Source organism: Mesoplodon mirus (genome assembly GCF_964341445.2).
Source record: "Mesoplodon mirus genome assembly, chromosome: 7".
NCBI lineage: Eukaryota > Metazoa > Chordata > Mammalia > Artiodactyla > Ziphiidae > Mesoplodon > Mesoplodon mirus.
Window position 1 is genome coordinate 57,837,715 of NC_138983.1, and position 254,641 is coordinate 58,092,355.

The 254,641-nt window shown below is 43.7% G+C and overlaps 1 protein-coding gene across 1 annotated transcript; it reads left to right on the forward strand.

The window, feature by feature from the left end:
• The first annotated feature begins 86,522 nt into the window (after positions 1 to 86,522).
• CLPB (ClpB family mitochondrial disaggregase) lies at positions 86,523 to 235,345 on the forward strand. The gene is made up of 16 exons (XM_082626742.1): positions 86,523 to 86,940; positions 90,396 to 90,447; positions 122,274 to 122,360; positions 142,902 to 143,005; positions 163,209 to 163,337; positions 194,279 to 194,376; positions 207,045 to 207,159; positions 218,549 to 218,626; positions 219,887 to 219,942; positions 226,787 to 226,831; positions 227,207 to 227,368; positions 233,047 to 233,203; positions 233,962 to 234,035; positions 234,196 to 234,315; positions 234,530 to 234,634; positions 235,026 to 235,345. The coding sequence occupies exons 1-16, from the start codon at positions 86,538 to 86,540 to the stop codon at positions 235,272 to 235,274; spliced, it is 2,034 nt and encodes a 677-aa protein (XP_082482868.1). The 5' UTR covers positions 86,523 to 86,537; the 3' UTR covers positions 235,275 to 235,345.
• The last annotated feature ends 19,296 nt before the right edge of the window (positions 235,346 to 254,641 follow it).

The following is a 254,641-nucleotide window of genomic DNA, read 5'->3' on the forward strand; positions in this document are numbered from 1 at the left end:
GGACACAGGGCTGTAAAGGACACCTGCCCTCAAATATTGTGCTTAGGTAGGGAATGGCCAAAAGAACTCGACACTGACAAATTTTTCAAGGAGATAGCATGAAGAGGTAAGTTTTACTCACTCTTTTTCAAAAAGAGGAAAATGGAGAAAAGCTCAACATCAGGTATTATTAGACTCATGCAAATCTAACCCACAAAAAGATTTCAACTCAAGCAAGTCAACTACCATCAGCAAAAAGTCTACAAACAATAAATGCTGAAGGGGTTTTAGAGAACTGTGTACCCTCTAGCTGCTTGTGAGAGGTAAAGTGGTAAGAGCCAATAATGAGAATATAAAGGAGCTGCGTTTAAAAGTAAAAATTGAGCGACCATTCCATACAGCAGGCCCACCGCTCAGCCTCTCACCTGAGAAGACCAGAGTTGAGAAGGCACAGGCTGCAACAGCTGCACTGCAGGAATTTCACAATAGCCAAGACACGGAAGCAAGCAAAATGTCCATCAACAGATGAATGGATAAAGAAGTGGTCCATGTACACCATGGAATATTAGCCATGGAAAACAATGAAACACTGCTCTTTGAGACACCATAAACGAGACTACAGATGAACACGGAACATGTGGTAAGTCGGAAAGCAAAAGACACATATTATGACATCACTTATAGGCATTATCTAACAACTGACACAAATGAACATGTTTCCACAGAGAAAGACACTCACAGACTTAGAAAACATACTATGCTTATCTAAAAAGAAAGGTGGGGGGAATGGATAAATTAAGATTAGGCTTGCCATTTGTGTACAAATACCTATGAAATACATATAGCAAAAAGACCGACCAGATAGCAACGGATGTCTACAGAACACTCTGCATTAATTTACATGGGAAGAGGATCTGTACATTAATACATATATATATATATATATATATTATATACATTACATATATGTGTGTAATGTACAAATTACTCAGATTGTGTACACCTAGGACAAACAATATTCTAATCATTACTCCGATTTAAACAACTTAAAACAACGAACAAGAATTAATGCGACATAAACTTACCGGGTTTTTTCCTGGCCCATTCCATTCGAATTTACAACCTGGGAACAGGACTTCCAGAAAGGCTCTGCTGCCCTAGTGACCAGATTTGGGAATGGAGAAATGCTGCCGCCTTGTGGCCGCTTTAAACTCAGTGCTAATGGTCACTAAATATTCACACTCATTGCAAACCTGTAAATGACACCTGCCCTCAAAAAAATCCTGGGGTTGAAAATCGACCAAAAAATTCAAAAGAGGGCAACCTTCCAAGAAGACAATTTCAAGAGGTTTATTGTACTTACAGTTTTTTTCTGTTTTTGTTTAACAGAAATAAAAAAGGGCGTGGAAAAATGCTGAAATATGTTAGGAATTATTAAAGACATGCAAATCCAAATTACAAAAACCTATCAGCTCACACCAGTCAGAATGGCCATCAGCAAAAATTCTGCAAACAATAAATGCTGAAGGGGTTGTGGAGAAAGGCGTACCCTCGGTTCAAAGTGGGACATGGTAAGAGCCAGTAATGAAAACACAAAGGATGCTCCTTGAAAAGGTAAATATTGGGCTACCATGCAATCAAGCCTACCCACTGCTGAGCCTATCGCCTGAGAGGATGAGAATCAAAAAGACACAGGCTGGCAATCTTACACTCCAGCAATATTTACCATAGCCAGCATTTGGAAGCAACGAAAATGCCCATCAACAGAGGAATGCACAAAGAAGAAGTGGTTCATGTACACAACGGAATATGACTCCAGTAAAAAATATAAAGTGAATTTAAAAAACAAATATAAGTAGGGAGACATCAGCTTTTGGGGGTTTATCCGGGCACATTCCCCTCTAATTTATAACCGAGGAACACCACTGGCAGGAAGGTCTGTTTCCCTAGTTACCAGAGTGGGGAAAGCAGAAATGCTGCCGCCCTCTGCCCGTTACCTGCAACAGCAGCTTTAAAATTTGTGCTAAGGGTCACTTCATATCCACAAGTACTGGAGGGCTGTAAATGAAACCTGCCCTCAACATGTCTTGAGGGAGGTAATGGCCACATTATTTCAAACTGTGGCACATACTTCAAGAAAACAATTTGGAGAGGTAAGCTGTACTCACAGTTTGAAGGAAAAAAGGACATGCCTGAAAGCTCAATTTCAAGGGGTTATGAGACGCATGCAAATCCAACCACAAAGAGTTATCAGCTCACACCAGTCACAATAATCATCAGCAAAAATACTACAATCAATAAATGCTGAAGGGGTTGTGGAGAAGTGCATACCCTCAACTTTAAGTGGGATGTAACCTGGTAAGAGCCACTAACGAGAACAGAATGGAGGTGCCTTTACAAGGTAAACATGTTGCTACCATATGATCCAGCAGGCCCACTCCTGGGCCTACAAACTAAGAAGGCAGAATTGGAAAGACACAGCCAGGCAAATGTGCATTGCAGCAGTATTACAAAAGCCAAGACTTGCAAGCAACCAAAAAGTCCATCAACAGATGAGTGGACAAAGAAGAACCGGTTCATATACACATGGAATATTAGCCAAGGAAAAAAATGACACAATGCCATTTGCAGCCACGTAGATGAGTCTAGAGGTAATCACGCAACTTGTAGTGAGTCAGAAAGCGAAAGACACATATCCTATGATATCACGTAGAGGGGTTACCTAAAAATTGATACCAGTGAAGATATTTCTGCAGAGAAAGGCAATCACAGATTTATTAAACAAACTTATGGTTCACCAATGGAAAGGTGTGAGCATTGGATACATTAGGTTACTGGGGTTAACAGAGATATACAAACACAGGTGAAGTATAAAATCACCAAAGACCTACGGAACACCCAGAGAAGACTACTCAACATTCTGTCATAACTTACATGGGAAAAGGATCCGAAGAAGAATAGATATATGTATATGTGTAAAAGAACCACATCTTGCACTCCTAGAACAAGCAAAACATTTTAATCAAACTTGCTGTGATAAAAATAAAAATTAAATTAAAAAATGAACAAGCAGTAGTGAGACATAAACATAAGTAGTTCTCCCCTGGCACTTTCCATTCTAATTTATAACCTAGATCATGACTTCCATTGAGGCTCTGTGGCCCTACAAACCACATTTGGTAAAGGAGAACTTCTGCTGCTATGTGGCCGTTTAATACAACAGCAGCTCTAAAACCCAGCGCTAATGGTTAGTTGATATTCAAAATAACTGCAGGCCTGTAAATGACACTTGCTTGAAAGCTAATCCTTGGGTCGTAAATCGAGCAGAAAACTCAAAAGAGGTTCATATTTGAAAATGACACTTTCAAAAGGCATATTTTATGCGCATTTTGTCTTCTTCTTCTTTTTGTTTCTTTCTTTCTTTGTTAAAAAAAAAAGGGCATGGAAAAAGGCTCAACATCAGGAAGTAATAAAGCCATGGAAATCCAGTCTACAAAAACGTTCACCTCACAGCCGTCAGAATGATCATAAGCAAAAAAGTCTACAAAGAATAAATGCTGAAGGTGTATTAGAGAACTGCGTACCCTCTAGCTGCTGGTGGGATGTAACCTGGGAACAGCCAATAGTGAGAACAGAATGGAGGTGCTTTTAAAGGTAAAAATTGAGCTACCATGTGATCTGGTAGGCCCACTGATGGACCTATCACCTGAGTAGACCAGAATCAAAAAGACACAGGCTGCCAATCCTGCACTGCAGCAACATATACCATAGCCGAGACGTGGAAGAAACCAAAATGTCCATCAACAGAAAAATGCACCAAGAAGTAGTCGTCCATGTACACAATGGAATATTAGCCATGGAAAAGCATGGACCAGTGCCCTTGGCACCACCATAGAAGGATCCAGAGATAATCACCCAACTTGAAGTAAGAAAGTAACCAAAAGACAGATATCCTATGACATCACTTATAAGGTGTTACCTAAAAATAGATACCCATGTAATAATTTCCAAGAGTAGGACACGCATAGATTCAGAAAAACAAATTACGTTTAACCAAATGGAAAGGTGTAAGGAATGTATGAATTAGGATACTGGGGTTAACAGACATGTACTAAAACATATGAAATATATAATCACAAAATACCTATGGAATACCAAGAGAGGTCTACTCAACACTCTCTCATAACATACAGGGGAAAGGAGCCAAAGGGTTACAGACAGACACATTGATATGATGAACCAGATTCTGTACACCTAGGAGAAGCTACACTTTTATCAAATTTTCCCTGATAATTAATAAAAATTAAATTTAAAAAACAAACAACAATTAAGGAGATATAAGCTCCTGGGGGTTTGCGCTGGCACATTCCACTCTAATTTGCAGCCTACTCACACGATTTCCAGGAAATCTCTTTTGCCCAAAAACCCAGAGTTAGAAATGTAGAAATGCGGCCACCTTGTGGCCGTTTCCCGCAAGGGTGGCTTTAAACCCACAGCTAACGGTCACTTAACATTCACAAGGACACAGGGCTGTAAAGGACACCTGCCCTCAAATATTGTGCTTAGGTAGGGAATGGCCAAAAGAACTCGACACTGACAAATTTTTCAAGGAGATAGCATGAAGAGGTAAGTTTTACTCACTCTTTTTCAAAAAGAGGAAAATGGAGAAAAGCTCAACATCAGGTATTATTAGACTCATGCAAATCTAACCCACAAAAAGATTTCAACTCAAGCAAGTCAACTACCATCAGCAAAAAGTCTACAAACAATAAATGCTGAAGGGGTTTTAGAGAACTGTGTACCCTCTAGCTGCTTGTGAGAGGCAAAGTGGTAAGAGCCAATAATGAGAATATAAAGGAGCTGCGTTTAAAAGTAAAAATTGAGCGACCATTCCATACAGCAGGCCCACCGCTCAGCCTCTCACCTGAGAAGACCAGAGTTGAGAAGGCACAGGCTGCAACAGCTGCACTGCAGGAATTTCACAATAGCCAAGACACGGAAGCAAGCAAAATGTCCATCAACAGATGAATGGATAAAGAAGTGGTCCATGTACACCATGGAATATTAGCCATGGAAAACAATGAAACACTGCTCTTTGAGACACCATAAACGAGACTACAGATGAACACGGAACATGTGGTAAGTCGGAAAGCAAAAGACACATATTATGACATCACTTATAGGCATTATCTAACAACTGACACAAATGAACATGTTTCCACAGAGAAAGACACTCACAGACTTAGAAAACATACTATGCTTATCTAAAAAGAAAGGTGGGGGGAATGGATAAATTAAGATTAGGCTTGCCATTTGTGTACAAATACCTATGAAATACATATAGCAAAAAGACCGACCAGATAGCAACGGATGTCTACAGAACACTCTGCATTAATTTACATGGGAAGAGGATCTGTACATTAATACATATATATATATATATATATATATTATATACATTACATATATGTGTGTAATGTACAAATTACTCAGATTGTGTACACCTAGGACAAACAATATTCTAATCATTACTCCGATTTAAACAACTTAAAACAACGAACAAGAATTAATGCGACATAAACTTACCGGGTTTTTTCCTGGCCCATTCCATTCGAATTTACAACCTGGGAACAGGACTTCCAGAAAGGCTCTGCTGCCCTAGTGACCAGATTTGGGAATGGAGAAATGCTGCCGCCTTGTGGCCGCTTTAAACTCAGTGCTAATGGTCACTAAATATTCACACTCATTGCAAACCTGTAAATGACACCTGCCCTCAAAAAAATCCTGGGGTTGAAAATCGACCAAAAAATTCAAAAGAGGGCAACCTTCCAAGAAGACAATTTCAAGAGGTTTATTGTACTTACAGTTTTTTTCTGTTTTTGTTTAACAGAAATAAAAAAGGGCGTGGAAAAATGCTGAAATATGTTAGGAATTATTAAAGACATGCAAATCCAAATTACAAAAACCTATCAGCTCACACCAGTCAGAATGGCCATCAGCAAAAATTCTGCAAACAATAAATGCTGAAGGGGTTGTGGAGAAAGGCGTACCCTCGGTTCAAAGTGGGACATGGTAAGAGCCAGTAATGAAAACACAAAGGATGCTCCTTGAAAAGGTAAATATTGGGCTACCATGCAATCAAGCCTACCCACTGCTGAGCCTATCGCCTGAGAGGATGAGAATCAAAAAGACACAGGCTGGCAATCTTACACTCCAGCAATATTTACCATAGCCAGCATTTGGAAGCAACGAAAATGCCCATCAACAGACGAATGCACAAAGAAGAAGTGGTTCATGTACACAACGGAATATGACTCCAGTAAAAAATATAAAGTGAATTTAAAAAACAAATATAAGTAGGGAGACATCAGCTTTTGGGGGTTTATCTGGGCACATTCCCCTCTAATTTATAACCGAGGAACACCACTGGCAGGAAGGTCTGTTTCCCTAGTTACCAGAGTGGGGAAAGCAGAAATGCTGCCGCCCTCTGCCCGTTACCTGCAACAGCAGCTTTAAAATTTGTGCTAAGGGTCACTTCATATCCACAAGTACTGGAGGGCTGTAAATGAAACCTGCCCTCAACATGTCTTGAGGGAGGTAATGGCCACATTATTTCAAACTGTGGCACATACTTCAAGAAAACAATTTGGAGAGGTAAGCTGTACTCACAGTTTGAAGGAAAAAAGGACATGCCTGAAAGCTCAATTTCAAGGGGTTATGAGACGCATGCAAATCCAACCACAAAGAGTTATCAGCTCACACCAGTCACAATAATCATCAGCAAAAATACTACAATCAATAAATGCTGAAGGGGTTGTGGAGAAGTGCATACCCTCAACTTTAAGTGGGATGTAACCTGGTAAGAGCCACTAACGAGAACAGAATGGAGGTGCCTTTACAAGGTAAACATGTTGCTACCATATGATCCAGCAGGCCCACTCCTGGGCCTACAAACTAAGAAGGCAGAATTGGAAAGACACAGCCAGGCAAATGTGCATTGCAGCAGTATTACAAGAGCCAAGACTTGCAAGCAACCAAAAAGTCCATCAACAGATGAGTGGACAAAGAAGAACCGGTTCATATACACATGGAATATTAGCCAAGGAAAAAAATGACACAATGCCATTTGCAGCCACGTAGATGAGTCTAGAGGTAATCACGCAACTTGTAGTGAGTCAGAAAGCGAAAGACACATATCCTATGATATCACGTAGAGGGGTTACCTAAAAATTGATACCAGTGAAGATATTTCTGCAGAGAAAGGCAATCACAGATTTATTAAACAAACTTATGGTTCACCAATGGAAAGGTGTGAGCATTGGATACATTAGGTTACTGGGGTTAACAGAGATATACAAACACAGGTGAAGTATAAAATCACCAAAGACCTACGGAACACCCAGAGAAGACTACTCAACATTCTGTCATAACTTACATGGGAAAAGGATCCGAAGAAGAATAGATATATGTATATGTGTAAAAGAACCACATCTTGCACTCCTAGAACAAGCAAAACATTTTAATCAAACTTGCTGTGATAAAAATAAAAATTAAATTAAAAAATGAACAAGCAGTAGTGAGACATAAACATAAGTAGTTCTCCCCTGGCACTTTCCATTCTAATTTATAACCTAGATCATGACTTCCATTGAGGCTCTGTGGCCCTACAAACCACATTTGGTAAAGGAGAACTTCTGCTGCTATGTGGCCGTTTAATACAACAGCAGCTCTAAAACCCAGCGCTAATGGTTAGTTGATATTCAAAATAACTGCAGGCCTGTAAATGACACTTGCTTGAAAGCTAATCCTTGGGTCGTAAATCGAGCAGAAAACTCAAAAGAGGTTCATATTTGAAAATGACACTTTCAAAAGGCATATTTTATGCGCATTTTGTCTTCTTCTTCTTTTTGTTTCTTTCTTTCTTTGTTAAAAAAAAAAGGGCATGGAAAAAGGCTCAACATCAGGAAGTAATAAAGCCATGGAAATCCAGTCTACAAAAACGTTCACCTCACAGCCGTCAGAATGATCATAAGCAAAAAAGTCTACAAAGAATAAATGCTGAAGGTGTATTAGAGAACTGCGTACCCTCTAGCTGCTGGTGGGATGTAACCTGGGAACAGCCAATAGTGAGAACAGAATGGAGGTGCTTTTAAAGGTAAAAATTGAGCTACCATGTGATCTGGTAGGCCCACTGATGGACCTATCACCTGAGTAGACCAGAATCGAAAAGGCACAGGCTGCCAATCCTGCACTGCAGCAACATATACCATAGCCGAGACGTGGAAGAAACCAAAATGTCCATCAACAGAAAAATGCACCAAGAAGTAGTCGTCCATGTACACAATGGAATATTAGCCATGGAAAAGCATGGACCAGTGCCCTTGGCACCACCATAGAAGGATCCAGAGATAATCACCCAACTTGAAGTAAGAAAGTAACCAAAAGACAGATATCCTATGACATCACTTATAAGGTGTTACCTAAAAATAGATACCCATGTAATAATTTCCAAGAGTAGGACACGCATAGATTCAGAAAAACAAATTACGTTTAACCAAATGGAAAGGTGTAAGGAATGTATGAATTAGGATACTGGGGTTAACAGACATGTACTAAAACATATGAAATATATAATCACAAAATACCTATGGAATACCAAGAGAGGTCTACTCAACACTCTCTCATAACATACAGGGGAAAGGAGCCAAAGGGTTACAGACAGACACATTGATATGATGAACCAGATTCTGTACACCTAGGAGAAGCTACACTTTTATCAAATTTTCCCTGATAATTAATAAAAATTAAATTTAAAAAACAAACAACAATTAAGGAGATATAAGCTCCTGGGGGTTTGCGCTGGCACATTCCACTCTAATTTGCAGCCTACTCACACGATTTCCAGGAAATCTCTTTTGCCCAAAAACCCAGAGTTAGAAATGTAGAAATGCGGCCACCTTGTGGCCGTTTCCCGCAAGGGTGGCTTTAAACCCACAGCTAACGGTCACTTAACATTCACAAGGACACAGGGCTGTAAAGGACACCTGCCCTCAAATATTGTGCTTAGGTAGGGAATGGCCAAAAGAACTCGACACTGACAAATTTTTCAAGGAGATAGCATGAAGAGGTAAGTTTTACTCACTCTTTTTCAAAAAGAGGAAAATGGAGAAAAGCTCAACATCAGGTATTATTAGACTCATGCAAATCTAACCCACAAAAAGATTTCAACTCAAGCAAGTCAACTACCATCAGCAAAAAGTCTACAAACAATAAATGCTGAAGGGGTTTTAGAGAACTGTGTACCCTCTAGCTGCTTGTGAGAGGCAAAGTGGTAAGAGCCAATAATGAGAATATAAAGGAGCTGCGTTTAAAAGTAAAAATTGAGCGACCATTCCATACAGCAGGCCCACCGCTCAGCCTCTCACCTGAGAAGACCAGAGTTGAGAAGGCACAGGCTGCAACAGCTGCACTGCAGGAATTTCACAATAGCCAAGACACGGAAGCAAGCAAAATGTCCATCAACAGATGAATGGATAAAGAAGTGGTCCATGTACACCATGGAATATTAGCCATGGAAAACAATGAAACACTGCTCTTTGAGACACCATAAACGAGACTACAGATGAACACGGAACATGTGGTAAGTCGGAAAGCAAAAGACACATATTATGACATCACTTATAGGCATTATCTAACAACTGACACAAATGAACATGTTTCCACAGAGAAAGACACTCACAGACTTAGAAAACATACTATGCTTATCTAAAAAGAAAGGTGGGGGGAATGGATAAATTAAGATTAGGCTTGCCATTTGTGTACAAATACCTATGAAATACATATAGCAAAAAGACCGACCAGATAGCAACGGATGTCTACAGAACACTCTGCATTAATTTACATGGGAAGAGGATCTGTACATTAATACATATATATATATATATATATATATATATATTATATACATTACATATATGTGTGTAATGTACAAATTACTCAGATTGTGTACACCTAGGACAAACAATATTCTAATCATTACTCCGATTTAAACAACTTAAAACAACGAACAAGAATTAATGCGACATAAACTTACCGGGTTTTTTCCTGGCCCATTCCATTCGAATTTACAACCTGGGAACAGGACTTCCAGAAAGGCTCTGCTGCCCTAGTGACCAGATTTGGGAATGGAGAAATGCTGCCGCCTTGTGGCCGCTTTAAACTCAGTGCTAATGGTCACTAAATATTCACACTCATTGCAAACCTGTAAATGACACCTGCCCTCAAAAAAATCCTGGGGTTGAAAATCGACCAAAAAATTCAAAAGAGGGCAACCTTCCAAGAAGACAATTTCAAGAGGTTTATTGTACTTACAGTTTTTTTCTGTTTTTGTTTAACAGAAATAAAAAAGGGCGTGGAAAAATGCTGAAATATGTTAGGAATTATTAAAGACATGCAAATCCAAATTACAAAAACCTATCAGCTCACACCAGTCAGAATGGCCATCAGCAAAAATTCTGCAAACAATAAATGCTGAAGGGGTTGTGGAGAAAGGCGTACCCTCGGTTCAAAGTGGGACATGGTAAGAGCCAGTAATGAAAACACAAAGGATGCTCCTTGAAAAGGTAAATATTGGGCTACCATGCAATCAAGCCTACCCACTGCTGAGCCTATCGCCTGAGAGGATGAGAATCAAAAAGACACAGGCTGGCAATCTTACACTCCAGCAATATTTACCATAGCCAGCATTTGGAAGCAACGAAAATGCCCATCAACAGACGAATGCACAAAGAAGAAGTGGTTCATGTACACAACGGAATATGACTCCAGTAAAAAATATAAAGTGAATTTAAAAAACAAATATAAGTAGGGAGACATCAGCTTTTGGGGGTTTATCTGGGCACATTCCCCTCTAATTTATAACCGAGGAACACCACTGGCAGGAAGGTCTGTTTCCCTAGTTACCAGAGTGGGGAAAGCAGAAATGCTGCCGCCCTCTGCCCGTTACCTGCAACAGCAGCTTTAAAATTTGTGCTAAGGGTCACTTCATATCCACAAGTACTGGAGGGCTGTAAATGAAACCTGCCCTCAACATGTCTTGAGGGAGGTAATGGCCACATTATTTCAAACTGTGGCACATACTTCAAGAAAACAATTTGGAGAGGTAAGCTGTACTCACAGTTTGAAGGAAAAAAGGACATGCCTGAAAGCTCAATTTCAAGGGGTTATGAGACGCATGCAAATCCAACCACAAAGAGTTATCAGCTCACACCAGTCACAATAATCATCAGCAAAAATACTACAATCAATAAATGCTGAAGGGGTTGTGGAGAAGTGCATACCCTCAACTTTAAGTGGGATGTAACCTGGTAAGAGCCACTAATGAGAACAGAATGGAGGTGCCTTTACAAGGTAAACATGTTGCTACCATATGATCCAGCAGGCCCACTCCTGGGCCTACAAACTAAGAAGGCAGAATTGGAAAGACACAGCCAGGCAAATGTGCATTGCAGCAGTATTACAAGAGCCAAGACTTGCAAGCAACCAAAAAGTCCATCAACAGATGAGTGGACAAAGAAGAACCGGTTCATATACACATGGAATATTAGCCAAGGAAAAAAATGACACAATGCCATTTGCAGCCACGTAGATGAGTCTAGAGGTAATCACGCAACTTGTAGTGAGTCAGAAAGCGAAAGACACATATCCTATGATATCACGTAGAGGGGTTACCTAAAAATTGATACCAGTGAAGATATTTCTGCAGAGAAAGGCAATCACAGATTTATTAAACAAACTTATGGTTCACCAATGGAAAGGTGTGAGCATTGGATACATTAGGTTACTGGGGTTAACAGAGATATACAAACACAGGTGAAGTATAAAATCACCAAAGACCTACGGAACACCCAGAGAAGACTACTCAACATTCTGTCATAACTTACATGGGAAAAGGATCCGAAGAAGAATAGATATATGTATATGTGTAAAAGAACCACATCTTGCACTCCTAGAACAAGCAAAACATTTTAATCAAACTTGCTGTGATAAAAATAAAAATTAAATTAAAAAATGAACAAGCAGTAGTGAGACATAAACATAAGTAGTTCTCCCCTGGCACTTTCCATTCTAATTTATAACCTAGATCATGACTTCCATTGAGGCTCTGTGGCCCTACAAACCACATTTGGTAAAGGAGAACTTCTGCTGCTATGTGGCCGTTTAATACAACAGCAGCTCTAAAACCCAGCGCTAATGGTTAGTTGATATTCAAAATAACTGCAGGCCTGTAAATGACACTTGCTTGAAAGCTAATCCTTGGGTCGTAAATCGAGCAGAAAACTCAAAAGAGGTTCATATTTGAAAATGACACTTTCAAAAGGCATATTTTATGCGCATTTTGTCTTCTTCTTCTTTTTGTTTCTTTCTTTCTTTGTTAAAAAAAAAGGGCATGGAAAAAGGCTCAACATCAGGAAGTAATAAAGCCATGGAAATCCAGTCTACAAAAACGTTCACCTCACAGCCGTCAGAATGATCATAAGCAAAAAAGTCTACAAAGAATAAATGCTGAAGGTGTATTAGAGAACTGCGTACCCTCTAGCTGCTGGTGGGATGTAACCTGGGAACAGCCAATAGTGAGAACAGAATGGAGGTGCTTTTAAAGGTAAAAATTGAGCTACCATGTGATCTGGTAGGCCCACTGATGGACCTATCACCTGAGTAGACCAGAATCAAAAAGACACAGGCTGCCAATCCTGCACTGCAGCAACATATACCATAGCCGAGACGTGGAAGAAACCAAAATGTCCATCAACAGAAAAATGCACCAAGAAGTAGTCGTCCATGTACACAATGGAATATTAGCCATGGAAAAGCATGGACCAGTGCCCTTGGCACCACCATAGAAGGATCCAGAGATAATCACCCAACTTGAAGTAAGAAAGTAACCAAAAGACAGATATCCTATGACATCACTTATAAGGTGTTACCTAAAAATAGATACCCATGTAATAATTTCCAAGAGTAGGACACGCATAGATTCAGAAAAACAAATTACGTTTAACCAAATGGAAAGGTGTAAGGAATGTATGAATTAGGATACTGGGGTTAACAGACATGTACTAAAACATATGAAATATATAATCACAAAATACCTATGGAATACCAAGAGAGGTCTACTCAACACTCTCTCATAACATACAGGGGAAAGGAGCCAAAGGGTTACAGACAGACACATTGATATGATGAACCAGATTCTGTACACCTAGGAGAAGCTACACTTTTATCAAATTTTCCCTGATAATTAATAAAAATTAAATTTAAAAAACAAACAACAATTAAGGAGATATAAGCTCCTGGGGGTTTGCGCTGGCACATTCCACTCTAATTTGCAGCCTACTCACACGATTTCCAGGAAATCTCTTTTGCCCAAAAACCCAGAGTTAGAAATGTAGAAATGCGGCCACCTTGTGGCCGTTTCCCGCAAGGGTGGCTTTAAACCCACAGCTAACGGTCACTTAACATTCACAAGGACACAGGGCTGTAAAGGACACCTGCCCTCAAATATTGTGCTTAGGTAGGGAATGGCCAAAAGAACTCGACACTGACAAATTTTTCAAGGAGATAGCATGAAGAGGTAAGTTTTACTCACTCTTTTTCAAAAAGAGGAAAATGGAGAAAAGCTCAACATCAGGTATTATTAGACTCATGCAAATCTAACCCACAAAAAGATTTCAACTCAAGCAAGTCAACTACCATCAGCAAAAAGTCTACAAACAATAAATGCTGAAGGGGTTTTAGAGAACTGTGTACCCTCTAGCTGCTTGTGAGAGGCAAAGTGGTAAGAGCCAATAATGAGAATATAAAGGAGCTGCGTTTAAAAGTAAAAATTGAGCGACCATTCCATACAGCAGGCCCACCGCTCAGCCTCTCACCTGAGAAGACCAGAGTTGAGAAGGCACAGGCTGCAACAGCTGCACTGCAGGAATTTCACAATAGCCAAGACACGGAAGCAAGCAAAATGTCCATCAACAGATGAATGGATAAAGAAGTGGTCCATGTACACCATGGAATATTAGCCATGGAAAACAATGAAACACTGCTCTTTGAGACACCATAAACGAGACTACAGATGAACACGGAACATGTGGTAAGTCGGAAAGCAAAAGACACATATTATGACATCACTTATAGGCATTATCTAACAACTGACACAAATGAACATGTTTCCACAGAGAAAGACACTCACAGACTTAGAAAACATACTATGCTTATCTAAAAAGAAAGGTGGGGGGAATGGATAAATTAAGATTAGGCTTGCCATTTGTGTACAAATACCTATGAAATACATATAGCAAAAAGACCGACCAGATAGCAACGGATGTCTACAGAACACTCTGCATTAATTTACATGGGAAGAGGATCTGTACATTAATACATATATATATATATATATATATATATTATATACATTACATATATGTGTGTAATGTACAAATTACTCAGATTGTGTACACCTAGGACAAACAATATTCTAATCATTACTCCGATTTAAACAACTTAAAACAACGAACAAGAATTAATGCGACATAAACTTACCGGGTTTTTTCCTGGCCCATTCCATTCGAATTTACAACCTGGGAACAGGACTTCCAGAAAGGCTCTGCTGCCCTAGTGACCAGATTTGGGAATGGAGAAATGCTGCCGCCTTGTGGCCGCTTTAAACTCAGTGCTAATGGTCACTAAATATTCACACTCATTGCAAACCTGTAAATGACACCTGCCCTCAAAAAAATCCTGGGGTTGAAAATCGACCAAAAAATTCAAAAGAGGGCAACCTTCCAAGAAGACAATTTCAAGAGGTTTATTGTACTTACAGTTTTTTTCTGTTTTTGTTTAACAGAAATAAAAAAGGGCGTGGAAAAATGCTGAAATATGTTAGGAATTATTAAAGACATGCAAATCCAAATTACAAAAACCTATCAGCTCACACCAGTCAGAATGGCCATCAGCAAAAATTCTGCAAACAATAAATGCTGAAGGGGTTGTGGAGAAAGGCGTACCCTCGGTTCAAAGTGGGACATGGTAAGAGCCAGTAATGAAAACACAAAGGATGCTCCTTGAAAAGGTAAATATTGGGCTACCATGCAATCAAGCCTACCCACTGCTGAGCCTATCGCCTGAGAGGATGAGAATCAAAAAGACACAGGCTGGCAATCTTACACTCCAGCAATATTTACCATAGCCAGCATTTGGAAGCAACGAAAATGCCCATCAACAGACGAATGCACAAAGAAGAAGTGGTTCATGTACACAACGGAATATGACTCCAGTAAAAAATATAAAGTGAATTTAAAAAACAAATATAAGTAGGGAGACATCAGCTTTTGGGGGTTTATCTGGGCACATTCCCCTCTAATTTATAACCGAGGAACACCACTGGCAGGAAGGTCTGTTTCCCTAGTTACCAGAGTGGGGAAAGCAGAAATGCTGCCGCCCTCTGCCCGTTACCTGCAACAGCAGCTTTAAAATTTGTGCTAAGGGTCACTTCATATCCACAAGTACTGGAGGGCTGTAAATGAAACCTGCCCTCAACATGTCTTGAGGGAGGTAATGGCCACATTATTTCAAACTGTGGCACATACTTCAAGAAAACAATTTGGAGAGGTAAGCTGTACTCACAGTTTGAAGGAAAAAAGGACATGCCTGAAAGCTCAATTTCAAGGGGTTATGAGACGCATGCAAATCCAACCACAAAGAGTTATCAGCTCACACCAGTCACAATAATCATCAGCAAAAATACTACAATCAATAAATGCTGAAGGGGTTGTGGAGAAGTGCATACCCTCAACTTTAAGTGGGATGTAACCTGGTAAGAGCCACTAACGAGAACAGAATGGAGGTGCCTTTACAAGGTAAACATGTTGCTACCATATGATCCAGCAGGCCCACTCCTGGGCCTACAAACTAAGAAGGCAGAATTGGAAAGACACAGCCAGGCAAATGTGCATTGCAGCAGTATTACAAGAGCCAAGACTTGCAAGCAACCAAAAAGTCCATCAACAGATGAGTGGACAAAGAAGAACCGGTTCATATACACATGGAATATTAGCCAAGGAAAAAAATGACACAATGCCATTTGCAGCCACGTAGATGAGTCTAGAGGTAATCACGCAACTTGTAGTGAGTCAGAAAGCGAAAGACACATATCCTATGATATCACGTAGAGGGGTTACCTAAAAATTGATACCAGTGAAGATATTTCTGCAGAGAAAGGCAATCACAGATTTATTAAACAAACTTATGGTTCACCAATGGAAAGGTGTGAGCATTGGATACATTAGGTTACTGGGGTTAACAGAGATATACAAACACAGGTGAAGTATAAAATCACCAAAGACCTACGGAACACCCAGAGAAGACTACTCAACATTCTGTCATAACTTACATGGGAAAAGGATCCGAAGAAGAATAGATATATGTATATGTGTAAAAGAACCACATCTTGCACTCCTAGAACAAGCAAAACATTTTAATCAAACTTGCTGTGATAAAAATAAAAATTAAATTAAAAAATGAACAAGCAGTAGTGAGACATAAACATAAGTAGTTCTCCCCTGGCACTTTCCATTCTAATTTATAACCTAGATCATGACTTCCATTGAGGCTCTGTGGCCCTACAAACCACATTTGGTAAAGGAGAACTTCTGCTGCTATGTGGCCGTTTAATACAACAGCAGCTCTAAAACCCAGCGCTAATGGTTAGTTGATATTCAAAATAACTGCAGGCCTGTAAATGACACTTGCTTGAAAGCTAATCCTTGGGTCGTAAATCGAGCAGAAAACTCAAAAGAGGTTCATATTTGAAAATGACACTTTCAAAAGGCATATTTTATGCGCATTTTGTCTTCTTCTTCTTTTTGTTTCTTTCTTTCTTTGTTAAAAAAAAAAGGGCATGGAAAAAGGCTCAACATCAGGAAGTAATAAAGCCATGGAAATCCAGTCTACAAAAACGTTCACCTCACAGCCGTCAGAATGATCATAAGCAAAAAAGTCTACAAAGAATAAATGCTGAAGGTGTATTAGAGAACTGCGTACCCTCTAGCTGCTGGTGGGATGTAACCTGGGAACAGCCAATAGTGAGAACAGAATGGAGGTGCTTTTAAAGGTAAAAATTGAGCTACCATGTGATCTGGTAGGCCCACTGATGGACCTATCACCTGAGTAGACCAGAATCAAAAAGACACAGGCTGCCAATCCTGCACTGCAGCAACATATACCATAGCCGAGACGTGGAAGAAACCAAAATGTCCATCAACAGAAAAATGCACCAAGAAGTAGTCGTCCATGTACACAATGGAATATTAGCCATGGAAAAGCATGGACCAGTGCCCTTGGCACCACCATAGAAGGATCCAGAGATAATCACCCAACTTGAAGTAAGAAAGTAACCAAAAGACAGATATCCTATGACATCACTTATAAGGTGTTACCTAAAAATAGATACCCATGTAATAATTTCCAAGAGTAGGACACGCATAGATTCAGAAAAACAAATTACGTTTAACCAAATGGAAAGGTGTAAGGAATGTATGAATTAGGATACTGGGGTTAACAGACATGTACTAAAACATATGAAATATATAATCACAAAATACCTATGGAATACCAAGAGAGGTCTACTCAACACTCTCTCATAACATACAGGGGAAAGGAGCCAAAGGGTTACAGACAGATACATTGATATGATGAACCAGATTCTGTACACCTAGGAGAAGCTACACTTTTATCAAATTTTCCCTGATAATTAATAAAAATTAAATTTAAAAAACAAACAACAATTAAGGAGATATAAGCTCCTGGGGGTTTGCGCTGGCACATTCCACTCTAATTTGCAGCCTACTCACACGATTTCCAGGAAATCTCTTTTGCCCAAAAACCCAGAGTTAGAAATGTAGAAATGCGGCCACCTTGTGGCCGTTTCCCGCAAGGGTGGCTTTAAACCCACAGCTAACGGTCACTTAACATTCACAAGGACACAGGGCTGTAAAGGACACCTGCCCTCAAATATTGTGCTTAGGTAGGGAATGGCCAAAAGAACTCGACACTGACAAATTTTTCAAGGAGATAGCATGAAGAGGTAAGTTTTACTCACTCTTTTTCAAAAAGAGGAAAATGGAGAAAAGCTCAACATCAGGTATTATTAGACTCATGCAAATCTAACCCACAAAAAGATTTCAACTCAAGCAAGTCAACTACCATCAGCAAAAAGTCTACAAACAATAAATGCTGAAGGGGTTTTAGAGAACTGTGTACCCTCTAGCTGCTTGTGAGAGGTAAAGTGGTAAGAGCCAATAATGAGAATATAAAGGAGCTGCGTTTAAAAGTAAAAATTGAGCGACCATTCCATACAGCAGGCCCACCGCTCAGCCTCTCACCTGAGAAGACCAGAGTTGAGAAGGCACAGGCTGCAACAGCTGCACTGCAGGAATTTCACAATAGCCAAGACACGGAAGCAAGCAAAATGTCCATCAACAGATGAATGGATAAAGAAGTGGTCCATGTACACCATGGAATATTAGCCATGGAAAACAATGAAACACTGCTCTTTGAGACACCATAAACGAGACTACAGATGAACACGGAACATGTGGTAAGTCGGAAAGCAAAAGACACATATTATGACATCACTTATAGGCATTATCTAACAACTGACACAAATGAACATGTTTCCACAGAGAAAGACACTCACAGACTTAGAAAACATACTATGCTTATCTAAAAAGAAAGGTGGGGGGAATGGATAAATTAAGATTAGGCTTGCCATTTGTGTACAAATACCTATGAAATACATATAGCAAAAAGACCGACCAGATAGCAACGGATGTCTACAGAACACTCTGCATTAATTTACATGGGAAGAGGATCTGTACATTAATACATATATATATATATATATATATATATATATATATATTATATACATTACATATATGTGTGTAATGTACAAATTACTCAGATTGTGTACACCTAGGACAAACAATATTCTAATCATTACTCCGATTTAAACAACTTAAAACAACGAACAAGAATTAATGCGACATAAACTTACCGGGTTTTTTCCTGGCCCATTCCATTCGAATTTACAACCTGGGAACAGGACTTCCAGAAAGGCTCTGTTGCCCTAGTGACCAGATTTGGGAATGGAGAAATGCTGCCGCCTTGTGGCCGCTTTAAACTCAGTGCTAATGGTCACTAAATATTCACACTCATTGCAAACCTGTAAATGACACCTGCCCTCAAAAAAATCCTGGGGTTGAAAATCGACCAAAAAATTCAAAAGAGGGCAACCTTCCAAGAAGACAATTTCAAGAGGTTTATTGTACTTACAGTTTTTTTCTGTTTTTGTTTAACAGAAATAAAAAAGGGCGTGGAAAAATGCTGAAATATGTTAGGAATTATTAAAGACATGCAAATCCAAATTACAAAAACCTATCAGCTCACACCAGTCAGAATGGCCATCAGCAAAAATTCTGCAAACAATAAATGCTGAAGGGGTTGTGGAGAAAGGCGTACCCTCGGTTCAAAGTGGGACATGGTAAGAGCCAGTAATGAAAACACAAAGGATGCTCCTTGAAAAGGTAAATATTGGGCTACCATGCAATCAAGCCTACCCACTGCTGAGCCTATCGCCTGAGAGGATGAGAATCAAAAAGACACAGGCTGGCAATCTTACACTCCAGCAATATTTACCATAGCCAGCATTTGGAAGCAACGAAAATGCCCATCAACAGACGAATGCACAAAGAAGAAGTGGTTCATGTACACAACGGAATATGACTCCAGTAAAAAATATAAAGTGAATTTAAAAAACAAATATAAGTAGGGAGACATCAGCTTTTGGGGGTTTATCTGGGCACATTCCCCTCTAATTTATAACCGAGGAACACCACTGGCAGGAAGGTCTGTTTCCCTAGTTACCAGAGTGGGGAAAGCAGAAATGCTGCCGCCCTCTGCCCGTTACCTGCAACAGCAGCTTTAAAATTTGTGCTAAGGGTCACTTCATATCCACAAGTACTGGAGGGCTGTAAATGAAACCTGCCCTCAACATGTCTTGAGGGAGGTAATGGCCACATTATTTCAAACTGTGGCACATACTTCAAGAAAACAATTTGGAGAGGTAAGCTGTACTCACAGTTTGAAGGAAAAAAGGACATGCCTGAAAGCTCAATTTCAAGGGGTTATGAGACGCATGCAAATCCAACCACAAAGAGTTATCAGCTCACACCAGTCACAATAATCATCAGCAAAAATACTACAATCAATAAATGCTGAAGGGGTTGTGGAGAAGTGCATACCCTCAACTTTAAGTGGGATGTAACCTGGTAAGAGCCACTAACGAGAACAGAATGGAGGTGCCTTTACAAGGTAAACATGTTGCTACCATATGATCCAGCAGGCCCACTCCTGGGCCTACAAACTAAGAAGGCAGAATTGGAAAGACACAGCCAGGCAAATGTGCATTGCAGCAGTATTACAAGAGCCAAGACTTGCAAGCAACCAAAAAGTCCATCAACAGATGAGTGGACAAAGAAGAACCGGTTCATATACACATGGAATATTAGCCAAGGAAAAAAATGACACAATGCCATTTGCAGCCACGTAGATGAGTCTAGAGGTAATCACGCAACTTGTAGTGAGTCAGAAAGCGAAAGACACATATCCTATGATATCACGTAGAGGGGTTACCTAAAAATTGATACCAGTGAAGATATTTCTGCAGAGAAAGGCAATCACAGATTTATTAAACAAACTTATGGTTCACCAATGGAAAGGTGTGAGCATTGGATACATTAGGTTACTGGGGTTAACAGAGATATACAAACACAGGTGAAGTATAAAATCACCAAAGACCTACGGAACACCCAGAGAAGACTACTCAACATTCTGTCATAACTTACATGGGAAAAGGATCCGAAGAAGAATAGATATATGTATATGTGTAAAAGAACCACATCTTGCACTCCTAGAACAAGCAAAACATTTTAATCAAACTTGCTGTGATAAAAATAAAAATTAAATTAAAAAATGAACAAGCAGTAGTGAGACATAAACATAAGTAGTTCTCCCCTGGCACTTTCCATTCTAATTTATAACCTAGATCATGACTTCCATTGAGGCTCTGTGGCCCTACAAACCACATTTGGTAAAGGAGAACTTCTGCTGCTATGTGGCCGTTTAATACAACAGCAGCTCTAAAACCCAGCGCTAATGGTTAGTTGATATTCAAAATAACTGCAGGCCTGTAAATGACACTTGCTTGAAAGCTAATCCTTGGGTCGTAAATCGAGCAGAAAACTCAAAAGAGGTTCATATTTGAAAATGACACTTTCAAAAGGCATATTTTATGCGCATTTTGTCTTCTTCTTCTTTTTGTTTCTTTCTTTCTTTGTTAAAAAAAAAAGGGCATGGAAAAAGGCTCAACATCAGGAAGTAATAAAGCCATGGAAATCCAGTCTACAAAAACGTTCACCTCACAGCCGTCAGAATGATCATAAGCAAAAAAGTCTACAAAGAATAAATGCTGAAGGTGTATTAGAGAACTGCGTACCCTCTAGCTGCTGGTGGGATGTAACCTGGGAACAGCCAATAGTGAGAACAGAATGGAGGTGCTTTTAAAGGTAAAATTTGAGCTACCATGTGATCTGGTAGGCCCACTGATGGACCTATCACCTGAGTAGACCAGAATCGAAAAGACACAGGCTGCCAATCCTGCACTGCAGCAACATATACCATAGCCGAGACGTGGAAGAAACCAAAATGTCCATCAACAGAAAAATGCACCAAGAAGTAGTCGTCCATGTACACAATGGAATATTAGCCATGGAAAAGCATGGACCAGTGCCCTTGGCACCACCATAGAAGGATCCAGAGATAATCACCCAACTTGAAGTAAGAAAGTAACCAAAAGACAGATATCCTATGACATCACTTATAAGGTGTTACCTAAAAATAGATACCCATGTAATAATTTCCAAGAGTAGGACACGCATAGATTCAGAAAAACAAATTACGTTTAACCAAATGGAAAGGTGTAAGGAATGTATGAATTAGGATACTGGGGTTAACAGACATGTACTAAAACATATGAAATATATAATCACAAAATACCTATGGAATACCAAGAGAGGTCTACTCAACACTCTCTCATAACATACAGGGGAAAGGAGCCAAAGGGTTACAGACAGATACATTGATATGATGAACCAGATTCTGTACACCTAGGAGAAGCTACACTTTTATCAAATTTTCCCTGATAATTAATAAAAATTAAATTTAAAAAACAAACAACAATTAAGGAGATATAAGCTCCTGGGGGTTTGCGCTGGCACATTCCACTCTAATTTGCAGCCTACTCACACGATTTCCAGGAAATCTCTTTTGCCCAAAAACCCAGAGTTAGAAATGTAGAAATGCGGCCACCTTGTGGCCGTTTCCCGCAAGGGTGGCTTTAAACCCACAGCTAACGGTCACTTAACATTCACAAGGACACAGGGCTGTAAAGGACACCTGCCCTCAAATATTGTGCTTAGGTAGGGAATGGCCAAAAGAACTCGACACTGACAAATTTTTCAAGGAGATAGCATGAAGAGGTAAGTTTTACTCACTCTTTTTCAAAAAGAGGAAAATGGAGAAAAGCTCAACATCAGGTATTATTAGACTCATGCAAATCTAACCCACAAAAAGATTTCAACTCAAGCAAGTCAACTACCATCAGCAAAAAGTCTACAAACAATAAATGCTGAAGGGGTTTTAGAGAACTGTGTACCCTCTAGCTGCTTGTGAGAGGTAAAGTGGTAAGAGCCAATAATGAGAATATAAAGGAGCTGCGTTTAAAAGTAAAAATTGAGCGACCATTCCATACAGCAGGCCCACCGCTCAGCCTCTCACCTGAGAAGACCAGAGTTGAGAAGGCACAGGCTGCAACAGCTGCACTGCAGGAATTTCACAATAGCCAAGACACGGAAGCAAGCAAAATGTCCATCAACAGATGAATGGATAAAGAAGTGGTCCATGTACACCATGGAATATTAGCCATGGAAAACAATGAAACACTGCTCTTTGAGACACCATAAACGAGACTACAGATGAACACGGAACATGTGGTAAGTCGGAAAGCAAAAGACACATATTATGACATCACTTATAGGCATTATCTAACAACTGACACAAATGAACATGTTTCCACAGAGAAAGACACTCACAGACTTAGAAAACATACTATGCTTATCTAAAAAGAAAGGTGGGGGGAATGGATAAATTAAGATTAGGCTTGCCATTTGTGTACAAATACCTATGAAATACATATAGCAAAAAGACCGACCAGATAGCAACGGATGTCTACAGAACACTCTGCATTAATTTACATGGGAAGAGGATCTGTACATTAATACATATATATATATATATATATATATATATATATATATTATATACATTACATATATGTGTGTAATGTACAAATTACTCAGATTGTGTACACCTAGGACAAACAATATTCTAATCATTACTCCGATTTAAACAACTTAAAACAACGAACAAGAATTAATGCGACATAAACTTACCGGGTTTTTTCCTGGCCCATTCCATTCGAATTTACAACCTGGGAACAGGACTTCCAGAAAGGCTCTGTTGCCCTAGTGACCAGATTTGGGAATGGAGAAATGCTGCCGCCTTGTGGCCGCTTTAAACTCAGTGCTAATGGTCACTAAATATTCACACTCATTGCAAACCTGTAAATGACACCTGCCCTCAAAAAAATCCTGGGGTTGAAAATCGACCAAAAAATTCAAAAGAGGGCAACCTTCCAAGAAGACAATTTCAAGAGGTTTATTGTACTTACAGTTTTTTTCTGTTTTTGTTTAACAGAAATAAAAAAGGGCGTGGAAAAATGCTGAAATATGTTAGGAATTATTAAAGACATGCAAATCCAAATTACAAAAACCTATCAGCTCACACCAGTCAGAATGGCCATCAGCAAAAATTCTGCAAACAATAAATGCTGAAGGGGTTGTGGAGAAAGGCGTACCCTCGGTTCAAAGTGGGACATGGTAAGAGCCAGTAATGAAAACACAAAGGATGCTCCTTGAAAAGGTAAATATTGGGCTACCATGCAATCAAGCCTACCCACTGCTGAGCCTATCGCCTGAGAGGATGAGAATCAAAAAGACACAGGCTGGCAATCTTACACTCCAGCAATATTTACCATAGCCAGCATTTGGAAGCAACGAAAATGCCCATCAACAGACGAATGCACAAAGAAGAAGTGGTTCATGTACACAACGGAATATGACTCCAGTAAAAAATATAAAGTGAATTTAAAAAACAAATATAAGTAGGGAGACATCAGCTTTTGGGGGTTTATCTGGGCACATTCCCCTCTAATTTATAACCGAGGAACACCACTGGCAGGAAGGTCTGTTTCCCTAGTTACCAGAGTGGGGAAAGCAGAAATGCTGCCGCCCTCTGCCCGTTACCTGCAACAGCAGCTTTAAAATTTGTGCTAAGGGTCACTTCATATCCACAAGTACTGGAGGGCTGTAAATGAAACCTGCCCTCAACATGTCTTGAGGGAGGTAATGGCCACATTATTTCAAACTGTGGCACATACTTCAAGAAAACAATTTGGAGAGGTAAGCTGTACTCACAGTTTGAAGGAAAAAAGGACATGCCTGAAAGCTCAATTTCAAGGGGTTATGAGACGCATGCAAATCCAACCACAAAGAGTTATCAGCTCACACCAGTCACAATAATCATCAGCAAAAATACTACAATCAATAAATGCTGAAGGGGTTGTGGAGAAGTGCATACCCTCAACTTTAAGTGGGATGTAACCTGGTAAGAGCCACTAACGAGAACAGAATGGAGGTGCCTTTACAAGGTAAACATGTTGCTACCATATGATCCAGCAGGCCCACTCCTGGGCCTACAAACTAAGAAGGCAGAATTGGAAAGACACAGCCAGGCAAATGTGCATTGCAGCAGTATTACAAGAGCCAAGACTTGCAAGCAACCAAAAAGTCCATCAACAGATGAGTGGACAAAGAAGAACTGGTTCATATACACATGGAATATTAGCCAAGGAAAAAAATGACACAATGCCATTTGCAGCCACGTAGATGAGTCTAGAGGTAATCACGCAACTTGTAGTGAGTCAGAAAGCGAAAGACACATATCCTATGATATCACGTAGAGGGGTTACCTAAAAATTGATACCAGTGAAGATATTTCTGCAGAGAAAGGCAATCACAGATTTATTAAACAAACTTATGGTTCACCAATGGAAAGGTGTGAGCATTGGATACATTAGGTTACTGGGGTTAACAGAGATATACAAACACAGGTGAAGTATAAAATCACCAAAGACCTACGGAACACCCAGAGAAGACTACTCAACATTCTGTCATAACTTACATGGGAAAAGGATCCGAAGAAGAATAGATATATGTATATGTGTAAAAGAACCACATCTTGCACTCCTAGAACAAGCAAAACATTTTAATCAAACTTGCTGTGATAAAAATAAAAATTAAATTAAAAAATGAACAAGCAGTAGTGAGACATAAACATAAGTAGTTCTCCCCTGGCACTTTCCATTCTAATTTATAACCTAGATCATGACTTCCATTGAGGCTCTGTGGCCCTACAAACCACATTTGGTAAAGGAGAACTTCTGCTGCTATGTGGCCGTTTAATACAACAGCAGCTCTAAAACCCAGCGCTAATGGTTAGTTGATATTCAAAATAACTGCAGGCCTGTAAATGACACTTGCTTGAAAGCTAATCCTTGGGTCGTAAATCGAGCAGAAAACTCAAAAGAGGTTCATATTTGAAAATGACACTTTCAAAAGGCATATTTTATGCGCATTTTGTCTTCTTCTTCTTTTTGTTTCTTTCTTTCTTTGTTAAAAAAAAAGGGCATGGAAAAAGGCTCAACATCAGGAAGTAATAAAGCCATGGAAATCCAGTCTACAAAAACGTTCACCTCACAGCCGTCAGAATGATCATAAGCAAAAAAGTCTACAAAGAATAAATGCTGAAGGTGTATTAGAGAACTGCGTACCCTCTAGCTGCTGGTGGGATGTAACCTGGGAACAGCCAATAGTGAGAACAGAATGGAGGTGCTTTTAAAGGTAAAAATTGAGCTACCATGTGATCTGGTAGGCCCACTGATGGACCTATCACCTGAGTAGACCAGAATCAAAAAGACACAGGCTGCCAATCCTGCACTGCAGCAACATATACCATAGCCGAGACGTGGAAGAAACCAAAATGTCCATCAACAGAAAAATGCACCAAGAAGTAGTCGTCCATGTACACAATGGAATATTAGCCATGGAAAAGCATGGACCAGTGCCCTTGGCACCACCATAGAAGGATCCAGAGATAATCACCCAACTTGAAGTAAGAAAGTAACCAAAAGACAGATATCCTATGACATCACTTATAAGGTGTTACCTAAAAATAGATACCCATGTAATAATTTCCAAGAGTAGGACACGCATAGATTCAGAAAAACAAATTACGTTTAACCAAATGGAAAGGTGTAAGGAATGTATGAATTAGGATACTGGGGTTAACAGACATGTACTAAAACATATGAAATATATAATCACAAAATACCTATGGAATACCAAGAGAGGTCTACTCAACACTCTCTCATAACATACAGGGGAAAGGAGCCAAAGGGTTACAGACAGACACATTGATATGATGAACCAGATTCTGTACACCTAGGAGAAGCTACACTTTTATCAAATTTTCCCTGATAATTAATAAAAATTAAATTTAAAAAACAAACAACAATTAAGGAGATATAAGCTCCTGGGGGTTTGCGCTGGCACATTCCACTCTAATTTGCAGCCTACTCACACGATTTCCAGGAAATCTCTTTTGCCCAAAAACCCAGAGTTAGAAATGTAGAAATGCGGCCACCTTGTGGCCGTTTCCCGCAAGGGTGGCTTTAAACCCACAGCTAACGGTCACTTAACATTCACAAGGACACAGGGCTGTAAAGGACACCTGCCCTCAAATATTGTGCTTAGGTAGGGAATGGCCAAAAGAACTCGACACTGACAAATTTTTCAAGGAGATAGCATGAAGAGGTAAGTTTTACTCACTCTTTTTCAAAAAGAGGAAAATGGAGAAAAGCTCAACATCAGGTATTATTAGACTCATGCAAATCTAACCCACAAAAAGATTTCAACTCAAGCAAGTCAACTACCATCAGCAAAAAGTCTACAAACAATAAATGCTGAAGGGGTTTTAGAGAACTGTGTACCCTCTAGCTGCTTGTGAGAGGCAAAGTGGTAAGAGCCAATAATGAGAATATAAAGGAGCTGCGTTTAAAAGTAAAAATTGAGCGACCATTCCATACAGCAGGCCCACCGCTCAGCCTCTCACCTGAGAAGACCAGAGTTGAGAAGGCACAGGCTGCAACAGCTGCACTGCAGGAATTTCACAATAGCCAAGACACGGAAGCAAGCAAAATGTCCATCAACAGATGAATGGATAAAGAAGTGGTCCATGTACACCATGGAATATTAGCCATGGAAAACAATGAAACACTGCTCTTTGAGACACCATAAACGAGACTACAGATGAACACGGAACATGTGGTAAGTCGGAAAGCAAAAGACACATATTATGACATCACTTATAGGCATTATCTAACAACTGACACAAATGAACATGTTTCCACAGAGAAAGACACTCACAGACTTAGAAAACATACTATGCTTATCTAAAAAGAAAGGTGGGGGGAATGGATAAATTAAGATTAGGCTTGCCATTTGTGTACAAATACCTATGAAATACATATAGCAAAAAGACCGACCAGATAGCAACGGATGTCTACAGAACACTCTGCATTAATTTACATGGGAAGAGGATCTGTACATTAATACATATATATATATATATATATATATATTATATACATTACATATATGTGTGTAATGTACAAATTACTCAGATTGTGTACACCTAGGACAAACAATATTCTAATCATTACTCCGATTTAAACAACTTAAAACAACGAACAAGAATTAATGCGACATAAACTTACCGGGTTTTTTCCTGGCCCATTCCATTCGAATTTACAACCTGGGAACAGGACTTCCAGAAAGGCTCTGCTGCCCTAGTGACCAGATTTGGGAATGGAGAAATGCTGCCGCCTTGTGGCCGCTTTAAACTCAGTGCTAATGGTCACTAAATATTCACACTCATTGCAAACCTGTAAATGACACCTGCCCTCAAAAAAATCCTGGGGTTGAAAATCGACCAAAAAATTCAAAAGAGGGCAACCTTCCAAGAAGACAATTTCAAGAGGTTTATTGTACTTACAGTTTTTTTCTGTTTTTGTTTAACAGAAATAAAAAAGGGCGTGGAAAAATGCTGAAATATGTTAGGAATTATTAAAGACATGCAAATCCAAATTACAAAAACCTATCAGCTCACACCAGTCAGAATGGCCATCAGCAAAAATTCTGCAAACAATAAATGCTGAAGGGGTTGTGGAGAAAGGCGTACCCTCGGTTCAAAGTGGGACATGGTAAGAGCCAGTAATGAAAACACAAAGGATGCTCCTTGAAAAGGTAAATATTGGGCTACCATGCAATCAAGCCTACCCACTGCTGAGCCTATCGCCTGAGAGGATGAGAATCAAAAAGACACAGGCTGGCAATCTTACACTCCAGCAATATTTACCATAGCCAGCATTTGGAAGCAACGAAAATGCCCATCAACAGACGAATGCACAAAGAAGAAGTGGTTCATGTACACAACGGAATATGACTCCAGTAAAAAATATAAAGTGAATTTAAAAAACAAATATAAGTAGGGAGACATCAGCTTTTGGGGGTTTATCCGGGCACATTCCCCTCTAATTTATAACCGAGGAACACCACTGGCAGGAAGGTCTGTTTCCCTAGTTACCAGAGTGGGGAAAGCAGAAATGCTGCCGCCCTCTGCCTGTTACCTGCAACAGCAGCTTTAAAATTTGTGCTAAGGGTCACTTCATATCCACAAGTACTGGAGGGCTGTAAATGAAACCTGCCCTCAACATGTCTTGAGGGAGGTAATGGCCACATTATTTCAAACTGTGGCACATACTTCAAGAAAACAATTTGGAGAGGTAAGCTGTACTCACAGTTTGAAGGAAAAAAGGACATGCCTGAAAGCTCAATTTCAAGGGGTTATGAGACGCATGCAAATCCAACCACAAAGAGTTATCAGCTCACACCAGTCACAATAATCATCAGCAAAAATACTACAATCAATAAATGCTGAAGGGGTTGTGGAGAAGTGTATACCCTAAACTTTAAGTGGGATGTAACCTGGTAAGAGCCACTAACGAGAACAGAATGGAGGTGCCTTTACAAGGTAAACATGTTGCTACCATATGATCCAGCAGGCCCACTCCTGGGCCTACAAACTAAGAAGGCAGAATTGGAAAGACACAGCCAGGCAAATGTGCATTGCAGCAGTATTACAAGAGCCAAGACTTGCAAGCAACCAAAAAGTCCATCAACAGATGAGTGGACAAAGAAGAACCGGTTCATATACACATGGAATATTAGCCAAGGAAAAAAATGACACAATGCCATTTGCAGCCACGTAGATGAGTCTAGAGGTAATCACGCAACTTGTAGTGAGTCAGAAAGCGAAAGACACATATCCTATGATATCACGTAGAGGGGTTACCTAAAAATTGATACCAGTGAAGATATTTCTGCAGAGAAAGGCAATCACAGATTTATTAAACAAACTTATGGTTCACCAATGGAAAGGTGTGAGCATTGGATACATTAGGTTACTGGGGTTAACAGAGATATACAAACACAGGTGAAGTATAAAATCACCAAAGACCTACGGAACACCCAAAGAAGACTACTCAACATTCTGTCATAACTTACATGGGAAAAGGATCCGAAGAAGAATAGATATATGTATATGTGTAAAAGAACCACATCTTGCACTCCTAGAACAAGCAAAACATTTTAATCAAACTTGCTGTGATAAAAATAAAAATTAAATTAAAAAATGAACAAGCAGTAGTGAGACATAAACATAAGTAGTTCTCCCCTGGCACTTTCCATTCTAATTTATAACCTAGATCATGACTTCCATTGAGGCTCTGTGGCCCTACAAACCACATTTGGTAAAGGAGAACTTCTGCTGCTATGTGGCCGTTTAATACAACAGCAGCTCTAAAACCCAGCGCTAATGGTTAGTTGATATTCAAAATAACTGCAGGCCTGTAAATGACACTTGCTTGAAAGCTAATCCTTGGGTCGTAAATCGAGCAGAAAACTCAAAAGAGGTTCATATTTGAAAATGACACTTTCAAAAGGCATATTTTATGCGCATTTTGTCTTCTTCTTCTTTTTGTTTCTTTCTTTCTTTGTTAAAAAAAAAAGGGCATGGAAAAAGGCTCAACATCAGGAAGTAATAAAGCCATGGAAATCCAGTCTACAAAAACGTTCACCTCACAGCCGTCAGAATGATCATAAGCAAAAAAGTCTACAAAGAATAAATGCTGAAGGTGTATTAGAGAACTGCGTACCCTCTAGCTGCTGGTGGGATGTAACCTGGGAACAGCCAATAGTGAGAACAGAATGGAGGTGCTTTTAAAGGTAAAAATTGAGCTACCATGTGATCTGGTAGGCCCACTGATGGACCTATCACCTGAGTAGACCAGAATCAAAAAGACACAGGCTGCCAATCCTGCACTGCAGCAACATATACCATAGCCGAGACGTGGAAGAAACCAAAATGTCCATCAACAGAAAAATGCACCAAGAAGTAGTCGTCCATGTACACAATGGAATATTAGCCATGGAAAAGCATGGACCAGTGCCCTTGGCACCACCATAGAAGGATCCAGAGATAATCACCCAACTTGAAGTAAGAAAGTAACCAAAAGACAGATATCCTATGACATCACTTATAAGGTGTTACCTAAAAATAGATACCCATGTAATAATTTCCAAGAGTAGGACACGCATAGATTCAGAAAAACAAATTACGTTTAACCAAATGGAAAGGTGTAAGGAATGTATGAATTAGGATACTGGGGTTAACAGACATGTACTAAAACATATGAAATATATAATCACAAAATACCTATGGAATACCAAGAGAGGTCTACTCAACACTCTCTCATAACATACAGGGGAAAGGAGCCAAAGGGTTACAGACAGACACATTGATATGATGAACCAGATTCTGTACACCTAGGAGAAGCTACACTTTTATCAAATTTTCCCTGATAATTAATAAAAATTAAATTTAAAAAACAAACAACAATTAAGGAGATATAAGCTCCTGGGGGTTTGCGCTGGCACATTCCACTCTAATTTGCAGCCTACTCACACGATTTCCAGGAAATCTCTTTTGCCCAAAAACCCAGAGTTAGAAATGTAGAAATGCGGCCACCTTGTGGCCGTTTCCCGCAAGGGTGGCTTTAAACCCACAGCTAACGGTCACTTAACATTCACAAGGACACAGGGCTGTAAAGGACACCTGCCCTCAAATATTGTGCTTAGGTAGGGAATGGCCAAAAGAACTCGACACTGACAAATTTTTCAAGGAGATAGCATGAAGAGGTAAGTTTTACTCACTCTTTTTCAAAAAGAGGAAAATGGAGAAAAGCTCAACATCAGGTATTATTAGACTCATGCAAATCTAACCCACAAAAAGATTTCAACTCAAGCAAGTCAACTACCATCAGCAAAAAGTCTACAAACAATAAATGCTGAAGGGGTTTTAGAGAACTGTGTACCCTCTAGCTGCTTGTGAGAGGCAAAGTGGTAAGAGCCAATAATGAGAATATAAAGGAGCTGCGTTTAAAAGTAAAAATTGAGCGACCATTCCATACAGCAGGCCCACCGCTCAGCCTCTCACCTGAGAAGACCAGAGTTGAGAAGGCACAGGCTGCAACAGCTGCACTGCAGGAATTTCACAATAGCCAAGACACGGAAGCAAGCAAAATGTCCATCAACAGATGAATGGATAAAGAAGTGGTCCATGTACACCATGGAATATTAGCCATGGAAAACAATGAAACACTGCTCTTTGAGACACCATAAACGAGACTACAGATGAACACGGAACATGTGGTAAGTCGGAAAGCAAAAGACACATATTATGACATCACTTATAGGCATTATCTAACAACTGACACAAATGAACATGTTTCCACAGAGAAAGACACTCACAGACTTAGAAAACATACTATGCTTATCTAAAAAGAAAGGTGGGGGGAATGGATAAATTAAGATTAGGCTTGCCATTTGTGTACAAATACCTATGAAATACATATAGCAAAAAGACCGACCAGATAGCAACGGATGTCTACAGAACACTCTGCATTAATTTACATGGGAAGAGGATCTGTACATTAATACATATATATATATATATATATATATATTATATACATTACATATATGTGTGTAATGTACAAATTACTCAGATTGTGTACACCTAGGACAAACAATATTCTAATCATTACTCCGATTTAAACAACTTAAAACAACGAACAAGAATTAATGCGACATAAACTTACCGGGTTTTTTCCTGGCCCATTCCATTCGAATTTACAACCTGGGAACAGGACTTCCAGAAAGGCTCTGCTGCCCTAGTGACCAGATTTGGGAATGGAGAAATGCTGCCGCCTTGTGGCCGCTTTAAACTCAGTGCTAATGGTCACTAAATATTCACACTCATTGCAAACCTGTAAATGACACCTGCCCTCAAAAAAATCCTGGGGTTGAAAATCGACCAAAAAATTCAAAAGAGGGCAACCTTCCAAGAAGACAATTTCAAGAGGTTTATTGTACTTACAGTTTTTTTCTGTTTTTGTTTAACAGAAATAAAAAAGGGCGTGGAAAAATGCTGAAATATGTTAGGAATTATTAAAGACATGCAAATCCAAATTACAAAAACCTATCAGCTCACACCAGTCAGAATGGCCATCAGCAAAAATTCTGCAAACAATAAATGCTGAAGGGGTTGTGGAGAAAGGCGTACCCTCGGTTCAAAGTGGGACATGGTAAGAGCCAGTAATGAAAACACAAAGGATGCTCCTTGAAAAGGTAAATATTGGGCTACCATGCAATCAAGCCTACCCACTGCTGAGCCTATCGCCTGAGAGGATGAGAATCAAAAAGACACAGGCTGGCAATCTTACACTCCAGCAATATTTACCATAGCCAGCATTTGGAAGCAACGAAAATGCCCATCAACAGACGAATGCACAAAGAAGAAGTGGTTCATGTACACAACGGAATATGACTCCAGTAAAAAATATAAAGTGAATTTAAAAAACAAATATAAGTAGGGAGACATCAGCTTTTGGGGGTTTATCTGGGCACATTCCCCTCTAATTTATAACTGAGGAACACCACTGGCAGGAAGGTCTGTTTCCCTAGTTACCAGAGTGGGGAAAGCAGAAATGCTGCCGCCCTCTGCCCGTTACCTGCAACAGCAGCTTTAAAATTTGTGCTAAGGGTCACTTCATATCCACAAGTACTGGAGGGCTGTAAATGAAACCTGCCCTCAACATGTCTTGAGGGAGGTAATGGCCACATTATTTCAAACTGTGGCACATACTTCAAGAAAACAATTTGGAGAGGTAAGCTGTACTCACAGTTTGAAGGAAAAAAGGACATGCCTGAAAGCTCAATTTCAAGGGGTTATGAGACGCATGCAAATCCAACCACAAAGAGTTATCAGCTCACACCAGTCACAATAATCATCAGCAAAAATACTACAATCAATAAATGCTGAAGGGGTTGTGGAGAAGTGCATACCCTCAACTTTAAGTGGGATGTAACCTGGTAAGAGCCACTAACGAGAACAGAATGGAGGTGCCTTTACAAGGTAAACATGTTGCTACCATATGATCCAGCAGGCCCACTCCTGGGCCTACAAACTAAGAAGGCAGAATTGGAAAGACACAGCCAGGCAAATGTGCATTGCAGCAGTATTACAAGAGCCAAGACTTGCAAGCAACCAAAAAGTCCATCAACAGATGAGTGGACAAAGAAGAACCGGTTCATATACACATGGAATATTAGCCAAGGAAAAAAATGACACAATGCCATTTGCAGCCACGTAGATGAGTCTAGAGGTAATCACGCAACTTGTAGTGAGTCAGAAAGCGAAAGACACATATCCTATGATATCACGTAGAGGGGTTACCTAAAAATTGATACCAGTGAAGATATTTCTGCAGAGAAAGGCAATCACAGATTTATTAAACAAACTTATGGTTCACCAATGGAAAGGTGTGAGCATTGGATACATTAGGTTACTGGGGTTAACAGAGATATACAAACACAGGTGAAGTATAAAATCACCAAAGACCTACGGAACACCCAGAGAAGACTACTCAACATTCTGTCATAACTTACATGGGAAAAGGATCCGAAGAAGAATAGATATATGTATATGTGTAAAAGAACCACATCTTGCACTCCTAGAACAAGCAAAACATTTTAATCAAACTTGCTGTGATAAAAATAAAAATTAAATTAAAAAATGAACAAGCAGTAGTGAGACATAAACATAAGTAGTTCTCCCCTGGCACTTTCCATTCTAATTTATAACCTAGATCATGACTTCCATTGAGGCTCTGTGGCCCTACAAACCACATTTGGTAAAGGAGAACTTCTGCTGCTATGTGGCCGTTTAATACAACAGCAGCTCTAAAACCCAGCGCTAATGGTTAGTTGATATTCAAAATAACTGCAGGCCTGTAAATGACACTTGCTTGAAAGCTAATCCTTGGGTCGTAAATCGAGCAGAAAACTCAAAAGAGGTTCATATTTGAAAATGACACTTTCAAAAGGCATATTTTATGCGCATTTTGTCTTCTTCTTCTTTTTGTTTCTTTCTTTCTTTGTTAAAAAAAAAGGGCATGGAAAAAGGCTCAACATCAGGAAGTAATAAAGCCATGGAAATCCAGTCTACAAAAACGTTCACCTCACAGCCGTCAGAATGATCATAAGCAAAAAAGTCTACAAAGAATAAATGCTGAAGGTGTATTAGAGAACTGCGTACCCTCTAGCTGCTGGTGGGATGTAACCTGGGAACAGCCAATAGTGAGAACAGAATGGAGGTGCTTTTAAAGGTAAAAATTGAGCTACCATGTGATCTGGTAGGCCCACTGATGGACCTATCACCTGAGTAGACCAGAATCAAAAAGACACAGGCTGCCAATCCTGCACTGCAGCAACATATACCATAGCCGAGACGTGGAAGAAACCAAAATGTCCATCAACAGAAAAATGCACCAAGAAGTAGTCGTCCATGTACACAATGGAATATTAGCCATGGAAAAGCATGGACCAGTGCCCTTGGCACCACCATAGAAGGATCCAGAGATAATCACCCAACTTGAAGTAAGAAAGTAACCAAAAGACAGATATCCTATGACATCACTTATAAGGTGTTACCTAAAAATAGATACCCATGTAATAATTTCCAAGAGTAGGACACGCATAGATTCAGAAAAACAAATTACGTTTAACCAAATGGAAAGGTGTAAGGAATGTATGAATTAGGATACTGGGGTTAACAGACATGTACTAAAACATATGAAATATATAATCACAAAATACCTATGGAATACCAAGAGAGGTCTACTCAACACTCTCTCATAACATACAGGGGAAAGGAGCCAAAGGGTTACAGACAGACACATTGATATGATGAACCAGATTCTGTACACCTAGGAGAAGCTACACTTTTATCAAATTTTCCCTGATAATTAATAAAAATTAAATTTAAAAAACAAACAACAATTAAGGAGATATAAGCTCCTGGGGGTTTGCGCTGGCACATTCCACTCTAATTTGCAGCCTACTCACACGATTTCCAGGAAATCTCTTTTGCCCAAAAACCCAGAGTTAGAAATGTAGAAATGCGGCCACCTTGTGGCCGTTTCCCGCAAGGGTGGCTTTAAACCCACAGCTAACGGTCACTTAACATTCACAAGGACACAGGGCTGTAAAGGACACCTGCCCTCAAATATTGTGCTTAGGTAGGGAATGGCCAAAAGAACTCGACACTGACAAATTTTTCAAGGAGATAGCATGAAGAGGTAAGTTTTACTCACTCTTTTTCAAAAAGAGGAAAATGGAGAAAAGCTCAACATCAGGTATTATTAGACTCATGCAAATCTAAGCCACAAAAAGATTTCAACTCAAGCAAGTCAACTACCATCAGCAAAAAGTCTACAAACAATAAATGCTGAAGGGGTTTTAGAGAACTGTGTACCCTCTAGCTGCTTGTGAGAGGCAAAGTGGTAAGAGCCAATAATGAGAATATAAAGGAGCTGCGTTTAAAAGTAAAAATTGAGCGACCATTCCATACAGCAGGCCCACCGCTCAGCCTCTCACCTGAGAAGACCAGAGTTGAGAAGGCACAGGCTGCAACAGCTGCACTGCAGGAATTTCACAATAGCCAAGACACGGAAGCAAGCAAAATGTCCATCAACAGATGAATGGATAAAGAAGTGGTCCATGTACACCATGGAATATTAGCCATGGAAAACAATGAAACACTGCTCTTTGAGACACCATAAACGAGACTACAGATGAACACGGAACATGTGGTAAGTCGGAAAGCAAAAGACACATATTATGACATCACTTATAGGCATTATCTAACAACTGACACAAATGAACATGTTTCCACAGAGAAAGACACTCACAGACTTAGAAAACATACTATGCTTATCTAAAAAGAAAGGTGGGGGGAATGGATAAATTAAGATTAGGCTTGCCATTTGTGTACAAATACCTATGAAATACATATAGCAAAAAGACCGACCAGATAGCAACGGATGTCTACAGAACACTCTGCATTAATTTACATGGGAAGAGGATCTGTACATTAATACATATATATATATATATATATATATTATATACATTACATATATGTGTGTAATGTACAAATTACTCAGATTGTGTACACCTAGGACAAACAATATTCTAATCATTACTCCGATTTAAACAACTTAAAACAACGAACAAGAATTAATGCGACATAAACTTACCGGGTTTTTTCCTGGCCCATTCCATTCGAATTTACAACCTGGGAACAGGACTTCCAGAAAGGCTCTGCTGCCCTAGTGACCAGATTTGGGAATGGAGAAATGCTGCCGCCTTGTGGCCGCTTTAAACTCAGTGCTAATGGTCACTAAATATTCACACTCATTGCAAACCTGTAAATGACACCTGCCCTCAAAAAAATCCTGGGGTTGAAAATCGACCAAAAAATTCAAAAGAGGGCAACCTTCCAAGAAGACAATTTCAAGAGGTTTATTGTACTTACAGTTTTTTTCTGTTTTTGTTTAACAGAAATAAAAAAGGGCGTGGAAAAATGCTGAAATATGTTAGGAATTATTAAAGACATGCAAATCCAAATTACAAAAACCTATCAGCTCACACCAGTCAGAATGGCCATCAGCAAAAATTCTGCAAACAATAAATGCTGAAGGGGTTGTGGAGAAAGGCGTACCCTCGGTTCAAAGTGGGACATGGTAAGAGCCAGTAATGAAAACACAAAGGATGCTCCTTGAAAAGGTAAATATTGGGCTACCATGCAATCAAGCCTACCCACTGCTGAGCCTATCGCCTGAGAGGATGAGAATCAAAAAGACACAGGCTGGCAATCTTACACTCCAGCAATATTTACCATAGCCAGCATTTGGAAGCAACGAAAATGCCCATCAACAGACGAATGCACAAAGAAGAAGTGGTTCATGTACACAACGGAATATGACTCCAGTAAAAAATATAAAGTGAATTTAAAAAACAAATATAAGTAGGGAGACATCAGCTTTTGGGGGTTTATCTGGGCACATTCCCCTCTAATTTATAACCGAGGAACACCACTGGCAGGAAGGTCTGTTTCCCTAGTTACCAGAGTGGGGAAAGCAGAAATGCTGCCGCCCTCTGCCTGTTACCTGCAACAGCAGCTTTAAAATTTGTGCTAAGGGTCACTTCATATCCACAAGTACTGGAGGGCTGTAAATGAAACCTGCCCTCAACATGTCTTGAGGGAGGTAATGGCCACATTATTTCAAACTGTGGCACATACTTCAAGAAAACAATTTGGAGAGGTAAGCTGTACTCACAGTTTGAAGGAAAAAAGGACATGCCTGAAAGCTCAATTTCAAGGGGTTATGAGACGCATGCAAATCCAACCACAAAGAGTTATCAGCTCACACCAGTCACAATAATCATCAGCAAAAATACTACAATCAATAAATGCTGAAGGGGTTGTGGAGAAGTGCATACCCTCAACTTTAAGTGGGATGTAACCTGGTAAGAGCCACTAACGAGAACAGAATGGAGGTGCCTTTACAAGGTAAACATGTTGCTACCATATGATCCAGCAGGCCCACTCCTGGGCCTACAAACTAAGAAGGCAGAATTGGAAAGACACAGCCAGGCAAATGTGCATTGCAGCAGTATTACAAGAGCCAAGACTTGCAAGCAACCAAAAAGTCCATCAACAGATGAGTGGACAAAGAAGAACCGGTTCATATACACATGGAATATTAGCCAAGGAAAAAAATGACACAATGCCATTTGCAGCCACGTAGATGAGTCTAGAGGTAATCACGCAACTTGTAGTGAGTCAGAAAGCGAAAGACACATATCCTATGATATCACGTAGAGGGGTTACCTAAAAATTGATACCAGTGAAGATATTTCTGCAGAGAAAGGCAATCACAGATTTATTAAACAAACTTATGGTTCACCAATGGAAAGGTGTGAGCATTGGATACATTAGGTTACTGGGGTTAACAGAGATATACAAACACAGGTGAAGTATAAAATCACCAAAGACCTACGGAACACCCAGAGAAGACTACTCAACATTCTGTCATAACTTACATGGGAAAAGGATCCGAAGAAGAATAGATATATGTATATGTGTAAAAGAACCACATCTTGCACTCCTAGAACAAGCAAAACATTTTAATCAAACTTGCTGTGATAAAAATAAAAATTAAATTAAAAAATGAACAAGCAGTAGTGAGACATAAACATAAGTAGTTCTCCCCTGGCACTTTCCATTCTAATTTATAACCTAGATCATGACTTCCATTGAGGCTCTGTGGCCCTACAAACCACATTTGGTAAAGGAGAACTTCTGCTGCTATGTGGCCGTTTAATACAACAGCAGCTCTAAAACCCAGCGCTAATGGTTAGTTGATATTCAAAATAACTGCAGGCCTGTAAATGACACTTGCTTGAAAGCTAATCCTTGGGTCGTAAATCGAGCAGAAAACTCAAAAGAGGTTCATATTTGAAAATGACACTTTCAAAAGGCATATTTTATGCGCATTTTGTCTTCTTCTTCTTTTTGTTTCTTTCTTTCTTTGTTAAAAAAAAAAAGGGCATGGAAAAAGGCTCAACATCAGGAAGTAATAAAGCCATGGAAATCCAGTCTACAAAAACGTTCACCTCACAGCCGTCAGAATGATCATAAGCAAAAAAGTCTACAAAGAATAAATGCTGAAGGTGTATTAGAGAACTGCGTACCCTCTAGCTGCTGGTGGGATGTAACCTGGGAACAGCCAATAGTGAGAACAGAATGGAGGTGCTTTTAAAGGTAAAAATTGAGCTACCATGTGATCTGGTAGGCCCACTGATGGACCTATCACCTGAGTAGACCAGAATCAAAAAGACACAGGCTGCCAATCCTGCACTGCAGCAACATATACCATAGCCGAGACGTGGAAGAAACCAAAATGTCCATCAACAGAAAAATGCACCAAGAAGTAGTCGTCCATGTACACAATGGAATATTAGCCATGGAAAAGCATGGACCAGTGCCCTTGGCACCACCATAGAAGGATCCAGAGATAATCACCCAACTTGAAGTAAGAAAGTAACCAAAAGACAGATATCCTATGACATCACTTATAAGGTGTTACCTAAAAATAGATACCCATGTAATAATTTCCAAGAGTAGGACACGCATAGATTCAGAAAAACAAATTACGTTTAACCAAATGGAAAGGTGTAAGGAATGTATGAATTAGGATACTGGGGTTAACAGACATGTACTAAAACATATGAAATATATAATCACAAAATACCTATGGAATACCAAGAGAGGTCTACTCAACACTCTCTCATAACATACAGGGGAAAGGAGCCAAAGGGTTACAGACAGATACATTGATATGATGAACCAGATTCTGTACACCTAGGAGAAGCTACACTTTTATCAAATTTTCCCTGATAATTAATAAAAATTAAATTTAAAAAACAAACAACAATTAAGGAGATATAAGCTCCTGGGGGTTTGCGCTGGCACATTCCACTCTAATTTGCAGCCTACTCACACGATTTCCAGGAAATCTCTTTTGCCCAAAAACCCAGAGTTAGAAATGTAGAAATGCGGCCACCTTGTGGCCGTTTCCCGCAAGGGTGGCTTTAAACCCACAGCTAACGGTCACTTAACATTCACAAGGACACAGGGCTGTAAAGGACACCTGCCCTCAAATATTGTGCTTAGGTAGGGAATGGCCAAAAGAACTCGACACTGACAAATTTTTCAAGGAGATAGCATGAAGAGGTAAGTTTTACTCACTCTTTTTCAAAAAGAGGAAAATGGAGAAAAGCTCAACATCAGGTATTATTAGACTCATGCAAATCTAAGCCACAAAAAGATTTCAACTCAAGCAAGTCAACTACCATCAGCAAAAAGTCTACAAACAATAAATGCTGAAGGGGTTTTAGAGAACTGTGTACCCTCTAGCTGCTTGTGAGAGGCAAAGTGGTAAGAGCCAATAATGAGAATATAAAGGAGCTGCGTTTAAAAGTAAAAATTGAGCGACCATTCCATACAGCAGGCCCACCGCTCAGCCTCTCACCTGAGAAGACCAGAGTTGAGAAGGCACAGGCTGCAACAGCTGCACTGCAGGAATTTCACAATAGCCAAGACACGGAAGCAAGCAAAATGTCCATCAACAGATGAATGGATAAAGAAGTGGTCCATGTACACCATGGAATATTAGCCATGGAAAACAATGAAACACTGCTCTTTGAGACACCATAAACGAGACTACAGATGAACACGGAACATGTGGTAAGTCGGAAAGCAAAAGACACATATTATGACATCACTTATAGGCATTATCTAACAACTGACACAAATGAACATGTTTCCACAGAGAAAGACACTCACAAACTTAGAAAACATACTATGCTTATCTAAAAAGAAAGGTGGGGGGAATGGATAAATTAAGATTAGGCTTGCCATTTGTGTACAAATACCTATGAAATACATATAGCAAAAAGACCGACCAGATAGCAACGGATGTCTACAGAACACTCTGCATTAATTTACATGGGAAGAGGATCTGTACATTAATACATATATATATATATATATATATATATATATATATTATATACATTACATATATGTGTGTAATGTACAAATTACTCAGATTGTGTACACCTAGGACAAACAATATTCTAATCATTACTCCGATTTAAACAACTTAAAACAACGAACAAGAATTAATGCGACATAAACTTACCGGGTTTTTTCCTGGCCCATTCCATTCGAATTTACAACCTGGGAACAGGACTTCCAGAAAGGCTCTGCTGCCCTAGTGACCAGATTTGGGAATGGAGAAATGCTGCCGCCTTGTGGCCGCTTTAAACTCAGTGCTAATGGTCACTAAATATTCACACTCATTGCAAACCTGTAAATGACACCTGCCCTCAAAAAAATCCTGGGGTTGAAAATCGACCAAAAAATTCAAAAGAGGGCAACCTTCCAAGAAGACAATTTCAAGAGGTTTATTGTACTTACAGTTTTTTTCTGTTTTTGTTTAACAGAAATAAAAAAGGGCGTGGAAAAATGCTGAAATATGTTAGGAATTATTAAAGACATGCAAATCCAAATTACAAAAACCTATCAGCTCACACCAGTCAGAATGGCCATCAGCAAAAATTCTGCAAACAATAAATGCTGAAGGGGTTGTGGAGAAAGGCGTACCCTCGGTTCAAAGTGGGACATGGTAAGAGCCAGTAATGAAAACACAAAGGATGCTCCTTGAAAAGGTAAATATTGGGCTACCATGCAATCAAGCCTACCCACTGCTGAGCCTATCGCCTGAGAGGATGAGAATCAAAAAGACACAGGCTGGCAATCTTACACTCCAGCAATATTTACCATAGCCAGCATTTGGAAGCAACGAAAATGCCCATCAACAGACGAATGCACAAAGAAGAAGTGGTTCATGTACACAACGGAATATGACTCCAGTAAAAAATATAAAGTGAATTTAAAAAACAAATATAAGTAGGGAGACATCAGCTTTTGGGGGTTTATCTGGGCACATTCCCCTCTAATTTATAACCGAGGAACACCACTGGCAGGAAGGTCTGTTTCCCTAGTTACCAGAGTGGGGAAAGCAGAAATGCTGCCGCCCTCTGCCCGTTACCTGCAACAGCAGCTTTAAAATTTGTGCTAAGGGTCACTTCATATCCACAAGTACTGGAGGGCTGTAAATGAAACCTGCCCTCAACATGTCTTGAGGGAGGTAATGGCCACATTATTTCAAACTGTGGCACATACTTCAAGAAAACAATTTGGAGAGGTAAGCTGTACTCACAGTTTGAAGGAAAAAAGGACATGCCTGAAAGCTCAATTTCAAGGGGTTATGAGACGCATGCAGATCCAACCACAAAGAGTTATCAGCTCACACCAGTCACAATAATCATCAGCAAAAATACTACAATCAATAAATGCTGAAGGGGTTGTGGAGAAGTGCATACCCTCAACTTTAAGTGGGATGTAACCTGGTAAGAGCCACTAACGAGAACAGAATGGAGGTGCCTTTACAAGGTAAACATGTTGCTACCATATGATCCAGCAGGCCCACTCCTGGGCCTACAAACTAAGAAGGCAGAATTGGAAAGACACAGCCAGGCAAATGTGCATTGCAGCAGTATTACAAGAGCCAAGACTTGCAAGCAACCAAAAAGTCCATCAACAGATGAGTGGACAAAGAAGAACCGGTTCATATACACATGGAATATTAGCCAAGGAAAAAAATGACACAATGCCATTTGCAGCCACGTAGATGAGTCTAGAGGTAATCACGCAACTTGTAGTGAGTCAGAAAGCGAAAGACACATATCCTATGATATCACGTAGAGGGGTTACCTAAAAATTGATACCAGTGAAGATATTTCTGCAGAGAAAGGCAATCACAGATTTATTAAACAAACTTATGGTTCACCAATGGAAAGGTGTGAGCATTGGATACATTAGGTTACTGGGGTTAACAGAGATATACAAACACAGGTGAAGTATAAAATCACCAAAGACCTACGGAACACCCAGAGAAGACTACTCAACATTCTGTCATAACTTACATGGGAAAAGGATCCGAAGAAGAATAGATATATGTATATGTGTAAAAGCACCACATCTTGCACTCCTAGAACAAGCAAAACATTTTAATCAAACTTGCTGTGATAAAAATAAAAATTAAATTAAAAAATGAACAAGCAGTAGTGAGACATAAACATAAGTAGTTCTCCCCTGGCACTTTCCATTCTAATTTATAACCTAGATCATGACTTCCATTGAGGCTCTGTGGCCCTACAAACCACATTTGGTAAAGGAGAACTTCTGCTGCTATGTGGCCGTTTAATACAACAGCAGCTCTAAAACCCAGCGCTAATGGTTAGTTGATATTCAAAATAACTGCAGGCCTGTAAATGACACTTGCTTGAAAGCTAATCCTTGGGTCGTAAATCGAGCAGAAAACTCAAAAGAGGTTCATATTTGAAAATGACACTTTCAAAAGGCATATTTTATGCGCATTTTGTCTTCTTCTTCTTTTTGTTTCTTTCTTTCTTTGTTAAAAAAAAAAAAGGGCATGGAAAAAGGCTCAACATCAGGAAGTAATAAAGCCATGGAAATCCAGTCTACAAAAACGTTCACCTCACAGCCGTCAGAATGATCATAAGCAAAAAAGTCTACAAAGAATAAATGCTGAAGGTGTATTAGAGAACTGCGTACCCTCTAGCTGCTGGTGGGATGTAACCTGGGAACAGCCAATAGTGAGAACAGAATGGAGGTGCTTTTAAAGGTAAAAATTGAGCTACCATGTGATCTGGTAGGCCCACTGATGGACCTATCACCTGAGTAGACCAGAATCAAAAAGACACAGGCTGCCAATCCTGCACTGCAGCAACATATACCATAGCCGAGACGTGGAAGAAACCAAAATGTCCATCAACAGAAAAATGCACCAAGAAGTAGTCGTCCATGTACACAATGGAATATTAGCCATGGAAAAGCATGGACCAGTGCCCTTGGCACCACCATAGAAGGATCCAGAGATAATCACCCAACTTGAAGTAAGAAAGTAACCAAAAGACAGATATCCTATGACATCACTTATAAGGTGTTACCTAAAAATAGATACCCATGTAATAATTTCCAAGAGTAGGACACGCATAGATTCAGAAAAACAAATTACGTTTAACCAAATGGAAAGGTGTAAGGAATGTATGAATTAGGATACTGGGGTTAACAGACATGTACTAAAACATATGAAATATATAATCACAAAATACCTATGGAATACCAAGAGAGGTCTACTCAACACTCTCTCATAACATACAGGGGAAAGGAGCCAAAGGGTTACAGACAGATACATTGATATGATGAACCAGATTCTGTACACCTAGGAGAAGCTACACTTTTATCAAATTTTCCCTGATAATTAATAAAAATTAAATTTAAAAAACAAACAACAATTAAGGAGATATAAGCTCCTGGGGGTTTGCGCTGGCACATTCCACTCTAATTTGCAGCCTACTCACACGATTTCCAGGAAATCTCTTTTGCCCAAAAACCCAGAGTTAGAAATGTAGAAATGCGGCCACCTTGTGGCCGTTTCCCGCAAGGGTGGCTTTAAACCCACAGCTAACGGTCACTTAACATTCACAAGGACACAGGGCTGTAAAGGACACCTGCCCTCAAATATTGTGCTTAGGTAGGGAATGGCCAAAAGAACTCGACACTGACAAATTTTTCAAGGAGATAGCATGAAGAGGTAAGTTTTACTCACTCTTTTTCAAAAAGAGGAAAATGGAGAAAAGCTCAACATCAGGTATTATTAGACTCATGCAAATCTAAGCCACAAAAAGATTTCAACTCAAGCAAGTCAACTACCATCAGCAAAAAGTCTACAAACAATAAATGCTGAAGGGGTTTTAGAGAACTGTGTACCCTCTAGCTGCTTGTGAGAGGCAAAGTGGTAAGAGCCAATAATGAGAATATAAAGGAGCTGCGTTTAAAAGTAAAAATTGAGCGACCATTCCATACAGCAGGCCCACCGCTCAGCCTCTCACCTGAGAAGACCAGAGTTGAGAAGGCACAGGCTGCAACAGCTGCACTGCAGGAATTTCACAATAGCCAAGACACGGAAGCAAGCAAAATGTCCATCAACAGATGAATGGATAAAGAAGTGGTCCATGTACACCATGGAATATTAGCCATGGAAAACAATGAAACACTGCTCTTTGAGACACCATAAACGAGACTACAGATGAACACGGAACATGTGGTAAGTCGGAAAGCAAAAGACACATATTATGACATCACTTATAGGCATTATCTAACAACTGACACAAATGAACATGTTTCCACAGAGAAAGACACTCACAGACTTAGAAAACATACTATGCTTATCTAAAAAGAAAGGTGGGGGGAATGGATAAATTAAGATTAGGCTTGCCATTTGTGTACAAATACCTATGAAATACATATAGCAAAAAGACCGACCAGATAGCAACGGATGTCTACAGAACACTCTGCATTAATTTACATGGGAAGAGGATCTGTACATTAATACATATATATATATATATATATATATATATATTATATACATTACATATATGTGTGTAATGTACAAATTACTCAGATTGTGTACACCTAGGACAAACAATATTCTAATCATTACTCCGATTTAAACAACTTAAAACAACGAACAAGAATTAATGCGACATAAACTTACCGGGTTTTTTCCTGGCCCATTCCATTCGAATTTACAACCTGGGAACAGGACTTCCAGAAAGGCTCTGCTGCCCTAGTGACCAGATTTGGGAATGGAGAAATGCTGCCGCCTTGTGGCCGCTTTAAACTCAGTGCTAATGGTCACTAAATATTCACACTCATTGCAAACCTGTAAATGACACCTGCCCTCAAAAAAATCCTGGGGTTGAAAATCGACCAAAAAATTCAAAAGAGGGCAACCTTCCAAGAAGACAATTTCAAGAGGTTTATTGTACTTACAGTTTTTTTCTGTTTTTGTTTAACAGAAATAAAAAAGGGCGTGGAAAAATGCTGAAATATGTTAGGAATTATTAAAGACATGCAAATCCAAATTACAAAAACCTATCAGCTCACACCAGTCAGAATGGCCATCAGCAAAAATTCTGCAAACAATAAATGCTGAAGGGGTTGTGGAGAAAGGCGTACCCTCGGTTCAAAGTGGGACATGGTAAGAGCCAGTAATGAAAACACAAAGGATGCTCCTTGAAAAGGTAAATATTGGGCTACCATGCAATCAAGCCTACCCACTGCTGAGCCTATCGCCTGAGAGGATGAGAATCAAAAAGACACAGGCTGGCAATCTTACACTCCAGCAATATTTACCATAGCCAGCATTTGGAAGCAACGAAAATGCCCATCAACAGACGAATGCACAAAGAAGAAGTGGTTCATGTACACAACGGAATATGACTCCAGTAAAAAATATAAAGTGAATTTAAAAAACAAATATAAGTAGGGAGACATCAGCTTTTGGGGGTTTATCTGGGCACATTCCCCTCTAATTTATAACCGAGGAACACCACTGGCAGGAAGGTCTGTTTCCCTAGTTACCAGAGTGGGGAAAGCAGAAATGCTGCCGCCCTCTGCCCGTTACCTGCAACAGCAGCTTTAAAATTTGTGCTAAGGGTCACTTCATATCCACAAGTACTGGAGGGCTGTAAATGAAACCTGCCCTCAACATGTCTTGAGGGAGGTAATGGCCACATTATTTCAAACTGTGGCACATACTTCAAGAAAACAATTTGGAGAGGTAAGCTGTACTCACAGTTTGAAGGAAAAAAGGACATGCCTGAAAGCTCAATTTCAAGGGGTTATGAGACGCATGCAGATCCAACCACAAAGAGTTATCAGCTCACACCAGTCACAATAATCATCAGCAAAAATACTACAATCAATAAATGCTGAAGGGGTTGTGGAGAAGTGCATACCCTCAACTTTAAGTGGGATGTAACCTGGTAAGAGCCACTAACGAGAACAGAATGGAGGTGCCTTTACAAGGTAAACATGTTGCTACCATATGATCCAGCAGGCCCACTCCTGGGCCTACAAACTAAGAAGGCAGAATTGGAAAGACACAGCCAGGCAAATGTGCATTGCAGCAGTATTACAAGAGCCAAGACTTGCAAGCAACCAAAAAGTCCATCAACAGATGAGTGGACAAAGAAGAACCGGTTCATATACACATGGAATATTAGCCAAGGAAAAAAATGACACAATGCCATTTGCAGCCACGTAGATGAGTCTAGAGGTAATCACGCAACTTGTAGTGAGTCAGAAAGCGAAAGACACATATCCTATGATATCACGTAGAGGGGTTACCTAAAAATTGATACCAGTGAAGATATTTCTGCAGAGAAAGGCAATCACAGATTTATTAAACAAACTTATGGTTCACCAATGGAAAGGTGTGAGCATTGGATACATTAGGTTACTGGGGTTAACAGAGATATACAAACACAGGTGAAGTATAAAATCACCAAAGACCTACGGAACACCCAGAGAAGACTACTCAACATTCTGTCATAACTTACATGGGAAAAGGATCCGAAGAAGAATAGATATATGTATATGTGTAAAAGAACCACATCTTGCACTCCTAGAACAAGCAAAACATTTTAATCAAACTTGCTGTGATAAAAATAAAAATTAAATTAAAAAATGAACAAGCAGTAGTGAGACATAAACATAAGTAGTTCTCCCCTGGCACTTTCCATTCTAATTTATAACCTAGATCATGACTTCCATTGAGGCTCTGTGGCCCTACAAACCACATTTGGTAAAGGAGAACTTCTGCTGCTATGTGGCCGTTTAATACAACAGCAGCTCTAAAACCCAGCGCTAATGGTTAGTTGATATTCAAAATAACTGCAGGCCTGTAAATGACACTTGCTTGAAAGCTAATCCTTGGGTCGTAAATCGAGCAGAAAACTCAAAAGAGGTTCATATTTGAAAATGACACTTTCAAAAGGCATATTTTATGCACATTTTGTCTTCTTCTTCTTTTTGTTTCTTTCTTTCTTTGTTAAAAAAAAAGGGCATGGAAAAAGGCTCAACATCAGGAAGCAATAAAGCCATGGAAATCCAGTCTACAAAAACGTTCACCTCACAGCCGTCAGAATGATCATAAGCAAAAAAGTCTACAAAGAATAAATGCTGAAGGTGTATTAGAGAACTGCGTACCCTCTAGCTGCTGGTGGGATGTAACCTGGGAACAGCCAATAGTGAGAACAGAATGGAGGTGCTTTTAAAGGTAAAAATTGAGCTACCATGTGATCTGGTAGGCCCACTGATGGACCTATCACCTGAGTAGACCAGAATCGAAAAGACACAGGCTGCCAATCCTGCACTGCAGCAACATATACCATAGCCGAGACGTGGAAGAAACCAAAATGTCCATCAACAGAAAAATGCACCAAGAAGTAGTCGTCCATGTACACAATGGAATATTAGCCATGGAAAAGCATGGACCAGTGCCCTTGGCACCACCATAGAAGGATCCAGAGATAATCACCCAACTTGAAGTAAGAAAGTAACCAAAAGACAGATATCCTATGACATCACTTATAAGGTGTTACCTAAAAATAGATACCCATGTAATAATTTCCAAGAGTAGGACACGCATAGATTCAGAAAAACAAATTACGTTTAACCAAATGGAAAGGTGTAAGGAATGTATGAATTAGGATACTGGGGTTAACAGACATGTACTAAAACATATGAAATATATAATCACAAAATACCTATGGAATACCAAGAGAGGTCTACTCAACACTCTCTCATAACATACAGGGGAAAGGAGCCAAAGGGTTACAGACAGATACATTGATATGATGAACCAGATTCTGTACACCTAGGAGAAGCTACACTTTTATCAAATTTTCCCTGATAATTAATAAAAATTAAATTTAAAAGACAAACAACAATTAAGGAGATATAAGCTCCTGGGGGTTTGCGCTGGCACATTCCACTCTAATTTGCAGCCTACTCACACGATTTCCAGGAAATCTCTTTTGCCCAAAAACCCAGAGTTAGAAATGTAGAAATGCGGCCACTTTGTGGCCGTTTCCCGCAAGGGTGGCTTTAAACCCACAGCTAACGGTCACTTAACATTCACAAGGACACAGGGCTGTAAAGGACACCTGCCCTCAAATATTGTGCTTAGGTAGGGAATGGCCAAAAGAACTCGACACTGACAAATTTTTCAAGGAGATAGCATGAAGAGGTAAGTTTTACTCACTCTTTTTCAAAAAGAGGAAAATGGAGAAAAGCTCAACATCAGGTATTATTAGACTCATGCAAATCTAACCCACAAAAAGATTTCAACTCAAGCAAGTCAACTACCATCAGCAAAAAGTCTACAAACAATAAATGCTGAAGGGGTTTTAGAGAACTGTGTACCCTCTAGCTGCTTGTGAGAGGCAAAGTGGTAAGAGCCAATAATGAGAATATAAAGGAGCTGCGTTTAAAAGTAAAAATTGAGCGACCATTCCATACAGCAGGCCCACCGCTCAGCCTCTCACCTGAGAAGACCAGAGTTGAGAAGGCACAGGCTGCAACAGCTGCACTGCAGGAATTTCACAATAGCCAAGACACGGAAGCAAGCAAAATGTCCATCAACAGATGAATGGATAAAGAAGTGGTCCATGTACACCATGGAATATTAGCCATGGAAAACAATGAAACACTGCTCTTTGAGACACCATAAACGAGACTACAGATGAACACGGAACATGTGGTAAGTCGGAAAGCAAAAGACACATATTATGACATCACTTATAGGCATTATCTAACAACTGACACAAATGAACATGTTTCCACAGAGAAAGACACTCACAGACTTAGAAAACATACTATGCTTATCTAAAAAGAAAGGTGGGGGGAATGGATAAATTAAGATTAGGCTTGCCATTTGTGTACAAATACCTATGAAATACATATAGCAAAAAGACCGACCAGATAGCAACGGATGTCTACAGAACACTCTGCATTAATTTACATGGGAAGAGGATCTGTACATTAATACATATATATATATATATATATATATAATATACATTACATATATGTGTGTAATGTACAAATTACTCAGATTGTGTACACCTAGGACAAACAATATTCTAATCATTACTCCGATTTAAACAACTTAAAACAACGAACAAGAATTAATGCGACATAAACTTACCGGGTTTTTTCCTGGCCCATTCCATTCGAATTTACAACCTGGGAACAGGACTTCCAGAAAGGCTCTGCTGCCCTAGTGACCAGATTTGGGAATGGAGAAATGCTGCCGCCTTGTGGCCGCTTTAAACTCAGTGCTAATGGTCACTAAATATTCACACTCATTGCAGGCCTGTACATGACACCTGCCCTCAAAAAAAATCCTGGGGTCGAATATTGACCAAAAAATTCAAAAGAGGGCAACCTTCCAAGAAGACAATTTCAAGAGATTTATTGTACTTACAGTTTTTTTCTGTTTTTAACAGAAATTTTTAAAAATGTGTGGAAAATGCTGAATATGAGGAATTATTAAAGACATGCAAATCCAAATTACAAAAACCTATCAGCTCACACCAGTCAGAATGGCCATCAGCAAAAATTCTGCAAACAATAAATGCTGAAGGGGTTGTGGAGAAATGCGTACCCTCGGTTCAAAGTGAGACATGGTAAGAGCCAGTAATGACAACAGAAAGGATGTTCCTTGAAAAGGTAAATATTGAGCTGCCATTCAATCAAGCCCACCCACTGCTGGGCCTATCGCCTGAGAGGATGAGAATCAACAAGACACAGGCTGGCAATCTTACACTCCAGCAATATTTACCATAGCCAGCATTTGGAAGCAATGAAAATGTCAATCAACAGAGGAATGCACAAAGAAGAAGTGGTCCATGTACACAACAGAATATGACTCCAATAATAAAATATAAATTGAATTTAAAAAACAAATATAATTTGGAGACATCAGCTTTTGGGGGTTTATCCGGGCACATTCCTCTCTAATTTATAACCGAGGAACACCACTGGCAGGAAGGTCTGTTTCCCTAGTTACCAGAGTGGGGAAAGCAGAAATGCTGCCGCCCTCTGCCTGTTACCTGCAACAGCAGCTTTAAAACCTGTGCTAAGGGTCACTTCACATCCTCAAGTATTGGAGGGCTGTAAATGAAATCTGCCCTCAAAATGTCTTGAGGGAGGTAATAACCAAATTATTTCAAACTGTGGCACATACTTCAAGAAAACAATTTGGAGAGGTAAGCTGTACTCACAGTTTGAAGAAAAAAAGGACATGCCTGAAAGCTCAATTTCAAGGGGTTATGAGACGCATGCAAATCCAACCACAAAGAGTTATCAGCTCACACCCGTCACAATAAACATCAGCAAAAATACTATAATCAATAAATGCTGAAGGGGTTGTGGAGAAGTGCATACCCTCAACTTTAAGTGGGATGTAACCTGGTAAGAGCCACTAACGAGAACAGAATGGAGGTGCCTTTACAAGGTAAACATGTTGCTACCATATGATCCAGCAGGCCCACTCCTGGGCCTATAAACTAAGAAGACAGAATTGGAAAGACACAGCCAGGCAAATGTGCATTGCAGCAGTGTTACAATAGCCAAGACTTGCAAGCAACCAATAAGTCCATCAACAGATGAGTGGACAAAGAAGAACCGGTTCATATACACATGGAATATTAGCCAAGGAAAAGAATGACACAATGCCATTTGCAGCACCGTAGATGAGTCTAGAAGTAATCACGCAACTTGTATTGAGTCAGAAAGCTAAAGACACATATCCTGTGATATCACGTATAGGGGTTACCTAAAAATTGATACCAGTGAAGATATTTCCACAGAGAAAGGCAATCACAGATTCATTAAACAAACTTATGGTTCACCAATGGAAAGGTGTGAGCATTGGATACATTAGGTTACTGTGGTTAACAGATATACAAACACAGGTGAAGTATATAATCACCAAAACCTACGGAACAGCGAGAGAAGACTACTCAACATTGTGTCATAACCTACATGGGAAAAGGATCCGAAGAAGAACAGATATATGTATATGCGTAAAAGAACCACATCTTGCACACCTAGAACAAGCAAAACTTTGTACTCAAACTTGCTGTGATAAAAAAATAAAAATTAAGTTAAAAAAATGAACAAGAAGTAGTGAGATATAATCTTAAGGGGCTCTTTCCCTGTCACTTTCCACTCTAATTTACAACCTAGAACACGACTTCCATTGAGGCTCTGTTGCCCTACTAACCAGATTTGGTAATGGAGAACTGCTGCCGCCTTGTGGCCATTTCACACAACAGCAGCTTTAAACCCAGCGCTAATGGTTAGTTGATATTCAAAATAATTGCAGGCCTGTAAACGACACCTGCCCTGAAAAAAATACTTGGGTTGTAAATCGAGCAAAATATTCAAAAGGCGTGCATGTTTCAAAACAACAATTTCAACAGGCATATTTTATGCATATTTTGTCTTCTGTTTCTTTTTGTTTCTTTCTCTTTTTTGCTAAAAATAAGGGCATGGAAAAAAGGCTCATCATCAGGAATTAATAAAGCCATGGATATCCAGTCTACAAAAACGTTCACCTCACAGCCGTCAGAATGATCATCAGCAAAAAGTCTAAAAAGAGTAAATGCTGAAGGGGTTTTAGAGAACTGTGTACCCTCTAGCTGCTTGTGGGATGTAACCTGGTAACAGCCAGTAGTGAGAACAGAATGGAGGTGCATTTAATGGTAAAAATTGAGCTACCATGTGATCTAGTAGGCCCACTTATGGGCCTATCACCTGAGTCGACCAAAATCAAAAAGACACAGGCTGGGAATCCTGCACTGCAGCATCATTTAACATAGCCAAGACATGGAAGAAAACAAAATGTTCATCAACAGAAAAATGCAGAACGAATAAGTGGTCCATGTACAGAAGGAATATTTGCTGTGGAAAAGAATGAAACCATGCCCTTTGCACCACCATAGAAGGACCTACAGATAAACCCTCAATTTTAAGTAAGGAAGCAACCAAAAAACAGATAATCTAGATATCAATTATAGGTGTTATCTAAAAATTGATACCCATGAAATTACTTCCAAGAGGACGACACGCATGGATTCAGACAACAAAATTATGTTTAACCAAATGGAAAAGTGTAAGGAACAGATGAATTAGGATATGGGGGTTAACAGACATGTACTAACACATATGAAATATATAATCACAAAATACCTATGGAATACCAAGAGAGGTGTACTCAACACTCTCTAATAACCTACACGGGAAAGGATCCAAAGATGAATAGTTAGATACATAGATATAATGAATCAGATTTTGTACACCTAAAACAAACAACATTTTTATCAAATTTGCTCTGATAATTAACAAAAATTAAATTTAAATAACAAACGAGAAGTAAGGAGATATAAGCTCTTGGGGGTTTGCGCTGGCACATTCCACTCTAATTTGTAGCCTACTAACACGAGTTCCAGGAAGGCTCTGTTGTCCAAAAACCTCGAGTTGGAAATGTAGAAATGGTGCCGCCTTGTGGCCGTTTCCCGCCAGAGCGTCTTTAAACCCGCAGGTAACGGTCACTTAACATTCACAAGGACTCAGGGCTGTAAAGCACACCTGCCCTCAAAAAAATGTCCTGAGGTAGGGAATGGCCAAAAAAATTCACAACTCGCAAATTTTTCAAAAAGATAGTGGGAAGAGGTAAGTTTTACATACTCTTTTTTTAAAGGAAGATGGATAAAAGCTCAACATCAGGAATTATTAGACTCATGCAAATCTAATCTACGATAAGGTTTCAACTCACATCAGTCGAATGACCATCAGCAAAATGTCTACAAACAATAAATGCTGAAGGGGTTTTAGAGAACTGTGTACCCTCTAGCTGCTGGTGAGATGTAAAATTAAAGATCCTGTAATGAGAACAGAAAGGAGCTGCATTTAAAAGTAAAATTTGAGATGCCATTCAATCCAGCATGCCCACCACTGGGCCTATCACCTAAGAGCCAAATCGAGAAGACACAGGCTGACAAAGCTGTACTGAAGCAATATTCAAAATAGCCAAGATATGGAAGCAGCCAAAATGTCAATCAACAGGTGAATGGACAAAGAACAAGTGGTACATGTACCTAATGGAAGATTAGCTTTCAAAAAAAATTAACAATGCATTTTTCATGACTACAGATGACTCTAGAAATAATCATATTATGTTAAGTCAAAAGTGTATGATATATATCCTATGATATAATTTATAGATGTTATCCTAATATTCCTACCAATGAACATATTTCCAAAGGAAAAGACACTCAGAGACATATAAAGCAATCTAATAGTTAACCAGAATGAAAGTTGGGAGGATGGATAAATTAGGATTATGGGGTTAACATACATACACTAATGTATGTTATATGTGTATAAACTTATAATATATAAAATATATAAATTATATAATCACTAATACATATAAATTATATAATCACCAAACACCTACCAAATACCAAGGGAGGTTTACTCAACACTCTGTAATAACGTACATGGTAACAGGATCCAAAGATGAACAGTTATTTGTATGAAAAACTGATCAGAATTGGTACATCCAGAGAATCACAACACTCTAATAAAATTTACTCGGATATCAGCTTCCCTGGTGGCGCAGTGGTTGAGAATCTGCCTGCCAATGCAGGGGACACGGGTTCGAGCCCTGGTCTGGGAGGATCCCACATGCCGTGGAGCAACTAGGCCCATGAGCCACAACTACTGATCCTGCGCATCTGGAGCCTGTGCTCCGCAACAAGAGAGGCCGCGGTAGTGAGCGGCCCACGCACCGCGATGAAGACTGGACCCCGCTTGCCGCAACTAGAGAAAGCCCTCACACAGAAACAAAGACCCAACACAGCCAAAAATAAAAAAATAAATATTAAAGGCAAAGAAGACAGGGGAGATTGTAGATAGAGTAAGGATCTAGTTTAAAAAAATTTTACTCTGATAAAAAACATAAAATAAATTTAAAAGACAAACATAAGTAGGAGACAAGCTTTTGGGAGTTTGTCCTGGAACATTCCACTACAATTTGCAACCTAGGCACACAACTTCCAGGAAGGCTCTCCTGCCCTGGTAACCAAAGCTGGGAATGTAGAAATCTGCCACCTTGTGGCCAATTCCCGCAACAGCAGCTTTAATCCCAGTGCTATTGGTCACTTAATATTCACAAGGACTGCAGGGCTTTAAATGACACCTGCCCTCAAAAAATATCCTGCGGTCAGGAATAGACATTAATATGCAAAACAGTAGAAAATCTGGAGAAGACAATTTCAAGAGGTAAATTTCCTCACAGTGTTTTTTTAAAGGACATGAAAAAATGTTCAACATCAAGAAGTATTAGGGACATGCAAATTTAAACTACAAAAAGGTATCACCTCACAATAGTCTGAATGGCCATCAGAGAAAAATGTCTGCAAACAATAAATGCTGAATGGGTTTCCAAGAATGGATACACTCCTATGCTGTTGCTGGGATGTAAACTGGTAACAGCCACTAATCAGAACAGAATGAAGCTGCCTTTAAAAGGTAACAGTTGAGCTACTATGTGATCCTGCCAATGGGCCTGTAACCCGAGGACACCAGAATTCAGAAAGACACAGGTACCCAAAAGTGCTCTTCAGCGATATTTACAATAGCCAGACATGGATGCAAGCAAAATGTCCAAGTACAGATGAATGGACAAAGAAGTGGTACATGTACACAATCGACTATTAGCCATAGAAAAGATGAAACAATGCCTTGTGCAACACCACTGATGAACCTAGGGGTAATCATACCACGTAAAGTAAGTCACAAAAAGAAAGACAAATATCCAATGATATCATTTACTAGTGTTATCTAAAAATTGATATCCATGAACATATTTCCACTGAGAAAGACCTATACAGACTTTGAAAAAGGTGAAAGGAATGGAAAAATTAGGATGTTGGGGTTAACATGCATTTAATAATTCATATAAAATATATAATCAAGAAGGACCTACTAGATGCCAAGGGAGGTCTACTCAACTCTCTCTAACAACCAACATGGGAAAGAATCTAAACCTGATTAGATATATGTATACGTATGAATGAATCAGATTCTGTACACCTAGAACAAACACAACATTGTAATCTAATTTACTCTGATAAGAAATAAAAATTAAATTAAACAAGAAGTAATGTGACACAAGATTTTGGGTATTTGCCCTGGCACTTTACACTCCAATTTACAACCTAGGAAGAGGAATTCCACTAAGCCTCTGTTTTCCCTAGCAATCAAGTTGAGTATGAATAAATTCCCCTGCCTTGTTGCCCTTTCCTGCAACTGCAAGTTAAAAACCAATGCTTATGGGTACTTAATAATCACAAGGACCGTTGGGCTGTAAATGATTGTGGGCTGTAAACCCACAATCAGGAAATGTCCAGGGGTAGGTAAGCAAAATAAATTCCAAAGGAACAGACTTTCAAGATCCTATTTCAATAGGTAAATTTTACACTGTTTAAAAAGCACTTGAAAAGATGCTCTAATTCCTGTATTACTACCGTCATGGAAATCACAACTACAATGAGGGATCACTTCACATGAGTAAGAATAGCCATCATCGAAAAGTCTACAAACAATAAATGCTTGAGATGTTGTAGAAAAAAGGGAACCCTCCTATGCTGCTGTTGGGATCTAACGTGGTAACAGCCACTATAAATAACAGTATAAATAACAGTATGGAGGTGCCTTTACAAGGTAAAATTAGAGGTACCATATGATCCAGCAGTCCCACTCCCAGGCGTATAACAGGAGAAAACCAGAATTGGAAAACACACATGCACCCATATGTGTACTGCAGCACAATTTACAATGTCTAAGACATGGAAGCAACCAAAATATCCATCAGCAGAGGGATGGATAAAGAAGTGGTACACGTTCACAGTGAAATATTACTCAGAAATGAAAAAGAATGAAGGAATGCCATTTGCAGCATCATGGATAGAATTAGAGATAATCATACTAAGTGAAGTAAGTCAGAAAGAGAAAGTCAAATATCAGATGATACAACTTATAGCTGAAATTTTAAAATAGATACCAATGAACTAATTTACAAGAGAGAAACAGGGACTTTCCAGGTGGTCCAATGGTTAAGAATCCGAGCTTCCACTTCAGGTGGTATGGGTTCGATCCCTGGTGTTGGGAGAACTAATATCACGCATGCCTCGCAGTACAGCCAAACAAATAAAATAAAAGAGAGAGAAACAGACTCACAGACTTAGAAAACAAACTTATGGTCACCTAATGAGAAAGGTGGGCAGAAGGAATAAATCAGGAGGCTGGGGAAAATATTTACACACTAATACATATAAAATAGATTACCAACAAGGACCTACTGTATAACAGAGGGAAGTCTACTCAACACTCTCTAATAACCTATATGGGAAAAGAATCTGAAGATGAATAGATGTATGAATATACATAACTGAACAAGATTCTGTATGTCTACCACAAACAGAATATTTTAAATCAACTTTACTCCAATAAAAAAGAAAAATTAAATTAAAACAAAAACAAGAAGTAACAAAACAGAAGATTTTGGGTGTTTGTTCTGCAACAGCCCACACTAATTTACAATCCAGGAGCCCGTCTTCCACAGTGGGTCTGGTTACCCAAGTAACCAGAGAGGGGCATGAAGGAAATCCTACTACCTGTGCCCATTTCCACAACAGCAACTTTAAAACGTGTGCTTATGGGCACTTCATAGTCACAAGGACTGCCAGGGTGTAAATGATACCTGCCCTTAACAAATGTCCTGTGGTAGTTATCAAACAAAAATTCAAAATAGTCAGACTTTCAAAAAGCCTATGTCAACTGTAACTTTTTCTCACAGTGTTTTAAAAAAACACATTCAAAGATGCTCAAAATCTCGAATTATTAGACACATGCAAATCAAAACTACAACAAGGTATCACCTCGCACAGTCAGAATGGCCATCATCAAAAAGTTTACAAACCATAAATGCTGGAGAGGACATGGAGAAAAGGGAACCCTCCTATGCTGTTGGTGAGATGTAAGCTGGTAGCAGCCACTATAAAGCACAGTATGGAGATACCTTTATTTTTATTTTTATTTTTTTTGCAGTATGCGGGCCTCTCACTGCTGTGGCCTCTCCCGTTGCAGAGCACAGGCTCCGGACGCGCAGGCTCAGCGGCCATGGCTCACGGGCCCAGCCGCTCCGCAGCATGTGGGATCTTCCCGGACCGGGGCACGAACCTGTGTCCCCTGCATAGGCAGGCGGACTCTCAACCACTGCGCCACCAGGGAAGCCCCTGGAGATACCTTTAAAAAGTAAAAATAGAGCTACCATATCATCCAGCAGTCCTACTTCTGGGCGTACATTTGCAGAAAGCCAGAATTCAAAAAAGACAAATGCACCCAAGCCCAAACATGCACTGTAGCACTATTTACAATAGCCAAGACATGGAGGCAACCAAAATGTCCATCAACAGATGAATGGATAATGAAGAAGTGGTACATGTACACAATCAAATACTACCCAGAAATGAAAAAGGATGATCATCTCTAGGTCCATTCCTTTTGCTGCAAATGGCATTATTTCATTCTAAGTGAAGTAAGTCAGATAGAAAAAGACAAATATCATATGATATCACTTATAGTGGAGTCAAAAAATGATAGAAATGAACAAATTTATAAAACAGAAACATACCAACAGACTTCAGATATCCTTCAGTGAGAAAAAATTTTAAATCTGTTACCAATCATTAAATGTCAACCTGAAAAATATAAGCAATAAATAACATTGTAAAGGTATTAATTCTCCCCAAATTAACCTATACCAGGCATTAGCAAACTAAACCTGGAGATCACATCCAGCCTATCACCTTCTTTTGTAAATTAAATTTAATGAATGACCCACAAGAAAACCCATAATGAGACGTCAGGTCATGCCTCTCAACATGGCTATTATTCCAAAGTCTACAAATATGAAATGTTGTTCATGACATGGAGAAGGGAATCCTAGTACACTGTTGGTGGGACTGTAAATTGGTATACCCACTATGAAAAGAATATGGAGGTCCTGAGAAAAGCTACAAGTAGAACTATCATATTAGCCAAAAATTCCACTGCTTGGTATATGTCCAAAGAAAATGAAGATACCAATTTGACAAGATACATGCATCCCAGTGTTCATAGCAGCATTATTTACAATTGCCAACATATGGAAGCAAACTAAATGTCCATCAACAGATGAGTGGATAAAGAAGATGTGGTATGTATACACAATAGACTATTACTCAGCCATTAAAAAGGGTCAAATTCTGCCATTTGCAACAACGTGGATAGGCCTAGAATATTTATACCTACTTAAATAAGTTAGAGAAAGACAAATACTCTATGTTCTCACTTCTCTGTAGAATCTAAAAATGCAAGAAAGGTATGTATATAACAAAACAGAAATAGGCTCACAGAGAACAAATTAGTGGTTACTGATGGGGTGAGGGAAAGACAGTAGTTTGTTTCTCTAAATCCAATACTCTTATGTATGAAATAAACAAACAAGGATATATAGTACAACACAGGGAAATATAGCCATTATTTTGTAATCACTTTAGTGGAGCATGATCTATAAAAATATTCAATCCATATTTTGTACCCCTGAGACTAATGTAATATTGTAAATCAACTATACTTCACTTTAAATAATCCATGGGGTGGCTGAATGGATGACAGAAAGTTCAATTATACTGTGTACAAGAGATTCATGTTAACTTCTAATCCATATATATCATAAAGTTGAATGATTGGGAAAAAAATACTCCATGAAAATGATACTTGCCTGACTAGTCTGTTATGAGGTAAAAAAGACTTGAAGTCAAACCTCTCAAAGGAAAGAAGGTTATCATATAATGATAAATTGATTAATTCATCAAGAAATCATGACAATTATAAATATGTATGTATCCAGCTTTGGAGCCTCTCAACATATAAAGAATATATTAACCCATGTGAAGGGGAAAATGTGCAGAAATAAAATAATGGTAAGAAACATCGATACCCAACTTTCAACACTCTATAGATCATCCGGACAGAATATCAATCAGGAAACACTGAACTTGAACACACACTTGATATCAAATGAACCTAACATACATCTACAGTATATTCCACTCAACAGCAGCAAACTTTCCATTGTTCTTAAGTACACATAGAATATTGCCTAGGGTAGATCCTATGTTAAGCCACAAAACAAGTCTTCAAAAATCCAAGAATATTGAAATCATATCAAGGATGATTTCCAAACACAATGGTATGAAACTGAAATTCAATATTAAAAAGAATTGAAAATTCAAGAACACTTAGAAATTGAACAATAAGCTCCTGAATAGCCAATGCACACGGGAATAAATCAAAAGGAAAATTTTAAAGAAATCTTAAAGCAAACAAAATTGGAAACACAAAGTACCTAAATCTATAGAATACAGGAACAAGACTGCAATTCAAAGAGTTATGTTTACAGTAATAAATGCAAATATTTTCAAAGGATTCTTGAGAGGGGATCAAGATGATAGAGTAGGAAGATACTGAGCTCCCCTCCTGTCACGGACACACCCAAATTACAACAACTTACACGGAAATTATCTCTGAAGACTAGCAGGGAACGTTTTCCACAACTAAAGATATAAGGAAGGAGAAACCACAAGGCAGGTAGGAGGACTGGAAAGACAGTCTAATTGGAACCCACACGTGAAGCACAGTGACCCACAGCTGGAAGATATCACAATTGCATAGGTCCTCCACATGGAGGGAAGGGTCTGAGCCTGGCATAAGGCTGCTCAGCCCAGGGTTCCTGCACTGGAAGAAAAGAACATAGCAGGTCTGGCTTTGAAAACCTGCAGGGCTTATTTTCAGGAAAGCTAGAGGTTAAAGAAAACTGAGACTTTGCTCTCATAGGGCACACACAAATCTCACATGTTCTCAGTCCCTGTGCAGAGCGAATAGCATGAAAGACACGTGTGTCAGACCCACTTGCTAATCTCGGAGAGCTTCTTGGAAAGGCAAGAGGCAGCTGGGACTCCCACTAGGAACTGAGACATTGGCAAGCAATATTTTAGAGTCTTCCCTGGAACTGATTAGAATCAGGGGCCTGCCCCATTTACCACCATGCCCATAGCACTCCTGCACCAGAAGCCCTCACAACCAGAAACACTGGGGGCCTACCCTGTCTGCCTGTGTATCTGGAGAACCACACAGCCACCCATAATGGAGGGCTGCCTTGGCTATCAGCACACCCATGGCAATCACATACTGCAAGGGTTCACAGCCATTTAGGCCAGGGTCCAACACCGCTTACCAGCTTATCTACAGCAGTTGGCCCTGCTGTAAGAGACAGGTGTGTGCAGCCCACACAGGGGACACCCCTGGAGCATGTGGCTCTGCTGGCTAGAGGACAATGTGCTGCTGGGCCCTATCAGTCATCTCCTATATAAGGCCACTTCTCTGAGACCCGGGAATGTAACAACCTGAACCTAATGAATAGAAGTGCACAGAGAATTAGGAAACATAAGGAAATAGAGGAATATGTTACAAATGAAGTAACAAGACACGACATCAGAAAAAGAACTGAATAAAACAGGGATAAGCATTCTACCCGATAAAAAAAGTGTTCACACTAATGATTATAAAGATGCTCACCCAAGTCAGGAGAAGAATAGATGGACATAGTGAGAATTTCAACAAAGAGTCATAACATGTCAAAAAGAACCAAACAGTGAACAATACAATAAAAGAGATTAAAACACACACACACACACACACACACACACACACACACACACACGAGAGAAGCCACATTATATTATATTATACAGAAGAACAGATCAGTGAAATGGAAAGCAGAGTAGTGAAAATCACCCAAACTGAATAGCACAAAGAAAAAACAATTAGGACTTTAGGTAAAGGGACCTCTGAGACAACATCAAGAATATTAACATGAGCATTACAGGGGCCCCAGAACGAGGAGAAGAGAGAAACGGGCAGAGAACTTATTAGAGGATATAGTAACTGATAACTTTCCTAACCTGGGGAAGGAAACACACATCCAGGTCCAGGAAACACAGAGTCCCAAACAAGATGAAGACAAACAGGTCCACACCAAGAAATATTATAAAGTGCCAAAAATTAAAAAATTTAAAGTGGGATCACAGAAGCACTGAAATAAAAGGGTCTAGTTATGTTCAAGGTATTCCCATAAGACTGTCAGATGACTTCTCAGCAGAATTTGCAGACTAGGAAGGAATGATAGGATATATTCAATGGGCTAAAAAGAAAAAGTCTATAACAGGAATACTCTACCAGCAAGATTATGATTCAGAATTGAAGGAGAGGGTTTCCCGGATGGCACAGTGGTTGATAATCTTCCTGCCAATGCAGGGGACACGGGTTTCAGCCCTGATCCAGGAAGATCCCACATGCCACAGAGCAACTAAGACTGTGTGCCACAACTACTGAGCCTGTGCTCTAGAGCCCATGGGCCACAACTACTGAGCCTGCGAGCCACAACTACTGAAGCCTGAGCACCTAGAACCCATGTTCCACAACAAGAAGAGCCACTGCAATGAGAAGCCCGTGCACCACAATGAAGAGTAACCTCCACTTGCCACAACTAGAGAAAAGCCCACACACTGCAATGAAGACCTAACGCAACCAAAAATAAATAAATAAGTAAATTTATGGAAAAAAAAGAATTGAAGGAGAGATCAAGATTTTCCCAGACTAGCAAAAGCTAAAAGAGTTCATCACTAATAAACCAGTCTTATATGCAATGTTGAAGGATTTTACTTAAGCTTAAAAGAAGTCTCACTAATTATTGATAGTAACAAGAAAAACAAAAGTAAAAATCTCACTTCAAAAATTATACATAGAGTAAGGGTAGTAGATAAAACATTTATTAAGCTTCTGTAAAGAATAAAAGACAATAGTAGTATTTTTTTAAAAAAGAGAGGGCCCAAATAAATCAGAAATGAAAGTGATGATGTTACAACAGACACCACAGAAATACAAAGTATTCTAAGATACACACAGAGTAACTCAGGGCTCAGACTGAAAAGAACCCACACTCCATTCCACTGTACATGAGTTACAGGAGCCTCAGGAACTGAGGAGGGGGTCCCTGAGGGGAGGCACAAGATAGAAGATGTTAGGCATTAACCGGACTGTATTTATGTTAAACGTGCCTGAACTACATTCACATGAGATGGTTTTGTCCTGTATGTACATCGGTACCTTTAGTCTAAACTGCAGATCTTTGGCTTCACCACCTCCACTGACAGCATTAGCTTCACCTGTTGTGGACCATCTCCTATAGGATTTCCAGAACCACAAAGCATCGAGGCTTCACACGACCCAGAGTCTGTGAGACTCCACTCAGAGTCTCAGAGTCTCAACTCCACTCAGAGACGTAGAGTCACAACAGAGACTCCACTCTTGGAGGGCACACAACAGTAGTGTGCACATCAGGACCCAAGGGAAGGAGCAGTGACCCCAGAGGAGACTGATCAGACCTACATGCTAGTTTTAGAAGGTCTCCTGCAGAGGTGGGGGGTGACTGTGTCTCACCATAGGAACATGGACACTGGCAGCAGAAGTTCTGGGAAGTCCTCCTTGGCATGAGCCCTCCCAGAGTCCACCATTAGCCACATCAAAGAGCCAGGTAGGCTCCAGTGCTGGGTCACCTCAGGCCAAACAACCAACAGAGAGGGAACTCAACCCCATGCATCAGCAGACAAGTGGATTAAAGTTTCATTGAGGACTGCCCACCAGAGCAACACCCAGCTCAACCCACCACCAGCCCCTCACATCAGGAAGGTTGCACAAGCCTCTAAGATAGACTCATCCACCAGAGGGCAGACAGCAGAAGCAAGAAGAACTACAATCCTGCAGCCTATGGAAGGAAAACCACATTCACAGAAAGATAGACAAAATGGAAAGGCAGAGGAATTTGTACCAGATGAAGGAACAAGATAAATCCCAGGAAAAAGAATTAAATGAGGTGGAGATAGGCCACCTTCCAGAAAAAGAATTCGGAATAATGATAGTGAAGATGATCCAAGGCCTTGGAAAAAGAATGGAGGCAAAGATCAAGAAGATGGAAGAAATGCTTAACAAAGACTTAGAAGAATTAAAGAACAAACAGAGATGAACAATACAATAACTGAAATGAAAAATACACTAGAACGAATCAATAGCAGAATAACTGAGGCAGAAGAACGGATAAGTGACCTGGAAGATAGAAAGGTGGAATTCACTGCTGCAGAACAGAATAAGCAAAAAAGAATGAAAAGAAATGAAGACAGCCTAAGAGACCTCTGGGATAACATTAAACGCAACAACATTCGCATTATAGGGGTCCCAGAAGGAGAAGAGAGAGAGAAAGAACCCGAGAAAATATTTGAAGAGATTATAGTCGAAAACGTCCCTAGCATGGGAAAGGAAGTAGCCACCCAAGTCCAGGAAGCACAGAGAGTCCCAGGCAGGATAAACCCAAGCAGAAAAATGCCAAGACACATAGTAATCAAATTGACAAAAATTAAAGACAAAAAAACTTATTGAAAGCAACAAGGGAAAAATGACAAATAACATACAAGGGAACTCCCATAAGGTTAACAGCTGATTTCTCGGCAGAAACGCTACAAACCAGAAGGGAGTGGCATGATATATTTAAAGTGATGAAAGGGAAGAACCTACAACCAAGAGAACTCTACCCAGCAAAGATCTCATTCAGATTCAACGGAGAAATCAAAAGCTTTACAGACAAGCAAAAGGTAAGAGAACTCAGCACCACCAAACCAGCTCTACAACAAATGCTAAAGGAACTTCTCTAAGTGGGAAACACAAGAGAAGGAAAGGATCTACAAAAACAAACCCATAACAATTAAGAAAATAGTAATAGGAACATACATATCAATATTTACCTTAAATGTGAATGGATTAAATGCTCCAACCAAAAGACACAGGCTTGTTGAATGGATACAAAAACAAGATCCATATATATGCTGTCTACAAGAGACCCATTTCAGATCTAGGGACACATACAGACTGAAAGTGAGGGGATGGAAAAGGATATTCCATGCAAATGAAAATCAAAAGAAAGCTGGAGTAGCAATACTCATATCAGATAAAATAGACTTTAAAATAAAGAATGTTACAAGAGACAAGGAAGGACACTACATAATGATTAACGGATCAATCCAAGAACAAGATATAACAATTATAAATATATATGTACCCAACATAGGAGCACCTCAATACATAAGGCAACTGCTAACAGCTGTAAAAGAGGAAATCAACAGTAACACAATAATAGCAGGAGACTTTAACACTTTACTTACACCAATGAAGGTCATCGAGACAGAAAATTAATAAGGAAACACAAGCTTTAAATGACACAATAGACCAAATAGATTTAATTGATATTTATAGGACATTCTATCCAAAAACAGCAGATTACACATTCTTCTCAACTGCACACAGAACATTCTCTGGGATACATCACATCTTGGGTCACAAATAAAGCCTCGGTAAATTTAAGAAAAGTGAAATCATATCAAGCATCTGTTCCGACCACAAGGCTATGAGCTTAGAAATGAATTATAGGGAAAAAAACGTAAAAAACACAAACACATGGAGGCTTAACAATACGTTACTAAATAACCAAGAGATCACTGAAGAAATAAAAGAGGAAATCAAAAAATACCTAGAGAAAAATGTCAGCAAAAACATGATGATCCAAAACCTATGGGATGCAGCAAAAGCAGTTCTAAGAGGGAAGTTTATAGCAATACAAGCCTACATCAAGAAACAAGAAAAATCTCAAATAAACAATCTAACCTTACACCTAAAGGAACCAGAGAAAGAAGAACAAAACCCAAAGTTAGTAGAAGGAAAGAAATCATAAAGATCAGAGCAGAAATAAATGAAATAGAAACAAAGAAAACAATAGAAAAGATCAATAAAACTAAAAGCTGGTTCTTTGAGAAGATAAACAAAAATGATAAAACTTTAGCCAGCCTCAAGAAAAAGAGGCAGAGGACTCAAATCAATAAAATTAGAAATGAAAAAGGAGAAGTTGCAACAGACACCACAGAAATACAAAGCATCCTAAGAGACTACTGCAAGCAACTGTATGCCAATAATATGGACAACCTGGAAGAAATGGACAAATTCTTAGAAAGGTATAACCTTCCAAGACTGAACCAGGAAGAAACAGAAAATATGAACAGACCAATCACAAGTAATGAAATTGAAACTGTGATTTAAAATCTTCCAAAAGTCCAGAACCAGATGGCATCAGAGGTGAATTCTATCAAACATTTAGACAAGAGCTAACACCAAACCGTCTTCAGAAATTTGCAGAGGAAGGAACACTCCCAAACTCATTCTATGAGGCCACCATCACCCTGATACCAAAACCAGAAAATGATACTACAAAAAAAAAAGAAAATTATAGACCAATATCACTGATGAATATAGATGTAAAAATCCTCAACAAAATACTAGCAAACAGAATCAAACAACACATTAAAAGGATCATACACTATGATCAGGTGGGGTTTATCCCAGGGATGCAAGGATTCTTCAATATACACAAATCATTCAATGTGATACACCATATTAACAAATTGTAGAATAAAAAATATGATCATCTCAATAGATGCAGGAAAAGCTTTTGACAAAATTCAACACCCATTTATGATAAGAAGTCTCCAGAAAGAGGGCATAGAGGGAATCTACCTCAAAATAATAAAGGCCATATATGACAAACCCACAGCACACATCATTCTCAATTGTGAAAAACTAAAAGCATTTCCTCTAAGATCAGGACGAAGACAAGTATGTCCACTGTCACCACTATTATTCAACATAGTTTTGGAAGTCCTAGACACAGCAATTAGAGAAGAAAAAGAAATAAAAGGAATACAAATTGGAAAAGAAGAAGTAAAACTGTCACTGTTTGCAAATGACACGATACTATACATAGTGAATCCTAAAGATGACACCAGAAAACTACTAGAGCTAATCAATGAATTTGATAAAGTTGCAGGATACAAAATTAATGCACAGAAATCTCTTGCATTGCTATACACTAACAATAAAAGATCAGAAAGATAAATTAAGGGAAAAATCCCATTCACTATTGCAAAAAAAAGAATAAAATACATAGGAATGAACCTACCTAAGGAGGTAAAAGACCTGTACTCAGAAAACTATAAGATACTGCTGAAATAAATCAAAGATGATATAAACAGATGGAGGTATAAACCATGTTCTTGGATTACAAGAATCAATATTGTGAAAATGACTATACTCCCCAAAGCAATCTACAGATTCAATGAAATCCCTATCAAATTACCAGTGGCATTTTCTACAGAACTAGAACAAAAAAATCTTAAAATTTGTATGGAGACAAAAAAAAAAAAACAAACGAATAGCCAAATCAGTTTTGAGGGAAATTAAAAGAGCTGGAGGAATCAGACTTCCTGACTTCAGACTATACAACAAAGCTACACTAATGAAGACAGTATGGTACTGGCACAAAAACAGAAACATAGATCAATGGAACAGGATAGAAAGCCCAGAGATAAACCCACGCATATATGGTCAACTTATCTTTGATAAAGGAGGCAGGAATGTACAGTGGAGGGAGGAGATACTCTTCAATAAGTGGTGCTGGGAAAGCTGGACAGCTACATGTAAAAGAATGAAATTAGAACACTTCATAACACCATACACAAAAATAAACTCAAAATGGATTAGAGACCTAAATGTAAGACCAGACACTATAAAACCCTTAGAGGAAAACTTAGGCGGAACACTCTATGACATAAACCACAGCAAGATCCTTTTTGACCCACCTCCTAGAGAAATGGAAATAAAAACAAAAATAAACAAATGAGACCTAATGAAACTTAAAAGCTTTTGCACAGCAAAGGAAAACATAAACAAGATGAAAATACAACCCTCAGAGTGGGAGAAAATATTTTCAAATGAAGCAAATGATGAAGGATTAATCTCCAAAATTTATAAGCAGCTCATGTAGCTCAATATCACAAAAACAAGCAACCCAATCCAAAAATGGGCAGAAGACCTAAATAGACATTTCTCCAAAGAAGATATACAGGTTGCCAACAAACACATGAGAGGATTCTGAACATCCTAATCATTAGAGAAATGCAAATCAAAACTACAGTGAAATATCCCTCACAGCAGTCAGAATGGCAATCATCAAAAAATCTACAAACAATAAATGCTGGAGAGGCATTTGCTGGAGAGGCATTTATTGGAGAAAAGGGAACACTCCGTCACTGTTGGTGGGAATGTAAATTGATATAGTCACTAGGGAAACCAGTATGGAGGTTCCTTAAAAAACTAAAAATAGAAGTACCATACGACCCAGCAATCCAACTACTGGACATTTACCCTGAGAAAACCATAATTCAAAAAGAGTTATGTACAACAATGTTCCTTGCAGCTCTATTTACAATAGCCAGGACATGGAAGCAACCTAAGTGTCCATAGACAGATGAATGGATAAAGAAGATCTGGCACATATATACAATGGAATATTACTCAGCCATAAAAAGAAACAAAACTGAGTTATTTGTAGTGAGGTGGATGGACTTAGAGTCTGTCCTACACAGTGAACTAAGTCAGAAAGAGAAAAACAAATACCGTATGCTAACACAGATATATGGAATCCAAAGAAAAAAAGTTTATGAAGGACCTAGGGGCAGGACAGGATTAAGAACACAGACGTAGAGAAAGGACTTGAGGACACAGGGAGGGGGAAGGGTAAGCTGGGACAAAGTGAGAGAGTGGCATGGACATATATACATTACCAAATGTAACATCGATAGCTACTGGGAAGCAGCCACATAGCACAGGGAGATCAGCTTGGTGCTTTGTGACCACATAAAGGGGTGGGATACGGAGGGTGGGAGGGAGATGCAAGAGGGAGGGGAGATGGTGATACATGTATATGTACAGCTGATTCACTTTGTTATACAGCAGAAATTAACACACCATTGTAAAGCAATTATACTCCAATAAACGTGTAAAAGGAAAAAAAAAAAGAAAGCCCAGAGATAAACCTACACACCTATGGTCAACTAATCTATGACAAAGGAGGCAAGGCTACACAATGGATAAAAGACAGTCTCTTCAATCAGTGGTGCTGGGGAAAATGGACAGCTACATGTAAATGAATGAAATTAGAACACTCCCTAACACCGTACACAAAAATAAATTCAAAATGGATAAGAGACATTAATGTAAGGCCGGACAGTATAAAACTCTTAGAGGAAAACATAGACAGAATACTCTGACATAAATCACAGCAAGATCTTTTTTGATCCACCTCCTAGAGTAATGCAATAAAAAAAGAAAAATAAACAAATGGGACTTAATGAAACATAAAAGCTTTTGCAAAGCAAAGGAAACTACAAACAAGATGAAAAGACAACCCTCAGAATGGGAGAAAATATTTGCAAACAAATCAACAAAGGGTTAATCTCCAATATATATAAACAGCTCATGCAGCTCAATATTAAAAAAAACAAACAACCCAATAAAAAATGGGCAGAAGATCTAAATAGACATTTCTTCCAAGAAGACATAGAGATGGCCAAGAAGCACATGAAAAGGCGCTCAACATCACTAATTAGAGAAATGGAAATCAAAACTACGAGGTATCACCTCACACCTGATAGAATGGGCATCATCAGAAAATCTACAAAGAACAAATGCTGGAGACAGTGTGGAGAAAAGGAACTCTCTTCCACTATTAGTGGGAATGTAAATTGATACAGTCACTATGGAGAACAGTATGGAGGTTCCTTAAAAAACTAAAAATAGAATTACCATATGATCCAGCACTCCCACTACTGGGCATATACCCAGAGAAAACCATAAATCAAACAGACACATTCATCACAGTGTTCATTGCAGCACTATTTACAATAGCCAGGTAATGGAAGCAACCTAAATGCCCACAGACAGACGAATGGATAAAGATGTGGTACATATATAAAATGGAATATTACTCAGCCATAAAAAGGAATGAAATTAGGTCAGCTGTAGAGACGTCGATGGATCTAGAGACTGTCATACAGAGTGAAGTAAGTCAGAAAGAGAAAAACAAATATTGTATATTAATGCATATATGTGGAACCAAGAAAAATGGTACAGATGAACTGGTTTGCAGGGCAGAAATAGAGACACAGATGTAGAGAACAAACGTATGGACACCAAGGGGGGAAAGCCGTGGTGGGGGGCGGTGGTGGGATGAATTGGGAGATTGGGATTGACATGTATACACTTATATGTATAAAATAGATAACCAATAAGAACCTGCTGTATAAAAAAATAAATAAAATTAAATTAAAAAGAAATAAATAAAATTTAAAAAATGAAACAGAAAAAAATGTTCTTCCCTTCCCATAGATGTATTTATATGAATGAATTATTTCCATGCTTATGTCTATAAATACAAAAAAAGAGGAATAAAACCTACCTTGAATGAAAAAAGAAAAAAAATCAGAACCCACCAGTTATACAGAGGAAAACCCTATCAGGGCACTTGCTCCAGTGGTAAACAATTCTGAAGTTGGTCAGAGGTGGGGAATCGTCTCCCATGAAGCCAGCAGTCCTCCAGCAAGGAGCGTCCTCATTGCAAAGCTGGGGGACCGTGCCAAGTCATCTGTGAGTAAACATGAGCTGAGCTCCAGGCCAGCTGCTGCTGAACTGTTCCCACCCTTCACAGGTAAAACACCTGAATGTGTGCAAGGACTTGAAAGCCTAGAGGAAGGGCCGTGGAGCCACACCAGTGGCAGCACGCAGGCCGACTTGGTGCCTGCAGGCCAGCCAGGATGGTCCTGGCCCCGGGCGCTCTTCTGGAAGCTTTCCATTTCCCTGCCTGAGATACCCCTCCTGTCCCGGCCCCCACTGCGTTTTTCCTTCCTCACCTCTGCCTAGGGAGAAATTCCAGCGGCAGGTATGGGTGACACATCCTCTTCTTTAGCAGGTGGCAGCCTGGCAACTCCTGCGGAAAGTCCAGCAGAGCCCCACTCACACCGGGCCACCCACAAAGCCGTGGCCCCTCACTCCCTCCCACCAGCCCAGCCCCGAGACTGCTGACGGGGAAGAGAATATGGCGTCAGGCACAGCTGCAGGGGCTCTTGCTGCCTGGAGCAGTGTTTATATTGACCTTAAACCAGGCACACCTGGGGAGGGCTGGCCGGCAGGGTCAGGCTGCCCAGGTCAGCCAATCCTCAACCCTCAGGGGTTCACAGTTGCAGAAAATGGACCTTGATGAACCGGCCAGGTCCAAGGAACAGGTGTGGGCTCCTGAGAGTCAGGATAGACGAGGGGCTGCAGCTCCAGCTTGTTTTCTAATCATTTTATCTGGCCCATGAGTGGGAGACAATTTCAAGAAGACCCTCTCCTAATGAGAGGAACCCAGGGGTCAGGGAGAGGAGGGGTGGTGGATGGAGACAGAGGCCTGGTGCCCCGGCTGCAGTGGAAGTCTCTGGAAGACCAGGCGGAGGGAAGCCACACAGAGTGATGCCCAGGGTCACAGACCTGTCAGAGCTGCTGTTTGTTAGTTCAAGTCCTGCTCTGAGGTGCTCTGTGTCAGCTCTGAGCGACAGGTGATCTGGGGGTGCTCTGCAATGAGGGCTATGTGCACGGTTCCTGTGTGCCCAGCCCTGCCGGGGTACCTGCACAGGGGAGCTCCGTATCCTGGGAGGGTCCTGACCACGAGAGCCCCATGGGCTGCTGGGTAGCTGCACAGGTGAGCTCCATACCCTGGGAGGAGCCTGACCACGAGAGCCCCGTGGGCTGCTGGGGACCTGGTAAAGGGTGTCAGGACAGTCAATGAAGCCACCGAACATATACATCCAGTAGTTCCTAATTCCTACACCCTGCTGGTCATTCTACCGTCCACCAGGACATGGTATTCTGTATTAGACTTCAATGATGCCTTCTTCTGTATTGCATTAGTCCCAGAGTCACAAGAAATTTTGGCTTGTGTCAGGACTCAACATACAACAAAAACAATACTGCTGGGCCGTCCTGCCCCAAGGGTTCAAAAACTCCCACACCATCTTTGGGGAAACGTTAGCTAAAGACCTAAAAGTTCTACCTCTGGAGAAGGGAACCCTCCTTCAATATGCAGACGACATTCTGATCGCCAGCCCTACTAAGGAGGCCTCTGAACTACCTAGCCAATAAAGGATAGAAGGTGTCCAAGAAAAAGGCTCAAATGTCACAGACTAAGGTGACCTGCCTGGGCTTCATTCTCACAGAAGGTCGGAGAAGACCATCCCAGGAAAGGGAAGAAGCCATTTGCAGCCTTACCACTTCTAAAACTAGAAGACAGCTTAGGGGTTCCTGGGGAGGCCGGGGTTTGCTGCATCTGGATCCCTAACTACAGTCTAATAGCTGGGCCTCTATATGAAACACTGAAAGGAAAAGATGATGGTCCTTTTGAATAGAATCCAGAAGCAGCCTTTCAAGAATGGAAAGAGCAGTCACTTCAGACCCTTGCCCTGGAACTCCCTAATTTAGCTAAACCCTTTGACCTTTACATTGCCAGTCAAATGTGAATTTCCCTTGGAGTATTAGTGAAAAAACTGGGGCCACTTGAAATGGAAAAATGCTAGAATGCCCTCCAGGTAGGATAAACTACGGTCACCAAGTGCTTGGCCTGCTGCCCCATCCGGCCAGGATACTGGGGATATCTAAAAACCTGGAAATCAGCAGCCCGCAAGGCCAGCTCCCTCTCAAGGGAAAAGGACCCCACGTGGTGATCCTAACCACCCACCATGCCCTGAAGTTGCAGGGCTCGCTCCGTGGGCACACTGACCTCGAGGGAGGAGGCCCTCCAACTCCAACCTCCAGAGGGACAACCGGGGGCAATGGGCCCCCATGACGACTCATGTGACCATCACTTGACCTAGAGTTTCTCTCAGAAAACAACAAGAGTGTGACCCAAAAGAGCAGACTACTGCTTGAAGGACTTACTGCACCCAGAGCGGAGCTAATAAGCTTGGCGGGGGAACCGTAGATAACGCTGTCACCATAGAAAAGCCTACAGACACTGCGGTGACGGCGGCCAATAAGACCGGCTGGACTCCTGGCTACTTTAAAAGGCCGTTGACTCAGTGGCCGTCATGGTCCTGGATCACCACCGACCCTGACTGTCTGGGAGTTGAGTGGGCAGGGCTCTCACACCTGGTGCTGTTTGTACGTTAATTCAGGGGCCTAATTGAAGAAAGCGCAGACTACTGGTCAGAGCATCTAGGCTGGCAGAAACCGTCAGCCTAAGGAGGCCGAACAAATGTGGGGCGGGGTAAAACCGGCCCCCCAGCGTCTCTGCGCATCTCTTTCCTGGATCCTTAAAGGTCATTAGAATCTATAACACTTCCAATGCTGGTGCTCAGGCGGACGAGCAGTGAGGCAGGAGGCCTGAGGACAATCAACCTCACCTGGAGGCTGCTGGGGAGAAGTTCTGCCCCTCCCCCCCGGGTATGAGGACTCCCAATTCAGCACGAAGCAGATACAGAAGAGGGGTCTGCACCCTCAGCACCCCAAGAATGAGAAACGGGACAAAAGGCAGAGGAGGCGTTTGTCACCGGCAAAGCCCATGAAAAATTCCTGGGAGATAAAAATAGAATCTGGGCAATAAAATAAAGTCTAACCTTTTTTTCCTTTGTGCTTTGTCTAATTTCACGTGCTCCTAGGGTTCTGCATGCAGAGGTCCCACACCCGGCACTTCAGACACGATTTCCTGGTGCAGAATGGCTGGGTCGACCACTCAGCTCGCGGGGCCCCGTGCAGACTCCGCCAACACAGAGCCTGAGCTGCAGGCAACTCGGCCCTCGAGAGCTCTGCCCCCTCCCTCCCGCTGACGCTGCCGGGATCCGTACACAGCAGCCCCGCCCACAGCCCACGGAGGAGTGCCCGCTCTCACCTCTCCATTCTCTGATCAAAATATAAAGTTTCCTTTGCTTCTGAACCAAACTCAGTCTCAATCTGTTGGCTCCAATGACACTGGGCAGGGGGACCCTTTTGGGGCCCACTCTGGAGGATCAGTAACAGAAATTGAGAACACTGTAACTTCAATGAACAGATGTGTGAACCAAACTGTAATTAACATAGAGCAGTGTATAAGGCTCGGGTAAAATAAGGTGTTTCTAACACTTCCATTTAATATTTCCATCACTTGATTATAAGCAATTTCATTGAAGAGGTTAGTCTTATTTGTCAGGTCAACATTAGAGAAATGAAGTGATTTCTTTCCAAGGATGTACATCTAATAATCTTGGCTGAAGCTTCAATCTTGTTTTGAATGCTTTACCATTGAAAATGTTACCTCTCTTTCAGCTCCCCCATTTCTGAGAAGTATAAAATCTTATAATTTATTATTACCAAAGGGGAAAGGTGGGAGGAGGGATAAATTAACAGTTTGGGATTAACACATACACACTGCTATGTATAAAATAGATCATCAACAAGGAACTACTGCATAGCACTGGGAACTACACTCAATATTTTACAATAACCTATAAGGGGGAAATAATCTGAAAAAGAATAGATATTTTTATCGACATCATCTATCAACGACAGATAAAATGTAACCAAGGGAAGCCGATGGTGAGCGCTTCTCACCCTGAAAACTTCAATCATCTAAAGTTCAGACTCTGCCTACTTCTCAAGGCCCTTAATGAACATACGTGTAGCTGTAGCTTAAAAATTCCCCAGTTTGGGGTTCGGGGAGACACTGATTTGGAAAAATCCCTGGTGTTCTCCTTACATGCACGGGACCCTTCCTACAGCTAAAACATGCCTGTGACACCCAGAGGATGGTACACCGTTTGATCGGGAAGAGTTTGGAAAAGGCATCTCATCTCCTCATCTCCTGGTGCTCGGGTTCACCCCTCCAGCGTCTTTCCTAACAATCTCCCCACTTGGGGATGTCAGCACTGTCAACATCCTGTTGCGCAGAGTTTGGAATTTGTCCAGAGGATGAAGCAGAAGGATGAGAAACAATGAGAGACAAGTCCTAGGTGTTCAGACAGGCACATGTCACTCTAATTTCCAATCAGGAAGACGAATTCACCAAAGGCTAGTATTGCCCACGGAAACAGAATAGGGCTTGAGGAAATCCCGCTGTTTTGTGGCCAGTTCCCAAAAACACAAGTTGAAAAATGAAACTCAGGGGCACTAAAATTCTCGGAACTGCAGAGTTGAAAATATCTATCGTCGAAAAATGTCTTGAGGTAAGTCACCAAAAAGGACTTGTAAGCAAGGGAGAATGGCAAAAGGGATTTGAAGAGGTAGAAAGGACTCATCATTAAAGCACAAGAAAAGGGGCTGAACATCGCCAACGATGCAGTTGGTCAAAAAGGGCGTAGGCGTTTTTTCTGAATATATTCAAGAAAAGGACATACACTCTTTTTAGCCAACCAAACAGGTGGGCACTGGAAATCAATACTACAGAATGTATTACTTCGCATCAGTCAGAAGAGCCATCCTCATAAAGTGTAAACACCAGAAATGCAGGACAGGGCGAGGAGAAAAGGAAGCCCTGTGAGGCTGAGAGTGGAAATGTAAATTGCCAACGGCCACTCTGGAGAAGTGTATTGTGTTTACTAAAACATCTAAAAAATGAGCTACAGAGCATAGGGCACTTGCACTCATGGGCGTATATCTTGGGAAAAACAAAAATCAACAGGACACAGGCACCCCAACGTTTACCGCCTCTCTGTTTAAAAGAGCCTTGACTTGGATATAACCTAAATGTCCCTGGAAGGAAAAAATGGATAAAAGAGATGTGGTACTTACGTAGAGTGGAATATTACTCAGCCAGGAAATCAATGAAATAAGGCCAGTTGCAACAACTCTGGAGGAGTTACGTACAATCATTCTAAGTGACATAAGCCAGAAACAAAAAGACACGTATCATAAGATATCACTTAAAGTTGGAATCAAAAATGGCTACACATGAAATAAATTACAAAACAGAAACATAGTCAAATATGTAGAAAACACATATAGGGCTGCTAAAGCGGAAAGGGAGGGAGGGCTGAGGCATTATCCAGGAGGTTGAAATTAGCAAAGATACCATTCCAAATACCAAATTGATAATCGACAAGGCCTACACGGTACCTCAAAGAACTGCACTCAGCACACTCAAGTCACCAGAAAAGAATATATACGACTGGTAAGAATCTAAAAAAGAATTTATTGATGTCTCCCTGTACGTGAATCAAGTGGATGTACAGCAGCAAGAAACAGAGCATTGAAAATCAGCTGTAACCAATATAATAATAAATTTTTTTTAAAGTGAGACAGAAAAATTCTTACAACTTTTGCTCAGGGACTGTGATGCAACATGGATTGAACACATCTAGACCCACAGAAGGATGAGACATAATGCTGGAAAATGTTTGTGCTAAGAGAATTAGTGAGGTTGGGTGAGGAAATGCAGACCCTTTAAAGTACTACTGCCTGGTACCCATTCCATGGGTCCCAAATCTCCAGGTTCAAGGGAATCTTGCTACAGGAAAAACATACATGGGAAACCCAGAGGACTGTACACTGTGTGATCGAGAAAGGTGTCTAACATGCACCTCATTTTTCATCTCCTGGTGCTCGAGTTCGCCATTCCAGCTGCTGTACTAACAATCTCCCCAACTGGAGAATCAGCACCTTTAAACTCCTGTTTTGCACAGTTTGCAAATTGTCCGGAGGATGAACGGGCAGAGGGGGAACCAATGAGAGACTAGCTGTAGGTGTTTCGACAGGCACATGTCACTCTAATTTCCCATCAGGAAGAAGAATTAACCAAAGGCTCAGCCTTCCGCCCCGGAACCAGAATAGGGCCTGAAGCAATCCTGTGGTTTTGCGGCCAGCTCACAAAAAAGCGAGTTGAAAAATGGAGCTCAGGGGCAGTGCAATTCATAGACCTGAAGAGTTATAAATGACAACTATAATGACAACTAACGTCCAAAAATATATTGAGGTAAGGCAACGAAGAGGATCTGAAAGCAAGGCAAAATTGTAGGAAACAGATTTCAAGAGGTAGATTGGACTCGCCTTTAAAGCACATGAAAAGCAGCAGAACTTCGACAATGATGCACTTGGTCACAAAGGGTGCATACGCCCTTTTTGGCCAACCAAGCTAGCGGGCAAGGCAAATCCGCACTACTGCCGAACTCAGCTCGGGTGTCACTTCCTTGAGGTCTTCCCTTACCCACTACTCAGCCTGCTGTGTGCTCCCAGGGACACCTGAGTTGTCTCTGTTAGAGCACTTACCATTCTGCACTGATGTTTCCTGTTGACTGCAGGCCATCCAGAGTTCCATACCTTGACTGCCATTTCAGCACCTGGTGCCTCACGCTGTTCAGTTAAGTGAGGTTGAATATTATTGAAACTGTGTCAGCTTTAAAGGGTTGGTTGGTTGGGTCAGCTTACCCATAAGCATTCAACAAACATTTGTTGAGAGGAATGGAGTGGGATGGAGTGAAGTTGAATGGAGTCGTGAAAACTCTGATTATGATATTTAGCAGCATTATCTTAAAAGTCCACAAGATGTCAACACAACATTGTAAAACAACTATACCCCAATTAAAAAAAGAAAAATGGAACAGAAGGTGGAAAAAAAAAAGTCCACAAGATGTCAGTGTTTCTACCTGAGAAAAAAGAATGCAATAGTCTGAGATAAAGAACACTCTCACTGACGCCAGAAATTAAGTTAAAGTGAATATTGGTATAGAAATAATAGATTGATATAATTGAATAAGCAATATATGCCCATGCTACAAAATTCAAAGTGTATACGTGGAAAGTAAACTCTCCCTCCCTCCCTACTTCTTTCCCTGATCCCCCAGCCCCATTTTGTCTACCCCAAGGGCAACTATTTTTATTATCCTTCCAGAGATATCCTAAGTGTATAATCATATAAATGTATTTTTTTCTAAATAACACCGATGATTGTATACAATACAAGCGTTCTGTGCCTTGGTTTTTTCCACTTAAAATACCTCAGAGTTTTCATATTAAAAGAGATAATATTATTTATATCTGATTATTTATTATCATTTATACCATATCTTATTATTTATATATTAATATTAAAATAATAATATTTTAGCTGTACTAACATATTTACTAAACCTCCTATTATGGATATTCAGGATGTTACCAATCTCTTGCTATTACAAATATCCCCAAACAACAGGCCTCATTTTACATATGTGCAAGTATATCTATATTTTAAATTCCAGTATTGAGATGTTGTCAGCCCTCCATTGAGACTGTACACATTTACACTCCACCAACAATATGAGTGTCTTTTTCTTCACAAACTTGCCACAGATATATATATATAATATATATAGTTATATATATAAAACTTAATATATAACTTAAGTGTGTGTGTGTATATATATATATACTGTAAAATATATTGAAAATATATTTGCCAATCTGATAGGTGAATCATATCTCATTACAGTTTTAAAAAATGCTTTACTGGAGTATAATTGACCTACAGTAAACTGCACATGTTTAAAACGTAAATTTAGTCAATTTTGACCTGTTTACCCACGTGAAACCATCACCACAATCAAGATAATAAACATCTCCATCACCCTCAAAGGTTTCCTTGTGCTCCTTTGCAATCCCTCCCTCCTACCAACCTTCCTCACCCCTCCCCCATGCAACCACTGGTGTGCTTTGTGTTACTATAGTTTTTATTTTCTAGAATCTTATGTAAATAGGGTAATACAGTATGCAGTCTTTTTTTTAATCTTACTTTCACTCAGCATAATTATTTTGATATTCATCCATGTCATTGCATCTATCAGTAGTTCATTCCTTTTTATCAGTGAGTAGTACTAGGTTGTATGGACACACCACAATTTGTTTATCCATTCTTGTGTTGATAGACATTTAGATTGTTTCCAGTTTGTAACTATCAAAAATAAGACAGTTACTTAGAAGCCATATGTTTCTGTTTCTCTTAGGTAAATACCTGGAAGTGGAATGGCTGGATCACACGGTACGTGTATGTTTAACTTTTAAAGAAATTGCCAAACTGTTTTCTAAAGTGATTGTACCATCTTGTGTTCCTATCAGCAGTGAATGAGTGTGTGGTTGCTCCATATTCTCACCATATTTGGGGGTCAGCCTTTTTAATTTTAGACATTCTAATAGATGTGTAATGGTAATTCATTGTGTTTTTAATTTTCATTTTCCTAATGAGTAATGATGTTGAGGGTCTTTTCATTTCACTCTGATGAAGTGTCTGTTCAAATATTTCTACCATTTTAAAATCGGGTTGTTTTCTTATTATGGAGTCTTGAGAGTTCTTTTTATATTCTGGTACCAGTCTTTGATATATGATTTTCAAATATTTTCTCCCCTTTTGTGGCTTGTCTGTTCATTCTCTCAACAGTGGCTTTTGAGGAGCAAAGTTTCTCAATTTTGACGAAGTCTAATTTATCTCTTTTTTTCAAATGAATGTTTTTTGTGTTTTATCTAAGAAATCTTTGCCTTACTCAAAGTCACAAGGATTTTCTCTCTGTTTTCTTCTAGAGGTTTTAGAGTTTAGGTTTTACCTTAACCCATTTTGAGATCATTTTTGTATATGGTACAGGATGTGGATCATTATAATTTTGATTTGTATGTTTATTATCACAGGTATTGAGTATATTTTCATATGTTTAAATATAATTTTTTTCTTGTGAACTCTTCAGTCAAGTTCTTTGTTCCAGGTTGCTATGATTGGATGTGCAGTTCATGTGCTGCTCAAAAGCCTAAGCCAACAAGACTAATGGAAGCAGAAACCTGGCAGCACACTGCTCACTCAACCCCTTTCCCTAATCCACCCCCAGGAAGACCCTGTCTTTAGTTTGCACAAGGAGTGGTATAAGCTAGCACAAGCATTGACCTTGTCCATTTATTTATCTCTTGTAGGCGTTCTTTGTATTACTTAGCCCTTAATCACTGTGGTGCAAATATATTTCTCCCAGACTGTCATTTATATTTTTCACTGTTTATGGTATTTTTCCATCAAGATTGCATTTTACAAAGTCAAATGTATCAGTCTTTTCTATTGTGGGTTCTGAGTTTTGTGTCATGCTTAGAAAGCTTCTCTACTTCAAATTCATTTTAAAAATACTTTATGCTTTTTCTAGCATTTTTATGGTTTCTTTTTTCACATTTCAACATTTTGATTCAGTAGCCATTTACTTTGGTGGAAGAGGTAAGATAGAAATCCAATTTTTTCCAATTGGCTCCCCAGTTGTCCCAATACCATTTACTAAATAATTCATCTTCAGGTTTTCATAAACAAAATTCTCATCTTTAGTGTAAAAAGTAGCCATGTTACTCTGCCCAGAGGCCACATACTACACTTTGATTCTGTGGGAAAGAGGCAGATGAGAAGAAAAGGAGGTGATACAAGAGATTTATTCTGCAAAATATTTTCCATGTGTGGTTTGGTTTAATGCTCAAGATTTCTACATTTACAACATGGTACAAAAAAATCTTTTGTTATAGCAATAACCTTGATCAGGAAAAGGTTAAATTATATTCACTATCTGCTATTTGTTAATACAGGAAAGTGAGCAATGTATTGTATATGAGAAAAAATAATGCAGAACATTTTTCACACACACACCTACAAACATAGATAGAAAACACACACACAAGCACGCTCACACATTTCCTTCCTCAGAATGGTGTAATGGCTAAGAGTTTGGGCTCTGAGTCAGGCAAATCTGGGAATATTCATAGTATCTAACTCATAGGGTTAATGCAGGCAATTAAGAGAGTTTGCTCATATAAAGTGTTTATTAGCACTGCCTGACTCAGAATAAATCTCAGCATTCAGTACCTATTAACTTGCTCTGTTTTTGTAAGATGCTTAGGTAAGTTTCTCCAAGATTTCTCAGATGTAGTTTACATGTTATCGTTGGGGTATTGTACCTTCATTGACTAGAGAGATCACATGAAAAAACATATTCAGCAAAACCTGGGAGAAACTTATCTGAGTATTTATATAAATAATAGATGCAGGTAGGTTATTTAGCACAGTGGCTGGAACATAGTAAATAGTTAATAAAACTTAGCTTCTATTATTACTAAAAAATCCATTCATATCACTTATTCCAAAGAGCTGTGGGAGAGTGGGCACCGAGGTAGGGGTATGACAGAATCCAGCAGGGTCTGCAGGATGTGAATTCTGTTACCAGACCCTATTCATTAACCTCTAGGTATGGTGCTAAATATACTTTAAAAGATCTTTGAGTAATGAAGGCTAACCAAAATGAACTACTTACCAGCCACTCTTGATATTTGGAAGAATACCTTATTTTAAAATTATATCTTTTGCTTCTGTTAACTGACCATATAACTTGTAGAAAAAAAAAATTGTTTTCAAAGGTTTCCACTGGAATGCCATGAGAGGATCTGGGACTCTAGCCATCATCTTCCATGCAACCATGAAGATTCTTTGAGAACTCACATATTTTACCTTCAAAAAATCATGTAGGGGCTTCCCTGGTGGTGCAGTGGTTGGGAATCTGCCTGCTAATGCAGGGGACACGGGTTCGGGCCCTGGTCTGGGAGGATCCCACATGCCGCGGAGTAACTAGGCCCGTGAGCCACGACTGCTGAGCCTGCGCATCTGGAGCCTGTGCTCCGCAAAAAGAGGCTGCGATAGTGAGAGGCCCGCGCACCGCGGTGAAGAGTGGCCCCCGCTTGCCACAACTAGAGAAAGCCCTCGCACAGAAACGAAGATGCAACACAGCAATAATAAATTAATTAATTAATTTAAAAAAATCATGTAAATTTTGTATTTGAATTCATACCATTGAATGCTCTTTGAACTGAATGATGCCTATCCAAGATGGAGAGCAGCATGATGTGGTGGAAGGAGGCTTTGGAATCACACAGACCTGTGATGGCATCCTAGAGCCATTACTCACTAGTTTATGACATGGACAAGTCACTGAACCTGTTTCTCCATCTGAAAAATGGGGGTAAAATCCTACCTCATAGTTATTGTCAGAATTAAATAAGAACATACATGCCTTCTCTGTGCCAGCCACTGTGCAAAGTGCTTGAGATACATAAATGAATAAGACATGGACCCTATCCTCAAGGAGTTGACTCTAGTAAATCACTTAACATGGTATCCAGCATATAGTAGGTGCTCAACAAATACTTTGTTGAAAGGACTAATAAATGAATAGCAGACCCTTAATACATGTCAGTTTCTTCTTTATTTCCCCTGCCTATCCCAACTACCAACTGATTTGAGAGAGAAAATAGACTAAAGTACATTTCCCTTAAAAACACTTTATTTTGAATTAATTTTAGACTTACAGAAAGGTTGCAAAAATAGTACAAAGAGTTTCTTTATATCCCCCACCTCACTTTCTCAATGTTAACATCTTAAATAACCACAGTATAGTGATCAAGAACAGGAAATCAACATTTGTACAATATTACTAACTATAGAATTTACTTAAAATTCACCAGTATTCCCACTAATGTCCTTTTTTTGTCCCCAGATCCTATCCATGATCACACAAGGTATTTAGTTTTCATTTCCTTTCATCTCTTCCAGTCTGTAGCGGCTCCTCAGTCTTTCCTTATCTTTCATGACCTTGAGTTTTTTTTTTTTTTTTTGGCTGTGCCATGTGGCATGTGGGATCTTAGTTCCCCAACCAGGGATCTAACTCGTGCCCCCTGCAGTGGAAGCGCAGAGTCTTAACCACTAGATCGCCAAGGAAGTCCCATGACCTTGACACTTTTGAAGAGTACCACAGTAGTCAGAATTCTAAGGTGACCTCCAAGATTCCCACCTCTGGGTGTACATGCCTTGTGCACACATTGAGAGAAAGAAGAACCTATGAATATGATGAACTATCACTCCTGTGATTATATTACTTATCATTTGACATTGATTTATCAGAAGAGATATTACCTGGGTGGACCTTCACATTGACTCCTGTGTTCTTTTGACAAGCCTGTATCTGGCTTTTCTTTCCTTACTTTCTAGCACACAAGATAGTCCTGGGTCATCTTGTATTTTCCCTACCTCAGTTCTGAAAATAACCATTTCTCCAAAGAGAACTGGTTCCTTTTATTGGAGGATAGTGTTTAGATCTGGGTGGTATGGTGTATTCAGTGTTTAAGGTGTCATTGCTTCTAGACCTTCTCAGGAGACACAGAGAGGGAATATATGGGGTATACTAAACCATACATACTTACATATCTATATTTCTGTATCGATGTATCTGTATATATATATATATTTTTTTTAATTTTTGGCCGAGCCGTGCAGCTAGCAGGATCTTAGTTCCCTGACCAGGGATCGAACCTGCACTCTCGGCAGTAAAAGCATGGAGTCCTAACCACTGGACCACCAGGGAATTCCCTATCTGTATATATTTTGTTTTATTTTATTTTATTTTGTATATATTTTAAAACCATGAGTTTATACTGATACCCCTGATTCCAATCCAATGCCACAAGGTTCATTTTAGCTTTCTCTCCTTCCTTACTTATAACTTCTTTCTCTAACAGTGAAAAATCCAGCTTTCACTATCAACCATATATTTAATTATTTGTTTAAAAATGGGTGTGTGTGTTGTTTTTCAGGAGGTGTTTTCTTTAGAAACCTATAAAATGGTCTCCAACTCTACTCCATCAGTAGGTGACCACAGCAACTGCAGTGATCCTTCATTTTCCGTCTCCTCCTAAACCCCACTCCAATATCTCTATTATCTTCATTACAAATTAAATGAAACTGGAGTCCTCTGTGCCCCAACCCAAGAGCTAGAAGCTCAGGGCCCAGGTGGGGTAACTAGAACCTTGCTTTCTGAGCAGACCAAAAGGAAGTCTTCCTGAATTGAAGATCTTTTAAAATGTTATCAATGAGACCTAGGGGGGTTTGAATTGGTTATTGAAGATCTAGAATTCACTGAGTCTTGGCTGATTCTAATGGGTGATTCCCCCATGCTCCCTCACTACTTCTCACTCAGCCAAACATTGATCATTTAACACTCTCAGTACTCCCTACTAAATGCTGATAGTTATTCAACACTGCCTTTTTCCCTTCATAGATGTTATTTGTGAAAATCAAATGAGAGAATCAATGGATATGTGCTTGGAAAGTTATGCAGTTCTAAGTATACTGAAGGGCCCTGGAAAGTGTCTGCAGCAGGGGGTTTGAATTCTGCACACTCAGATGCTCTCCATCTTGTGACCCACCTGGTAATGGGAGCTCAGAGACCACTCTTCCTGCTGTGACCAACCCTAGTTGGGAGGCAGAAGTCCTCTAAGAAAACAGGGAGGGTGGAGCTGCTATAGTGAATACAGTGGCTAAAAAGACAGGATATCCTGGGAATCTCTTAAAATAGGGAGGTCAAAATGCTTTGACTATTGTACTTTTAAAACACTCATTCATTCATTCAACAGCTATTTGCTGAGTGCCTTTACTAAGAGATGGGGAGATGAGAAACCCCATCTCTGCCCACAAGAAGTTTAGAGTAGGGAATCCAATAAACCCCTAGTGCAGGGAATACAAGACCTGCCATTTCTTGAAGACCTACTGTGAGCCAGGGATGGTAGTGGTCTACATATTATCTCATTTAATACAACCGATTGTCTTGAAGGTAGGTATTATTATCTTTGATAAACATGAGGAAATTAAATATCAGAGAGGCAAAGAAATTTGTCCAAAGTCACACATGTAGTAAATACAAGAGTCATAATTGAAATCCAGGTCTGCCTGGACTCTAAAGCTCATAGTCATTCCCCCACACTAATAAAGTGAGAGTAAGCCATTCACTGAACAAATATTTATTGAGTACCTCTTTTTGTTCCAGACATTGTTCTGGGTGCTAGTGATGTGTGAAAGTGAAAAAAATAAAGTCCTTGTGTCGTGGGTCTCACGTCTACTGGAGAAAGACAATAAACAAAACAAATAAGTATTTAGTATGTCAGGTGGTAAGTGCTATGAAGAAAAAGTAGGCAGGATAAGAAAGACAGGGGAAGGAAGATTGCTAATTTAAATAGAGTCATCTGGGAAGGCTCTGATACTGTGAAGTAAGTGCAGGAGCAGGAGCTGGAACTGGCATAAAGAAGAGCTTCCTCCTTTGCCTACCTGTGGGTTCACTCTGGAGAAGAGAGAGCAGGTTGGGGGTGCAGGTGTTAATGGAGAGGATGGGCTTGGAGTCAGAAGACTTGAGCCTTATTTATTGATATACTGACAAATCATTTCACTTTTGAGCCTAAATTTCCTTCCCTGTATACGGGAATTATAGTCCTTGCCCAGGTTCCCACATGCACCTACCATGAGGATGAGATGAGATAGCCCATGTGAAAGCCCTTTGAAAATAAGACAAGCAAGAAAGCAAGATTAGGCGTCAGCTTTTCAACCGAAAGGAAGTCTGTGTAGGAAAAGAAAAGGAATTCCTATTTCAGGTACACCAGTTACCTAGATATCTTTTTGAAAAGCAGTTCCAGGCTGAAAAGAGATGTAGGCTAAAAGAAATAAACATAAGTTTCATAACTGGCCTTCGCTGAAGATTCCTGTTTAATTTACAATAGTTAGAAATTGCGTCGCACGTTTTAACTAAACTTGGAAAACCGCTCTGGAAATTCAGCCTTACCTCTTGATCGCCGCGCCCCTACTTGGTTGTTTCCCTTCTTGCCACGCCCCCCCGCCCTATCTCCATTTCCCAACATACCTCGGGCTCCCGTAAGTCGGCAGTCATTCTGGCGCAAGTTCCAGAGCCTTCTGGGAAGTGTAGTTTATTTTTTCCTCCGCTGCGTCAATATCTAGGGCTGTGGACTACCACTCCCGTGAAGTAGTGCGTAATTCCACTACGCGGCGTCTTCGAACGCGCCGCGGCAGCCATGTTGGACGTGGACAGCACAGGGGCCGGCACCAGGGGGTTATCGAAGCAGCTGTCACGATGCTGGGGTCCCTGGTGTTGAGGAGAACAGTGCCGGCGCCGCGGCTGCTCCTCCAGCTGCTTAGGTCCCCATCGCTCCGGAGCCGTGGGAGTGCCACCGACCGGAGTGTGACCTCCGGGGGACGCGAGGAGCCTCAGTGGCTGAGGGCAGCCATCGGGGGGCGCCCTGGAACATCGCCGGCCTTACTCACCAGAGGAGAGGCAGCCACTGGGGGGCGCCAGAGAGGAGGTACCGAGACCCCCTGCCTCGCAGCCGCCACGTGGAGACGCCTTCCTAGCCCTGAAGACACTCTGCCTGGACAGGACAGCTGGAACGGGGTCCTCAACAGGGCCGGAATGGGCGTGTGGGCGCTGGCGACGGTGCTGGTGGTACACTGTTACAGCAAGAGCCCGTCCAACAAGGGTGATTATCTGGACAGTATGAGTTTGTGGAAGTGAGAGGCGGGAGGAGTGTCCTGACTCCTTATCTTTGGAGGGTGGGAGGTGCATATAGATTTAGACCACCGGAGCCTCAGCCCTTGTAGGACATAGACATTATTAGGTCATAGAGCAGGCCGAAGAGTTCAGTGTCTCTGAGTTGTATAATTTCCCAAATTGTACAACTATTATTGTATAATAATACAGTTATTACAGGTCAAGCCTCCCTTCTTTGACCATCACTTTGTCTGTCTGTACAATGGGAGCATTTTCTCTACCGTATCACCTGGTTCAATTCCTCTTTTAAGAGGTCTCCAAGGAACCGCGCGTGTTTTAAGGGCAACCATTAGATGATTTAGAGAAGTTGCCCTCCCTAAGGTGGCCTGAGAAAGGAAGAGGAGACTTGGTTTCAATGCCAGCTTTGGCCCTGCTTGCCCCTTGCTCCTCTCTATCTTCAGTTTCCCCACTTATACAGTGAAGGATGACTTCTCAGTACTCTTACAGTGCTGTTATTTTGACTCCTCTTGGAGTTCAGCAGCGTGAGTGTATCCATCAGGGAGACTCCTAAGGTTTTGCTGTGCCTGGTCTCAGGCGTGAGGTGATCTTGCTATGTGGGGCAGTTGGCAGGAGAAGGAAGACAAGGAAGTGGCTCTATAGAGCCCCAGAGCAACCATGGGGGCTGGCTGACCCAGGTTGGCATCCCCCCTGGGTGCATGGAGCCGAACAGGGACTGGGAGAGCAGGCAGAGAGCTAGACTTCTGGCCTACGTGAGTCCAGCTACTCAGGTTCTCAGCCATTCCTCAAGGGAGAGGACTAAGGTATGGTGTTCCTAGATTCCATGCATCCCAAGCTCTGAGATTTTGGACCAAGAGGAGGGACTCCCTTGACATTCATTTGTTTATTCAACAGATGTGAGCAACTATAAAGGAAGGGCCTTGGATGGGGAGTAAGGACACCTGGGGTCTTGTTTTGGTTCTGCCTCTAACTCCCATTGTGACTTTGGAGTTTTGCTCCTCCTCATGGTCCTCTGTTTTCTCATCTACAAAATGAGGGTGTTGAAATAGAAACCCTAAGGGCTCTTCTAGCTTGGGTACGCTATGATTCTCTTACTTCCAGTATTTTTAATACTCTGTGTGTGCCTACTTTGGAGCTCGATGTAGAACTCCTAACTTAACACAATGCCAGTTAAGGGGACAGTGCAGGCAGTTAGACCTGTGGGTCTGGTGAGTGGTCTGACAGTGTGTTGTTGGGGGATCAGAAGGTCAGCAGGGTCAGGAAAGCCTTCCTGAATGATTGGAGACCTTCCTGGAGGATGGGGAATTTGAACTTGAGTTCCGAAGGATAAGGCAAAGATGAAAAGGAGAGTGAATATTGTGAGCTCCATGAGAGCAGCAAGTGCATCCTGATATTTTCAGGTTGATGCCAGCTCCTTTCCCTAATACTTTCACGTTTGTCCACCATAGTCTCTGGTATTTAGTGTAGGTACTTAGTAAATGTACCTTGAGATGGTTTGTATTCTATGCAGAGGTTTCCGGGAACAAAGATAAAGTAGTCGCAGGTCAGCGTGGCATGTATAGAGGCTAGCAGAGTGTCCAGCCTGGTTGGAGGACAGGGGGTCTTTGGAATGAGGTGAGAGCAGATGGAGTGGGGTCTGGATATCAGGCATGAGGGTTTGGAAAGGTTGGAATTCTCCTGTAGGCAATGGAAAGTTGATGAGCAGGGAATGTTCCGAGGCCAGCATGTTTAGAAGGATTGGGGGAAGGTGTCCAAGGTCTTGCCTTAGAGCTTTTGGGGGGCTCCAGATTGGACTTTGTGGCATGTGAACCCCAGCAAAGAGACTAGGGTCTGTTCACCAAAATAGATAATGACCAAAACCATGACCAGTTCAACCTTTCTGACCTGCCAGTTACCCTGTCTCCTTACTTTGAGTTGTAAGCTGAGACCCTCAGTGCAGCACAGTCATTACTGCCCTTTAGGAGCCAGGAGGCCCTAGTTCTAATCTCAGCTCATTCCTCACTCCCTCTGTGACCTTGCAGAGGCCACTTCTTTTTAAAGACTGAGGGGAGAGTGGATACAGCAATATCTGAGGAAGGCTTTTTTCCCTTCCAGCTAGGGGCTGCCCAAGCATGCCTGGGTGTGTGTTGGGAGAAGGTAACTGGGGAAGGTAACCAAGGAAGACCTGGCCCTGCAGTCTAGGCCAGGAGGTGAGGTGGAGGCATATGCATAGGTCTGAACCACAGAACTGGTTTGCATATGCATCATAAGGTGGATATTGTACACATGAGGAAACTGAGGCTCAGGAGGTTAGGTAAGTTAGCCAGCTCATACAGAAAGTAAGTAACAGAGTTAGGACTGGAGCCCGAGTCTGCTCCTTCCACCCTGCTCCAGTGCTTCCTCTCATGTTTTACTGGGTGACTCTCTTGGCTGGACTGAGAGCTCCTTGAGACAGGGATGGGTATGAGTCTGTCCAGGGCCCATCAGTGGAGCTCAGGACCAGCTGGGCTCAAAGTGTTGCACCAGCCCAGGAAAGAATTGTGCCTCTGCTGACTTGAGTTTTTTCGAGCCAGGCAGCTTTTCCTTATGGCCACAAGGTGGTGCCAGCAGCCTACAGGCTGCCCCGGCCAGGCCAGACTTAACATCTTTAAAACCAAGCACAGACTTAACATCGCCTTTCTGCTAGGCCTGGTGATTCCTAAAGGATTGATTGGAACCCTCTGCTTTGGATCTCCCTTTGTTGGGCGTGGCACTTGGGTGTTTGCAGATTTTTCAGCCATTATTTTATTTCTTTAGCATCCTTGTGAGGCCATCAGGGCAGGGATTACTGTCTCTGCTTTATAGTCAGGGAAGCTGGGGTTGAGGGAGAGGGGCTGCCATAGCACATGGTGAATAGCGGGCAGAGTGTATTGGAGCCTGGCCTCCTGGTCGAGCCTGTCTCCACTCTCAGAGGGGCCCACATCCCTGCCTGCTCCTCCCTATCCTGTCCCTCTTGCTGGAGTTGTGACCTGTGACATCAAGATTCAAAACTAGGCTGAGAAACTGAAGTGGGGGGAGAAAGTGGGGCAAGGTAGGGGGATGATTAATAACAGCAGTGATAATCACATAAACCTGCAGAGCTTTATAGCTAATGAAGAGTGAAGGAGTTCACACACTGAGTGTTTACTGTAGGCCACACGTGGTACTAACACGTTATTTGGATCACCTTTGTGATGAGAGTTAAGCGTTTGGGCTCTAATAGAAAGATGTGGAAGACAAGTTGTTAACAGAGGCTACCACGTAGGCAGGGGATGACTAGCTTTCTCTTTGTATATCTTGGCATCCTTTCACTTGCTAAAGCCCATGTTTCTGAAGTGCCTCCATATCCACTGTCTTACTGGGCCCTCCAAGCAGCCCTGAGGGGTAGGTCCTGGCCCTGGATTTGACCAGTGCCCCCTCTCTCTTCAGATGCAGCCCTGGTGGAAGCTGTTCGAGCCAACAATGTCCAAGAAGTCAACAGGTGAGTGTCATACCCCAAGCCTTGCTCTCCTGCGCAGGAGGGCTGAGCGGGATGGGCCCCTTGCTCTGGTGGTGGCTCTGCCTTGGAGGAAATCCTCACAGTGAGCTGGGAACTGAACCCTTTGTCTTCCTTGTAGTCACCGAGTCACTTGGGCTCCTTTGGCCCAGGTCAACCCTTAGATATTTTAAGGTAGAGAATCAGTCCCTGTGTCTTTTTTCTGGCCCCAAACATCCCCGATCCTTTGGCTGTTTTGTTCTTTGAAGGGTATGGTTTGGAGTTCCTCTACATCCTGTAGGTTCTTCAATGAATCTTCCAGTTTGTTCTTGCTTCTCTGTGGGATCGGTCACTTGTAATTGCTTGTTGCCTGGATGGGGTGCAGGTGGGCACCAGTGGAGAGGCTTGGAGATTTGAGAGGGAGCTGGAAGAGACCTTTCTGCCAGAGCAGCCTGCCTGCAGGGCTGGGTGCACATGCTGGGCTCCTGCCCAGGGACTGACTGCATTTCTAGCCTCCCTGGCTCAGATGTTCCCCTAGTGACCACAGGTCAGTTAGATCTGAGACTTGTTCTTGCTCAGGGACAGGACTTGACTCGGGCCTCAGCCTGGTGCCCAGGGCAGGGCAGAGTCTGTGTCCTGGACGGATACTCAGACATAGGGCATCAGTATGGGGCTGTTATTCAGGGGCAGAGGCTTCATTCTTGGTGAAACTAGTGGCCCGCATTAGGCCTAACTTTGGCCATTTTTTTGCCTTTTGTATAGAGGTAGGTGGCCATAGGACACCCTCCCTCCCCTGCCACTATGTCCACATTTTAAACAAGAAGTCAGGTGTTTGGAGAGGCTGTCACTGCACCCAGCGCTGCACACCCGTTGGTGCTCTCCCTCACTCCAGTTGCCTGAACATACAAGAAAGTGTTGAAAGGCAGTCACAGCCCCCATCAAGACTTATTGCTTTGATTCCCTTGCATTTTATCTGCAGCATTATTATTGATTCTCAAGGGTGCTTTTGAGTATTAATGTTCAAGGCTTAGTTTTTAATAAACCATTTTTGGAAGTATGGGCTGGGAGTTGCTTCGTAGCCAAATAAATATTATGGAGCAATAGTTTAATAAACATGTGATGATGCATCTTTAAAACCAAGCACAGATGTCAGCTTGTTGTTATAAGAGCCATTCATAACTCCAGGCATTGCGTGGCCAGAAACAGATGAGCCTCATTTCCTTCTGCTGCAGTACAATGGCATGAGGGGGCGGAAGGTGGCTGTGCCCCATCCTTTAAGGCCTTTGCTGACCCTTTAATCACCTGTTGATGACTGCTGAGGTAACTGCTGCCAGGCTGCTGCTTTCCTCTGGCGAGCCAGTATAGGCAGTGCATTTACAGAGCAGCAGTGCTGTGAATCCACCTTTCCATCACCTAGGGGAGGCTGAGTTTACCCTGTTCCATTGAGCCCCCAAGGGTTGATTGATTTAGTTCTTTCAAATACACATTTTTCTCATTAGCAGGTAAACCCCTGCCCCAAAATTACAGGAAGTGATTGAATTTATTTTGTGTGTGTGATTCAGAGCATTCATCCTTGCCTGTGTGGATCGGGTCTGTAGGGACTTTCCTGTGTGTCACCAGTCTCTAACCTGCCTTTCTCCTGCCTCCTCTTGTCCTATCTCTCTTGGTCATGATGACTCAATCAGAATCTCCCTTCACCCCTCGTGAGGGGGTCAGAGATGAGCAAGGCACAGACCCTGTCCCTCAGAACTGACAGTCTCCCCCCTCTACCACCACCTGGTCTCAAGGAAACAAACATGTAACCTACCAATCACAGTTCTTCCCACTCAGAGAGCTAGACCTACAGGTAGGGGTGGGGAGAGCCCGACAACCCTTGCTAGAAGGAAGCTTTCTTGAATTCCTACTGCAGGTCCTTGTTTAGCCTTTTTACACCCTAGACGCTGCACAGATGCTTAACGCTACCCCTAATTTCTTCCTCTGTGTGTCCTGGCCTTTAGTTCTGCCCAACAGACCTGCCGATACCAGGATAGAATTCCATTCTCAATTTTTAAAAAATATTTACTATAGTTTATACGTGGTTGGGTCACCATGTGTATGATATGTGGTTAAATCAGTATTTGGAATAAAACTCAGACCTGGTAATAATATTGTCCTCTACTCTCCTTTCCTCCTTGCCCTCTCTGGATTCTATGCTGTGTGTGTCTCTGCCTTGATGGCCCCCTACCTTCCGCTGGCCCCAGAGCCTTGGGAGAGCTCTGGATAGTGAAGGGCAGCAATCTGAAGCTCTTCTGCTCAGAGGCGGGAAATTTCATCATCCTCTTTAAGGATACTCTGGAATCTGCAGTTCCTAGGTTCTAGGTGTGGGCCCTCCACACAGATGGCTCTCTGTACACGGTGCTCATTACCCTCTGCTTAAAGCCTCCCAGCGTCAGCTCAAGTCCTACAGCCCTTGTGAAGACTTCCTTGACTCCTCCCAGCTGAGTGTGATCTGCCCGTTGCCCCACACCTGCCTGCTGGTCTGGGAGGGTACGTGGGTCATCTAGGAAGAGCCATGTTAGCTATGGCAGGAGAGGAATCCTTTGCTAGAAGAGAGGTTGGAGGTCAGGTGGGAGAAGCAGAGCTGAACATCAGGACTGAGGAGGCCCTCAGCCCACGAACAGGAAAACCAGTGCGGTTCCCATGCTGCCCAAATCAGGAACAGATGAGGAATCCTCACGCAGCAAGCCAACAGCTCTGGACAGCCACCTGAAGTATGGGCACTGTTGACCTGTTTTATGTAGAGCTGACTAACCGTTTGTGGTATGGGCCTGCGTGGCTAAAGGGGCAGGGAAGGTTCTGCCACTCACCACACTCTTTTTTATTTTAAGAAGGTTTGGGCTAGACTTCACCTTAAACCCCTGGATTGTATGCCTCCCCAGGGCAGGGACAAGGTCTGGTTTCCCACATGTCTTATCCTCTTCTCCAGCACAGTGAAAGTTGGGGAAAGCTGCTTTTTACTGACTTTTCAGCAAACCTGAAGTAGGCAATCCAGAGTCTTATTTCCATACTCCCATTGGCTATATCAGAGGAAGGCTGGGTCCCTTTTTCTTCCCGTTGTCCTCTCCTCCTTTCTCCCTGTGTGGCAACTGTTTCCTTCCTCCCCCCAAGGCACTTAAACCTTTTTAGCAAGTTCAGGTCTGGCTCTTCAGGAGTGAAAGCCCAGTCCTGAGGCCCCTGTCCCACCTGTCAGCAGCATGAGCAGGTGGCCCTGCTTCTGGGCTCAGCCCAAACCCAAGCCTGGCTTCTGGACTCAGGATCCACTCACCCGAAACCTAGGGCACAGGGCAGTCTGAAGGACATCTGTCCAACCTCGGGCTGAGCCATGTGAGGAGCTGTCGGGGCTGGCAGAAGTGAGGCCTCCTGTTCTCCCAGTGGAGATCACATTTCCTTTCGAACAAACTTGGGTGAAAGACTATACCCCTACCCACTTCCCTTCTCCCGGCAGGGAGCTGGGCCTTTGCTGAGTGCTTTTTTTGTTGGTTTTTTTTTTAAATTTATTTATTTTATTTTTGGCTGCATTGGATCTTTGTTGCTGCACACAGGCTTTTCTCTGGTTGTGGCGAGCGGGGGCTACTCTTTGTTGCGGTGCGCGGGCTTCTCATTGCGGTGGCTTCTCTTGTTGCGGAGCACAGGCTGTAGACGCGCGGGCTTCAGTAGTTGTGGCTCGCGGGCTCTAAAACACAGGCTCAGTAGTTGTGGCGCACAGGCTTAGTTGCTCTGCGGCATGTGGGATCTTCCCGGACCAGGGCTTGAACCCGTGTCCCCTGCATTGGCAGGCAGATTCTTAACCACTGTGTCACCAGGGAAGCCCTCTGCTGAGTGATTAACTCAGTTGTTTCCATCCGCCCAAGTGCTTTTTAAAAGAAGGAAGTCTGATGTTGTCAATCTTGGACTGCAGACTGCTTACCCTTTCTCTCCAGGATTCATTTGTTCATTTCACAAAATTTTACTGAGCACCTGTCATATGCTGGGTTGTATACTTGGCACAGGGCACATCTGACCACTCATGATTCCTGCCCTCAGTGAAGGAGTCTGGGGAAGACTGTGGTAACACAGTGTGATCAGTGCTGAGACAGGAGGCCAGGATGTGCCACTAATCAACCTGGGGGACCAGAGAAAATGTCCTAGAGGAAATGACACCTCTCGGACATTTCCTAGTGAAAAAGATTAGAGTCTTAAAATATCAGGAGGGCTTAGCAAATAGAAGGAGAAGGCGTTCCAGGCAAAGGGAACAGTGTAAGTGATAGCACTGAGGCAAGAAACAGCCTAGAGTGTGTGGTGAGGAGGGGAAATTATATACTGTTTGGTGTTGCTGGATCACAGCCTGAGGCCAGGAGAGACTGGAGATTGGAAGGGCCCTGGTCATGGAGGGCATTGTCCATTTGTCCCTCAGTCACTCATCTGTCCAGCCTGTCCGTTGTGCCTAGCCCTGAGCTGAATTTGTGTTGGTGGCAACAAAATTAGAAAGGGGAAGCAGTCCTTGCTCTGGAGGAGCTCATTGACCCTCTTCTCGGGTGAAGAGGGAGCACATTAAGTCAAAAATCGAGAACCAGCAAAACAAGGCACAAGTTGCCTAACTTCTATAAGACCAAGTAACATGGAAATGATAATACCTATAACTTACAGAGTTGTTGAGTGTTCATTATTAATAATAGAATTATTACTTAGTTCAACCAATATATATGAATGCTTATTAGGAGCTAGAAGTTGGACTGAGTGCTGGAGGTACAGTGGTGAACAAGATTGGCACAGTTTCTGCCCTCTTGGTACTTACAGTCTAACTGGGAGCCAGGTGACTAATTATGCAATTATAATTATGTACTTCAAAGTGATGAACAGTTTGTCTCTTCAACAAATGGTTCTGGGACAACTAGCTATCCACATGCAAAAAAATGCAGTTGGAGCCCTACCTCACCTATACACAAAAATTAACTCAAAATGGATCATAGACCTAAATGTAAGAGCTAAAACTATAAAACTCTTAGAAGAAAACATAGAATTAAATCTTTGTGACTGTGGGCTAGGCAAAGCCTTCTTAGATATGGCACCAAAAGCATAGGAAACCAAAGAAAAAGTTAGATAAATTGGACTTCATGGAAATTAAAAACATTTGTGTTCAAAGGACACTTTCAAGAAGGTGAAAAGACTCTCCTACAGAAAAGGAGAAAGTATTTGCAAATTATGTGAGATTTGCATCCAGAATATGTGAAGAACTCTTACAACTCAACAATAAAAAAGTTAACCCAATTTAAAAATGGACAAAGGATCTGAATAGACATTTTTCTGAAAGAGATTTTCAAATGACCAATAAGCGTGTGAAAAGATGCCAAACATCATTAGCATTAGGGTGATGCTAATCAAAGCCACAATGAGATACTGCTTCTCACCCATTAGGATGGCTGTAATCAGAAAGGCATAATAGCAAGTGTTGGTAAGAATGTGGAGAAATTGGAATCCTCATATATTACTGGTGGGAATGTGAAATGGTGTAACTGCTTTGGAAAGCAGTTGGCAATTCTTCAAAATATTAAAGATAGAGTTACCTTATGATCCAGCAAGTCTACTCCTAGATATGTACTGCAGAGAAATGAAAACATGTATATTAATGTACTTGTACATGAACGTTCACAGCAGCATTATTCATAGTAGCCTAAAGAGGGAAACAACTTCAAAGTCTATTAACTGATCAATGGATAAATAAAAATATGGTATAGCCATACAGTGGAATATTATTTATCAGTACAGAGAAATGAAGTACTGCTAGGTATATGCTACAACATGAATGAACCTTGGAAGCATTATGCTAAGTGAAAGAAGCCAGACACAAAAGACCACATATTATATGATTCAATTTACATAAAATGTCCAGAACAGACAAATCCATAGAGACAAAGTAGATTGGTGATTGCCAAAGACTGGAGAAGCTGGGGTTGGGAGGGCATAGGGGGTGACTGCTAATGGGTCCAGAGTTTCTTTCTGGGCTAATGAAAATGTTCTGAGGTTAGTAGTCAAGATCACACAACTCTGAATCTACTAAGAACAATTGAGTTGTGTACTTTTTAATGGATGGATTTTATGGTATGTGAATTATATCTTTTTTATTTCTCCTTTTTTTTTTCAGAAGAGAAGTTTTTGTTGTTGTTGTTTTGTTTTGTTTTGTTTTTTGCGGTACGCGGGACTTTCACTGTTGTGGCCTCTCCCGTTGCGGAGCACAGGCTCCGGACGCACAGGCTCAGCGGCCATGGCTCACGGGCCCAGGTGCTCCGCGGCGTGTGGGATCCTCCCGGACTGGGGCACGAACCCGTGTCCCCTGCATCGGCAGGCGGACTCTCAACCACTGTGCCACCAGGGAAGCCCTAGAGGAGAGTTTTTTAAATATTTATTTTATTTATTTTTTGGCTGAGCCGCACGGCATGTGGGATCTTAGATCCCCGACCAGGGATTGAACCTGTGCCCCCCTGCAGTGGAAGCACGGAATCCTAACCACTGGACTGCCAGGGAAGTCCTGTGAATTATATCTTAATAAAACTCTTTAAAAAGTGAAGTACAAGACACTTGGGAATCTAACCTTGAGTATAAGAGGGGTTAGGGGTGGGGGTATGTTGTCAGTAAGGCAAAGCATCTGAGTGAGATTGAAGTGAACTCTGAAGAATGAAGAGAAAACTAGAACATTGTGTTAGAAGGACAGTAGGTAGAAGGCCCTGAGTCAAGCAAAGATGTGAAGGAATTAGAGAAGGCCAGTATGACTGGACTCTAGAGAGTAAGTGGGAGAGGGTGTGAAATAAAGTTGGAAAGTTAAGCAAGGACCATATCACACTGGATCTGTTGGCCAAGTTAATGATTTTTATTTTTACTAAGAACAGTGGGCAGCCATTGAAGAATTTTAAGGTGTGTGTATGTGAGAGAAAGAAAGAGACACATACATGGTGGCATGGTCTAGATCTGTAATTTTAAAGGATCACTCTGGCTGCTCTGTGGAGAATAGATTGATAGAGCTGTGGTGGATGCAGAAGACCGGTTGAAAGTGACTGGAGTAGTCCAGACCAGAGAGGATGATGGCAGGTGGTGACTTGAAGTAAGATGTCAGTAGCAGAGATGGAGGAGGTAAGCTAGATAGGACTTGGTAATGTGTAGAACAGTGTCAGTACCTGGTATGTAGTAGGTACTCAATATGTGAATCTTGAATGAATGAATGAATGAATGAATGAATAGAATTGGATATGGTTGATTAAGGAGAAGAAGGTGTTAAGAATGAATTTCTGTTTTCTGGCTTGATCAGCTGTGGAGATGCTGTTACCATTCACTGAGATGAAGATCCTGGAGGAGGACTGGGTTGGAAGAAAAAGATGAGTTCATTTTTGAACATGCTGAGTTTAACGTTCCAGTGAGGTATTCAAGTGGAGAGGTCAACTAGGCAGTTGAGTGGGTCTTTCTGACTCTTCCTGCCATATACAGCATGCTGCCTCAATGATCGGTTTAGAGATTGTTTTGAAATCTTGTTTTGATTTCTGGTTTGATGGTTTTAGACAATAAAGTACTTCATACCAGTTAAAAGTTTTTTACTAGATACCTTTGGGAAAAAGTCTGGTTTGATTTGCAACACAGGAAAGAAGAAAAGGTTGGGTTTTGTTGAAGGCTAAACACATTTATTCTAGCTCTGCATTGATGGCTTGGTTTGGTTCTTGTCCCCAGATGCGCCAGCTTGGGGCTTGAGGCACTTGCTGTCCATGTGCCAGGATTAAGGTGTCCAGAATGTGCTTAGCTACAGTATAGGTAAATGTTCTGCATATTGATCCAGGGATTTTATCTAATTAACAAAAACCCTGGCTGGTAAATACATTTGGCTGTCTCGGGGCCTCAGGGAGGCTGTCTGTCTATTGATTGTTGTATCATTTTGGCTTGATGGGAAGATATTAATGATGGCATCAGAGCAACCAAAACATCTGACTCTCTTAACCAGTAAATATGTAAATGTTCTTGTGGCTTGCAGTAGGTTGAAATAAAAGCTTTATCCTAGGCCAAAGGTCAAGGCCTAACTGGCATCACTCTTGTAATTTGATGCTTGTTGAGAGCATTTTTTGAATGCTAGGGTATAACCCACACAGGTTTTTTTGAATTCTAGGATGTTGGAAGGCAGCATAATGTTACAGAAAGAATACAAGGTTTTTAGGATTAGAAGACTTGGGTTCCCGTAATTCAAAAAGAGTCATGTACACAATGTTCATTGCAGCACTATTTACAGTAGCCAGGACATGGAAGCAACCTAAGTGTCCATCGACAGATGAATGGATAAAGAAGATGTGGCACATATATACAATGGAATATTACTCAGCCATAAAAAGAAACGAAATTGAGTTATTTGTAATGAGGTGGATGGACCTAGAGTCTGTCATACAGAGTGAAGTAAGTCAGAAAGAGAAAAACAAATACCATATGCTAACACATATATATGGAATCTACAAAAAAAAAAAAAAGGTTCTGAAGAACCTAGGGGCAGGACAGGAATAAAGACGCAGATGTAGAGAATGGACTTGAGGACACGGGGAGGGGGAAGGGTAAGCTGGGACAAAGTGAGAGAGTGGCATGGACATATATACACTACCAAATATAAAATAGATAGCTAGTGGGAAGCAGCCACATAGCACAGGGAGATCAGCTCTGTGCTTTGTGATCACCTAGAGGGGTGGGATAGGGAGGGTGGGAGGGAGACGCAAGAGGGAGGGGATATGGGGATATATGTATACGTATAGCTGACGCACTTTGTTATACAGCAGAAACTAACACAACATTGTAAAGCAATTATACTCCAATAAAGATGTTTAAAAAAAATAACAGCTAGCAGTAATTGAATACTTGTAATGTGCCAGGCACAATTCTAAGCTCTTTAAGTACATGCTTATAACAATCCCAAGAGATGGATATCATTACCTCCACTTTATAGATAAGGAAACAAGGACAGAGAGTCAGGAAGAAAGCCAGCAGAGACAGGATTTAAACCTAGACCGTTCTAGTCCCTGTATTACCCTGGAATTACTAAGTTCATTATTATTCAGGAGACAGAATCAGTCGCTGATAGAAAAGTTACTAAAGTTTGACTGAAGTTATTAAAGTTTGCCACTGAATTTGTCACTAAATAGCTGGCTTGGATTTTAGAGAGAAGAGCAAGCAGTATGTATTTAAAATATATTACAAACCTCATCTGTTAACATCGTCACATAACTTTAAAGATGATATTTTTTATTTAAAATAATACTGTCAGAAATTAATTCTCGGTGGTTCTCTTATGTAAATAATTGGCATTAAAGTGAAGATTATTAAATAAAAAAAACAAGACCTGGGTTCCACTTCTGTCACAGTAACTGTCTCTATGACCCTTAGTAGGTAATAGACCCTCCCTTTTTTAATCTTAGTTTCCAAATCTTGTTAATGGGCTTCCCACTGAGAACTCTGAAATATAATTCTCACGGTTAAGCTCTACAGAAAAAACTGAGTCCTTTGGGGAGGGTCCAAATCACACACTAAAACACCAGGGCGTGCTCAAGTGGGCCTTCACCAAACAAGCAATTTTGCAGAGTGGTCCAGGGCCTGGCACCTTTTCTGAGGTGTGGACTTCCTGAGTCTCTGGTTGCTTGCTCCCTGGTGATGGAAAGCAACTGGGGAAGATTGGGTTAGCAGCTTTTTATGAACTTCAAGAGTAGGTGAGTTGTGGGAACAGCCAGTCAGCTGCTGAGAACCCCAGCAGAGTCAGGTGGTTGGCCAAGCCCAGGAGCAGAGAACAGCCAGGGCTTACTGGGGTGGCTTGGGGGAAGGAGGGATGCCCCTGAAGGGGAGCCCAGCCCTGGGATTGAGCCTCTAGTGCTGGCCCCACTGCTCCTTGGCTGTATGGCCTTGAGCTGGTAGTCCCTTAACTTCCTCAGTGACCTCGACTGTAAGATAACTTCACAGGCCACCCTCCCAGGATCTCGTGAGAGTTCCAGGCAGGTGAACTCTTGTGGTCTAGAAAATTACCCATCCTTTGGGTCATCAGTGTCACGTCTTCAGGGAAGCCTTCCCTAGCCCTCCAGGTACTTGTATACTACTTCCTCTGTGATAGCACTTATCACCCTCTTTTGGGATGGGTCATCTGTTTCCTTCTTCCTCTCTCTCTCTCTCTCTCTCTCTCTTTCTCTCTCTCTCTCTCTCTCTCTCTCTCTCTTACAGTACGGTGAGTTTTGGAGGTGAGAGACCATTGCTGTGTTGTTCATCTCTGTTCATGTAAACAGTTAACAAATACTTATTCAGAATTGTAAAAGTGTTTGGTGAATGGTAAGAGTTAGGCAGACGTTAATAGTTATTTACAGTCATAATAAACCTGTAAATGGAGGAACTGACATCCCCTAGGAAAAAAATTAAAATGGTGAATTAGTTCAGTCATTTATTCATTCAACAAATAGTGCCTACTGTGTGCTGGCACTGTGCTAGGCCCTGATGGATCAGTGGTAAGCCAAAAATTTACAGACCTCACCTCATGAAGCTTAAAGCCTAGTCAGACGTTAATCATGCAAATATGAAATTACAGCTGTGACAAATGCTGCAAAGGAATGGTATGGAGAATCCTGAGTGCCGCTGAGAGATTTCCTCTGGTCAGGGAAAGCTTCCCAGAGGAAGCTGGAGTCCGAAGTGAAGGAGAGGAAGAATTAACCTAGGTGAAGAAGGATAAAAAGAGCTTTCCTGGCAGAAGGAACTTTTGTTTATAGAGGCCCCGTGGCAGGAGGAACAACAGCAAGTGTGAAGGACTGAAAAAGGCTGATGGGACTGCAGCTCAGAGGGGGGTGCCAGGAGCTTAGAGAATAAGCAGGTCTTGCAAGGCATTGGAGGCTGTCTATAGTAAGGAGCTTTGTCTTATTCTAACAGCAGTGACAGCTGAGTTGGGGGTGGGGCAGGGGTGGTTGAGAGGGGATTGATGTGCTCAGCTGCTCAGCAACCATTCTTTTTTTTTTTTTTTAATTCCTAGGTATTTTATTCTTTTTGTTGCAATGGTGAATGGGATTGTTTCCTTAATTTCTCTTTCTGATCTTTCGTTGTTAGTGTATAGGAATGCAAGAGATTTCTGTGCATTAATTTTGTGTCCTGCAACTTCACCAAATTCATTAGCTCTAGTAGTTTTCTGGTGGCATCTTTAGGATTCTCTATGTATAGTATCATGTCATCTGCAAACAGTGACAGTTTTACTTCTTTTCCAATTTGTATTCCTTTTTCTTCTCCGACTGCCGTGGCTAGGAATTCCAAAACTGTGTTGAGTAATAGTGGTGAGAGTGGACATCCTTGTCTTGTTCGTGATCTTAGAGGAAATGCTTTCAGTTTTTCACCATTGAGAATGATGATTGCTGTGCGTTTGTCATATATGGCCTTTATTATGTTGAGGTAGGTTCCCTCTATGCCCACTTTCTGGAGAGTTTTTATCATAAATGGGTGTTGAATTTTGTCAAAAGCTTTTTCTGCATCTATTGAGATGATCATATGGTTTTTCTTCTTCAATTTGTTAATATGGTGTATCACATTGATTGATTTGCATATACTGAAGAATCCTTGCATCCCTGGGATAAATCCCACTTGATCATGGTGTATGATCCTTTTAATGTGCTGTTGGATTCTGTTTGCTAGTATTTTGTTGAGGATTTTTGCATCTATATTCATCAGTGATATTGGTCTGTAATTTTCTTTTTTTGTAGTATGTTTGTCTGGTTTTGGTATCAGGGTGATGGTGGCCTCATAGAATGAGTTTGGGAGTGTTCCTTCCTCTGCAAATTTTTGGAAGAGTTTGAGAAGGATGGGTGTTAGCTCTTCTCTAAATGTTTGATAGAATTCACCTGTGAAGCCATCTGGTCCTGGACTTTTGTTTGTTGGAAGATTTTTAATCATTTTCAATTTCATTACTTGTGATTGGTCTGTTCATATTTTCTATTTCTTCCTGGTTCAGTCTTGGAAGGTTATACCTTTCTAAGAATTTGTCCATTTCTTCCAGGTTGTCCATTTTATTGGCATGGAGTTGCTTGTAGTAATCTCTCATGATCTTTTGTATTTCTGCGGTGTCCGTTGTAACTTCTCCTTTTTCTAATTTTATTGATTTGAGTCCTCTCCCTCTTTTTCTTGATGAGTCTGGCTAAAGGTTTATCAATTTTGTTTATCTTCTCAAAGAACCAGCTTTTAGTTTTATTGATCTTTGCCGTTGTTTTCTTTGTTTCTATTTCATTTATTTCTGCTCTGATCTTTATGATTTCTTTCCTTCTGCTAACTTTGGGTTTTGTTTGTTCTTCTTTCTCTAGTTCCTTTAGGTGTAAGGTTAGATTGTTTATTTGAGATTTTTCTTGTTTCTTGACGTAGGATTGTATTGCTATAAACTTCCCTCTTAGAACTGCTTTTGCTGTTGGATCGTCAATTTTTTTTTGTCATTTGTCTCTACGTATTTTTTTATTTCCTCTTTGATTTCTTCAGTGATCTCTTGGGTATTTAGTAACATATTGTTTAGCCTCCATGTATTTGTGTTTTTTACGTTTTTTTCCCTGTAATTTCTAATCTCATAGTGTTGTGGTCAGAAAAGATGCTTGATATGATTTCAAGTTTCTTAAATTTACCAAGGCTTTATTTGTGACCCAAGATATGATCTATCCTGGAGAATGTTCCGTGTGCACTTGAGAAGAAAGTGTAATCTGCTGGTTTTGGATGGAATGTCCTATAAATATCAATTAAATCTATCTCGTCTATTGTGTCATTTAAAGCTTGTGTTTCCTTATTAATTTTCTGTTTGGATGATCTGTCCATTGGTGCAAGTGAGGTGTTAAAAGTCCCCCACTATTATTGTGTTACTGTCGATTTCCTCTTTTATAGCTGTTAGCATTTGTCTTATGCATTGAGGTGCTCCTATGTCAGTTTCCTCTTTTATAGCTGTTAGCATTTGTCTTATGTATTGAGGTGCTCCTATGTCGGGTGCATATATAATTGTTATATCTTCTTCTTGGATTGATCCCTTGATCATTATGTAGTGTCATTCCTTGTCTCTTGTAATAGTCTTTATTTTATTTTATTTTATTTTATTTTTAATTTATTTATTTTATTTTATTTTTTTGTGGTATGCGGGCCTCTCACTGTTGTGGCCTCTCCCGCTGCGGAGCACAGGCTCCGGACGCACAGGCTCAGCGGCCATGGCTCATGGGCCCAGCTGCTCCACGGCATGTGGGATCTTCCCAGACCAGGGCACGAACCCATGTCCCCTGCATCGGCAGGCGGACTCTCAACCACTGCACCACCAGGGAAGCCCTAGTCTTTATTTTAAAGTCTATTATATCTGATATGAGTATTGCTACTCCATCTTTCTTTTGATTTCCACTTGCATGGAATACCTTTTTCCTTCCCCTAACTTTCAGTCTGTATATGTCCCTAGGTCTGAAGTGGGTTTCTTGTACACAGCATATTTATGGGTCTTGTTTTTGTATCCATTCAGCGAGCCTTTGTCTTTTGGTTGGAGCCTTTAATCCATTCACATTTAAGGTAATTATCGATATGTATGTTCCTATTACCATTTTCTTAATTGTCTTGGGTTTGTTTTTGTAGGTACTTTTCTTCTCTTGTGTTTCCCACTTAGAGAAGTTCCTTTAGCATTTGTTGTAGAGCTGGTTTGGTGGTGCTGAATTCTGTTAGCTTTCGCTTATCTGTAAAGCTTTTGATTTCTCTGTCGAATCTGAATGAGATCTTTGCCAGGTAGGGTAATCTTGGTTGTAGGTTCTTCCCTTTCATCACTTTAAATATATCATGCCATTTCCTTCTGGCTTGTAGAGTTTCTGCTGAGAAATCAGTTGTTAACCTTATGGGAGTTCCCTTGCATGTTATTTGTCATTTTTCCCTTGTTGCTTTTAATAATTTTTCTTTGTCTTTAATTTTTTTCAATTTGATTACTATGTGTTTTGGTGTGTTTCTCCTTGGGTTTATCCTGCCTGGGACTCTCTGTGCTTCCTGGACTTGGGTGCCCATTTCCTTTCCCATGTTAGGGAAGTTTTCGACTATAATCTCTTCAAATATTTTCTTAGGTTCTTTCTCTCTCTCTTCTCCTTCGGGGACCTCTATAATGCGAATGTTGGTGCGTTTAATGTTGTCCCAGAGGTCTCTTAGGCTGTCTTCATTTCTTTTCTTCTTTTTTCTTTATTCTGTTCTGCAGCAGTGAATTCCGCCATTCTGTCTTCCAGGTCACTTATCCATTCTTCTGCCTCAGTTATTCTGCTATTGATTCCTTCTAGTGTATTTTTCTTTCCAGTTGTTGTATTGTTCATCTCTGTTTGTTCTTTAATTCTTCTAGGTGTTTGTTCTTTAATCTTCTAGGTCTTTGTTAAACATTTCTTACATCATCTCGATCTTTGCCTCCATTCTTTTTCCGAGGTCCTGGATCATCTTCACTATCATTATTCTGAATTCTTTTCCTGGAAGGTTGCCTATCTCCACTTCATTTAGTTGTTTTTCTGGGGTTTTATCTTGTTCCTTCATCTGGTGCATAGTCCTCTTCCTTTTCATTTTGTCTGTGTTTCTGTCAATGTGGTTTTCATTCCACAGGCTGCAGGATTGTAGTTCTTCTTGCTTCTGCTGTCTGCCCTCTTCAGCAACCATTCTGATTGCTGAGAAACATTAGGAACCAATCTGAGTGCCTACCAGCTTGTGTGTGGCAGCATCTTTTTGGGCACTGATCTAGCCACGGAGGCAGTGAGACTACAAAACTGCTGTCCCCCAGGGCTCCCCAGCAGGGGCAGCTGTCAGGCTGTATCTCCCCACCACCATTGCTGTGGTGCAAGTACTTCTTCTCCAAAGTCCCAGCTCAATCATGGCCATAACACAAATCCTGTCAGCGTGACTGGAACCAGTTGGATTTTTTCCCATGGAGTTTTCCTGGAAACTGAGGAACACAGAGAAATCTAAGAATATTAAAAATAGTCAAACTAATATGTTACTGGGCTTACCATATTCACTTTAGCAATTTGCCTCACAGTTCTGCTCTCTCTGTCCTCTTTGAAAAGCCTCCTCAGAAAATCTGACTTTTGAACTTTAAGGCTCTTCTACATCCTGCTTCCTTCCCTCTCCTCTCTTTGGAGCAGTGGTCCCAGGCCCAAAGTCCTCCTAAGGCCGTAAGTGGTTCTCTTCTTGTGACTCTGTCAGTGGGTTTGCTGGAGAGGTTTTCATATCACTGGCAGGAATCCTGTCAGTAAGGAATTCAGAATCTGAGAAAACAAGGTTTGACTCCCAGCTGTGCCATTTGTTAGCTCTGTGACCTTGGGAAAGTAGCCTAACCTCTCTAGCCTTAGATTTTTCATCTGCAAAGTGGGATGATGATTGACCTACCTCACACCTTTGCTGTGAGTATTAACTGAGAAAATTAAATGAGAAAAACCAGCTAGTGCTGTGCCTGGCACATACCAGGTGCTCAGTACATAGTAGGTGTTGTTTTTGAGTGTTGTTAATTACACTAAGTGTTTGCCCCTGAACTAGCAAAATAAATTAAGATAATGGATAGGATTTTCTGGATAATCTATTTTTACCCTCTACATTTTTCTTAAGCTCCTAGTGTGTATTCAGAGACCCCAGCGAATGAACACAAGGTAAATGGATATTAAGGTGGAGCAGAAAGACACCCAGCCTATCATGCTTAGTTTTACTACATTTTTTTAGAACCCATGTATATTCAGAGTTTTGTTTAATGTTTATAGCATATTACTTTGACAGCATACTTTTGTATATTTTTTACATATATTCGTTGTATATATATATTATAAAGCACATAAAATAATAATATTTTAATAACATTATTAACTATTATTAATAGTGACCAATGTTTATTGAATGCCTTTTTAGAGATAAGCATTACGTGAAACTTAAATCACTAAATCCTTAAAACTGTGCAAGTAGTATAGCCCCATTTCATAGATGATGAAACAGAAATTTGGATTGCTTGAGTAATTTACCCAAAGTCTCCCCCTTGGAAGTGACCCACCACTTCATTTTACAGATGAGGAGGCTGTGAGGCCCGAAGCAGAATGGAGCTTGCCTGGGTCACAGTTTCCTCCCAGCACTTTTCCAGGCTCAGGGAGATATTTTGTAGCTCAACGGAGAACCATTTCAGTCTGCCTTACTGGGAGTCTATAAGGTTCCTGAAGATAAATGTCAAATCTAGATCCCTTATCTGTCCTGCCCTCAACTCTGCTCTTCATTGACAGGCCCCACCCCACCCCTGCATTCCTCCCAGCCAAGCCGGCTCCCCTCTGTCCCAAGAACCCCCATTCCAGTCAGAACTGGCTTCTCTAGCCCTAAACACGCAGCTTACTTCTTCCTACCTGTGAGCCTTTGTAGCACTTCCAGCTCTACCCCTGTTCTCCTCACACCCCTATCTAGATCCTGTTCATGGTTCATTGCCCCCTTCAAGCCCTTCCTTTTCCAGAAAGCTCACCCTCCCTAATAATAATAGCTGCCATTTATTAGATACCCACTCTGTGTGAGGCAGAGTACCAGATACTGTATATGTATTATCTTCATTCTTTGCTGCAGTATTGCAAAACAGATTGCGTTATAATCATTTTCCACTTGAAACTCAGACAGATTTAGTGCTGCTTACTACCCTACAGCTTGTAAGGAGTAGAGCTGTGACTTAAACCGAGTCCCACGTGAATGCAAAGTATGTGCTTTTCTCACTGCAGTTCACTGCTAGTTCCAGCCCATGTTGATCTTTCTTATCAACATTCCCACAGCCTTAAAGTCTGAGCCAAATGGTATCATGTTTAGTTTTCACCTCCTTGTCTTTCTCCTCAGTTGCTTCATGCGTGTGTCTCCTCACCCAGGCCATGCTGCCACAGCCAGGTAGATGGCACCTCCTCCTGCCTTCACCATAGCTAGTCACACAAGGCTGACTGGGCACTCAGAAAGCACACAGTACAGATAGAGTCTGGCCAGTTGATTGACGGGTTGAATAAAACCTTGTTTATCCTCCAGAGTCTACCCAGCAGGAGGGTACAGCAGCTGGGCAGGCTGACTGGTCTCCGGGATCCTCCATTCATGTGGATGGAAGGCCCAGGAAGGCTGCATAAGAATCCCTCTCTGAGGCTGAGCTGAGGCTTCCATCTCAATGCCCTTTTGTTTGGGAGGATAGCACCCAGGCCTCCCGGGAAGTCTGTGTATTTGACCAGCTTTTGCAGATAGTGAGCAGGGACCGAATGTAAAGCACAAACAATTGGAGGAGGCCCCTGAAATTCCCAGGGGTTCAGAGTCCAGCAGGCAGAGCAGTATCCTTCCCAGGGCCAACTGGGACTCAGGTACAGCCCCCGAATGGGTCTGTTAGGACCCAAGGCACTTTTGTCTCCAGCCTCACTTCCTCTCCAGTATTCATGTCTCCTCTTTAGGTTCTCTGATGGGCAACATCCAGCCCTCAGTTGGGCATCTCTAGGTATGAGGCACACTCTGCCTCCTGAATGATAAGCAGACTCTGATTGGTCAAACATTTACTCATTCATTTTATTTTTCCTTTTGAAATATAATTTGCATATCATAAAATTCACCCTTTTAAAGTATACAGTTCAGTGGTTTTTTAATATAGTTGTAAGATTATGCAACCATCGCTGCTCTCTAATTCCAGAACATTTTCATCACCATTTCCCCCCAAAAAACCCAGTCCCATTAGCAGTCACTCCCCATTCCCCCATCTCCTGGACCCTGGCAACCGCTAATTGACATTGTGTCTCCATGGATTTCCCTATATGGGTATTTCATATAAATGGACTCACACAATATGTGGCCTCCTGTCACTGGCTTCTTTCACTTAATATGTTTTCAGGGTTCATCTCTGTTGTAGCATGTATCAGTACTTTGTTCCTTTTAATGACTGAATAATATTCCATGTATAGATGTACTACATTTTATTTATACATTCATCAGTTGATGGACCTTTGTGTTTTCACTTTTTGGCTATTATGAATAACACTACTATGAACATTTGTGTACAGGTTTCATGTGAACGTATGTTTTTATATCTATACCTAGGAGTGGAACTGCCAGGTCATGGTAACTCTATGTTTAACATTTTGAGGAACTGTCAGGCTATTTTCCAAAGTAACTACACCATTTTAACATTCTCACCAGCAATATAGAATATGAGGGTTCTGATTTCTCCACATCTTTGTGAACATTCGTTGTCATTTTTATTAGAGCCATCTTTAGTATGTGTGTAGTGATATCTCGTGGTTTTGGTTTGCATTTCCTTGATAGCATCTTTTAATAAGTTTTTTGGCCACTTATACATTTTCTTTGCCATTTATTCATTCTTAAGGCCCATCATGAGCAGTATGCCCCATTTGGCATTGAGGAGGAGCATAAAGATGTATCCTCATGACCTTTGCCTTTCAAAGAACTTTCAGTCTGGTAAGAGAATTGTAATTAGTACATACGAAAAGTTAAGGCTCCATAGACAAGGGGGCATTTAGTCTGGGCCTGGAGATGGGTAGTATTTGGATACAAGGAGCTCGGTGGAAAGACATTCTGGGCAGTTGGAGTAATGTAAGCTTAAGCACTTTGTAATTAGAAAAGTATTATATTTTATGTCGTGGTGAATTCTGAGGTAATATTGTGAAAGCAACTGGCATAGCACTTGACACATGGTGGGCTGCTGTTGTGTACTTAGCGTGCTCTACTGCTTCCCTCTTTGGTCCCTGCTCTGTCTTCTAGGACTACACAGCTCCCTTTTCCTGTTCCAGACTTTTAAATATTAAGAGACAAAACTCCAAGCCAAATAAACCTTGGTTCTCTAAATTGTGATTTCAAGTCTTCTCCTCATCCTAGTCATTTTCTAATGAAGTGGCCACAAAGTTTTTGGTGCCCCTTCTGAATTCCAGTGTGGCATGACCATTATTGAGAGGAGCAGGGCAGTGATCCCCTTTTTAGAGATTTTAAGAATCTATTAACATGGCCTGAGCTTGCATTAGCTTTCTTGGCAGCTGCATTATACTCTTAGAGTCTGTTAAGCTTGCAGTCAGCCCAGTCTACAGAAAATTAGGGCTTCCTGTACTTCTTTTTTTTTTTTTTTAACATCTTTATTGGAGTATAATTGCTTTACAGTGGTGTGTTAGTTTCTGCTGTATAACAAAGTGAATCAGCTATACATATACATATATTCCCATTTCTCCTCCCTCTTGCATCTCCCTCCCACCCTCCCTATCCCACCCCTCTAGGTGGTCACAAAGCACTGAGCTGATCTCCCTGTGCCATGCAGCTGCTTCCCACTAGCTATCTATTTTACATTTGGTAGTGTATATATGTCCATGCCACTCTCTCACTTCGTCCCAGCTTACCCCCATGTCCTCAAGTCCATTCTCTACGCCTGCATCTTTATCGCTGTCCTTCCCCTAGGTTCTTCAGAACCTTTTTTTTTTTTAGATTCCATATGTATGTGTTAGCATACGGTATTTGTTTTTCTCTTTCTGCCTTACTTCACTCTGTATGACAGTCTCTAGGTCCATCCACCTCACTGCAAATAACTCAATTTCGTTTCTTTTTATGGCTGAGTAATATTCCATTGTATATATGTGCCACATGCTCTTTATCTATTCATCTGTCAATGGAAACTTAGGTTGCTTCCATGTCCTCACTATTGTAAATAGTGCAGCAATGAACATTGGGGTGCATGTGTCTTTTTGAATTATGGTTTTCTCAGGGTATATGCCCAGTAGTGGGATTGCTGGGTCATATGGTAGTTCTATTTTTAGTTTTTTAAGGAACCTCCATACTGTTCTCCACAGTGGCTATATCAATTTACATTCCCACCAACAGTGCAGGAGGGTTCCCTCTTCTCCACACCCTCTCCAGCATTTATTGTAGATTTTTTGGTGATGGGCATTCTGACCGGTGTGAGGGGATACCTCATTGTAGTTTTGATTTGCATTTCTCTAATGATTAGTGATGTTGGGGCTTCCTGTACTTCTATAACCTACCAATTAGATTTGTTTGCCAAGCTTGTTTTAACCAAGACCACTTTAAAGTATTGTATTGCCATGCAGCTGTGAAAGTGGTGGTAGTAGTATGGAGACTACCACGAAGAAGGGATGGATCTGGCCTTTCTCATCTTCAGTCTAAGAGAAGGGTCTCTTCCAAGGGAGAAGGTTCTAGACAGCAGAACTAATCAGAGTATCTCCATCCCTCAGATAACCTCCTTTTCACTTAAGACTTTTCCTTCTTTATCATTTTCTGTCAGTTGGTTAGTCCCATCAGATACTTGTGCTGGCCCCAGGCTAAATGTGGGAGAAAAGGGAAGAAGATGGGATATGTGCCCTGGAAGGCAGTGTGGCTCAGTAGAGAGAGCATGGGGTCCAATCCCAAGCTGCCACTTAACAGACCATGTGATCTTAAGCAAGTCAGTTACCCTCTCTCTATATGACTCAGGCTCTTTCTCTAATCACAGGACCAGATGAGATTATAAATGTCAAGTGCCTGATGCATAGTAGGCTGCTCAAGAAACATGAGCTCTTTTGAACTCCACTATTCAAAAGCTTTGCAAGACCGGAAGAGCCAAGCATGCAGTGTGCTCACTGACCCTGTACAAACAGCTCTCAGAACACCTGTGATTCTTTAAGCACTTATTTGTGTACTTACTTGTCCCATTTCCCCACCCCCAGTTCAGACTGCGAGCTCCTTGTGGGCAGGATCCATGTCTGATTCATCTGTACCCTCAGTGCCCAGCACAGAGCCTGGTTGAAGAAGGGGCTACTTAAGTTTTGTTACTGGGACAAACCTGAATTAATGAAAGCCAGATTTTGTCCCTCCCCGTGTAGAGGGCCAGGTACTGTGGTTGGCTTTGCACAGTCCATTCTTTACTGAAAATCTCATAGGGTTCTGGAGCTTAGCAGTAGTGGCTCAAGTGCCAACCCAATTTAAGAAATTTGAGCCACTTCTGTATCTCGTTGCCATAGTATGACAAGCTTCCTATCAACCAGCCAGCTGCCCAGCTGCCCTACTGCCCTCTGTGGCAGCCTAGAGGCCTGCCGTGGTGACAGTAGGTGGCGCTCATGGCCCTTTCCCACACTTCACTGCCTAGACAGACTTTGCCTTCTTGTCACCAAGGCAGCTGCTGACTGGGACATAGCTTAGAGCCCAGAGGTACCCAGATGAGAGTGAGGTACCCAGATGAGAGTGCCCTGGACCGCCCCCTCCCCTTTCTGGCCTTGTTGGTTTTTCTGTTTTATTGAGTCCCAGCCATGGCACACACTGCTTGAGGAAGTACAGATGTTTCCCATAGAAGATCCCAGGAATTCATTAAGGGAATCTGTGCTTCTGCCCATCCTTTGTGGCACGGCTCATGCCTCTGCCTCCAAGAAGTCGTCCCTGTGGCTCTTGCTCTGACCTACACTCACACGGTGCCTTGCTTGTATTTTAGCTGTTTGCCAGGTGTGTAGCTATCCAGTGAACACCTTGAAGACAAGAACACTGCATAATTCATCAAAGTGCCCTCAGTATCCTGCTCAGAGTCCTATAATAACCAGTTTCATGAAAAGTTTGTGGAATGAATAGTTGAATAATAGGACGTGGTTCTTCAAAAAAATTGTTACCCAAATTGAAGGACAATCTACAAACTAGCCTGACTCTGCAAAAATGTCTATATCATGAATATATATCAAAGAAAAGTTGAGGAACTGTTCTAGATGAAAGGAAACTGAAGGCACATGCAATGCTTGATTCCATTTTTTTTTTTTAATAAATTTATTTATTTATTTATGGCTGCATTGGGTCTTCATTGCTGCGCGCAGGCTTTCTCTAGTTGTGGTGAGTGGGGGCTACTCTTCGTTGTGGTGCGTGGGCTGCTCATTGCGGTGGCCTCTCATTGTGGAGCACGGGCTCTAGACGCATGGGCTTCAGTAGTTGTGGAGCGTGGGCTTCAGTAGTGGTGGCTTGTGGGCTCTAGAGCTCAGGCTCAGTAGTTGTGGCACACGGGCTTAGTTGCTCCACGGCATGTGGGATCCTCCCAGACCAGGGATGGAACCTGTGTCCCCTGCATTGGCAGGCAGATTCTTAATCACTGCGCCACCAGGGAAGTCCCTGATTAGAGTTTTGATCCTGGATTATAGCTGGATCTGGGGCAGAGAGGGGATTGCTATAAAGGATATTATTTGGATAATTGAAGAAATTTGAGTATGGGATATATTATTAGATAAAAATATTTTATCAATGTTAAGTGTTCTGAATTCAACCATTATTGGTTAGTGGTTATGTAAGAGAGTGTCCTTATACTAGGAAATACGTGCTGAAGTATTTGGGAATAAAGGGGTATAATGTCTGAAACTAACTCTCACATGGTCTAGGAAAAAACAGAGAAAGAAAAGGAGTGGTAAGGCACATGAGGCAAAATGTAATGAGAATCCGAGTAAAGGATATACGTGAGTTTTGTGTGTGTGTGCTGTTTTTTAACTGCTCTGTAAGTTTGAAATCATTTCAAAATAAAAAGTTAAAAATAATAATAATCTATGCACTTTAACGTGTGCCAAGTTCCTCCTAGAAACTGTAAGAAAGATGGGACAAAGAATGGTCCCATCTTTGGCTTTTATTCTGTTTAATCCATCAGTATTCAGTAAAGTTCTGATACAGCTCCTCTGCTGTATGCCTTTTTTTTTTTAATAATAAATTTATTTATTTATTTTTTGCTGCGTTGGGTCTTCGTTGCTGCGGTGCGGGCTTTCTCTAGTTGCAGCGAGCGGGCGCTACTCTTCTTTGTGGTGTGCAGGCTTCTCATTGCGGTGGCTTCTCTTGTTGCGGAGCACGGGCTCTAGGCATGCGGGCTTCAGTAGTTGTGGCACTCAGGCTCAGTAGTTGTGGCGTGCGGGCTCTAGAGTGCAGGCTCAGTAGTTGTGGTACACAGGCTTAGTTGCTCCGCGGCATGTGGGATCTTCCCAGACCAGGGCTTGAACCCGTGTCCCCGGCATTGGCAGGCAGATTCTTAACCACCGTGCCACCAGGGAAGTCCCCTCCGCTGTATGCTTTTGAACACATAAAACAATGGTAATGATGATAGCTAACACTTGGAAGTGCTTATGCATACATTATTTCCTTTGGTCATCTCAGCACCCTTGTTAGGTAGGTCTAGCAGACTGATAAATGATAAAGTAGGATGGCTGAGGTTCAGAGAGGTAAACATGACCTGCCCAAAGTCACACAGCCTGGAAGAGACAGGTGCAGGCTTATATCCGCATCAGTCTGTTCCAAGGCTGGTGCTTTCTGAGCCTCCATATCTGTATGTATAAAAGGAAGGTTTGGACAGATTGATCTCAGTGGGTCCTTCTTTACATCTGGAAATTTTTAAACTTTATACGATAGGAGGTAACTGGTTACGAAGCATGCAGGCACATTACACAGCACACCTCATTTGTTGTTGGTGCTGCCTAAGTGCCAGTCCTCCTCCCTCACTGCCCACCCACTGCCCTTTGGAGTAGTCCAGATATGGCCGCGCGGGATGGGCTACCTCACCGGGAATGAGAGCATCTGGAGAGATTCCTAGGGGCAGGGCCCTGAGCCGGCCCTTGAATGAGAGTGCTCAGTCCAAGCAGTGAAAGCAAAAGATGCCAGAGAGGCCTCATGTCTGTGGAGTTGGAGCACCTGGACCTGCCTGAAGTCAGCTGGCCGAGGCTGGGGTCTGAGAGCAGCATTTCCTCCCTTGCCCCACCCTTCCCAGCCCAGACCCACCGGGTAGATAAGGCACAGATGGAGGCTGTGTGTGGATTCTAGCCCCAGGCGCCTTGCCTCTGCTCAGACAGCAGGGCCTGGTGCTGTTATTACTGTAAACAGGACCTTCTGCGAGGCTCCAGCCAGGGCCCTGTTGCCCAGATAGCAATTATGATTGAGTCTGCATGGCTCACTGCTTCCAGGCCTCTGATGCAGGTGGGACAGGGCTCCCACCCTTCAGCCCCCTCCCCGGCTGCAGCTGAGGGCAGTTCATGTGAAGGGTCCGGAAATCAGTTGGAACAATGCACGATTGAAGTTCAGTGGCCGCTTTATATTGATTGGTCATAAAGAAGAAGGAAGAAAAACCAGTGGTACCTCCCTCCCCTGAGTGGAAGAGCTGTTAGCCATAATAACTCAAAACTGTCCTGTATCCCTGTCTGGGACTCCCTCCCTCCTATAAACAGCAAGCCTGAGGAGTTGTCTTTTCTTTGGAAGTCATGCTGGTGCCCGTGTCTGCTAGGAGTTCATTTCTGTTTTGATGCTGTACATATTTAGAATCCTAAGATTTTAGAACTGGCAGGGACTTGAAAAATCATTTAATTCAGTTCCCTTATTTTACTGCAGAGAAAAGTGAGGCCCAGAGAGACAGATTTGTCCAGGTCACACAGCTAGTTACTGAGAGAGCCATGACTGGAACCCATGGCCTCCAGCCCCAGGCCTGTGTCTAAGCGTCCTCAGCCCTGAGAGCGAGGACATTTTCCTCACCCACATCTTCCACATATACACAGGAGCCTAAGTTCTTGGAAGAAGACAGGCACATGAGTATAGGTGAGAGATTTGTGTAGGGAAGTGCTACAGGCATTCATTTGTTCAACCCCTGAGCCCTCTGGTGTGGGCCGCTGTGCCAGCATCAGGAGTCAAGAAACAAGGCATGTCCTCATTTCTAGGGGGCCATGCTGACTACTGGGAGAGTAGGACAAGGCAACTGTATGACAGCTGTTGACACAAGCTAGCACAGGGCATCATGGCTGCACCAAGGCTATCTTAGCGAAGGCTTCTGGGAGGAAGAAAGGGTACGTTTTTCTTTTTCGGTTTTTTTTTAATTAATTTTTTTATTGGAGTATATTGGATTTACAGTGTGTTAGTTTCTGCTGTACAGCAAAGTGAATCAGTTATACGTATACATATATCCACCCTTTTTTAGATTCTATTCCCATATAGGTCATTACAGAGTATTGAGTAGAGTTCCCTGTGCTATGCGGTGGGTGCTTATTCGTTGTCTCTTTCATATGTAGTAGTGTGTCTCTGTCAAGCCCACTCTCCCAGTTTATCCCTCCCCTGCACCCCCCGCCACTGCCTTTCCCCCTTGGTAACCGTAAGTTGTTTTATACATCTGTGACTCAGTTTCTGTTTTGTCAGTTGGTTCATTTGTACCTTTTTTTAGATTCCACATATAAGCGATATCATATGATATTTGTCTTTCTCTGTCTGACTGACTTCACTCAGTATGACAAGCTCTAGGTCCAAAGTTTTTCTTTTCCTAAGAAATTTTTTTTTAAGAGTAATAGTATGCTTATTGTTACAAAAAAACAGCAACAGAACTTCAAACAATACAGAAGAGTTTATAGCCGGAAGTGAAAGTTTGAATTCCTTACCCCCGCTTCCCCAAAAGAGGTAACCACTGCTGCCTGTTTGGTCCGTAGCCTTCAGGACTCTCCTGGGTCCCTGATAGATGGGAGCAGCTTTTCTTCCCTTGATTAGTTACTCTCATGTGGAAATCTTCAGCTCTTGGGCTGGAGAACCCTTATTCTACCCACTGCCCTTGCCTGTGGATTTGAGACCATCCATTTATCAATCCACAGAAAATTTGGAGCACTTATATTCCAAGTTCTGTGTACACCTTGGACATATCATCCTAGTTTGCTCTGTTGCTTCCTTAAAATGGGGTAGACACTCATTGGAAAATGATGATAGTAATGAAATAGGCTCTTCCATTTGTATAGCACTTTTATTGCATACCAAGTGCTTTTATATATTTTGTCTCGTTGTTTCTTCATGGTGCCCCTAAATGACATATGGAATAGGGCTGGTGGAGTCCTCTGCCTTTTTAAAACAGTTTTGGAACAGGCTCCGAGAGCAGGAGCTGTTACTCAGGTGAGGAGACCAAGTGAAATTGAGAGAGGTTGAGTCACTGGTTCATCCATGACTACCCACCCAGTAAGTGCCAGAGCCTGCATTTGAACCAAGGTCCCTCTCACTTATTTTCCTGCCCCTCTCTACTGCCTGAGAGTTGTACATGAGCTGGGATTCAACTCTGGACTGCTGGTGTGGTCTCCTCTCCATCATCTACCCTGGGTTTAGTGTCACCCACGACTGCCCTGCCAAGCAGGAGACCTAGTTCATTAGGGAAGGGGCTTCCACAAGTCTGGAGTGAGCCCAGAAAGGCCTGCAGTGCCCACCCTCACTTCTCAGCCCCTGGCCACAGGCAGCTCTGCCCTGAGTGGCAATCTGCATTAATCCTTTCACTCATCATCTCAGGGATGATAGAATCCTAACCTTTTCGGAGACACCATGCTCTGTCACAAGCATTGCTCTTTTTAAAAGAGATTAATTCACTTGCCACATTTTGTCCGGTGGTGAAAATCACAGGGGAGAGCAAGGGTGGCTTTCTCAGGCCTCAGAGGCCCTTTCAGCTGCTCTCAGCAGGCATCCACCCGCCCAGCTGGCCCAGGACTTTGAAATGACTGCCCGCTGGGCATTCACTTGCAAAGCAACAAAATGAAATGGAGGAGACCTGGGTTTGTGAAATCCTAACTTTTGGGACTGCTCTGCACACAGAGGGGAAGTGGGGGAGAGGCCCACCCAGCTCTGAAAGAGGAAAAGTTGTTTGGAGTTGGGGTCACTGAGGTTTTTGTTTGTTCTGGTCCTTCCTTGATTTACTAGGTGCCACCACTCCTTATGGAATTCTGCCATGTGGTGTCTCTTTTAATCCTTACAACTACCTTGCACAATAGGGATTAATAGCCCCCATGTCACAGCTAATAAGTGACAGAGCCAGAATCTGAACTCCAGCCTTTGGACTCCAGGGCCATTGCTTTCTCCTTTACACCTCAGCCCCAGGAGGCTGCAAAGAATGATAGCCGGTATGCTGGGCAGGGCTTAAAAGCTAGTGTCTCACCAAAAAACACTAAGATTTGCCTCCTAGGAATGATCTCTTCAGGTTTGCAGAGCCCTTTCCTTCAGATTTCAGTGTCACCTCTTAAAACCCTAGTGGACCTATAAAGAGACTAAATCTCAGAGAGATAATATACCTTCTGTGGGATGTCAGAGTAGGAGGTGGCAGAACTGGAACTAGAACGCAGGTCTCTTGCTTCTGCCCTGTGCTCCTTCTACACTGTTCATTGAAAGGATAGCAAGTTTGGAGAAGCCTTCTCTCCCAGCAGTTCCTCTTCTTAAAAGAAAACCCTGCAGTGTACAGAAAAGGAAACCTCAACATGCTAATGTGTATATAATAAGTAGCTCAAAATTACTGGTAATCAGAGACATGCAAATTAAAACAACAACGTGAGATCCCTTTACACCTATTGAACTTGCAGTGATTAGGAAGTTGGCTACTGCCAAGTGTCCGTGGTACACAGGAACACCCCTGTCCTGCTGGTGGGAGGGTAGTTGGAGCAGTTGTCCTGTAGGACCCTGGTACTATTTAGTTAAATGAAGTGATATAAACACTGTAACCCAGGGATTGCGCTCTGAGTACATGCCCTGGGAAAATACTCACAGGTCCAAAAGGGTATATGTAAGAGGATGTTCTTTGAGCATTACTTTTGGTGGCTGAGAGATGGAGGTTAGCTGGGTGGGTATCCCTGGGAGAGCAGAGAGGGAAAATCTGGTGGATGTGCCATAGAGCATTAACTAGCAACTTAAAAATGGAATTATTGTATGAATTATCAGTATGAACATATCTTAAAATGCAATTATGGACTTCCCTGGTGGCGCAGTGGTTAAGAATCCACCTGCCAATGCAGGGGACAGGTGTTCAATCCCTAGTCCGGGAAGATCCCACATGCTGCGGAGCAACTAAGCCCGTGCACCACAACTACTGAGCCTGCGCTCTAGAGCCCGCGAGCCACAACTACTGAGCCTACACACCTAGAGCCTGTGCTCTGCAACAAGAGAAGCCACTGAATGAGAAGCCCATGCACCGCAACCGACAGTAGCCCTTGCTCGCTGCAACTAGAGAAAGCCTGCGTGCAGCAGTGAAGACCCAACACAGCCATAAATAGATAGATAGATAGATAGATAGATAGATAGATAGATAGATGATAAATAAATAAATATTTTTAAAATGCAATTTGTGGAAAAACGTAATACACCCATGCACATTTTATATATATATATATATATATATAGAGAGAGAGAGAGAGAGAGAGAGAGAGAGAGAGAGAAAACCTGCTTGGCTTAGGTCCTGGAATGCAAGAACTTCAGTCTTGTCTCCTCCTCAGTAGCCAGTATGCGGCCAGGCACAGAGTGAGTGTGTGCATGTTTGTTGAATAAATGAACAAAGGAGTGTGTGAAGCCAGCCTGGCTGAACTACCCAGGTCATCCCATGTGACCCTGTGTTAGAATCCCAGGGTGCTTGCCAACCTGCCACTACCAACTTGAGGCCAGATCGCTTTGTTCCTTCAAAGAGATAGAAACAGGGTAGCGTGTCAGGCAAAAATCACTCTGTACCGAATACTTGCTATATGCCAGGTACTGGGCTGGGATCCCTGCAAATTAGAGATTACTGTCCCTATTTGATAGGTGAGAAAACTGAGACTCAGAATTGATTTGCTCAGCATTATCTAGCTGAACCAGAATTTGAATCCACGTCTGACTTGCTCCAGAGGCTTTTATTCATCTTTTTCTTTTTATTACACTACACTCAGCCTTTAAAGGGCAGGAAGAGGAGGCATCTCAATCTTCTTTCTTCAGCACTACCTCCAGAGGAGTGCTGCTTCTAGAATTCTCAGGGCCCAGGCAGGGGAACACAGGTCACTGACCCACTAAAGGCATAAAGGGTTCTGGCTGCACTGAGTTTCTTCTGTTCACGCGCACTTTCTCATTTCCCTGCCCTAGCTCATCTCCCTTGGTCTGTGTTACAGAAACCTCCAAATTGGTCTCCTTGTCCCCATTTTCTATTCTGTCTCCTTTCAAATTCAGCCTGCTTAAGCTATTAGGTTAATTCTATAATTTCTTTTGCCCAAAACCTTCAATGACAACCCCACTTGCCTATGGTGAGAGACTAAGGAATGGCAAATAGGTTTCTTCTTATTGATGGTAGCTGATTGGAACCACTGTTGAGAAGGATTCTGAGGCTCTTTCAAAGGCTCCATAGGAAAGAGCTGCTGAGAGAGATTCATGATTTCTGACTGAGATACAGGAGGGCAGGACCATAGCACACACATGCCAGGCATTTGTCAACCCTTGAGATTGGGTTTTTAACCTAGGGTCCACTATTGATTTCATGGGGACCTATGAACCCCTGGGCATTGTATGTAAAGAAAGATTTTTTTCTTTTGAGTGTGTGTGTGCCTGTGCACTTTTCTGGAAAGAATCATCAGCTTTGATGATTTATCCTCAGAGGAATCCATGGCTTAAAAAAGGTTTATGCCCACTGCCTTGGCCTCCTAGCTCGGCTTTTGAGGCTCTGTGGTAGGCCCCGCCTACCTTGGCAGCTGCCTGTTTCTGTGCTGCTGTTACAGATGGATCTACCTGATGGTCTCTGAGTATACTTTCTCATGCCTTCCCTGCTTCTGAATAGTATCTTGTGTCTTTTGTCTTGACTGGCATGCACTTCCTCCCTCTTCTCTAAATTGTTCCTGTTCTTCAAGGCATAGTTCAAGTCTTTTCCCTCAGAAACCTCTCATCAGCCCTTCCTGATTTTCTGGTCTTATAGACTGAGGGCCAGAGAAGTGAAGCCATCCAACCAGAATCACAGTTAAAATCAGACTCCAGTCTCTCAGTTCTCAGAAACTTGCGCTCTCCACAGCACCACTTGGCCTGCTAAACAAGGGAAGGTTTTGTGCAAAGAGAGATTTCTGTCTCAGAAAATTATCCCCAGGGTTCTTAGCCTCTTTAACACCTTTGGCTATGGACAGTTGTTTCTGCATAAAGGATGCTTAACAGTGCATGTGGTAAGAGGAAGAGGCCCAGGACTTTGACCAGAAGAAACCTTTCAAACTAGAGGTGAGAGAGGAGGGTTTCCCAACCTCCTCTCTCAACACTTTCCCCTCGCACTTCGTGCCTGAGTCGTGCCAGACCTCTTTCACGGCCTCATATACCCCATGCTGCCTTCTACTCTGATGAGAGGCTTTACCTCTGCCTGGAACACTCCTTCCCTCCCTTGCCCCCTTTTGTCTGGCTAACTCTCTATCATCACTTCCTCTGAGAGGCCTTCTGGGTCATTAAGGCTAGGTTAGGCTCCCTGGTTGTACATTTGCAACTTGAGGCCCCCTTCCTAGCACTTGTCTGATGTGTAGTGACGTGCTTGCTGGTCTGTCTTCCCCTCAGGCTTTGACAGTGCCTGTCTCATTCCCTGCATCAGCACAGACTGAGTGAACAAATGAGTACATGATGTGTCTCTTCATCCTCCCAAGCCTTTATCACCTGCTTACTCCGGCAGCACAGAGGTTAGACTTGGCTTGGTCCAGAGAGGCAGTTACTACAGATTATGGCATAAGAATGATGCTAGGACTCAACCCCAAGCCTCTGGACTCTCTGCCAGTGCCCTTTCGTCTAGAACGCACTGAAGTGTAGACAGCTTCCCAGTTCCCCCTAATGCCCATTCCTCATAAGCATCTCCTGCCTTGTTGGTGAAACACTCTTGACTTTTGGTCTCCCTGTTTCCTGGCCTCCTACAGCACTTATGGTGGGAAACCACACACGACAGCCTTTGGTTTCCTGCTATCCTGAGTCCTCTCTCCACAACTAAATTCCTTAGGGGAAACCCCATGTCTTCTCCACACCCCCATCCCAGAATTCAGCACAGGACCAAGCACATGTCATGCTGATTTGCTGGAGTCCATTTAGTCTTTTCTCTTCCATGTTACATGGAGTCAGGTTCAGTGTAGAGGAAGGTTGGTGAGGTGAGAAGGATTCAGGCTGCAGAGCCATTATCGACTTGGGTTCCAGTCACTGTACTGACCCTTAACTAGCTTTGTGACCTTCAGCGAGTCATTTCACCTCACTGAACTTATTATGTCATCCATGAAAGAGGACATTAATACCAGCTCCTTAAGCTTGTGTGAAGAGTGAATGAGAGCATGTATGTAAAGTTCTGAGGCAGTTCCTGCTTGTAGGAGGTGCTCAGTAAGAGTTGGTTCTCTTCATTCTCCTTCTCTCTATCCACCCCCACATTATAGGACCCAGAATTCAGGCTTTTAGTGGTATACTTAAAAACTTGTGTTAACAGCTACTGAGCTCCTACTGTGTGCTAGGCACTGGCATATAGAGTCAAATAGGCTCATATGGACTTTTCTAGAAACCTAATCTAGCATTTCTAACATTCTTTCCATCTTCCCTTGCATTCAGAGTTCCAATTTCCAAACAGCGACCATACGGATAAACTTGAGAAGTAGGATTCTTCTGTAAACCAGGAGCTACATAGATGAGAAGTGTCATTGGGCATTTGGTGCTAAGCATGGGGGAATTCTAAGGAAGGAGGAGAGATCTGTGGACTGGATGAGTCAGGAAAGCCTACTTGGGAGAGAGTCCTCAAGCCAGGGTTGTATCCCATTATATGAAAGTGGGTTTAGAATAGGCAGAGAGGCAGGGAGAGAGCATTCTGGACAGGGGGGAAGGCACATTCTTTCCTCAGTAGGCTGGGAGGATGACAGTAGAGGCAAACTCATTTAAGGGAAGAGGGAGAGAGGTAGGAGAAGCCTGGGGTCAAGGGAGAGTGGCCAGAGGAGCTGGGATGGGTATTTAGTTCTCAAAGCCTTATAACTATTTCCAAATTCATCTGGCCTCCGTGTTTATTGATTTTTCATTTCTTCCACTCTTATGTCCATGATAAGCCATACACTGAAAATATTTCTGTCTCTTTCTAGGCTGTTGTCGGAAGGTGCTGATGTCAATGCAAGGCACAGACTTGGCTGGACAGCACTCATGGTGGCAGCCATCAACCGAAACGACAGGTGAGAGATCTCCTTCCACATGGGGCTCCCTTTGCCAGAGCTCTGCAGACCACGATCCTGAACCCTCTCCCACCCTTGCCTGTCCCCCTGCTGTCTTCTTGAAAGGCAGGGAAATGGACTCAGCCTAAGGAACTGGTCTACACCTGGTGCAATGGAAAGTATAGGAGATGTGGAGAGGGAAGATGTAGCTCTGGATCGCAGCTCCATCATTCATTGACTTTGTGACCTTAGGCGAGTCATTTGCTTTATTGAAGCAACAAAATGTTTGAAAGCCTGTTGTAAGTGGTTAAGTGTACATGTGCAAGTTATCATCATGATTACGTTATCATTATCCATGTTGAGCAGTCTTCAGTCACTGTCCCCAGCAAGGGCTCCACTAGGCTGTTCCTTTGGAAGTTCTGGTATAAACTAGGGAAGGTGGGGGCGTTCCTTCCCTCTCATTGGAGGCCCTGCTGTTTTCCTATATGCTTCCCCATTCCTCCAGCATGCAGCTGTTGTGTAAAGATTGAAACAGTCTACTTTGTATAGAGTTATCTCTACTTCTTACAACCACCCACCAGATATATATTATTATTTTTCATTTTGCAGCTGAGAAAACTGAAGCCCAAAGAGGTAAAGTGATTTGTCTGAGGTCACACAGATAGAATTTAGAACCTGGTCTGACTGCCTGCAGAGTTTGTGTGTTTTACTGTACCTCACTGCTGCCTCCCACTGCCAGATCCCCGGCTTGGGCTGGATGCTGCCATCACATTGCAGTCTCTAGCTGTGATTATGCAAAAGAATTTATTGAAAAGGAGCAAAAAGAGATGCTTTCAAAGAAGGCAGACTGGGTACTTTAGTAACAGCCACTGACATTGATAGTGGGAGGTGCAAATTTTCATTTTCCCTTCAAGCAGATCTTTAAGGATTTTATCTGCCAGTACTGGCCACCTTTGGAAGGGTCATAAATGTGGTGGAAATCGACCAAACAGGTATTTTATAATGTCGGGGTGGCACTGCCTCAGACTGGCTGAGAGACTAAGCTGTGCTGAGAGAGTTCTCTCTTCTCTGCTGCTCTGTTGTGAACTTGATCTCAGCACTCTTTCTCCTTATTTGCCTCTTTAGCTCTAAGCACATAGTCTTCAAAAGAAAAATTAATGTAAATAGGTTCTACAGTTGAGAGCCTGGAATCCAGTCCTGGCTCTGACCCTTAGTTGAATTTCAAAATTCTCTGAGCACCTTGTTTCTTCACCTGAAATCAACTATTTCTACAAACATTTGGTAGATATCTACTCTGAACCAGGCTCTGTGTTAATCACTGGGGAATCAGAGGCCTTGGGAGCTCATGGTCTAATGTGGACAAGACAGGCAGGTAGAGAAACAGAGTATAGTGTAATCAATGATATCAGAGCAGTGTGGACAGGATATTATCAAAGCAGAGGGGGTGAGGGGACTGAATCTCACTGCAGAGCAGATAGATTCTTACTATATTCTTGTGAGAATCAAATGAGATAATGTATGTGCTACAGGTTACAAATGGTGAGATGTTATTCTCTGCTGCTCGCATTAGACCTCTCTACACGCAAACACACATGTGCTTATTCTACCACTTATAACCCCCCTCCCCTGCCTCCACCCCCACCCACCAGTCGTTCCCAGCTTGCAGGTATCTCCATCTGCAAGAGGTAACCAGTGGTGGAGAAAAGGGAGGGGGTATGTGCCCTTCTATGTTTGGTTTTATCAGCGTTGAGACAGAATAGGAATTAACACTGTACTTAAGAGTACTGCCAATCAGTGAGCACATAGCTAGTAGATGTGCTTTGAGGACACTTCTCTCTGAATCTAATGAGTTGTTGGTTTAACTGATTGCTCTGTCTTTATCCAGGGCCATTAGCAAATCAGTGATGCTCATTGAGCAAAGTGAGAGTGTTAGCTTGTATTTACTCGGTTCCTAGGACAAATTACTGGTGTTTTAAGCTTCTATTTTGTGCCCTCCTCTTCCTTCTGATACCCAGTGAGGACAGATTTTTATAGAAAATAGCATAGTCTCAGGTTGGATTTATTTATTCATATCACAAAACTTGTTTGGCACCTGCTGTTTGCCAGGCACTGTTCTTGACAGACAAATATCCCTGTCCTCAAAGAGCTTATTTCTGTACAAGTGGTGGTCCCTGGGTAGAGAGAGGCAGGGACAGACAATAAACAATAAATACAATGCGTAAGTAAACTATATATTAGAAGATAAGAAGTGCTAATGGAAAAAAAGGAAAAGTAGAATCTGGTAAAAGTGAATGCCAGGAGTACACTGCTCAGGGTGGGTAGGCCTCATTGGTAAGGTGCTATGGGAGTGGTCTTGAAGGATTATCGTGTCCATCCCAGCACAATCTGCCAGTAAGTTTTTCTGTATTAGAAATGTGCTGATTCTCATCTCATCAGTCACCAAACCCTTCTGGAATCATACTGGCCAGGCCTGAAATGCCACCACCTTTGAAATGGGTTTGGATCAAGGGCGAGTAGAGGGACAGCACCCCGTGATTCAAGGCTGAAAGTAGAGAACCTTCTCCTCCTTTAGAATGTTGGCAGCCCACAAGCTCAAAGGTGATATCCTGAGAGAAGCCCAGTCATTTCACCCTCAACTGCCTTTAGTGCCTGGCTGCTTAATGTGTTAAGTCCTTGGGGATATGAACACAGTAGTCTCTGTACTTAAGGAGATTATCTTCTTGTGAACCTTTATTTATATATGTATTTATTATTTTATTTTATTTTGAATAGTAAAGAGAATGCTATTTTATTTAATTTTGAACAGAAAATAGTGTTATAAAACAAAATGTTAAAAATATGCATGGGAACTTATTTATAATTTATTCCCTCCTTTTATTTACAAAAAGGGTTTAAGGTGACTTAAATCAAAATACAAATATAAATGTACACAGGAGAGTTAAAACTGGATCAAGATCAGAAATCATATTGGTAAAAGGAAAGATAATTCTATCAGGATTGAACTAGAGATTTTCTTCTCCAAAATTAGGTTTATTGTTTTTGTAAAGAAAATATAGAGAAGAAAGTAGCCGTCAACTGAATCCCCTCTACCTAGAGACTGATCACTATATCTATATCTATATCTATGTGTCTAATTTTACATAAATGGGACCAGGCTGTACTCACTGTAAATCAGGTAATTAGTGGAATCGAGTATGAATTTAATTTGAAGTTTCCTGACAAGCAGGGCAAAAAAGGGATACAGAGAGTTTTGGTTCTTCAGGAGAGAGGAACTTTGTGCTGACATACCTTTATGTTATCATGTTATGCATCCAGCAGACTTTTTTAAAAACTAGACTGTGTCAGGTGCTGATATGCTAGGCTAAAGGGGATTCAGATACTAAGTAAGCATCACAGCCTTTGCCTTAAGAAGCTTACTTGGACTGCTGACATCAAGGACTCGAGCATTGTGATGGCCATTGTCTTCAGTAGCCCTCCTGCCAAAGATTTACCAACATTCTGCTAGGACAATCCTTTTGCCAGCCTAGTAACAGCTTGGGTGTAGTGTTGACTTGAGGAGTAGTTGGCGGGGGCTGGCCCCTTCTCCACAGTGATCCCTCCATAAGCCTCATGCCACTGGCACTTGTTTAGCCTGAGTCTGGGTGCCTCATTCCATGTTGCACTCTGACCCAGCCCAGCTAAACGCTAAGCCACAGGGTCCCAGGATGACCACTGTGACTTAGCACAGCCTCTACTGGCTCGTGCAAATATACCCAGCCTTCAGCTAAATTCAATTAGTTTTTCTTTAAGAAGGGAAAGAAATCCAATTTTACTAAACATGGACAGACGGTGGAAGGCACTTTGATGTTACAACCTCTCAGTGATGCTTTACTTAGTCACAAGTTCATAAGCAAGAAGGCTTAATTACTTGGGAAAACACGGGATTAAAACTGGACACAATGGCTGAGTATCCGCTCTTGGGCAACTTGATTCGAACCCAGGCACCCAGTTCGTGTGTGGTGCAAACTTTGATGTGTGCTGTGACAAGCTGAAAGTCATGACCCCCTCAGGGATGCTCCTTCAGATGGCATTTGCAGGATGTGTAGGCGGAGAGGCAGGGCCTGCCAGGCTTGTTTGCTCTACTTTGATGTCCAGGCAGCCACAGGCCCCACTGTTTGCTCTTTCACTGAGGGGTGGATTGGGAGCCTCCTACCTTTCCCAGTGGACAATGGCCAGCAATGGAGTGTGACGACTGTTGACCATTCCAAGAGCCTGGCAGACCAGAACAGGGCTTTGGGAGGTGCAGAGCCTGGGGGGCAAAAGCTGTTTATAGGACAGCCATTTCTCCAGATGTAGCTTTCTTTAAAGCCTAATGGTGGTTGGGCGCTCATCATGGAGGTAAAAACAGTCTCATGAGTTTTAACAGGTACTAAGTACTGCTTGACCCTTTGTCCAATGACACTAAGGTATTTGTAAATTGAAAATTTAAGTCTATCCTGTTTTCTTCATCAGCATGTATATGCAGGGGATAGTGGTTTGGAAGAAAAATGGTATTAATTCTAATTCCTCAAAAAATAAGCTGTCAAAACACATCTGATAAAAGAATAGTATCCAGAAGGTATAAAGAACTCTTACAAATCAGTAATTAAAGGTAGCCCAATTTTTTTTAAATAAATTTATTTATTTATTTTTGGCTGCGTTGGGTCTTCGTTGCTGCGCACAGGTTTATCTAGTTGCGGCGAGCGGGGGCTACTCTTTGTTGTGGTGCACGGGCTTCTCATTGTGGTGGCTTCTCTTGTGGAGCATGGGCTCTAGGCTTGTAGGCTTCAGTAGTTGTGGCATGCGGGCTCAGTAGTTGTGGCTCACAGGCTCTAGAGCGCAGGCTCAGTAGTTGTGGCGCACGGGCTTAGTTGCTCCACGGCACGTGGGATCTTCCCAGAGCAGGGATTGAACCCATGTCCCTTGCATTGGCAGGCAGATTCTTAACCACTGCGCCACCAGGGAAGTCCCGATAGCCCAATTTTTAAAAAATAGGCAAAAGATTTGAGCAGACACTTCACCAAAGAAGAGATTGATGGCAAATAAGCACATGAAAGATACTCAGCATTTAGGGGAGTGCAAGTTAAAACCACAATGAGATACCACTACACACCTATTCCAATGGCCAACATTTTTAAAACTGACAATACCAAGTGCTGATAAGGATGCAGAACAGTTGTCATCCCTGCTGATAGGAATGCATAATGGTATAGCCACTTTGGAAGACACTTCAGCAGTTTCTTATAAAGGTAAAACATACATTTATCATACAGACCAGCAGTACCAACTCCTAGATATTTGTCCATGAGAAATAAAAACATACATCTACAATAAGACCTGTATGCAAATATTTATAGTAGCTTTATTCATAATCACCAAAAACTTGAAATCACCCAAATGTCCATCATCTGGTGAATGGACAAATTATGGTACATCCATACAGTGGACTACTCAGCAGTAAAAAAAGAACAAACTTCTTGTACAGGTAACAACATGGTCAAATCTTTAAAGCCGTATGCTAAGTTAAAGCCAGACATGAAAAGCTACCTGCTGTATAATTCCATTTATATGACAGTCTGGAAAAGGCAGTACTATAGGGACGGAAATCAGGTTAGTGACTGCTAGGGTTTGGGGGGGGGGGCCCAATGGAACTTTTGGGGTGATGGAAATACTCTTAAGTGTTGATTATAGTGGTGGTCATAGAACTCATCAAACTGTACAACTTAAAAGGATGAATTTTACTATGCATAAATGATACTTCAATAAACAGACTTTAAAAAAGTTTTCAAAAAACCACCATCTCTCTATATTTTCACTGTTAATTGTGACCTTTGGTGTACTGAGAATTCCTGTTAGAGTTAAAATGAATTCATAATGTTTATGGTCACCTGGAATTTTTTGAATTCTTATAGTTGATGGTATCTTACATAGGAGTACTATATATTCTGATTGTTAGTAGAGAATAAAGATTTGTGGATTCACACGGTTTGTGATGTCATGAAGTAGAGTTATTGATGAATAGTGATAAATTCACCTTATGAGTGGTATACAGTGGGCTCACAAAGTGTCATATGGTTCTTTATGGCGAGGAGAAGGTGCAGGGTTCAGGACTGGGAGCTTGCCTCTCATCCCACGTCATTCTTGGTTTCCTTGTCCCTGGACTGCCATGCAGGGAGGACCACCTAAATAGTATGGCCATTGTGGAGCTTCAGGAACCAAAGATCCTGAAACAGTGGGGTGGTGGGGGGAGGTTCAGATTTGAGTCCACTTGGGCTTGCTGGTTGCCTTGAAAGCCCCTGCCTCAGAGAAGTGAGACTGCCAGGCAGAGAAGGAAGCTCCAGCAGAACTGTTTGAAATTCCCCACAAGAGTCTCCCTCCCTCCTTCTGCTTTTTCTCCCGGAGTGCATTTCATCAGCATCGGAAGGACTGCTTCCCGGCACTGCCTTCCCTGCTTGGCTGGGGTCCCTGAGGAGCTGAGCTAATGAGTGGATAACACGCATTTGCCAAGGCCTTCCTGGATGTGGTACCTGGGCTTTGTTAATTTTAAAATGCCGCCATCCTTGGCTGAAGACCACTTAATTCCCTCTCATAACAGCCATTTATTTTTAGCATTTGCTTATTTTCCCTCCACCTTACTAAGCGGGGGGGGGGGGGGGGGGGCATTAAATCCTATCTTTAGGAACCCAGCAGCCCAAGCCAGATCGCTGACCTGCAGGAGAGGTTTTACAGGCCTCTCTGTGTGGCCGACAGCTCCACAGGTGTTCTTAGAGCAAAGAGCTGATGCTTCTCTTGCAGCTGGACTGGGGCAGCCTCCATGGGAGGCTCTTCTTCCTTGCTGGCTGGCCAGAGGCAGAGCAGGTAGAGCACCCCAGTACCTGTGCTTTAATGTAGGTACCGGGGGGCCTGACAACATGGAGGTCTATCCTGCTTTGGAGGCCTACAGTCTCTTCCCAAGGTCCCCAGCCTGTTCTCAGCATGGCTGCTTGCTGCAGAGTGGTGCTTCCTTCGGCCCGAGGAGGCTGGCTTTGTGCTATCTGATCTCTTGACTATAGTGATGATGATGGCTGTGGTTGATTGGGTGTCTTCTGTGTGCCAGGCCCATGTCGAGTACTTCCCATGTTGGCTCTAATCCTCACTGCAATCCTAAAATGGGGGGATTATTATCCCTATTTTACAGATAGGGAAAATGAAGCTCAGAGATGCCTAAGGTTGTCCAGTAAGTGAGAGGAGGAGCCAGGATTTGAAGTCAGGTCCCGCTGAACCCCAAACCCTTATTCTGTCCACTGGACTATACTACCTGGGTAGGGAAGATGCAGGGAGCAAAGCCATGCAATGAATCAAGGGGTGCCAAGACCAAGAGTCAAGTCAATTCCAGCAGGGTTTCTTGATGACCCACTATGTGCTGGATGATTTTTTGAGAAATCTAAAAACCGACAAACTGCTTGTCTTCAGAAAAGCTTTCAGAAAAGGGATAAAACAAGCCTCCTTTTAACGGTAGATTGAGGCAGAATGTGGTCAGTACCCAGAGAAGACCAGCCTAGAGTGCTGGGGTGGGGGTTAATCATGAAAGGAGGCCCTTTCACATGAGGTGGGCCTTGAAAGACAGACAGGATTTTGGTTGGTAGAGGTGGAGAGTAGAAAGACAGCATTTCTGGAATAAGCATCATTGTGAGCATAGGCTCCTAAAAGTAAGAAAGTTGAGATGTACCAGAGTTAGTAGGGGGCACTGGCAGGGTCTGGAGACCAGTGAGGGTAAAGGAAAGCCTTATCCAGCACGGACCATGGTCCTCTCAGGCTGTAACTGTCTAGCATGTGGTAGAGCCGTGAGCTCTAGAGCTGGACGACCTGGATTCACATCCAAGCTGTCTCTTCCTCTTACTAGTCATCTACCTTGGCAAGTTCTTTCACTTATCTGTGATTGTCTCCTCAGCCATAAAATGGAGATAATAAGCTGAGCTACTTTAAATGTGTAAATATATGTAAAGTGTTTAGAATAATGCCTGCCACAGAGTAAGCACTTGATAAGAGTTTGCTACTTTAGTTAATAGTAGTACAGTAGTAGTGGTAGTGTCTCAATTATTATTATGACTAGCGCTGCTGCTGCTGATTGGTGACCTCAGGAAGTTAGTGAATTTCCTGCAGGTAAGCCTATCTTTGATGGAGGTGGGGGTATTACTTGCCTCTCACCAGTATCTGATGGGTGATGCAGAGGCAGTAGGGCTTTGGATATTCCTTTTCCACTCCTTTTCATCTAAGAAGCTGGGCCTAGAACATGGGACCCCAAAGCAGGGCATTTTGATGTGGAGCTTGCTCTCGTCCCAGGTGGCCGCAGCTGCCTAGTGAAGAACAGTTCCCAGTATTTCCCAGCAAGGAAGGGCGGGTGAGCGTGCTGGCCAGGTGCCCGGAATGCCAGCACCATGCCCCCAGAAAAGTGTGCCGAGCTTGATGTCTCTCCCACCGCTGCTGTGGTTGATTATCTCTGAGTAACAAAGAGTCATTTCTAATCCCATTTAGAATCATTGCTCAAGATAATCCTGTTTCGTAGTAATGATATTCCAATTCCAGCATGCACCCGTTTCTAGTTTGGCAGACACATGCCTTGACCTCAGGCCACCCAGACACTGCTCCCTGGAAAGTGATGTCAGCTCATTTGCCTAAACTGACAGTCTCAGGGTACCCACCCCCCTCTCCAACGCTATATCCCATCCTGGGGTTCTGTGTTCCGTGCTGTCTTCATGGAGAAGATCAGTTGGGATGTAAAAAGCATCCCGTGCTCATCCAGTTCAGCAGCCTGGGGGAGGGTGTTCCATTTCTAGGGACTGTGGTATGGTCCACTCCTGCACCTCCTCTTTAAAGACATCAGACCCACTCTGTGCTTATTTAAATAGGGGTGCCAGCTTGGTGGGTCAGGAATATACAGTAAATATGGTAAGTGTGTCTGGGTTGCAGCAAGGTATTTGGCTGTCTCTCATAGTATCCACATGAATAAAATATGATGTGGCAAATAGTTTGGTCAAACTAATGAATGGTGAATGATCTGGTTCATTGTTTATATATGAATGGATATCAGACTGGAAAGCAGACTGTACTGGTGAGCCACAGGGGTCTGTCCTATTCACTAGTCATATCACTGATTCTAGTGAGACCATTGATAAATGCCAACCAAATGGGCAGATTAAATGAACCTTAGAGGTAGTAGATATGTTAGGTGAAAGAGTCGGAGATGTGAAAAAAGAACTCAGTGGGCTAGAGCAATGGTTAAATCTGTGGTGATAAAAATTAATAGGGACAAGTGTTTCAGTCTACAGCTGAAACCAAAAACCAACTGTAAAATCCAAGGAGACCCACTTTAGTAATACTAGCAAGTAAAGCCCAGGAGCTGACTGAAACTCAATGTGTGCATCAACAGTGCAGTGTTAAGGCCTTAGAAGTGAATTGATTCAACGAATATTTCCTGGCCCGTACTGCAGCCTATGTGCAAGGGAACAGATGGCCAGGCACAGTCTTTACTTTGGGGAGCACAGTCTAGTTGTGTGTGGCAGAGTGGTGAGGAACAAGAGCTCTGGAAAGAGGGCCTGAGTTTAAAACCTAGCTCTAAACAGCTGTTTCCTCATCTGCAAAGTAGGAACAATAATAGCATCTGCGTCAGCATAGGGTGGTTGCGATGATTAACATGCATTGTAAGACTGCTTACTGCAATGCCTAGTGCATAGTATGTCTAGGAGATGTACCAGCCTCAGCATGCTCTTACGGATCATTTGCCTAGAGAGAGCCTAGTCTAGCCTATACTGTGGAAAGAATCCCTAATAACCAGGGCTTGACCACACTGCCCCATCGGTTTGGCGACTGTGTGTTATGAACCACAGATTGAAAGATATGGAAGTGTATTTAGAACTAGGCTAAAGATATGAAATTGGGATTGTCCTGGAAATCCTGTGATGGGTAATCTCGATTTCTTGGTCCTCTGCTTAACGTGCCATGCCTTCCTTAAGCCTTGCCTAAATTATCTCACCTGGTCTGAGCCCTCTACTGATTTTGACCCTTGTCCCTCTGAATCAGACTCCCTCTTATCCCAGCTAGCTGTTATGACCATCTGAAAATATCACTGTCCCAGGTACATAGTAAGGGCCCAGCGACTATGGGATATTATGACAGACTAATGGATGGTCAGATGGGTGAGAACCAGTGTGGTTTAGGGGAATGTGCACTGGGTTTGGCCCCAGACAGACACATGGATTTGAATCGTGATTCCTGTGCTTATTTAATGTGTATACTTGGATAACTCTTGTTATCTCGCTGAGCCTCAGTTTATTCATTTGTAAAATTGACTAGTACCTCATTGCAAGTGGTTATAAGGATCTGGAATAGTAAATGTAAAGTGCTCAACCCACCGTGGCTGCTTTATTATGATTATTGATCTTTACCTTTTGAGGGAAGTAAACAAAATAACATCCTCATTCGAGGAAACTGGGGCACATTTTCTACACAGGTACCTTCCTTGCTTCCTCCCTAATCTTTAGTTTGTTTCCCTAGGAAGCTGGCTTTAAAAAGAAAACTGCACCCCACCCCCCAAAAAAGAAAAGAAAACTGCCTTCCCATCCTGCCCCCCACCAAGCTCATGCCTCCACACCACAGGACCTCTAGATTCAACACAGGCCAGTGCCTTTGGTCGGGCCACCCCGCTTTCCCGACCGCCTGTAGACCAACCAGTAGACTGAATGATCCATAGCTCATTTGACTTTCCAGCAAACCTCCTGACCTGTGACCTCTTTGCTTTCTCCCCTCATCGAGGTGTGCTCTGGGTTGAGAATAGGTCAACTCTTTGTCTTTTCCTTGGGACACAGTGACCCTGTGCTTGCATGTGGGGGGTAGAGGAGAGGAGGAGTCGGAGGAGCTTCTTCTGAAGCTCCACATTGTGTGGGGATGACCTGGAGCTGGGATCACTGCCCTTCTTGCTTCACCAACTCCAGCTGCTCGCCAGCCGTCTTTGACACGCGCCTGGCCCAGCTTAGGCCTCAGCTCACACCTCAGGTTTCCTCCCTCTTTCCTAAACAATGTGATGACCCAAAGCCCCTCCGGCCACTGAGAGCAGAAAGCCAATCAATGTAACTGTCCTCCTGTGCATTGTGACACCCCACTGTCCTGAAAGCAGGAGCTCATCAAGGTCCTTGTGAGCCAACTTCCTACGTGTGCTCCCACATCTAATCTAATTACAAACCTGATCGGCAAGTTAAAACTTGCCTGGTGGGGGCTGTTGCTCCAAAGGGAGTTCTGTGAGTCCCAGGAGCTGCTTCTTAGGGACCACCCTCCCGTTCTTTTCCTCAGCTTTGTTTGGGAACTGCCTGGTAGAGGGCAGGAAGGGCCTAGTGCTCAGGAGAGGAAGATGGAAGTTTTCCACAGCTAAGCTGCCTGCAGCCCATTTCGGACCCTCAGGTGGGGGAAGGCTGGCCAGGGCTGAGACAGTTGCGTTCCACCTTTCTCCCCCATTTCTCACCAAATAAAATAATTATTTCATTTATTCATTCTTCATTTTTTCATACAGTCATTCAGAAAGCATCTGTTGACCACTTATTGTGATCCAAGGCACCGGGCAAGGAGCTGGGAAAGAAGGTTGAGACATGGCTCTTGCCCCGTGATCTACTGGGAAAGGCAAGTAAAAGTAGACAGGCAATCACGATATAACATGGTGAGGGTCACCTTCCACAGGAGTAGGTACCGGATTCTGTGCAAAGAGGGTGTTGACCTGGGCTGGGAGTCAGAGAAGCCTCAGTTGAGTTGGTGACTATGTCACTGAGGAGCCCTGAAGGTGAATGAGCACTAACCAGTTGAACCAGTAGGAGGGCCCTATGTGATGGCCTTTGGTGTACTTCGGGGAATTCGTTGTTTTCACTGGGTCCTTAATTCTTCAGCCCCCAAGATCACTAGATCAGCATGGGAATTAGAGTTCTGCAATTGAGAGACTCCCTGAAGGAATAAATTTTTAGAACAGATGGTCACGTTCAATTAATGAATAATAGTAGGTGGCAGGGAATCAACCCCTTTTTAAAAATCATCTATTCATCATGTTGCTGCACGTGTATCCAGCCTGTTGCTTCTGACTGCTGCATCATGTTTCATAGCATGTGTCTACCACATTTAACTTACCTGTTCCTCCAGTAATGGACACTTGATTGCCGGCAACTCCCCACTGCCACAAAATATGTGGTGAACATCTCCCATGTTGCCCTCTGTAGACCTGTGTAAGAATCTCTCTGATACATATCCTGAGGAGCAAAGTGCTGGGTCATAGGGTAAGGTACTTTAACATGACAAATATTACAAGACTGGCTTCCAGAATGGCTGCATCAGTCTGTCCCCTGGCAGTGCATGAAGAATCTGAGATCCCCATGTCTTCACCAACACTGGACATTTTTCAGCTTTCTCACTTATTGCCAGTGTGTTAACTTGAAGTTCTATCTCATATTTTTAAATTAATTAATTAATTTACAGTAAGTCCTTGTTGGTTATCTCTTTCTTTTTTTTCTTTTTTTTTTTTTTTTTTGCGGTACACGGGCCTCTCACTGTTGTGGCCTCTCCCATCGCGGAGCACAGGCTCCGGGCTCGCAGGCTCAGCGGCCATGGCTCACGGGCCCAGCCACTCCGCAGCATGTGGGATCTTCCCAGACCGGGGCACGAACCCGTGTACCCTGCATCGGCAGGCGGACTCTCAACCACTGTGCCACCAGGGAAGCCCGGTTATCTCTTTTAAATATAGCAGTGTGTACATGTCAATCCCAAATTCCCAATAAAATGCTATCTCATTTTTAAAAATTTTCCTTTCTCTAATCACACACTAGCTTGAGGATCTCTTCATATACTTAATCATCTTGTTTGTTTGTTTTTTTCCTCCTCTGGGCATTAACTGTTCATATCCTTGCCTCATTTTTCTGTTGGGCTTCCTGATCCTAGCCTTGTTGCTAAAACTTGAGTTGAGGCGAAGTGCTTATACAGACTGTTAGCTACCTGGGAGTCAACACAGGGAAGTGAGAGGCCATGTAGCAGAGTGATAAGGACATGGGCTTGGTAGCCAGACTGCCCTGGTTTGAATCCCACCTCTGCTCCTTACAGCTGAGTGACCTTAGACAAGTTACTTATCCCTCAGTTTCTGTTTAACCTCCCTCATAGGATTGTTGTGAAGATTAGATGTTAGTATATATAAAGTATTTAAAATAGTGCCTAGCATGTAGGAAGTATATACAAATGCTAGCTCTTATTATTAGACTGCTATCTTCCTCCTACTTAGCCCTACTCTACCCTTGAGAAAATAGATACTTGTATCAGCAGGCAGTAAAATAAGCAGAAAGAAAACAGCTCTCAGCCTAGGCTCAGAGCTCACCACTCCTACTCACATGTGTAACTCTTACCAAGGTCTCAGGCTCTGGACCTGCGTTCTGCTCCCTACCTAAGGCCAATCTTTAAGACCTGACCATTTCTGATTAGCCAGATTTCCAGGCCTGCAGTGCCCCCCATCCCTGGCCTGGCTAGCTCTGCCCTATTGCTGCTTCTCTGCCAACCTGTCAGCTGGATACTATCCCTCACAACCTTCACCTTCAGTATTCACAAGGCCCAGTCTTTTTGGTGAGTCATCTCACTTGGGCAGAGATAAGACCAGAGTAGATTCTGATGGACACACAGGAAGGCAAGTACTGCTACCAGAGCCAAGTCACTAAAGGCCAACTCTAAACCTCCATCCTCCTGGGCTGTAGACATTCTCTGACTCTCCAGATTAGTATTGGAAGTAGGGTATCTGGAGATTATCTCTCGCCTTTGAGGTTGATACTGACATTGGTAGGCATATCTTTCCATACACCACCAGAGGCCAAGTCCTGAGGTGGCTGGGAGAATTGCTGATGTTTGTAAGCCTTTGTCCAGTGAGAACCTCTGGAGTAGTCAGCATGGTTCCTTTGAGTGTGTTATAGAAAAACATAAGTGAGTGGGATGGTGTACTCTGTCCCCTTTAACCCAGCTATTAAGACCATGAAGGCCTAGCCCATACACTTCACTGCCCATTTAGCATCAGCTACGCCAGTTTAAGATAGTGATACCTAAACCCAAACCTCCCAAGTGACAGCCAGTATGCCAACGCCAGAACAGAGGGGCAGCTCTAGTTGTCCTTTGGTGGATCACCTCGGATAGCAGTACCTGCCTCCCTTTGTGCCGTCAGATCCTGTAGTCCCCTTGTCAGCCAGGTGGGCCAACTCACCATCTTGTGTACGTCACCTTCTCCCAGATACAGTTCTGAATTGGGGGATTTGTTTCTGCTTCAGCAAAAAATGTCAAAGAGGCAGAAATCTCTTCATTTGCGAAGTCTCCTCACTGCTGCCCCTGGTGTCTGCTTCTTTTGCCTTGTCTTGACCTCTGATACCAGTGTGTTTCTTGGTTTCTGGTTGCTTACTTGTTTTGCGGTCTGCTGTTTCCCTCTGCCTCTAGTCCTTGACATCTGACCTGGGTTTTTACTCTCTGCCTCACGTCTCTGCTGCCTGGTCTCTGGCCCTTGGCTCTGTTTTGACTATGAATTTCTTGACACTCCCTGGGCCTGGCCTGCTGCTAAGCCTGTTCTCACCAGCCTTGCCTTAGCTTTCTCTTACCTGGCTAGCCTCGTACTCTGTTTCTGGCCTCCTACATCCCATTGGTCCACGAAGTTCTTTTCATCATCAGAGCTAACCATAGTCGTGTAGTCCTTTAGCCTGATCTGGGCTGGCTTCTCCAAAAGGCCTGATCACTGTGGAACTCTGGGTTAGATGCTTTTTAAGTATGAGGTAGCTCTTGGGCAAAAAAAGCTTACTAGCTATGTGGTAAGGTGTTTGGTGCCACTCTTGGCCACTGAGCAGCCACAGTTCCTTTAGTCCTAGGTATACCCCACAGTGGGGCTGCTGCCTTTTGAGTTAATTAAAAGTGAAAGGAATCTTCTCCACAATTGCAGAATGAGTCACTAGCTTGGATGCTCACCCTCTTTGTCCTCCAAGTTTGTGAAGTGAATTGCCCATTCCTTTTGATTGGGTTAGCAGCCCCAGGGCTTAGCCTAGTCACTTTCCTCTCCCCATCCTGCCAGACCACTGTCTGCCCTTTGGGGCGAAGGGCAGCATACTTGGTTGCTTGGACACGTCTTGCAGCCTGCAAATTGGACAGATGGAATCAATACTCAGGAACCTGGAGAGGCCCAGGTAGCACAGTTAGTGACACTAGCTGCCTGGAGGGACAGCTTGCCATGGGAGGGGGTGTGATTGAATGGTGATTGGACACAGCAGCTGAGGATTAACCAAATTATGTCCCTTTGAGTTTAGATCGACAAACCCTTCTCACTTAGATTTTAAAACAAGCCAACTTGTGCAGAATATAGAAGAGCTGCCTTTTTTTTTTAACATCTTTATTGGAGTATAATTGCTTTACATTGTTGTGTTAGTTTCTGCTGTATCACAAAGTGAATCAGCCTTACGTATACATATATCCCCATATCCCCTCCCTCTTGCGTCTCCCTCCCACCCCTCTAGGTGGTCACAAAGCACCGAGCTGATCTCCCTGTGCTGTGCTATGCGGCTGCTTCCCACTAGTTATCTGTTTTATATTTGGTAGTGTATATATGTCCATGCCACTCTCTCACTTTGTCACAGCTTACCCTTCCCCCTCCCTGTGTCCTCAAGTCCATTCTCTATGTCTGTGTCTTTATTCCTGTCCTGCCCCTAGGTTCTTCAGAACCTTTTTTTTTTTTTTTTAGATTCCATATATATGTGTTAGCATACGGTATTTGTTTTTCTCTTTCTGACTTACTTCACTCTGTATGACAGACTCTAGGTCCATCCACCTCACTACAAATAACTCAATTTCATTTCCTTTTATGGCTGAGTAATATTCCATTGTATATATGTGCCACGTCTTCTTTATCCATTCATCTGTCGATGGACTTTTTGGTTGCTTCCACATCCTGGCTATTGTAAATAGTGGTGCAATGAACATTGTGGTACATGACTAGAAGAGCTGCCTTCTTTTTCTTTTTTTTTTTTTTTTTTTTTTTTTGCGGTACGTGGGCCTCTCACTGTTGTGGCCTCTCCCATTGCGGAGCACAGGCTCCGGACGCGCAGGCTCAGCGGCCATGGCTCACGGGCCCAGCTGCTCCGCGGCATGTGGGATCTTCCCAGACCGGGGCACAAACCCGTGTCCCCTGCATCGGCAGGCAGACTCTCAACCACTGCGCCACCAGGGAAGCCCAAGAGCTGCCTTCTTAACACAGGGCTATGCCAACATGAGTCCTGGGGGTGATTAGGTATAGATAGATCTAGAGCCCACTTCAGATTTGTGTTATTATCACTAAGATTATATGGACACAGAGAAGAGAGTTCATATTTGTGGATCTCCTTTGATGTGCCAGGCACTGTGGAGTTTTACATACTTATAACCTACAAGGGAGGCATCATTATCTGTTATTCCAGTAGGGAAATGGAGTCCCAGAGGTAAAGTAACTTGTCCAAGATCACAGTCAGTAAATGATAGAGCTTTGATTTGAACCCAGGTCTCCCTATACTTGTTATAAAATGTCATGCTGTCTTCCCAATTTGTGTCTTAGTTCAAACTTCTCTTGACTTTCTCACAGCCCAGCTACAGGGTCAGGTACATAGTAATGATGACTAATGTTCTTTGAGCACTTATTATATGTCAGGCACTGTACAAGCACATTACATACACTAACAGAGTCATATGAGCTAGATACTCCTTTTTTTTTTTTTTTTTTAATTTGGGGGTGCTGCATACCATAACCTTCTTTAGGAGCATCACAGTACTCATTAGCATTTATGTATGTATGTATGTATGTATTTATTTGGGCAGGCTGTGTTGGGTCTCCGTTGCTGTGCACGGGTTTTCTCTAGTTGCAGCAAGTGGGAGCTACTCTTCGTTGTGGCGCACAGTCTTCTTATTGCAGTGGCTTCTCTTGTTGTGGAGCACAGGCTCCAGGTGTGCGGACTTCAGTAGTTGTGGCTTGCAGGCTCCAGAGCACAGGCTCAGTAGTTGTGGTGCATGGGCCCAGTTGCTCCGTGGCATGTGGGATCTTCCTGGACCAGGGCTCGAACCCGTGTCCCCTACACCGGCAGGCGGGTTCTCAACCACTGCGCCACCAGGGAAGTCTGAGCTACATACTCCTAATATCCCTGAGAATTATGATTGCAAAATGATTTTCTAATTTCATCATTTGTTCTACGTGTATTATTTGTCATTTTACAGTAAAGAAGAGCTTTCCTTTCTCTCCCATTGGCTTATTCACTTATTTTCAATACGGACTCTTGGAATCTTAGTGTACCCAATGGGTGATAATCCATTAATGTCTTTATTCATGTTGATGCTCATATTGTCTCCGATTTTAAAGCCAGCATTCTTAACCTCTGTACCATACTACATCCCTCTCTATCAGATATTTTTCTCACTGCCTGCAGTTAGTTTGCCCATCTCTAACAGCCTTTTTGAACCCTCTTAATTTTTAATCTTCTGGCAAGCAGGAAGACTAATGCCAGTCTTAATCCAAATTATGTGTAAACTACGAGCAAATAGTCTCCAAGTGAAAACCTGACAGACTCTGCTGTGAGTTAAATATCTGAGTTTTAGACATGGATTTTAAGTGCTTAGAGACCCTTCTTATTTCTCTTTGGGATCGTAATTCATATCCTAGATAAATTACCTGTAAAAGGTAATTCTTAAGATCCTTTTAGGTAAGGGGAATAGACACAGGAGGCTCACTTGACCATGTTAGATCAGATGTAGAAGAACCTCATCTATGTGGGAGATAGATTATGGTCCTTTGACTTACCAATGAGGACTGTGTGTTTGTGTGCATGGGAGTTATTGAAATTCATTCATCCATTCAGCAAATAATTGGGCAGGTCTTGTGCCTGTTGAAGGTTATGAAACTCAAACCAATTGATACAGGGAAAACCAACAATACTGCTGGCTACAGATATTGAAAAACTAACAAAGGAGAGAAACTAAAATTGTAGGTTGGCTTTTTAATATTTATGATAGAGTGATTTTTAAATTTTTATTTATTTTTATTTTTGGCTGGGCCACAAGGCTTGCAGAATCTTAGTTCCCCAACCAGGGATTGAACCCAGGCCCTGACGGTGAAAGTGCCAAGTCCTAACCACTGGACCACCAGCGAATTCCCTAGAGTAATTTTTTTAAATGCTTGCCATTTATGCCTTCAAAAGCATTAATAGTTTTGAAGGCCAGTGAGCAAAAGATGAACATGCTAAGAGAAAAATAGGCAAAGAACATTATGCCTGAAAATAAAAACAAAATTGATAATTGTGACTCATGAAAAAAGAAACACAACTGATTGCTAAACATTTTTTTTTAAGTCCAACCTCACTAGTAATCAAGGAAATGCAAGTTGAAACAGCAGTGTGATTCCATTTTCTGTGTCCAGATTAACACATAATGAAAAAGCTTTGGTGAAAGGAAGGCACAGCGGTTACTCTCATCCTTCTTCCTTTGATAGTAAAAATAAAAATCGGTACAATCTTTCTGAAAGGTAATTTAGTAACATTTATCAAAAGCCTTTAAAATGCTTATACTTTTGATCTAGAAATTCATCTCTTAGGAATTTATTCAAAGGAAATAGAGATTGTTATTGAAATATTAAAAATAATCTAATTGTTTTACCATTGGGGATTAGCTAAATATAGACTAGCCTTTTAGTAGAATACTGTGCAGTCATTAAAAACAATGTGATAGATATTTAAGACATGGAAGGGGTGAGGTATGTGTGTGTTTAGGGAGAGTTTATATATGATCCAATTTTTGGTAAATAAAAATGTGCATACATTGAAAAAACTGGAAAGATATTATATATTCTAAAACTTTTTTTTCTTTTTGATTAGCTATATCTTCTGAGTTTTTTTTATAGTGAACACGAACCTTTTTTTATTAGGGAAAAAAAGGAAAGTATTAGCAGGAACATTACATGATAGAAGGGAAGCTTACATATATGGAGCATTCCTAGGTCAGGCACTGTACTTGGTGCTATATAAATTCACCTAATTTAACCTCACTGTGGAGGCTCCTGCCTCTTGTCCTACTCCCTCCAGTCCATTCTCACACAGCTATGGGAGTGATTCTTCTAATAGCAAAGATTTGGAAGGAAACACACCAAACTATAAATAGTGGTTACTCTTAGAATTTAGATTAAGGAGATGGCTATAAGGGAAGACTTTCATTTTTCAATTTAATATTTCTATATGATTTGCATTTTTTAAATGTATATATCTTGAAGTGGGGAGGAAAAGCATGTGTTGCCACGTCACTTCCCTTTTAATCCCTTCAGTGACTTGTCTCATTCCCCACTTTTCTTCCCCTTACACCCTCTACTCCAATTCTACCTTCTTTTTTATTTATTTATTTATTTATTTATTTTTGGCTGCGTTGGGTCTTCGTTGCTGCATGTGGGCTTTCTCTAGTTGTGGCGAGCAGGGGACTATTCTTTTTTTTTTTTTTTTTTGCGCGGTACGCAGGCTTCTCACCGCTGCGGCCTCTTCCGTCGTGGAGCACAGGCTCCAAACGCGCAGGCTCAGCAGCCACGGCTCACAGGCCCAGCCACTCCGTGGCATGTGGGATCCTCCAGGACCAGGGCATGAACCCACGCCCCCTGCATTGGCAGGCGGACTCCTATCCACTGTGCCACCAGGGAAGTCCATGGGGGCTACTCTTTATTGCAGTGCACAGGCTTCTTATTGCAGTGGCTTCTCTTGTTGCAGAGCACAGGCTCTAGGCGTGCAGGCTCAGTAGTTGTGGCTCACGGGCTCTAGAGCTCAGGCTCAGTAGTTTTGGCGCACGGGCTTAGTTGCTCCGTGGAATGTGGGATCTTCCTGGACCAGGGATGGAACCTGCATCGGCAGGCGGATTCTTAACCACAGGGAAATCCCCAATTCTGCTTTCTTCAGGTGAAGCTTCGTGCTCTTTTGCCTCCAAGATTTGTAAATGCATTGGGTCCTCCCACTTCACCAACCCAGCTCTGGCTTCTCAGCCTTCCAAGTCTTTAATACCTTAAATACTATGTCCTCTGGGAGGCCTTTCTTGATCCCCTCCCTTGGTTTCCCACCATACATGGTACTTCTCCCATCGTAGCCTTTATCACACTTCGCTGTAATTTTATGCTAAATTGTTGTCCTTCCCAGAAGAGACTGTAAGCTCCTTGAGGGCATGGACACTAGCACCTAGAACAGTGACTAGAACATAGTAAGCATTTGATAAGTAATTGATGAATAAACACTTCGTATTTTATAGTCGTGGACACTGAGCCTTAGAGAGGCGTTAGATAACGTGTCCAGAGCCTCTCAGCCAGTAAAGTTTCAGAGCCAACTTTCCTACCCTTGTCTTTGATGCTCGTAAAGTTCATGTTCTCTCCACTGTACCACTCACATGAGCAGAGGCAGATCCAGTCCCCAAACATGCCTCAGAATCTGAGTGTCTACTTCCTGGGCCTTTCCTATTTTTGACACTTGGTGTCTTTTTGATTTCTTCCAGTGTGGTGCAGGTCCTGCTTGCAGCTGGTGCTGACCCAAACCTCGGGGATGATTTCAGCAGTGTTTACAAGACTGCCAAGGAGCAGGGAATCCATTCTTTAGAAGGTAAGTGTGGGCTACCCTGCTGTTCTGAGATCTCTCCTCCCTGTGGCTTCCAGGCAGCCGTGCTCTGTGCCAGCTCTACCAGCAACTCAGGTTGAGAGCCTGCAAGTACCTCCTCCTCTGGGAACTCATGGAGAGCACAAAAGGCTTGGAACAGATGCCCTTCACAGTCCCCTCTGGCTCTATAATTTATGTCACTTCAAGTCTTGGGGAATAAAATAGAGGCCCAATTTCATAACTGGGTGGGGGGAGGGGTAGAAGAACCTTTTAACTGGTGTTCTCCCAAAAGTGCCTCAATCTGTGGAGTCTCAGATGAGTGGACAGTGGAGCAGGTTTCCATAAAATAATTAAGGCAACTGTGTGGAATGTGGATTTATTCTTCCTCTACTTTCTGCAGACTTACCCTGTCCCAGCCCTGCCCCCGAACTAGAAAGCAGCCTCACTGGTTTCCTCAGCCTCAGAAGTCCCTCAACTGTTTTTTTCCCCTCTTCTATGTGAAATACAATCCTCTCTCTGGACTGGCCCCTCAACTTACTGAATGACCCAGGACAAAGAGTGAGCCTTGTCTGTGCTTGTAAAATGGGGTGGTCATCAGTGCCTCCCTGGGGTGTTGTGTGCGTGGTTGCTTGGACTTCTCAGAGGAAGGAGGCGGTGTGCACCTACCAGGGCTTGGTCACGTGTCCGTTGAAGGGTACCTGGGCAAGTTAGTCCCTTATTGCCTCTGGTGAGTTTTTCGAAAGTGGGGTTGAGAAGAGGGTAGGTTGCTTTGACTGCAGACAGAGATGAATACTTTACGTTTGGGCTTTGCTTGTCCATATTGACTCTGCTGCCTGCCCATTATCCTGGATCACTCACAGAGGCTGAGATTCCCCTCACTTTCCAGCAGCAGGGCAGATGAGCAGTAGCTACTTTAGGGTTGGCAGTAATGCCAGGAGGACAGACAGCCTTGCTGATTGCCTAAGGGTCAGAACATTGACCTGAGGGAAGGTTCAGCAGAGGGAAGCAGTGTGCTCAGCCCCCAGAGCTGTCAGCAAGGCTACCAGACTGACATGGGTGTGGTAGCCTAGGGCAGAGGTGTCACTGCTGCCCCAGCAAGGTTTCTCAAATCAGCAGCGTGAGAGAAATGTCAAGAGCATCAGAGCATTGCTACCCAGTTGCAGTGTGAAGTTGCCCTCCCCCTGCCTCTCCACCTCTCTGAACCTGCTCCTTGTATCAAGCTCGCTTGCTGTGACTAGATCCCCCATGGAACCTTTGCTGCAACCTGCCCTCAGCTGCTCTTTTGAATGTTCTCTAAATCTTGGCCCTTTATGTGGTTATTTGAACTCTGATCTGCTCATAAGTCTTTTCTTTCCTCATCAGCTGACAGTTCCATGTTCAGGCCTTGACCTATGCCTCCTTGGATTCCCCACTGAGCTGGGGGAATCTTGTTCACTTTGTTTCCAACAGAGGAGAATTTCATGAGTACCAAACTTGCCCTATATGTGCAGCCTGATGTGTGGGGACTCAGCTTATAGGCTGTCCTCTCCTCACTCAGACATAGCATTGCCACCCTTAGCTCTGTCTTCTATTCAGGTGCTCTCACCAAAAAGCAAGGAGGAGCATTTGCTGAGAGGGCAGGGCCAGGTAGAAGGGAAGGGATTATTTGAGTGCCTTCTTATCTGTTCGTGGGATCCCAACAGGGTCCAGTAAGCTTTTTTTTTTTTTTTTTTTTTGTGGTACACGGGCCTGTCACCACTGCGGCCTCTCCCTTTGCGGAGCGCAGGCTCAGCGGCCACGGCCCACTGGCCCAGCCGCTCCGCAGCACGTGGGATCCTCCCGGACCGGGGTACAAACCCGCGTCCCCTGCATTGGCAGGCAGACTCTCAACCACTGCGCCACCAGGGAAGCCCCAGTAAGCATTTTTGATTTCACAGAATCTCAGAACTGTGCAGCCGTCTAATCCAGCCTCTGCTGTCACACCAGTCCCCACCCATGCCTTTCACGTTTTGTACCTTTGTGTTCCAATAGTTCAGCTTTCCAGGTTGATGCTCATATTCAACATTCTAGATCAGTGGTCAACAAAGTTTTTCTGGAAAGTGCCAGATAGTAAACATCTTAAGTTTGTGGGCCAGTTGGTCTTAGCTGTGACTACTCAGCTTGGCCACTGTAGCGTAGAACACGATACACAAATGAGAGTGTATGGATGTGTTCCAGTAAAACTTTATTTACAAATATTGGCAGCAGGCTGGATTTGGCCCATAGGCTGTAGTTTGCCAACCATGTTTTAGATATTTCCTTTTTTCTTTCTTTCCTTCCTTCTTCCCTCCCTCCCTCCCTCCCTTCCTCCCTCCTTCCCTCCCTTCCTTGCTTCCTTTCCATTTCTTTGCCTGTTTTCGTCAGCCTCCTCTGAATTTTTTTTAACTTTTGCTAGCCAGCCTATATGCTAGGTAGCTAGGTAGGTAGACAACAAAAATATTGGAATAGGCTAGCATATCTCTCATGAAATAAAGATAAAAATATTAACTATCTCTTCTTATTTTATATGATCTGCAAAGTTAGCAAATAGGCTTTCTGTGGATTCATTTACTTATTCAGCAATAATTTTACAAGATTTTATTGATCACACTCCTATCTAGCAGGCACTGATCTAGGTACTGGTGAGTTAGACAGACAAGATCCCTGCCATCATGTACTTCATGTGCTAGTCTTTGATTAAAATGTTTACAGGACTCTATTAAGTACAGAGCCCTGGAGCTCATGATCAGGACAATTTAGAAGCATTACTCAACAGTCACAGTTGTAGAGCCACCAAACTTCATTCTTTTCTAGCCTCCATTTCTTCATCCTGTCCACAAAATTTTAAGAGATTTTCTCTGATTTATTGCTGAAATAAAAACATGTTTAACATTTGTCTTAATTTGTTGCTCAGTAATCCTTTCCCAAAAGGATATTATGTTATTCTGGCATGGTTTTGTCTTATCCTTAGCGAACCCATACTGGTACCCAGTAATCACCTAAGTGTTTCAGAACCATTAAAAATAAATTTTAGATTGAAATAATAAATTTTATCAACAATCATTGATAAGCTCACTGCTCTGTGGCTTGTGAGATCTAACTCTCTCTGTAGCTTTTTCTCTTTTTTGAATTTCAGACTACCTTTGCTGGCCACAGTTTTCTGGCAGCTCATCTGATTTTCCCTGGTGTATCAGTGTGGATGTACTCTGCTCTCTGACTTCATGCGCTCTGCTTTCTGACTTCGGGCCTGGAGAGTGACAATTCTTTAAAATCATCTCAGGGTTCTCCTCTCCTTACCAGTCTAAGCCTTTAACTCCTTCTTAAACATATTTTTCTTTCCTTTTTCCATTTAAAGATACTTCATTCATTTATCCATTCAACCAGTATTTATTGATTGCCCACTGTATGCAAGTCACTGTACCCAGCTCGGGGTCATTCTCACTGATGAAGTAGACAGAAACAAAAGAATCCTGTGGTTCTTTTTTTTCTTTGGATTGGACTGACTGTTTCATGGGAAGCTACCTGACCTGGAATGTGTGAGGAGGTTAAGTAGAAGACGAGGTACAAGCGCCTTGTCCAGAGTGTGTCTAGGCAAATTCACAGGAAAGTCACAAGCTCAGCAAGGTTCTTCAAAACACAAGCAAAGCATAAAGTCAGTGACAAAGTCCATCAAGTTCACTAAATTTCTAATAGATATTTCTGTGGAGCTCAGCCTGTGCTCAGTACTGAAGGGAAGAGTGAGTTGTAGTTTGTGTCTTTGTCAAGACCTCCCTAAACCCCCATAATATATCCCTTGTCTACCTTATCAGTATTATGTAAAAATGAAGAGATAAAGTATGTGATGTGTGAATTGTAAAGTACTCTACGGTTGTAATTGCTTATTAGTTTTGTTTATTTATAATTGAGCATGCACTTCCTGAGTGTCAGGCACTCTGCCACATGCTGGGAATAAATAAATAAAAATGGATATATATGATCTAGCCCCTCAATATATATGATCTGCTCCCAGTCAAGTAAGAAGACAGACCTATGAACAGGCACCACAGTGCAGAATGATAAATGCAAAGGTTGATAGATGTACAAAGGATATAGGTAGCACTGGTATAGGCAGTGATGCCCTCTACCTGAAGGCAGACTGATATCTGGGAAGTGTCACAGGGTAAGTGACTTTGAACTGGGTCTTAAGGATGAGTCAGAGACTGCCAGGCAGACTAAGAGGGGTGGACTTTCCAGGTAGAAGGGATAACACATGCAGAGATATGGGATAGGTGACAGCCACTGGAATCATCTGCCACAGTACTGAGAACAGCAAGAAGTAAGACCAGAGAGGGAGGCAGGGTTCTATGTGGGAAGGACCCTGAAAGGCAATTCTAAGGAGCTCATAGTGTTTTCTGAAGGCCATCAAAGGGTTTTAAGTAGGAGAATGCTCAGTTTACATTAGCATTTTAGACAGACCATTCTGATGGGGTGGGGATGAATTGGAGAAGAGAGATTAGCAATGATTTTTGATGTTTGGGGGATGATGGATCCCTTTGAGAATTGGATGAGAAGTCATGCTCCTCTCCCTCAAAATGCATTTCTTGTTTCTGGGGATTTCTAAAAGAAATCTTTGGGAATGGAGAGAATAGGTATTAGAAAAATATTAGGAGGAGGTGGAGTATTCAGTGGAATGTGGGAATTGATGGAAAAGGAGGCGCCCATCTGTCACCTCGGGTTCTGCTTTGGGTGAACTGTTAGATGAGTGGGTCTGTAGTTCAAAGAAGTCTGGTAGCATTTGCTTTGTAGTTAAAACAATGAATGTGACTGAAACTGCCTAAGGAAAAGAGTTAAAGGGAAGGGATAGGAGGACAAGTCCTTCACTCAGGAAGCATTTAAGGTGTGGGGAGGAAAGAGGATCCAGGCAAGGAGACCAAAAGGTATCAGAGAAGTTTCTCTCAGAGAGGCTCTATATCCGTTCTGCCTGCTCAGAATGGGCACAGCCTAGAGAGGAAAGAAACCTCTTTGCTGAGACTTGGCTATCGGTTGCCCCATTCCTAGTGAAACCCTTCTGTTTGACATTTGGCATTGCTCTAGCAAGAAGCCTGCTCAACTGGCACATTACAGTATCTTCACCTCTTGTCGAGGTTGGTGTTTCTGGGTAGAGAGCAGGTCTGCTGGTGCAGGTGATGTAGGGATGCTTGGCCTTATTGGCCTAACTGTTCTGTCCATTCTCTCCAGTTCTCAGAATGGCATCTTCAGAGGCACAGCAGTATCCTGGAGAAAGGTCAGTCTTCAGTGCCAGGAAGTAATGGGTCCTCTAAGCTCTGTCACCAGCTGTGTGATCTTAAGCAAGTGGCTTAAGGTCCTTGAATTTAGGTTTTCTCATCTGTAACATAGGGATAACAATACCCATCTTAAAGGGTTGTTTGGATGACTAGAAATAAATACATGTAAAGCACAGTAGCATGTGATGAAGAATTTCTGTACAGAGTTGGGTCTTGGATCAGTGTAAGGCAGGAAACCTGCCTTGGAGGTACTGAGCAACTCACCACTCAAGGGGCACTGACAGAGGTTGGCTGTCCGCCCATCAGGGATTTTGTAAAGGGTCATTAGATTATATAGCCTCCAAGGTTCCTGTCAGCCATGTGATTTCTAAGGTTCTAGAAACTTTAGGCTCATCGTCAGAGCAAGTAATGTACTTAGAAGAAGTAGGATTTGAGCTGGGCTTTGGAGAGTGAAGAGGAGGGGGAAAAAAAGAAAAGATTTTCTTAGCAGGGAGCACAGCTTGAGCAAGGCACTTAGAGGAGACACATGGAGGGGAGCTTAAGAGATCACTGCTGCTTCTCTACCAACTCACTCCCTGATCTTGACCACATTCCATTCAGTGCCTTGAGCCCCACCCATGCCCACTCCAGGAGAGTTCCACTTGTGGCTGGCTGATGGGTGGTGGGCCCCAATCCTCAGGTGGAGGAGGCAGTAGATTAGACATAACAGTAAACAAGTCACCCAGTCAGGGATGCTGCTGGCTGCTTGTAAGTAACTGTTATAAACATTAGGTGTCTGAGGCTGTCAGAAATGCAAGTGAGCACTCTGAGCTCCTCCCACATAGACAATTAAAGCAATAAAACACGGCAGAAACGTGGCCAGAGCAGGCTATAAATCAGCTTCTCTTCTCAGCTCCAAGTGGCGGCTGTATAAAGATGAGTTGTGCAGAAGCTGGGTTGGCACAGGGCCCTTCTGGGGGTAGAGGGCCTGGCTTGCCTGGCTGAACCTGCCAAGGCCAACCCCACCAGCCCAGGTGGCCCTCTTCCCACAGCTCCAGGGGCTGCAGGTCCTGACCTGCTCCAGCTGACTTCCCCATCTCTGTGTCTTCAGATGGGGGACAGGATGATGCAAGCTGGTACATCACAAACCAGTGGACAAGTGCCCTGGAGTTCAGGAGATGGCTAGGAGTCCCCGCCAGTGGTAATAGAACTGCTCTCTATAAAATTTCTCTGTCTCCCCAGGACATGCTAAGGAGTAGTCTTACCCTAGCTCATCTGTTCACTATAAGTTAACACCTAGCACCCACTGCATGTCCAGACCTACCCAGGCAAAGCAGAGAGAATCTGCGCCCTTGGAGACCAACTCATATGGGAGTAATAAGGCTCCCAAGGACGTAAGAATCACCTAGAGAGCTTGTTAAAACACAGATTCCTGCCACACCCCAACTCCCAAGATCCTGATTCAGTATATCTGGGGTGGGACCTGATATTTTTCATTTCTGCATTTCTAACAGGCTCCCACCCTTGAGTAGACGATCTAGGTTACTTGTGCTTGAACTGCTTTAAAAAAACTCATCTGGACCTTCTCCTCCCTGGAAGAGACCTTTTTTTTTTTGCCACTTTAAGTTTCATTCCTAGAGCGTCTGTGTGCTTAAGCCATGGTATTATGGGTGTACAGAACACTTAGTAGCTATGACACCTGGAACAATTTTCTGTACCTCTCAGAGGCTGCATCTCCTTATTTGTAAAATAAAGGTTATTGGGAGAGTTAGGGATAGTATATTTATCCCTAGCCTAAAACCTAGAACATAGAAGGAATTCCATTAATGTAAATTTCTATTTTTATATCATCATCTTTGTCCTCATCATACTCCTATAAAACTTCATTCAGAGTCTCTGTCACAGCCTTCCAAATGCTTTTCAGTGGTAGCAAGCTGTTATCTGCAAAGAACCAAACATTATCTCAGAGTCCAAGGAATGGCTTGGCTATCACCTAACTGTGTGACCTTGGGCAGTTCTCTTTAGCTCTCCAAGCCTTGATTTTCTCATCTGTAGAGAATAATACTTTTTATACCATAGGCTTATTATAAAGATCAAATTGAAGTACTTATGAAATATTTGAGAAAATACAAGGTATCATGCACATATAAGGTATCAGCAAGAATCATAATTAATAACAATAAAGATTGATGACATGACCAAGACAGTGTTTGACAGGGTCCAGTCAGAGGTGCAGATAACAAGGACTATCAGAGCTCAGAGAAGAGAATCTCTGGCTGAAACATCAGGAAGTAAAATGGTATTTGAGCCTCAAAGTATAAGAAGGTTTTATGGAAGGGCCTGCAACTAAGTGTGAATTGGGTGTGATCAGAGAAGGGGTATGTTATGTCCAAAATATTCAGGGGTGGAAAACAGAAAAAACATATTTCAGGGCAGCAAGTAAACTTGTTAGGGTGAAGCATCTGTACAGCAGAAGATTCATTTTAGAGAGTAATGAGCAGTAAAGGTGCTGCTTTAAAGAGAGTAGACTGGGGCCAAATCAAGATTCTTGGACCTTATCCTTTAGGCAGAGAGGAGTCTTGAAGGTCCTAGAGGAGAAGGTACTGCAGGAACTGATTCCTTCCAGAGTAGAGAAGCAGGGGGAAGTGATAATAATAATAGTAAGATGATGATGATGATGATAGCTACAGCAGCAGGTTATGTTTATTGATACTTACTGTGTGCTCACAGCAACCCTGTGATGTAGGCACTGAAGGAAACTGAGGCAGAGAGATGATGCCAAGTGCCAGCAGAACTGTCTCCTGCCCTTGTAGGAACCCAGCAACCGTATCAGCCTGTATGTGCCCCACACTTAGCTCAGAACCTCTGACTTGTCCGAAGTCTTGGAAGGCTTGGAGATCTGCCAGGCCAAAAGCTGTTTGGGCAAGCTATTATTTTTAATAATGTCCCTGCCTCTTCCTCATCATTGTCAGAGCCTTGTCACACCTTCAGTGCCAGTGGTTCTACATGTCATTTCTCAGCAGTGTCAGCCACTACAGAGTCACTAGGATGGACAATGCACTGTCTATCCATCAGGCCTTTTGGTCAACTTCAAGATTAAGTGTAGCAGCCAGTTAGGTTAATTGTTTCCATCCTTTTAGCCCTCCAAATCTATATATACATTTAACTAGGAGAGGGAGATAGACTAGTTGACATGTTTTATTAAAAAGAATAAATTCGATACATTTATAAAAATAAGAAAAAAGTGGGATGGGGTGTCAAAGAATTAGTCTTATGATTTTTAACTGATTTACATATTTTGTGTATAAATATTTTTCATCAAAAGTTCCAAATCAGGGATGGGTCCCACACACCACACAAAATATATTGGAGACATTTATATGGATAGCAGGAAGGGAGACAGAGGGCTGAAATTTTCCAGGCACCCAGTGATTGATGGGGGCTGAGGCTCCCCCTGACGCTTTATTGAGTTTCCGATGATTATCTCTCACTGAGACATTTTTTACAGATGACGGTCGAGCTGTCACAATGGACCATGGGGGAAAAAAACCCAACAATAATAACACTTTAATCTTTTTACTGCACTGCTCCCTAGTATCTCAGATTCATCTTCCCTGACGCACGCAGTTCATTATTCTGCCCCTCCCTGGATGGGAAATAAAGGAAAATAAATATATATGTAGACACACTTACCCACATACATACACACACACAGAGTATATATAAGAGACCACCCCAGAACCAGAGAGGGGCAGAATTTATTGTTCTTTTTGCAAGTGTTGAGGTTTATTAGTAGAGATGCTGGGTTGGCTTGGAATTGGCTATTAATTACAGCATTTTGTATTTGTTTTTTATTGCGGGTTTTTAACATCTTAAAGAAAAGGCAGAGGAGAGGCAAGCAGGTGTAGAGATGGGGAGCACAGAGGGACCAAGTTTGGCCAACCAAGTAGCATAGCTTGCTGAGAGGCAGAGAGGTCAGACTCCTTCCTCTTGTTGCCAGCCCTGCCCAGAGGATCCCTGGACCTGAAAGAATACTGCTTTGGTTAGGATCAGGGTGGGGGCAGGGGAGTAGGAGAAGGTGAGATCAGGGTAATTATAGGACAGATCAAAGGGACTCTAGATACCTGTGAGCATGTTATTCCCCTGAGAGTTAGGAGAGATGGGAAGTAGTGGAAGTTCACAGACTGTTGATGGGTCTGTAGATAACAGAGTAAAAGATAACAGAACAAGTAACAGATTCTTAAGAGTTTGCCCAGCTCTTTGATTTTGATGGTGTGCAGGTGAGACATGGGCTCTGGAAAGCTGTACCTGGGTCTGTGGTCAGAGGAGGGTCCTGGGCCAGAGAGGATGCCACACTGACTGTCTAGGGCCACAGGCAGGGTGAACAACCTATCATCTTAAGGTTCCAGGCCAACCTTCCTGCTCTTCCACTTCTCTTTCTTGGAGTGAGAGAAGATGGACTTGGGATCCCAATGGGAAGGCTGCCCTTGATGTGTCTCCAATAGAGTAAGTGCTAGCCCAGTCTTCTCTTTAATTCATCAAACCTTTCTGAGCTCCTACTACAGAAAGTGCCAGTGCTCATGCTACACTATGATAAGGTATAATAAGGTGAGCTAGGGTCCTGTTCTTAAGGAGAAACCTTCCAGTCTATGGGCAGAGAGCATGGTGTTTGTGAGAACTATTTTTAAGCAGGGTCTAACCCTCCAGCCATAGGCCAGCCTAGATGACCGTTCTCTACATGAAGGTTAAAGAGATCTATAAGACACAGTATCTGTCCTTCAAGAACCTGTTTTCTGCTTGGAGAGACAAGCGTAACATCCATTCACTAAAAAAGTATTTATGGAACACCTGCGATGCTCAAGAGTGTATGCATGAAGCAATCTGAGAACACAAAAGACTATGTAAGAGAAAATGTTAACTAATTTGATGTGGACTAGACAGTACTAGAATGCAGAGAGGAAAGGGAGATCGGTGAAAACCAGGCTTCTTGAGTTGTAAAGAATGGGTAAAACATAGATAAATAAAAGGAAGAAATAGTGAAGCCATGATATCACATAGAGAAGAGAGTAAAAGCCTTGGAGTTGAACAGACTAGCTCAGTCATTGACTACCAGTATGACCTGAAACAAGCTACATAACCTCTCTAAGTGCCAGTTGCTTCATTTAGTAAATAAGAATAATAACAGCCCTATATGATTCTTTCAAGAAAAATAATTGTAAAGTTCCTTGCACAGTACCTGGCACATGGTAAGTGCTCAGTAAACAGAGGCCATTATTTCCTTATTACTTCAAGAGTTTTATATATATGTGTGTGTGTGTGTGTATTAATATGTATATAAATATATTTTTAAATATATTTTTAAATTTTTTGCTGCATTGCACGGCATGTGAGATCATAGTTCCTGAACCAGGGATCAAACCCATGCCCCCTGCAGTGGAAGCACAGAATCTCAACCACTGGACCCCCAGTGGTTTCTGCTTGGAGAGACAAGCGTAACATCCATTCACTAAAGAACTTCACTCTTGGGAAGTCCCCCAAGAGTTATATATTTATGTAAGACTCTTAGTCCTGGGATATTAGCCTTCGGAACTCACCTGTGACCCTTCACTGAGTATGAAATGGGCTTCCTTCAGTGAGCCTGACATATTCTTCAGTATTAGTGTAAGAGGTGATTCTGGCCGTGGTTAGAGTGGCATCAAGAAGAGGAAAGGGCACAATAATAAATTTATTACCATTTATTGCATCCTTACTACATCAGGCAATGTGCTCAGTTCTTTACATTTTTTAATGTAATAGTTTTATTGAGAGTTAATTTACATACTATACAGTTTACTCATTTAAAGTGTATAATTCAGTGGTTTATAGTGTATTCACAAGATTTGTGCCACCATCACCACAATCAATTTTAGAACATTTTCATCACCCTATAAAGAAACCCCGTACCCATTATCAGTCATTCTCCACGTCTCTCAACTCTCCCTAGCTCTAGACAACCACTAATCTACTTTCTGTTTCCATAGGTTTGCCCATTCTGGACACTTCATATAAATGGAATCATACAATATGTGATCTTTTGTGGCTGAATTCTTTTTGACTTAGCATGTTTTCAGGATTCATTCAAGTTGTAGCACGTATCAGTACTTCATTCCTTTTTCTTAGCTGAATAATATTCCATTGGTGGCTATACTACATTTAGTTTATCCATTCATCAATTGAGGGTCATTTCAGTTGTTTCAACTTTTGCTATCATGAATAATGCTGCTGTGAATGTTTGTGTACAAGTTTTTGTGTGAACATAATGTTTTCAGTTTTCTTGGGTTTATATCTAGGAATAGAATTGCTGGGTCATATAGTAACTCTATGTTTAACCTTTTGAGGAACTACCAGACTGTTTTCCAAAGAGGCTGCATCATTTTACATTCCCACTAGCCATGTATGAGGGTTCCAGGTTCTCTGCATCCTCATCAACACGTATTATTGCCTGTCTTTTTCACTTTAGCCATCCTAGTGGATGTGAAGTGGTATCTCATTGTGGTTTTGATTTGCATTTGATGGCTAATGATGTTGAGCATCTTTTCATGTGCTTTTAGGCCATTATGTGTCTTCTTTGGAGAAATATCTACTCAGATTCTTTGTCCATTTTTTAATGGGATTTGCCATTGAATCTTGTGAGATAGGTGATGATATCTATCTTACAGATGAGAAAACAGATTCTCAGAGATGTTAATTTGATCAAGGTCATACAGTGAGTTTTGCTTACCAGTCTGACTGGCTCTGACCTTTATGCTCTTCCTAATACACAGTGCTGCCTACTGAGGATTCATGGTAGGATCACCAGGGTCATCTCATGGAGGGGGGTCTCTCCAGCAGGAAGGAAGGAGTTGGAAGTCTATTTGGAGACATTAGGACCAGGTAGGAGAGCCTCTGAAAGTCAAACAGAGGAATATGGATATATTACAGGTTCCAGGACAGCGGAGGACATGTTAATTTAAAAATCGCCATTTCCTAGATGCAGCCATTTCCTGTGCCCTTCACTGTATCACATCATTTCAATTTTCACAACAACCCAATTCAAAGATATTAATGCTTCCATTTTACCAGTGAGCAATTTGAAGCTCAGAGGGATGAAATAATTTTCTAGAGTCACCAGGATTAGAATCCAGGTCTTTCCACCTCAGTACTCTGAACTCTTTCCTTTCAGAGATACTTGGTAAAAGATAGATTCTTTTGATGTTATTTGCAGCATTTATAAGATCTTGAGGGCAGAGCCTGTTCATATTGCCATGGCCCAGCCCATGGAAAGTACGTAACACTTTGCTGGATAAACAAGGAAAAAGACTAGAGTATATGGTATAGAAGGACCTAATTCCAGTTGGATTTTGGCAGGGAGAGCAGGTTTAAATGAGATATTGGATGTCTCCAGTATCCCAAGACTTGGTGTCCCGGGGGCTTTGCTCTAACTTTCTAAACATGGGCCTTGGGAAGAACATTCTGGTGCCTAGACATCCTTGGCTTCCCTAGAGCAGGATCAGGCATTTGGAAGTGGGATGGGTTTGGCCAGCCTTGCATCTTTCTTGTGTTCATGACAAGATTAGAATGGGAAGGACCCTCAGAGACCAGACCCTCAGAGAGTAGTCCAGTGCTGCTCAGAGTTTTCTGTGAGGAGCAACACAAAGGGCTTTTTCAACTGTGCATTCCCAGGCCCTGCCTATTGAATCTAAATTGCTGAAGCGAGGGCCCAAGAATCAACTGTTTGTTTGTTTTTTTCCTTACAAGTTACCCGTGTGATTCTGTTGCCACTAAAGTTTAAGAGCCACTGATGTGAAAAAAATCCTCTACTTTAAAAATAGGGGATCTGAGGGCCTTCCCTGGTGGCGCAGTGGTTGAGAGTCCGCCTGCCAATGCAGGGGACACGGGTTCGTGTCCCAGTCCGGGAAGATCCCACATGCCGCAGAGCGGCTGGGCCCGTGAGCCATGGCCGCTGAGCCTGCGCGTCCGGAGCCTGTGCTCCGCAACGGTAGAGGCCATAACAGTGAGAGGCCCGCATACCACACACCAAAAAAAAAAAAAAAAAAAATAGGGGATCTGGGACATGGAGGGATTGAGATACATGTCAAGTTTAGTGAAAGCCATTTTTGAACCCAGTTCACTTTTCTCCTGGTCTGTTTTGCTGTTCCCCATGCTGCTTAATTCATCAGTAAAAACCATTGCCTGCGCATAGCTTTCAGGATAGAGTCCAAACCCCTCTCGATCAGGCCTCTGCCTGCCTGGGCAACCTCATCTGTGCCCACTGCTCCACCTGCCTTCACTCAGCATTCCAAGTTTTCTGAAGGACTCCCAGTTTCTTGTATGGGCAGGTAATGCAGCCTTCACCCTCTGTCCTTTGCAAGCACCACTTCCTTTCCTGGAACACTCTTCTCCACCTCATCTTCCAGATAGCTTTTCTGGGAGATTCCTCCCCAAGCCACATGACACGCGCCCTGTCTTTGCTGCCATCAGACAGTTTGCACACATGCCTTTCATAGCACTCACTGTGCTGAGGTGCTCAGTAGTGGTGTGCTCCAGGGCAGGGGTGAACCAAGGCTCCTGTGTGCTCATTGCTGAAGCTGCATGAAATACTGAAGTGATGCTGGGTGAGATACATACAGAAAATGTTATGAACTAGTTTCTGTCATCCATGAGGAAATTAGGGAGTCAGAAGGGAAATTTTAACACAAGAAAGTATTATAAGAGCCGTTATAAGACAGTCAATAAGTAAGTGGTAAATGGATACACACAATCAACATGATAGGCATCCAGGGCAGAGCAGGGAGGAAAGGACTTCCTAGAAGAGGAGGCCTTGAATTGGGTTTAAAGAACAGTTAGGATTTGGAGAGGAAGGAGGGTCCTCCAGGCTGTGGAAGGAAATGAAGAGCCTTGCCCTCCCCAGAGATGGTCTCTTGGTGACCCAGCACGGAGAGTCTCCTTCTTGCCCCATCCCCTGGCTGAAGATAAACACAAAAGCCAGAGCCAACAGTGCCCGCAGAAGTTGAGGCAGCTTGCCGATGCTGGCAGTAGGAATAAGGATTTAATGAGGTGGTAGATACACAACACCTTGTGGGGAGGGAGCTGTGAGCCCAGAGGCTTCTTCCTGGAGACTCTTGGTAAGAATTTAGCTTAGTCCCTGAGCTTCAAGCCAGGTCCGCTGATGCTGGGGTATGTGAGGCTTGAGCCTGTGGGCACTGGCGAAGCTGTGCAATATGGAGGATGGAGCCAAGCGGGCTCAGGACCTAGTCCTGGTCCACCCCAATTAGCAATCCAAGTTGGGCAGGCCATCCAACCTCTTTACCTCTGTCTCCTCTGTTCAATAGAATAATATTTGACCTATCTGTCCTAGGTTGACCTGGGGTAAGGAAACAATTGCATTGAAGCGCTCTCTAAACCGTAAAGTGCTGCACAAATGTAAGAGGTTATCCTTGTGTTTGTCAGGTTAGTCCTAAAGGTTCCCTCTCATGGAGACATGCTCATGTTTTTAAAGGCACTGCTACACACTCCATGACATTAGATGGCATAAGTTCCTGGGCGTGGCGGGTAGAGGCTGAGCCTGAGGGAGAGACTTTTAGCTTGGGTTACCTTTCCTCCACACAAGGCAATGATAATAAAGCTTTTGTTATCTGGAGACCACCCATTTTGCCTCACATGCCTTTTTTCAGTCTCCTCCAATAGCCTTAGCAATATGAGGACAGAAGCCATGTCTGATTCACTTCTGCATCCGCAGTGCCTACCCCAGGGGAGAAAACAGCATTACTAAATGTTTGTGGTAATGTTTTTAAAAATCTGTTATCAGAATTTATTCTCATAATACTTAAATATTTAGTATTCCTTAAATCATTGCTTGTCATGCCCATTTTACAGATAGAAGAACTTAGTAAGTGGCAGAGCTAAGATTCAGGACTGTGTGACTCCTTTACCTTAAATTACTGTTTCTTATTGCTGGAGGCAGTGGTTTGTTTTGTTTTGTTTAGTTTTGTTCTGCAGTTTCAGCAGTGCTGAGTAGTGGCCAGGCTGTAGGAAGGGCTTTGGGGACAACTTTCACCTCTGCTAACTCCTTGGCACTGCTAAGTGCAGGGAATCCTGCACAGTGTACGTCAGGTGCACACCTGCCACGGCACTCAGACTGACCCTGGCCACAACACCATGCCATAGACTTTGCAACATCAAAAGGCAGAGGTGGGAGCAGAAGGATAACAAGGTAATGCTTTGTCATTCTTCCTGTGGCCACAAGGGTGAAGGGACAGGAATGGCTGGCCTGGAGGGGAAACAGGAGCCTGAGCCCATCTCCCCCTGTGCTGGAGACAGGCTGGTAGATGTCTTTGGGAAGGGGATGGTTCACTGGCTGAGGACCAGCTGTAAACACCGGGCCTCAAAAGACCACCGTGGTGGCCAGCTGGTGAAACAGCCTTGGATGAGTCACTTTAGCTTCTGTGGGTTTGCTCCTGCTTTCTCTGTGAGAGCAAGTAAGAACGTGAGGGTGCATGCTGCACACACCTCCTTTCCACCTTTAGTCTTTTTTTTTTTTTGGATAGAGAAGAGTATGAGATCTAATGATCTGGGGGTTTCAGCAAGATATCCTGGGTCAGGGCTTCTAAAACTGGGCGATGAGGGGAGAAGAGCTTACTGTTAAGAGCATGAAATGAGCCTAGCTGACCTGGACTGGGTCCTAGCTCCACCGGTGACTGACTGTGGCACCCTGCTGAACTTCAGCTTCCCCATCTATAAAATGGGGAGAGTGAACTTCCACCTCACAGGGTCATTCTGAAATAAATAAGTAAATGAAGTGCTTTACAGATTGTTATGCACAACTCAGTTCCAAAGAGTGTTCCATGGAACACCAGTACTGCAGGATTTTAACAAGGGTTGGGTGGAAAGAGGCTGTCAGACATAAAACTGCTGAGTAACGCCAAATTAAACAGATGGTTCTTACTCAGAACTGTGCCCTTTGGAGGGGAAAAGTGCATGCAGGGTTCCCCACACCTCTTTTCACAGAGAGAATACACTTTTGGAAGCACAAGACTAGACAGTAAGGATAATAGCTGACATTGACTAAGAGGTACTGTTAGGCCCTGTTCCAAGCCCCTTTACTCACAGTGTCTCATTCAATCCTTACAATATCCCATGAGAGGGCACTGTTATCATCTCTGCGTACAGGTAAAGAAACTTGGCATGGAGAGGTTAGGTGAGTTACCCAAGATTACACAGTCAGTAAATTCAGAACTGGGACCCAAACACAAGTGGTCTGGCTCCAGAGCTCACTTATTTAACAGCTGCACTCTACTTCTACTGCTGGCTGGCATTATTATTATTATTCTAAAAACAAGATAATATTAGGGCCTTATTTATGTATTAGGTATGCATTTGCTGATTCAGCAAGTATTTGTTAAGCACATGTTTATGGTCATACACCGTACTGGGCACTGGGATACAACTGTGGGGAAGACAGTCACGCTTCCTGTCCTCATTGCGCTTTTGGTCTAGTGGGGAACGTAGTCAAGTAAACAGATGATTGCAATGGAGTGGGTAATAAACACCATAATTGGGAGGTGCCTAAAGTGCTAGGGAAGCTCTTGGGAAGAGTAACTACCTCAAACTCAGCAAGAATCACTAGAGGAAGTGACTTCTAATCAGAGGCCTATAAGTGAATTGGAGTTAGTCAGCTGAAGGCATGGGAGAGGGGGAAATGTTCCAGGCTGTGGAATAGTATTTGCAAAAGCCAAGAGGCAAGAAAGAGCATTAGGAAGGGGATGGTAAGTGATGAGACCTCAGAGGGGAGCAGGGGCCCTCTTCATGGACATTCCTTATTAGCTGGGCTGTGACACTGCCACTCTGCTGATGTTTGTCCCTGAACCAAATAGACCAGCTGTGTCCCTTGAGTTCATCTACTTTTTTATGGTAGGCACCCTGTGTGTAGCTCTATCTTGCACTCGTGAAACAGTGTTATAATTTGTCCATTCAGTGGTCTGATTCTTGCATTAGACTGTTAACTTCTTAGAGTCAAGAAGTGTGTCTTATTAGTATATCTCCAGAAGCTACCACCATGCATTGGTGTTCATTAATGATATATTTTGAATGAATGATATATTTTCTTTGTAAAATGGATTATACCCTTCCGGCTTTCTTGAACCAGCTATCACTTTTCGTCAGGTTCATCATTATATCTAGCAGTTAATGTCCTATGTGGCAATTCAGTGGTGCCCTAGGGGCTCTTGAGGCACTGTATTCTGTGGCTTCCTCTTTCAGCTTTATATTGTGCTGTTCTTTTCCCTCCCTGACTGGTCAGCACTTGATTGTAATCAGCATACTTGATTCTGAAGACTTCTCCCTAGCCTTCTAGTTTGCTTCTTCTAATCTGCAGTGGGCTGGAAACAAGATCCCTTACCATGATTTGATGAGACTGTTCATGACCAAGAGTTAATCTCTGAGTTAGATCCTAAAGGGCTCTTATGAGAAAAATGCAGATGCCATTGCACAACGGACTTACACGTTAGCTAATCAGAGGCCTTCTTCCTGTTTTCCCTGCTCCAGGAAAGGTCAGATAACACTCCAGGGGTGGGGGTCATCAGTCAGGAGAGCCTCTGTCTGGTACAGAAGAGCTGATGGACCACTGATTCACCAGACCACAAGAAAGTGTGGTCTGTTCTCCAGTTACACACTCCAACAACTTCATTTTGACCAAACATTTGAAATGCGTCCACCTAAGTAAGCTTATCCGGTATTAACTACAAACCTCAGGCTGATCTCTGTTGGGGCAAGTTCCATAGAGAGTGTGCTGGCACCTTCACTTGAGCAGGGAAAGAAGAGGGAGTAGGAGCCAAGGCTGGGACCAGAACATCTGGGCTCTGGGCTCTGATTCCCTCATTTGCAAAATGAGAGTGACAGCATGATATGATGGGAAAAAAGGGTGAGGACTCAGATTAGACCTGGGTTCTAATCCTCACTTAACCACTTATTAGCTCTATGATCTCTGTGCTTTAGCTTCCATCTATAAAATGGGAATTATAATACCTACTATATAAGGTAGTTAGGAGAATTAAATAGATTGTGTGAAATGACCATGTCAGCCACAGAGTAGAGGAAGGTCAGTAAGTGAAATCTATTAGGATTAGGAAGAGGCATGATAGTCTTCTGGCTTTTGGGACTTTTAATAGCAAGTTCAGTTTTGTAGGAGGGGAAAACGCATAGATTTCATTCCAAGACAACTTGGAAAAGAATGGTTTCAGAATTGTCTGGTGCTTTTGACTGCATAGGCAAGGTTATGAATTACACGCCTTTATCCAGTGGGAGGTAGGAGGAGCCTGCCCTCTGCAGGCCCTGTGCCCTGGACTCGGGGAGGAGTGGGTACAGGTAGGTAGGATCCAAATTCCTCCTCCAATGAACTAAGCTCAGGAGGGAACATAAGGCAAGAACTCCAATAATTTCTGCATGAGGCAGAAAGACACCCCATCACCTAAGCAGCATAGATATCATTCCACGGGGGCTCGGTTCCCAAGGGAGGGCCCAGAGGTTGGGTAGCCTTCCAACTATTGTCCAGACTGGGACCATTCAGGACAACAAGCATAAGTCATGACTGTCCCCGGTGAACAAGGACATGTGTGGTCACCTAACCTAGAGTGATGCAACTGGTTTTAGGTTTTTTTGTATCAATTTGGAGAGAGAGAGTCACTAATATTAGCACTAGAGTGAGCCTGGGGGTTTTTGGTTCTTTGACACATGAAATGCTTATTCTTCCTACCTTCAAAAACAAATGTTCACAGTACATTTATTAAGGGAAAAAAAGCAGATTACAAAATTGCAATGTAGTAAATTCCAGTTTTGTAGGATATATATGCAGGTATAGCTATACCTATAGATATAGATGTAGATATAGATATAGATATCAGAGGACATATACCAAAATACTAAATGCAGTTTCTCAAGTTGCAGAGATAATGATGCTTTTTCTTCTTTGTACTTTCAAATTTTTAATGGCTTTTATAAATTTTAAAAGTTCTTTACGAAACATTAAATACTCACTATATTGTAGACATCTTCAGAGCACAGAGGAGGTATGTTACTGTTCTGCTAAGAACAGCCTCTGTCTCTTTCCTGACTTGTCCCATGTCTTTTTTGTTTTTTTATGGCTGCGTTTGGTCTTCGCTGCCGCGCATGGGCTTTCTCTAGTTGCAGTGAGCAGGGGCTACCCTTCGTTGCAGTGCACGGGCTTCTCATTGCAGTGGCTTCTCCCGTTGCAGAGCACAGGCTCTAGGCGCGCAGGCTTCAGTAGTTGCAGCACGCAGACTCAGTACTTGTGGCTCGCGGGCTCCAGAGCCATGGGCTCAGTAGTTGCGGTGCACGGGCCCAGCTGCTCTGCGGCATGTGTGATCTTCCCAGACCAGGGCTCGAACCCGTGTCCCCTGCATTGGTAGGCGGATTCTTAACCACTGCGCCACCAGGGAAGTCCCTTGTCCCGAGTCTTACCCTAGCCTTCTTTTCTTCACCTGGATAAATTCTCTTCACCTGGATAACTTCTCTTCACCCTTCAAGACTGTCATCTTTTGAGATCCTCTCCATGCCCAAATTGAGCTAAGTTCCCTTCTGGCTTTCTATATCATCCCGTTATACCTATAATGGCATTTATCTCAAACAATACTGTAAACATCTGTCTACTGTCTGCCTCCTTTGTCAGATTAGGTCAGGGACCATGTCTGATTCATTTCCGTGTCCCCAAGTGAATCCTATCAATATAATGGATGTCAGTAAACATTTGTGGATGGGCTCTGTTTTACCTCCTCTTTCCCAGCACAGATGGCCAGGCACATAGTAGGTGCCATTATATGTTTAGTAAGTAGGTAGATGAGTGAATGAGGGAATTAAAATGCCAAGAGAAAGAAGAAGAGGTTGGCAGCTCATGGCATTTGTTGCTAATGGAAGGGTTTGTGTTGCTGTCCCTCTAGTCCTGGTTACCCGAGAGGATGACTTCAACAACCGGCTGAACAACCGTGCCAGCTTCAAGGGCTGCACAGCCCTGCACTATGCTGTCCTTGCTGACGACTACCGCACCGTCAAGGAGCTGCTTGATGGAGGTGAGATCATGGGTGAATGGGGGGTGCGGGGGGGTGACAAGGAAAGAGAGTAAGGACTTATCAACCTCTCTACCCTGGAAATGCCATGCTTCCCCAGAGCCTTGTTACCCTCTTAGAGCTGGAAATGCCTCGAGGGTGCCTGCACTTCATGAGAGTGGCCGTGTGCATGTGTGATTTGCCCTCACGTGGCTGGAGTGTGTTCTTTGCCTGTGATTGTGTGATGTACCATGCCATCCTGCCTGTCTGCACATGCTCTGAGAGTTTTCTTGATTGTTGCTGTCCCCCAAAGTGTCCTCTCTTCTCCCCTGTGACCTCCAGAGCAGGGCTGGTGGACCAAGGGGGAGACCCTTTAAATCTCTACTAACTCCAGTCTCAAAGACATCTTCCTTGATCCCACCTCCACCCTAGTCTAAATTAGGCTCCTTCCATTACTCTGGGTCATGGTACCCTACTCTTTTCTGTCATCGCACTTGTTGCAATCTAGAATTGTTTTTTTGTGTTCAGTAGCCTTTTCTCTAACCTGACTCTGAGCTCCCTGAAAGCAAAGGCAAGAACCATGGCTGATTCATTCCCAGCACCTGGTAAAGTACCTGGCACACAGTAAGCACTCAGTAAATCTTTGTTGAATGATTGAATACCCTTCCTTTAGAGAGCATTGATTTAATTGGAGGGATAATACGTACCATCCCCAGACTCAGGCTAGTCTGGTCCTGTCCAGGCCTGCTACAGAGTTACCTGCCACCCTGCCAGATGCCTCCCACGCAGTCACTTTCCCTCATCCCACTCCAGCCTCTCCTTGGAATAGGGAGGGAAGCATCTTGCCAGGATGTGTGGTGCCCAGGCCCCAGAGTGAGTATGGCATTGACTCCCTGTTTATGCCCTCACTTACACTTCTTAAAGGTTTAGGGACCCTCTCTTGGGCCTGGACGCCAGGGTATTCCTTGTCAGTGGTCATTCTTCATAGAACCTGGGAGCTAGAAGGATCCTCAGAAGTCCTCTGGGTTACCCTGATTGCCTGACTTCTCTTCTCCTGGCAGAAACCTCTCCAACAGCTGGCTGACTGGCATTTCCTTGGATTGTCTCGGACTCAGGGAATCCTACTTCTTCCCTAGGAGTCCATTCCATTTTAGTTCTTCTCTGAATGGTTGAAATAGATTCTTTTAAATGAGGTGTGATTTTCTTCTCTGTATCTTCTGCCACCTGTCCTTTGCAGCCAATCACTTTTTCAAAACCCAGTCTTCAGTGAAAGTTCTTTCAGTCCCAGAGCCTTTGCCTCCCTGGCCCAACCTCCCCAGATCATTTTCTAGTCCTTGTCATGTGATTGGACTGGAAGGATTTCACAGTAACCCTCAAATCCTGCCACCTTCCATCAGCCCCAGCCACACTCACTTAAGACTCAGGCCTGGCCCATATCCCCAGCCTACAAGGGACCTACCTGCCCCAGAGTAGCTAGAGTGTGCCTTGGTCTGGGGCATGTACATTGTGAGGGGCAGGACTGCTCACAGATGTGGTGACAGCGCCTGGGATGACTGATGCTTCTGGAGCAAGAACTCATTGCTCTCAGAAGCAGAGACTTAGAAAACGTCCCCAGGCAAGATGCTACTCACTTTGTCCTTTGGAAAGCTCTCCGACGAGACATCTGTAGCTAGGAAGTGGAGTGTTCACCATGGAGCTTCTCTCTGCCATGCCTTAAAATCAATCAATACCCCCAGCTATTGTCCAGTGGTTTACATTCCCTGCTTCCCCTCAGCCCCTAAGCAGACAGGGAATTCACTCTAAAAAGAGTCCTTCTCCCCAGCCTTCCAGATCGAACACCTTTGAAATGAAGAAACACAGGCCTTTTATGAAGCACCCCTCCACCCTCACCCCCCAGGCCAAGGCTGGCCCTTTGAGCCGTTCCAGGGGTATGGTTCTTGCTTGTTGACTTGGAACAGATGCCCTTAGCCCCCACCTTTACAGTTCACCCACCTGCCTTTTTACCCAGAATCCATTTACACCCCCTGCCCTAGCCTCCCAGCCTCAAGGGCCAAAACCATTAACCCACTTATTTCTCCCTTTCTGACCTGAACAAGTGGCCGTCACCGTCACTCAGGGCCTGCAGGCTTGCCAACTTCTGACCTCCCTGCCCCCCTTGACCTCTCTCGGTCCGCCTCTGTGTGTGACCAGCCAACCGAGAGGCAGGATCCTGCTCCCTTGTCCTAGGGGCTCTTGTCAGTGACATTTCCGAAGTTTTCTGACCTCAGCTGACCTCCTCCAGAAGGTTTCAGGGAAGGCAGCCCCTGCCTTCCTGACCATCCAGCTTTTTTAGCCTATATTTGCCACCGGCTTTGCTGCAGCACCTTAGAGATCCAAGGCAGGTTTAGACACAGGGCCAGCCTGTGCTCACGAGGTCAACACTGAACCCTTGTCCTTGAAATTGCTTAGTCCACAGGGATTTAGGGCCCCGAGATCTTAGAGGGTTAGAGCTAGAGGGGGCAGCCGCGCTTCCCCTCTGATCAGCAGTCCCGACGTGAGAGCTCGGCGGGGGGGAGGTCCAGGCAGCAGCATCAGTCTGGTAATGTGGGAAGTTCTCTGACCTCTTAAGAGGCAGCATGGAGTAATAAAAAGGACTTTAGGCTTCAGAGTCAGACCAACCTGGGTTTGAATCCCAGCTTCCCTAGCTACTAGCTCTGTTGGCTTGGACATGTTACTTTAACTCTCTAAGCCTCAGTTTTCTTGTCTGTAAAGTAACACCTGGGAAATATCACAGTGATTAGTGGGCATGAGGATTAGTGATGACATCTATAAAAGCTCCTAGTACAGGTAGGTGCTCCACGATTGTATAAAGAAATCAAACTCTCACCTGGCAGCTGTAATCCCATTCCTCCCCCATGAAACCTGTACTCCTACCTAATGGCTTCTTAATTCTGTTTCTGCCCACAACTTCCCCACCTTGCCTAAAACACCATCGTGTTCCCTGTCTTCTCAGCTAGATCCTTAGACTCTTCAAGGATCTACCTCTAAGGAAGCCTCTCCAGGTGGTCTGGTCTACTCTGATAGCACTGCCTCTGAACTCTTCAGTGTTGGGCTGGGTGCTTAGCACAGAAAGGCCCTTCTTCATCTTCGGGACACCCTGTAACATAGTGAAAAGAACAGTCTTGGGGCTCAGACAGACCTGTAGTGTGTCTGATCTCAGCTCTGTAGTGTGACTCTGGGTAAGCCAGTTGCCATCTTTGAGACCATGGACCTCAGGGCATCCTAAGATGGATCTGGCAAACTGTCCCTGACCCTGAGAGAGGCTCAGGCTGGTAGAGGAGACAGACATGGAAACAGGCAGTGACAGCAGGCAGGTGCTCCAGCAGGGTCCTGGACAAGGGGCTGTGGGGATACCGAGGAGGAAATACCTGCTTCTGCCTGGTGAGCAGGGAGGTGGAATCAGTTACAGAAAGCTTCCCAGAGGATGTCGTGCTTCGGCCTTATCAGAGAGAGTAATAGGAGTTTGCCAGATGGATTTCTGTGGAAGAGTTCTGAGTTCAGTAGTGCCAGTTTTCTACCCCCCAGCCTCCACAGAAAAGTGGGTGCACTGGCTTCTGTGGTTTTCATCTCTGAAGATACTGCTTCTGCCTGGGTTGCTGGCTTACGAGCAGGAAGGCTCTGCTTCAGCACTTGACTGCCAAGTACAAGAAAAGGTTGGAGGAATGAAGGGAGGGCAGGACAACTGAGGAGACAAGTAATTAGAGAAGATGGGGGCCTCCTTCCTCAAGCCCCTGGAGCTGACTCATCCCAGTAGTTCCGAAGCTGTTTAGGTGCTTTTGCAGCTTTTTCCTCCCAGGGATGTGATCCCACTGCCAGATTGATTTTCCTAAAACATATCTCTTGTCATGCAGCCTTTCTCAAACAGGGTTCCTCTGGAAAATTAAGCTCTAATGTTCTAAGGCGTCTGTTGCACACAAGGAATTAATTTCTCTCCCAGGCATCTAAAGTGGTATGAGTTATGTACCATTCTTGAGAGAATCGAGAAAATCATTACTCAAATAATTTCCCAGTTGTGGTTCAAAGGAGAAACCCCAGGTGAGAAAGACCACAAGGAGGGAGCATAAACTGTGGAGTCAGGATCTGAATACAGCCCTGCCCTTAATAGCTGTGTGTCCGGGCTAAGCTGTGACCGTTCTGCAGTTCTCTTTCCTCATATGGAAATGGGAGCATGCCACCTACCATCTAAGGTTTTGTAGGACTGGGCATGTGTAGGTTCTACAGAGTAAGCACTCTACATATAATATCTGTTATTAACTTGAAAAACACCCAGTGCTCGTGTATTTTTTTTTAAAAAAGGAATTCTACCCATCCTGATTTGTTAACCTGGTTTTAGAGTTGTTCTAGTCTGACCCTCACTTAGCTTTTTTTCCCCACTGCTGCCCTAATACTCCAGCTACAGCGTAACGTCACTTCTGTGTTCCTACCTCAGTGCCTTTACTCAGGCAGGTCTTTCTGCCTCTCATTTCCCTTCAAGACTTTGTTTCTCAGCCTAGTGGAATGCTTTCTACCAGCCAATCCACAGCTCTCATGCCACCTCCCTTCTAAACTCTTCCCTGTTCCCTGTGATTTGGGTCCAGTCCCCCCTGCTAGACTGAGTTCATTTGAGGGCGAGGGTTATGTCTTACTTTCCCTGCCTCCTTTGCCACAATGCCCTGCACATAGTTTAGTACATATTTGGATGCACCGGAATCTCCAGAGCAACTGTAGATTTGGATGCCACTGGAGATGTGGTGTCTTTGCTTCCTGGCCCACTTGCTCTGAGTGTCATAATATATCTGGCTTTTTAAAGCTTCATGTATGAAGCTATCTTCCTTCTTTTAGTCACAGTGCCCCTGCCTTTTCAGCCACCGGTGCTCATCACCTCAGAAACACTGGGCTTTATGAAACCTAATAGCATCTTCCCCAGGGCTTCCCTTAGCCTCTTTCCTACCTATTTTCTTGCCCTTCCATGTCCCTCTGTCCAAGTACAGGGCTCAGTTGTCAGTGTTAACCAGCTGTCCTTAAATTCCCAACCATTGCCGCCTGAGGCAAGGAACCTTTCCAGTGCTGATATCTTCCCTTTAACAGCCTATTATTTTGTTGTTGGGGCTAGAAACTTAGAGCTCCATTTCTTGTTCCACTTCACTGTCTGCCCATCTGGCTGCACTGCCAGATGTTGAGGGGATCGGTTTTGCCCCAGGCTGTCCTCCATGGAAATGTCACCCTCTGATTCTTGCCAGCAGTGCAGGGAAGGGGGATGAGCACTGGGCTGAAGATCAGACCTTCTGGCTCTGCCACCAGCAAACCCTATCTGCTTTAGGCAAAACCTTTCTCCTCCATAGTAAAACAGAGAAATTAGTGTAGCTGATTCCAAGGACCCCTTCCAGCTCCCGCATACGGTACTATGTAACCCCTGGGCGAGTCTTCTCACTTATTTTTCAAGCACTTATTGAGCATCTCTCCTGTCATAGGCTTCACCCTAGGCACCTGGGAAATAAAAGATGATCCAGACATGGTCTTTACCCTTAAGGAACTCATAGGTCAGTGAGGAAATCAGACATTTTAGCAAAAAATTGCTGTCTGATGCATTAATGGAGATGTATAGAAGGTGCTGATGGATCACAAAGAAAAGACCATTTAAATCTCTGGGGACGGGCTTCCCTGGTGGCGCAGTGGTTGAGAGTCCGCCTGCTGATGCAGGGGACACGGGTTCGTGTCCCGGTCCGGGAAGATCCCACATGCCGCGGAGCGGCTGGGCCCATGAGCCATGGCCACTGAGCCTGCGCATCCGGAGCCTGTGCTCCGTAACGGGAGAGGCCACAGCAGTGAGAGGCCCGCATACCGCAAAAAAAAAAAAAAAAAAAAATCTCTGGGGAGAACAGGGAAAGCATGCTATAGGAGATGGTGTTTACACTAAGTCTTAAAGGATGCATGTGAGTTTACCAGGTGGTTGAGGAAGAAAGGCAGAGGGAACAGCATGTTCGGAGGTATGGAGTAGAAAGCAGCATACTTTATTCAGTACATGGCAGGTAGTTCAGAAGAGCTGAATTTATGGGGTATGAATTGAAGAATGGAAAGCAGGAACCAATAATGAAGGCCTGTAACATAAGATCTGCTAAGGACATAGAACTTTATCCTCCAGTGGGAAACCATTAAGATTAAGGGTAGGGAGGATCAGATTTATGTTTAATGTGAAAGATAGTTTAGAAGTTTCAAAAATGTGTATCAGTAGTTGAATGGATAAATAAATTATGGACACACAATGGAATAATAGAATGAATGAATGACAAATGAACAAACTAACGAATGAACTCTTACTGTATACAACAACATGGATGAATCTCAACAACCTAACATTTCTGGACACAAGCCAGACATGGAAGAGTACTAACTGTATGACTGGACTGATATATAAAGTTCAAAATAGACAAATCACCCAATGTGTAAGAAGTCAAGATGGTGGTTACCCTCAAGAGGGTAGATAGTGACTGGGGAAGGGCACATGAGGGCTTCAGAGGTGCATAATGTCCTGCTTCTTTACCTAGGTGCTGGTTATGCATCCACCTTGTGAAAATTCTTTGAGCTGTATCCTTATGCCTTTTTTGTACTTTTCTGTATATGTGTTATACTTGAAAGAAAGATTAGAGAAAATAGGGGGAAAATATATTAGGAGGGGCATGATTGGAGAAAGGGAAAATATTTCATTTGAAAGCTATTTTAATTGTCTAGGTGAGACCTACAGCAAGGCAGTTGCAGTGGGAAAGGAGAGAAAGATTGATCCCAGAAAGATTTAGGAGTAGAATCATTAGGATCAGATGGTGAGAGAGAAGGAGTAGTCAAGATCAGGTCCAGATTCTGGACTGGATGGCCGAGTAGATGGTATGTGCTTGTACTGAGGTAAGCAATACTGGAAGGAGGTATGGGTGGATTGGATGTGCAGAGGAATGACCAGTTCTGCTTTGAACATTTTCTTCCTCCCTCTTTCCCACTTTTAGATTCCATGGCCCAGTGTTCTAACTATTCCCTTGCTTCTCTCTCCCTTCTTTGTAATCACCTGATGAAACACTAGCCCTAGTTAAACCCAATTTCTTTTTACTTCATGTCTGTATCTGAAGAGCTGAATATTGCTGGAAAAAAAAATATCACACAACCATGCTAACTTGACTCACTTTACGTTTATGTCCGTGAATTTCAGACACTCAGTATTGGCAGCCACCCCGCTACACTTCTTGAGTAAAATCACAGTCTTGTTCTGGATCACGACCACTTTTATATACCTTCTTTCTCCTCAAACCTCCAGCACTCTCCTTCCCCAACTCCCAAACTAATGATCTCACTTCACACTTCATAGAGAAAATAAATTGCAGTCATAAGGAAACTACCTTATCTTCCCACCACCACTTCCACCAGCCTACCTGCACCTATACTCCTGTATGCTGCCTTCCTTCTCTGCAATGGAAGAAGTTCCTAAGATCACCTCTGCTTTTGGTCTCAGGCTCCTATTTCCTCTCTCTTTCTCAATTACTTTGCTCCTCCGGTGATCCCCTGTCTTTCCTACATTATCCTTTTTCTCCTCTCTGCTGGCTCATTCCCATCGGCATAAAAACATGCCTTAATATCACCCATCTTAAACAACAAAGCAAACTAAAAACTTCCCTTGACCCCTATATCTACCTCCAGCTGCCACCTCATTTCTCTGCATCCCTTCATGGTTAAAAGTCCTCAAAAAGAAATGATAGGTAATCACTTAATTCACTTCCCCGGCTCCAGTTCTTTCCTCAGTCTCAGTGTCATCATGGCCAAAATATACTTCTATTTTTCTCCTAAAATTGGTATCCCCCAAGTCTTCTCCATCTCAGTAAATGATAACTGTCATTTACCTAGTTTTCGGGCCACAAATCTTAGAGTTATCCTTGAATTCTCTTTCTCCCTTACACTGCCTATCAAGTCCTTCAGTAAGTCCTGTCAGCTGTACCTCTAAAGTACATCTTGAACCATCCCTTTTTTGCCTCTAGTCAAACTCTAGTCCCAGTTCAGGACCACGATGCAGTTCTCCTGGATGATCACCACAGCTTCCTGGGTAGTCTCACCATTTCCACTTGTGTCTCCATGAATCCATCCTCCACATAACTGCCAGGAGGATCTTTTTAAAAATAAACCCTGTCTTTCTGCAATTTAAAATCTTCTGTTGGCATACCAGTGAAGCCAAAATGAAATCCAAATCCTTTACCAGAGCCTACAAGGCTCTATGTTATCTAGACCCTTCCTGTCTCTGTGACCTCATCTCTAGCTACTCCCTCACCCCACTTGTTCATTGTTCTCCAGTGACACTGACCTTCTTTCGCCCCTCAGGCACACTGAGCTCCTTTCCATCTCGGGGCCTCTGTACCAACCTCTCCCAGTGATGGGAACACTCTGCCCCTTGGGAATTCAGGTCTCAACTCAAATGTCTCTTCCTCAGAGAGGCCTCACCCTAGTAAAATAGCTCCCCGGTCACTTTTTTGTTTTAATTAATTAATTTTATTTTTGGCTGCGTTGGGTCTTTGTTGCTGTGCGCAAGCTTTCTCTAGTTGCAGCGAGCAGGGGCTGCTCTTCGTTGTGGTGCACAGGCTTTTCATTGCGGTGGCTTCTCTTGTTGCAGAGCACGGGCTCTAGGCGCCTGGGCTTCAGTTGTTGTGACACGTAGGCTCAGTAGTTGTGGCACACAGGCTTAGTTGCTCCGCAGCATGTGGGATCTTCCCGGACCAGGGCTCGAACCCGTGTCCCCTGCATTGGCAGGAGGATTCTTAACCACTGCACCTCCAGGGAAGCCCCCCAGTCACTTTCTGTCATATTACCTTATTTTATCTTCTTCATGGTACTTATCAGTCCCTAAAATGATCATGTTTGTTTGCATGTTTATCATCTCTCTCTCCCCGCCACTAGGATGTAAGCCTTGTAATCACAGAGACCTTGTCTCTTTATTTCACTGCCATGTTCACGGCTCCTAGGGAAAAACCTCACAGCTGGCATATAGTAGGTGACTAATAAATAGCTGTTGACCAGCCAGGGAACCTGTGGGACACTCCTGTAGAGATGTGTAGCAGGCAGTTGGAGAATGAGTCTGAAGCTCAGGAGAGAAAGGACTGTAAGTTGGGCGTGAAGATTCGAGCGTTGTCAGTCTCTTGGGGGTGGTGGAAGCTGGCTTAGTCTGAGTTGTCCGTGGAAAGTTGTCGAGCTAAAGAGGCCCAAGGACACAACTGAGAGAACCTACATTTCAGGTGTGAGCATGAGAAGAGGAGCCAGTGCAAGAGATTCAAGGAAACAGGGAAAAGGAGAAGCAGAAGAGAGTGGGGAAGGGGTTGCTTTAAGGCAGTGCTTCTCAAACTATCTGAAAAACCTGTCTTCTACAGGTTTTCTTTTTTGTAAAATATGATGAAAACAAATTATTAGAAAAAAATATATTTTGAAAGGGCATATAAAATACAGGCCCTGGGCTTCCCTGGTGGTGCAGTGGTTGAGAGTCTGCCTGCCGATGCAGGGGACACGGGTTTGTGCCCCGGTCCGGGAAGATCCCACATGCCGCGGAGCGGCTGGACCCGTGAGCCATGGCTGCTGAGCCTGCGCGTCCATAGCCTGTGCTCCGCAACAGGAGAGGCCACAACAGTGAGAGGCCTGCGTACTGAAAAAAAAAAAAATACAGGCCCAAATTTGTCATTAGGTTCAACAGACAAAATTACTCTTAAGTTGCTATAAAAGTTTCCAGACACTTACTCTCACTTACTGTGCTTGTCTCACCGATGACTAGTAACAAAGTTCACAGACCAGCACAAGTATGTGGACTACACTTTAAGCATCATTGCTCTGATGGTACTCCTGGGCAAGAGGGGAAGACAAATGAGCGGAACATAGCCTCTGCCCTCAAGTAGCTTAAAGTCCAGTGGGGTAAACAGTTTGGGATAGACAGACACACTACATGGCAGAGAGATCAAAGCAATGCCATTAGGATGCAGGCACTGGGGACCATGATCTGCCCCAGCTCTGCCACCATCTCACCCTTGTAGGGCCTCTGGCAGATCACAGCCCCTCTGTGGCATCACTTTTTTCATCTGTACGGCGAAGAAATCATGTCAGATGATTGGATGCTAAAGTTTTCTTCTGGTTGTTTGGACACAGAGCTAAAAACCCTCCATGCCAGCAGTTTTCTGTGGGAGCGTTGGGGAGTGACTTCTAGTGGGTGCAAGGTTTCTTTTGGGGATGATGAAGGTATTCTAAAATCAGATTATGGTGACGGTCGCACAACTCTGTAAATATACTTTTTAAAAAACCCATTAAATTGTATACTTTAAATAGGTGAGCTTTATAGTATATAATGCTATTTTAAACAAAAAGGAAGAAAATCCTCCATGCCACTCAAAACCAGAAAAGATTGGCTTGGATGGGTAACTGGTTGCAGGCTGTAAAGCCAGTTGGTCCCATAGCTAATGTGGTGTATAGGAGGGGCCCCTCTGTTGTATATAAAAGTTTCTTTTTAAAGAATACTATTAAAAACTTACCTGTAGGGCTTCCCTGGTGGCGCAGCGGTTGAGAGTCCGCCTGCTGATGCAGGGGATGCGGGTTCGTGCCCCGGTCCTGGAAGATCCCACATGCCGTGGAGCGGCTGGGCCCGTGAGCCATGGCCGCTGAGCCTGCGCGTCCGGAGCCTGTGCTCCGCAACGGGAGAGGCCACAACAGTGAGAGGCCCGCGTACCGCAAAAAAAAACCAAAAACAACAACAACAACAACAAAAAACTTACCTGTAAAACTTTTTCTTGCCCATACTGGTCTTTTTATTGATTTCCAGTTATTACCTTAACAAGTATAGCACTCCCCATTTTTTTTTCTTTTTTTTTGGCCACTTCACACAGCTTGTGAGATCTTAGTTCCCTGACCAGGGATCGAACCTGCGCCCTTGGCAGTGAAAGCATGGAATCCTAACCACTGGACTGCCAGGGAATTCCTGCACTCCCCATTCTTATGAAGCTTTAAGTCTGGCAGAGTATAGACATTAGGCAAATAATCACAAAATTATTAAGTAATTACCACTGAAAGAAGTAGTATTAATGAAAAGTAGAGGGTACTAGGAGAGTGTAATGGAGACCTAATCTAGTCTGAAGAAGGTGAGGGAGGTCTTCCCTGAGCAAATAGCATATACATGGAAACCTGAAGTGTAGATGTTAGCCTGTCACTTGACTTGAGAAAAGCCTGTGGAGAGTGATGGCCATTAGTCATCCAGAAGGACCCAGCAGTCCAGGCAGGGGCATTTTGGGGAATGGAGGAATTCTGTGGTGTTACTGCAGTTCATATGGTAGGTCAGGGCTAAAAGGGGCCCTCAGTGACCCTGAGTCCTGTCCTCTGCCCTTGGCCTAGTCAGTGCAGAATGATGAACTGTCCTTGCTGTCCCCAGGGAAAAGTGTTTCTGTATCCCAGATCCTATGGACATAGAGGAGTCACTGCATAGTTGAGTTAGAGATGAGAGCGCCTGGGCACCAGAACCCCAAGCTCTCCAGAGCCACCTGCCATCCAGGCACCCGCATTTCATCAAGGCTTTAATCGGCTCCAAGCAGTCCTCAGATGAGCCTGGCTGGTATCTGGCATGAGCTCATCACCGCCAACAGTGGCAGCTGGAGGCCAAGGCTCCCTTGGGTGAGGGAGAGGTCAGCATCAGTTGGGCCAGGTCTGTTCTGCGTTCTATGCTTTCCTCCACCTGCACTGGGCCTGGAAACATCTGAGTAGGATTCCGATTTCCCAAGGCAGGGCCAACTGCCCTTTGCCAGCCCACTCGTGCCCCTCCAGTGAATGTGCTCTTGGGCAGAATGCACAGAGAAAGGGCAGCACTGTGTTTTAAGAAGGGGAACATCAGTCTGAAGGTCAGAGCCTGCAAAGTAGCAACAGAGGCCCATCCCAGGGTCAGATGGGTCAGAACCGAGGTTCCCTTCCCAAAAAGAGTTTGCTTCTAGTATTCACATGCTCTTTTCCTCTACACAGAGGCCTAGAAGTGTCCCAGGGAGAACACAGCAGAGGTGCTCTCTGTAGGCTGATCCCACAGACTCCTTCCTGAACATCATTTTGGAAATGAATTCTTTTAAGTGTAGCAGAAGAAAGGAGCCTGCCACTTCAGGAATCCTTCAGAAACTCCCTTTGAAGTAATGAACCCTGTGCAGTGGGAAGTGCTGACTGGGCGTCCGGTGACCTGCACTAACTTGACCTTGTGATGGGCCCTTGAATAAGTCCCTTTCCCCTCACTGGGCCTCATTTACCCCATCTGTAAAATTAGTTGGTCTAAGTTGGTGATTATTAGTTGGCGATCTCAAAGCTCCCTTCCATTTTCAAATTTTGTGATTCTGATAAATAATTGCTCTTTGATTTATCTAATTGCAAATCTAAGTATTCATATTTATTCAGCAACTATTAATTTTCCTGCAGCTGACCACTGGCATCCCTCTTCTAGGTTCCTCTGCTCTTAAAGCAGCCTGTATAATTTCTTTATCTCACTTACCACAGCATGTAGCTATTCAGTTATCTGATTAATAGATCTCACCTTCATTACACAAGGTAGGGTCTGGATCTGCAGGGCTTACATCCACAACACCTTGCACTATCCTTAGCACATGTAGATGCTCACTGAATGTTTGCTAAGTTCATTTATAAATGGGCACTAGGCATTACAGGAATAGAAAAAAAAGATACAGGCCCTTCCTTCAGACTGCACCCTGTAGAGTGCTGGTTTGGTGAAAAGGCCCAGACACAAAGCACACTGAAAACACCATGACAGTAGGTAACAGGACTAAATTAAATGTAAGCAAAGGTCAGAAAAAACAGTAAGTATAATGAATAAGGTGAGGAGGGGAAAGATGAGTGTTGGCATTGTAGAAAGCTTCATGGAGGAGGGCACCTGGAGGCAGATCCTGAAGGACAGGCAGAATTCAAAGCAGCGTGGGGAGGAGGGAAGCTTGTCAGGTGTGGGAGGTGCAGAGATGAGCCTTGCATGTTCAAGACCTGGAAGAAACTGGCCACCTATCGGATGGTGGGTGGGGAGGCCTGAGTGTGGAGGGCCTTGGGGGTGAGCCAGAGGACTTGTACTCAACTTTGAAGTCAGTAGAGAGCCCCTGAAGTGATTGTCTATTGTTGGCTTGTTTAGCAACTGTAGTGATTTTTACTTCAAAAAAAGGTAAAAAATAAAAATTTCAAGAAGTACCAGAGGTTGTATAGTGAAAAGGAAGTCTGCCTTCCACATGCCTGGTCTTCCTCCTCAGAGGCAACCACTGTAGCTTTTCCTATGTATCCTCCTTAATGCTGCTGTAAACAGATTATCACAAATTTAGCAGCTTAAAACAACCCAAATTTATTATCTTATAGTTCTGGAGATAAGTCTGAAATGAATCTCACTGGACAAAAATCAAGGTGTCAGCAGAGTTGCGTTCCTTTTTGGAGACTCAGAATCTGTTTTCTTGCCTTTTCCAGCTTCTTGAGGCAGCCCACATTCCTTGTCTCAGTCCCCTTCCATCCTCAAGCCAGCAACTATCCCTCAAGTCTTTCTCACATTTCATCACGCTGACACTGACCCTTCTGCCTCCCTCTTTTACTTGTAAAGGACCCTTGTGATTACATTGGGTCCACCTGGATAATCCAGGATACTCTTTCCATCTCAAAGTCACTGATGAGAAACCTTAATTCCCCGTTGCCAAGTTAACTTTATATATTCACAGGTTCCAGGGATTAGAACGTGGACATCATTGGGGGCCATTATTTTATCTACCACACTATCAGAGATATTTTATAAATGTTTTATTTTTCTTCCTGTTTTTGAACAGTTAATAGTTTTGAATAGTTAACTTGTACACAGTACAAAATTCAAAAGGGTTTTCAGTGAAAAGTCTTACTCCCACCCTATCTCTAACCCAAGTATTGTCCAGTTTCTCCATTGTATCATTATTAGTTTTTCCCTTGAAATTAATAAAGTCTATGGGGAGACATTTTGAAGGCCATTCAACTATGCTTTTCATCAAAATTTCACCCCTAGACTTAGCATCCGCTGATGGTTCTTTCCTGAATAAATCTTTATATGATGGTTGCAAAATGAGTATTTTACATCTTTCCCAACTCCAGTGCTCACTCCACAGTTGACCAGTCAGCACCTGGCATTCTATGGTCAACAAGAACCCCTTTTCTCCCATTTATCTCTTTATTGTCAAAATGTGCTTGTGGATACTCTTGTTTTAATGTTCTAGAATTAATTATTGACCTTAGTTGTTACGTTGGTGCTAAAATTGTCTCAGATTTGGCCAGGGTGCCATACCTCCATCTTTTTTTTTTTTTTAATTTCCGTATTTTCTGGCATAGCAAGATGCTTCAGTCTTACCTTGGATCCACCTTGCCATTGACCTGGAATCAGCCATTTCTCTGAAAGCCCTACAGCTTTTTACTGGGCAGTTGTATTAGAGACCTAAACATGAGTAATAGTTGTGCTTATTACACACATGCATATACATATACACACATATATGCATATGCACATACCTATTTTAGAGGTCCTGAGAACACTGATACCTCCTATTCCAGTCCATTGTTACAGCGTTCTTCCTTGTCTTCACACATTTCATATTTCTATGCCCCTTCTTCTGTAATGAGAATTCTGGCTCCAAACAGCACTGATACATGTACTCACTTGCTTAATCCTATAATACATCTAAAAAAATCTTCAGACCTACTTCAGCTAAACCACTATAGGAAACAAACTACTAAAAGAGTTCAGGTCAGAATTTGTTTACAGTTCTCACAGCTACTCCATCCAAGGCTAAGGGTATATAGTCAAATACTGGTTCCTCAGTTACTTAGGTGGGTGTTTTTCCCTTCAGGGTGTTTATGTTGTTCGTTTGAAATACAGTTGGGTTAATTTTTTTAATATTCTTTCAGTTTTAGGGTTTATCTCCTCTACTTCTCCTTGTTTTAATTTTGTTGTTTGAATATGTAGAACATTAACGTTTTTCTAAAAACTGTACAAAAAAGGTATACTCAGAGAAGTAAAACTCCCTCCTGTGTCCCTTTCAACCTTTTTCTGCTCTCCTTAGTAAGCCCTGACCCCTTGTAGATAACCAGTTTTGATTGTTTTCTGGTTTATTCTTCCTGTATTTCTTCATATAAGCAAATATATGTATGTTTTCTTATTTCTCCTTTTTCCTACATAGAAGCATACTATATATGCTCTTCTGAAGTTTGCTTTTTTTTACTTAACCATATTTCCTAAAATTCACTTGATATCATTTCACAGAAATCTTCCTTATTTTTTACAGCTGCATAGTAACCCATTGTGTGTATGTGCTATATATCCTATGCTTGATTTCCATTATTTTACAATTACAAATAATGCTATGTGAATAACCTCTTGCACATACATTTGGGGATTGTGGGAGGTGCGTCTCTACAGTAAAATTCTAGAAGTCGTATTGCTGGGTCAAAGGATAAATGTATGCCCTTGGTTAATACTGCAAATTTCTCCTCCATAGAAGTTGTGCCATTTTGCATTCCCACTAGTAATGTATGAAAGTGGCTGTTTTCTCACAGCCTTGTCAACATTGTATATTGCCAAGCTTTTGAATTTTTGCCAATCTAATAGGTGAGATACAGTATTTTGGTATAGTTTTAGTTTGATTCTTTTATTATGACTGAAGCGGGCATCATTTCAAATGTTTAAGAGCCATTTTATCTCCTTTTGTCAATTGCCTATTCATGTCTTCTGCCCACTTTTCTCTAGGACTTTTGGTCTTTGTTTTCCTCTTGATTTTTAAAAGCTCTTTGTAGTTAAGAATATTAGCTATTTATCTGTGATATATATTTCAGATATTTTCTCCCATTTTGGATTGATGTGGTTTTAATACTTCTCATATAGTCCTAAATGTACAGCCAGGACTGAGAACCACTGGGATAGTTTGTGCAAATTGGAACTATTTTTTTTTAAAGGAGAATGGATACAGAGAGAAAGGGACAGGGGCTGAGGACTCAGCCTTGGGTGTCACCCATGACTTGGGATAGAAGAATGAACAGGAACCTGCAAAGGAGACAAAGGTTTAGGTATTGTGTATCATATAAATCAAGGTAGAAAAGAATCCAAAGGAGGCAGGATTGGTCAGCAGCATTGGTTACTACAGCCATGGGCAGAGGAAGAAGAGGTTTCTGGGTGTGGGTAGTAATGAGGTCCATACCCTTACCTCCCAACAGCACTTCATCCCTTCTCTTTCAGGCTGAGAGAAGATGCCCCGGATCTCTGTGAGTGATTTTGTTCAGCATTATTACCAGGGACTACAGGAGGCCTCTCCTGACAAACACATTGAAGGAACATAGCTCAGTTGCATCATAAGTAGGGCATAATTATTCAGTCAGCAAATATTTATTAAATTCCCACTGAGTGCCAGGTACTGTTCTGGGCATGGGCTATCACAATAAACCCTCTTTTTTTTTTTTTTTTGCGGTACGCAGGCATGGCCCACGGGCCCAGCCGCTCCGCGGCACATGGGATCCTCCCGGACCAGGCCACGAACCCGCGTCCCCCGCATCGGCAGGCGGACTCTCAAGCACTGCGCCACCAGGGAAGCCCAAACCCTCATTTTTAATGTGCTTCTCTCTCACCACTTTCTAAAAAGTTGGAGGTTTCCTTTACCCAAGTCCATCCATCTGGTTTGTCATGAAGCTTCAACTCTGAGACAGACTTGGTAAAGTCCTTAGAATTAATTAGGGAAAAGCAATTTTGAGAAACAGTGGAATCATTAGCACCAGCAAGAAGCTCTGGGTTGAAAATGGTCCTCTTGGTATAGATTTCAAGTCTATTCCCTGTCTTCTCCTTTTCCTAATCTCCCCACTACCCTTCCACTTATACTTTCAGTGACTATTGCCTGCTGACTGTGGTTGGGCATGAAGGAAGGAGTATTAACTGGAAGAGTCCGTTTGGCAGTGGCTCCTGGTTTTTTGTTTGTTTGTTTGTTTCTGGTTTTTTTGGCAACAGTTCTATGAGGGAGATGAGTAATTCCTTTCAACCTTGATGGGGGGTTGAAAAGCAGACATCAGTGGTGAACAGTTCCTGTGCCCAGAACTGCAGCCTGTGGCATTTAATATCATAGTTAAAGATACTTGCCTCTGTAGGGTTTCCCTGGTGGCACAGTGGTTGAGAGTCCGCCTGCCGATGCAGAGGACACGGGTTCGTGCCCCGGTCCGGGAGGGTCCCACATGCCGCGGAGTGGCTGGGTCTGTGAGCCATGGCCGCTGAGCCTGCGAGTCCGGAGCCTGTGCTCCGCAATGGGAGAGGCCACAACAGTGAGAGGCCCGCGTACTGGAAAAAAAAAAAAAGATACTTGCCTCTGTATTCCTGAATTGCTCCTGTATTCTCTCCATTCTGGGAAGTGCAGTTAGCAAAACTATTTCATCAGTTTCTGTTTCTGTAGCTGTTCTCAAAGCCAACTGTAAATAAGGCCTCCTGTCTTCCTTAAGGTCAGAGTGGAAGTCTGTATATTTGAGTGTACTTCATTCCAGTTAGCCTGGCTCAGCCACCACTCTGACGTGCTGGTACTTCTCATTCAAGCAGAAGGCTTTACTTAGCTTTGGGAATAGACATGTGAGTGGAAGCCTAAGCCATCTCTTGATAACCCCCTCTTCCCTGCTATGGACATTAGGCTGGGATTGGTCCACAGAAGCTTAAACATCTGGTCAAGTCAGTCCTTTGGGGTGGTTGGTATTTTATAGACAACCCATCAAGATTGATTGGCCTCGTAACTAAATTAGCCAGATGTGTGGGCATTGTGTGCCCTTTCCTCAGCCTCCTTCAGTGTTGTTAGATGGAAGCAGACATGCGATTAGCATGTTTGAAGATGGTGTGCTTTTAGCGCATGAACAAAAGCTGCTGCCTTCTGCAGAGACTGTGGCTCTGCCCCAGACGTCAGCAGTATAATTATGACTGCTAAATTCAGCCCAGACCCCAGGCTTGGCTGCCTTGGTCTCAGCTGTCATTTGCAGGAAGGGGAGGAGGGGTGCTGAAGCCCGGGGACCCAGGCTCTTATTATAGTTCACTTTGAACTCTGCTTTATCCAGAGTCTCTCCCTCCTTACTGACATTTGCTCCCAGCTGCTTTCTGGTCACGGAGCCTGCTGCCACTCCTGAGCATAGTCTGTGCTGGATTGTAGGGAGCACAGGGGCTGGCCTACTGAAAGCCCACAACATACAGGAAACTTGCCCCAAATGAAAATGAACTAAGGATCCTCATACTTCCAGCGCATATGTCACATGCTATTCAGAGCATTATCCCTCATCTAGAAAACCCCTACCTTAGGCTTGCCTTGAACAGAAATCTTTGGCAGGAGTTTTTGCTTTTGCCCTTTTCCTCACCTAACTCTGTATGTGAAATATTCGATACATTTGAATGTTCATTTCCATGCTTTTGTATCACCTCTTTTCTAACCAGAACAGCCTGCATATTTGCCTTCCTTAGAACACATCAGGCATTTTCATGTCTCTAGTAGCTCTGCTGATGCTTCATATTCCGTAGACATCTCATGCTCAATGTATCCAAGCCTCGCCCTCCTCATACTTTCTTCTGTATTCCCTAGTTGGTGAATGGCATCATCATTACTGGTCACCCAAACAAGAAAGTGTTTATAAGTGTCTGATGAATTCATCCTCACTTTCCACCAAGCCCATCTTTCTTAGAGTTTTCTCTCAAATTTATCCTCTCTCCTCTGTCCCCACTATCCTAGTTCAGATTTCATCACTCTCACCTGGACTATTGTAAGAGACTTCTTGTTGGTCTCCCTACCTCTAGGTTCCTTTCCAAACCTTTACCCTGAAAAACCCTACCACCCCCCTGTTTTGAAACCTTCAGTAATTTCTAATGCTTGTGAGTTAAGCTCACATGCCTAACCCAGCCTGCAAGTCTCTCTGCAGTCCACCAGGAATCTTCTACCACCCTATCTCCAAGAGGGGCAGGGGACAGTTGTTTGCTTCAGGATTGGGACCAGAGCTTGATAGGCTTACCAGGGGCATGCCTGCAGCCAGGTGGGCCTGGGGACACAGGAACTGTCTCTGCCATAGGCCCACTCAACTACTCATTCCCTAGCATGGAGTCTCTCCTGCCTCCAAACCTTTGCTCATTCACTTTTCTGTGCCTGGGATGCCCTTTCCCCACTTCACCACCTATCAAACCCCTACTTAGCCTTCAAGAGCCAACTCATTTATGTCTCTTCTTGTCACTTTTCCTGGTTTTGCCTACCTGAAGTGAATCAGTTCTCACTCTGTTACCCCACAGCAATTTTAGAAAGCTTATTTTTGGCCGAGCCGCATGGCATGTGGGGTTTTAGTTCCCCAACCAGGGATTGAACCCCTGCCCCCTGCATTGGAAGCACCGAGCCCCTACTGCTGGGCCACCAGGGAATTCCCTAGGAAGCTGTTTTATTGTTTTAAAGATTACAACTGAAGTTTGAAAAAACAGCTTAGCATGTGTCTCTTCATATATCCTCTTCCTTCTGTTCCTCTGATTCTGCTGCCAGTAGGCCTGAGTAGGTCTCTAACCTGTGGAAGGCCACTCAGTCTTCCTTCCATCTGCTAAAGAGTTGGGGTGGCTGGCTCCCTCCTCAACACCTCCATCTCTACACATACACCATTAGTGAGAAATATTATAGGAAGGAATGCTTAATAATGGTAATTGTAGTAAAAATAACAATAGCTGTCATTTATTGAGTTCTTACTTTGTACCAAGCTCTAGACTAAGGCTTTTCTCTCTTTCAGTACTTAAAATATCTTTGCAAGTTTAATACTCTTATTACCTACATTTTCCATATGCATACTCAAAGGCATTAGGCTGTTAAGTAACTTGCCCAAGTTCCACCACTAGTAAGTGGCAGAGCCACTGTGATATTTGTGATTATGATCTCAAGAGCAGAGCTCCAGTTGTGTTCCTGGAGCCTATACAAGGTTCAGCATAAAATAGGTGCTCTGGAATGTTGGTTGGTTGATCACATGAATGAATGGATCAGTGTTCTTCCCATTGAACTTGTCTTCAGGCTTTTAGAGACTGGCTGAGCATCTGTAGCTTATGCCAAGAAGTATGGATTTTGTCTCATTTCCTAATGCCCAGCTATACACAGACGTGTTCCCTCCCATTCAGTAACAAACTGCCTGGAACTCTTTCCTGGCTCATATTTACAAGAGAATGTGATAAATTCAGTATTGATCCCTCCTGTTCCACTGTAAATTTTGCAAAAGATGATTAAATAGAGAAATAGAGTCTGCAGGCATTGTGGCTCAATATGTTGTGGAGTGGCGTATCGACCTCCTCCATCCAAAGGCAGCCAGTGCCTAGCCCTGCTGCCCCAGACCAGTAATTAAAATCCTGAGAGACTGGGATTTAAAATCCAATCATATCCCTGAATCAAGCCTTCTAGCCTCCCCATGTGATGAGTGCAATAAGGTAACAGCAGGAGCATGTTTATGTCTGTGCTGAAGCAGTCCCCATAGGGTGGGTAAGAAATGGAGAGTTGGGTAGCCCCGCTGGCTAAATCACTTTGCCCTGACACCACAGCCACTTGTAAGACAATCTGTAGATACATAAACAAGTCCCAGCCAAAGACCAGTTTGGACTGTAAGGGCAAAATACCATGCACAAAAATTCACAAATTGTGCTTCAATATACACTTCTATTCCCACAGCCAGTAGTTGGTTTACACAAATGATTTGGCCTTGATTAAACTATGACCTTTAGTAACCAAACGTGTTTGAATTTCCATAGGAACTCTTTGATTTAACCTGAGCTGAAGTCAACCTTCTCTGCCCTGAGGCCTGTAATCAAGGCATAAGATATATTGAAATAAACTCGTCCATCTGCTTTCAGCAGGATCAGGAGCTCCCTGAGAGCAAGGACAGTGTCTTCTTATTCACCTTTCTATCCCTGGCACCTGGCATGGTGCCAGATGCATAGAAGGCTCTCCAAAGGTATCTCTGAATGAATGAATAAATACAAATTAACAATCTTAAAAAAAAAAACCTCTGTAAACTGATGTGTAGGTAGTAGACCTACCACATTGTTACCCATTCAGAGCTTGAACACTTCCAGTGCTGGGGAACTCATTTGTTCCTGAGGCTGTTCACATTCTATCTTTGGATTTTCTAATGGTTAGAATTTTCTAATATTGAGCCAAAATCTGCTTCCAAGGGTCTTAATTTTACTGTTGGGTTCATGTAGAATAAATCTAATTCCTGTTCCACATGATGGCCCTTCAGATACCTGAAAATTCAGGCATGTTCTCCTGAGCTATCTTTCCTCTAGCCTAAACCTCCAATTCCTTAAACCGTGTTTCTCACATGGCTTCTAAACCCTTTCTTATCTTGATCACTCTTCCCAGAACAGTCTCCACTTTGTCTGTCATCCAAAACCCATGACTTCCCATTTATCTCCATTAATTTTCATCTCATGTGTTTTAGCTGTTAATGTCCATCTTCCACACATGTATTTGGTACTCTTCCCACCCTAATCTGACATCCATAGATATGTTGAACACAATAAAAGGCCATCCCCATGTCAGGGGTCAACATGCTGAACCAGGACCAAGCCTTTTTGCTGCCATTGGAAACTTCCTTTTTCTTCACCTCTGATCTGTCAGTCACTCCACCCTGCCGCTTGGGTCTGGTTAGTTCACCAGTCACTGACTAACCCTCCACACTGTAGTGACATGGAGCACACATTTCTCCATTGTGTCCTCAGTGTTGTCCTGAGACACCCCAGCACATGTCTGAAGAAGTCTACATATGCCCTAACTGTACCTGCTTAAGCAAACACATGTAATCCTGATGAAGAAAGGAAATGAGGTTAGTCTGGCATGACTTGGTTTCTGTGAACCCATCCTGATGCCTAGGGATCATCACCATTTCCTTTTCTAGGCCTTCACAAAGCATCCCTTTAGTAATGCATTTGCTTCTGGAGACAAGACACATATGGGTGAAAAGTGTATGATCAGATAAGTACTCTAGGGCTTCAAAGGAGGAAGTTGTCCACGTAGGCTGCAGTGGTCTGAGAAGGCTTCAAGACAGGGGAAATGGAGCTGGTCTTTGCAGAATGTTGGGTCTGAGTGGTAGGCAAAGAGGCGTTTGACACACTGAAGAGAACGGTGAAAACCCAGTGTAGTCTAGTCCCTCTGGTCAGTGCTGGAACTGAAAGCTCATGGGGTAAGGCTCGAGGCAAGTAGAAAGAGCCCTGGACTGGAAGGCCTGGGTTCTAGCTTACACTCTCCCACTCAGTCTCCATGACCCTGAGTTCTGACTTTCCCCTCTCCAGGCTTTCTCCAGTCTTTTTTTCCCTTAGTTCTTATTATAGCACCTTCTGCTCTAAAGCTGGTATTCTTTTTCCATCTCCCCAGCTACACTGTGTATGGCTGCCTTGGAGTGGGGGGAGGGATTCATCATCCTCTTCTCATCCTGACACCACACTGTATTGTCATTGTTTCTGTCGCTGTCTGTCTCCTACCAGTCTGGGTCCTCCCCCAGGGCAAGAACAAGTCTGATTCCACTCAGCTCCTGGCCCAAAGTCAGTACTCAGTGAATTTTAATGATGGAGCCATGAGGCAGTAGCTCTCTGTTCCATGAATTTTAGAAATCTACCTCCCTGAAGGCAAGGGTTCCCACCGAGACTGTGTCAGAGAATTAGGACTTCCAAATGACATTCTGGGGGCCAGCTAGGACTTCTAAATGACTTGTTTGGGGGCTCCTCTGTCACCCCAGACAGGGGAGCCCTGAATGGGAGGAAAAGGAGTTCCATTTCATACCCTTCTACAAAGCTGTCTGTCCCAAACCTGCCTCTGGAGACCCGCCCCACCCCCATCTTGGTTTTGGATCATCTGAGCACATTAGAAGGGAAGAGGAAAGACGATTTTTACCTCTTTTTGAGTCATCAGGCCTTTGGAAGGTAGCACTGTGTGGTGGAAAACCAGACCTATCTTCTTTAAAAAAAAATTTTTTTATTATGTAAAATTTCAAACATATACAAAAGAGAAAATAGTATAATAAGTTCCATGACTGTGGGCAGATTATTTCAGCTCTCCCCGCTTCCGTTTTCTCAGTCTTTGTATGATGAATAACTGTATATAAAGGCCGTAACACCCAACAAATGTTAGCCAGTCTCCTTTCACCTTGCTCTTCCACTGGACTCAGTTATCTGTGAAATGGAAAAAAATTATACCTCTCCTTTCTTCATCAAATTCTTATTAAGAATTAAATAGAAGGAAGTAGTTGGCACAGGGTATGGCACATAATAAGAACTCAGTAGGGCTTCCCTGGTGGCACAGTGGTTGAGAATCTGCCTGCCAATGCAGGGGACACGGGTTCGAGCCCTGGTCTGGGAAGATCCCACATGCCGCGGAGCAACTGGGCCCGTGAGGCACAATTACCGAGCCTGCGCGTCTGGAGCCTGTGCTCCGCAACAGCAGAGGCCGCGATAGTGAGAGGCCTGCGCACCGTGATGAAGAATGGCCCCCGCTTGCCACAACTAGAGAAAGCCCATGCACAGAAACGAAGACCCAACACAGCCATAAATAAATAATAAATACTTAAAAAAAAGAAAAAAACTCAGTAAATGTTCTCGGTTACCAGGGAGGCTGATTTGCAGGTGCACATGTGCACGGGTGTATGGATTCTGTTGAGAATGCTCAGTGGTTGGTTTAGGGGAAAAGCTCAGGAATCTCAGCTCTGTTCCCAGTGCTGCTGTGCTGCCTGCAGCATTCTGGACAGGGCTCCTCTCTCTCACCTTCAGCCTCTGGGAACACACAGAAGAATCAGCCCATCTCTGACCTGAGGAGCTACACACAGACTAGCTCTGAAGATTAAACAGAGATGGACTCCCAGAAAAGGGAGGAGTGGGGGGAGGATAATAGGAGCCCGTAGATGATGAGCATTGAGAACTGGAAGGGTGAGGAGACTTCCCAGAGAAGGGCCCTTGAAAAGGGGTAGGGTCTGGATAGTCAGGGAGACAAGGAGTGGGGTTCCAGGCATGAGGAGTGTCCCAGACAACAGTGTGGAGGTGAGTGAAGGTGAGTGTGGAGGTGGCACAGGTGCACAGCATCTCTCATGTGGTCGTCCTATCTCTCTTGGAGCGCTTCCTTGATGGGGAGCTTGCAGCCAAAAAGAATGGATGGCTCCACATTGATGTCTCTGATCATGGGAAAGATTTCCCTTATATTCAACAAAAACTTCTAATTGGAAATAGTAAACAGACTGTTAAAATAGTGAAAATCAGGATGAAGGTGCTAAAGGAGCCAGCAGTAAAAATGGAAAGGAAGAGTGAATGCAAAAGTTATTACAAAGAGCATTGTACAGCCAGTACAATCTTTCTCCCCTGCCCCAATAGTTTTCAAGCTTTTTATCTTATTCAGTTCAAACAAAACCCTTAGAGGTAGGCAGGGCAGCAGTCATTACCACCAGAGAAATTAAGCAGGACCCCAGTCATACAGCCAGGGAGTGGTGACCCCCATCCCCACTGGCTCTCAGGCCGTGTGCCCTGTTAGGGGGCAGGGAGCCAGCTGCAGTTAGGGGAAGGGGTGAATCATGGAAACTGCAGTGGTGGTAGATCTGGATCACTAGAAGGCCCCGATGGCTGATAGAACTGTGGGGGGTGGGAGGGAGTGGGTGAGCATGTCAATATTATTGATAATATAGCCTCACACATTTGTATAGGACAGTTACTGGGTTTTTTTTAAGCTGTCTCATACACATCATCTTCTTTGATATTCAGAGGTAGCAGAGGGCCAGAACAGAGTGGTGTCAAGGGAGGAGGAAGTAACATGCCTCCTCCCCTCCCCACCTTAGGCTTGCTGTCAGCACAGAGAAGATCTGAATCCCATCTCCCACTCTGATTTTAGCGCTCTCCCCAGGAAGGGCAAGTGGGCCTCTCTCTCCAACCACTTCCTCCCCACTTCCCACCCACAGAACACTGAGGGTGTCGGAGCCTGACCTGACCTGATCCGTCACCCAGACAAAGAGGTGTCTAGAACCAGCAAAGAGACTGGGGGCTTTGGCACACAGGAGCAAAGAACATGGTCACACACTTGCTGTGAGAAGGGCTTTTCTGGGTCAGGAAGAACAGCCATGTTGTGTGTGCCCTCAGAAGATAGCACCTAGAAAGAAGTCCGTTCATTTGGTAAATCTCATCGAACACCTGTTCTGTGCCGGGCCCTGTGCTGGGTAGTCAGGATATAGCAGTGGATCAGCCATGGTACCTGACTTCTGAGGGTTCTCAGTCTTGGATGGAGACAGACTGTTTTAACACAGGGATCAGTGTAGTAAGATAGAAGCAGAAGGGCCTGTGGGAGCACAAAGGATGGCACCAAACCTGGGGTGGTAGGGAAGCAAAGAAGGTTTCCTGGAGAAGAAGCCCAAACTGAGTCTTAAAAGATGAACAGGTGTTTACAGGAAGTCCAAGGTGGGAGTGGGGTTGGAGAGAGAGGTTGGGGCTCATGCGAAAAGAATCTGCCCTCAGTTTAGTAGCGGGAACCCCTTGGTAGGCCATGAGCTTGGGACTGGGTTCTGAGCATGTTGAGGGAAGCCAGAATGACCCACCTGTTTTGAATGTAGTAGGGGAGTCTCTTCTTAAGGAATTGGAAGAGCTCATCATTAAGGTCTTTTTCCACTCAGAAAGCCTATGATTATGTCAAACCTAAAGCAGGTGCTGTACCAGAGAAGAGCAGCAGGCTCCCTGAGCCCCCGTGGGCCAGGCCTCCTCTCCCATCAATACCATTTTCCCTGCCTTATCCTACCCTGGGTGTTGAGACCCAAGCCTGTCACTGGCACCAGCCAGAACCAGTCCAGGACCATCCACCCCCATCCTACTTTCCTGGCCCAAGCCCTATTGACAGATCCCCCAGAATCTGAAGGAATTCAAGACAAATGGTTAAGAGGATGGAGTTAATAAAATTTGAAAAATTGAGGCCTGTCACTCCACTAAACTTTTTTCAATACCACTGACAGAAACATATTTCCCCAATGAGTGACCTTCCACAGCTGTAGGGGGCAGGCGCAGCCGCAGCAGTGCTGCCAGGGAGCCAATCTTCTGTTTATCAAATATTATAAGCTGGGACACACTAATCTGAAGCAGGGAGAGGAGGGGAGGGGTCCTGCACTATACTGCCTGGGGTGCTCCAGGTGTTGGCCTGAGCCCCAGACAGCCAGTGGGAGGTGACGGATGGCCTGCGATTAGCGCTCCCCACCTCCACCCAGCCCTCTGACTTACTCCCTGAAGCCTGACCCTCTAGACCAGCTGCTTGGCCCGGAGGGGCCCTGGGTGGGAGGCAAGGGGAGGTCAGGCCAGGGCATGGGCCATCCTGATGCCCCTGGAGAGGGCAGGCGGGTGAGGCCCAACGTGGTTATTTATTGGAGTGTAATGGTTTGTGGCCGTTGGTCGTGGAGGTGAAATCGATCAGTTGTAGAAGTCAGGTTCTATCAATTATTACAGCAATTAGTCAAGCCAGAGCATCAGAGCAAGGGTGCAGGGGCTGGGGGACTAATATTAGATGGACATTATCCATGATGCCCCTGCCTCAGCCTTCCTAAAGTGGGAGCAGCCGTGCTGCCCTGAGGCTCCAGAACCTGGGGGAGCCTGGCTGCCTTCCCCGCTGGGGGTGGCTGGGGTGGGGCCTAGCTGAGAGCCTCCTGGGCTGGTGACAGGCCCAGCCCTGCTTTAAAAGGCATCCCTGTGCTGGCTGGCCCCGGTGCAGAGATGCCCTACCTATCCCCATCCCATCCTTTATGATAAGTGACACGACTCCTACTAGAAATTACTCAGTGGCCAATGTTTATGGCACGCATTTTTCATTCTGTAAGCAAATATAGATCACTGACAGCACTTGTTTGAAGCTTCTAATCTCACCCTCTGGTCTTCCACTATCTTCTTCTCTCACCTCTCTTCCTCTCCCCCTCCCCTTCTCTCTCCCAATTTTTTTTCCCTCTCTTTCTTAACCATTTCTCTTTTCTCTTTGTCCTTCTCTTCTTTCCCTTCCAGAGGTCTCTCCCTCATCCCCCTTCCACTCTAGCCCATATTTAGTGACAGAGCTCCCCCTGAGGCTACCTGAGAAAGGAGAGGCCTTTCCACTACATGATTGTAGCTCTCTTTCGACCCTCCCTAGCTGTGGTCCAAGAGCTTTGGGGAAGGGGAAGATGATGTCTGCCACTGCCCGTCGAGTCCTCAGTGCTGAGCACCAGAGAGAACAGGGCTGGGCTGGGAAAACTGGGCCAGGTGAACAAGCCCCTTAGCGCTGTGTTCCTTCCTGAGCCTCCACAGTCCTGCTGTCCCTCCTTCGGCACACTGATCACACTTGGCCTGAGTTGTAGTTGCATGGTCACCTCTGGTCCCCGTTAGCTTCTGGAGAGCTGGAATTGTGCCTAGACTCGAACTCTAGATGGCACCTAATCTTTTTTTTTTTTTTTTTTTTTTTAATTTTTGGCTGCGTTGGGTCTTCGTTGCTGAGCGCAGGCTTTCTCTAGTTGCGGCGAGTGGGAGCTACTCTTTGTTGCGGTGCACAGGCTTCTCATTGCGGTGTCTTCTCTTGTTGTGGAGCACGGGCTCTAGGCATGCGGGCTTCAGTAGTTGTGGCACGCGGACTCTAGAGTGCAGGCTCAGTAGTTGTGGTGCACGGGCTTAGTTGCTCCACAGCATGTGGGATCTTCCCGGACCAGGGATCGAACCCTTGTCCCCTGCATTGGCAGGCAGATTCTTTTTTTTTTGTTTTTGCGGTATGCGGGCCTCTCACTGTTGTGGCCTCCCCCGTTGCGGAGCACAGGCTCCGGATGCGCAGGCCCAGCGGCCATGGCTCACGGGCCCAGCCGCTCCGCGGCATATGGGATCCTCCCAGACCGGGGCACGAACCCGTATCCCCTGCATTGGCAGGCGGACTCTCAACCACTGCGCCACCAGGGAGGCCCGGCAGGCAGATTCTTATCCACCGCCCCACCAGGGAAGCCCGACCTCATCTTAAAGACAGGAAGAGGAGCCTGTAGAAGAGAGAAGGAACGGTCACGGGGTGTGAGGAAAACCTGAAAAGTGTTTTTTAGAACTCAAAGGAGAGAGTGGCCAAGGTATTAGTTGCTACAGAGTGGTCAAGAAATGTAAAAAAGAAAACTCTTCATTGGCTTTGGCAGTCCCCCATCTTCCTATATACAGGGGGCTGATACACAGTGCCCAGTAAGCACCAACAGAATTGAAAGAAAAAATGAGGCTCCAACTGAGCCTCTGAGGACTTGCCTGCTAGTTAGGAAGAACCCAGGCACCCTCCTTATTAGGAAGGTTGTATTTTATCCTGTAAGCAGTAAAAAAAAAAACACAGAATCATTTTTCACCAGTGGTGTGTCATGGCTGCCCTGGTGGGAGTGTGGAGAATTGTAGTCGACCAGCGTTAGACTCCTGCTCCAAACAAGTAACTTTGTGACCTTGGCTAGTTGTCTCACTCCTCTGAGCCCAGTTTCCATGTCTGTAGTATGGGAATTTAATTCCTGCCCCTCAGGATGGTTGTAAGGATTTAATGATATAACGTATATAAAGTACAGAGCACCGTGCCTAGCACATAGTAAGTAAATACCAGTGGCTATTATTCTTATTATCATCACCACTTCTAGATATATACCTGAGACATGAAAACATACGTCCATGCAAAGACCTGTACACAGATGTTAGTAGCAGCATATTCATAATAACCAAAAGGGGGGAACAACTCAAATGTTCATCAGCTGGTGAATAGGTAAACAAAATGGGGTATGTCCACAGAATGGAATATTATTCAACCATAAAAGAAAGAAGTACGTGCTATATTCCTACATTCATGTTGTAGCGTGAATGACACGTGCTGCAACATGGATGAACCTTGAAAACATGCTAAATTTAAAAAGCCAGACTGAAAAGACCACATGTTGTATGATGCCATTTATATGAAATGTCAAGTGTAGGCAAATACAGAAGGAGAAAGTAGGCTAATGGTTGCTGGGGTTGAGGGGAATGAGGAGTGTCTCTGATAATGGTGACGGGGTTTCCTTTCAGGATGATGAAAGTGATCTGGAATTAGATAGTGGTGATGTATGATGTTGTAAGTGCATTTAAAACCACTGAATTGTATATTTATTTTTTTGAATTATATACTTTAAATGGTATGTGAATTATATTGTAGTAAAATTATTTATATTAATATTTTGTACCAGATTTCTATTAGAAAATAGGATCATGTATAAAAGTATTAATTTTTCTTATTGACAGTAAGTTTCCTTGGCCTGGATCATACTTTCTGCTCTCTGTTCCTTTCCCCTCGTCCTCCCACACCTCTTCTCTGCAGCCCAGGCAGACAGCCACTTGTAAATGCTTAATGAATGTTTGCCATTGTCAGTAAGTTTATGGTCCTTTAAGAAGCAGAGAGTTGGGCTTCCCTGGTGGTGCAGTGGTTGAGAGTCCGCCTGCCGATGCAGGGGACACAGGTTCATGCCCTGGTCCGGGAAGATCCCACATGCCGCGGAGCGGCTGGGCCCATGAGCCATGGCCGCTGAGCCTGCGCGTCCGGAGCCTGTGCTCCACAACGGGAGAGGCCACAACAGTGAGAGGCCCGCGTACCGCAAAAAAAAAAAAAAAGCAGAGAGTTTCAATAGGAATGATTTTATGTCATAGTATAAATGCTTCCTCAGCCTGGGATTGTCCATCAACAAACAGTGGCTGGACATCCCCCTGAGCCAGGCCTCGTGGTGACACGGCCTTACCTGTGTATTTAGTGTCCCCAGCCAACTTATTATATCCTTGTGGCAGGGACTGTGTCTTAACCCTTCTTTACTTCTAGACAACACTTCCCTAGCAAAAAAGAAGATCAAGGAATACTAGTTGACCACTACCTTAATGTTCCATTTAACACATAGTTCTTGAGAGGAGTGCTTTTAGAGCAGGGCCAGATCTGAGTCTTCCATGTTCCCAGGCCCCACTCATTCAAGATTTGGCAAATTGAATGGAATGGACAGTTTTTGAAGAGGAGAGTGAGGTGCTCAGACCTAGGCTTTGGGAAGGAGATTCTGATAGCATGGGGGTTAGAGTAGCCTTTACTCCACGACTGCCTGTCCACGGGGCTTTGCACCAAGTGGACACTTTATTCAAGGCTCATCAGCTGCCGGCACTTAAAAGTGAGAGAAGGTAGATGCATGGCCCCCAGCAAGCCTCTTATTTTTGTTATACTTAAAGTTCTTTGTCTTCAAATCATAGGAACTAATGATTGGAGGAAATGCCTGCCTGAGTACACAAACTCACCAACAAGTAGCACCAGTGAGGGCTGGCACAGCCAGGTTGCTGATGATGACCAGAGGACTCAGCTGACTCTGGTAGACAGGAAGTGTCCAGAAGGAAGAGAGCATTAAGGGAGAGGGAGAGGCAAAGAGCAGAAGGAAGGGGGCCTTTTCACTGTTATTTGGAATATTCTGTGCTTTAGATTTTTGTATGATTTTCATGAATGAATATTTGTCTGTGTACAAACGAATTTGATAATGCAGGCATTTTAATGAATAACGCATTGGTGTTGGGATATATTGATCTATGTGCGTGTTTGGTGTATTTTTTAGCATGTTTGGCTGTGTGTATTTTTGTATGCACAGCACACCTGTGTGTGTGTATAGCATATCTGTGTGGGTGGCACCTCTCTGCGTGGGTGGTGTGTTTCTGCACATGTGTGCATGCCCATGTAGGAGCCTCAGTACCCTGACCTCTGTGTCAGAGAGGACTGAGAACTCCTCTCTCAGAGTAGCTTAGCATGTATTTCAATCTCTTAGGTTTCTGTTGCTCCATATTTCTGTGGGCATTCCTTACACTGAAATCAAGGCACAAGCCACCTCTGAGGGAAGACCGAGAGCCCACTGATCACTTATAGAGGCTCTGTTTCTCCTTCTCCTCCTGCCAGGAGCTAATCCCCTGCAGAGGAATGAAATGGGACACACACCCTTGGATTATGCTCGAGAAGGGGAGGTGATGAAGCTTTTAAGGACTTCTGAGGCCAAGGTAAGTCTCAAAGAAAGGAGAAGGCCTGTGGGCCCTCCATGCTGCATTTGGTCTTTCACTCATTAAATTATGTCAGGCTCCACACCAAGGGCCACTTCTCCTTAGGGGATTATTGTCTATTTAAATTCAAATCCAATGCCCACTCTCATCAAGAATAGGAAGCTGCCCCTCTTCCTGACCAGGAAGAGGCCTGGGCCACTTCTGGCTTCTGAGGACTTTCAAATTCAGTTTTTGATGTAATGGACCTTCCAGCTCCTTTTCATAGGAGGAAGGATAGCAAAACATAAATCTCCGCCTAAGTACTATTTCCTCAGGCCTCATGTATTCTTTAGCCTCATCAAGTAATCCTTTCCCATCATCACTCCTTCTAGAGCTATTCCCTGACCTCTTCCCTCCACACCCACTCCAGAGAGCCTTGTATAGCATCTGAGCCAAAACAATCTCCATCTTCATTTGATCTTCTCAACCAGACTTTTGAACCTTCTAAAAACAGGCTGCCTTCTGCTCCTCTCAGCCACCCAACTATATCTCAGAAAGTGCTTGGCAGAATCCAAGAACTAGAATCACAAACCTCAGAGCTGGCAGGGGCCTGAGAAGTCATCAAGTCCGGTGATGGGAAATCTTATCGAAGTCTAAACAAATAAGTCAGAGGAAAATAGAGCTGTTCTTGTTGAAGGAGAGGTGGCCCAGTGCCCCGCCCACCAGACTGTCCCCACCCCCCAGGTAACCTCCCTGAAGGCTGTGCTGTGTGCACACATTTTAAATCTCTGAAACCTAAATCAAATGACTTCTTTTCCTCCTGGGGAGACTGGAGCCCAGGGATGTGGTATGCCTTGCCTTTGGTCCCAGAGTGAGTTACTGTCAAAACTGTAACTAAGACTTGGACACGAGGTCATATAGTAGGTTCACTGGCAGGACTGGAACTGGAAGGCTTGGTTTCTGACTCTCAGTCTTGTGCTCTTTCCAGCATCGTGGAGTCCCTCATTGGCAAACTGGCCGAAGTGCTTTGAGATGATTAAGAGTGGCAGGTCCCACCTAGTGGCACATACTCTCTGTGTCTTGAGTAAGAGCACTTAGGTCACCAGACTAAGACAGACAAGACAGGGGTTGTGATCCTAGCTCCCCCACTCACTGACTGGGTGACCTCGGGTGAGCGCTTCCCCTCTTGAAGATCAGTTTACCTTTGTGAAATGAAAACACTGTGACTAAGTGGTTTCTAAGGTTCCATTCAAAATACCATTGTCTGTGTAGCAGTCAGGATAAACTAGGTCGTGCTATTGTAACAACCCAAAATTTCGGAGGCTTAAAACAGCAAAGATTCATTTTTACCTCATGCTACACATGAAGGTCAGCAGAGGGGGTTGTGCTCATCCTAGGTCCTCAGGGACCTGACTGGCAGAGCAGCCACCCTCTGAAATACTGCTGCTTGCTTACAGAGAGGAGAGAGTGCTCTGAAGGGCCTTGCATCTGCAGCTAACTGCTCAGCCTGGAAGTAGGACCCTTTACTTCCACTCACAACTCACTGGACAGTACTAATCCCATGTTCCTGTCCTATAGTTGGGTCAGCTTCCCCCATGCCGTAAGGAAATCCCTGAGCACTGTTTCAGGTCACCTCGGGGACTGCATCCCCATCATTATCTCCCTTTTTAGGCCAAACCACTATCCCCTGAGAGCAAATGCTGCACTTGGCCAAAAGTACCCATATTTGTCAGGTGGTGTGACATAGGGCAGGCCCTGGTCTAATCATGTAAATCAGGAGAACAGGCCGCTTAGTGCCAGAGGGGGTGGAAGGGTTAGGACTGCATAGGGACCCTTAACAAAATTTGGCTGCCCAAGGGGGCTTCCCTGGTGGCGCAGTGGTTGAGAGTCCGCCTGCCGATGCAGGGGACACGGGTTCGTGCCCCGATCCTGGAAGATCCCACATGCCGCGGAGCGGCTGGGCCCGCGAGCCATGGCCGCGGAGCCTGTGTGTCCGGAGCCTGTGCTCCGCAACGGGAGAGGCCACAGCAGTGAGAGGCCCGCGTACAGCAAAAAAAAAAAAAAAAAAATTTGGCTGCCCAAGAAATGGCCTGATGTCAGCCACATCAGTACAAAGCTGGTGTCCCGAGTGAATAAGTGGCAGTTGCGATCTCTGTGCCAGTCAGATCCTTCTGGACCACAGAGGGCAATTGCAGATGCTACCTTCTGAGTAGACTGAGCTCTTAGAATCTGTGCAGAGGGGGGCAGTAAGGAGGCAAGCAGAACTGTGCCATGAGAAGAGGCCGAAGGCAATGGGGCGTCTGGCCCGGAAAGGAGAGACTGCACGTAGACACAGGGACGACTGTGAGGGGGGTGGGAGGAGAGGAAATTAATTCAGTATTAGGACTAGAACAGAGCCAGGCTTAACGGATGGCTGCTGCAGGAGGAGCTCCCTCACAGAGCTGTGACCCAGGGCAGGGGCTGCCTTTAGAGGCTAGAAGACCACTCAGAGCCAGCCCAGGGGTTCTGTCACCTCTCAGCTGGAAGACTTTCTCTGTCGTCACCTCCCTGCGCTTGATCCCTTTACCCAGTCTAGATTTCCTCCTTCCAAAATGTTCACCTGTCTGCTGAGCACTTCCACTTGATTGCTCTACAGTCCCCTCAGAGTCTACCCACGTGAACCACCCTCACCTCTCCCTGGATGTCAGCAGCGTTGTCTTTCTCTTAGTTGCTCAGCATCTCCATGGTCACCCATTCTTTCTGCTCTGCTTTTTTCCTCCAAGCTGCAAAAAACTGCCTTTTCGAAACTGTGCGGAAGAGTTTCGTGGAAGAGTTTCAGGGCAAGAACACTGCTTTAGACTGGGTTCTGTCTCCCTCTGCCAGTAGGTAAGCAGCAGCTGCTCCTCTCTGAGTTCAGGACCCATGTCAGTAACATAATGATTCAGGCCTGGAGGGTGCTGAGGCGCCAACCTGAGACCTCATCTCCTGGCTCTTTGTCTAGACACAGGTTACCACCACTCTGATCTTATCTTCCTCCCCTGCTTTCCATCCGGCATCCCCCTGCCACCCAGCTCAGCCTCTTCCACCTTCACCTACCTCTATAGTCAGATATGGGCTCTTTATAGAAAATTTGTAATTATAAAAGTCATCTTTCCCATTATGGAAAATTTGGAGAGTAAAATGAAGAGAATTAAGTAAGTCAGCACATATTTATGAATGACATCTGTGTGCCAGGCTCTCGGCTAGATGGGAAGAAGACAGCTGGGTGAAACCCTCAAGGAGGTCCCAATCTGGTGAGGAGACAGGCAAGTAAAGCATGACACCAGAGTCATCAGTCCCAGGGAAGCCCAGGGACAGGGACTGTGGAAAGCCAAGGTGGCTTCTAATCCTGCCTGGGAGATCACGGAAGGCTTCCTGGAAGGGATGTCAACTGAGCTAAATCTCAGTTAAAAACATTTTAGCCTGATAGCCTGACTACCTGTACATAACTGCTATTAATGTTCTTAATTATTTATAATAACAGTAGGTACCATTTATCAAGTGCATCTAGGCACTCTGCCAGGTGTTCTAATATATATTTTTTCTAATTCTGTAACAAAGCCATGAAGTAGCTCTTATTCCCCACATTTTACAAATGAGAAATCTGAAGCCAAAATAAATCAGGTGACTTTAGAAAATCAAGCTATTATTAGTAACTATTGGGATAGGAATCAGAGATTTCTTCTTATGATACTACATTTGACTTTTCTGGACCATATCTATATATATTTATATAAGTGGTCTTTTTTTTTTTAACCTGGTTAGTAGCCAACTGTATAAACCCCAGGGGTCTCAAACTGGCAGCCATGTTTTATTTTGCCAACTCAGCTTTTTTTTTTTTTTTTTTAATGTGAATATAATGCCTTAGAGGTTGGAGCGTGGACTCTCCAGCCACAGGCACCTATTTCCTATTGTATTATGTGCTTGCCTGTCAGACATTTGTATTTCCTACTTGGTCCTGAAGGTGTTATGAGTTATGATCCTAATTCCATATTTGGAATCTGCCTTTTTTCACTTATTATTTCTTGATGATTTTCTCATTTTAGAATTATCCATAAGCCTAATTTTTAATTTTCTTCTGCCTTTTAAAATGTGTCACTCACTTATCTAAGAATCTCTGTCACCTTATGTGGCCTAAATAATTTTCTCCTCATGGCTGGTTTGCTCAGTTCTCTCAGCATTCTCTGTGTGCGGAAGCCCCCTTGGGCCCCCTGAGAAGATCCAGAGGTGGATGAAGCCCAGCTCCTGTCTCCTGAGCTGGCTGTTGGGAGAGGAAGATGGGGAGAGGCAGGCACTCTTAGCTCTGATATGCACAGACTGACTTGTGCCTTAGGAGGGGTCCACACAGAGTTTGTGGGGGCCCCAGGAAAGCATGGATCACCTCCAGGCAGAATGAGCAGGGCAGGCTTCGTAAAGAAGATAACTGTGATCTCACTTTGAAGGATTTCACTAGCTGGAGAGTTTAATACTTAAAGCTTAGACCATTTTCACATCTTAACTAAGAGACGAAGGAGAGGTAGAAATATATCTCTGTGCACACGATGGCAGATAAAACAAAAATATAGGGAGCTATTCCATGATGGATGTTCAGCTGAGGGGGACGTGTTTGTGCCAGCCCGCATCTCCACTCCCAGATCCTCACTCCACCGAGACTCACGAGGAATTTATTGCTCATTTTAATCACATCCAGAGAATGAATTGGCAGGAATATTAGGCAGATTGGCCTATCATATATATTTTATTTGCATATCCCAGTGACAGAATCACAAGCACATTTCCTATCTCTGTATTTTTTCATTTGCTTCAGGGGTAGCTGGGGATGCAGTGCTCCCCTGAGCCCCTCATTCTGGGCTGCAGGCCTGGGTGCTCCCATCAGATCTGAAGGAAGCTATCAGGAGAGAACAGGTGAGGTATACAGGAGGGTAAGAGGGTTATGTTCCTCCTGGCTTAGAGTGAAGAGCTATCCCTTCCCTGCCTTGCCCAACCTGCTCCCTGCTTCACATCTCATTTCGAGAGCCACTGTGCCGCATGCCTGGCTCTGTGCTTGGCCCAGATGGCCCAGACAGCACCGTCTGATCTTCGTTACAGGCTCTCCATGGGCCAAACACAGCACTCCATGCTTTACGGGGACAGCTTTTGCTTTCTTTCTTTTTCTTTTTACTTCTTTTTTTCTTTTTTTTTGGCTGTGTTGGGTCTTTGTTGCTTCGCGCAGGCTTTCTCTAGTTGCGGTGAGCAGGGGCTACTCTTCGTTGCGGTGCGCAGGCTTCTCATTGCGGTGGCTTCTCGTTGCAGAGCACAGGCTCTAGGTGCACGGGCTTCAGTAGTTGTGGCACGTGGGCTCAGTAGTTGTGGCTCATGGGCTCTAGAGCGCAGGCGCACGTTGTGGCACACAGGGCTTAGTTGCTCTGCTGCATGTGGGATCTTCCCGGACCAGGGCTCGAACCCGTGTCGCCTGCATTGGCAGGTGGATTCTTAACAACTGCGCCACCAGGGAAGTCCCTTCTTTTAACTTCTCAAAAACTTTTTGTTGAAACATATTTGTATAAAGTACACATAAGTATATAGCTCACTGTATTTTTACAAGCTGAATATACCTGATCAAGAAATAGACTAGGACCTCCCTGGTGGCGCAGTGGTTGAGAGTCCGCCTGCCGATGCAGGGGATACGGGTTCGTGCCCCGGTCTGGGAGGATCCCATATGCCGCGGAGCGGCTGGGCCCGTGAGCCATGGCCGCTGAGCCTGCGCGTCCGGAGCCTGCGCTCCGCAACGGGAGAGGCCACAACAGTGAGAGGCCCGTGTACCGCAAAAAAAAAAAAAGAAAAGAAAAGAAATAGACTATTACAAGCACTCATTTGCATCATACTCCCTTCCAGTCACTACCCATCCCTAAGGGTAAGCATTGTCCTGATTTGTTTCACTTTTACTTTTACATAATTTCAAAGATAGTACAGCAAATTCCCATAAACCTTCACCCATAATACCAATTGTTAACATTTTATTGCACTTGCTTTATTACTTATGTATATATAAATAATATAGAGAGAGATATATGTATAATTTTTTCTGAACCATTTGAGGGTTAAGTTATATATTCGATAGCCCTTTACCCCTAAATACTTGTGTGAATTTCCTAAAAAATAGAGGGCATTTTCTTATATAATCTCAGTACAATCCTTAAAATCAGACCATTAATATTGATATTAACTAATCTATAGATGTTATTCAGATTTCACCAGTTGTCCCAATAATTCTCTTTACAAGAAAAGAAAATTCTGGATCTGAAGCTGGATTCAGTTTTCATATCTCTTTGGTCTCCTTTATTTTTTAATTTTTTAAAATTAATTAATTAAATTTTTCTTTTTTTGGCTGTGTTGGGTCTTCGTTGCCGCACGTGGCTTTCTCTAGTTGCCGAGAGTGGGGGCTACTCTTCGTTGCGGTTCGCGGGCTTCTCATTGCGGTGGCTTCTCTTGTTGTGGAGCATGGGCTCTAGGCACGCTAGCTACAGTAGTTGTGGCACACAGATTCAGTAGTTTTGCGGCTCGCGGGCTCTAGAGCACAGGCTCAGTAGTTGTGGCACACGGGCTTCGTTGCTCCACGGCATGTGGGATCTTCCCGGACCAGGGCTCAAACCCGTGTCCCCTGCATTGGCAGGCGGATTCTTAACAACTGCGCCACCAGGGAAGCCCTGCTCTTTAATCTGGAACAGTTCCTCAGTCTGTCTTTCATGACTTTGACATTCTAACAAGTACAAGCTGGTTATTTTGTAGACTGTCCTTGATTTGGGTTTGTCTAATGTTTCCTTATGATTCAACTAAGATTATGCACTTCTGCAAGAACACCCTCTGGTGTTTATTTTCAATAAATTCGTTAGGTAGCCCCATGCTAAAAGTAGGAATATGAAATTTATGTTTTAAGTCTCATCTTCTTAAATAGGCTCTGAACTTCCTGAAGGCAAGAACAGGTCTTTTCTTATCTCCAGGGTGGACAGTGCAGGCACTGGAGTTAGACTACAGGGGTTAGTGTTCTGCCTTTATTACTTGCTACCAGTGGGACCCTGCTTTAATTACTTCATCTCTGGACAGTGAGGGAGGAGATCCTCTGAACTCCACAGGGCTGTGAGAATTAGAACAGTTGGTCCCAAATCAAGCAAGACTCATCAGTCCATGTTCAAACTAGTGAGTGGAAGTTTGAGGAGTAACAGGATGTTTTCACAGTCACTGAGTCCCACCCCACAAGGTACTTATTAATTACAAAGGGAAAAATGATGGAGAAACTTGGCACAGACCACCTTAACCAAGTGATCAAAATTAACATCCCCAGCCACAGGTATAGGAACATTACGCGCCTCCTGATGTGATGGACTGAGGAGAACATAACCCATTTTCTCACCTTAGCCACTCCTTGCGCCTCTTAACCTTCTCTCACCACTCTTGTCTCTGGATCAACCCAGCTATTTGCAAAGGAATGACATGATCTGATTTACATGTTAAAAATATGGCTCTGGCAGCAAAAGGAGGATCGACTGGAGGAGAGGAGAATGGAATCTGGGATGCTGACATAGTGGTCCTCAAGTCTGATGGGACTGATGCCTGCTCTGTACCCAGCTTTCCTCTACAAGGATGTGGACTCTGAGCTAGTTCAAGAGACTTTGAAGTCCCTTAGGTGCCCCTCTTGTCCCCCAGTCTCCTCTCCTGTCTGCTCTGTATTTCCCAGGCTCCTTTGTTGGACCCCCTGGGCTCCTCTTGTCATCACCCCCCTTCTCAGGACTCTTTCCATCATCCCACACCCCCGCCAGTCTCATCTGTTGCCCCATGGTCCCCTTTGTTGGCCTCTGCACCCATTCCCTCTGTCCCCCACAGCTTCAGGGCAAGGTAGAAGCCCTGACTATGATGTAAGTTGGGGTTGGATCAGGGAGTCAGGAGGATGGGGCATATCTGAGTGTGTGAGCAGCCAGTGGGCTCTGCCCTGACCTCCCACAAGAGGCAAACTGCAGCTTGGCCTCTCTTCTCTTCCCTCCTCTGTGCTTATCCTGTTCTTGTCCAGGGTCTCATTCTGCCTACCACCCCTACCCTAGCTCCTCTCTCAGTGAATGTACTACCAGGTTTATTATCAGACCTGTTCCTGAGGAATGCCCAACAGTAGGTGTGCTGCCATATCCCTTCTCCCTGTAACCCTCCTCCGCAGAGCCACTCTGCCCAGCCGCCCACTTCCTAGCGAGAGCCCAGCTAGGCTTCGCCTCGGCCTCCCAGGCCTTTCCTGTAAATGCACTCAGAGCCAGGAGGGGTGCCATATTAAATCAAGAATGATGGAAACCAGTGGCCATGATTATCCAGCCGAGATGCAGCATAGGGAGCTGGTTGCTGCTAGCTCCAGGTGAGGGCTTCTGAAGCTAATTGCATGTGGCTTTTATTAAGAAGATGATCACTCCCCCGCTCTTGCTCTCCTGGGTAGCTTCTTGGGCCTCTCAGCCCAGTGCCCCCTACTTTTGCAGCCTGGGTCATCTAACCTGTCTTCTCCTCCAGTGGAATCCTGTCAAAACAGGGCCTTGACCTCAGTCCCTGTAGCCTTCCTCCCCATTTCCTCAGAAAGCTGGGAACAGCAGTAGCCCACATTCATAGACCCTTACCAAGTGCCATCTCCCATCCTTCTCTCTCCTCTCCCCCAAATAGAATATATACAGACCAAGTGTTTTCCTTTCCTAGGTTCTTCCACTGGTTAGTTTTCCGCAAGACTGAACTCATACCTCATGCCTTAAAAAGTCATTCATTCATTCAACATATTTTTTAATATAAACTCTGTGCTAATAAGCATTAGGAAAAGAGCATGAAGCAGTAACCTTCTACCTGGTTTAATCCCATTGTCCTGTACATTTTTATCAAAAAGTCTGATCCAGTTTCAGAAGTTTCTCTGAGGGCTTCAGGCTGGGAGGGAATATGCTAGAATCAGAATGTGCTCAGATTTAAGCCATAGGTTGAATCTTTCCCAGTACCATCTAGAAAGCTCCTGAGAAACCAGCCAGATCACAGTGCAACCTTTCCCCCATGCTCACCCCCATAAAAGCCAAGAACCCTTTCCCATTGCCCAAGAAAATAACAGGAATACTAAGATAACCTAAAATCATGACAGTGAAGTCGAGTTGTAGGAGGTAGAAATATTTCCCTGAAAAAGACTTAAGGAGGCCATGGTGGCAGTACCCAAACCAACAAAGTGGCAGGAAATGTCATGTTAGGCTTTGCCTGTAGCAAAGGAAAAAAGATATGTTTTGTGAGGCCCCACAAACTAATGGATGGAAAGTACCTATATTTGGCGTTCTCTACCATGTAAGGAAAATTGACAGGCAGAGCTGAGCCACCCCAGACAGTAGAGGCATCCTGAGAACTCAGTTGGTGTTGAGACTGTACCCTGCAGACCCAGGGTTCCTAGGGGGAGAAGCCTCAGGAGCCACGCTGGGGCAAGTGGGGGCATCCAAGTGGACTTGGCCTCTGGCTTCTGCTTAAGCCAGAGCAACTGTTCCCCTTATCTGTGGGCTCCATGCAGATTAAATTAGTTAAAAGGGTTCCAGCACCAAAACAAAAACAAATATACAAAAAAGGCACTGGGTTAGATAATCATTTATCAAAATGCAGCAAAGGAGAAGTTACATTTATCAGAGGCCTGCCACGGGCCAGATACTATGCTGGCCACTTGAGTCTCTCACATAGCGACTTCTACATAGACATTTGTTGTATGCCAGAGACCTGCCAATTGTTTCGTATGCATCACCTCACTTAATCCTCACCAGCTTCCCACAAGGATCCTGCAAGGTAGGTGTGAGTACCATCACTGTGTTAGAGATGCGGAAACTGAAATTCAGGGAGGTGAATTAACTTCCCCAAGGTCAGCTAACTAGTAAGTGGATTAGGCGAGGTCTAAATTCACATCTTTCTGGAGCAAAGCTGCTTCTTTCTGCCACACTGTGTGCCCCACTGTGAGCCAGAAGAGGAGTCAAACTCCAGATGGGGACTACTATAAGAATTCAGTGAGACACTACATATAAAGTGCTGAGTACAGTGCCTGGCACACAGCAGCTCTTCCACAAACGGTAGTTACCTCATTCGGTTGGCAACATGTATTGACTCCTTCTGTGAGTAGGGCCCTATGCTAGGTGCTGGAGCTATAGCAATGAATAAAACATGGGCTTTGTCACTACGGACCTCATGTGTGGAGTAAGGAGACATAAACAGTCAGTTAAATAAGTGCTCTGGAGGTCCCGGGGCCAGGGCAACAGGCTCCTTAGACAATTTGGTATTTAAACTGAGATCACTTAGAGGTAGGTGGGAATAGAGAAGACTGTTGTGCTGAGGGAGCAGTGTGAGCAAAAGGCCCAGAGGCAGGAATACCCATCCCTGAGGGGAAGTGATGAAACAGACCTAACAAACCCTCGGAGGCCAGCTTCCTTCTGCAGCCAAACTGACTATGAGCTGGCCAGGCAGCTGGCCAGTGCTATACCAGCAGGTATGTGTGCATCTCACCATCAGAGCCTTCCACCCCAGTGGACTCAAGTGCTGAGAGGGGCTGGGTGGACAGGGGGGAGGAGGCAGATATATGGCTGGAGTCGGCAGAGCCAGGTGATGTATGTGGCGCCTGAGGGAGCTGCACGATGATGCGCTGGATTCCAACCAGCAAGTGTTGCTCCGCTGGGATCGGCGCCGAATTATTGCTCCGTATGAAACCCCAGAACTGATGGGAGCTTTCAGTTACAGACTTATAGCAACAGCCTAAATTGGATTGTTTGCTATTTATTTTTTTTAACTTCTGTCAAGGTCACTACCTTAACAGGAAAACACTGCCCAAGCAGCAGGTATTTTTCATCCACTCTCTCTGCAAGAGCAATCTGCAGCCACAGCTTTTGTGACAGGGCCATACTTTGGCAGCTCGCTTTCTAGAAAGCTGTCAGTATTACAGGGGCCCTAGGGGAAAGAAGCCTCCTGAAGACCCAGGTCTTTCCATCCCACTTCAAGACCTGCTTCCTTCCCCCACCCTCCATCCCCTGGCCTCCATAAATGCTTTATCATCAGACCCACACACTCACCCCTCCTTGCCCAGTCTCCAGATAGTCCCACAGCTCCCACCTAGCCCAGTATTCCAGCTCCTTCAAGCCTCCTGTCTCCCAGGATTGTTCCATGCTTTATGTATCCTTCCCTTCTCTGTGCGCCTACACCACCCAGTCTGGCTGTTAATTTCTCTTTATATCTGTCATCAACTTCATTTTTGAAAATATTCACCAGATGCCTCCACTGTACCAGGACCCGTGCCGGGAATAGCAGTGAGTAAAAGGCAGTGCCTACCCTCAGGGGGCTCATAATTGACCTGGAAGACAGAATCACACACATACAACAAACTGGTTTTCAAGTAATTTTTTTTTAGTGCTAGGTACAAGGCTAGAAATAGGCACACATGCTTTGGAACCATGAGAGAAATGGCTAATTCTGCCTGAGTAGTGTTTGTATACAGACCCTGCCTCACCTCCCCTGCCCAACTTTGAGCTCCCTGAGAGCAAGGCCTGGCTCTCCTCTTCTCCCTCGCAGCAGGACCAAGCTCGGGCCTCCTCCGTCTGCCTTTTCTGAAATGGACCAAGCTGGAGGCCAGACACATGCGAGGCACTCAGCATCATCTAAACCTCCCAGGGGGCACGGTATAATCCTCCTCCTCCTTCCCCCTGCCCCACCTTTCCATCATTGCATGCACAGGGCCAGGCACACAGCAATTGCTGAATAGTTGTGTTTAATAGAAATGCAGTATCATTGAAGTAGAGGGTGTTTGTAGCTCTGGTTTAAAAACCAAAATGGTTTTCAAGAGAATAGGTGGAGGACTTCCCTGGTGGTGCAGTGGTTAAGAATCCGCCTGCCAATGCAGGGGTCACGGGTTCGAGCCCTGGTCTGGGAAGATCCGACATGTCGTGGAACAACTAAGCCGGTGCGCCACCACTACTGAGCCTGCGCTCTAGAGCCCATGGACCACAACTACTGAAGCCCGCACGCCTAGAGCCCATGCTCCGCAACAAGAGAAGCCACCTCAATGAGAAGCCCACACACCACAACGAAGAGTAGCCCCCGCTCACCACAACTAAAAGAAAGCTCACGCGCAGCAACAAGGACCCAATACAGCCAAAAATAAATAAATAAATAAATAAATAAATTTATAAAGAAAAAGGGGATAAGTGGAAAAGGAAAGGAACCTATATTTGTAAGCACTTGGTGCACATCAGCCATGATGCTAGGCACATTCTCTATACATTATCATATTTAATCCCCAATTTACAGAGGAGAAAACTGGGGCAAAGTAACTTGCTCCAGGTAATGAGCACATCTTGTAAGTGATAGGGCTGAGATTCGAACCAAATCTTCTGTCAGACGCCAGAGTCAAGGGTTAATTTCCTAGCAGTACTTACTAGCAGGGTGAGGCAGGACCCCTGAGCAGTGGCCACCCGAGGTAGGGAGATGAGGTGAGGCCTGGGTCGAGGGGCAGGGGGAGGACTGGGCCAGCCTCCAGTGGTCATGAGCCAGAGCCGTGCATCAGGACCCCCAGAGGAAAAAACCTGTGTTTTTACCCCCCTGGGTTGGGGGATAGAATGAAACTAGGATCCTCCTGGGCCCAGCACTCCTGAGCCACCTTCCCTCTCTCCCCACAGTACCAGGAGAAGCAGCGGAAACGTGAGGCCGAGGAACGGCGCCGCTTTCCCCTGGAGCAGCGGCTGAAGGAGCACATCATTGGCCAGGAGAGTGCCATCGCCACAGTAGGTGCTGGTGAGTATGCGAGATGCTGGCCCGCACCAAAAAGGGCAAGGAAGCTCGCGGTCTGCCCCAATGAGCTGTAGTCCTGCTGTCTCCATGCTGGGGAGAAGTGGCTAATGATATTAGAACGTAACATTTGTTGAGTACTTCCTATGTTCCAGGCAGTGTTCTAAGCTCTTTGCATATGTTGTGTCATTTAGTCTTTACAGCAACCCTATGAGGTTGGTGCCATTAAATTCCTCTTTTACAGATGAGGAAGCTGAGAGCACTTCAGTGATGTGCTCAAGGCTGCTTTCGTATGCTTTGAATTTAACTCTGACCTTCATCTGGCCTACTGCCCCCACCCCACCCCCATTTTTCAGGTGGGGAAACTGAGACTCAGAGAGAAACAGGAGTTTGTCCATCACTAGTAATGTAGCAGCTGAGCCAGAACTAGAACTTTTATCTTCTGTCTCCCAGCACAGGACTCTGTCACACTTCAGTATAATTTGTCAGCAGCTGGCTCAATTTTGGGGAAAATATTCTGAACAAGTCTTGAGTGCCTTCTTCTCCACCTCAGAAGTTCTTTCTGTCCGATACTTTGACCCCTGGGGGCTAGACTGCCTGCTGGTGTAACTCCTAATCTAATGGCCCTCCTCCCCATGCAGATCCCACTAGAGAGATATATCAAACTGAGATTCTGCTCAGGATGGTGGCCTCACTATTGTTCCTCTACTCAGGTGCATGACTCCCTGAGGGTGACCTCAGACAGGTGAGGTAAGGTCAGTGGAACCCTATGCCTGGCTTAGACAAGGGGTATCCCCCAGGGCAGTGGTTCTCAAAGTGGTCTCTGGACCAGCAGCACCAGCATCCTCTGGGAACTTGTTAGAAATGTAGATCTGAGGCCTCAGCCCAGACCTATGGAATAAGAAGTTCCAGCAGGGGGCCCCAGAAATCTGTGGGTTTTGTTTTTTTGGGGTTATTTTTTAATTTTTTTTTTTGGCCATGCCATGCAGCTTATGGGATCTTAGTTCTCCGACCAAGGATTGAACCCAGGCCCTCGTCAGTGAAAGCACAGAGTCCTAACCACTGGGCCCCCAGGGAATTCCCCAGAAATCTGTGTTTTAACAGGCCCTGCAGGCAATCTGATGCTCAGCTCAAGTTTAAAAACCTCTTTCCGGGACTTCCCTGGAGGTCCAATGGTTAGGACTCTGCGCTTCCACTGCAGAGGGTACAGGTTCAATCCCTGGTCGGGGACTGGGATCCTGTGTGCCATGTGGCTGGGCCAAAAAAAAAAAAAAAATGAAATTAAAAACCTCTTCCCTATGATGTCATGGTCAGTCCCACTCACATGTTGCATCTAGTGCTGCATCTAGTCCCACCAGATGCAGCCCAGTGACTGCCAAGGCCAGCACCAGTTCTGCTCGCCAGTAAAAAAGGAGATATGAGTCTGATATTGTGGTGCCCTTCTGGAACATTCTGGAGTGGCCTTGTCAGCCCTAGGAAACCTATTAGAGGAGTCATTGAACAATGAAGGCAGTCACCCCTGTGACACCAAGCCCAGCCCAATCTCCATCATCCTCACACACCAGTGGGACTGTTAATTTCTCTTTATATCTGTCATCAACTTCATTTTTGCAAGTATTCACCAGATGCCTCACACACCAGTAGGATCGTGAGCCCCTCATCAGGGGCCTGACCATCAGTGAATAAGAGGAGCCCATAGGGACTTCCCTGGTGGCACAGTGGGTAAGACTCCGTGCTCCCAATGCAGGGGGCCCGGGTTCAATCCCTGGTCAGGGAACTAGAGCCCACATGCATGCTGCAACTAAGAATTCACATGCCATAACTAAGGAGCGCACTTGCCACAACTAAGGAGCCAGCAAGCTGCAACTAAGGAGCCCTGGAGCTGCAACTAAGGAGTACGCCTGCCACAACTAAGGAGTCCACATGCTGCAACTAAGGAGCTGGTGAGCTGCAACTAAGGAGCCCACCTGCTGCAACTAAGAAGACCCAGTACAACCAAAATTAATTAATTAATTAAAAAAAAAAAGAGAGAGAGAGAAGCCCATAGACCAGAGCTGCCTCACCAGGTAGAGGTCAGAAGGCTGCCTGCTGGCACACACAGGAGCCAGGGAAAGCTTTAATGAATACACAAGTTCCTGCTACTCAGGCCCAGACCACACCAGGCTGCCCTTTTGGGTCTGGATACAGACAGCCACCCTCAGCCACCACCTTGGAGGTGGCAACACCCCACTTTGTGTCTGAGGTAGAGGGAAAGGAGACCTGGGAGCTCTTGAGCTGAAGAAGAGAGGAGGAGGAGCCCATGGGAGGGACAGATGACCTAGCAGAGATCTGAGAAAGCATATCCTGCTGGAGTCTCATGTCCACTTGGGCCAGAACTGCAGCTGCCATCATGATATTTTCCCCCCACTTCTTTTTTTTTAAATTTTTTTTTATTTTATTTTTTTGCTTTATAACAAATTTAATCAGTTATACATATACATATGTTCCCATATCCCCTCCCTTTTGCGTCTCCCTCCCACCCTCCCTATCCCACCCCTCCAGGCGGTCACAAAGTACCGAGCTGATCTCCCTGTGCTGTGCGGCTGCTTCCCACTAGCTATCTACCTTACGTTTGGTAGTGTATATATGTCCATGCCGCTCTTTCACTTTGTCACAGCTTACCCTTCCCCCTCCCCATATCCTCAAGTCCATTCTCTAGTAGGTCTGTGTCTTTATTCCTGTCTTACCCCTATGTTCTTCATGACATTTTTTTTTCTTAAATTCCATATATATGTGTCAGCATACAGTATTTGTCTTTCTCTTTCTGACTTACTTCACTCTGTATGACAGACTCTAGGTCCATCCACCTCATTACAAATAGCTCAATTTCATTTCTTTTTATGGCTGAGTAATATTCCATTGTATATATGTGCCACATCTTCTTTACCCATTCATCCGATGATGGACACTTAGGTTGTTTCCATCTCCAGGCTATTGTAAATAGGGCTGCTATGAACATTTTGGTACATGTCTCTTTTTGAATTATGGTTTTCTCAGGGTATATGCCCAGTAGTTCCCCCCACTTCTTACACAGCCCTTTCCCAGCAGGTTGCCTGCTCCTCTTACCTCCTGCTACTCACCAGCTTCTCGAGCCCATAAGCTATGAAGCTCCCAGAAGTAGTTGGGGGGAGAGGGAGGATCAACTAGGGCTCAAATCGTAGGTGGGCCACTTACCAGCTGTGCAACTCAGGCTGGTCATTCAGCTTCTTTGAGCATCAGTTTCCTCATCTCTGTACCGGGGAGCCAAATCCAGGACTGTCGGACTGTAAAGCACATGCTCCTTCAAGTATGAACCAGATAGCACTCAACAAAATCTAGTCCCCTTCCTCAAGATGTTTACCACCTAGGGTTGAGTACTGTGCTCTATAGGTCAGGCCCACAGTTATTTCCTTCAACCCAGGACTTATCCCTAGTCCCAGCCCCAGACTGGCCTCTTCCCCTGGTCCTACATCACCTTTTCTGTCCCTGCCCTTGGCCCAGAGCAGGAGTAGATGATTCTACTCCCCACCTCCTAGGAGCTGTCAGAATGTCTGCCCCGAGTGCTTTCTTCTACCCAAAGCTCCATTCTGTCACCCGAACTGCCTCAGATCTGGAGGCAGATCCTTGTCCTGTGGTATGTAGGTTGACCCTGCTATGGCTCCAGTGATGCTGGAAAAGATACAGAGGCCGTGGATGGCTTGGGCTGCGGGGTTGGTATGTTCTCTTCCATTTGTAAGGCAGTAACTGTGCACCCACCTTGCTAGAGGCCCTGCATCCAGGGATCACACTGATAATAGATTGTGTTCGGCTACCAACTCAGGTGAAGCATGAGGCACTCTTTGGGTTGGAATTTGTGGCAGGTAAGCAGCAGCCAGTGCCTCAGGACCTCAAGACTGAAGTAGGTGCAGGAGAGGGAGGTGGATCGAGAGGGTAGGCCAGACCTCCCTGAGTCCTCTAGGCTAGTGTCAGATGTGTGCTGGGGGCTGGCTGGGTGGAGCCTGGCACCCCAAGGGTACCACGAGGATGGGCAGGCAGAGAAGTGCCGCAGAATGAATTGATTTGATAAATGGCCATTTATTACCCTCACGAATTGACTGAAACCAATTTCGGTCACATCAACCCCTGGTAAGTGCTGGGATATTGATTTGTGCAAAGTAATACAGTGAATTTATCAGTGTGATCCCCAGCTGCAGGGCTTCTAGCAAGGCTGGCGCACAGTTACCACCTTACAAATGGAGGAGATAAAGTACCAGCCCCATAGCCCAGGCCCCCATGGCCTCTCTGGTCTTCTGGGGTCACTGGAGCCAAAGCAGGGCCAACCTACAGACCACAAGCCAGAGCACTGACATTGAAAGTGAGGCTCTCCATCCAGAATTCAGAGCCGTTCTTGATCATGGGGAAGGGGAGGATGCCTGTTCTATTGGGCAGACCTCCTAGGAGCTCAGAGCCTCTGTGCCCCACCATCCTCAGAAACGCAAGCAGTTGTCTGTTCAGCCCACTCAGACCTAGACTCCGCCCCCCTCCTCCAACCCACCCGCCTCCCGTGTTCCTACCTCAGTAAAGGCACTACCGTTCCCTGGTCTCCTAAATAGAAACTTAGGTGTTTCCTTGGTCCTTCCCTCCCCCTCCCCCCTCTCAGCCCATCAAGTTCAATCGCTGTAACTCTCTGTTCTTCTCCCCTCTGTTCCTAATTCCGCTGCCCCAGCTCAGGACCTCAGTATCTCCCATGTGAACCAAGCAGTGGCCTCCTCACTGGTGTCTCTGCCTCCTTTTCTTTCCCTATAATCACTTCTCCCCAGCTAGAGTCAGCTTTGTAAAGTATAGGGGAAAAAAAAAAACCTGTTTAAAATCTTTGAGTGGCTGCCCTAGCCTGGCATACAAGGCCCACCCCTGCTGCTCCCCCTCCTCAGTTGCCCCCACCCGTCCCCACTTGACACTGCACAAAACAGCTGCTTCTGCTGCCCTGCATGTGCTGTGTTCATCTCCTGCCTGCATTTGTTGATGCTGCCCTCTCTGCTTGTAATTCCCCTTCTTCTGGCCCCTTCCCCACCCCAGCCCTGCCCATCTCCCACACTCGGGCTGGTTTTTACTTATCCTAACTCAGTTCAGGAGCAATAGACTGTAGACTCCTGAGAGCAGAGACCATGACTGAGTCATTTTTGTTCCCATGTCCTGGCACAGCACTCTACTCGAAGTAGATGCTTAGTGAAGTTTGTCAGATTAATTATTTTGGTATGGCCCTTTGTCCATCTCTGTGATGTGCTCTGAGGAAAGAAGAGAAGCTGTAAGCCTGCTTTCTAGTTGTTCACAAGCATACTAGGAATGTGACTGTAGCAAAATAGTTAATTACAACACCCGTACTACTCAGCCTTTGACCCCTTTTCCCCAGACCTGCTCCAAGAAGCTTTTTCTGGGCAGCAGGTCATCCTGCACACCCTGTCGCTTCCTCTGACCAGGGGCCTATCCCCAGAACCCATTGCATCTGGTCCCAGTTGACTCAAGCCCATGAACTCCCCCGGGAAGCTCTACCATCTTGACTGCTCTTCCAAGGTCTGGCCCGAATTCAGAATCTCAACATCAGCCATGTGCACACAGTAGGCGCACCATCCTGTCTTGTGCTCCATGTCCCTCTTTGACTAATCCAAAAATGTAATCTTCCTAAGCACTGCACCTTTCTGGACCCTCCCTTGGAGTCCTGTTTCTAATCTGAAAAATACATCCAGGTCATCCCTGAGTTGTAGAGAGGCAGTGACTGATTTAGAAAACTTCTTACAGTTCCACTTCCCCGCCTCACCACTTCAGGTGTCCCTCCTGTGCGCCTGCCATTCTTATTGTCTGGACTGCCCTGCCCTTCCACTCACCTGCCAGGACCCTCAACACCCAGGCCTCCTCCAGGAAGCCTTCCTTAGCCCTCCACCTGGGTGCGGGGCCCTTTCTCTGGGCTTCTGTGGACATCTTTTAAAACTGAACTTACCACATGGCATCAGTTTGTATGTCTTTCTCCCTCCCAAGGTCAGGAACTACCTCTCATTCAGGTCTGTTTCCCCAGGGTTGGTACACAGGTGTGTAAAAGGTTGAACTCAAGTGAACTCAAATGAACAAAGTCTGAGACCATCTTGACGTTCTGCCTCTCCTCAGCACAGATTCTGATCTCAGCCTCTTCTGGAAGGGTGTCAGTCTTCCCTTCAGGGATCCCTTACCTCACAGCATGCACATAGGCACATATAATCGGTGGGCTCAACGAAAGCTGTTTTTTGCAATTTTAATACGTAACCCCTTAGTAGCAATAGTTTGTCTTCAGAAAGACTAATCCTTAAAGACTAAGGAGAGAACTCTCTCTCATCATCCACCAAACCCAAGGCACCAGTATCCACTCAGTCAGCATACGTTTCTTGAGCTGTGCTCCTCAAACCTATAATCTTAGATAGGAAATTGCTAATAGACATTTAGATGACTCAGCCATGGAGTCCCTCTGAAGGACAGGTTTCCCTAGGAGGTGGCACAAGCATGGAACAAACACGTTCCAGTTAGGTTAAAAAAATCTCTCCCTTGGGACTTCCCTGGTGGCGCAGTGGTTAAGAATCCGCCTCCCAATGCAGGGGACACGGATTTGAGCCCTGGTCCGGGAAGATCCCACATGCCGTGGAGCAACTAAGCCCGTGTGCCACAACTACTGAGCCCACGTGCTGCAACTGCTGAAGCCTGCGCGCCTGGAGCCCATGCTCTGCAACAAGAGAAGCCACTGCAGTGAGGGGCCCATGCACCGCAGCAAAGAGTGGCCCCCGCTCGCCGCAACTAGGGAAAGCCCGCGTGCAGCAACAAAGACCCAATGCAGCCAAAAATTAATAAATTAATTTTTAAAAATAAATTAATAAATTTAAAAAAAAGGCCCACTTGGCCAATGGGTGTAAACTAAAAAAAAAAAATCTCTCCCACTGCATCACCAGAACTTATCAGGAAAGAAGAGTCAGGCTGCCCAGACTCCCCCAGAACCTTGAGCTAGATGGAGGCAAAGGCCTGGCATGGGAGGAGGAGGCAGTGCTTTTGTCTCACTTTGGTTTTGCACACACCAGGGCTTTCCTCTGAAATGTCCCTTCATACCCAGACTGCCTGGCCATCTCTCCCTCATACTTCAGGCACAAATGGCTCTTCCCACACTTATCCCAGTTGCTCCCATCCCACTTGGAACCCACAGTTTTCATAGCAGCGTTCAACCGAAAGGCACAAACCTTGTTTTAGGCTTCTTTGTAGGTGCCCCAGCACTCAACACAGAGCTTTTTTGCTGAACAAATGAATAAGGCTCCCTGGAGAGAGGTTAAGAAGAGAGTGGAAACCTTATTCACCCAAGGGTAGTAGTAGTAGTAGTAGTAACCAGTTGAAGCCATAAGAGACTCTTGGGTCTAGGCCTCACTCTTCTCTGTGAAATGGGAGTTGAAGTGTCAGTTATTTTCCCCTGTGATTCCAGAAAAACCAAGAAGTAATTCATTTAGTCAGCACACATTAAACCAGTGATGGGCAAGAGTCCCTCAGGAAATAGAATGCTTAGCACATGCACCCACGGAATACACAGATTGGGGCACACCCTCCCCCTGATACGAGGGCAGAGACAGATGAAACCTGTTCCACTGCCCCTCTTTGAGCCTCAGTCTCTTCTTCTGTGAAATGGAGATAATGTCTCCTATGAATTATTGTAAGGATGAAAGAGAGATCTGTAAAACAGCAAAGCTAATGGCAGCTGCCACTACTGCTGCTATGACTACCATTATTTTTATTATTATTCCATTCTTTGCAACTTATAAAATACTATAGCCATTAACTCATTTTAATCTTCATGTGGGGCTGACTGAGCATGTATGGCTCTTCCCATTTTATAGATGAAGAAACCAAGCCTCTAAATCAGTAAGTGTTTTACTCAAAGTCAATCAACTAATAAGTGGCAGAGCCAGGACTCCAAACTAGGTCCTGTAACTCCTGCCCTCTCCACCATACTGCCCCATAGATGAACATAGGAGTTAATGGAGCAGATGTGATGTGGTGGAGTAAACAGGAAAGAGTTGTTGCAGGTGAGACTTAGGATGGTCTGGTAGTGGTTGACATGGTCAGGAGAAGACGTTCTGGTAAGGGGAAGAACCCAGCAAGGAGGCCCTGGAGCTGGCTCAGCATGTGGAGAGGCTGCCAAGCCTGTTGGAGCTTTCAGAGATGGGACTGGCCAGAGAAGGGGCTGAGCTGCCTGCTCAGGGGACCTGACACCATCTCAAGCCCAGAGAGCAGTGGTCAGGATATGGTCAGGGGCAGGGGCTCCTGAGGCCATGTATGGAATGGCTGAGCCAGCCAGACTGGAAGACTGCAGCGTGGTGGCTTTCCAGGTTAGGTGAGGGAATGAGGAGATGTTGTGGTAGGGGAGAGCCAACTCCTTTCTCTAAACTCCTGAAGCACCAGTTCATGCTCAGGAGCTAGCCAGAGCCAGGGTTAAAGCCCAGGTTCATTTATTTACCTGTGTAACCTTGATCAGGTCACCTAACTTCTTTATATATATTTCCTCGTCTGTAAAATGAGAATCAAGTTACCTGCCCTGCCAGCCTCATGGGTTCATAACCAGCCTCAAATGAAGTTATGTCTACAGAAGTTCTTTACAGACTCTGAAGTGCTAGCAGAGGAAGTTGCTGCATTTGCTTGTCCACAGTGAGAGCACCGATACCTGTGGCCACATCCCAAATGGGCCTATCCAGGTCTCTGTCTGTCCCAGCCTCTGCCCCAGCCTGACAGAACCCTGAGGCACCCAGCCTTGGTCCTCAGCCACCCTGCCAACCACACACCCCAGGGCCCGCCTTCCCCAGTCTTTCCTAGCTGCTTCCATTTTTCATTCTGTCGGACGCCATCTGCTTGGCCATTTTTCTCTTCAGATATTATTAGAAATATCCAGAGTTGTAATTGTTTAATGGTTGGCATTTTGCCTGTTTCACGGGGAGCCCAGATCAAGCCCACCCCAGACTCATGCCCTGGGTCTGGCAGAATTGACCAGGGACAGCTGTGCAGTGGAGTCTGCTTGGCATTATAAAGAGCTCTCTCCCAGGTGCATTATTAGAAAAGAAGGGGGAAAAGATGGCCCCTGGCATAATCCAATTCCGCATTCTCCATGGTGTTTTTGAACTGCATAGCCCAGAGGCATGCAGCTCTTGGTGGGCTGGGAAGCTTCCTGAAAGAGAAGTCAAGATCAGAACCTCAGGTTCATGACACCTGGGGAACCCTGGTCCCCCAGGCCAAATACCTCCCCAAATACCCCCATGAAGCCTGAATCCAGTTTTTGCTCAGCTTCTTTCCAACCTAGATTCTCAACTTAGCCAACTTTTGGAAGAGTGTGACTCCTTTCATATGACCCCTTCTCTCACCCTTGCCTCAACACACATCCACACATAATGTTCACAGAAGTCTAGCGTTTGCCATTTTACAGTATCTCCACCTCCCCAAATACCCCCACCCACAGGGTCTTGTTTCTGTCAGGACACTGGGGGCTCCCTCTCACCAGGCTGCGACTTCTCCATCTTCATCCCCAGCCTTCAGATACCTATGAGGCCTGTGGATTCCCATCATGGCCAGGCCTTCCAGAGGACCAAGCCAGTCAGTTTAGAGATGATCTGAGACCTAGCCCAAGGGAGAGGTTAGACTGAGTATTTTCTCAGGCCCCTCTCAGGAGTCTCAGGGAGTATCTCCCGGGCAGGCAGAGTGGCTAGTCTGGTGTCCATGAGGTTGCACGGTTTCTTTTTCTGCTGAGGCCAGAACTAGAAAGTATCTTAGGTAGAAGCATTAGAGATTGAGGTGAGAAAGCCCACAGTGTGGACCTGAACTCCTAAGACAGGAATTCGAGACCTCTTTGATCTCATCCCACCCACAAGTACTCATGTTCATTCCTGTCTCTCCACCTCTGTCATGCTGCAGCTTTTGCCCCCTCCAGATCCCACCCAGTCTCTGTGATCTGTCATCAGTCCCACTTCTTCCAAAAGCCTTCCCTGATCTCTCCAGCCACTTCTTTGAAACCCAACCACACAGATTATACCACACAGTATAGAATTTAGGATCTTTGCACCTCAAGAATGGACAGTGCTTCCCTAAGACTGTCAACTCTTCCTCCATTGACTTGGTTTCCATGCCTTGTCCTCTGACATATATCCGTTTGCTCATCTCCCCTCAACACTCTGGGGACCAGATCATATATGCTGTTCATCTGCAGGATGACCTTGACATTGCACAATGGTCTCTCCCCTTCCTTCTTCTGACGGCCGTGATTCCGTTTAATGCAACCCAAATTGATACTAGCTTTTGTAAGTAACCATATGTGACAAAAAAAGAAGACAGGTTTAGAGATGCAACTCTACCATCTCCACCAGTCAGCTGGTAATCTACTAGTTGTGTGACTTGGGCAGATCTCTTTATCTCTTGTTTCAGTTGCCTGTTCAGTATGATGGAGTTGAAAATAATATTTTCCACTCAGGGTATGGGTCTTGAGTAATAAAATGTTGGCGATTTTTCCATTGGGCCTAGCAGATAGCATGTTTAATAAATGATTCTTCTGATGGTTCTGCCTCATTCTGTTCCTACTCTTATACTTGAGTGATGCTTCTGAGCCTGACTCGCCCACTCTGTGGTTGGGCACTTAATTTCCTCATCTTGCACATAGAACCCTTGAAGAGGAGAGGTCAGCACTCACTCTAGCAGAGCTGAGCCCCGGGGAACCTAGTACATGTTTATTCCCCTTCCCCCACCTCTGCCCAGTGGAGGCCATGTTGGTGGAGGTGCTAACCAGGTGGCTCACCCTTCCGTGCCCTGAGCTCCACACTACCCTTCATTGGCTTCCAGAAAGTGCATTTGGCTGTATTTCGTAACAGCAGACAAGACCTTAGTTCCCCCAAATGGGAAAGAGTTCAGAGCTCACACTCCAGATCCCCAAGGGCCTGCCATGGGCTTCTGCCTCTCCCATTTGCATAGGGGCAGGCTCAGACTCCCACCAGTGGTGAGTAGATGGGTTACCAGTGGAGAGCTAAAGTTCCTCTCGAATTCTCCTTCACCAGCCCCCCACCCCCTTCACCTCCATTCACCATCCACCCGCCTTTCAGTTTCCTTGGCAACGCTGAGTGCTCATCCTGGAAAACTTTATCCGAAATCTGCTCTGGGCAGCCTTCCAAATCCATGCTAACCTGATTAGGTGTCTCTAGGGGCCTTGCCAGCTAATCAGATTAGGCAGCACTAATGGTAGTGAGGACTTTGAGTGGGCGCAGAGCAGTAAAACATATTGTATACTTAGTGATAATTATCCTGCCTTTTGTGTCATTGATTTATCTGCCTCCCTCCCTGTCCTCCCATCTTATGTGTTTGGCCACAGCGATCCGGAGGAAGGAGAATGGCTGGTACGACGAAGAACACCCTCTGGTCTTCCTCTTCCTGGGATCATCTGGAATAGGTAACTGGGAGTAGATCAGCCTGTGGGGAAGGAGAGCTGGGGGAGCCCCAGCTGCTAAGGGCCAGAGTCACACGACCCACCTCTCATTCAAATCTAGCTCCAAAACAACTGCCTCCAAATTACAGAGCCAGCAAGAGGATCATCTGTTACATTAGGAACAGCTGGAATTATGCCCCTCCCTCTGGAAGCTGTGGTGCAGGGCCTACTTCACCTGGAAGGCCAGGCCCTTGGGGTCCTGTGAGTCCTGGTCCAGCCGCTCTGCAACCCCAGAGGCTGCCCTGTAGGAACTGAACCACCTCCACTGCCCAGTGCACCAGCCTTATCTAGTGTAGCCTGAGACATAACCCTCTAGGAAGCTAAAGAAAGCCCCTGATGGCCAGCACAGTGCTAAGTGCATAGCAAAATTGGTTGCAGTGAAATGGGTTGGGGATTTTTATAGCCATTTGGGCTGGATTATCTGAGGCATTCTCACCCCCTCACTCTCTGCCTCACAGATACTTCCCACTGCCACCACCACACCACCACCACCTCCCATTGTCTTTTTTTTTTTTTCCTCTCTCCCATTGTCTTGATTGGGAATTTCATGCATCTGTTGCCTCCTCTTCCCCTCTCAGCATCTTCATGGGTGCTCCCTCAGATGTAGGGTCCCAAAGGGGTTACCATTACCTCACATGATACTATAGAACTTGACCCATGCCAGATAGTGACTTCCAAAGGCTTGACGGTCATGCCAAATGGCCCTTCAGAGCCACCCCTTCAGTATTATCATTCCTACTTTATGTTACAAAGCAAGACTGTGAAGCCAAGGAGAGGTGATTTTTATCCTCTCCCAGCCTCTATTTGGCCTGTGGCTCCAGGGCCTGGCTGGATGGCAAGACCGTGGGTGTCCAGAGAGATACAGTGCAGTGAGCCAGGAAGTCAGGGTGCTCCTAGGACAGGCAAGGTTTATGCTGGGCTTCAAGGGACAGGACGGCTCTGGATTGTAAGAGTCAACCTCTCACTCTTAGGATGCTGCTGTAGAGAAAAGGTTTCAGTCCCCATCCACAAAAAAATCGAGATGCAATGCAGACTTTGATTCTGGTCACAGCTTTACCATTAATTCCCTTGGTGACTTTGAGACAGTCACTGACCCTCTCTGAGCCTCAACATTCCCATCCATAACATACATTATTTCCAGCATCCATGCATTTCTCATATGCTTTCATCACAGGAGATAGTCATCTGGTCCTAACCCAACACTTCTCTTTTCCTTCTTACTAGGAAAAACAGAACTGGCCAAGCAGACAGCCAAATATATGCACAAAGATGCCAAAAAGGTAAGGGCTGGGATCTACGCCCGATTGGCAGGCCATGGAGAGCTTACCACTCCTGCTAACCCAAAAAATCCTAGGCTCCCTGAATCTGGCAATAGCCAATCAAAAAGATGGGCCCTGGCCCAGGAAGCAGGCCTCAGCTATGGCCCCAACTTGGCCACCAATTGCTCCAGGGATTTGGGCAAGTTATTCAACCTCTTTGTGCCTCAATTTCTTCATCTGAAATAGGATGAATAATCCTTGCCCTGCCTGACTCTTGAGGCACTTGGGAGAACCCAGTGAGATTCATTTATACAACATTTCTAAGCGTCTACTCTGTGCCAGGTATTGTACTAGATCCTGATAATACAGCGTTCATTAAGACACTCCCCGGCCCTGAGGAGCTGAGTCTTGAGGGGGAGACAGCTTTAGAAACATATCACTACTGTCCAGTGCCATCAAGGGCATGCTAGAGGGAGTCTCAGACCTGTAGGAGAAAAGTAGAAATAAGAGGATTTGCTTTTCTCCATTCTACATGAGCTTTTAAACATGATTTCTTAATGCCCTAAGCTATGAGGTAGTCACAGTCCCCTTTTTCCCATGACCCAGAGGCCTGGATTCTCCATAGGACAGGGCTGTGCCCATCCCCTTGTTCAGACTCTGGCTTTCCAAGGCCTGCTCAGTTTGACTTTCTAGACTGACAGGAAATACTTTCACGCAGAGAGAAATGTCAGAGCAGTCCTTGGAGACTGCAGAAACATTTCAACTTAAAGCCACACATTCTTCTTCCTACTGGCCTTCCCAGTGTGGAGGCATCGCAGGTTGCCCACGACCCTGGATGTCCTTGCCTACTTTTCTGTGGAAAGCCTCCCCAGCTGAGGTGATGAGGAATTGCCCAGGCCTCCTCCAGCCAAACTGCCAGCAACAGAGTCCTGGCCACCTCCTATCCTGCTTTTGCCTAGCTCCCCCTTCACCACCTCCCTGAGGGCCTGGCAGCCACAGAAACAAGGTAGCTCAGGCTGTGTCCTTCTGAGCCGCATTCATAGCCCCCTTCTACTGACTCTGCCAGTAGCTGTCTGTGAGCTGTCTCAACCAAAGCTAGAGCAGACCCACTCAACAGGCAGGCAGGCAAGAAGCAGCGCATGGCATGCTAATATGCTCCAACCGAAATAGCATTTTTAAGACAATTCATCAGGTTGGCAGCGATTGAAACAATTAGCACTCTGGAAAGGGCCATAAACTAGCAAGACTATTAGGGAAGATGCAGTTACGGGCAGGAACCACCTGATTAGGGATGAAGAATTCCGAGTGGTTTAATTTTAATACTGTCAGAAAGGTTAATATTTAATTACAAATCATAATCTCCTTATCCAAGCTGTCTTAATATGTCTTCATACGCAGTGGAAGTAGAAGGAAGGTATCTGCTGACTTGCTGGTGTAGAAAGGAGAAGGGGCTTGATGAAAGACTGATGATGCAAGTCATTTTTCAGTTGGAGCATCTAAACAAGAGGCAGATTTCCACCAGTGCAGGGTGTCCTGAAAGCTGATGATGGCATCCTTCACTACATGCCTCACCTAGGAGACGGAGTTAACACCATCACCACTTGGAGGCAGTGGCCTGGGTGATCCAGGCTCTGGAGTCAGCCATTCCTTGGCGCAGGTTCTACTGGTCCTAGACGGGTTGCTTTACCCCTCTAAGTTTCAGCTCTTGCCTCAAAGTGAAGCTAATCAGTCCTGTGTCTAAGGTTGTCATGAGCATCAAGTGAGATACTATGAATCACAGAGAACACAGGTTCTAGCACCCAGTAAGTGCCTGATCCCTTGTCTTATATTTATTCATCACTCTGTACTTTCCACAGCAGTACTCCCATCCATTGTCTTATTTTATCCTATAAGGAAGATAGCATAAATGCTAAATTAGACCCACTTTTTAGATGAGAGAACTGAGAGCCTACAGCGTTAAGCATCCAAAGTCACCTGTTAGGGGAAGAAGTAAAATCAGAATCCAGTCTCTCAACTCTTCTCTCAGAACTGTTGTTCTCAGCCACAAGAGGAGGCTAGATTATAAACTTGTCCATTTGTCCCCATGTCACATAGGGAGATGAGAGGCATGAGAAGCCCAATATAACCATGTATTTTATTTTTAAATCATAGTTGTTGCTTCTATAAAACTTCTACCTTCACCAGCCCTGAGGACCAACTCATTACAGCATCTATGTCTAGCATAGACATCCTCTGGACATGCAACAGGCATGTTTGAAACCTGCCTTCAAAATCTGAGGGTTCTGGGCTTCCCTGGTGGCATAGTGATTGGGGATCCGCCTGCCAATGCAGGGGACAAGGGTTCAAGCCCTGGTCCAGGAGGTTCCCATACGCCGCGGAGCAGTGAAGCCCGTGCACCACAACTACTGGTCCTGCACTCTGGAGCCCACGAGCCACAACTACAGAAGCCCACGTGCCTGGAGCCCGTGCTCCGCAACAAGAGAAGCCACCGCAATGAGAAGCCTACGCACCACAACCGAGAGTAGCCCCTGCTCGCGGCAACTAGAGAAAGCATGCATGCAGCAGGGAAGACCCAACGCAGCCAAAAATAAAGAAATAAATAAATTAATTAAATTAAAAAACAAAAACAAAACAAAACAAAATCTGAGGGTTCTGGACTGTAACCTGTCTAACCAGGGTACCTGACGTCACCAGGACCCACGGAGTGATGTGTGGGAAGTGTCATATACGGGGTCCAGTGTAAAGGAGGACTGAGCACTGACCTGGGAGTCAGTGACTTGAATTCGAGTTCTGGCTCTCTGATCCTTAGTTTCCTCATTTGTAAAGAGCCACAATACCTCCAGACCTGGCTGCCTCACAAGGACTTGTTTGCACATTTTTATAATATCTTTTTTATTATTATTATTTATTTATTTATTTTTGGCTGTGTTGGGTCTTCACTGCTGCGCGCGGGGGCTACTCTTCGTTGCAGTGTGCGGGCTTCTCGTTGTGGCTTCTCTTGTTGCGGAGCACAGGCTCTAGGCACGTGGGCTTCAGTAGTTGCGGCACGTGGGCTCAGTAGTTGTGGCTTGCAGGCTCAATAATTGTGGCATATGGGCTCAGTTGCTCCATGGCATGTGAGATCTTCCCAGACCAGGGCTCAAACCTGTGTCCCCTGCCTTGGCAGGTGGATTCTTAACCACTGCACCACCAGGGAAGTCCTATAATTTCTTTACCAGACTTGTGAGCTTATTATTTTTCTCTCATTAACCTCTACTATTTCCCCCAAATTGAGCAGCTTTGTTAACTCTCATTATTAGGGTTAATAATCCTTGAGAAAAAACCTTAATGTCATTCTGTGATTTCATCCTGAAGTAGGGTGGTGAAGCCCTAAAGACTGCAGTTATAGTGGCAGTATGATGAAGGGATCAAGAGCAGGGCTCTGAGTCCAATGCTAAACTACTCTGTGGAGTTGGCTGAGATCTCTGTTTACATCAGTTTTCTCATCTGTAAAATGGATTCAATAATGGTGCCTGTCTCATTGGATTATTATGAAGGTTATGTGAGATAATGATGTAAAATGCTAAACACCATTCTTGGCACATAGTAAGCAATCAGTACATGTTAGATATAATTGTTATTATTGTTGCCTCACTTCTAGATAACCCTAAGGTAAGATCATTTGAAACCAAAATTATTCCAGCCAAGAAAATCAAGCCCTTAGATTTGTTGAGAGTTACTCAGCAAATCAGTAGAAGGACTAGGATAAGAACCCAGGTAATTTGACATAAGCGTAAGTGAGCACTGAAGTCTGTACTCCCTGTTACCTTGGAGCATTGATTGACACTGGTTCTGGACACAAAGCTCAGAACCCTTCAGATGAAGATGCCAAGAGCCCAGCTGATTGATGGAGTGGGAAATATGAGGCAGGAGAGTATAGTGGCTAAGAGCACAGGCTTGGAGCCAGATTGTCAAGCTTGAGTGACCTTGGGCAAGTTAATCTGTGGCTCGGTTTTCTCATCTGTAAGGTGGGAATGATAATAGTACTTTTACCTCATAGACTTACACACATTCTAAGCCCTTTATAGCTTGCTTATTTAGAACATCGCCGGACACATAGTAAGCGCCCAGTGAGTGTCACCTATTATCCAGATACCCATCTCATGGCTTCCAGCTCATTGCTCCCTCTGGGCAGCACTCCCCATGTCTATCTTCCCACGCTTCCTGAAGCCAGTGTTTCTCTTGGCTGAGCTGCCTGGGTCCCTCTGAAGATGCTTGCTGGCTAATGCTGCATGTCCTCTGATAACAGTGATCACCCCCTCATGACCTTAAGAACTTCTTCAAGGCCTTTCCCACCTCTTGGATTAGGTCCTCTCCTCAGGCCATAACATAAAGGAGAAACAGCGAGAGGGCATAAGGGCCTGAGTATATAGGAAGAAACTGCAGCTCCAAAAGGGAAGGCAGCCAAGGCCACACAGATAGTGGAGAACTGGGGCTGGAAGCCAAGCCTGGGGCTCTTTCTGCCACCCTGTACCTCACGTACAGAGTGACAGGACAGAGAAAAAAATAGAATACATCACAGACTGAATTTCTGGCCAGCAACCGAACTAGAGTATAGCCTGGATTTCAGACATAGCTACCTCCCTCTCAGGGTCTTGGCACGCCCTCCCTCATCCCCAGCTCTCAGGAGAAGCATAGGCAGTGGGTGCATTCTCTTAGATGGAAGCATGTGCCAGTAGGAGAGGATCCTGAGGAGTCTCTGGGGAACCCTGATCTGGGTGGAGAGACAGGGCCTCTGAATGCCCTTATAATGCCCTAAATCCCTAAATTCTTCATGAAAAGCCATGGGCATTCTGCTTGTTTTAACTCTCAAATCCCACTCCAGAGGGTGTGCTCTTCCCCTGGGGCTAATTATGGTCGGGCCTCACCCCAGGGGGCCAGTTCCCTGGAAATCAGCCCTAGGCCCAACCATGGAGAGAGAAGGGCTGCAAGCTACATTCTGGATAGCTCTTAAATGAAGTGAAAACATATAAATAAATGAGAAAGATTTATTAGTTTAAAAGAAAAGTAGGGGGCTTCCCTGGTGGCGCAGTGGTTGAGAGTCTGCCTGCCGATGCAGGGGACATGGGTTCGTGCCCCGGTCCGGGAAGATCCCACGTGCCACGGAGTGGTTAGGCCTGTGAGCCATGGCCTCTGAGCCTGCACGTCCGGAGCCTGTGCTCCGCAACGGAAGAGGCCACAACAGTGGGAGAGGCCCCAACAGTGAGAGGCCCGCGTACCGCAAAAAAAAAAAGAAAAAAGAAAAGTAGGGACTTCCCTGGTGGTGCAGTGGTTAAGAATCCGCCTGCCAATGCAGGGGACACGGGTTTGATCCCTGGCCTAGGAAGATCCCACATGCTGTGGAGCACCTGGGCCCATGTGCCACAATTAGCCTGCACTCTAGAGCCCGCGAGCCACAACTACTGAAGCCCATGTGCCTAGAGCCCATGCTCCACGACAAGAGAAGCCACCACAATAAGAAACCTGTGCACCGCAACAGAGTAGCCCCTGCTCGCCACAATTAGAGAAAGCCTGCACACAGCAGCGAAGGCCCAACGCAGCCAAGAAATAAATAAAATAAATTTATTTTTTTTAAACTGTGATTAAAAAAAAATTTTTTTTAATAAATAATATAAAAATAAATTGGTGCAACCACTGTGAAGAACAGTATGGAGGTTCCTTAAAAAACTAAAAATAGAGTTACCGTATGTCGCAGCAATCCCACTCCTGGGCATATATCCAGAAAAGACGAAAACTCCAATTGGAAAAGATACATGCAACCCAGTGATCATTGCAGCACTATTTACAATAGCCAAGACATGGAAGCAACCTAAATGTCCATCGACAGGTGAATGGATAAAGAAGATGTGGTACATATATACAATGGAATACTACTCAGCCATAAAAAAGAATGAAATAATGCCATTTGCAGCAACATGGATGGACCTAGAGATTATCATACTAAGTGAAGTAAGTCAGACAGAGACAAATATTGTATGATACCCTTATATGTGGACACTAAAAAAATGATACAAATGAACTTGTTTATGAAACAGAAATAGACTCTCAGATGTAGAAAACAAACTCATGGTTACCAAAGGGGGAAGGGGGAGAGGATAAGTTAGTAGTTTGGGATTAACATATACACACTACTATGTATAAAAAAGGTAAGTAACAAGGACCTACTGTATAGCATGGGGAACTGTATTCAATATCTTGTAATAATCTGTAATGGAAAAGAATCTGAAAAAGTATATATATATATGTGGGTGTATGTATGTATAACTGAATCACTTTGCTGTACACCTAAAACTAACACAACTTTGTAAATCAACTATACTTAAAAAAAAAGAAAAAGGGGCATGTGCCCACATAGACTTGCAAAGTTGAGGGCACCATGGAGCTGTCTGGGTGCTTGTTGCTCCCCTCCATCTCATCATGATCCCACGCTGATGGTGACTGACTTTGTCCATGTCAGCCTGCCCCATTTGGGTGCTTCTAGAGAACAGAGACATAGCTCCAGTGCTTGGCACACACAGTGTGCCCTCAGGAAATGTGGGATGAGTGGATGATGTGGTGATCAGACCCAGTAGAAGCCTGAAAAAGACATTCCAAGCCAGATTTAAGGCAGGAATGCGGCTTGGGTTTATTAAGGTAGGGCATGAGGGAATTGTGGGGGATGAGTAGACAGGAAAAGGAGGCAAGGAACCAGAAAAAACTATATCATGAAAATGGGATAGAAAATCTTGGCTTGGTGTGGCTTAAAAGCCGGAATATATTTGAGATCTCTCCTCCTGAGCCCTTCCCCCTGCCTTCTTCAAATGGACTCCTGCTTGTTTCCACACAGGGTTTCATCAGGCTAGACATGTCTGAGTTCCAGGAGCGGCATGAGGTGAGTGAGAGTCCTTGGTGAAGTGTGGTTTGGAGAGCCTGTCAACAGGGCTCTGCCTGGCTATTTTGATGTGACTTGTCGATTAGGCCTGAGATAATTCCAGCAGCCTTGGGATTTGTCCTTTGCGGGGAGCATATGTACACAGCAGGGTCAGTGATCTGTTTTGCATACGATTTGCTCTGAAGATTAAACACAGAAAAGATCATCTGCTGTCCCATCACGGCAGGATTCCTTCCACCCAAAGAGACAACCTGATTGTCCTTGTTGAGACAGGCAATCTTAACAGTATATAAAGCCATCTTACCCTTGCATGTCCCATATTGGAAACTAAAAGCATAGAAAGGCCTTCCTAACTTATTTCCTTCCTTCCATCAGGTAGCCAAGTTTATTGGGTCCCCACCTGGCTATATTGGCCATGAGGAGGGTGGCCAGCTGACCAAGAAGCTGAAGCAGTGCCCCAACGCTGTGGTGCTCTTCGATGAGGTGGACAAAGCCCATCCAGATGTGCTCACCATCATGCTGCAGCTGTTTGATGAGGTGCAAGTCAGCTTGGGCCGGGATGGAGTTGGGGACACCTGTAGGTATGGGGGGCTGTGAACAGCAGGACCCAGGGGCCCAGAATTGATCATTCTTCAAGTTGCTGCTTCCTCGTGTGTACGTTCAGTCACTTAGCAGGTGTGGCTTCACCCCCTCTCTGGACCAGGGCCCAGACTGGGCACCCAAGGAAGACCAGCACTGCCCAAGAGTTGAAATGTTGTGGCTGCCCAGACTACCTTCAAAAGAGACAGAATGGGACAGGGGTGCCAGGGGAGAGAGAGAGAGCTGAATTTTTAGTTCTAGCTCTGCTCCATGTCTAGGCCTCAGGGACCTCGTGTGACACACAAGGAGGCTGGATGCAATCAGCTCCAGGAACCTTTCTGCTCAGACAGCTCCACTCCTCCCTGCGTCAACCATCATTCTCACCAGGTCTTTAAAACGCCAGTGACGCTGCTGCTGTCTGTGATGATGACCATGATGATGGAATGGTGGTGCCCTGGTTCATGGAACCGTCTTCTCCTGAGGAGCTCCAGGCTGGTCACAAGCAAGGACAGTCTCCCTCTTAACTGGTGAAGTGAGCTCTAAATGAGAACAACTTCCTCTTTTTCAGCACAGTCTATGTAATAGGCCTGTGCTAAAGACTTTACAGGCGTTCTTGCTAATCATCACAATAGCCAGGCAAGGTACAAATCATTTGTTACAGATGAAGAAACTGAGGTTCAGCGAGTTTATAAATGACTTGCCCAAGGCCACAGAGCTACTGTGTGGAAGAGCCAGAAATGGGCTGCAGATACATCTGGTCCAAGAGCCCCAGTTCTCCCCATCTGTACCAGTCCTTATCTTGAGCAGGTGAGGGAGAGCTTATGATCGTGGGAGGGGCTGCCATCCACCTTTTCCAGGGGTCCTGCAGAACTGGGGATGAGGCCTCCCATCTGCTCGCATGCAGGGACTGTATTAGCCAGCACATGGCCGGATGGAGTCCAGCTCACCTTTCCACTTAGTCCCCTCCAGCCCTGGGAAAATGGAAAGAGGTTTGCTTCCCATGTCAAAGTGCACTAACGAAGTGCAGGAATGGATACCCCTGGGCCAAATAGCACATCAGGTACGAAGCCAGGAAGAACCAGATCCAAATGTCCCCACAGCTGCCCACTGCCTGTCCCACCTGGCCCAGCATCCTTGCCCCTGCCCCAGTTTATTGCTCTCTTCCTAGGCTCTCATCTGCTCCCTGTCTCGAGACCCACCCCCCACCCCCACTGAGGAATGAAGGCCAAGCCTTCAAAGGTCACATATTCTGTTTGCCGCACCTGTGCTCTGAGACCCACCCACCCCCACCCCCACCCCCACCCCCGCTGCCGCCTTCTAGCCTCTTGATGGCATTCAGGTACACAGCTGTGGACCAGACCCAAACCTAACCTCTGGGAACTCCCTACCTAGCAGACAGCAGAAAGGAGATGTGATAAAGTTGACATTTTTGTACTTTGTGTGCAAGGCATTGTTATTGCATGTATGAACTCCTTTAATCCTCCCAGAAGGAGGATTGGTTCCCAGAAGATGGTTATTATTACTGACTCCATGTAACAAATGTAGAAACTGAAGTAAAGTGAGACAACTAATTCACCCATGGTCACACAGTTGGGAAGAGGAAATCCAGGATTTGAACGCAGGCAGTCCAGTTCCAGAGCCTGCAGCTTAAATAGTAACTACCATGCAGCCAAGGCCAAAAGAGAACAGTAGATCTGGAGTGAAGCATTCACAGGAAGGGAGAGCCCAGCTTAGGGAAGGTGAGCACAGCAGCCTGTTTGGCCTCTCACTTCCCTGGAGAGGTTCCTGGTCCAGAAAGAGGGAAGGCAACTGCTGACTGAAATACAACCAACCCCACCTGGAAAATGCTTACCACCCCCGTGTGTAAGCCCTGTCCACCCCTCCCCTGCTGCTGTCACTCCACTGACTACCTTGGAGAGTTGATAATAACTCCTTCCTACAGCTCCCAACAACCTGCTACAGTTTCTGATGTTTGTGCCCTTGGTTCCATTGACCAAAGCTGCCATCTAAGTTTACTTAGCCAGATTTATGCATGTTTGCTTCTTGAGGACAGAGACCTTGTCTCACTCCAACCATTCCCAGAATCCACAGCGCCAGGAGAAATGCCCTGTTGACTAACTTAATTCAGTAGTAATTCAGCAAACCTTCCAAGGATGAATAAGTATTTGCCAGGTGAACAGAGTGGAGAAGGGCCGGCAGTAGACACCCAGTGTGCAGAAGCACAGGGGCATGAGGCAGCCTGGTATATGCAGAGAACTACAGCTGTTCAGTATTGATCGACTGCAGAGGGAAAGTGAGAATAGAATGGTGGAGATAGGTGGATAAGGTAGACAGGGGCAGGTTAGAATGCCAGGCAGAGGAGAGTGGATTTTTTTGGTGAATAGTAAGAAGCCTTTAAAGACTTTAGGCAAGAGAGAAATATGATCAGGTTTTCACTTTATAAAGATCCTGTAGGCAGCAGTGAGCAAATGGACTAGAAGGAAGAAGAGAGACCAGCGAGGAGACTGTTGAAGAGTCCAGGCGAGAGCTTGAGAGGCCTGCTCTCAAGGAGGGCTGTGAGATGGGGAGAGCTCCCGGGAAGTCAACTGTGCAGGGCTCGGTGATTCGGTGTGAGGAGAGAGGGAGGGACCAAGGATGACCAGTGGCAGGATTTCTGGCCTCGGTGACCCATGGGTGCTGCTGCCATCAGCCTGCGGCAGGGAACACAGGGGGATGAGCAACAGATTGATGAGGAAGGTGAGGAGCTAAGGTTTGGAATTGTTGAAAATGAAATGCCACAGCCAGATGGATATGTCGAAGAAGTCGCTCATCAGTTTGAGCGGTCTGGAGTGTAAGAGAGGCCTGCACCGGAAGTAGAGACTCAGGAATGCTTCAGCACAGAGAGAGTACCGGAAGCCACAGGAAGGGATGAGATCTCTGACCTAGTGAGAGTATGGGGTGCAGAGAAGAGAGGTAAGAACAGCCTTGCAGCCTCCAAAAAGAGTCAAAGACAGAATTGCCAGAGAGTAAGAGGCAAACCAGGAGGAAGTGGTTCAGTGCAGGGCAGAGAGGACACAGGGAGAACAGACAGTCCCTGCCTCAGTGTTTCTGAGCAAGGGGGAGACAGGCAGCACAAAGCAGTCCAGCCACTGTGGTGAGTGGTGCGCTAGGATAAGTAGGAGTTATAAGGGCACCCGATCCAGTCTGGGGGAATAGGGAAGCCCCCCCATATCCACCCAGCCCAGACCTCCCAAGCTTGAACCCAGAAAAGCAGAAGCCCTAATGCTCTCACCAAAACACCAAGCAGAGCTAATGCAGGTCACTTCTCTGTTGACCCCAGAGTCTGTAGCACAGGGCAGAAGTCCCAGGAAGCCCACCCACTGCTCCTCCCTTCAAGGACAGAAATGGGGGGAAAGCAGCCCCTGTAACCCTGAGGTGAGCATTCACGCCCCACCCAGGATGCGTGCACTCCAGTCATTGCTGAGAGGCAGGACAGCAACAGCTCCCTCTTTGGGACACATTTTCTTGCCAGGGACTCTGAGGAGAAGGAGACGTGAACAGTGTGAAGGTCACCCTTTGGGTCAGTAATACACTGCACCTGCTCCCCTCACCCACCTGGGACCCATCCTCAGGCCCAGTTATGAGCAGAGCTTTGATCTCTCAGAAAGAAATGGCCACTGGTTATTGCTCTGGCCAGCACAGCAGTGTGTGTGCTCAGTCCTCAGGGATGAGCTCTGTGAACACACACAGGGTCATTTGCACGCACTTGGGCACATCACACATGCACGCAGACCTGGTCCCCAAAACTAGACTTGCCCTTAGTGGATTCTGTCCTGTTGTAACCCATAAGCAGGGGGTGAAGTAGGAAGCAAATGGCCAAGCTCAGGAACATCTGCTTGCACTCTTGCCTTCTCCTCATCCCTCCCAAGGCTGGGACAGGAGCGTGACCAGGACTTGGATCTCGAGGCCCCCTTTGAATAGACCCCCTTGGAGCTAACGCTTTCTGAGGCCTGTGCCAAGGTCCCGTGTAAAGTGAGGCAGAAAAGCACTTGGTACTGTGCCCAGTACACAGTAGGTGCTCAGTTAATGCACATTCCTTTCTTTTTTACCTCTGAGGGCCAGGGCTGGTCTGCCTTTGCACTGGCTTTAGAACCAAGGGCTGACCTTGAGTGAGGCCCTCGCCACCAGGGAAAGGGGAACACTTGAGGAGGATTGGTTACCTGAGGCTGGGGCAGGGCCCAGCATCACTGGCTTGGGCAGGTGCCAACAGGCTGAGGTCAGTGACCTTTCCCCAAAGCCATGTTCTCAAACTTGGCAGGAGTTATGCTTTTGCCTGAAACCCAGATGAGTTCCCAGGAATGTCTGCCTCTCCCCACACCTGTCCCGGTAGCTTATTTCCAGTCAGGATCAAAGGATGCAAACTGAATTTGGCAGGATTCTGAGAAATTTTTATTTAGGGAAAGAAAATTGCATGAGGCCTCATTTTACCCCACACTGTTGGTATGACCCCAGTAGCCTGGTGTACAGTGAAGGATATGGGTTCTGGGGTCAGACAGTTCAATAGAGCCTCAGCTCTACTGTATTCTAACTGTGAGACCTTGTACAAATTACTTAACCTCTCTGAGCCTCAGCTTCTTTGTAGGGGTGGTGAGGATTCAAGCATTCAGCAAGCAAGTGTTGAGCACCTGCTATATGCCAGACACTGTTCTAGGACCCAGTGAGAGCAAGACCCAGCCTCTGCCCTCGTAAAGCGACCTTCTAGTGGGCAGAGTGCAACAGTGCACAGAAAGCACTAAGCAAGGCGCTGGCAGTGGAAGTAGATGTGCCCATCAAATTCAGACTCCATCAGTTCCTCTCAGTGGGACCCTGATTATTGCTTTTTTATAAATGACTGCAAAGTGCTGTTGTACCATGCTAGCCTTGAGGTTTGCTGAGTGGGCAGAGTTCCTTGCCCTTGAGCTGAATGGCCCTGGACAGCTACACTTTTCTCATTCTTGTCTCCTCCCTCTACTGTTGCCCCTTTTCTCTTTCCTTGGTGCATCTGTTTCTAGTAAAGATGCCTTCTTCTGTGTCACCTCTAGAAAAAGCTAAAGATTCCAAGGCAACTTCCCAAGTTGGTTAAAGGAGGAACATTAACCAGGCCAGAGGATGGCTCTAAAGATGCAGAGATTATACCTGTTTCAGTTCATTTATCTGGTCCTCACAATGACCCTGTAGAATACCCTCCTCTGACCTCCTACAGCAGCCTGGCTTTCCCTTTATCATAACACTTAACCACTGAATTGTGACTGCTTGTTTCCTGACCTCACTCCTTCTCTAGACTGGGAGCATGTCAGAGGCTCAGTGAGTCCCCAGTGCCCCAACACAGAGCCTGGCCCAGATTGGGCCTCCAGGAGAGTATGTTGGATGGATGCATGTACAGTCAGGCTGGCTTCTGGGTGCCCTCAGAGATGCCAGACAGCAGGTGCAGTCTCACCTGGGGCACTCCCAGCAGGTGAGCACTGTAGCCGAGGTGTGAGAACAGTGCTCAGAGACCCCAGAGGAGGGAGTGCTGACTCTGCTGGAGGAGGGGGAAGCACAGGGGTTCTGGAGAGAGCGCCTGGGAGAGGTGCCCAGCCTTACCACTCCCTGACCATGCAGTCACGCTTCCTTCCCAGGGCCGGCTGACTGATGGAAAAGGGAAGACCATCGACTGCAAGGACGCCATCTTCATCATGACCTCCAATGTGGGCAGTGACGAGATAGCACAGCACGCGCTGCAGCTGAGGCAGGAGGCTTTGGAGATGAGCCATAACCGGATTGCCGAGAACCTTGGTACAGCACGTGGCCCGAGCTCTCTGGGCAACTGGTCAGGTGGCCAGGCCGCCAGCGCATCTCTTGGTCCTGGGGCCAGATGAGGGCCCTGGTAGCATCTTTGTCCCTAGCTGGCCCTGACCAGACACCAAGCACTCTACTAGATAATGGAGGGAGGCAGACAGACGGTGCCCCTACTTCCTCAAGAAAGCTCCAAGTCTCTTGGGTGACAGGAGGGCTCCAGACAGAGTAATGGACAGAGCCACACCAGGGCATGGGGCCAGGAAGAGGCCAGGGCCTAAGGGAACTGAAGGGATGCACACTCAACAGAGGGAGACACTTCAGTGCAACGAGGGGATAGCAGATCAGAAACCGTATGGAGGTGACACAGCCTTTTTCAGCCAGGGAGCCTTCCCGCATAGGTGGAAAAGAGGAGCATGTCAGGCAGGAGGCCGCATCTGTCACCTTTCCATTTAGGATTCAACTCTCCAGCCCACTTCTTACAAGTCAGGACTCAAGTCTTGGTCCTGACTCTTCTCCTCTCCCCTCCCCTCCTTCATACAGTTCCTACCAGTACATGAGCAGTGGAAGGGCCTAGAAGGTACCCAGTCCAGTCCTCTCACTGTGCAGGTGAGGAGAAGGCTGAGGCCCAGACAGCCTGAGACTTTGACCAGGAACACACAGACCATCAGGGTCAGGACCAGGGCTCTTTTCGTGGATAGAGCGAAGGAGCAGGCACAGCTCCCAGAGGTCCTGGGTTTATGATTCTGTCTCTACAGGGGATGTCCAGACTAGTGACAAGATCACCATCTCTAAGAACTTCAAGGAAAATGTGATTCGCCCCATCCTAAAAGTAAGAGTTCTTTGTCATTCCTGCTGGAGCCTCGGGTTGGGGGGGATCCCCTTAGCCATCGTGAAGATACGGAAACCCTCCCACACCCATCTTCCCCAGTAGGGTCCAGTAATTCCTTTATAGTCACTGAGTTCACCCCATCCCTAACCTGGCCCTATAGGCTCACTTCAGGAGAGATGAGTTTCTGGGACGAATCAATGAGATCGTCTACTTCCTCCCCTTCTGCCACTCGGAGCTCATCCAACTCGTCAACAAGGAGCTGAATTTCTGGGCCAAGAGAGTAAGAGTGGGGACTGCCTGTGGGTGGGGGTGGGATATATGCCCACTGGAAGTCAGGGAACACGGCTGGGAGCACCACCCCCAGAAGAAGGAGCACACGGGGCCAGTGGCTATAGGGCACACAGTCTCTCACAGGCCCAGGCCTCAGGCCAGAGTGCTGAGAGATAGAAAGCCCTGGCCCACATTCAGGCACGCTCCTATCTGACCTGTCCCAGGCCAAGCAAAGGCACAACATCACACTGCTCTGGGACCGTGAGGTGGCGGACGTGTTGGTTGACGGCTACAACGTGCACTATGGCGCCCGCTCCATTAAGCATGAGGTGAGCACAGGAGCCTGAGAGAAGTGAGGCACCTCCACATCCCCCTCCCTGGTGCCCCCAGACCCATTCCCTGGGCTCCCAGTCTGTCCAGACAGGCTGGAATTGTTCTTAGCCAGAGCAGATGCCCCTTCAGAACCAAAAACAATATAATCAAGTAAAACCCCTATCTTAGAGGGTAACTGAGTTTGAACCCCTACCAGTGTGAGAAACTGGGCTGAGAACCTCAGAAACTGACATTACTTTGTCATTAACACTGTCCTGCAAGCTTGCGTTGTTAGCCTTTTGCAGATGAAAAAGCTGAAGCTTTGAGTAAGTACTTGCCTGAGCAGTAAGTGATAGAGCCGGGCCTCCAGGCTTTGGCAGTGAAGACCACTTCGCCTACCACCTGCAGGTGGAGCGCCGTGTGGTAAACCAGCTGGCGGCCGCCTATGAGCAGGACCTGCTGCCAGGGGGCTGCACTCTGCGCATCACTGTGGAGGACTCAGACAAGCAGCTACTCAAGAGTCCTGAACTGCCCTCACCCCAGGCTGAGAAGCGTCCACCCAAGCTGCGGCTGGAGATCATCGATAAGGACAGCAAGACCCACAGATTGGACATCCAGGCACCACTAAACCCTGAGAAGGTGTGCCACACCCTCTAGCGTCTACCTACCTGCCTATGCGTGCCCTGAACACCTAATAAAGCCCCCTTGGCTGTGGCATGGTAACCGACCTACCTTCTCCTCCTGCCTCTCACTCCTCTCCAAAGTTAAAAGCAGGAATTTTGCCCTACCCTGATCCCTTCCTTGTGGGCCCCACGAGTGCTAACAGGTCTCTGGGAAAGAAGCTGCTCCTCCATCCCCTTCAAGGCAGGGGGAAGAGGGAAGTCCCTTATCTCTGTCCTTCAGTGTGATCCCCATGTCCCAGAGTCTCTGGAACTTTATCATGTTTCCTGGAAGCTCAGAAGTACGGCAGCTGAGAACAGATCTGGCTGGAAGAAGACAGGGACCAGGCTGTGACCTGCCACCCTCTGCTGGCTCTCATGCAACTGAGTCCCCAGAATGTCTCCACTGGGAATGGAGAAGAATGCAGAGGCCCAGGCACAGAGGTTCTGCATTTAGGCCGTAGCTTCCTCTTTCCCAAGCTCTAAAATTCCAAGGGAAAGGGACTCTCGGGGACACTACCGTGTCATAGCTACTGTTCCTCCCCACCCCATGTTCAGAGGTCAGACCAGACCATGTCTCTCCAGCCTTGGAACTAAGCCAGCATAGGGCATCTTTAGGAGGAAGGCTGACTGGGCATTACCCTGCCCTACACGGAGACTGGACAGAAGTTACCAAATGACCAAGCAAGGTCAGCTCTACAGGGCCTCCTTCAGGAGACCAACTACGTAGACATTGGGGAACTGCAGGAGGAGGAATCATGGGGTCAGGCTCTGCCCAGATGGCCATGGAGCCTGCCTCAGCCCCATCTATGCTATGGTCCCAGCTAAGTGAACCTGGAATAAACAGCTCCCCTGTGTAGTCTGCATGTTAGTCACTAAGCAGAGGGACTGCACACCATCCCCCAAGGCATTCCACGGACCAGACATGTTCCAGCCTCAGCAGGGCACAGCAAGGCTTGGTACATCCTTGCGAGCCATCTGCAATAGCCACCATCAATGACCATGTCATCACCCTCCCCCTGCAGGGCCATTTTGGAACTTTCCTTTGGTGTTACAAAGTCTCTTTCAGGAAGCAGAAAATGAGGGCAGGAATCAAAGTCCCTTGGGTGATGACAACATGGCGGGTGTGAGGCAGTCAGAAGCCAGAACATGGGCTCCAGCAGATGCTCCAGCAATCACTGTCCAGCCCCTCAAGGAGTTGTCTGCTGCTGCTTAACCTCAGTGACTGCCATTCTTTTTTTTTTTATTTATTTATTTTATTTATTTATTTTTGGCTGCGTTGGGTCTTTGTTGCTGCATGCGGGCTTTCTGTAGTTGCGGCGAGTGGGGGCTACTCTTCATTGAGGTGCACAGGCTACTCTTTATTGTGGTGTGCAGGCTTCTCATTGCAGTGGCTTCTCGTTGCAGAGCACGGGCTCTAGGTGCACAGGCTTCAGTAGTTGTGGCACGTGGGCTCAGTAGTTGTAGCTCACGTGCCATTCTTTTTTGTGTGTTATTATTTTTTTTTTTTTACTTCTTGTTCTGAAATAATTTTAGACTTACAGGTAGTTGCCAAAATAATAGAGTTCCCATGCACCCTTCACCAGCTTCTCCTGATACTAACATCTTTAAAAATGATTAAATTACAGTATAATTAGTAAAACCAGGAAATTAACATGATACAGTACTACTAACTAATCTGTAGACATTCAAATTTTGCCATGTTCCCCACTGATGTCCTTTTTCTGGTCCAGAATCCAATCAAGGAGCCCACGTTGCATTTTGTTATGTTTTCTTCATCTCCTTCAGCCTGTGACAGTTCCTCTGGCTTTCTTTGCCTTTTATGACTTTGACACTTTTGAAATGTCCAGATCAGTTAATTTGTAGAATGTCCCTTAATTTGGGTTTGTCTGCTGTTTTCACATGATTAGATTGAGGGTCTGCATTTTGGACAAGACTAGCCCACAAGTGACACTGTGCCCTTCTTAGTGCCTCATAGTGGCGGCACATGGCTGAGGTTGTGTGTGCCAGTTTCTCCACTGTAAGTTTACTAATTTCCCTTTTGACATTAATAAGAATCTCATGGAAAGATAGGAGCTGTATAGATGTCTTACTTATCCTTAGAATTTTGCCCACTGATTTTTAGCATCCATCAATGGTTCTTATAACAAGCATTAATATTGTATTTGCCTAATGATGACTTTCTCTTTTCTTATTCCATCTGTTTATTAATTGGTATTCTACTGTAAGGAACAGCTGTCTCTTTTCCCCCATTTATTCAGTAATTTATTTATATCAGTATAAACTAATGGATATTTGTTTTAGTCTATGGGTTATAACCTAATACTAACATAGTTTATTTTTTTTGCTCATTTGGCCTACATTTGGCCATTGAGAGCTCTTAAATTGGCTCCTGTGTTGTTTCAACATTGCCCCATCATTTTTTTTAGTATTGCCTTACTTTCTGGTACCATAGGATGTTCCAGGCTCACTCATACTTTTCTTGTCCCAGCCCTGGCATCAGCCATTTCTCTAAGCAGCTCCTGGTTCCTTTTATTTGAGAATGGTACTTAGAAACCAAGGTGGTATATTCATTGCTACTGGAGTGTCGTTGCTTCTAGGCCTTTTCAGCACACAAAGCTAGGAAATATATGTGTGTATGTTAACACATGTATCACACACAACTGAATTTATTACTATATCTGTCCATCTGTATATTATTAAAAACCATGAGTGGGCTTCCCTGGTGGTGCAGTGGTTGAGAGTCCGCCTGCCAATGCAGGGGACACGGGTTCGTGCCCCAGTCCGGGAAGATCCCACATGCTGCGGAGCGGCTACGCCTGTGAGCCATGGCCACTGAGCCTGCGCATCCGGAGCCTGTGCTCCGCAACGGGAGAGGCCACAACAGTGAGAGGCCTGCGTACCACAGAGAAAAAAAAAACCATGAGTCCATATTGATGCCTACAGTTCTAATCCAACACCACAGGGTTTACGATTTGCCCTTATTATCATGACTTTACTATTCTTTTTCTGCTTCTTCCTCTCCTGCTATCTCTGTTTCTTCTCCTTTCTGTTTTTTGTTCAGACTTCCCTTAGAGGCTCTAATTAAGTCAGTCGGTGACCATCCTATATGGAACATTCCTATTGGATAAAGTTCTTATGCTTGGCTGTCAGTCCCTTGGTTCAGTCAGCTGTGGCCAGGAGCAGCAGACATATAACTCAAAACCAGATAATTTTTGTACAAGAAAACCCAATGGCCACCTTTCTGAGAAGAGGGTAGGGGACAGGGTAGACCCTCAGATTCTGAGGAACTTAAGTATCACCTGTAGGGATTCTTAGCTAAACCTCCTAGGTGATGTTGGACCATAGTATCCTAGGCAGTACTCAGCTCACTTGCATTATTTGTTCTATGTAAGAACAAATAGAGCGTAAGATCCAAGAGGGCAGATACCCAGTTATTCCACTCACTATCCTATTCATAGAAGCTGACACAGAGCCATCACGTGATGGCTGCTCCAGGTATTTGGATGGATGGGTGGGCCCTGCAGCAAGCGTAGACCTTCATAGTGAGTCCCAGGACAAAACTGTATCATATGTTCATGGAGCACACATTTGTCATGTGTTTGTGGCCAGGCAGTAGAACCTGCTACACCCTCAGTGAATGGGGCAAAGTAAGACCCCAGATACTTACTGAGTATCCAGAAATACATGAGGCTGGACTTGCTAATGAAAATGTAATATCTTTATTGTTCAAAAGGAAAACTTCAAAGATGTGTAGTGATGGTTTTAGGAATTTAGAAAAAAAACACATTTAAAGCATAGGAAAATAGAAAATGGATCAATTAAAGATAAAACCTGAAGTTAAGTAGGAATGCAAAAAAAAAAAGGATAAGAAGAAAACTATTCTTTTTGAAAACACCAATAAAATAGATTAAATCTCCTCAGCCTGATATAGGGAAAAAGCACACACACACAAAAAAAGACCAAGATTAAGAATGAGAAATCAGACATAACCACATATATGAAAGTATTTAAAATAATTTTAGAAGTCTGTGGCCACAATTTTGAAAACAGAGCAGATAGATCATTTCCTAGCAAACACTGACCCAAGTCAGTGGTTTGAATACGCCAATTAGTTACCAAAAGAAGAGATTGGAAAGGTGATTAAAATTTTATCTTTTTAAAAGATTGTTTTCTTTAAACTTTTTAAATTGACATATACATGGAAAAGTACACAAATCACAAGTATACAATTCAGTGAGTTATCCACAAAGTGAATACCACTGTAGCCATCATCCAGCCCAAAAAATAGATGAGAGTATTTTTAATTACTATATAAACTGCTTCAGGTCATGGGAAAAGATGGAAAGATGCTCAGTTGATTTTTAAAGGCCAGCATAAGATTAATACTCAAACCCGCTAAACTGCCAAAAAGAATGCCATAGCTTAATCTCATCTATGACTATAGAGGCAAAACTTCCAAATAAAACTAAGTTGAATTATACAACGTAATTACATAAGTTCTATTTCAGCAATACAAGCCTCAGTATCAGGAAATTTAGTAATCCATTACATTGAGAACTTGAAGATTATTTAAATGTCTGTAGATTAATATTAATTTTCTTATTTTGGTAATAGTTCTTATGATTATGTAAGAGAATATCCTTGTTTTTAGAAAATATACATTGAAATATTTAAAGATAAAGACAGTTGGCAAATGTTTCAGGAAGCTAAATTATACACACATACAAAAGTATACATACTGAATGATAAAAGTAAAGTATTCACATGGAGGAAATCTGAAGGGTATACAGGAACTCTTTGTATTGTTTTTGCAACTTTTCTGAGTCTAAAATTATTTCAGAATAAAGTTTTTTTAATGAAAGGAGATGAACATTTTATCAGTATATGCTGAAAAAGCATTTGATAAAATATTACAGCTTTAAGTATGATTTGATAAACTCCAAGTAAAAGAAACCATTCATCAAAAACCAATAGCAAACATTTTTAATTATAAATACTAAAGCTACTTCTGTTAAAGTCTGAAATAAGACAAGAGTCAACATTGCTTTGAAAATTCAGGTGAAAATTAGGCAAGAAAAGTGAGTAATTGGTGTCTATTGGAAAATAATAAATGATCTTGTTTTGCTGATATGTGACTGTTTTTAGGAGATCTAAGAGGCTATAAGTAAAACCTATTAGCATTAATAAGGAAATTTGGTAGGTGTCTGAATAAAAGATAAATGTACAAAAATCAATAGCTTTTTTCTATTCCAGCAATAATCAACTAGAAACAATAACAAAAGTATTCCATTCACAATTGAAATAAATAGGTGTAGGTATTTGCTCATATACATATAAAATATCTCTGGAAGAGAGAAGAATTGGGCAGAGAGGAGACTACAATGGAAGGGTAAATTCACTGTATTCATTTTTTTTTTGCGGTATGTGGGCCTCTCACTGCTGTGGCCTCTCCCGTTGCGGAGCACAGGCTCCGGACACGCAGGCTCAGCGGCCATGGCTCACGGGCCCAGCCGCTCCACGGCACGTGGGATCTTCCCAGACAGGGGCATGAACCCGTGTCCCCTGCATCGGCAGGCGGACTCTCAACCACTGCGCCACCAGGGAAGCCCTCATTTTTATAATTTAAAATTTTGAACCATATTAATGTGATACCTATTCAAAATTATAGAATACTAAGAATAAACAAGAAAAAATCATTGAAGGGCATAGAACAAGATCTGACAAATGAAAAGACATACCAGGTTCTTGGAAGGGTGACTTAATATCATTAAAGTGTCAACTCTTTAATTAATATACAATTCAGTGTAAGCATAGTTAGACTCGAACATCTTTAATAAAATTAAAATCATGTTATACTGAAGTGCCTAGTGGCTTCACCATATGGAGCTACTGTTTTCTGGGTTAGGGAGATAATGAGTTACTACAATTCCATCTTGATAGCACACAAACTAGAGAATAAGTAAATGTAGCTACTATCAATGTACACCCTAAATAAAATTATGAGAGAATAGAAAGAGAAGAATTAGTGTCTGTGACTGGAGTGTAGAGAGTGTATGTGAGTGTGAAGAAGAGGAGAAAGTGGTGGGAAATGAAGCTAGAGAGGTGAGTTTCCGGACTTCATGGTGCCTTGAATGCCATGCTGAGGGGATGAAATGGCCATATTTGTGGGTTTTGTTGTTGTTTTGCGGTACACGGGCCTCTCACTGTTGTGGCCTCTCCCGTTGTGGAACACAGGCTCCGGACGCACAGGCTCAGCGGCCGTGGCTCACGGGCCCAGCCACTCCACAGCATGTGGGATCTTCCCGGACCGGGGCACGAGCCCGTGTCCCCTGCATCGGCAGGCGGACTCTCAACCACTGCACCACCAGGGAAGCCCCATGAGCCTGTTTTTGTTTTGTAAATTCGTTTGTACTGCTTTTTAGATTACACGTATGAGTGATATAATACTTGTCTTTCTCTTTCTTACTTAGTATGATGATCTCTAGGTCCATCCATGTTGCTGCAAATGACATTACTTCATTCTTTTTTATGGCTGAGTAATATTCCATTGTGTATATATACCACATCTTCTTTATCCGTTCATCTGTTCATGGATCCTTAGGTTTCTTCCATGTCTTGGCTATTGTAAATAATGCTGCTATGAATATTGGGGTGCATGTGTGTTTTGGAATTAGAGCTTTCGTCTTTTTTGGATATATGCCCAGTAGTGGGATTGATGGATCATATGGTAGTTCTATTTTTAGTTTTTTAAGGAACCTCCATACTGTTCTCCATAGTGGCTGTATCAATTTACGTTTCCCGGGCTTCCCTGGTGGCGCAGTGGTTGAGAGTCTGCCTGCCGATGCGGGGGACATGGGTTTGTGCCCCGGTCCGGGAGGATCCCACATGCCCCGGAGCGGCTGGGCCTGTGGGCCATGGCCGCTGGGCCTGCGCGTCCGGAGCCTGTGCTCTGCAGCGGGAGAGGCCACAGCAGTGAGAGGCCCGCGTACCGCAAAAAAAAAAAAAAAAAAAAAAAATTTACGTTTCCCCCAGCAGTGTAGGAGGGATCCCTTTTCTCCACACCCTCTCCAGCGTTTGTTATTTGTATACTTTTTGATGTTGGCCATTGTGACTGGTGTGAGGTGATACCTTATTGTAGTTTTGATTTGCTTTTCTCTAATAATTAGTGATGTTGAGCATCTTTTCATGTGCTGTTGGCCATCTGTATGTCTTCTTTGGAGGAATATCTATTTCAGTCTTCTGCCCATTTTTTGATTTTTTTTTTTTGTTATTGTGTTATATGAGCCATTTGTATATTTTGGAAGTTAAGCCCTTGTCGGTCACATGATTTGCAAATATTTTCTCCCAGTCCATAGGTTGTCTTTTCATTTTGTTTATGGTTTCCTTTGCTGTGCAAAAGCTTATAAGTTTGATTAGGTCCCATTTGTTTATTTTTGCTTTTATTTCTATTGTGTTGGGAGACTGACCTAAGAAAACATTGCTATGTCAGAGAATATTTTTCACCTTAACTGTCTCCTGAAGGTATCGTTTACTCTGGCTGTCCCTTAAGATGCTTCTTCCCCTGTAGTCCTCTTAGGTGGCAGCTGCTTTTATTGTCAGACCCAGGAAGTGAGCCCCCACTGCTTCTCTGTGATTATTGCTCACCTTTCCTCCTAGCTTTTTAAAATTCAGCAGTTTGACTATTCCAGCCCTCTGTCATTGCCCTATCTACTGATCTCTCAACAACTTTCCTCACACAAGGAAGATCTTAGGCCCCATATCACTTTCTCCCTTCCTCAACACATGCCATCATTCTTGGTGGCTTCAACTTCCCATGAATGACTTATCCAATACCCTACTTTGCTTACATTTACTGACCTTTTTATGCCCCTGCCCACCTTAGTCACCTGTATCATGGTCACATCTAAATTTTATAAACAATAACTGTACTTCCTCCAAAAGCCCCATCCTTCTCTGGCCAGTCTAGTATACTGAGTAAATAAAAAACTTTTACAACTCAACAATAAAAAGACAATTTAAATAGGAAAAGCATCTGAGTAAACATATCTCCAAAGAACATATACAAATGGCCAATAAGCACATCATTAGCCATCAGGGAAATGCAAACCAAAATTGCACACCCACTAGAATAGCTGTAATCAAAAAGACAGACAATAGCAAGTGTTGGTGAGGATGCTGAGAAACTGGGAATGTAAAATGATGCAACCACTTTGGAAAAGAGTCTAGCAGTCCCTTAAAAGAGTAAACATAGCATTTTCATGTCCCAGCAATTCCATTTCTAAGTATACCTAAGAGACATGAAAACATACACCCACACAAAAACTTGTTGCACAAATGTTCAGAAAGTAGAAACAACCCAAATGCCCATCAAACTACTGAATGAATAAACAAAACGTGGTATATCCATACAATAGAATATTATTTACCCATAAAAAGAATGAAGTAATGACTCATGCTACAACATGGATGAACCTTGAAAACATGCTAAATGAAAGAAGCCAGTTACAAAAGAATACATATTATGATTCCGTTTATATGGAAATGTCTAGATAGGCAAATCAATAGAGACAGAAAGTAGATTAGTGGTTGTCAGGGGCTGAGGGAAGAGGGGAATGGGAACAACTGATAATGGGCTTCTTTTGGAATGATGAAAATGTTATAGAATTACATAGGGGTGACGGTTGCACCACTTTGTGCAGTCACGCAGTTGTACACTTCAAAGGGTAAATTTTATGATGTGAGTTACTTCAATTTTTTATATCAAAAAATTATACATCAAATTTAAGAAAATTTTCTTTAAAATAAGGTTTTTTTAATGTATCAAAGTTAAATATCAAGAGAATGGGAAGACAAGCCATAGACTGAGAGAAAATATTTGCAAAACATAGTATCTGATGAAGGACTGGTATCCAAAATATACAAAGAACTCTTAAAACTCAACAATAACAAAATGAACAACCAGATTAAAACTGGGCAAAAGATCTGAACAGATAACTTCTCCAAAGAAGACCTACAGAGGGCAAATAAGCATATGAAAAGATGTTCAACATCATACGTCATCAGGGAAATACAAATTAACAAACGAGATACCACTACACACCTATTAGAATGGCCAAAATCTGGAACACTGACAGCAAGAAATGCTGACAGCAACAGGCACTTTCATTCATTGCTGGTGGGAATGCACAAACTTTGGAAGACAATTTGACGGTTTCTTAAAAAACTATATACGCTCTTACCATGCAGTCCTGTAATCGTACTCATTGGCATTTGCCCAAAGAAGCTGAAAATGGATGTTCACACAAAAACCTATACACAAATGTTTGTAGCAGTTTTATTCATATTCAAGTTGCCAAAACTTGGAAACAACCAAGATATTCTTTGATTGGCAAGTGCATAAGCAAACTCTGGACATCCAGACAATGGAATATTATTTAGCACTAAAAAGAAATAAGCTATCAAGCTAGAAAAAGACATGGAGAAACCATAAATGAAAGAAACCAATCTGCAAAGGCTACATACTATATGATTCGATTCTGGAAAAGGCAAAACTATGGAGAGAGTAAAAAACATCAGTGGTTGCTAGGAACTTGAGTGGGGGGCAGAGATGAACAGGTAGAGAACAGGGGATTTTTAGAACAGTGAAACTATTCTGTATGATAATGGTGGGTATGTGACATTATACATTTGTCAAAACCCATGGAATGGACAAGAGTGAACCCTAATGTAAACTATGGAATTCAGTTGATAATGATGTGTCAATATTGTTTCATCAGTTGTAATAAAGCTGCCATTCCGATGCTGATGTTGATAGTGGGGAGGCTTTGGGGCAGGTGTGAAATACAGGAACTCTATATTTTCCTCCCAGTTTTGCTGTGAACCTAAAGCTGCTCTAAGAAAGTCTATCAATTTTAAAAAGTAAAACTACATTTTAATAGAGCTGTATCAAAGAAGTCAAGGTTCATATTTTAACAGGTTAAAATGACAAAACCGTCTTAGGGTCTTCCTCTGCTTGATTTCTGTAGCTTCTCTGGGCATACTCAGACACAGAGTAGATGCTTACCTAGTGCTTGCTGGAAGAGCAAATTACTCAATATGCTTTCTATGGCATAATTTCATGATTTGGGATTTTATCTTTGATAGTTTCTTCCCATTACAGTAACTCCTCATCCAGCTGCCTTTTTCTGACAAATATATAAAATAATTATAATTTCCTGATGACTAAAGTATACCAACTTAAAGTCCTCACAATGTGGCAGCATTCCCAGAGCAATCTTAGAGTCAGGCAGAAGCAGCACTGTCTTGTATGATCTAGGTCTCAGAGGTACCACACCATTATTCCCACCATAGTCTCTCCATTAAAAGTGAGTTTCCTATGGAAAACAATATGGAGTTTCCTCAAAAAATTAAAAATAGAACTACCTTATGATCCAGCAGTTCCACTTCTGGGTATTTATCCGAAGAAAATGAAAACACTAACTCAGAAAGATATATGCATCCCCATGTTCATTGCAACATTATTTGCAATAGCCAAAGTTTGGAAACAACGTAAGAGTCCATTGATGGATGAATGGGTAAAGAAAATGTGAGTTATAAACACACACTGGAATATTATTCAACCATTAAAAAATGAAATCTTGCCATTTGGGACATGGATGGACCTTGAGGATCACACTTATATGTGGAATCTTAAAAAAAAAAAAAAAAAGCTATAGCTACAGAAGACAATGTGGTTGTTGCCAGAGGCAGGGCCGTGTGCGGAGGTGGGTGAAATGGGTTAAGGGGGTCAAAAGGTACAAAGTAAGGTTCAGGTTATAAAATTAGTAAGTCATAGGGATGTAATATGAAAAAAAATTGGAACTATGTATGGTGACAGTTAACAAGACATTGATCACTTCTGCAATACATACAATTGAATCATGTTGCACACCTGAAACTAATACAATGTTATATGTCAATTAAATCTCAATCCAAAAATAAAAATCAAGACAAAAAAACCTGGAAAAAAAGAAGCAAGTCTCTTAAGTCTATCCCAAACGTAAGAGGAGGAGAATTAAGCTCTACCTTCTATTTTTCTTTTTTTTTTTTTGGCGGTATGTGGGCCTCTCACTGTTGTGGCCTCTCCCATTGCGGAGCACAGGCTCCGGACGCGCAGGCTCAGCAGCCATGGCTCACGGGCCCAGCCGCTACGCGGCACGTGGGATCCTCCCGGACCAGGGCACGAACCCGTGTCCCCTGCATCGGCAGACGGACTGTCAAGCACTGCGCCACCAGGGAAGCCCTGTATGCATATTTTTAAACTACGACACACGCCTGGACTTATATTCGGATTCCAAAAACCAAAGGTAAAAAGAAAATCTTGAAAGCAGCCAGAGAAAAAAGACATCATACAGAGGAAAAAAGCACACTTCTCACCAGAAACTCTGTAAGCTAGAAGACAATAGAGCGACATCTTTGAAGTGCTAAAGGAAGAAACTGTCAACTCAGCATTCTAAACCCAATGAAAATGTTTCAAAAATAAAAATTAAGTACTTTTTCAGACAAATATAAGTTGAGAGAATTCATTTTCATCGGACTTGCATTACAAGAAATATTACAGAAACTTCTTCAGGAAGATGGAATGTGATATCAGAGAGAAACTTGGATCTACATAAAGAAATGTAGATCTCCATAAATGGTTAAAATGAAGACTTGTAGTCAAGTCCTGGCCTTGTTTGAACAATAATTCCTACTGCTTTTCACTTTTGCTTGAAAGGACCACACAGCTTTGGAGGCCCAAAGAGGAGGTTGTGCTGATGGTTTCCAAACTGGTAAAGGCATCTTTGATTGGGTAGGATCTCTTCTCTGTGACCCAGGGAACCTTTGGCATGGCCATTATAAAACCTTCTCTAAGGACTTGAATTCCCTTTGAATGACGGCATCACTGAAATCTTACCCCTTCCAGGAAGTCTCATCAAAGAATTAAAAGATTCAGTAATGGCAGACCCCTATAAGAAGCAGAAGCAATACAGGAAAACTTCCCCCCAAATCTATGATATCTATAGAGAAAAAGAAAATAATATAGCCATGAAAGAAAAACAAGATCCTTCTTTTAAAAGTAATAACAGAGGGGCTTCCCTGGTGGAGCAGGGGTTAAGAATCCGCCTGCCAGTGCAGGGGACATGGGTTCGAGCCCTGGTCCGGGAAGATCCCACATGCTGCGGAGCAACTAAGCCTGTGCGCCACAACTGCTGAAGCCCACGCACTCTAGAGCCCTCGAGCCACAACTACTGAGCCCACGTGCCTAGAGCCCATGCTCCACAACAAGAGAATCCACCACAATGAGAAGCCTGTGCACCACAACAAAGAGTAGCTCCCGCTCGCCGCAACCAGAGAAAGCCTGCATGCAGCAACGAAGACCCAACGCAGCCAAAGATAAATAAAATAAAATAAATTTACATTAAAAAAGTAATAATAGAAGAGAATAACTTAGAATTTTAAGATATGGTAGTTATTTTTTTAATCCATAAAATAATTGGAAGATAAACTTGAGAAAATCTCCCAAGAAGTAAAACGAAAAGAAATGGGAAATATGAGAGACCAGATAAAGTTAGAAAAAGCAATTAAGAATACCCAACATCCACCTAGTAGGAGTTTTTAAAAGAAGAGGTAACCCCCCTGGGTGGTCCAGTGGTTAGGACTCCACGCTTTCACTGCTGAGGGCCCAGGTTCAATCCCTGGTCAGGGAACTAAGATCCTGCAAGCCACGCAGCCAGAAAAAAAAAAAAAAAAAAGGATTAAGTGAGGCAGAAAATACTATCAAATAATTAGTATCGAAGAAATTTTCCATCGCTAAAGGACATGAATTTTTCAGACTGAAAGGACCCACCAAATGCCCATTGGTTGAAAGCAGATTCTTACCCAGTCATATCATATTGAAATATCAAAACCCTCAGGACGTAAAGAAGATTCTAAAAGCTTCCAAAGGAAAACTAAAGTCACATACAAAGAATAAGAAGTCATAATGATATCCCTCAAAAGCAACATAGGAAGCTGAAAGAAAATGGTGAAATTATGAGAGAAAATTATTTTCAACCTAGAAATACAAACCTAGCCAAATTATTAATCAAATGTAATGGCCCAATAAATGTTCAGATATGCATGGGACTCAAAAGATATTCCTATCTTGCACCCATTCTCAGGTAGCTACTTGAGGATGTGCTCCTTTAAAACAAGGAAATAAACCAAGAAAAAGAAAGTCACAGAATTCAATAAATGGGGTATCTGGCCCAATAGATACGCAAAGGCATATCCCAGGACAATAGCTCTACAGAGCAACAGCTAGTCCAGATTCATGAAGGAGGACAGAAGGTATATTAATCAGTATTTTCTGTGTAATAAAAGAAAATCTCAAAACCTCGGGAGCTTACAACAATATTTTTCATGTTCGTGGGTCTGCATACTGGCTAGAGTTCAATCAATACAGCTGCACTCAGTTGGGCTTACTCCTAGACTGAGGTTTCGGTTCAGGTCTTCTCCCCATGTTTTCTCGTTCTCCTTGAACTAACAGCTATCCAAGCCATGTCCTTTTCACGGTGGATTGCAGAGGCTCAAGAAGCAAGCCAGATTACACAAGCACATTGAAATCTCTTTTCCTCTCACGTCTGTTAAAATTCTTGAGCCAAAGCAGGTCACGGGGCCATGCTCAACGTCAGTGGGATGGGAAAATATACTCCCCCTACTCTAGGGAGAGATACTGCAAAGTCACATGGCAAAAAGCAGGGGTGTATAATTCTCTTAACTGGAAAGAAATGAAGCACTAGGAACAATAATCCAATCTACCCCAAAAAGCTCCAGGAAAGATGTCTCCAGGAAAAAAAATATGGAACTGATAGAAGACTTGATATATCCGACTGTGTGGAAAAGACTATCTCCAAGAATTTTACAGTTCCTTAGGAGAGTGACAGTGATAGAGGCTTAGGAAACTAAGCAAATGAAAAATAGGTAATTATTACTTCTATGAAAATTCATACAAGGAAATTAAGGACCTCCCTGGTGGCACAGTGGTTAAGAATCCGCCTGGCAAGGCAGGGGACACGGGTGCGAGCCCTGGTCTGGGAAGATCCCACATGCCACGGAGCAACTAAGCCCGTGCGCCACAACTACTGAGCCTGCACTCTAGAGCCCATGAGCCACAACTACTGAGCCCATGCACCACAACTACTGAAGCCCACTCACCTAGAGCCCGTGTTCTGCAACAAGAGAAGCCACCACAATGAGAAGCCCGTGCACCGCAAAGAAGAATAACCCCCGCTCGACGCAACTAGAGAAAGCCCACGTGCAAAAATGAAGACCCGGGCTTCCCTGGTGGCGCAGTGGTTGAGAGTCCGCCTGCTGATGCAGGGGACACAGGTTCGTGCCCCGGTCCGGGAGGATCCCGCGTGCCGCAGAGCGGCTGGGCCCGTGAGCCGTGGCTGCTGAGCCTGCGCATCCAGAGCCTGTGCTCCGCAATGGGAGAGGCCACAACAGTGAGAGGCCCGCATACCGCAAAAAAAAAAAAAAAAAAGTGGGGAGAGAAGAGGACTGATGTTTTTCATTATGTCTTGATTGTTTTTTAATTCTGTACTTTTAATTTGATTTAAAATTTTTCTTTTTTTATTTGTTTCTTTTTGATAAAATAATTATTTAAAATACACACGTAGGGACTTCCCTGGTGGCGCACTGGTTAAGAATCCACCTGCCAGTGCAGGGGACACGGGTTCGAGTCCTGGTCCGGGAAGATCCCACATGCTGCAGAGCAACTAAGCCTGTGCACCACAACTACTGAGCCTGCGCTCTAGAGCCCGTGAGCCACGACTACTGAGCCCACGTACCACAACTACTGAAGCCTGCGCACCTAGAGCCCATGCTCCACAACAAGAGAAGCCACCGCAATGAGAAGCCCACGCACCACACCAAAGAGTAGCCCCCGCTCGCCGCAACTAGAGAAAGCACACACACGGCAACGAAGACCCGACACAGCCAAAAATTAATTAATTAATTAATTAATTAAAAATAATAATAATAATAAAATACACATGTTAGTGGGTCATAGACCTAAATGTAAAATGCAAAACTATAAAACTCGTAGAAGATAACATAGGAGAAAACTGAGGTGATCTTGGGTTTGGCAATGGCTGTTTGTCTGTTTTTGGCCATGCTGCAGGGCTTGCAGGATCTTAGTTTTCTGACCAGGGATTGAACCGGGCCCCGGCAGTGAAAGTGCCGACTCCTAACCACTGGACCACCAGGGAACTCCCAAATAGCTGTTTAGATATAACACCAAAAGCAAGATCCATGAAAGAAAAAACAGATAAGTTGGACTTGATTAAAATTAGAAACTTCTGTTCTGCAAAAGACACTGTTAAGAGAATGGAAGAACAAGCCACAGGCTGGGAGAAAATATTTGCAAAACACATATCTGACTAGTATTTGACATAACACAAAGAACGGTTAAAACTCAACAATTAAAAAAAAAACACCTCATTTTAAAATAGGCAAAAGATCTGAACAACACCTCACCAAAGATGATATACAGATATCAAATAAGCACATGAAAAAATGTTCCACATCATATGTTATCAGAGAATTGCAAAGTAAAACGATGAAATACCACTACACACTTACTAGAATGACTAAAATCCCAAACACTGACAACACCAACTCACTAAGACATGCAGGGTACCTGATACTTCCTGCTATTTAGGTTTTACCAGCATTTTGTCATAATCATAGTGGACCGATGTGTTGTCTTATGGGATGCTAAGGTGATCAAAGTCCCTGTGGACTAAATTGTGGCCCAGAGGCAAAGTTAACATGGTCCTGAAGCAAAATGGTGAAGATGTACTTCTTCCCTTGACAGGTTAAACAAAACTACTTTTGGCCTTCTTTGCTATTGAAATAAAGAAAAAACATTCGCAAGTTAATAACTTTATTATAGGTGGCAGAGGCTCTATTGTTTTGCTCTAGTAAAGAAACCATATCTGGAACAGCAGTACAATTGGAGTCATCACCTGTCTTAACGTTTCAATAATCCACTGTCATTCTCCAAGGCTCTTCTGACTTCATCATGAGCTAGAGAGGTGAGTTAAGTGGGTAAGTAACAGGAATCACCACCTCTTAATTTTCAGGTCTTTGATGGTTACCAAGTCTTGCATTTCCCCCCAGTGATGTGTTATTATTTTCTGTTTATAATTTTGATAGGAAGGAAGCCCTAGGGCTTCCACTTAGCCCTTTCAACCATAATAGCTGTATTCCCTGTATTAGAGAGACATATTCTGCCAACTGCTTACTATCCCTAGTCTATACACTCTGGAACTAGAGAAATCATGGGGAAAGGGGTTTAAGGACTAGACTGATGTTGAAGTAGATTAGAATCAAGTCAATTTATCACTTGACTCCACTCTGAATGGTGGACCACTGTGCCAACTACAGCCCCAATTAGCATTACAGCCAGTGTCAACAATCCCAGTATCACAGTTATTCTATTCATTTTCTAGGGCTGCCATAACAAAGTACCACAAACTGGGTGACTTAAAACAACAGAAGTTTATTCTCTTGCAGTTCTGGAAAACAGAAGTCCAAAGTCAAAGTGTTGCCATGGCTGGTTCCTTCTGAGGCTTTGAGGGGCATCTATTCCATGCCTCTCTCCTAGCTTCTGGTGGTTACCAGCAGACCTTGGCATTCCTCAGCTTGCAGTTGCATCACTCCAAACTCTGCCTCCGTCCTCACATGGTGTTCTCTCTGTGTGTGTCCAAAATTCCCTCTCCTTATAAGGACATCAGTCATTGGATTAGGGCCCACACTAATTCCATATGACCTCATCTTAACTTGATTACATCTGTAAAGAACATATTTCCAAATAAGGTCACCTATTGCAAAGGTACCTGGGTGAGGACTTCAACATATCTTTTTGGGAGACATAATTCAACCCATAATTTACCCTGAGAAATGACTACAGGTCCCATCAGGGAAATCTATAGGGAATATATAGACAGATATTTATATACATCTTCCATAAGTGTACTTACTTTCACTTCATTCAAGGTACTCAAAGTCTGTGAACTAACCCGGGCCTGAAAATTGGGTGAAAAATCATAACTATCTTGTTTTAAGTTCACCCTCTGTTCACCAGTTCCAGAGGACTTTTGGTTTTACAAATTAGGATATTAGTGAACTACCCATATTCTTTAGTCCCATCTGTAGTGTCTTCCTCCAGCATCACTGGCCTTCAGAAACCAGTTGCTACAGCACTTTCCAAAGATGCCATCACCCTCTCACAAATGTATTTCTCAACACCTTGGTGAAGAGAATGTCATCTGGGCCCTCTCAAGGGGTGGAATTGGATGTAGATGAATCACACTTATAAACTTAGAAGGAGAGGTTTATAAACCAACATTCTCATCTCCTTAAGTGTTTTAATTCTTTCTTCTTCATTATACCAAAGGATTCTCAATTTCATTTAACTTCATCAGTGAATCCAGGTGTCAGTCAACCAACTGAAAAAAAAAGCAATTAAATCCATTATACACCCACCAGGATGGAAAATATTAAAAAGACTGACACTATTTGACTTTCAAGAGTATGTGGAGCAACCAGAGTTCACATACATTATTGGTGAGAGTGTAAAATGGCACAACTACTTTAGGAAAAGCTCTGGCAGTTTCTTAGAAAACTAAATACACATCTACCCTATGACCCAAGAGAAATGAAAACATAAAACCACAAAAAAAGACTTGTACATAAATGTTCATAGCAGCACGATTGATAATAGTCTAAAACTAGAAATAACCCATATGTCCATCAAAAGAGAATGGCTAAGCAAACTGCGGTATTATATTAGTTTGTTATTGCTGTGTAACAAATAACCCCACAACTTAGCAGCTGAAAACAATGTTCATTTCAGCTCACAAGTTTGTATTTCAAAGTCTGGCACAGTTCTCATCTACTCAGAACATGGCTGGACTATCATCTGCTCTGGATCTCAGGGTGTCAGTTGAGCTGCATTCCTTTCTGGGGGCTCTGAGGAAGAATCCACTCTTAAGTTTATTCAGGTTCTTAGCTGACTTCAGATCCTTGTGGCTGTAGGACTAAGGTCCTGTTTTCTTACTGGCTGTCAGCTGGAAATCACTCTCAACCCCTAGAGGTCACCCACATTCTTTGCAATGTGGCCTCTCCATCTGGCAATGAAGAATCATCCTCCTGTTGAGTGTCTCTCATGCTTCACATCTCTCTGACTTCACTGTTTAAGACCTCTTGAACCAAATGTAAACGGTTCATGTCATTAGGTTAGATCAACCCAGATAATCCCCCTTTCTAAAAGTCAAATGTGTGGGACTTCCCTGGTGGCGCAGTGGTTAAGAATCCACCTGCCAAGTCAGGGGACACAGGTTCAAGCCCTGGTCCGGGAAGATCCCACATGCTGCGGAGCAACGAAGCCCATGTGCCACAGCTACTGAGCCTGTGCTCTAGAGCCTGCGAGCCACAACTACTGAAGCCCGCGCACCTAGAGCCTGTGCTCCGCAACAAGAGAAGCCACCACAATGAGAAGCCCGAGCACCACAATGAAGAGTAGCCCCTGCTCGCCGCAACTAGAGAAAGCCCGTGCCCAGCAACAAAGACCCAGTGCAGCCAAAAAAATAAATAATTAAAAAAAAATTTTTTTAAGTCAAATGTGCTATATAAGTGGTCCCCAACTTTTTGACAATGAAGACTGGTTTCATGGAAGACAATTTTTCCACGGACTAGGGGCAGGGAGGATGGTTTGGGGATGATTCAAGCACATTGATTTATTATGGTTTCTGTGCAGTCAAACCTCTCTAATAATAATAATATTAGATAATAATAATAATATAATAATCTGTATTTGCAGCCGCTCCCCAGAGCTAGCATCACCACCTCAGCTCCACCTCAGATCATCCAGCATTAGATTCTCATAAGGAGTGCACAACCTAGATCCCTTGCATGCACAGTTCACAGTAAGGTTCACACTCCTATGAGAATCAAATGCCACCGCTGATCTGACAGAAGGCAGAGCTCAGGCAATAATGCGAGTGATGGGGAGTGGCTGTAAATACAGATGAAGCTTCGCTCCCTCGCCTGCCTCTCACCTCCTGCCGTGTGGCCCAGTTGCTAACAGGCCACAGACCGGTACCAGTCCGTGGCCTGGGGGTTGGGGACCCCTGTGCTATATGACATAACCTAATCATGGGAGTGCTATCCCATTGTATTCACAGAATTGGGGATTGTACAGGCCATGTGCACCAGGAAGCAGGAATCTTGGGGGACATCTTAGAATTCTGCCTACGCAGGTATATTCATTCAATGAAACACTACTCAGCAATA

What these genes read in the sequence shown, in the direction of transcription:
- CLPB (XM_082626742.1), top strand. Translation starts at nt 86,538, where the DNA reads ATGCTGGGGTCCCTGGTGTTGAGGAGAACAGTGCCGGCGCCGCGGCTG. An exon ending in TAAGGACTTCTGAGGCCAAG is followed by an intron (nt 194,377 to 207,044) that starts GTAAGTCTCAAA and finishes CTCTCCCCACAG; the next exon opens with TACCAGGAGAAGCAGCGGAA. An exon ending in TGCACAAAGATGCCAAAAAG is followed by an intron (nt 219,943 to 226,786) that starts GTAAGGGCTGGG and finishes GTTTCCACACAG; the next exon opens with GGTTTCATCAGGCTAGACAT.